This window comes from Acromyrmex echinatior, chromosome 11 (assembly GCF_024713525.1).
Source record: "Acromyrmex echinatior isolate Ae372 chromosome 11, ASM2471352v2, whole genome shotgun sequence".
NCBI lineage: Eukaryota > Metazoa > Arthropoda > Insecta > Hymenoptera > Formicidae > Acromyrmex > Acromyrmex echinatior.
In genome coordinates this window covers 10,737,462-11,022,671 of record NC_141862.1, presented here as the reverse complement: position 1 = coordinate 11,022,671, position 285,210 = coordinate 10,737,462, and the positions used below count along the sequence as shown (strand labels likewise).

Below are 285,210 nucleotides of genomic sequence, written 5' to 3'. Positions count from 1 at the left end.
GTTTGTCAGTAACAAGAATAATATATGATCAATTATGAAATCAACTCGTCGCCATCTTATAAATATTTTTCATATGAATATTATTAAAGTATTGAAAAAGTATAAAGATGATGATACAATATATGTAATAGAAAAATGTTCAGTTTGATTAACTATATCACGAGAATTGAAAAGACAAATTTCATCTGCTTCATTATACACATTCATAACATGTAATCGTTCCAATGTTCGTATCGAGTTATTAGGAAAAAACTGGAAAAACTACCAAAGAATCACATTGAAAGACCATACTTGTTGAATCGCCTCGTCGCCTGCCTTGAGATGGGCAACGTGTGGCAAGAAGAGAATTGTTTACACAAGTTGCAGACCGCTGGACTGCATATAACAATATGTATCACTATGATACAGAACGTAAGTAAAGTTCAAGCACATTAAATGTTCATACAAAACTTTTTTAAATATATAAAAAAAATTTAAACATGTTCTTATATTATATCCTTACATATTACAGATATAAGAAGTAATATTTTTAAGTGACATACTAATATATCTCGAGAATATGAGACGTAGGATTAAAAAAAGTTGCAAACAAAAGTTATGTGACATCGAGAAGGACATAAGATGGTCCCATTGATTTAATCCTTGGATGGAGTTGTCAAGGTAAGGGCAAGGTGATTTTATTTTTTTATTAATAAAATTATTTATTAATATTTTTTATTTATTCGATAAATAGATTTATATCTCAATAATCGTCATTATCACAATTACCCCTTAGACCGTCATATATTATTCAACAATATGAGATAATTGTGAAGCAGAAGAAAATTTGTTTTTATACATAAAATGTTTTTATATAAAAAATAATTTCGATTACTTATATTTTCCTATTAATAATAGAAGCTTTAAAATAATTATTCGTAACAAAAATATAAATAATAAAAATTAAGAAAATGGCACGTTGTTAAATTCCAACTTTGCATTTTTCCATCACAATTATCCTTTAATCTGATTCTAAATATCACAAAATTATGATAATTTTTTCGCTTCATATTATTCTATTTATTTCGTTTTTAGCTCCTTTGTATCTCAGCTAATTAATGTTGCATAGTAGCAAACAAAAATTATTATTATTAGTTTTATTTTCTACATTTCAACTTTTTTTTAATTCCTTCCTTCCGATCTCTTAAGACTTTCCTATATGACGAAATAACTCGTCCACTATCGCGAGAAATGGCGAAATGCGTTGCAAAACCCGTGCAACTTTCTTACGTGACGAATCGTAACAGCCATTGGAAATGTAAACGGATGGTATGAGTGAGTCGATACGGCGTGATCTGATTGATCGATATGCGACCTTTCGCAATATTGTAAAAACTTCGCAATATTGTAAAACTAGTTCTCATAATGTTTAAGTTGAAAAAACTCCGATGAAGAAAACCTGATTTTATATAAACTCTGAAAACATCAATCTTAAAAAATATATCATATATATAAATAATGAATACACCATCTGAAATTTCGTTAGCAATTATATCTCCAATCACGAAATCTTACATGAATTATTCTATCGAGAAGATTGTAATCAGTAAACATAGAAAACATAATCCGTTAGTTTCTAAATGACGTAAGTACATTTTTATATCTTCCAGGAAATAAAAACTCTAAATGAGGTCTTATTGAAAATTTCTTGTATTGAAAAGTAAAGTATAATGTCCAGAAATGAAAATATAGAAAACCTCTAAAAATATTAAAAATATTAATCATCGTAATATTTTATAAAAATGATGAAAAAAGTAATTGTGAATAAATTAAAAAATATTTAAATAAAAAATGTACTGCAATGAAAAATATAGGAATTATTTAGGAAAAAAAAAGGAAAGTTCTAGTGGTTCTAAAATGGATCAATTTTAGAAACCAATTTATTGTGATTAAGATACATTAAAGCGATTTTTGAATCTGTATAAAAAACCTCATCAAGAAAATAATGATACGAAGAAAAACAGGTCAAATTCTATTTAATAACGCGCTATTTTCGTGACATTTTGCAATTTTTGTGTTGCCGTATCATTTAATTTGTTTTTCTTGGAAACTATATTTGTGAATTTATTAAATTCGCATAAATGAATCGTAAATTAAATTTGTAGTGTTTTTTTTCTATGAAATATATAGGCAATTCTTATGCAGCATAACTACAGCATTTTTAATTAAGATTAATCATTCTCGATGTTCGGAGTTTTAACATTCAGTTTCTTTTCATTTCTTTGAAAGGGCAATCTTTTAATGTTTATTAATATTCACGACAACTTAAAAATAGAACATGTGATATTTCATCATAATTTGCAAAGAAAAAAATATCGTATTAATATATTACAAGATGCATGCATAGAAACTGAATTTTAATTTTAAGACAATATTTTAAGACTATGAGAAGTATAAAAGATAAAAAAAAATTTAAGAAGGATAATATTTATTTAAGAAAGGAAAACTAGATTTAACCAAGAAGGTAGAATTAAGCAAAAAGGAGAGTTGAATGTGGATGAATTTCTACTTTCGTGCACGCAATGTTAATGTAAATTCCAAACTTTTACTCCTGTCTTGGCGGGAATGATTATATACCAATTGTGACGAAAACATCTAAACATGTACACTTTACTTTCAATCAAAGAGATTTATTTGTATATATAAATATATATATATATATCATGTATTGGGTCATCTAAAAAGTATCCGCGGTTTTTTGTCACTAGATGTGTGTTGATGATCATATATTTAGTGACAAAGTACCGCGGATACTTTTTAGATGACCCAATATATTTATTGTTTAATCATTCAGCACACAAAAATTTCAGGATATCTAACATAGCGTTTCAGAGAGAAAAAAATAATAAATAATTTTGTTAAATAATGATATAATTCATTTATCTTTTTATAAAATTAATACACTTTTAACAATATTAGCTCTAATCAAGAATTCTTTCAAAAAAATGCTTCGCCTAGTATCTATAAGTAATTTATATATCAATACAGTAGTATATAAATTCAGTGTCTGAAAAGCATTAAGGCAGTATAATCAAACGACTGTCTGTGCACCTTATAACAGACTTATACATCGCGCCTCGAACGAGATCCTGAAGAGGGTGGTGCTTGGTGGAATGACTCACGCGACTGGGAACACGACGTATGACCTTCGTCTCTACCCCGTTATTTTGTATCGCGCCGCAGACTGCCGTGACCTTACGATTATCATTGTAGCCACGTATGTATAATTATTATTATAGCCACGCCGACCACGTGGTATTCTGCAAATCGCACGACCATGGTCAGTCGGCAACTGCGTACGAATACGAAAGCATTTCGACGAATTTATCAATATGCAAACGTGTCCCCCACTATTTTCACAGATAATTAACACATATTACGTATAAAAATAAAATTCTTTGCTACTTCGTTCCTGTAAATAACGACCTCATAAATTAGTGTACGAAAAGGTTTTTCAAAGATTCTCTGGAATATTAATATAAATGTGATATATCTCGAGATAAATCTCTGTAATCTTTCTCTCAGGAAATAAAGATTCGGACTAAAACGATATTTTATGACCGCAAAACAAACAAAAAGTTTTCGACTTTACCTTCCTTTCATTCAAAAAGAACAACCGTGGTCGATCTCTTTTTTTTTCGCACAGAAAAAAATCTCGAGAAGAATAAAGTTTATTAAAAATCGTGAAATGTTATTTTTATATATATTCGATATAATCGATGCAAAAATCAACTAGGCACTTAAACTTAAATGGTCCCACAGTTGGCGGCAGATAATGCGGATAGGAAAAAAATACGCCTATAGACGTTAAGAACTGAAAGTTATTTCAACGATTTGAGGATTCATCAGCGAAAGGACAGATGTCGAGAAACTTCGAACGACATTTCCAGGAGAAAGGAAAGGAGAATTTATTTCAATAATAGATTCGATAACTAGGATGTCAAATAAAAGAAACTGTGAATCTTTGAAATTTCAGTTTAAATTAAAAATAAGTTCTTATTCAATTTTAAATTGTTTCATATTGTATATAAAATATGTTTTTACCGGATTTAAAAAATCTTTCCTTGGTGATTATCATTATTATTTTTTTTTATATGGCAATTTCATTCATTCAAGAATTTGAACAAGATAGTTAAGGTTGACCAGAATGGAAATATATTGAATACTCATTGTAATATTTTGTTTTACAAATCTGCCTTATGATACAGAAAAAGAGGAAGAGAGTGAGAAATAGGGAGATGAAAAAGAGGGATATCATTATAGAGGAAAGAAAGACAGAAAGTTTCAAAGTGAGAGACGAGAAAAAGAGAGAGGAAAGAGAGAGAGGAGGGAGGGAGAGAGACAGAGAAATATGAGAAAAGTAGAGAGGTGCACCTCTTCTCGAAGTGTCCGAAGGAGGAGGTGGTAGCAATAAAAAGAAGGGGGAGAGGAACCTATGACACGTGACCAATGACTTATATAAAGGTGGTGAACGACAGAGCCCAAACACAGAGTTCTATCTCTCGACGCAGCGGAGGCGGTGTCCTTAAAAGTGCCTGTAATTTTTTTTGAATTTTTTTTGTTAATTTTTCGTTTGCCTCCGCGTCACAGTCAACTTTTTCGTTGAACCATGAGGACGTACTTCGTGATAGCCGCCATACTGATCGCCGGTACGTAAATACAGACCAATCACCATCAGGGGGATTAAGTTAAGGGTGGTGAAGTTAAGATGGGCCGATTAAATACGGAAGATCGCGAGTGAGACGCGATACTCATCGAATAATAAGAAAGTGGAGACTGCATCGTTAGTGTGTGAAATATATGCGTGTGATAGAGTAGAGCAGTGCGTCCTACGTGCGTCGAGAGCAGGATAATCGAGATCGAATTCTGCGCTGCATCAAAGGACTCGCAGAAATAATCTTTGGAAACTCTGCCGAAAACGCGATCGTTCGATTCATGTTCGGGCGATTGCATGTGCAAGTTTTCGATTTATGAATGATATTTCTTTCTCTCTATTTCCATCTCCCTCCCTTTCTTTTAGTCTCTTTAACGTAATTAACTTAAATCATTACTCATTAATTATTAATTTATTATTATTTTATCCCTATAATTAAATTTATCATTTAAATCAATGATGATATCAATACATACTTTAAAAAAACAAACAAAAAGACTTATATAGTCTTAAAAGATTGAAAGATATAAAAGTTGTATGTGAATGCCACCCCTTTAAAGCTAAAATAATATATCTTCAAGTGTGTCAAAATTAAAATTTTCTAGTCATAAAAATGTTTTTTTATTCTAATTCATTATAATTATATTAAATAGATAATAAAACTACATTTTGCTTACATATTTCTTATATATTTTTGCTTTCTTAAAAATACAAAAAAAAACACAAGAAATAAAACGCAATTATATGTAGATATTTAATAATTTAATAATTTAATCAAGTTGCAATCATGATTGCATGCTTGTTAATTATAGTTCTTTACAAAACCTAATAAAGATATATTTTCTAAAATAACTGTATCAATATCTATCACAATATATGTAAAAAATGTCGATGTATCAATATCTCTCAAAATATTTTAAACAAATTATTTAGAAAGAGAATTCTCTTTATATGAATTAAATAATATTATAATTTTTTTGAAAAAAATATGTATTCCACATTAAACTTGAAAACACGTTTTTACACTGTATTGAAAAGTTTCTCCAGATTAATTAAGCAGTTAATTAATGATTAAAAATTGCCCCCGGTCTAAAAAATTTTCCACGCTTTCTTGCTATCGCGGTATAACCTTGGCCTAGATCTTGACCCTCCTTTTTATTCCTTTCTTGCTAAAAGAAAATTCAAGGATATGATTAATCACGGCAAAAATTATTTATAAAACTTCTCTGATAATATAAATTAATATCAATTTTTCAATATCAATTTTCCATAAGTATAATCAAATGTGTTAAGAAACTGAATTTTTAACGCAAAAAACATTTTTTTTCAATTCCAATATTTAATTAGAAAGCGACTATATATAAATTCCACAGATCTATACGTAAAAAAATACAATTTTTATACGTAAAGGTTAATTAAGTCGGACAATTATTAAGAGGAAAATTATACGTAATCCTTCAGTGAAAACGTGATATTATGAAAATGATACTTGTATTAAATACTTGTATTAAAATCTTATGTTAGAAATGTTCTTTCATAAAACTGAAATTTTCTCTCATTACATTTCTTGTAAATGTATATGATGAAATATTTAATAACTGAAGTATGTAATTGATTATTATGTATCGTATATTAAATTCTCACGTAAAACATTTATAATGAAACTATCTTAGCTAATATCACAAAGAGAGAGAGAGAGAGAGAGAAAACATATGGTAGAAACGAAAAATGAACTGAAAAGAAATTAAGAAATAATTTTTTTTAAATTTTCTCAGAAAATTTATATTTTTTTATACACACATTTTTGAACATTTTTTTTATTTATATTGAATTTCTTGGCTTTATTTTTATAGAATCAACTCGGTGTCATCTTCAATGTTATGGAACATATTATCAATCCTCGTCTAATTGAAGAATTTCGATTTTTAACATGTAAATCGGTATTTTATGTAACTATTATATATTTTAAACAATTATATAACGACCTAATACCGCATATTTTATAAAACGAATCGAATAAAACTGGGATGGGGCGAGGGAGGGGCCTTATTTGCGGTCCCCTAGCTGACGAATATTTCGAAGTCGCTTTCGGTGGCGAAACCGGTCCCTTGGAAAACGAAAGTGAACACAACTTCACGCAGACTCATTCGTATACAGACTCGCACTGAGACTTGCAATGCGAACCGGGTGAACGGGATGCTGGGAGGGCCCAGTCACGAGCGGCTGCGGCCGGGGCCTGGCCGCGGGCCCAAAGTGAAAGCGTCCGGCGAAAGTTACCGTCCCGCACAGTCCCTTACATAAGACATTTTAACTTATTCAGGCGTCTTATGCCGCGTGCGCGCGAAAAGAAACAGGCGTAATTGAACACAATTAATATGGACACCGCGGTATATACGCGGTATTTTTCAAAGACAGCTTTATCTATCAACCCCCGATTTTATTCTTCCGTAATGTCGATGTTTCCTGCTACTGAACCATTATTTTTGCGCAATTGCTGTTAAAAGAAGGAATGTAAAAAGGAAATCGGAATGAAGGCTCTCTCATGACCGGTATTTAATTTTAGCCTGCGATTTTCTGCGGAGAAACGGTGTTATCGAGCTAAAGGCGGAGTCACTTTTAATCGCGAAGAAACTGGACAAAACGTGGATACGAAAATAGAAAGATGTTTTCCTAGATAGAAATACAAGAAAATAATCTTTTATGTATTTTATTCGTGAATTTAAAGAAAAACTATACTATGTATTTTTGGTACATTTCCTTTTTCATTGTAGACACTACAATCGAAAATAAGCATATTTATTCTAAGAGAGAATTATTATTGTATCTTAATTTTTAAGAGAAATACGATTAATGATATAAACTATGATTTGTTTTTAGAGAGTATTAATTAATCAAAATTTAATACAAAGAACCTCGAAAATACACCGAACTCGACATGCAATTTTTGCTTGATCATTTCAGGAACGAACGGTCAGGAGTCCTTCAAATGTCCGGATGACTTTGGGTTCTATCCTCATCACATATCGTGCGACAAGTATTGGAAATGCGACAACAACGTGGCGGAACTGAAGACGTGCGGCAACGGTCTGGCATTTGACGCCAGCGACAACAAGTTCCTCACCGAGAACTGCGATTATCTGCACAATGTAGATTGCGGCGAGCGCACGCAGCTCGAACCGCCTGTCGGCACACCGCACTGTGCCCGCCTCTACGGCATCTTCCCTGATGAGAAGAAGTGTGATGTCTTCTGGAACTGTTGGAATGGCGAGGCCTCCCGTTATCAGTGCAGTCCTGGACTGGCCTATGACCGTGAAGCCAGGGTGTGCATGTGGGCTGATCAAGTGCCCGAATGTAGAAACGAAGGTATCGATTTCACTGATCACAAATCTACCTTAATCATAAAGTGACAGTATTCCGTATTACCAAGACTGTATTACATTATAGATTTAAAAAATATTCCGAATTGCCTGCACAGATTGTAAAATCCTTTTACAATTAAAATCTGCATAAAGAGATACCGGGCAATGTAACGAAAAAATTGAAAAAAGTCAAAAAATTACGTTTAGTATCATTGCAATTTTTTAACTTTTTTTCGATTTTCTCGTTAAATCAATTACCTCTTTTTTGTGCATATTTTAATTTTATAAAAGGATTTTATAATTTGTACAGTAATTTGTACAGGAATATTTTTTACTTGTAATATCAATAATTCTGTTACTTTACGATCCTGCTAAGCTCAAATGCAAATTACATGATCAAATCGTCCAATAAATTCCTTAATCCGAGGATAATTAATGTTAGGACAATTCAGATGGAGAAGTCGAACGAGAATAATATTTCAAGCATGTCTAAATCATTAAAGATAATCATTCTTTTATCATATAACATCAGCTATATTGAGTTCATCCCTATAAATTCTCATTCCTAGTTTCTTTTATCATGGAAGATCCTTAATATTTATTGTTGTAATTTTTTTAACATAATCGATATTTTAATTTTTACTCTAACATTGATATCAAATTGAATATTATAACGCAAACTTGAATGGATTTCTGATCCAGTCACGCAAGAATTTGTCACAGGCGATTTGACGCAAATAATAGGACATAAAACGTGCAGTCAATCTCACCTCTCTACTTCGAAACATATAACTGTCACAAATTCTTCTATTCCCTTTCTATTCGCCTAGTTCATTTTACAATTTTTCCCCCTAGCTACTCTATCTTTCTCTTTTACCTATAAAAACAAAATAAAAATTATAATTTTTTTCTATTACATTATATATATATATATATATATATTTATACAACTTTTTATCAATTAAATTGTTATATTAAAATTTTAAAACATCTTTTCATCTCTTATATTTTATCCTCTTGCATGTAAGATATGAGATGTCTCGTATTCTGCTTTCGTTTGCCAACTCAAGACTGATCAGTATCGCAATTACGAAGAAATACGATGCCTTTCTCTGTCGCTCGTATTATATACCTATTTATTGCATTATTCAGAGGTCGCCGGAGGTTTCACGTGTCCGGCTGCGGGAGAAGTGAGCGGCGCATCCGGCAGCTTCAGCAGACACGCCCATCCGGAGGATTGCAGAAAGTACTACATATGCCTTGAGGGCATTGCCAGGGAATATGGTTGCCCGATTGGCACAGTTTTCAAGATCGGCGATGCCGACGGCAGCGGCGCTTGTGAGGACCCCGAAGATGTTCCCGGATGGTGAGTATTGTTAATTATTTACTTAATTTATACACATAATACAATTGTCCTGAAATTGCCATATCTCCAATTGTGCAGGAATGAATAAACTGCGAAATTGTATTACAAATTTTTGAAAAAATAGAAAAAAGTAAATTTTTAAGATATCAAATAGAATATCAAAGATAGAATTGTAGAAGAATGTTAGAACAATAATGCTTATTCCATTTTTAAACGAGCTTTTTCTTTCTATAAATTATTTAATTCATTCCAACACAAGCATAATCGATTTTCAAAATGATTATTATATGGTATCATTTGAATTCTAATCTAAGATTATGCAATTAAATGCAATAGAAATGAATGAATATATCTGTAAGAATATCCTTTACTTTCAATTTCGCGCCGTAATGAATGTTAGTAAACGACAATTAGAAGAATCAGAGAATTCAAAGTCTCACCCCTTTAAAAATTACGATCACTGTAAGAATTATAAGAGCAAAGCTCAATGTAAAAAAAAGTAATCGCAAATTAATCGACATCAAAATTTTCAAAAAAAAAGACAGAAAGAACGATTTCGTTAAAATTTTAAAATTAAAAAATTTAGTTAGATCCATCTGAAAATAATTTTGTTGGATTATCAAATAATAATAATGTATATCTCAAATGATGAACAATGCTGCATAAAGTTTTGACATTCTAGCAAACTTGAGTGTTCTACATAATTATTTTAATGATTCAATAAAATTATTCTGAGATAGTATCTAACTAAATTTTTAGATACTTCAGATACATTTCTTTCTGTAAATGTATGTAAATGTATGTAAAATTCAAAAAAAGAATTTTCTTGAATACAATAAAAAATTTTTTTAATTTCCTTTTTAACTTATTTAAATTTTTCTCTTATAATATTTTCATTTATAAGTTTTTAATCGATCAACTTTTTGTACTTCTAAATCATCTTGTGAAAAATTTTTTGCCATATTGTTTTTATGTCAAAACAAAGACTGAGTTAAATGACTATGAAATTAATAGAGCAATCTGCGGAGAAATGTATGCTACAAAAGTGCGAAAATGACGTTAACGATACATTGTGCAACAAATAATTGTGGGCGTGTTATAAAAATGTTCAAATTCGATTATCTCAGTAATTACAGCCATCTGATGAAAACATCGAGCTATCTTGAAGTCGTGTTTAAGGACTTTCGAGAAGAAATTGCATTCGCGGATAATGTGTAATTAAGATATTCGCGTTACAGCATACTTTCGCGATAGTTAATGACGTTTTACGTAACTACTGTAAAAAATAATAACGGAAATTTGATGCAACAAATCGTGCATTTAAAAATTGTAAAGTCGCATCATGAAGTAATTTCTATCTGTGAAAGTTTATCTTCTTCTCTCGAATATTAAGTGCTTAATCATAAATTAGCAAATAATTGTCCATTAATTAATACTAATATTAATAATTATATTTCTCAATGATCTTCTAACATGTGGCTAACGTATATATTAACTATCTCAGTGTTCTAATATCGTATTATAATATTAGCAGCCCTCATTCGTAGATTGTCCAGAAAAAAATATATGGAAATTGTTTCTTTCTATAAATATAAGTAAAAAGAATTTGTTACGTATATTTATTTAAAGAATTTATATTAAATCAAAATTAGAATAAATATTAATATGACTCTAATCTGGCAATCTATGCGATAAATCGAAGTGCTAGACATTTAATCATGAAAATTTGCACATGTGTACATACACCTAAACAAAACGACAAGAAAAGATTTTTCTTGCTACATTCTATAATATTTTAAAAAAGAAAGAAACGACGATAATTCTGAGACATTTATCATAGCTTGCAAATTTTCATGACTTGCAAAAGTGACTACCCTATGTGTATACGCATGTGCATCTCGTCCGCAAAATAACGGCAAGCGCACGCAATAACAGTACGCAGTAGTGCGCACCGAGCATGTCCTGACCCCGGGTTTTTCTCGGTTTTGCTCCACAGTGAGGATTACTACGGTGACCTGGATCTGAAGAGCATCCGGAAGAGCGAGCTGCTTGCCGGCATCCAGAGTGAGCCCAGAAAGCCGAACCAGGCGGCCCTCAAACCTAGGCCCACAACAGTAGGAGGGCCCACGAGGCCCTCACCCATCCAGGAATAAATCCTAATTTACCTCGCTCTTTCTCCTTCCATCTCTTCACTTTTTCACACCCTCTTTTCCTTTCTATTTCTTTCTGTTTCTTTTTTTCTTACTTCTCCTTTTCTCTTCATATTCTCTCTCTCTCTCTCTCTCTCTCTCTCTCTCCCCCCCCCTCTCTCTCTCGCTGTTGCTACCATTTAATTTTATCAAATTTTATTGTTTAACGCAAGTTATTGGTGCGAAATCTAGATCATAAATTAAAATAGCATTCTTTTTTACAATGAATAGTGACCTTTTATTATAATATGATTCTGAGAGGATATTTATATGCTTAAAAATTCAGAAAAAGAATTATGTTCCATCATTTAATAAAATATAAAATATTAAACATATCCTAAATAAAAAATTTAATTTTTTTTTAAGTTTATAATTTTGTTTTAATCCTCTATGATTCAATAATAAAAATATTGATAAACTTATTGAAACTTTTTATATCTTCTGTATCTTTTATATAATGCTACCTCTTTGATTTATTTAAATTTATATTTTATGCAATAAATTATATCAAAGTCAATTTCTTCCTTCCTGTTTCTCTTTTTATATCTGGTCCTCTTTCTCTATTTTTGTTACTGTTTCATATTCTCCTTTTATTTCTTCTATATTTTTCACTTCTTTTTTTTCTCCGTCTTTTATTACGCATAAACATACATTCGTATACACATACATAATTGAAAAAATGCAGTCCTGATTATATAAAGATTTTTCCGGAGAAGAAGTAAACAGCGGCCCACAAGGATCGATCTCGAAGCGAAATCTCAAAGCAAATCCCCCGAGATTCTAAGAGGACAAGAAATGCGCGATCGAGCTGTTATAAATATTCTTGTGAAATTCTCTCTCGTCGCCCTAATTACGCGTCATCATATAATTGTCTTACAATTTCTTTTTTTATAATTATAGAAGGGAACACATACACACGATTAATTAATGTGACGAATAATTGTAAATTTCGAGAATTCATTTAAAATTCTTTGTTCACTTGTATGTTACATTTTGCAATATAATAATACGAGTGATCGCTATTAAAAATCTAATAATGTAATTTTACCTATCAAAACAATTTCTGAAAAACTAACAAAATGTCTCAAAATTAATATAATTATTCTGCTATAATTTTCTAATATGCACAAAATTAATTATAGTTTATAATATTTAAGAATTCCCGTTAAGTTTAACAAGACTAAATTTAAATTTTTCATTACTGCTGATACAATGTTTAATTGGAAATAATTAACATTGATACAGCATAAAATTTCTCGGAAAATTTCCTGACAAATGCTCAAAAAATTGATCTTCCACAAAATTTATGTAAATTGTGACGCCTCATCGGCGATTTCTTTTGATCAATTTCTCTTTTATATATAATAAATAAAAAATTAATCCTCTCGATTGTTTCTAATCTATCCACACACTGTGAATTATTCCTAATCTATCTTTCTTCTGTCTTTTTTTTCCTTTTTTTTCATTAAAGTGAGAATAGGAATTGAAAACTTGTAATTTCGCATGCAAACACAACAATTGAGGATCATTTTTACAAAATTGTAAATTTTCTAAAAATATATAAATATTATATTTTGATTATTTTTACGATCATCTTGTCATTGTACCGATTTATTTTAATTAATGTACATAGTATTAATTTTTATATAATATATATAATTATAAAGATGATCGATAAAATGTATTTCCTGAAAATTATTATTGCAGCAGAACATGCATGCATTTTATAAAAATTGTTCTCGATAGAAATAAGACAATTAAAAAAACTAAATTAAACCAAATTACACAGATTTTAATTCCTGAATAAGACACACGATAATAAAGAAAAGTGGAAAAAACATCAATTACGTCGTATATGACATCGAAATCTATCAGATTCGCGTAGTTAACAATCCACGATATGATCCATATGTGATCTATACCAATTTAGAAATCTTTTCAACTCTAATAATTATTACTAAGTAAATAAAATCGGCCGGTTTGTCGTGTATCTTTAAGTAAGACGAAAACTTCATTAAATAAAAAAGAGAAAATTCTTGGAAGACTTGTATTTTCACTACATATTTGATATTAATGTTAAAATTTTATTTATAATATATAATTCCGTAATCTCTTTATATAATATTAAAACAATTTGATTCTAAGATCTAATTATATTAAAATTAGACGAAATTCTAAAAGCTATTTATTTAATGCTAATGCTTACATTATGTATCATATGTACCAGAAAAAAATTAGATGGAATAAATTAAATAACATTTAATATTAAAGTGAGATATTGTAGTGAGAATATAAACAATTTTTCTATCTATTTGTCCTATAAATCTCTATATTTCCTAATCCACTTTTTTTTCAATCATTGACACATTTCTTAGAAATATTAAATATATTAAAAATTACAAATGGAGAAATGTCAATCATTGACACATTTCTCCATTTGTAATTTTTAATATATTTAATGATTTCTTAGCACATTCTCTGTGTAGTCATTTATTGCATGAAACTATTACCTAATGATGTACATAATTTAATCGTAACGTATGTAATATATATGTATACATATATATCATATACATATATATATCACAGCCTGAGAATCTTAACTTAAGCTTAAAAATTGGCATGCGTCGAATCTGTATATATCGAATTAACTTTGATTATAACTGAAGCGTCGTTTGAAGGAAATGTACATTATATTTCATGAAAGAACCTTGTTTGTATCAGATGTATATAATGTCATCTAAATCTCATGTATATATTCTATTTCAACCTTGACAAATTACGAATTTTTTTTATCTGTTTTAATAAAAAAAAAATATAATTGTAAACATCAGGCGTATAAATTAAAATTTATACGCCTGATACTGCATGAAAATTAGGAATCAAACTAAAAAACGGCAATCAAATTAGCTAAAATTAATTAAAACTGTTATTTTTTTTCTTTCTTTTTGCTCAGACTCGATCAAATAAAAAATAACAAATTAATTAAATAGTTTCACGCGAAAGACTCACATAAAAAATTATTATTTAAATCGTACTTCAAAAACGGTAAATCTTAAGATAATCATACGTTAATGCATCAAGTCACATGGAATATTTTCATACATTTCTCAGCCAAGACTATTACGGTGACGTGGACTTGAAGGCCCTACGCAAGTTAGGCTACAGGAAATAGAAGCGTTTGCATGCAAGCGTTGCACTCACGACGAAAGCTGCAGCACATCCGTCGCGGGAAGTCGGCTGCAGAAAGTCAATCATTGACAGAAAGAAAGAAGCAATCGCAAGACAACACACACCATCCTCCTGCAAATTATTTGTTTCATAAAATTACGTTGTTGTCATCCGGATCACTATGTAAATAAGCTAAATCGATTGCAAGACGTGAAAAAGTATAGAAATAAATGAAAAAAAGAACATTTGTGTTTATAATTTTTTTGTTACCCTTGGATTCAGTATCTTTCAAAAAAATTTTGGAAAGCATGTACTTAATTAATATAATAATATCATAATAATTGCTTTCATAATAATTGCATTTACATAAAAACTCACATGATTTTCAATTATAACGTCATAACTTAAATAAACACACATTTTTGTTCATTCTGACAAATGAGATCCAACTGAGTTTTTATCTATAATCTCGAGAGTGTGCTTTACGGAATCTTATTACTTTTAACTCATATTAAAAGTGATTATAAATCTGTATTATTATGTGATAACTTTGTCATCAAAGTAAGGAAGTAGTGACATTATTATCCGAGTACAAAATACTTATATAATTTAACTCTCACCATGTATATGTTTTTTTAGTATCCATTAAGTGTATACGAAAGTCATTCATGTCCGGTATTTTTTTAATGGATTAAGTAGTTCAAAAAATATTTAAAAATTCATGTAGTTTTTTGATTTGTTCTAAATGAAGGATTTATACATAATTCAACAAATCTATTTGTTTAAATATTTTATTTTTGTAAATATGTAAATACAAAAGTTTACATATTTACAAAAATAAAATATTTAAACAAATATGTGAGTATGGTAGTGATACATTCAAAAATTTGTAACTTTTGATTAAATCAATGAAATCTGTATATAATTAGAATAATTAGAAAAGGAATATAAAATTCAAAGTTTATATTTTAATGAAAGAAATATATGTCAAATTTTTTACATTAAAATGTTTAAGTTCAGAATATAAAATTTTACAATTTCGAAATTTATAAAAATAAGCGTTCTTATGAAAAATTGACATTTAACTTTAAAAAATTCATTTTTTATTTAAAATCTGTAGTCTCATACACTTTCGTAAATAAAAAAATACATACGGAATGACGTTGTAAGAGAACAAAGAAATTGTAACATCTCTTCTGCAGAGCGATTTGCCATTTTTATTCTAAGATAACACTGTAAATAAAAATTTTTTCGTTATACATGTGTTTTACTTATAAAAATAGTCAAGAAACACGAAAAAAATCATTTTTTTATTTGTACGACAAATATGCATTAAGTATATACGGAAGTCATTTGTGTCGGCGCTCGATTTTGAATATCCTCAGCGAGAAAATCTTCCACTCCACATTCTTCACATTCTCCTTTTTTTAGAAGCAGAGCAGCGTGTCTGCACTCAATTATTTTCAAACTATTCATAATTTTAAAAATTGCTTGGACACACACACAAATAACCCCCGTATTCACAATGAGAATTAAATATCACTAACATAAATATCACTTTTGTAAAAATGGAAAGCAATTAATATTACTTTATTTGAATAGAATAAGTAATAAAATAATTTAAGACAATACAAGCAGGATGAAATGTAAAGATCTGATCAATAAAAAAATATTTTTTCACCAAGTAATTACAGAATTACCTAGACAATATAAGATGTTGTTTTATTCTATTCTCTATAGCAATTTCGATTATTTTATTCTAGCAAATACAATTACTACCGCATTTAATTTTAAACCATACAATGATTGCAGTTATTAAGAGATACTCTAGTATTACAATATAAGTTATTAAAGCAATAGAAATATTGAGATTTCCTAATATATATCCTCACCATGTTTACATAAGAAATGCCTTGTCAATGAATTGTGATCAGTAATCAAGTAATGATCAGTAATAATGACATCTCTCCCACTGACACGTTACTCTCATTCCCAGAAAATTCCAAAGGAGCACTGCTTTTTCGTTAAAGAAACACTTTCGAAACGATCGTTTCAGACAAATCAGATGCTTCAAACTGTACCATAATTCGCAAAATATAACTAGTCACCATTTTGCGTATCGAATTCTTATAAGCGACTTCTATGATAAAAGAATCATTCGCAAATATATATATGTTTATTTGTTTGAAACAACTATCAAAATGACGATCATAAAACTTGCCACACTCAGACCGCGTCAGGAACAGAAAAGCACGCGCGATAATTCTTTTGGAACATAATAAAAGATAACGGTCTATAATATTTATAATGCGAAAGATAAAAAAATAGACGTGTTACAACAGTTGTTGGTCTGTTTGGATGGAACTGTTAGCGCCTCTATGTGCATAAAACATCAACTACGTAGTCACAATATTATCGACAACCGCAGTAATATATTCGGGTAACATATCTGCAGTACTTCAGTACTCAACTTTAATATACAAAAAAATCAAAGAAAGACATTATTTTAATATTAATCATTCTCATTATTTTAATATTAATAAATTAATAAATTAATTTTGTTTTTACTCATCAATGCGTAATAGTTGAATTAATCAAATGTCGCGTACTACAATTCTTTAACATACCAATGGAAGATCCAAGTTAAAGCAGCGTTCAAAATGATCAATGCTTTTGTTCATTTTCCGATTACATATTTATTAAAACAAATAAGAAGTTTATGTTACACTTTATCGATTTGAGTGTCTTTTAGATGTACTGTAGTACGAGAGTGTCCTGAATGATTCCTCCCCAAATAATAATATATGTCAAAAAGGTTTCTAAAAAAGAGACATTCTGAACTCATTTCTGAATCTGATAACTTAGAGAATATTTTTTCCACATTGTCTTTTCGGTAATACGGAAAAATATTTTTTAGTCGACTTTTCGCTTTACCGAAAAGACAACCAGAAAAAGATGACGAAAAGATGTTTTTTTTTTAAGATGCCTTTTCAATAAAATTAAAAGACATCTTATAGATATCTTTCATTTTGCTGAAGAGACAAAACGATCATACTTTCGTCATCTTGTAAACATCTTTTCGTTATAATATTTATCTTTAATATTTTGTGCTGTCTTAAATTTTATAGGTCAAGTTATGAGTATGCTTCTTGAAAATGTTATTTTTATATCTTCAAAAATGACAACAAATGGATTTCTCATTAAAAAATATCATAATTATATCTAGTTTCTGAATCAGATATAGCGGAGCATTGAATATTATACAACATAATGATATCTTCCATGAAAAAACAAATTGATATCATTTAGCATAACTTAAAGATAAAAATCTCAAGAATCTCTGAAATGAGATATCTTAAAGAATTCTCCTAGTAAATGTCTGTAATAAATGATTATTATAAGATATCATTTGGACATTATTTTCAAGATAACTAAATTGTTGAAAAACGACAATTTTTCACGAAACTATTTTTCTAAAAATAAATTTTGAAGAGTGATACGCAACTAGGATCGAAATATATAAATATACGTAACCTTGAGAAAAAGCAGTATTATTCTTCTTTTTAGTTCGATTATATACCTAAATTGATAAATAAATCTATATTTAAATGTAAATTGAAGGTCCTATAACATTTTTGAAACATCATATCTTGAGAACTATTGATCGTATGTTAAAAAAAAACTTTAAACAATAGCTGGATCTTAATGCATGTATGATTCTTGTGCGAATTTATATACTACGTATGTAGTCCCCAGAAACGCGCGCCAAAATGATTTTTCGCTCTTGAAACGCTAACTTTATTACTACAGTAATATTACGAGTTAAATTGACTTGCAAACGTAAACAAATTTGCAAAAAAATTAATAATCTTCCACCTTCATAAGCGTTATTTCGTATATAAAAGTTGACAAATCTGAGATAAAGACGAAAAAAATTCCAGTTGTCGAAATGTCCAAAATATAACATTCTTTAAAAAATTCTATCACGGAAAATATCGATTATACAATCTTAAATTAAACGAAATTGTTCTTACTTTTATCAACTTTTTTTTGACAATGACCTTCACTTCGATAAAATGAATACTTTCTAAGATATTTTTATACCTTCCATACGTCTCTTTTAACTCGTTTAGCTGAAGAACAACCTTCTTCACAATCTTTATATTTCATATCGTCATTATTCGCTTCTTCCAGATTAGATATTAACAAAGCTGTTAAACCATTTCTTAGTCTAACGATAGAAAAAACCGCATTTTTTATCAATTTTTGAAGCTAAAAATTTTCCAAGTCCACTGGCGGTAATTATTTTTAATATGACGTATAATACGTACAAATTCCCGCGAATATATCTTTTATAGCAATATTGCCACCAAAAAATCTAATTTTCCTGGGCACAGTACGTTTATCAAATTTTCTATTATATATTTACTTTATTATATATTTATTATATGGAAGCGATATTATATTAGATTAAGTGAATTGTACAGAACGAAATTTGATTTTAAGTTATTTTTAATTACTCTCTGAATAACATACCAAGTACATATTAAAAATAAAAGCTTTTGGAATTGAAATAGATAGAAATGTATTCGTGTGTACATTGCTAAATACAAAATTCTGATTTTTTGGATATTGGATACGTACGACTTTACTTATTATTTCTATTTCCACTCTGCAATGTATGGTATGTATACAATGTATGTATATACACGAGCCACTGATATTGACCTTATATTGACGTTCGTTCGACAATATATAACAGATAGAATGAAAAAGTGTCGGTTAGAGTGATGATTTAAACTATTCCCAGTCTACTGGCAATAAAATTGAAACATATAGAAATCTTATTTTGAGTTCTCCGAACGGATCGTATAGTATATATAATTTGTGGTTTCTTGCACGTTGATATAATGTCAAAGGGAGAGATTACGACCAAAGGCTATAATTATAATATTACAAAACTGGATTCGCCTACCAAATCGGAGTATGATAAAGCCGAATACAGGTGAGACTGGGGTGGAGATTTAGCGATTTCAATTAAAATATGCGTATATCATATTATTTAGTGCGATGATAATCTTTTAAGAGAAATGTTACAATGTATTTTTTACAAAGAAGAATTAAGATTCTTTATATGATCCTCAGTAATTTCTCATTGTTAATCGTTTTATCTTTCAAATTTAGAGTCGTTAGACTAAGAAATGGTTTAACAGCATTGTTAATATCTAATCTGGAAGAAGCGAATAATGACGATATGAAATATAAAGATTGTAAAGAAGGTTGTTCTTCAGCTAAACGAGTTAAAAGAGACGTATGGAAGGTATAAACAAGATAATTTAGTTAGCACTTTTGGATATTTCTAGCGTATCATTTTTTATTATCTGTTATTAAAAGTTCATTGAAATAATAATATCGGAGATGGACTTATAAAATTGTTAAAAATAAATAATCTCTCTCTTCAAAACTGCGTTCAGAAGTGCATCATTAGTGCTATTGTGTCGATCCATCTTTATTGTTCATCAGACGTGAAAGGATAAAGTGTCGCTAATAGCATATTTCTCCAGTAATGCTTGATACTGAATGCATTCCATATTATCTATGAAGCGCATAATGCATCATTTTATCATTCTTTATTATTTTGTGAACAATAAGGACAAATGACGCATCATGCGTTTCATGCGTAATTCGAAACGCACCCATTATCAGGAGTCCTTGTTTGAAAAAACACGAATTCCTTTATTATCTGTAAATCAATGTTCATGGATTCGTTTCGAAATGTGTTCATGGGTCACCTCACTACTGTTTGTGCTTAATGTATCAATTTACATTCTAGTATGCAACGCAAAATAAGTATATAGATATATATATATATTTTTTTTTTTTCAAACTCAGGCATCTTGTGGCTTATGTGTGGGAGTAGGCAGTTTTAGCGATCCATCGGAAGTTTCAGGCCTGGCACATTTCCTTCAGCGCATGGTTTTTATAGGATCCGAAAAATATACAAATGTATTACGATAAGCGAATTTGTTATGAAATACATTTTTTGTACAATTAAATGTTTAAATATCATTGTATTTATAGGAAAATTTTTCAATATCATTGTATTTTATAGGAAGATTTTAAAGGATTTATCAGTCTCCATGGTGGCACTACTTATGGCGCAACAGATTGCGAGTATACAAGATTTTACTTTGATATCCCAGAGACACAGTTATTATCAGCTCTCATTCCTTTTGGTATACTTTTCGATAAATGTTGGATAAAGAAAGATGCCATCACGAGGGAGCGAGAGATCATACAAAGGGGTAAATCATTATGATAATGATGTTGCTAAAACTTGCGGTTTTTTAATGCTCCATGTTCACATAGAGTTTCAGTTGGATTCATCTAACAGTGAAAAAAATAAAAAGGAACGATTATTGTCTTTTATTGCTAAAAGTGGTCATCCAGCCAGTAAGTTTCTTTGGAGTAAGTCATTAGCTTTAAACAATGATATAGATGATGACAAGTTGTACGAAGAGCTGCACAAATTCAGAGAGCGCCATTACAGCGCTCACAGAATGAAGCTCGTTATACAGGCAATTATAATGTGTTAAAATTGCAATGAAGAATTGATTTCTTATTAAATATGGTTAATTTATAACATGACACATACATCTGTTTATAGGCGAGATTATCGCTAGATACATTGGAAATGTATGTCCAAACTTGCTTTAATAGTATATCAAGTAATTGGCTGCCTTCCGATGACTTTACCGAATTTAAAGACGGCAAATCATTTGACGCTTCCAAACAAATGTGTAAACGGATTAAATCCATGGAACATATCACCCGAGTATGTAATTTGGACATACAAATTCAAAAAAAATCTATGTGTACTGAACAAACGCATATAAAAATAAAACTTGTCTTTTACAGTTACATGTAACGTGGGTTTTGCCTTCACTACTTAATTTGTACAGAAGTAAACCAATTAAATATATCTCATGGATTATTGAACATAAAGGAAGTAATTCTTTAACTAGTTATCTACGTAAAAAAATGTGGGGTGTGTTTGATGTGTTTTGTGGTAACTGTGATAACGATAATGATTTCGGATACAATTCTATGTACGTTTTATTTGAGATTATAATAGAACTTACCGATAAAGGATTAAGCAATGTGACAGACATTCTATGTGCAATATTTTCCTTTCTAAAATTAATAAAAAGGATGGGTCCACAAGAAAGTATTTATAAGGAGCTTTATAAAATTGGAAATAATAATTTTAGGTAAATCAATTTAGGAATAAGTAGATATGTAGAAGAGAAAAATACACTATTAAAATACATAACATGCCATTTATACTTGAAGGCTTTTTTAGATTTTTTAGTAAGCATGATGATGTGTTTGATTTATGTAAGAGAATGCATTTCTATCAGCCGTGTGATTATTTAACAGGAAAGCATATTTATTTCGAGTATAACCCAGAAGCTATACAAAAATATTTGGATCTTTTGATGCCAGAGACGGCGAAGATCATGATTTTCGATAAAAATGGTGGATTAAATATAGTTGAACCGCATTTCAAAATTAATTACCGACATTGCAAGTTATTAGATGAATATATCGAATGCTGGAAATCTATCGAACCATTGCCTGATTTTGATTTACCATCATGTAATAAATTTCTTACCAATAATTTCTCTATCATATCAGTACCAACAGAAGCTTCAAAATATCCTATAAAAATACACCAAAATTATTTATCAGAGATTTGGTTTCACCCAAAGTTTCATTGGCCGATGTGTCATATAAATCTTAATATCTATTCTTCTCAGAATAAAAAAAAAACAACAAAAAAGTAAATAATAGCTTGGACATGTAAAAATATTTACATTGTAATAATATTATAACGTCTGTCGATCTTATATATACCTATTATAAACTTTAACGTGTAATTATTATATGTTATGATTTTTATAAATTAATTTGTTACTAAATTTAATTTATATTAATAACATTTCAGTGCAGTTCTCTTTCAAATGTACTGCAATGTACTAAAATATCTATTGCTCGAAGAATTATACCCGGCTGTAATAGCTGGATTTGATTATGAGATTGATGTGAATGAAGAAGTTACAGGTATTACAATACAAATAAGCGGGTTTAACGAAAATTTGCCAGTAAGTATATACGTTTTAAGCATGTGTTGGCGGAGTTACACACACACACACACACATATGTATATAAAAATTTAGAGAAACATAAATATTTTAATTATATTACAGCTCTGGTTGATGGTTATTGCAAACTATATGGTGAATCCTGTCCTTTCAAAGGACTTGTTTAAAATTATTAAAATGCAACAAGCCAAAGCATATTACAACAAATTTATAAAACCGGAGAAATTCATCAAGTATAAACTATTTATTCTCAAGCATAATTGCAATAATTATAAAGTACTTAAATAAAACTAGAAAAAAACAATTAGTGATGAACATCAATCATAACAATTAATTTTATAAATTGAATTATGTTATTTTGTTACATTTTTTATTATTTTTTATTACAATTAATAATATATATATATAGCTCATTTTTTTCGCAGGGATATCGAATTATGGATATTGAAGAGCGGCAACTGTACATACGTTCACAAATACAATGCTCTACACAGATATTCATTGGAAGACTTCCAAGATTTTGTAAAATCCTTTACCAATAATCTGTACTTCCAATGCCTTGTGCAAGGCAATGTAACGAAAGACTTTACGATGAATATTATACAACGATTTATCAAAAAAATTAAGTGTTCTTACTTGAGGGAACAGGAAGTGCTACTGACTACTGAAATCAATTATATATCCCTACGCACATCTTATTTCAAGTTGAAAAATATGAACCGAAATGATGTAAATTCGATAGTGACAAATTATTATCAAGTCGGTACTACGATTGAATCATCGGTATTAATCCAGTTGATGCTCGTTAGTATTTAATATATTTACATACATGAAATCTTTAATTTATATTCATTTTTAATAGTAAATAAAATGTGAATAACGTTTTCGATTGATTTTATTTGATATTCGTTCATCTGTTATATTTTTAGATGATAATGAAAGAATCATTAATGAATCTACGAATCCAAGAAAAATTTAGTTATGTTTCGTGCGATTTTAGAGATATCAACGGAATGTTAGGATATTCTATAACTGTTTACACTCAGGCAGATGAATGCACAACCGAATACGTTGATCAATGGATCGAGGAATTTCTGAATTCATTTCAAATTGTGTTGGAACAATTCTCAGAAAAGAAATTAGATGATGTCAAAGAAGGGCTGAGAACTTCAAAGCAACATGACGATACCGAGATTCTGAAAAACAGAGTTAACAGAAACTGGAGTGAGATCACGAAACAGCAATACATGTTTGATAGATATGAAAAGGAAGCGCTTGCAATAGACAACATAAATATCAATAAGCTGAGAGAATTTTTCAGAAAGCACACACTGAATGGAAGTAGTTTCAGAAAATTGAGCACACATTTGGTAGGAACATCAAAGAAAGTTGCAGTCAGTAAGCAAATAACTTTTCTGATCGAACTTTGGCCATAATCTAATTATATATTTTTGTATTATAATATTCTTACCTTACATTTCTTTCTTATCACATTAAATTGAAATTGCTAAGACAATTAAAATTTTAAAAATTAATTGCAGATGCACAGATTTTTGAGTCTCATCATAGGGTATCTTTCAAGAAATTAATAATTGACGATTCGCAGTACATTAGGGCTACAGATCTTCATATTATTGACGTGGACGATTACAAACAAAATTTTATTGTTACCTTAAAATTATAAAGGAAGTAATCTTGTCATCCATAAATAAGTTTAATATCCATTTAATAAGTGATATTTAAATAATAATGGTACAATGTTGATAAAACTGTGAACATTATTTTTTCAAATATCTTATTTTAATTTATCATATCAGTTATTTTCGATTTCATAAACTTATATAAATCATTTTATGGTTATGTATTATTAATAAATTAATTCCTTTTCCAATTTCTTCTATTTAATACTTGCGTTTGTTGCAACGCGATAATTCACGTTCTTGTTCGTTTTATTTACAAAAAATACGCAGTGTACATACACAATATGCGATATATAAAATATATTATAATCATTAAATTTACAATGGTGTCGTTTGATTGCAATTGTTGCCAATATTTTGTTATCGAATATTTGGATGATATACGTTTATAATTCTTTTTATTGATGGAATTTACTATGGAAATTTCTTTCTTGTTTGTTCTGTTATCAATAACGTGCATTGGTTCATTTATTACAGATTTGCAATTACGTGAAATTAGAGAACTGTTAATAAAGTACACTGCAGATTTGCAGCGCTGGAATTTTTATTTTTGATCTTATAACAATTGATAATAATATATCAATAAATGTACTAATATTTATTTTTAAATATAGATTTTTTAAATTTAAGATATTTCTCATTGGAAATATTAAGTAAACGTAATATTAATTTATAAATTTAACTAACATACAGGACTCTTAATGACAAAACAGTATGATGATAAGAAAGGACATGTAAATCACAAAATTTATGTAAAATATTAATTTATCACAAGTCACAATTATACGATCACTATTTATTAAATGTCCAATGTTCACAATGGCAATCAATGCAAATGGACGATAATGACGTTATACGTTTATTGAAAGGAATAGCTAGAAAAATCCATGAAAAAATCATTAAATAAATAAAATTATTTTCCAGGTAGAATACGAAATAATAACATCATAGGACGTCTTTACAGCTATATTTGTACTCAAAACCCATACAGCCGATTATTGCGGAAAGCTTCAGAAATATTTCTATCTTTCACGTCTCATTATGTGCAACAATTCTGAAAGAATTCTGCAATATATCATATGAAATGTTTTAATAGAAATGTTTCTAAAAATCTGTCATATGTGCAATAAATTGACATAAACATATTTAAACAGAACAAAAATCATCATGATGTTAAAATGGTTCCAAAGTGTTTATTAAAAGTCATTTTTTTGTTCAATTCAGTTCAATGTTTTTTCGATATTATTGTGATTTGTTCTACTTTAATTGCGAAAAATGTTTCTAATAAATAATACCGGACAGTCAAATGCAGTGTATTTGCTAATATATTGCCGAAAACGTTGCAGCAACCAATTTCGACAAACTCAGGACAAGATGATACAGCATTATGTCTGTCACGTTGAATTCAATGAAATTCGAATTCTTGTGATAGTAAATTGAAGGTACATATCAGTATGAATATCCTCAATAATAACTCAAATAACAATTACGTAGGGACGGTATTGGTTTTAGTTATGAGATAGAGTAAATTAAAATATTATAATATGTAGGAACAGATGATATTGGCCTAGAAGGTATATTATGAATAACGAAGTGTGTATATTTGAAAACCCATATGTGAAACATTACAGTCATCGATCTGGTTTTGCCTGTAGACATGGAGTTGGGATGGACTCCGCTTTGCGTGAAAAGTCTCTTTAAAAACATAAATTTTCTGCTTTAAAACAAGAATTTCCTTATTTAAAAACACAATAATTATATTAAAAAATAATTTGCGTTTTTAAAGCAAAGAATTTGTTTTATTGGAGCAGAATTGTGTTCAAAAGATACGTTTTTATTATTAACTTTTTAATGGATAACGAGGGACGACTAAAATCTTTTCAAAGTCACTTAGAATCATGACAACATATGTCAAAGACAAAATCATCAAAACTGGGTTCCCTTTTGTCGATACTTACCGCGTATTTTTAATTGTTGAATAATTTTTAACAGATTCTATTATTATTATTATAAAAACTTTACGTACCTTCAATTTACGAAAATCATTATATTATGAACATTAACTATCCTCTCTATATACCTAGCTAATACATACATAAAACACTTAATCGAAGTTATTAGCTTCAACTCAAGTCATTAAGAGCATCGTAAACAAAATGCATCCATCAAATATCTTGAAAACTATTATAAAAATAACATAAAGATTGTTACGTTTGCTCTGTAATAATACATACGTATAAATAAAAATCTCACGAGAATAAAGCATATCTAATCTAGATCATCTGTGTTTATTCTGCCGTTCAGTACTTGTTAATTAATATGCATATAATTTAATATAAGCACTTTACAGAATAATTCTCATAAAATTTCTAAAGGCAAAAACTATTTCCGAAATTCTTATAAAACCTATTAAAACACTTGAGTGTCTCATGCGGCAAGAATTAATTCAAATTACTAGCCAATGATCCGAAAATTATGACGAAAACGCTACAATTTGCACTAGCATCATTTATCTTCGGCTCGTTCTTCTACTATTTCGGCTAATTTGAATAGCCTCTTGGACAACCTAGACCATATTTCTCTTGCCTATATGTCTTGGCCGTATGGAGCTATATTATATACTTCTTTTTACTATCCAATGTACATCCATCAATGACAGAATAATGACATACACATTATGGATATCTGTGACCGCTGTTTCATCGATTTTTATATAGCTTCTATCGTTTTAAGGTAAAAATTTTTAAATATTCATTCTCAGTCCCTAATATTTGATCTTTTAATAATTTTTAATTCTTATTTAAGCGAATATATAATTGGAAGCATAGGAGTCTTGATTGGTAATTATAAATTTTTTATTATGAACAAATATAAATTTATATAACAGTAATATTTTTATTTTTTAATTAAATGAAAATGAAATCCTCAAATGCTAATTTATACTTACATCTAAATACATGATGTAAAAAAAACGATCACATGTTGCAAATATATTAATACACATAAAATCGAGAAAAAACTATCATGCCCAGCTAAATCGAACGACAATCTCAGTTTTTCTGACGGGGTAAGTTGTTATTTTTTTTTATGTCGTGATAATAGGCGCGTTTGAGAACAAGCGGCTAGTCTGCTCGTAGAGAGCCTACAATCAGAGTGACGCCATATGAGTATCACTTGTGACTGGTCCGCCATATTTTAGTCATTCCCTCCAGTTTTTTAAACGCATTATTTTCTAAATTTTGAATTCATGCTCAAAAATTGTGACAAATTAAAACATGATAATAAATAAATATTGTATATAAAATAATAAAACTTTTACATATATTATTTATTATAAAATTTCATTTTGTACTATTGCAATATTGTACATTTTGTAATATTGCACATTACTTTATACAAAACGTTATTTATTGCACATTATTTGCGCTATTAAATGCGCTAGTTTATTATCCATTCTCTGTTCCTACATTTTAGGAGCAAAATGCATCTGTAATAATATAAAAGAAATCGAAAATTCAGAAAAATATTATAAATGAAATTTTATAATAAATAATATATGTAAAAGATTTATTATTTTATATATAATATTTATTTACCATTTTTTAATTTGTCACAATTTTTGAGCATGAATTCAAAATTTAGAAAATAATGCGTTTAAAAAACTAGAGGCTAAAACATGGCGGACCAATCACAAGTGATACCCGTATGGCGTCACTCTGATTGTAGGCTCTCTCCCCCTTTCTTATTCTTAAAATTATATTTACAATTTGCAATTTGAATAAAGTTAGAACTCTTCTAATTGTATAAGCAAATTACATTTAATTTAAAATTGTGAAGAAAATTTATATGAATAAAAATGAATCAACCTTAGAGACCCTCCACCACCCCCGTCAATTTTTAATGGCGATCCTCTTTTCTTTGTAAGTATATTCCCCCGTAAAAAAAACGAGTTACTAATAAATTTAGTCGGTTTATGCAGGTAAGAATGTTTTAAATTTATTTTTTAATTTTATATCTCTCTTTTTTTCTTTAATTATTTTATTATATTTCGCTAAAATCATATTGCATTATGATTAGCGAAATACAATAAAATAATTAACAATTACATTGCATAGCTTTTTAATATTATCTTTTATTATAATCCTTTAATAATACAATAATTATTTACAATACAATGTGTAATAAAAAATGTTGTTCGAAAATGTAATAAGAATTATATTATAGGAGCACGATTAACAAAATTTAGTAATGAGGTATTATATGAAAATGTCGAAAATACATACGATAACAATTTTCTAAACCAATGTTTAATAAAATATTAATGAATGTAGAATGAAAATACTAACAACAATTAGATCGTACTTACTATTAACTTGCGATTATATTATAAAACTTATTAATATCGTGATAAAAAGTCATTAATACATTTACGACAAGACTTTCATCGCATTTAAGATAATTATCCCGATAATTTGATCAAGGTCCCTCCACGTTGTGATAAGGTTAGTATCCGATACAAAGAAGAAAAAAATCTTCATAGAAAAGCGAACTTGATGTATTCTGATTCCATGTCAAAATCATAAGATCCATTCGCAAAAAAAAGTTAAGCAATCCGTCAAACACCAGCGGTCTTATTACAGAAGGATGTGAATTCCAAATCTTTCAGACCACTTATGATAGAAATAATTTTGGTAGCATCTTAATTACATTTTTATTGCATTTTTAATATAATATCAAAATTTGCGAGGAAATTATATGTTCTACCACACATTACTACAAATCATCTCTTATTAAAAATAAAAAGATAAAATGATTTCCTTATGGAATGGTGATTACGAAGGAATATATTTAATAGTAATAAAATACATGCATTATTGTAATTTTTTATATGTATGAATACAAAAGTATCTCGGGTACCAACTGTTCGAGATAAATCGAACTTGATAATAACGAGATTTTAAAGAACTAAGTATGCTTTCTGAAAAATTTGTTATTATATATAAAATTTAACAATCTTTTTTTTTCTGCATTTTCCCAAAATTTTAATTATTAATACCTCGCTAATATAAAGGTATCCATTCGACTTATCTCGAATTTTTTATATCCACACATTTTTAATTAAATTCATGTAATCACGATATCATTGATAAAAGAACATAAGGTATTTTGATAAAAAAATTATCTAAATCGACAAAAATCAAAATTTGTTAAATATAATCTCTTAAATATATCTGCATGTATTTTATCATAGAAAAGTATATAATATACATATAAATTAATAATTAACAATATTCTGGAATGGCGGGATGTCTCCAATACCTAAAAATGATTTTAAAACAGTTAAAAAATTAAATATATACATTCGTAATCATATTTTTTTGTTAGAGCAATCATCGAAAAATAAGCAAATTATTTGCATAAAGCTTAAATTTATTTACTTAACAATTTGGATTTAAAAAAATAATCATTATATGTATATCCATACATTAATTATATAATATTAAATTTGTATTGTTATTAAGATATACTATTACTAACATTATTATTACTAGTGGGAGAACATTTAATAAAACAAAAAAAGCGACGAAAATTGTGTGTTAAAGTATATTACTAAAGTATATTACTAAATTTCGTAACTTGATTTTAAAATATATAGCATATAATTGTCTGACTCATTGACAAAATTATTACTTCCAGTGCAAGACGAGAAAACTCGGGATTAATTCCGATCCTGTACAAGAATTTCCAAGAAGATACCAAACTAGACTTTGCGAATGGACTTTACAGAAAGCGACGAGAAATAAGTCTTCATATGATATTGTAAAAATAATTTCGACTTTCTATCGGTACAAATCAAAAACATTCACTGCATCAACATATAGCATCCACTTGACGCGAGGGACAGCGATGAGGCTTTCGTACATAATAAATTAATCATTAATATTTGTAATTTTTTAATGTTAAAAATATAAATGTAAAAAAACAAACAAGAAGTTAATATTTAACCTATATTACCTCAGTCAAAGCTCGAATCTTTACTGATTTATTTAATAAATTAAATAGACGAAAAATTGACGATTATTTTAAACATCAAATTTTTAATTAAAAGTCACTTAAAATTATTAATGACTTTTTTATATTTACAATAAAATCCAAATTAAAAAAAATTTTTTTTAATTAAACATCTATCAAATTCGTTAAATTAATAAACAATTTTTGTTATCATATGGTTCGTCGATTTCGTGTAATTTACATCAATAAAGCAACAATAAATTTGATTTACTACAACAAGACAAATGCTATCTGTATGGAATAGATATATTTAATATGAATATATTAGGTGTTGGAATTAATTCGTAGCGTTTTTAATGAAAGAATGTTATTTATTTCACATGAGCATTAAAAAATACATTAATGAAAGTACTTCCCATCTCTTGTAAAACGCTACGAATTAATTCCAACACCTAATATAAACATTCCAATAAATGTATAATTTAAATTAGTAATTATTGCGGAAATTAATTACAAAAATAAACATGATGGCATTTACCTGGACATAGTTTACATAAATTTTATATTACGTATGTAATATTATTATACATACATTTATTTATGACAAAATTAATTACAATATTAATGCGTATACATACTTTGTATAAGTATAGAATTTTATAAGATATTAAGTTTAATTTCAGGGAAGCTGAAAATTCAATGAAATTTAAAATTATATATAATATATAATCGTAAAATTAAAATTATATACAGTATATAATCATATTTGACAATTGAGTTGTTGACAATTAAATAAAATTTAAGATTAATTAAAAATTTTATTTAATTTTTAATCTTTTCTTTGCAATTATCAAGTACGTACACATGATGTCTATGTATCCTTATCTACATATTATATAATTTATTAGTTAGATTTATTATATAACATTTTTTTAGTTTAATTATATTTATTTTTTAAAACAAAATTTAATTACCCGATCGCACTTAAATCTATTTAAGTGTCATTTTATTTATAATAATTTAATTTTTCAATTTATCTACATTTATTGTCTTTACCTATACAGTCCCTACCTATTCATATACTTGTCCTACCTATCCGTATTTTCATTTATTCGCGTATCCTATCTCTGTTCGTATATTTCTATAATACTTCCTACATTACTTCATTAACATGTGACACCGCGAATATAATACGTTAATGACTGTGTTCAGTAGAGAAAGCAGCTTTGCAAATGTTGTAAAATTCTTCAACACGATTGGTTCTTGCTTTAGGTTCTTATGAATTTAAATGAATTAATGATATTAAATCAAATTTTACAATAATTGCAAAACTGCTTTCTTTGCTGAATGCAGCAGCTAATGCCTAACCATGTCCTATCGTGTACTGATAAATTCAGAGAGATTATCTAATTGCGATCGTATTAAATAAATGAGCAATAAATGATAATAATTAAAATAGACTTTTAATTTTTAAAATACAAAAAATTTTTAAAATACAATAAACAACAAAGCTAGTGAGAGCCATTGCGGAATGAAGTGCAACTAGAATTTGTAAATTAAAAAACAAAATTTGCGCTTCATTATCTGCACTAGTTCTCATTAGAACTGTTATTTGTTAGTTATTGTATTTTAAATCAACAATATAAGAACTCGCAATTTGCGAGTAAGTTGCCCTCCCGAATATTCAGAATTTATCTTTATATATATCTTTCAAAAAATTAGATTGGTGTTACACACCAACACCCACTTCGTTCAGATCCTCGTCTTTTTTCTGGCCAATATTCTGGCTTAATATGCCAGAGATCGACAGCAAGGAGAAATATTTCTTTTTGCTGCCGACTAAAAGCGTAAAATTTTACGCCTTTGTACGATGCGCGAAACACGAACGCGTCGCGAAGGGGCCATCGTATTAATCAAATTGATTAAATATTAATTATCAATAATAATAATTTTATTAATACATGTATGTGAATAAATTTATTCTTTATTCGTGTCTATTCGAAACTAAAAATATAAGTATTTGACTAAAAATATATCTAAATTTTAAAAAATCTCTATAAGGGATATTTTCAATATTTTGATTTTATAAATCTCAAATATTGTGAAATTAGATCAAATTTCTTAATATAAATTTGACACAATATAAACAACAAAACTTCAAATTAAATATAAATCGAAAATTACTAAATCGATTATTATCCCATAAAATTTAAGGCCCACGTACGTCTTCTTAACGATTCGAACGATTCGTTGCTGAATCTCATCTCAAAACATGCAGAGAGATAAGAAATTCAGATAAATGATGTAAGATCCAAAAGGGAGATAATTTTCCCTTACATTGATAAATATCGTATATCGTTTATGTTTTAAATTAATACAATCATTTTTTGCATAATTTATTATTTCAAAATTAAGTATTTTAAAAGATGCAAAATTCCGAACGCGATTTTTTAAAATAATTATAAGATAAAATTCTTTTATTTCTTGACACAATGAACCTATACTGGATCTTATATCATGTTACTGTTTTGACTGGTATAAAATCCAGTTACTACATATGGATAAGTTATAATAGTTTAGGCTAAAGTAAGTGCATTTAGTGCAATTTAGGTAAATTATAGTAACAATTAATAATCATAAAATATTTTTTATAATAAAAGGTTAATAAATTATATGACAAATGCGCTACATTAAAATATCTGTTATTTCACTAGTAACAAGTATACAAATAATAAATGTGAAGCAATGCAAAGAATCTTTATATCTTTGAAAACAGTATGTTATATACATATATGTGTATGTGTATTATTTTTTTCTGCACCAACTTAAATAAAATTTAATCCTGAATGAATATTTGAAAATAGGATAGATAGAAAGAATAATAAAACTATACTTATTATACTGTAACAAACACTGTTCTATATTATAATATCTGTAGACAAAAAAACAATTTCATTTCTCTAATTTCATTCTCTAATTACTTTTTATATACATATATTCTTTGTATTTTTTAATTTAACGTATTTCATTTATTTAAAAAATACGAATACTTTATTAATTTTTGTTTTTATTTCCAAGTGACCATTAAGACGTAATAGACAAGGTGTTTGATAATTCTGTTGACAACGCTCGTAGGTACAGCAAACTAAACTGAGTCGAAAAGTCTTGTATCATTTTGCAATTTTTACAACAATTAACAAGATATTAATAATCGCTCAATATTGGTTTTCAATAAATTTTTATTCACAAGATATTAATTATTAAATAGGCGAATATAGATCTTCAATTTCGGCACTATTTAATAATTAATATCTTACTTTACTATCTTGTTACTATTGCGATGATCTATTGATCGCACTATCAATTTTACAGAAAAACAGCAAAAATTGTTTGTTTTCTTCTCATAGAACTCTAAGATTTTTTTCAAAATTTTTATCAACTTTTTAGTATTACATTTTTTCATTGGCAAGTATTTTTACCAACATGAGGAAATACGATATTAAAAAATTCTGAAAAAAAATTTTAGAACTTTATAAGTAGAAAATTAACAATTTTTGCCGAAATTAAAGATCACTATTCGCCACTATTTAATAATTAATATCTTGTTACTATTGCGAAAATTACAAAATGGTAGAGGACTTTTCGACTCAGTTTAGTCCACTCTACCTGCCCACGAGCGTTATCAGTACAATTATCAAACTGTATATATTTTAATGTAAAACATATTTAAAAAACCGATTACATAGAATCAATTTTTATGATATTTTTAAGATTGAATTATTTTGTATCAATTGAATCGAATTACATACAAGTGAGATTAAATTACTTATATTATTATTATATATATATATATATATATATATATATATATATATATATATATACATACACACACATATATAAAATATATTTAAAGTTAACATATGAATTTAGAAACAAAATTTGAGCCTTTAACATTGTAATTTTCTCGAATGAAATAATAAGTTCTACTTTATTGTTTTAGTTAAATTAATGAGAGATTGAATAAGAACAATGGCGAAAGATTATTAAAAATAACTTAAACTGAGTGTAATATGATATTATAAATTTTACAGTGCATGTACAATAAAATAAGAAGAAGCATCCAGGATTAAATTTATCCTAATCTGTTCTAACTTATCCACTTTAAGGTAACGGATGCATGGAATGCTACATATACATTTATAAAAAATATACAGGTATATTTTTATTAAATTGATGCATATATGCATCTGTAGATATATTAATAAAATCACCACGCATCCGTTACCTCAACAAAAACATCAATTCATCACTCACCAATTTGATGCGCAACAGCGGAGTTTCATCTGCATCGTCGCTACGATGATTCTGTAACAAAAAGAATATAAAATCTCAATTAAAACAAAGCAAAAAATCAATTAATACTTAAAAAAATATTTAATAAACGTAATTCTCTTGAAAATAATCACATAATTTTCAAAATATTTTTACAAGCATCGAATTTTTTAATTTACCATTCACTTACATATTTATAAAAATAATTATATACTCGAAAAAATGTTATATAATAGACATTACATATATAATTATATATAAACATTTTTTATATATGAAACATTTTTTCCCGGGCATTTTCTAAAAAAATCTTAAAAATACATAGATATTTATAAAATTTCAAAATAATTTTAAGATAATTCTTTTTTTTTCTAATCATTACTTTTAAATCATTGTAAAATAAAGCGAATAAATAGAAAAAAGATATTGATTTTACAATAGCAAAAAAGATATTTACCGCAAGGTTGCTCCGCCGGTGCCCGATGCCTCTCCCAGACCTCCTCCTCCTCTCAGAATTGGGGTTGACACATCCTCTCGCACTGGACACTCGCGAAAAACACTCGCGAATAATAGACTATAATCGCGCGCGGACTATAACTTGAGTCCGATTACTTGAACGATACTCCCGAACAAACGCGCGACGCGACGAACCGGCTGCGGTTCGTTCATTTTCAAATAAAGCGGCGACGAGGGTACGTTAGCTTCCCCGTTGGATTTTTATACGAAGAGAACGATTTTATTCAATATCTAAAAATTTATCTAGATATATCATTCAGATCCGAAAATTTTTAGATTTGAGAAAAACCGTTCTTTTCGTATAAATATCCTCTGGATACTGAGCCCTCCCACCACGTCAAGGTGTACCCGTGAGAGGGAAGATAATCTGAAAAATGTAATAGCTATTATCTATATTACTATGCAACCGGTTAACTTTTACAAACGAATATCAAACACAGTCTGCAATTCGTTATCATTGCGAAATAAATTTAGAGCAGCTAAAAGGATTGAATCTTTTATTTATAGATGATGTCTGTAAGATATGATTACAGTCAATGAAATGGGCTATTTAATAAAAAAGAGAAATGTTTCTTTTATTATATCGATAATAATAGTTTCAAAGAATTACGTTTAATTTTTAAACGGATCGTATAACGGAAGGTGCACAAAAACAAAAAAATAATTAAATTATTAAACTATATTAATTCTGAAAGCAGGAATTGCGTTATTTGCATGAGAGTATTATTCATATTAACGTTTTATGATTCGTATGATACCGTTCGTATAGACAAATGCGACCGTGTCGCTCTTCTTCACATTTCTTTTTGAATATAATAATCGCAAAAAATGCTAGATGTAATAAGAAATGTTGTATTTTATAAATATTCACGTAATTCGATTACTAGAATGATTAATTATTCATAAAGTACAACGTTTCGTATTATATTTAGCATTCTTCGCGATAAGATTTTAAAAAGTAATGTGAAAGAACCGCACGCGACACGACTACCTATTTCTAAGAATTTCAGTAGGGGACCGCGCAGTAATTAAGCGTGAACGTAAACATGACGCGCCGCTCCGTGCCACCCCGTACCATCCTCAACACAAGGTCGCGCCAACCGTCTAACTGCCGAAATAAAACGCATATTACGAATAATACGAATGAGTAAAATAATATATTCTTCCCATTTTTAATGATTTTCGATTAATAAAACGATTATTTCTAATTTTAACGGCGCGAGTCGTTTAATGCGATATCGTAATTATATTGCGATATACCGACGAACATATTTGACGATTATTTTCGACAATTTTTCGTATCAATTACAATGTAATGCTGACAAAAGGCAAGAAGTAAAAAGAGATTCTTATTAGCGTGGTCTTCCTTACATAATTGCTCACGTGAAATAATTTTAACATCCCAATATTATATCTCAATTTTAGAATAATAGCATGCATCTAACAATAAGAATCTCATTTTTATTGTTAGTTATCGTACATCCGCGAACGCACGAAATATTTAAAATATTCATGAACTGCGTATGTGAGTAATGAATCTTGGAAATAAAGGGAAAAAGTGCATACAACCTATAATCCTTTTCAATCCTTAATATATTCCTTAGTTTTAGGCAACCTTATGTAATTCGCGTTCGTAGATATTGCTGTTAATTAATGCGACACGCGGAGCGACTCGAAAACACGTCCGTCTCCCACCGAGATCGCCTAGCGAATGCCGAAGTGACGATCGACCACCGCACCTTGCCCCCCTACGCCTTCGCTCCGCGTCCCACCGCTTTTCGTCGCCAGTGACCCCCTTCCCCTACCGAGCTTTTCGCCGATGTTTTTAGATTACACTCAACTATCGCGTATTCAAACGACGAAAAATATTCAACGATTTATTCAATTATATTTTTCATATTTTACATGATTTTGACAAACGGATATCGCCGTACATTTCGCGTTTTAATTTGTGGCATCTCGGGCACAATCCTATATTATCTGCATGGTTCTTTTAAACGTAATTAGTAATTATTCGCGTGAGGGTATTCCAACATTATGTCTGAATTTTCATTGTTCTTTTTAATAATTCATTCTTAAATAAAAATTGATAATCTATTCTATATACACATGTTCTTTATATATAAAGATAAACGCAAAAAATCTTAATAGCGTGAAACAATTTGTGCTAAATACAATTTGGTTAAAAGTATTAAATATCTTGTTAATCGTTATTTAATTTTTCAGTTAATAAATTAATTTAAAACGCTACTTTTACTGCAAATTATTCTGTGTTTCAGAAATTCTTTAAACGTGCGTATAATAAAATATAAAATAGGTTCCGGAAACTTATTTAAAATATTAAATAAAAAATAAGTCAGAAATGTAGTTATTTAAAATAATAAATACTAAATTTCTCTTTTAAGTTTTTAATTTAAAATATATACTTTAATTTTCATCGCTTTTACAAGTATGTAAAAATTATTAAACGATTTTTACGTATATTTTGGCAACTTTAAAAAGAATTTGTAAAGTTGTATATTTATAACAAATTCTACATTGTTGTAACTAAATACAGTTAACAAAATGAGAAAAATGTACTTTTTCAAAAATATATAACTCTGAAACATAAATATTTAAACGAAAAATTTAAACGTTAATGTTTTGTTTAAACTTTAAATTAAGATAGAGTTAATGGCTTATAAATTTTTAATTTAGAAGAAGTTAATAAATTAAAGTTTAAAAGTAACTAAATGAAGTTAAAAATTAATGCGTTTAAAATTAATTAAATTAATATTTAAACGAAAAGTATGTTCAGGATTGTCAGGTAGTAATTAGTTAAAACGTTAAAAGTTAAAAGAAAGTTAAAAAGTTAATAACTTTTAATTTAGATAATTTTAAACGCATTAATTTTTAACTTCATTTAGTTACTTTTAAACTTTAATTTATTAACTTCTTCTAAATTTTTAATTAAAAATTTAGAAGCCATTAACTATAACTTAATTTAGTTTAAAAAAAATATTAACGTTTAAATTTTTCGTTTAAATATTTATGTTTCAGAGTTTATACATTTTTGAAAAAGTACATTTTTCTCATTTTGTTAACTATATTTAGTTACAACAATGCAGAAGTATTTGTTGTAAATATAACTTTACAAATTCTTTTTAAAGTTGCCAAAATATACGTAAAAATCGTTTAATAATTTTTACATACTTGTAAAAGCGATGAAAATTAAAGTATATATTTTAAATTAAAAACTTAAAAGAGAAATTTAGTATTTATTATTTTAAATAACTACATTTCTGACTTATTTTTTATTTAATATTTTAAATAAGTTTCCGGAACCTATTTTATATTTTATTATATGCACGTTTAAAGAATTTCTGAAACACAGAATAATTTGCAGTAAAAGTAGCGTTTTAAATTAATTTATTAACTGAAAAATTAAATAACGATTAACAAGATATTTAATACTTTTAACCAAATTGTATTTAGCACAAATTGTTTCACGCTATTAAGATTTTTTGCGTTTATCTTTATATATAAAGAACATGTGTATATAGAATAGATTATCAATTTTTATTTAAGAATGAATTATTAAAAAGAACAATGAAAATTCAGACATAATGTTGGAATACCCTCACGCGAATAATTACTAATTACGTTTAAAAGAACCATGCAGATAATATAGGATTGTGCCCGAGATGCCACAAATTAAAACGCGAAATGTACGGCGATATCCGTTTGTCAAAATCATGTAAAATATGAAAAATATAATTGAATAAATCGTTGAATATTTTTCGTCGTTTGAATACGCGATAGTTGAGTGTAATCTAAAAACATCGGCGAAAAGCTCGGTAGGGGAAGGGGGTCACTGGCGACGAAAAGCGGTGGGACGCGGAGCGAAGGCGTAGGGGGGCAAGGTGCGGTGGTCGATCGTCACTTCGGCATTCGCTAGGCGATCTCGGTGGGAGACGGACGTGTTTTCGAGTCGCTCCGCGTGTCGCATTAATTAACAGCAATATCTACGAACGCGAATTACATAAGGTTGCCTAAAACTAAGGAATATATTAAGGATTGAAAAGGATTATAGGTTGTATGCACTTTTTCCCTTTATTTCCAAGATTCATTACTCACATACGCAGTTCATGAATATTTTAAATATTTCGTGCGTTCGCGGATGTACGATAACTAACAATAAAAATGAGATTCTTATTGTTAGATGCATGCTATTATTCTAAAATTGAGATATAATATTGGGATGTTAAAATTATTTCACGTGAGCAATTATGTAAGGAAGACCACGCTAATAAGAATCTCTTTTTACTTCTTGCCTTTTGTCAGCATTACATTGTAATTGATACGAAAAATTGATACTTAAAATTATAAAATAAACGTTAAATATGTTCCTCGGTATATCGCAATATAATTATGATATCGCATTAAACGACTCGCGCCGTTAAAACTAGAAATAATCGTTTTATTAATCGAAAATCATTAAAAATGGGAAGAATATATTATTTTACTTATTCGTAATATTCGTAATATTCGTTTTATTTCGGCAGTTAGACGGTTGGCGCGACCTTGTGTTGAGGATGGTACGGGGTGGCACGAGCGGCGCGTCATGTTTACGTTCACGCTTAATTACTGCGCGGTCCCCTACTGAAATTCTTAGAAATAGGTAGTCGTGTCGCGAGTGGTTTTTTCACATTACATTTTAAAATCTTATCGGAGAATGCTAAATATAATACGAAACGTTGTACCTTATGAATAATTAATCATTTTAGTAATCGAATTACGTGAACATTTATAAAATACAACATTTTTATACATCTAGCATTTTTTGCGATTATTATATGTTTCAAATAGAAATGTAAAGAAGAGCGACACGCGACACGGCCGCATTTGTCTGTACGAACGGTATCACACGAGTCATAAAACGTTAATATGAATAATATTCTCATGCAAATAACGCAATTCCTGCTTTCAGAATTAATATAGTTTAATAATTTAATTATTTTTTTGTTTTTGTGCACCTTCCGTTATACGATCCGTTTAAAAATTAAACGTAATTCTTTGAAACTATTATTATCGATATAATAAAAGAAACATTTCTCTTTTTTATTAAATAGCCCATTTCATTGACTTTAATCATATCTTACAGACATCATCTATAAATAAAAGATTCAATCCTTTTAGCTGCTCTAAATTTATTTCGCAATGATAACGAATTGCAGACTGTGTTTGATATTTGTTTGTAAAAGTTAATCGGTTGCATAGTAATATAGGTAATAGCTATTACATTTTTCAGATTATCTTCCCTCTCACGGGTATACTTTGACGTGGTGGGAGGGCTCAGTATCCAGAGGATATTTATACAAAGAGAACGGTTTTTCTCAAATCTAAAAATTTTCGGATCTGAATGATATATTTAGATAAATTTTTATTGTGGAAAATCATTCTCTTCGTGTAAAAATCCAACGGGGAAGCTAACGTACCCTCGTCGCCGATTAATTTGAAAATGAACGAACCGCAGCCGGTTCGTCGCGTCGCGCGTTTGTTCGGGAGTGTCGTTCAAGTAATCGGACTCAAGTTATAGTCCGCGCGCGATTATATTCCATTATTCGCGAGTGTTTTTCGCGAGTGTTTTTCGCGAGTGTCCAGTGCGAGAGGATGTGTCAACTTTGAGAGGAGGGGAGGTCTGGGAGAGGCATCGGGTACCGGCGGAGCAACCTTGCGGTAAATATCTTTTTTGCTATTGTAACATCAATATCTTTTTTCTATTTATTCGCTTTATTTTACAATGATTTAAAAGTAATAATTAGAAAAAAAAAATTATCTTAAAATTATTTTGAAATTTTATAAATATCTATGTATTTTTAAGATTTTTTTAGAAAATGTCCGGGAAAAAATGTTTCATATATAAAAAATGTTTATATATAATTATATATGTAATGTCTATTATATAACATTTTTTCGAGTATATAATTATTTTTATAAATATGTAAGTGAATGTAAGTAAATTAAAAATTTCGATGCTTGTAAAAATATTTTGAAAATTATGTGATTATTTTCAAGAGAATTACGTTTACTAAAAAATATTTTTTTAAATATTACTTGATTTTTTGCTTTGTTTTAATTTAGATTTTATATTCTTTTTGTTACAGAATCATCGTAGCGACGATGCAGATGAAACTCCGCTGTTGCGCATCAAATTGGTGAGTGATGAATTGATGTTTTTTTGTTGAGGTAACGGATGCGTGGTGATTTTATTAATATATCTACAGATGTATATATGCATCAATTTAATATACCTGTATATTTTTTATGTAATGTATATGTAGCATTCCATGCATCCGTTACCTTAAAGTGGATAAGTTAGAACAGATTAGGATAAATTTAATCCTGGATGCTTCTTCTTATTTTATTGTACATGCACTGTAAAATTTATAATATCATATTACTCTCAGTTTAAGTTATTTTTAATAATCTTTCGCCATTGTTCTTATTCAATCTCTCATTAATTTAACTAAAACAATAAAGTAGAACTTATTATTTCATTCGAGAAAATTACAATGTTAAAGGCTCAAATTTTGTTTCTAAATTCATATGTTAACTTTAAATATATTTTATATATGTGTGTGTATGTATATATATATATATATATATATATATATATATATATATATATATATAATAATAAGTAATTTAATCTCAGTTGTATGTAATTCAATTCAATTGATACAAAATAATTCAATTTTAAAAATATCATAAAAGTTGATTCTATGTAATCGGTTTTTTAAATATGTTTTACACTAAAATATATACAGTTTGATAATTGTACTGATAACGCTCGTGGATAGGTAGAGTGGACTAAACTGAGTCGAAAAGTCCTCTACCATTTTGTAATTTTCGCAATAGTAACAAGATATTAATTATTAAATAGTGGTGAATATTGATCTTCAATTTCGGCAAAAATTGTTAATTTTCTACTTATAAAGTTCTAAAATTTTTTTTCAGAATTTTTTAATATCGTATTTCCTCACATGTTGGTAAAAATACTTGCCAATGAAAAAATGTAATACTAAAAAGTTGATAAAAATTTTGAAAAAAATCTTAGAGCTCTATGAGAAGAAAACAAACAATTTTTGCTGTTTTTCTGTAAAATTGATAGTGCGATCAATAGATCATCGCAATAGTAACAAGATATTAATTATTAAATAGTGCCGAAATTGAAGATCTATATTCGCCTATTTAATAATTAATATCTTGTGAGTAAAAATTTATTGAAAACCAATATTGAGCGATTATTAATATCTTGTTAATTATTGTAAAAATTGCAAAATGATACAAGACTTTTCGACTCAGTTTAGTTTGCTGTACCTACGAGCGTTGTCAACAGAATTATCAAACACCTTGTCTATTACGTCTTAATGGTCACTTGGAAGTAAAAACAAAAATTAATAAAGTATTCGTATTTTTTAAATAAATGAAATACATTAAATTAAAAAATATAAAGAATATATGTATATAAAAAGTAATTAGAGAATGAAATTAGAGAAATGAAATTGTTTTTTTGTCTATAGATATTATAATATAGAACAGTGTTTGTTACAGTATAATAAGTATAGTTTTATTATTCTTTCTATCTATCCTATTTTCAAATATTCATTCAGGATTAAATTTTATTTAAGTTGGTGCAGAAAAAAATAATATACATACACATATATGTATATAACATACTGTTTTCAAAGATATTCTTTGTATTGCTTCACATTTATTATTTGTATACTTGTTACTAGTGAAATAACAGATATTTTAATGTAGCGTATTTATCGTATAATTTATTAACCTCGCTTTTATTATAAAAAATATTTTATGATTATTAATTGTTACTATAATTTACCTAAATTGCACTAAATGCACTTACTTTAGTCTAAACTTTTATAACTTATCCATATGTAGTAACTGGATTTCATAGCAGTCAAAATAGTAACATGATGTAAGATCCAGTATAGGTTCATTGTGTCAAGAAATAAAAGAATTTTATCTTATAATTATTTTAAAAAATCGCGTTCGGAATTTTGCATCTTTTAAAATACTTAATTTTGAAATAATAAATTATGCAGAAAATGATTGTATTAATTTAAAACATAAACGATATACGATATTTATCAATGTAAGGGAAAATTATCTCCCTTTTGGATCTTACATCATTTATCTGAATTTCTTATCTCTCTGCATGTTTTGAGATGAGATTCAGCAACGAATCGTTCGAATCGTTAAGAATACGTACATGGGCCTTAAATTTTATGGGATAGTAATCGATTTAGTAATTTCCGATTTATATTTAATTTGAAGTTTTGTTGTTTATATTGTGTAAAATTTATATTAAGAAATTTGATCTAATTTCACAATATTTGAGATTTATAAAATCAAAATGTTGAAAATATCCCTCATAGAGATTTTTTAAAATTAGATTATTTTTAGTCAAATACTTATATTTTTAGTTTCGAATAGACACGAATAAAGAATAAATTTATTCACACACATGTATTAATAAAATTATTATTATTGATAATTAATATTTAATCAATTTGATTAATATGGTGGCCCCTTCGCGACGCGTTCGTGTTTCGCGCATCATACAAAGGCGTAAAATTTTACGCTTTTAGTCGGCAGCAAAAAGGAATATTTCTCCTTGCTGTCGATCTCTGGCATATTAAGCCAGAATATTGGCCAGAAAAAAGACGAGGATCTGAACGAAGTGGGTGTTGGTGTGTAACACCAATCTAATTTTTTGAAAGATATATATAAAGATAAATTCTGAATATTCGGGAGGGCAACTTACTCGCAAATTGCGAGTTCTTATATTGTTGATTTAAAATACAATAACTAACAAATAACAGTTCTAATGAGAACTAGTGCAGATAATGAAGCGCAAATTTTGTTTTTTAATTTACAAATTCTAGTTGCACTTCATTCCGCAATGGCTCTCACTAGCTTTGTTGTTATTGTATTTTAAAATTTTTTGTATTTTAAAAATTAAATGTCTATTTTAATTATTATCATTTATTGCTCATTTATTTAATACGATCGCAATTAGATAATCTCTCTGAATTTATCAGTACACGATAGGACATGGTTAGGCATTAGCTGCTGCATTCAGCAAAGAAAGCAGTTTTGCAATTATTGTAAAATTTGATTTAATATCATTAATTCATTTAAATTCATAAGAACCTAAAGCAAGAACCAATCGTGTTGAAGAATTTTACAACATTTGCAAAGCTGCTTTCTCTACTGAACACAGTCATTAACGTATTATATTCGCGGTGTCACATGTTAATGAAGTAATGTAGGAAGTATTATAGAAATATACGAACAGAGATAGGATACGCGAATAAATGAAAATACGGATAGGTAGGACAAGTATATGAATAGGTAGGGACTGTATAGGTAAAGACAATAAATGTAGATAAATTGAAAAATTAAATTATTATAAATAAAATGACACTTAAATAGATTTAAGTGCGATCGGGTAATTAAATTTTGTTTTAAAAAATAAATATAATTAAACTAAAAAAATGTTATATAATAAATCTAACTAATAAATTATATAATATGTAGATAAGGATACATAGACATCATGTGTACGTACTTGATAATTGCAAAGAAAAGATTAAAAATTAAATAAAATTTTTAATTAATCTTAAATTTTATTTAATTGTCAACAACTCAATTGTCAAATATGATTATATACTGTATATAATTTTAATTTTACGATTATATATTATATATAATTTTAAATTTCATTGAATTTTCAGCTTCCCTGAAATTAAACTTAATATCTTATAAAATTCTATACTTATACAAAGTATGTATACGCATTAATATTGTAATTAATTTTGTCATAAATAAATGTATGTATAATAATATTACATACGTAATATAAAATTTATGTAAACTATGTCCAGGTAAATGCCATCATGTTTATTTTTGTAATTAATTTCCGCAATAATTACTAATTTAAATTATACATTTATTGGAATGTTTATATTAGGTGTTGGAATTAATTCGTAGCGTTTTACAAGAGATGGGAAGTACTTTCATTAATGTATTTTTTAATGCTCATGTGAAATAAATAACATTCTTTCATTAAAAACGCTACGAATTAATTCCAACACCTAATATATTCATATTAAATATATCTATTCCATACAGATAGCATTTATCTTGTCGTAAATCAAATTTATTGTTGCTTTATTGATGTAAATTACACGAAATCGACGAAATAAAAAAACCATATGATAACAAAAATTGTTTATTAATTTAACGAATTTAATAGATGTTTGATTAAACAAATTTTTTTTAATTTGGATTTTATTGTAAATATGAAAAAGTCATTAATAATTTTACATGACTTTTAATTAAAAATTTGATGTTTAAAATAATCGTCAATTTTTCGTCTATTTAATTTATTAAATAAGTCAGTAAAGATTCGAGCTTTGACTGAGGTAATATAGATCAAATATTAACTTTTTGTTTGTTTTTTACATTTATATTTTTAACATTAAAAAATTACAAATATTAATGATTAATTTATTATGTACGAAAGCCTCATCGCTGTCCCTCGCGTCAAGTGGATGCTATATTGATGCAGTGAATACGTGATTTGTACCGATAGAAAGTCGAAATTATTTTTACAATATCATATGAAGACTTATTCCTCGTCGCTTTCTGTAAAGTCCATTTGCAAAGTCTAGTTTGGTATCTTATTGGAAATTCTTGTACAGGATCGGAATTAATCCCGAGTTTTCTCGTCTTTCACTGGAAGTAATAATTTTGTCAATGAGTCAGACAATTATATGCTATATATTTTAAAATCAAGTTACGAAATTTAGTAATATACTTTAGTAATATACTTTAACACACAATTTTCGTCGCTTTTTTTGTTTTATTAAATGTTCTCCCACTAGTAATAATAATGTTAGTAATAGTATATCTTAATAACAATACAAATTTAATATTATATAATTAATGTATGGATATACATATAATGATTATTTTTTTAAATCCAAATTGTTAAGTAAATAAATTTAAGCTTTATGCAAATAATTTGCTTATTTTTCGATGATTGCTCTAACAAAAAAATATGATTACGAATGTATATATTTAATTTTTTAACTGTTTTAAAATCATTTTTAGGTATTGGAGACATCCCGCCATTCCAGAATATTGTTAATTATTAATTTATATGTATATTATATACTTTTCTATGATAAAATACATGCAGATATATTTAAGAGATTATATTTAACAAATTTTGATTTTTGTCGATTTAGATAATTTTTTTATCAAAATACCTTATGTTCTTTTATCAATGATATCGTGATTACATGAATTTAATTAAAAATGTGTGGATATAAAAAATTCGAGATAAGTCGAATGGATACCTTTATATTAGTGAGGTATTAATAATTAAAATTTTGGGAAAATGCAGAAAAAAAAAGATTGTTAAATTTTATATATAATAACAAATTTTTCAGAAAGCATACTTAGTTCTTTAAAATCTCGTTATTATCAAGTTCGATTTATCTCGAACAGTTGGTACCCGAGATACTTTTGTATTCATACATATAAAAAATTACAATAATGCATGTATTTTATTACTATTAAATATATTCCTTCGTAATCACCATTCCATAAGGAAATCATTTTATCTTTTTATTTTTAATAAGAGATGATTTGTAGTAATGTGTGGTAGAACATATAATTTCCTCGCAAATTTTGATATTATATTAAAAATGCAATAAAAATGTAATTAAGATGCTACCAAAATTATTTCTATCATAAGTGGTCTGAAAGATTTGGAATTCACATCCTTCTGTAATAAGACCGCTGGTGTTTGACGGATTGCTTAACTTTTTTTTGCGAATGGATCTTATGATTTTGACATGGAATCAGAATACATCAAGTTCGCTTTTCTATGAAGATTTTTTTCTTCTTTGTATCGGATACTAACCTTATCACAACGTGGAGGGACCTTGATCAAATTATCGGGATAATTATCTTAAATGCGATGAAAGTCTTGTCGTAAATGTATTAATGACTTTTTATCACGATATTAATAAGTTTTATAATATAATCGCAAGTTAATAGTAAGTACGATCTAATTGTTGTTAGTATTTTCATTCTACATTCATTAATATTTTATTAAACATTGGTTTAGAAAATTGTTATCGTATGTATTTTCGACATTTTCATATAATACCTCATTACTAAATTTTGTTAATCGTGCTCCTATAATATAATTCTTATTACATTTTCGAACAACATTTTTTATTACACATTGTATTGTAAATAATTATTGTATTATTAAAGGATTATAATAAAAGATAATATTAAAAAGCTATGCAATGTAATTGTTAATTATTTTATTGTATTTCGCTAATCATAATGCAATATGATTTTAGCGAAATATAATAAAATAATTAAAGAAAAAAAGAGAGATATAAAATTAAAAAATAAATTTAAAACATTCTTACCTGCATAAACCGACTAAATTTATTAGTAACTCGTTTTTTTTACGGGGGAATATACTTACAAAGAAAAGAGGATCGCCATTAAAAATTGACGGGGGTGGTGGAGGGTCTCTAAGGTTGATTCATTTTTATTCATATAAATTTTCTTCACAATTTTAAATTAAATGTAATTTGCTTATACAATTAGAAGAGTTCTAACTTTATTCAAATTGCAAATTGTAAATATAATTTTAAGAATAAGAAAGGGGGAGAGAGCCTACAATCAGAGTGATGCCATACGGGTATCACTTGTGATTGGTCCGCCATGTTTTAGCCTCTAGTTTTTTAAACGCATTATTTTCTAAATTTTGAATTCATGCTCAAAAATTGTGACAAATTAAAAAATGGTAAATAAATATTATATATAAAATAATAAATCTTTTACATATATTATTTATTATAAAATTTCATTTATAATATTTTTCTGAATTTTCGATTTCTTTTATATTATTACAGATGCATTTTGCTCCTAAAATGTAGGAACAGAGAATGGATAATAAACTAGCGCATTTAATAGCGCAAATAATGTGCAATAAATAACGTTTTGTATAAAGTAATGTGCAATATTACAAAATGTACAATATTGCAATAGTACAAAATGAAATTTTATAATAAATAATATATGTAAAAGTTTTATTATTTTATATACAATATTTATTTATTATCATGTTTTAATTTGTCACAATTTTTGAGCATGAATTCAAAATTTAGAAAATAATGCGTTTAAAAAACTGGAGGGAATGACTAAAATATGGCGGACCAGTCACAAGTGATACTCATATGGCGTCACTCTGATTGTAGGCTCTCTACGAGCAGACTAGCCGCTTGTTCTCAAACGCGCCTATTATCACGACATAAAAAAAAATAACAACTTACCCCGTCAGAAAAACTGAGATTGTCGTTCGATTTAGCTGGGCATGATAGTTTTTTCTCGATTTTATGTGTATTAATATATTTGCAACATGTGATCGTTTTTTTTACATCATGTATTTAGATGTAAGTATAGGAATCAAGAGATAGGAAGCATAGGAGTCTTGATTGGTAATTACAAATTTTTTATTATGAACAAATATAAATTTATATAATAGTAATATTTTTATTTTTTAATTAAATGAAAATGAAATCCTCAAATGCTAATTTATACTTACATCTAAATACATGATGTAAAAAAAACGATCACATGTTGCAAATATATTAATACACATAAAATCGAGAAAAAACTATCATGCCCAGCTAAATCGAACGACAATCTCAGTTTTTCTGACGGGGTAAGTTGTTATTTTTTTTTATGTCGTGATAATAGGCGCGTTTAAGAATATGCGGCTAGCCTGCTCGCTGAGCGATTGAATGTGATTGGTTGGATCTGTAAGTAACAACCTATCAAGTTCATTTGCTTGGCGAGCGGAATATTCGCTTTGTCAACTTGAACGCTTCCAATGTTCCACGTGCGCTCTTTGCGGAATTAACCTCGAAGTCTGAGGGACATGCTTCCAACTTTCCTTCTTATTTTCTGATAATTTTATGCGATAATATTTTAATCGAACAGCGAATATGATACGGGCTAATAAATATTTCCAGATCCATTGTATTTGCTTGTTTTATAGCAAAAAGAATAATTGATATTTTGCAATTTACTACATAGAACAGTGATCAAGATTCTGCCTCCTCAAATTTCCACGGACTATTCCAATTCTAATAACAGAACAGCGTTCGAGAGCTCGACGATTTTGTTAAAACGTGTTATAAACGTGTCATAACAGTGAAACTCAGTTTGAATCAACAGTGTCACATATAAAGATGAGATACAACATTTTCAAAAATTGTACTCGTTTACTATGTACTGTAACACAACAATCCGTACCTCAGGTATGCATCGTCGGTGCAGGTCCAGCGGGCTTCTATGCAGCTCAACAATTATTGAGGGTAATAACATGTGTATATAATACACATATACAAAATAGATTAATTATAATTAATGATAATATCTTATTAATTGTTCTGAAGATATGCATATTCCGTAATATTTTAAGTATTTTGTGTGTAATAAGTAGAATAGAATAAGTATTTTGTATGTATATAAGAATTGTCTATTAAAATTCTTATAAATATCCTATATAGAATAAGGAAATGAAAGTAAAATTTGTATGAAATTGACAACAGGATTCAAGCAATGCAATAATCACCATTCTGGACAAACAACCAGTTCCCTTTGGTTTAATACGCTATGGGGTTGCCCCGGATCATCAGGATGTGAAGAATGTCCTCAATACATTTCACAAAATCGCGACCAATCCACGTGTTGAATTCCTGGGTAATGTTAGACTTGGTATTAATATTGATGTCAACTACCTGCGAAATGTGTATGACGCTGTGTTATTGGTATGTTTGGTATTAAAAATGAATTATATTACCATTTAACTCATGTAATTAACACTTTCATTTCCTGAATTGAACACGTCCCAATCTTATCTGTGAAATATAAATAGCTTCACTTATTTTAAATATTATAATATTTCAATAATGTAAATTATAATGAAAAAAAAGGATTAACTTTTATATAATTAGCAATTAAATTTATTTAAGTACTTTTGAAGTTTATATTATAAATTTTTTGTAACTATATTTTACATTTACATATTTTTATTTATTATATTACATTAATATTTTTAACGAAATAAGTATTACAATTATTAATTTTTTAATAAGTATTATGTAATTATATCAATTTAAAATCTAATTATTTATTCTAATTAGTATTAGTATAAACCAAATCTCTCTCTCTCTCTCTCTCTCTCTCTCTCTCTCTCTCTCTTTCTCTCTCTGTAATTAATAATTACTTTTCGATTTTCTTTCCAGGCTTATGGTGCTCAAGAAGATCGATTTCTCAATATACCTGGTGAACACTTAAACAATGTAATATCAGCTCGGCATTTTGTTGGATGGTACAATGGATTACCAGATGATAAAGATCTGAAAATTAACTTAGATGTAGAAGAAGCAGTTATCATAGGTCAAGGCAATGTAGCCATAGATGTCGCGAGGATTCTTTTGACGCCGGTCGACAAGCTCAAGGTGATATTTAAATCTCTAACTAGCGTTTAATTTTAAATTAAGAATTTTCCATCAGAGAGGAATGTGGATAACGACAAAATAACATAAGAATTCTAAAGATTAAATTACACGATTTAAAAAATATTTTTTAATTTTGTCAATTGAAATCTCTCTCTTGGTTATTTTAGAATACTGATATCACATCGTATGCCTTGGAAGCTTTAAGTCGCAGTAAAGTGCGAAAAGTCACCATGGTCGGACGAAGAGGACCTTTGCAAGCTGCATTTACTACCGCGGAACTGCGGGAAATTCTGAGGCTGCAAGACTGTAAAACTTTTTGGCGAGAGCAAGACTTCGAAAACATACAGACAATTATACCAACTTTAGACAGACCCCGAAAACGATTAACGGAACTCATGTTGAAATCTTTAGAAGAATCTAAGAATGACTTGGTGCATGCAAAAGAATTACATCAAATCTTTCTACGCAGCCCCATCGAATTTCATGGCAGTAAAGAATTACAGAGCATCAAATTTGCAATCAATCAGTTGCGAGGAGAGACGATACAAAATCAGGTAGCCCAGACGATCGGCAAATTCGAAGAGATCCCATGCAGTCTGGCTCTACGCAGCATCGGTTACAAGACCGAGCAAATATATAAGGATATACCGTGTAATGCAAAGATGGGATGCTTGGAGAACATTAACGGTAAGATCGAAGAGAGGAACGGTGAGCGAGCATCTCTCTATGTCGCAGGATGGGCAGGAACTGGTCCAACTGGGATCATTCTAACGACCATGAGAAACGCTTTTCAAGTCGCTAGATTAATATACAATGATTTGCCTTCCAATCTGAAAGGAGGTAACGCCAGACGCGAGTTGTGCTATGAGTTGTGCAATAAGAACTCGGTCCAGATCGTGTCTTATGAAGACTGGCTGAAGATTGATCGCGTTGAACAACAGCGCGGCAGGCAGCTGGGAAAAGTACGGGAGAAGATAGTCAACGTGCATGAAATGCTGAGAATCGCTGAAAATTGCATACATAGATGAAGGACCGATTTAGTACAAGTACATTTTTCCCAAAGACTAAAAGAATTAATTAAAAATTTTATTTTGTACTTGAAACGAGAGAGAGAGGGAGAGCAAGAGAGAGAGAGAGAGAGAGAAAGGTAGAAAGAGAGAATAAAGAAAAGATTTATTTTTCTCGAATTCTATTTCAACAAATTTAATAAAACTGGAATACTTTGATTGTGCACGTTTTGCACACATCGCTAATTAGCCAATTTAATACAAAACATTCTCATTAGTAAAGCAGTAAAAAATTACTAGGCATCTCGACTGATGTGAGTGGTGTATGCAATTGGGAATATAGGCTAATGAGATCCTCTTATATTCTGATCAGTTATAATCGGATTTTATCTGCGAAATATATATTTTTTATGTATTTTCACAATAATGTAGAGGTTCAGATTATATCTGACTATGTCTGATCAAAAAGGCTCCAGTACATAAATAATTTCTATTTATAATTATATATGTAATTAATAAATAATTACATTATAGAGATATAATTTTTTTATACAAGTTTATACAGATTGTATGACTAAATAGTTGAATAATGTTCTGATTATATATATATATATATATATATATATATATATATATATGTATATATATATAATTTATCATTTCGTTTTGTGACATCGTTTAAGTCATGCTCGTTACCTTTACGAATTTGCTTATAATAACCTATTAAATTAAAAAGACTTTTTTATTGTACTACGAAATGGACTACATTTTACATTTTTTTCTCGTTGTGTATTATGGGACTCTTAACAGATTTACTAAGAACTTTCTTATGACTTTGTTAATTCTTGATAAAAATGACTCACAGCTTATTACACAGAAAGAAGAAAGAATTTTTTGTTAAGGAATTTTAAGAATATTATAAGATTATGTACGAATTTTTAATTTAGAACGACATTAATATTATTGTATGATGGCATTGAAAATGACTCAATTGGAGTTGAAACGTTTGTTTTATTTTATTGTATTTTAATTGTTTTTGTATTAAGTTTGCTTATCTAAATTATAATTTTTTTATATACGTCATTGGCTCTTTGCCCTTCTTTTATACTACCTTTTGTTTATATATATATATATATATATATATATATATATATATATATATATATATATATATATAATCAGAACATTATTCAACTATTATATATATATTTAAATGTAATATGATGAAGATTAAGTAAAGGTCTGTTTTTTTTATATATATTGAATATATAACTTATACCTTTGTTGAAACTTAGCAAAAAAGAAAGTAGTTTTAGTTGGTCTAGCAATAAAAAAAAACTTTAGATGTCGGCACGTGTTTTACTCTTAACTTAACCTCTAAAGTTTACTCCCAATCTGAAGCCATCAGCTATTATTAAAGAGGGTAAGTCTTTTCTTTCAATAATCAGTAATGAATAGTATAAACATAAAAATATATTTTCCTTGTTTTATATTATATTTAAGATATATTTCAAATTCTGCATAATATAATTTTTGAATAAAGGAATCAATTTTTATTTTCGTATAGGTTATTTTTTGTTATATCCTTTATATGAAAAATTAATCATTGTAACTTTTATATAAAGTTAATTGTTGTATCTTCATGAAGAGAAAAAAATCTCTTACTTAAAAGAATTATTCATTATTTAGCATTGAGAAACTCATTTATTTTTTAACCAAAGATTAAGCTCTGAGTTACAGTCTTAATTTAATTTTTTAATTTATTTTATATTCCATTATATAGTTGCGAGTTGTTAGACAGTTTATTTGTTTATTAATTTTTATTAATAATTAATAACAATACAAAAATTTATAACTCTCTTCAGCAGATATCTTACAAAATATTTGAATGATATAACTAATATTTTTCTAAAACTTCATTATCTGCTTGTAGTTAAAACATGAATCTGCGAGAACCAAAAAGGAAAAGAACAAAATTAAAACCACGATTGCCATTTCCCATTCTATTGAATGAAACACAAGAATGGCCAATGTATACTGCACATCTTACAGACATAGGATCTTGTATAATTGAACCTGAAGAGATGACAGCAGTACATTCTATGGTAAAGTTAAATTTTATCAGAGTAATTTTTCCTATGAACAACAGAACGAATATTTGTGTTTGTAGGGATTTTTTGGTAAAGGATCGTTGTCACGTAGTTATCCATCATTTGGCAAAGCAAGGTACGGAACACCACCAGTTGTTCGGAACAGACAGTGGCTTTGCAGACAAAAATGGCTTAAAGAAGTCCAAGAATTAAATTCTACCGAATACAAAGGTATGTAATAAAAAATATTTTGTGACTTATACAATATATCTTGTTTCAAAGTATTATAAGAATGAAAATAATACCTTATAAAATAATATAATAAAATATATAGATTAATACACACAACTATAAAGTAATAAAATATAAAGTAATATTGAAAAATAGTGAAAATTTATTACGTAATTGCAGATGATAAAGCAATTGCTCAATACGAGGAAAGAAATATCCCGGATGAAGAGAACATTGGCGACATTATTGAAATTCCATCAAATTCTATTGAAAACGGAAGCAAGCAGAGAAATGAGATAGACACAAAAAACACAGAGATCGATGAAGTTACTCTAGATTCCGCAGAAGAGGATGACATATGTGTCATTGTTAATAGAGACTCGATTCAATGTGATAACGCTGAAAGCTCGTCAAGCACTCATGATGATAAGAACAATTCAGAAGAAAGACTGGAGGAGGAAGATCACTGGAAATTATATAACGATTTCAAAAACGATTGCATGAATGAGGATGACAATCAACATGGAAAATTATTAGTGTTGCCAGATAGCGACTCAGACACTGAGAATTATTTAAAAAATATTAAACCAAGAATCGAGAACGAAGGTTTTCCTATTCGAGAGGCTCTGCATCTCACCTTTGAAGAGACCTTTTTCCTTCTTTTTGGATTAGGTTGCTTGCAACTGATTCACTTCGACGGTAGTCTGCTAGATATCAACAGCGCGTGGTTATATTTTTGCAAAGAAAAGCCAGATTTTATACAGAAATATGTAGTTTACCATTATTATAGGAGCAAAGGTTGGGTTGTCAAGCCTGGCTTAAAATATGGTGGTGATTTCTGTTAGTACTTTTTTAATTACTTGTTCTTTGAAAATGTATTATAAAAACGCTTTTATATTATTAATTTATAATTTTTTTTATATTGATAGTATTTTATTATTTAAAAAATCCTTTTTCTCTTTAATCTTTTTTTTTTCTTTTCGTAATATTGAAAATATTTTTCTTCTTTTTACGTTATCATTATTTTATTCGAAATACTTTTGTTTCAGTACTTTATAAGGAGGGACCACCATTTTATCACGCTTCTTACATCATTATGATAGAAGTAGCGGATGCAGACTCTTTAGTTATAGATCCTACTGTGTCCTCGCGATCCATAACGTGGAATAATTTGTTTGGATTTGAAAGACTGTCCGAAACTGCTGCTAAGGTAAACGTGAATTTATCTATTACGTATATGTGTATGGATTTAAAGAAAGTTATTTCTAATTTTCTGTGAAATTTTTAATTTATTTTATGTTTGTTATGCGAATAACAGGAAATACTTTTCGCCCAAGTTTTATGGCCGTCGTCAGTATCTCGAGATATCAATATGACTAGTCCCGAAATACTTTCCGAATTCACAGTGAGAGAAATACTTTGGCGTAGATGGAATCCGAAACAACATCGAGAAGACATTCCCATCGAAGAAGAGGACGAAGATTCGTATTAAAAGATTTTTAAATTATTTACATACATTATATTTAAATCTTGTTTTATAAGATCCTATAAATTATTTTATATATAAATTTTTTATTACATTAAGACTGCAGACACATTGATATATGTATATATAATTTCTTTATTAAAAAGCTATGTATATATGTTGCATTAAAATATAGTGTGGATCGTCATATAATGTTTTATAAAAAAGTAAATGATTTTTTTTATAAAAATAATTCCTTATAGATTTCCTAATTGCACGATATAAGCATATATAAAAGATTATTTTGTATTTATATTGTAATAATTGTTGATTGTCACAATATACATTAATAATGTAGCATTTTAATAATGCAAGAATTGCGTAAGATATAATATCTAAAATTAATTACGCAGATTATTTTATTGTAACCAAATAATCTACATGATAACATTATATTATATTTACATATTACATATAGAAATATATTTACATATATTTACATATAGAAATATTAATGTCTAATTTTGAGATATTTACACATACATGGGATAACTGAGAGTTATCAATGTCACTAAATCTAACGATAAAAGTGAGAAATTCAGGAAATGTTAAATATATTATGAGATATTTATATAAATATTACATACAATGCCTATAATATCAATCATAGCGATCATAATGGAATACTATTAAATCTCTGAATTCTATGCGAAGCATTCCGAGCACTCAGCGTGGTGTTCAGCCGAATCGAATCCGTGTCTTTATCAGCGATCGACGATCCGCGAGGAGGTATCGTTTGCGGTACTCGCCAAGTGAAAGCAAACTACGATCGCGAGAGCCCCCACGACTCAGGGCTCCATGCAGTCAGTCTGAGGTGAGCTGGGAGCTGGCATGCCGAGTGCTGTGCATCGTGAGTTGTCAACGAGTTGAGCATCTCTAAATCAAGCCCAGGATAATTGCGTTCTTCGCGATCCGGTATGTAGAGATCATTTAAATACTCTACTTTGTTATTCCTGTCAAACCTTGCGTCGCTTGATAGAATAATTGTTAAAAGTCTCCGTGCTTGTATCATTTAAAATTTCTATATTTTACATGATATTGCTAAATAATATTAATTTTATAATACAGAAATATGTTTATTAATATTTTATTCTTTATATATGTATATGTGTGTGTGTGCGTGCGTGCGTGTGTGTGTGCGTGCGTGCGTGTGTGTGTGCGTGCGTGCGTGCGTGTGTGCATGCGTGCGTGTGTGCATGCGTGTGTATTTTTTTTTATGCATATTTTATCATTTTCTATGTCACATAAGAATTTATCTTATTCACATTTTTTTTCATGTAAGATTTAGTTTCTAATTTTTTTTTAGAATATAACACTTATATTTTTAATTTAATTACATAAATTTTTTACTGTTTTTTTTTAATCTAATAAGTTTATAAAATAAAATTTTTATTATTACAAATTAAAAACTTATTGTTTTTATCATTGTCAGTTAAACATTAACTGTAGCACTTAAACAACTTTATATTTTTTAAAATCATATTTATAAGAAATGTCAATCGATTAACTTTAATTGTTTATGGAAACAATATCAAGGTAAACATCTAGTGAAGATGTTCAGAGATATTTTAAAACATTTGTATTATTTATGAAGCAGAAAGAGATGATCCTATTTTTATACATGTGTAGTTACGTTCGATTTAAATTTCGCGCCCAGAAAATTGTAATCCGGAAATCAATTAAATTAAACTGAAGTAAGTCGCGAAATTTAAAACTTTTTGAAATTCAAATTTTGCAATTTACTTCGTTAGGTTTCGATTCACGTTTTTTTTTTTCAACTTGATGGAATCACTCAGAATGAATTAAAAAAGAAGTAACTTACGGAATACACTCATGCACATGTACGGTATACACATCGCATTTTCGGCATGAAAGATGTTCGAGGACAAACGATCAGGGCAACTAATGAATAAAGAATCGTGTCACTTTCATGTAAGCTGAATACGAGAGAAAGCGCGAGAGAGTATTCATCCGTCTAATTTGCAGAGTATTTCATCTGCGTTTAATTTGTAGAAGCAGAGATGATGCGACGAAATTTTCCAATTAAGAAAGTAAGAACGACACCGAACTAAACTTCTTTAATTATTGCAAGAGAGATTAAACTTTTAACGCGACAGTGTTTCGACTTTTTTAAAATTTCAAAGAAATCTAAAAATTTAATTCTCTTATCAATATAATAATATTTAATTTATTAAATATAATTTAATTTATTAAAAAGACATTTAACAAGAAAATCAATTGTTTCATTCCTTGAAATCTAAAAGATTCGTGACTGCTTTTTAATAAAATTTTGGTTATAAGATACATATTTAAATACAGATGATTCAGCATTTTTATTGTATTATTATAATCGTACGATTCCACTTTTTTATCGTGTTACATTAACTATAACAGCGATAATTGCTTTGATATTTCTAAACTATAATCATAACGCATTGTATCTGAAATCTACAGAAAAAAATCCAATAACAAACAGGAGATTTTCTCAAAAGCGTCTCGTTTTATTTAAAAATGATAATTCTTGATCGAACGAAAATGTGATCCCGGACGAAAATTCTCCAACCGCAAAAAAAAACGAAGAATACTGTCTACAAGATACACGTAGATCGCAGAAATATTTCTTACGAACGATCGCGTGCCGTAAACGACGAGTGAATGTCATCCTCGTCTCACGATTCGCCTGGGAATTCAGTCGCATCCGAGACAACGATGCGTTCAGCAACAAATAAGCTTGCTGCCCGATAATATCAAAGTTACCTGAAGCAAAATTTTGAATGAGTCACTTCGACCTTTAATTACCATCCACCTTTGACTATCAGAATTCGAGATGAATGAACCGGATAATTGATTAAAAAAGAGAAACACATAAATTGTTTTAATTATTCTTGACAGTATTTTTTAATCGTCAATATACACATCCATTAAATCACGTATCACGATATCTACTAATTTTTAAGACATTTAAAAGGAAGTTTTCTTCTTAGAGAAAGAAACAGACATTGGACAATGTCTATAAAAAATATTTTTATTAATAATTGCTCTTATGAATTTATTAATTATTATTTTCTTTGTTATTAATTGTTAGAAAAATAATAATTAAGAATAATCAATTCTTTCAATTGTTAAAGCTGTTAATGTCACTTTTGATGCATTTGCCTATCGCTTTGATACTACCTTGTATAATCTAGATGTAACTTCGACGAGGAAGATAGTGGACACCCTGTATATCCCTTAACTGTAAAGCTGAACGAGATTCAAGTGAAAGTGTATAACTGTTTGCACCGTCTATACATTCCCTACATCCTTGCGTCGAGGTACTCTTAGTTGTAATTGGGATATCGCTTATGTTACGTTGCGTTATATTACGTGCGCAGTACGTCTGATGTACGATATGTGCGTGAAAAAATGAGAGTAACTGTATCGATTAGCATATTTCGACACAAAATAACTTTCACTCAGATCTGATAAATTTTGAAGCTGTAGCTTTAGCTTTTGGAATAAAAATTTAATAATCTTTTTTAAATCTCATACCACATCTCTGTTAAAGAACAGATAACCTAGTCTTGTTTCTTCCAATGTAAGATTATAATTTTAATCATCTCGGTTCAACTTACTTTTAATCTTTTTCAAATTTCTAGAAAAAGCTGAACAATTAATTGAGAATAAAATTAAACTAAATTGGTAGAAACGAGCATTAATGTCATAAATGAAAAATAATCTTTTCTTTTAATTCTGCCTGAAAAACGATTATTTGTAAATATCATTCAATTAATTATTATTATCCTTTTAAAAGTATGATTTATATATTTTATAACAATATGATAATGATCAACAACTATTTCTAAATATGACAAACGACTACAAATTCTCATTTACAGATGTAATCACGGATGTAAAAAAAGTGGCAGTAAAAAGTGAAGTTTCAGAAAAAAGGCAAAACTTCCAATAAATATTTTTACTTTCTATTTTTAATTGTTACTTTCAGATAGACAAGTCCAACGATATTTATTTTAATTAAACAAAAATTTATTTATATTAATAATTATAACTGTTACAAGAGATTCACAGAGACCTGGTCTTACATATTTCTTGCTCATAATATACGCTCTAGATAGTTTATATTACTTTAACCCGTAAATTTTCAGGTTTTAGTGTTTTTACAATTTATTCGTTCCCGTTCCTATCTCGACAATTCCAGTTCGACGTATTACGAAAAAGTTCGTAAGAAGTGTGACTTGCGATCGCCCGACATATCGTTCTTTCGGCTCACCGAGTAGCCTACTTGATCGCGTCGGTTGTTTCCATTCGGGGCCGATGGAGAGCGATTGCTTAATGGCATTCCTGAGAAACCTAAGTTTGCTTTCTAAGCGAGGTCCCCGGTCACGTGCGACCAGGTCCGATCCGCGCGGGTATTTCTGTTCCGACACGTGCGACTTGTCGTCCGTACTCGTGATCTTACGCGCAATCCGCGTGTGCGTCCGTACGAGGGATACGTTCACTGCTCCCGTTTTCGCACACGCCCAGCGATACGCTTTTGCCACTGCCTCGGTGTAACATAGCCGTGTGATTACCGCGAAGGGCGTAATTACGGAACAGAGAGGAACTGTTGCAATTCTCCATTGACCCTGAACGTAACACAGATTTTTTTTTTAATTAGAACGGATGAAGATCAAACGTCAGATTTTACCGAGACTTGTTTTGTTCGGAAACGATGACTCATTTGTTAAAAAAATTTAATGTTACGTTAATTTTTTATATGTACGTGTAATTTACATTATTTTATTTTATCTAAATTGTAAACTTAGAGTTAATCTAAAATCGACCAGTTCATATTTCTACTTGATAGTATATCAAATTTTGTGTAAAAAAAAGAACGAAAAGAGAAGGGAAAGGCAGAAGAAATCATTTATAATTCCAGATCGATCTGCAATTTTATCTTTGATTAATGCTTGTTTCTACCAATGTAGATTAACCTTTAACCTTAATTGGTTCAACTTACTCTTCATCTTTTTTTAATTCTTAGAACTAGAAAAAGATGAAAAATTATTTGAACTGAGATTATAACTGAATTACACTGATAGAAACGGGTATATAAGTGGTACTCAATCTGATCGCGCAGTTTACAATTTTAGATCTTGTTTTATATTCGATGAAACGTAATTTTATCTGCACGCACGCTGTTACCTCTCGAATTATAGCGCTCTTTCATTTCGCATGAGACTCGATCGTTGTAGTAAGAATATAATTACGAGTTAGCGGCTCGTGCGTTTCCAGCGCGATGCTCTCGCGGGAACGAGTGCAATTTTACGTGGCGTTAACGATTGTATTACGTGTGCACTTGCGCTGGTGGAAAGTAAGATAAAATTCGTGGAACACGTATGCACACGTGCAGAGTTTCCGAGTGAAATCTGCTGGCTTCCGCTTCCGACTCGATCTTGCCGTGTCTTGTCGCGGATCAGTTTAGATCCGCGACGAGGGAGAGAAATGGAATCTGGATCGATCGACCGCAAGCCGCGTGATCAGGAAACAATTAAGGAATAACCAGCAACGCTGTTTGCCATAAGCGGCAGAGAATTTACACACATTGCTAATCGCATGTACTTGCCACCACGTGATATCTTAACGTCCTTAATGCATGTTTTTCTCCCTTTTTTTTTGTGATTATATGCAAGATATCTCGCTAATGAATTGATAATTAGTTTTATAAATGTAAACAAATGTGCATCGAGAAAGATGTCTGGTTCAAAATGGACGAACAGGAAGATTCTGATTATCACTTAGAAGTCCGATTATTTCAACTAAAAGATTTAATCAGAGAATTCTCCATTTTCAATTAGAATTCCAATTTAATTTAATCAGACCATTTTTTTCAATATGGAATATACTCTCCATTAGTAAATCAACTTTATAGACCGGTCTCGCCACGTCCAGTTTATTTTATCGGTTAAATTGATCGATGAAATTTTAGACTCACCAATTGCAAAACTTAAAACTGATTGTACTATTTTGTTTTTGTCATTTCTGCAAATTATAATTCATTTATGTAAAATATAATACTTTTAATTAATAATTAAGTAGTACGTTTAACTAAAATAATTAAGAAATTAGGATAGAAACGATAAGCTTTTTCAGTTTTGCAATTGACATTTTTTTAAATTTAATCCAATAAAGTTAACCAGAGGGAGATCGGTCCTGCCTACATTCTCAGAATAATTATTTATTATATTATTATTGCACAATAGTCGTTTCCTCATTGTCTCGAAACCCCGATTTAAAGATGTCGTTGCAAAATTCGCGACGAATAACCGCACAGTCATTAATCCTTCCGTTGCCAAATCGCGAACAAATACTTAATCGAAAACCAGAGGCGCGAGATCGTGCATCGCAGATTACGACTGCGTCGTAATGCGTATGGGTACTTTGTCATTCGTGAAAATAAGTCTCCGTTTTGCAAGTCCGATACACGCGAGGGATTTTAAAAACGTAAGTCTCTCCATATGCGCGTGCATTTTCTTTTCTTCTCGCGTTCGCACGAGCGAACGAACGAGCATTGCGAGCGATTTCTGCGGATTTCGTAAGCGCGATTGCCTACCGACGGGGTTTTGCGGTAAACTCCGACAATCTGCAGAGCGGATATCGGATGATCTGGAGGCAAGAAGATAATAAAATTTGCGACACCCGTTCATTATCCCGCCGCAAATTTTAAATTTCTTCTCTTTTCAAATAATGATTTAGGCCCACTTCCACCAACGCAGATTAATCTCGATTCAACTTTACTCTTTGTTTTTTTCTTTCTAAGTTCTAAAGATTGGAAAAAGACAAAGAGTAAGTTGAAAACCGAGATTAGTAGAAATTAAAGTTAATCCACAATACATTATGTGGAAATGGGCATTAATCATATTCATTTAATATATTAACATAAGTATTGTAATTTGCTGGAGTTTAATGTACTCTCTAATTTCTTTGGAGTAGAATTTTACTGTAAAGAGTGAAAATTGAGCCAGTCTTGAAAAAGAGTGGCTCGATTTTCAATCTTTAAGAGTGAGATTTCACTCTTTAGAATGAAATTCATTTTAAAAGTTTTAGAGAGCAAACATGTTCGATCATTTTAAATGATAAATATTGAACGTCGTTTCGCTATAATTAATTTAATTATATTAATTTAATTTGTATTTATTATTCGACTACAATTAATTTAATTAATTACTTAAAGTACGTTTACTTTCATTTTGCTGGAGAACGTTCATCGAACTCTAATAAAATAATCTTAAGGAAGGTTCAAGAAGCTAACAGAGAGCGAATTGTAAGGAATAAATTAAGAAGTGATGAATTAGCAGCTACAGAGAGAGATCGCAGATTTTCAAGAAGGGATCCTCTTCATCTCTTCGGAAGGTCACGCGACGCAGGACATTCAATTAAAAATAGTTGTCCTCGGGACAAAAGTGAAAAAAAAAACGTCGTAACGTCGTAACAAAACCAGCGAAACCTCATGAACGACCATGATCTCTCTGGGAAGGTGAAAAAGTCAACGTCCGTCATTTGTCGCGAAGATGCGCAGACAATGAAACCCACGTTTCTCTCTGTTTCCAATTTCACTTCGCCGATAAATTATCTGATAAATTATCTATTTCTAAAAGAAAATTCGTACCTAGGAAGTGGATGAAACTTGTAACACGGAAATGATTACGTGATAAAAGAGGCTCGGAGATCTTTTGAGAGAATAACGGCCGAATTAATCAATAACGTTTGTTCCTGGGAAAAAGGATCAGCGATAATGTATCAGCCGGCTGTCCGTTAAAGTAACGTGCGAGGATTCTCTCTCCGTAGAGAATTAACCTTTTCCAGCTAAAAGAAGAATAAAAAGTCGCATGCATGGGAAAGTGTTTTTCCGAGAATTCTCAGAGTTCGCTGAATTGTGATTAAGCTTGTTTAGAATCGTCTCGCTTAGAAGACGCATGCATAAGTAGATTGCGTCAAATATACGTAAATTCGTTAAGGAAGAAATTACCGTTTATGTGAATTTAAATGTCACGTGGAAGAAAACTTTCCTCCCTGTCTTTTATCTGGTTTTATCTGGTTTAATCGAAAATTTGCATTAAACAAGAACACATTTTCAGTCTTCCTTAATCAATACTTTATTCTGTCTTGTCTTATTTCCCTTATCTACTAAACGTAGTGATCCAATACATTGAAAAAATATTAAACTTTAAAAAATATATTATTAATTTATTAATTTGATATAATAATTCTGATTTCATTATTTTGAGTAAATATTTTTTTAGTAGAAGTAAATGTTTAATTAGTATTATTTTAGTATTATTATTTAAAGAAATATGTATTTAGATTTAGGAATTCTTTTTAGTGTAGGAAATTTTCAAATTTATTTCGTCTTCGCGTTTAAAGTTCACGATCATCACGTTGGTTCAAGTGGAGTTCAAGCAAATATGCGGACGTAATTTCGCACGACTCCGTTTCTGGAGACACGAATATGTTAATGTTGTTACTTAAATGGCTTCATCTGATTTATTGATCTGTTTTCAGAGCGGCTTCTCACGCTGTTTTCGATGTATTTTCGCTTAGTGAGAGAGACATGATGATGTTTCCAAAAGAGGAGCAATGACTGGAAGAAAACTGATTAACATGTCGGCCGAGTGAGAAATGAAGAGCCTTTCGAAAGCGAAACGAACTGTTCGTACTGCTCGTACTGTAGCGAATCGACAAAAGTAATATGTCAACGGTAAAAAATTTCCACTCCGAAGACTTGGTTATAAAATCTCTGATAACATCATGACTGCAATATGGCTGCAATAATGAATAGAATTTATACTATTTTAACTCAGATACATTATAAATTATCATTCATTATTTATTATAAATTATATGATAAAATTCATTATTTATTTTAGCTATTTATCAAAAAATATCCTAAGTTTGTTTGCATTCCTTATTATTAAATAATTCATTATTAAGGAAAAAAATATTAATCAGTTTTATTGAAATGTATGTCTTTATATTATTAGTAATTACATTTACACGACGCCTTAATTGGATTTAATAACATCCTTAATTATGAAACTGGCTAATCACAGCTACTCCTCTGAAGAATAGAATGACTATAATTGACCAATTTTATAACTACGGTTATTAATCTCAATTAAAGGTAAATGTATGGTAGCCATTGTGTCAAAAAATATATAAATTATCCATTTAACTAAAAAATAATTCAGCAAATAAGTTATAGATATTATTTATTTATGATTAAGGTAGGAAGGCGCAAGATTCAAAGTTCGAATTTTAGAGAGATGAGAAATTGCATCGAGAGCATCTTTTACATTCATCCGAAAGAGAAAAGTGTCGAAAACATAACTATAAGAATACGTACGTAGGCAGGTGATTCCTGAGGCCCAGTTAATGGTCGATGGACTCGGCGATCTCGAGCTGACCATGATCTTGAGCGATCGAGCGGACAAACACCATTCCTGCTGTTGATAACCGGCTTTTCATATTTTGAGACGGGCTTTCGCCCAGATCGTTACTCTTGACCACGAAATTTACGCTCACGAACGTACTAAATTAGTCGGTCTCCAACACATTGTTCGGTCGCTAATTTTTATCAAGATGGGACAATCATATTTATGACAATCCGAAACTCCGCAACGTAAGATATATTTCCGTTTCCTTAATGTTCGATCGTTCTATTTATATTATAGACAATTCGTTGTTTGCATATACTTTATAATTTTTTAATTAATATAATAAATTAAATTAAAATATAAAGAAGTGTTACGTAATTATGTAAAAAATAGCAAGTAGAAAGGGAGAGAGTTTCTCATAAAGTATAAATTATTTTTAAACATAAATCACACTAAGGTTTCTTCTCTTCGTGCGTCATAGAATATTGCTTTGTGCATTTTGCGTTTCTTTCCGCAAGAAAACACATTTTGATCAGAAACAGTTGTAAGAAACAGTCGCGCGGACGTGCGGGAAAGGGTTCACTCGAATGCTCGACCGAGATTTACGCACGTTGCAGCACGGTATTTCTTTTTTACAGGTCATTACACATACCACGCACGTATGTGTACGATAGAGTAGAATAGAACGAGAGAGTAGAGCCACTCCTCTTTACCTTCACGCGAGTTGGAGTATGATTCGTTATCATTGTGGATACTTTGAATTCTCGCAGTGATTATTTTCTACTGTTTTGTCTCAGTCTCTATATTTATTTATTTATTTATTTATTTATTTATTTATTTATTTTTATTCATAACATACGAATTTGGAAAACTAAGATTTCTTCGTATTGACATTATCATTTATAAACGAAACAATATACAATTAATAATTCAAATATAATATTTATATAATAAAAAAGGACGGTATATTAATTAGATTATATATATATATATATATATATATATATATATATATATATATCAATTATATTGTAATTAATAATCAAATAGTTTCTCACATAACACAGTTCTCCAAATGACATCCTGAGAGAACGCCCATAAAATATCCTAAGATATATTTTCTATGCTTTTAATTTAAATTCCACATAAAAATGCTACTATACGGATGGCGATAAATTAATATCTTTTATATTACTTTTATGGCGATGAATAGGTTCTCCATTTGATAGGTTACGTATGATCCGCAAATTCTCACACATTTTCGCCTCGCAATAATTCGCCGCGTAGTACCCTATCATCAGAAACAGTTCTCGCGATAGAAGCGTGGCGTTTGTGCTTTTCAGTTTCAGCTGGAGCCGTTATTTACTGCTCGCCGAGATCAGCCGCGATGCAGTCGTGAGAGAACGGGTGAAAGGAGCGCTCTCGCGATTCTGTGATGCTGCACCGCTACTCTGATTCCCCCGATTGCGATTCTGAGTCTCCAGGAAAAAGATGCCGGTTTAAAAGATCGCTCCTGCAAGACCGCCTCTGACGGAAGTATTTCGCGCTTCGCGGTGTTTAGGAAAAGGAAAGCAGCGAAAGTGCGGTCGAACGAGTCTTTCGCATGAAAAATGCATAAGCCATAAAATGAATAATTATAAGAGTTAAACAAATTAGAATACGCAAATTGCCAATGGACGATTAAGAATTAAGATCGAGAAGTTTCACGAGTTCGACGATGAAAATTAACGACAAATTTGGCTGATCTCAAGTGGCTTTTTAAACGCGATAATTATAATTATAATTCAAAACTCAAGCAATTCAGAATGCACAATTGGAAAGGATGAACAATATTATCTTTCATTGGCTTTACTAAGGATTGTCTTCGCATTGTCCAAGGTTGCCATAGTTAAAAGAATGTTTAGTAAATCCGAGACACCCTGTATATCGGCAATCAGCGATGCAAAGGCACGCACTATAACGGCATACAACACGCTATAAGAATAGATTTAAAAAAATGATACATTACCATGGTAAAAATTTTTCTCAGAATTTTTCATATATATTAATTATGCAAGATTTCTAAGATTTCTAAGATTTTTTGTAAGTATAATTTCTGGTGTTACAAAATTTTTAAAAATTTTTAAATATTTTTTTTTAATTTGATGAGAAATTTGATGAAAAAAATTTTTTTTTAAATAGGATGAAAAATTTCAGAATATTTTAGAATTCACTTGTATGAAAAATTCTGAGAGAAGATGTAAACTTTCCGAATCTTTCTGAGTATTTCTGAAAAATGTTCCAATTCATATAAAAATTACGAAAAAAATTTTCGTCAGGATAAAGCTACATCTTTAGACCTCTATCCCAACGAGCACACAAAAGTCAACAAAAAATTAAAATAACTTTATTTTAATTCTTAACATCTATAAACAATTAAATTTTGTAATAAAAAAATTATCATTTTGTGATTTTCTCTTGATTTGGTGTTCCTTAGAATTTTATAACTCTTAACAATAATAACGATATAATTTATCGTTGTTGCGCAGCTTTTTTCACCGTGTAAAACCTACGCAACGACACTAATAACACCGTTACTATCGTTAAGAGTTACAGGATGGAAGCATAAAGATGCATCTTTAATGTCATTTTAACGTCAAAATAACGGCAAATAACGTTAACTTGATGGTAATAAAGAATTACAAAATACAGGAACCTTAATGTCATTTTAACATTAAATAACGACAAATTTTGCCCAGATAACAAACTAACGCTACTTGTCGTCACTTTGACATCAAGATGTAGCATGTCAAAATGACAAGTAGCATCAATTTGTTACCCGGAAAAAAGTGCGTGCCATATTGCGCTTTTCGAGCCGCCTGCGTCAATTCGATTTGATATCACAGATCTTGGGTGTGCCTACTCTCCGGAGGCACCTCTTACCATTGTTTCGGGTTAAAACGATTACCGGCAAGGCGGTGCTTGTGCGTTACGTAATGATCTCGTCGAGCGTGCGCGCGAGTGCGCACTTTCCTCGCCGCGATTATGTTAGCGTAGCTATTACGTTAGTCTCACACAGGATGTTTTCCGAACGAGCTCATGCCTCACAATGCTCATGCTTGAGCAGATAGCGATCGGGCGAGAAGGAAATTTTTTAACTTACGACACTCGATTGCCTCAGACAGTCGCGAAATTGCTCCGATCTTTCATTCTTTTCACTCACCGGCATTCAATAGCGATGAATTAAAATTCGATGGACAATGTCAATGTTTTACGTAAATGATAGTTTTGTCCACAGAGAAATCAAAGAAATAAAATATCGGGTGATATTAAAATATAAAGAATCAAGAAATATTTAATCAACAATTATTAAAACTTCTTATTGAAAAAATAAAGATTTAATTTTAATTAACATTTCATTTAATTTTAAATTAAATTTTAATTTAATTTAATTTAACTTGTTATGTTAATTAATTTTAATTTAATTAAAATGTCCAATTATATAAATGAAACGAACATTTGTTAAAAAGAGAAATTTATTACAATAACAATCGAAGAGATATCATTAAATCCGCTTGTCGATGTCACTGTCTATTGAAATCATCTCTTCCGTAAAGAAACGGAGATGTAACTGCGTAAATCCGAGGTCGACCTCTTGCGTAGGAGAATTGATAATTAGCAATCCTGTAGAGATGAACACACAAAGATAATCAACAAGATGTTATTTCTAATGAAGCAAAATCCGCCGACATTTTTACATAATCGTTAATTGTTAAGAGAGAGGAAAAGTAACGGTGCTTTGCAAAATAACGGTAATGTATCATATTTACGCGATTGATGTAACACGCAATTTTTATCCTGTTCCAGGAGATGATTATAAGAGGCTGATTGCACGTTCAACTGCAATAATTGCGTAATTATCTGAGAATTATCGCTCGATTCTCTCATAATCATAGAAAATATTAAATAATAAATGTAACTCACAAATTTTTCTGTTGAACATTAAAATAGAGTTATAAATATATATCTTTGCCGTATTTTTTGCCGTATTTTTTGCAACAATATTTTTCTATATTCGCATACATTTTTATTTTGTCGAATGAGCCCAAACAACACAAATGTCTAAAAATGAAATATAAGGCGTTTTAAAATAGCTTAAAACATTTTTTTAAAAGATATTTAAAAGACATTTTTAAGACGTCTTACCTCGATTTTAGACTTTTTGTTGTTTGGGCGGTGACGTGATATATTTTCATTGCATATATTATGTAAAACAATGTTGCTATTATAATGATTATTGTGTATATTAAACACTGGATTGTCACACGCAAAATGATTAACGTAACTATAAAATTTTTTTGTTTTATATTTTTATTGTGTTATTCACTCTTTCAGATTCTGCGAGATTCGTGTGTCCGCTTAGGATGAGATCAGACTGAGCGCAATGACATCGAGATATTTCGTGTTCGTCGCAGCTCTAGCGTATGGTGAGTGCATTGATGTCATCGCTGAATTTTACAGAATTTTGAGTAAAATGCTTCCTGTTTCAAGATTCATTTCTTAAATCTTCGGTTAACTGCATCGCAAGCAAAAAATTATTGATCAAAAAGTACAACGTTTCCTTTCTTATCAATTTTTATTAATTCCCTTCAGCCTCGTATACATAAAATATAATTACATAATATTATATATTCTATGAAGAGAATTTTTATAATAAATTGTTAGGTGAATTACGACATAGAACTGATTTTTATGAGCTGACTTTAGTTGCAGTGTCCACCGCGCAAGTTTATAACAGCCACTCAGAGGATGCAGTTGCAGCGATCGAGCCAGCAGCTGCAAATAATGATTTCATCACACAAACTGTCTATGGCTTCCTGGACTTTACCACGACAATCGGCAATACGGTGATGGTCTTCAGTCCTCAAAGCGCTCCTCCAGGTAACATTTGCAAAGTTTTATTTACTCGAATGATTACATCAAAGCTGCAAAAATTGAAATTACATTCAGTTATTGCAATAATAATTAATAAAATTATAAAAATAGTAAAATTACAAAAAAATTATTTAAAATTATTAAAAATACACTATATATATTTATAGACATTTACACGTCATTATAATGATTTTGTGATATCTTTTATGAGGGTATTTATCTATTTTGTAAAACTATTGATAAGTAATTTACACTCATTATCTTTTGCTTATAATTATAACTGTAAGGTATCTATAGCGCTTAAGGGGATAACATTCCAAAGCACATAATCAATAACAATTTATCTATTTATCTTGACTATTAATTAGTACGAAAAAGAATTTCATCGAGAAGTTCTAAAGAGAGAATTCTTTGAAAAACAAATGTCGAGGGCTGTCGTAATTTCGGTAAGTAGAAAATTCGCAATTCGTAATCATGTCAAGCGATTTTGAATTGTGGATATAATGCCAGAAAATACCTTCTAACAAATGTAATCAACACTTTTATTATGCCGTGCTCGTTCATGGACTCTGATCCTTCGGTTATAATAAGGATGAATCCTTGAAATCCTTGAACTGAAGAGTACTATAGTACTGTATATACGCAAGATGAGCCTTGGCGAGGGACATCGGGTATCAATCTCTTTAGCATATCGCTGTCCGGGTTTGCGTACAAATCATGCTAATTGTTCACTTCATGACTCTCTTCTCCTTGACTTTTCAAATCGCCCACTCAAAGCTGTTTGCTTCTTTTTTATAAATAAAGATTTTACAAATAATTGTAATAAAATAATTATAATAAAACTGTAAATAAAAATTGAAATTTAATATCAATTTACAGCATAATTATAAGTAAAATAATATAATGTATATCTTTTTTTAGCTTTAAAAGAATTATAAGAATGTAATTTAAATGTGATGGAATTAAAATAAGAAATAATATGGATAACGCCGCACAATAAAATTGAAAGTTGAGAAAAAAGATTTTCACATATCTTGAATCCTTTCTTTCTCAAAGGATAAGGAATTTGACCGAGACCTTCGGTGTGGGTGTCGGGACATGCTTTTTTAGTCTCGTTTTCGCGATTCACACATTCGACCTCACAGAAGTACGATTTTTATTCTTGTCAGGTATGCAAATGAGTCGTTCATTTTCAGAAGGAGGCATTGTGAAGAAGATCACGTCTCCCACGCCAGCGATTCACACAAAGCCAACGACAGAGCAGCAGCCGAAGAAAAATGTCCCCGACATCCAGCCCAGCAAGACGCACAAGGCCGAAGATCAGGGCGATGAAACGAAGAAGCAGATAAAGGGCACGAAGATCATCGTGAATTCCGTGGTCGAGCAGAACGTAGTGAATCCATCCGAGAATGCCCCACCGAAACCGACCAAGAATCAGGTGAGAACGGAATAACGCTGTACAGGATATCCTGTCATTATATATATATTATGTGAACGCCTAATTCTTTTTTAAGGTCAACTTTTTTTTATAATTGTCTTTAGTCATTTAATACATGAAATATTCTCCGTACAATAATTTTAATACATTTATACAGTATATAGTAATTTATAGATTTTTAAAATAATTATATATTCAAATTATATACATTGCAGTTTAATTTTGTAATTAAATTATTATAATAAATTAAGTAAATAAGACATTATATATTGAAAAGTCCGCCTAATTATTTATCATAATTCGCACAGGAGTCAAATAAACAGACGAAGACACCCACACTGTCATCAGTGGTTCAGATACGTGCTAAGGATGAAACTCCAGGCGTGAAGAACAATCTCGCTGAACCTGAATATGATTTTCTCTCAAAGCAGCCGACAGAAGTGATCGACGAGACATACAAGGTATGTAAATGTAGATCACGAAAATAAAGCAAATGCCATGTAAATGCATAAATTATTAGTTCCTCGTTCTTGAAACTTTAGAATATGTACTTTTATATTATTTAATTGTGTATTATGTTTTAGAGTTATTGTACATAACAATTACATTTTACACTTTTTTAATAATTTCCTGGCCTCCTTTTAATATTTTCTAACTGGATCAAATGAATAACGGATCTGCTTTCTCTGCTAGTGAAATAAGTGGAGAAAATGACATATTTAAAATATGTGTCATACTTTAAAATATGCAATATATATTAAAATAATATTTTTCAAAATATAATATTTTTATCTTTAAATTATTAGTTTATATTTTGACATTTTATTTTTAACGATAGAGTGATATTTTAAGATTATATTGGATTAGTCATACTTTTATAGCCATATAATATATGTATATAATTGATAATATATATTAGCCAGAGCTACTCCCCGAAATTTGTCCTTTGACTTTTTGACTAAATTGATATCAGCGTGAAGTTGGTCCCCCTAATTTTTGAAAAAATTAACTTTCTACAGCTCATTCGATCACACATATATGCACATTTTGAAAAACTATCGAAACGAAAATCTATTGATTGAGAGTTAAATCTAGTTTGTTCGTGGTTGAGGAATTGAATGTGATATTAGAAATCTAAAAATGTTTTTTAATAGCTTTATTATCAGAAGTGTGCAAAATACGAAATGTGTATACATGTGCAAACAATAAAGCAATCGAATAAGCTATAGATAATTCTTTCTTTGGGGGATCAACTTTACAAGGGTTAAATCGGGTCGATAGCTTACTTTAAAATAAATTGCGAAGACAAATCTTACATTTTATAACTTTATCCAGTCTTATATTACATGAAGAGAAAATATCTAAAATATGATCTAATTTGTTAAAAATGTGGCATTGGCTCTTTCGGAATCCAGCCAACAATTTCGCGCTCGCGAGATCCGTTATTAATTCTCCACGCTCGATCGCAGAGACAGGAAATCAGATATCCTGTTTATAAAGTAACATTGATCTTCGGCGCGTGAGCAGGAACCGCGAGAAATGAAAACTGAGAATCTGAGAGATTTCATATCCCTATAATTACTGCTAAACTGGATCGCTGAAACTGGATTCAATGAACGGATGTCGTCGCTAAAACGAATTCCGCGATTGCATTCTAGTCTGAATATCCGATAAAAAATGGATCATCTAGCTAGCGGGATGAGAAGGTCATAGCAAAAACAATGCTCAGCTTTACCATAAAATTGCGCAACTGGACATCCCGCAAGCAACTTTCTCGATAACTTGCGCGCGAAGCCGCCGCGAAATTATACGCGAAATAATCGCATCGGTGTAATTTTCCGCATGCCGTAATCGATTTCCTATCCGATCCTTTCTAGCTGCCCTCCTCCCTCCGTTCGTTCCTCAGTTCTGATGATCGGCGTGAAAGTCCGATCTTACAAATACATAAATCGGTTTCACCCGCGAAGCGCGACGAACACGCTTTTTCAACAATATTTTCCAGCATTACTGCATCTCAAATATTTTATTGCATTTAAATCGAGTTATTATCATATTCTTTTATGTGTATACATAAAATTATTATTTAAATATTATTAATTATTAGGTGTTGGAATTAATTCGTAGCGTTTTACAAGTGATGGGAAGTACTTTCATTAATGTATTTTTTAATGCTCATGTGAAATAAATAATATTTTTTCATTAAAAACGCTACGAATTAATTCCAACACCTAATATTATATAAATAATTATTTAAATTATTAAATAATTATTTTTTTACTTTACTTACAGTATAGTGTATACCATCTACCAAATAAATGCTGAATGATTCTTTTTAATACTCTACAATTGTTTACTTACATAATTAATGTCATTTATCTTTAATGACATATATGACATCTTTTATTTAATTATAATTCTGATTTTTGACAGCTGATCAACCTGCGACCATCGTCGAAAGTTCATCACAAACCACGTGCCACTCCGCGAAGGGACAAAGAGAACCCAACTGGTCTGGTAACCAAGTTGGGCGGCACCATCGTAAAGGATGGACTCACCACCGTGCATGAGACTAGCGTGATCGGAACTTATATCAATGGAAAATATGCCCAGGTATTGCAGAGCTCATCAAGAATCCTAACAGCACCGGTTGCACCAGTAGCTGATGGTAAGATTCGACCCTCCAACACCAATCGCATCCTGAAAACTATTGGTCCTCAGCATGGTAAGCTCAAGCCGCAGCTGGAGCCCACTCCAACCAATCAGCAACAGGACGAATCTTCGCTACCTTTGGAGGCTCTTTTCGAACCTTCCGGTGTGTATTTCATGATAGCTTTTATAAATTTTATGTTGCGTTTAAATTTTTTTGTGTAAAATCTAATAGCAAATTTGTTAAATTATATAATATAATAATATAATAATTTTTTAAATAAAAATGTTAGTGTTTTATATAGAAATATAAAACTAATCTCATAACATTTTTCCTCATGATGCACAGAAATTTTTTAATCTTTAAAAACAAAAAATTTTTAATATTTTTTAAATTTTTTACCAGTTCCAAAAATTTTAGTTTATTTCGCTTTCAAAATAATACAATTTGTAACGTGTGATAATAATTGCAAGCTAAAAAGTATTAATTAATGACTTCAATTATCTTATTGGACTAAATCAGTGTAGTAAAGAGAAATCAATATAGAACTAAAACTCTACTCTATATTAATTTTTTTACTCTCAATAAAATTTATAACAGGCATAAAATTTTTTTAATAATTTTTGAGAAATAGATTGATTAATTTTTAAGATTGAAAACAAGACCGTTTATGTCAAATAACATTACTTTAAATACGAAGCGCTACTACTGTTGAGATGTTGAACTAATATATATATATATATTCATATAAATGAATTAATTTTAGAAATGATAATTACGTGTCGATATGGTTGTCGGATTTTCAACGCAATCAATCTGAAATATAATCCCCCCAAATTTCCCAAATTAATCTTAAAAAACTGTAATAAACTTATTGCGAAAAATATTGCCTTGGCCGGGAATCGAATCCGGATCTCTTACATTCCGTGCGAGCGTCCGTGATTAATTTTTATTCCATTAGACACTCCAGTACGATCAACACGAAAGCCGTCGACTCCCAATAATTTAATCAGACCTAAATTCCGAAACAAGATTATCGATGAATACGATAACAGTGAACCACAGCAAACGAGGACCGGAAAGAATCGCTCCAGCACGACTCGACCAAATTATAAGTGAGTGTTAATGGAATAGTACAATTCAAAAAGCAAATTGATAAATTATTTATCTGCTTTCTTTTTGTTTTATCAATCATTAATATTTTATCATGCTGTCTGTTTCTTATAACTTAAAAAACATAATACATAACATAAATAAACATAATAATTTGACATGACTATTCTCTTTTATAATCATCTCTCTCTTCAGAAATCGTCCCGCAACTACCACTACTGAAGCACCCATTAGTCGCCGTCGCAGCGGTTTTCGACCGAACAATCAATCCCCTAATTCACCCTCAAAACAGTTGACGAAATCGAAGAACAGCGATCAGCAGTCGTCAACGACGGTCAGTCTTCTGCCTAAGGTGAAGCTACCGAGGACGCAAGGTCGCTGGTCATATAAGACCACACCGAAACCAAGAATCATGATTCGTAAGCAGGTGGATGAAGAAGATTTGCGAACGTCGACTGAGTCGAGTACAACAGAATTGGTTCCCGGGGCAATCTTTGATGAGCAAGGCAAGACGGCAACGATGATCAATGTTGCTCCAATCTCATCTAGCGGCACTAATGTTGCCCAGAGGAAAGAACTGTCCTTGACGGACGACGAGTTAGATCCCAGTGAAAGCGAAGACGTGGCTAGTGTCAGCATGCAACAGGATCAGCAGCATCCTGGAGAACAGATTCTACCAATAGAAACGCTCAACGTGGAAATCTCTACTGCGGCGGATCTCGACAATGTATACTTCGAGATTGCCACTATCAAATCGCCTTACTCTTTCCAGGTAAGTTTTTTCTATTTTATTTTAATATTTATTTATTTATCTACCAATTGGACTGAATGAAATGGTAATAAATATATCCAAGAATCTCATACAAAAATTAATTAAAATTATTGGCTTTTGATTTGTATCACGTTTGCGACTTGATATTAATTCTTTAAACTACTATAAATCATAATATATAATCACTAAATTATAGATCTGATAACTAAAGATGTTCTCTCTTCAGGTAGGAACACTCCGAAACACTCGCTACATCACGGTGACCTCCACCATCAAGAAAACGTTTGCGACGGCTGAACCGAGCAGCTCAATTTCACCTACCGAACCACTCACGGAGAACATCCTAGCGAATACTGGGGCTGCCTACGAGTCGACCTTGCCACTTGACTCGTCTGTCGCGACATTACCAGCGATCTCTCTAGACGCCGCCCAGGCGACACCGCCATTAGAAACGCTGACAGAGACATTCTCAACTACTCAAACGTTGCTAAAGACGCATATGTTACCAGTGATCTACGCCGGCAACAGCACCACTCGATTGACCTTAGTGCAAACGTATAACATCGCCCGAGTGGTGACGGCAATAAAGACGCTGCCGCCGATGGAAATCTATCAATTTATTCCGAGTAAAACATTGAACGAATTCAACTCGAAGCTCGACGAAGCTGGCAGCGAACTACATCTCGAGCTCGAATTTGGTGACGATGATCGCGATGACGAAGACGTTCCAAAGAGAGTGGTAGTGCCCAACAACGATTCCGATGCCGACCTGGACATTTTTAAGTCGGCATCGCCGTCCAAGATCAAGAGCGACACTGCAACCAGCAGCAATATAGAGCCTCAGCTAACCCCGGAACAGGCCCAACAATTAGCACTGCTGAAATACTTTGGTCAACCACAACTCCAGGTCATCACTACATCCAAACCAGTAATCACCTTGGAGACGTTGTACGAATCGCACGTGATTCCTGTGGTAAACTCTGGAAATACTATCTACTCAACACTGACAAGGCCAGTCGGCACTGTACCAAAGTCAGTATCTCTTATTCCAAATACTTTTAATAAGCCAATTTTTTTTTTTTACATAATTGATATATATAAATGAAATTGGACGTTATATGCATAAATTAAATAATAATATTTAAAGTATTTAGTAAATTATATGCGTTTGCAAGTATTTCATATTATTCTATACATTACATTATATTTTATTTATATGTATTTTTTATATGCATTATATATAAAATACATAATATATAATATTGATCATAATATATTGATCATAATATATCTTTGTCGCATTTTTCTGCTTCAGAACATCCTACGAATATGGCACATCTACTTTAAATCCAGTGTTGCAACCACAAGTACAACAAGTGCCGCAACTGCCGCTGTTCCCGCAGCAGCCGCAATTCACGGTGACAAGCGCGCCCATAGTCACTCAGACTCTAGCTACCATATCTGACTCGCGAGTGCTTAAACTTACCTTCGGCGCCAAAACCGCCTACACCACTCTCTTCTCTACAAGGGTCGTGCCTACCGAACTCACTACCTATATCACCAACACGGTACCGGTGCAGCCAACGGTACCAGCGTATCCTGGTTACTATCCCGCGCCGGTGCCCTATCCACCCTTTCCCTTCGTCGGTTAGATTTCGTCCTTTGACTCTTTCGAGCTCTTAGCGGTCCATTTCGATTGCATTCAATCATCATATTTGCTCTCTTCCGAGAGCTGGATATTAACTTTAATTAACTTTATAATATACAAAAGAAGAGAGACACGCATCCTAATCCAGGATACGATTGGATATAGTCCTAATTTAGACACAAAAGTTATACTAATATTATAAGAACGTCATCATGACCTTATTTGTCGCTTATAAGTTCATTCATAGGTAATAAATGAAGTGATGATAACGCCTTATAAAATGTTATTATGACTCTCTGCTTGGGAAACAATTTTATTTAATGGCTTTTTCCTGATAATCCTTTCGATAAAAGTATGATATATTCTGCACGTCGATTTACATTAATTGTGAAAATTGAACGTTTCATAAATAGTGATCGTATAATTGTGACTTATGATAGACTAATATTATTAAGGATAGTTTTGTCCATTTTTAAAGCGATCTCACCATTTCATTTCATCCAAATTGTCTTTATTTACAAATGGCATGCAAGAAAAATCAACATGTCGCTTATGACACATTTCTCACTTATGACGTCACGATTCAAATGGCTGGAGTGAGTACTCAGGAGACATAAATTTAAAAATTTTCTCTTTTTAAAAATAAATATTAATAAATTTATTCATATCAGATTATTAAGAATGAGAATGTCAGCGCTGCAAATCTACGCTGTTCTTTAATATAGTAGCAGTTCTCTAATTTCACATAATTGCAATTCTGTAATAAATGGGCTAATGCACGTTATTACTAACAGAACATATAAGAACGCAATTTCCAAAAGAAAAAATTATAAGTAACTTCGAAATATTTGATAATAAAACGTTGGCGATGATTGCAATCGAACGGCATTATTGTAAATAAATTATTGATTATAATATATTGTATGTCGTATATTGTGTATGTATACTGCGTATTTTTGTAAATAAATAAAACAAAAACGTGAGTTACGTGAAAACATACGAAGTAATTTGCTAATAAAATATAGGTTTAAAATAAATATAAGTTTAAAATGTAATAAAATGGACAATATAACAATTTTATGAAAAATAGAATATAATTAATAATATTAATATGATAAATTAAAATGACAAAAAGTTTGAAACGGTAATAATCAAAATTTTATCATCATTGTACCATTATTATTTCTATCTATTTCAATTCCAAAAACTGTAACATGTACTTTGATAAGCAAAGAGAATAATTAAAAATTACTTAATTCCATAATTCAAAAATATCATAAAGATATTTAGTTCCATAATTATGTAAGAGAGGAGATAAATATCCTAACCCATGGTACAATTGGATACAGTCCTAAGATCCAAAAATTATAATAATATAATATCATCATGAATTTATTTGTCACTTATAACTCTTCCTACATAGCACCGAATGTTTTCAGAAATATCTCAAAAATATTTCAACCGAAAAGTAAAACACCTGAAAAAAATTATGAAATATCTGCTACATTTCTGAGACAGTTCTCAAATAGCAAAATGTCCACGATTCTTACACGTGAAACTTTGTTGAAAGATTCAAATGTCATAAGAGAATGAATCTGTAATCTTTTTGAAATATTATCAATAAGATTTCAGCCATTTCGAATGAACTACAAAAATGATATTTAAATATATAGTTGATTGATATCTCAATAATATTTAAATTTATTATGTTGAATGTTGTTTAAGTATCAATTAAATATATATTTAAATAACTAATTTTTCTGAAGTACTTAAAATTTATTAGAGGTTTTATGATTTATTTACAGATAACAAAACTTATTGAAATAAATTTAAAGTATTTCTCAAAAATAATAATTATACCGCCAACTATCTTGGTTAATTAATCGTAATGTATGTGTAAAAGAACTTATACAAAATTACTATTAAAAAATCGCAGCTGCAGTTTCCACACAATATCATCTGAAATAGCCAATAGTGATATAGCATATTGTGCAAACTATGCATTACATATGTTGTTATATATTTGCTGTATATTTGCTGACATCAAAATAGGATACATTATGAATATAACAACATGATTGTTTATATATGTAATCAGTTGTCAAAATTTCTAAAGCAAACTGTAAGAAATAGTGATTTACACATTTTATTGTCGGCAACAAGACAGCAACATGTTAGCAACAAATAATGAATCGTTTCAGCTTAAGCTTAATTGAAAACATGACAGAAATAGAATATATAATGATTTCTATCCGTTGCTGCAAATGTCCTTAACTATAAAGTTTTTAATTTCAGCTTGTTGTTAATAGAATGCTGACAATAAGACAACACGCGTTATTATCAAGGATATTCTTGCTGACTTGTTGCCACCAATTTGCCATCGCAAGAATTCGAATTCCATTGATGTTCAACGTGACAAACATAATGCTGTCACACCTTGTCCTGAGTTTGTCGAAATTGATTGCTGCAACATTTTCGGCAACATATTAGCAAATACAATGCATTTGGCTATCTGGAATTATTCATATATAAAATTATTCACAATTAAAACAGAAATCACAAGCCAATCATATATAAAAAAGTTTTTCGCAATTAAAGTAGAACAAGTCACAATAACATCAAAATGACATTAAACTGATTGAATTATGAACAAAGAAATTACTTTCAGTAAACATTTCAGAATCATCATGATGATTTTTTGTTCTGTTTATATATGTTTTTCAATTTATTATACATGACAGTTTCCAGAAACATTTCTATTAAAACATTTCATATGATATATTGGAGAATCCTTTCAGAATTGTTGCACGTAATGAGACATAAAAAGTTGAAACAATTCTGAAACTTTCCACAATAATCGGTTGTATGGGTTGAGTACAAATAAAGCTGTAAAGACGTCCTATGATGTTATTATTCCGTATTCTACATGAGAAATAATTTTATTTATTTAATGGCTTCTTCATAGATTTTTCCTGCTATTTCTTTCAATAAAATAAGTTATGATCGTCGATCTGCATTGATTACCATTGTGAACATTGGACATTTAATAAATAGTATAATTGTGACTTGTGATAAATTAATATTCCGTTTACTTAAAAACTTTTCTAATAAAAACATCTTAAATTTAAAAAACCTATTTTTAAAAATTAATATTAGTAAAAAGTTTTATTCACCGGATTATCAAAACTGCAAGGTTGCAAATCTATGTGCTGTACTTTAATATAGTAACAGTTCTCTAATTTCACGTAATTGCAATTCTGTAATAAATGTACCAATGCACCATTGCTAATAGAACAAACATGGACGTAATTTTCATGTCAGAGAAAAAATTATAAACGTATATCATCGAAATATTCGATAACAAAACATTGGCGACAATTGCAATGAAACGACATCACTGTAAATAATTTAAAGATTACAATATATTTTTTTTACATCGCATATTGTGTATGTTTACTTCATATTTTTTGTAAATAAATTGATCAAGATCGTGAATTATCGCGTTGCAACAAATATAAGTTAAATAGAAGAAATTGGAAAACGAAAACTAAGTAATTTATTAATAAAACATAACTATAAAATATAATAAAATAAATAATATAATAAATTTAAGAAACCGAAAATAATTAATATGATAAATTAAAGTAAGAAGTTTGAAAGAGTAATATTTACAATTTTATCAACATTGTACCATTATTGTTTAAATATCACTTATTAAACACTTTAAGGATGACAGGATTATTCTTCTCACTTATAACCTGTAGTAACAACGCAAAGTATTTCTGTAATAGTTTACGTCAGTAATATGATGAGCTGTAGCACTATTGTGCTGCGAATTGTCAATTATCAATTCCTTAAGAGAGTACACAGAATGCCTAAGACTCTTTGCATCTACAACAATTAATTTTTGAAATTTTAATTGTCTTAGCCACTTCAATTTAATGTGACAAGAAAGAAATGGAAGGCAAGAACAATATCATAATATAAAAACAAATATTTAGACAATGACCAAAGTTCGATCAGAAAAGTTATTTGCTTACTGACTGCAACTCCCTTCGGTGTTCCTATCACATGTATACTCAATTTTCTGAAACTACTTCTGTTCAGTGTATACCTTTCGAAAAATTCTCTCAGCTTATTGATATTTATGTTCTCTATTGCAAGCGCTTCCTTTTCACATCTGTCAAACATGTATTGCCGCATCATGATTTCACTCCAGTCTCTGTCAACTCTGTTTTTCAGAATATCGGTATCATCATGTTGCTTTAAAATTTTCAGTCCTTCTTTGACATCATCTAATTCTTTTTCTGAGAATTGTTCCAACACGATTCGAAACGAATTCAGAAATTCCTCGATCCATTGATCAACGTATTCGGTTGTGCATTTATCTGCCTGAGCATAAACAGTAATAGAATATCCTAAAATTCGTTTGATATCTCTAAGATCGCACGAAACATAACTGAGCTTTTCTTGTTTTCGTAAATGATTCATTAACGGTTCTTTCATTATCATCTAAAAAATGATTATTTAACAGATGAATGTGATGTTTAAATAAAATCAATCATGGTAATCGAAAATGTTATTCACATTTCATTTACTAATAAAAATAAATAAATATAAATTGAAAATTTCATGTATTTAAATGTATAAAACAATATTGTTAAATACTTACAAGCATCAGCTCGGTTAATACCAATAATTCAATCGAAGCAGAACCGACTTGATAATAATTTGTCACTACTGAATTTACATTAGTTGGATTAATATTTTTCAACTTAAAAAAAGATGTGCCTCGGGGTATCTCATTGACTTCAGTAGGTAGCACCTCTTTATTCAAGGAAGAACAATTAATTTTTTTGATAAATCGTTGTATAATACTCATCGTAAAGTCTTTCGTTACATTGCCTTGCACAAGGCATTGGAAGTACAGATTATTGGTAAAGGATTTTACAAAATCTCGGAAGTCTTCCAACAAATATCTTCGTAGAGCATTGTATTTGTGAACGTGTGTACAGTTGCCGCTCTTCAATAACCATAATTCCATATCCCTGCGAAAAAAATAAGCTATATATATGTTATTAATTGAAAATGATAAGAAATGTAATAAATATAATTCAATTTATAAAATTAATTGTTACAATTGATGTTCATCACTAATTGTTTTTTTCTACTTGTATAGAATTTTATGATTATTGCAATTATGCGTAATAAACAGTTAATACTCAATAAACGTTTCCGGTTCTATAAATTTATTGTAATGTCTCCTGAGTTGTTGTATTCTTATAATTCTAAGTAAATCCTTTGAAAAAGGGACTAGATCCACCATATAGTTTGCAATAACCATCAACCAGGACTGCAATAGAAATAAAATATTTACATTTCTTCAAATTTTACACATACACACACACACACACACACACACACACACACACGTTTTAAACGTATACTTACTGGAAGATTTTCATCAAATCCGCTTATTTGTATTGTAATACCTGTAGCTTCTTCATTGACATCGATCTTATAATCAAATCCAGCCGTTACAGCCGGATGTAATTCTTCGAGCATTAGATATTTTAATACATTGCAGTACATTTGCAGGAGAGCTGCACTAAATTGTTATTAATATAAGCTTTGTTTAATAACAAATTAATTTATAAAAATCGCACATAATAATTACAAGTTAGACATTATAATAAATATATATGAGATTAACAGACATTGTATTATAAATATTGTTACATGTTCAAGCTTTTATTTACTTTTTTGCTAATCTAGGATTCAGAGCAGAAAAAAGATGTAGATTTATATGACACATCGTCCAATAAAACTTCGGGCGAAACCAAATCTGCGACATACAATCTTCGTGTATTTTTACAGGATACTTCGAAGCTTCTGCTGATACTGATATGGTAGAGAAATTATTGGTAAGAAATTCACTGCATAATGGTAATTGAAAATCAGGCAATGGCTCGATAGATTTCCAGTGTTCGAGCGATGCTTTTGGTAACGCCATATATGTATAATTAATTTTCAATCTCGGATCGTCTATACTTATTTCAAAATCACTGTTGAAAATCATGATATTCGCTGTTTCTGGCATCAAAAAATCCAAACATTTTTGTATAGCTTCTGGGTTATACTCGAAATAAATATGCTTTCCAGTTACATAATCACGTGACGGATAGAAATGCATATTCTTACATAAATCGAACACATCATCGTGTTTACTAAAAAATCTAAAAAACCTTCAAGTATAAGTGGCATATCTTATATATTTTAATAATATTTCTCTTTTCTACATATCTATTTATTCCTAAATTGATTTACCTAAAATTATTTTTTCCAATCTTATAAACCTCATTATAAGTACTTTCTTGTGGACCCGTCTTTTTTACTAAATTTATAAAGGAAAATATTGCATCTAGAACGTCTTGCTGATGTTTTACTCCTTCATAAGTGAGTTCTACTGTAATCTCGAATAAGACATACATAGAGTTGTATCCGAAACCATTATCGTTATCACAATAACCACAGAACACATCAAAGCCCCACCTTTTTTTACGTAGATAACTAGTTAAAGAATTATTTCCTTTATGTTCAATAATCCATGAAATATATTTATATGGTTTACTTCTGTATGAATCAATTGTAGGCAAAGCCCATGTTACATGTAGCTGTAAAACACAAGTTTTATTTTTATGCATTTATTCAGTGAACACAGCTTTTTTTTTAATTTATGTGTCCAAGTTACATACGTGGGTGATTTCTTGGCTGAAGGGTTTAATATGATACATTTTTTTGAAAGTGTCAGTATTAAATGAAACGCCGTCTTTAAATTCGGTAAAATCATCGGAAGGCAGCCAATTACTTGGTATATTACTGAAAAAGTTTGCAACATATACTTCCAAAGTATCTAGCGATAATCTCGCCTATAAACGGATATATCATATTATGAATTAATTATGTTTAATAAGAAATCAATTGTTCATCGCAATTTAACATATTATAGTTACCTGTATAGCTAGCGTCATTCTGTGAGCGCTATAATGACGCTTTCTGAATTTGTGTAGCTCTTCATACAACTTATCATCATCTATATTACTGTGTAACGTTATTAAATTGCTCCAGAACATCTTATTGGGCGGATGACCGGTTCGAGCAATAAAAGATAATAATTGTTGCTTTGTATTTTTGTCACTAGATGAACCCCACCGAAACTCTATGTGAACATGGAACATTTAAAAAGCCGCAAGTTTTAGCAACAACATTACTATTAGGATTTATTTACCCCTTTGTATGACCTTTCGTTCCCTCTTGATGGCATCTTTCTTCATCAAGGGTCCAATGAAAAATTGTACAAAACGATCGAGAGCTACAAACAAATGTTTCTCTGAAATATCAAAGTAAAATCTTGTATGCTCACAATCCGTTGCGCCATCAATAGTGCCACCATGGAGACTAATAAATTCATTAAAACCGTTTTCCTGAAAATACAGTGATATTTAAAGATTTAAACGTACAAATAGTATATTTTATAATAAATTCACTTATTGCATTTTAATACTTTTGGATATTTTTCGGATCCCATAAAAACCATGCGCTGAAGGAAATGTGCCAGGCCTGGAAGTTCCGGTGGATCGCTAAAACTGCCTACTCCCACACATAAGCCACAAAATGCCTGAGTTTAAAAAATATCTATATATTTATACTATTCATACGTTGCATATAGAATCTTAAATTAATATTATATAATATATTAAGCACAAACAGTAGTGGGATGACTCGTGAATAGTTTACACGTTTCGAAACAAATCCATAAAAATTTGTTTATATAATAATAAGGAATTCACGTTTTGCAAACAAGATCTTCTGATATCTCCTGATATAACTGAGTGCTTTCCATTTGATGAAATAAATCGACACAAGTCGATATAAGTGTCGTTCTATCATTCTTGACATTCAGAGAGTGACAAAGATAGAACGACACTTGTGTCGATTTTTATCGACTTGTGTCATCAAATGGAAAGCACAAGCCTAATATCAAGCCTTACTGTACGTTCGATGACATGCTATTAGCGCTATGTTGCGACATTTTATCTTTTCACGTCTCATGAACAATAAAAATAGATCGTCACTATTGCACCAATAATGTTATTTAGAACGCAGTTTCGAAGAGATAGATTATTTTTTATAACTTTATCTCCGATATTATAATCCCAATAAATTTTTAGTAAGATTGTATAAAAAAAAAAAAAATACGTAAAATGTATTCTAAAATGCTAATTGAATTGTCATTTTATACCTTCCATACATCCGTATTAAGTCGTTTAACTGTAGAACTACCTTCTTCATAATCTTTATCGTCATAATTCGCTTTTTCCAATCCAGATATTAACAAAGCTGTTAAACCATTTTGTAGTTTAACGACTCTAAATTTGAAAGACAAAACAAGTAACAATAAGATGAAAAAATTCCTGAGGATATAAAAAACATTATTCTTCTTTGTATAAAGTACACTGTAACATTTCTCTTAAACAAATTATCATCGCAATAAATAATACATCTCATGCATGTTTCAATAGAAATCGTTTTTTTTTTTGTTGTTGAATCTTCGCCCCAGTCTCACCTATAATCGGCCTTATGATACTCGCCCGATATGTCAGGTGAATTCAGATATTCAACAAGAAATTTATTGCCTTTGGTCTTATGTTTGATTTCTGTCATTATATCAACATGCAAGAAACTAGAAATTTTGTGGATACAATACGATCGTAGAATTTTAAATAAGATTTTTATATGTTTCAACTTTCTTTCCAGTAGACCGTGTACAGTTTTAATCAATACTCTAGCTGACACTACTTCATACCAGAGAGAATCAAGGGAGGGTGGAACGGATTCGGCCGGCAGCTGCCGTTCGATGGAGCGAGTAAGAAATATGGTTGAAGCGTGATGGAATATATGTTGCACACACTAGTATTGTACCGCACTAGTATTGTGTATGTATATATACGTACATGCATACATGCACATTTACGGAAGTGAGTTATAAATGGCGAAATCAATCAGAGAAACGTTATCCGCTCCACTCTCCCTTGATTCTCTCTGCTTCATACTATTCTGTCTTAGGGGATGCTAAAGCCTCCTGTTTTATCCACATTTGCACACGATGAAAAATCTCCGAATTGAATTTACGGATTGCAAAAGTGTTATTACATAAATTAAGTACGCACAAACAGGATCTCCGCTGCACTGGATTTCATAAGAAAATCGAAAAAAATTCATAAAATTCACTTACTTTTGGAGAGCTCGTACAGTGTCATCTCAAGTATATATTTGCTTGATATAAGAGTTTTAGAGTCCATATGTTAAAAATAAGCGTGCAGCGAAAATTACATTATTAGAACGATATATAGAAGATCTTATAGAAGATTGAAGGTCTAGAAAAAAAGTATTTTCACCATGTAGAAAATACGTGCATACAGATGCTTTATGAAGACTGGGAATGTCAACAGAGCTGAAATTCCGTGTAGCAGTAGTTGTACAATCTTGTGATAGATGGTGTTGGCATATATTAGATAAGGATAAATATATGCGTTTGAGTAAGACAGAATTACGATATATATTATATAATATAATATAATGTAAGAAATGAATCAAAGATGCCAACACTATTATCGAATTTGGAATTAAAAAAATTACTACAACTTCGATCAAATTCGGTAATCGGTTTGGCATCCCCTTGATCAATACGGAAGTCAATTATTAACGTTTACACGGCACGCTTTACGCCGAAGTTATATAACATTGATTACTAAACTGGTTATGAAATGGGTATATCTACAAATTTGCATAGTCGCATAAACGTATGCATAAAGAAAATTATTCAATCATATTTTACGTGCAACTTTGTAAGAAAATTGGATAATTTTCTTTACACTTATGTTTATGCGGCTATGCAAGTTTGTATGGACATACCATAAAAGAAGACAATAGCAATGTTTGTATACACACTTAACATATACATTGGAATAAAGTGGAAATAGAAATAATTCTATAGGCATATAATATTATTTAATATTTTAAGCATATTCTTAGAATATTAAATGTACATTTAATATTCTAAAGATATGCTTAAAATATTAAATAATATTATGCGCCTATAGGAAATAAACAGAGTCATAGGTATCCAATATCCGGAAAATCAGAATTTCGGATTCAGCAATGAACACACGAATCCATTTCTATCTATTTCAATTCCCGAAACTTTGATTTTTATCATGTACTTTAATATATTAATCAAATTATTGATATATTAATATATAATTAATGTATAAAATTAAGAAATTAATTAAAAATTATTTAAAACCAAATTTCAAATTGTACACTTTGTCTACTCTAATGTAATACCTCTTCCATGTCAAATATGTAAAATTAATAAAACTAGTACTATTTATATTCGTCAAATAGTATCATTAAAATAGTATCAATAAAAATTTGGTCAAAATCCTTTTTTAATAATAAAAAACAGATGAAAGTTTACAATAGATTCACATAATATTAACTATATATGTAGAAAAAAAAAGAAAAAAAGGAAAAATGATAAAGAACAGAAAGAATTAATAAAAAATGAGATGATGCAGGAATATTGTAAATAATATAGCTATTTACAATAATGATTAAAATCACTTGAGGTTTGACTTAGCTACGTTTTATTCGTTTATTATTCTTTTATTTTCTATTTATCAACATATTGTCGCGATAATTTTTACATTGAATATCAAAGACAATATCTCATTTTTAGCAATTATTGTTTATAATTATTGGTATTTATTCAATAATTATTAAGCAATTCATTTATGTATTCTCTTTGTTTTTTCGTGTAAATCTCTTTTAAAGATAACTTCTAAAAATATTTATTAAATTATAAATATCTACAAATTATGCAAGAAAATAGAAAAGATATACAAAATTACAAAAATGTTAATAGGAGAGCAAACTGAATGTGCTGAATACTCGATTAAAATGAAACGTATAAATATTTATCGTAAGTCAATGATAATTAAAATATAATTTAGCTTTTTACAAAGCAATGACAAAGACATGTAAACCATTTCGTATTGTACTTGAATACAACTTTAGATTCAAAAGAATTCATTTCTAAAATTTCATTTCAATTCATTTTAATACAATTAAAAAAAAAATCAAATTCCTATCTTTTTTAAAATTGAAAGCTCCAAAAATTAAAAGTTACAAGCGCAGAAACTACTTATTCCTGATGTATTTCTGATTGATGTCATCTTTATAGATTATGCACTCACAAAATTCACAATTTAGCAGAATTTATAACTTTCTATAATGATAATAAACTAATTATAATTATAAGAGACTAAATATAATTATTTTATTATAATCTATCACTGTTGCATCATTATAATTGATGCCTAACGCTTAATATAAGGACTTATAGACTCGTCTTCTTTCTTGATAGCTCGCACAAGCGTCAGCGACAGCACTGCTATGATTACCTGCAATTATCATTTATAATTAGACGAAAGATAATTAGACGAAAAGTAATAGGAAACAATAAAAATTATTATTTATTAAATATAATGAAAGAAAGCTAGAGAGAGAGAGAGAGAGAGAGAGAGAGAGAGAGAGAGAGAGAGAGAGAGAGAAATTACAATTGATAAAATTAGTCAAATTTTCAGTACGTTTACTTAAAGAATAATAAAGAAAAGAAAAGATTTCATCTCTTACATGAAGCATACATAACGCCATCGCCATACCGGCAAGCCATCCCGATCTCGCTTCCAGAAACCAGGACAATTCCTCTACACAACCATGATGGAAAGCATTCCCTGTGACAGTGTCCCGGCATTCGGTGGGCAACGGTTTACGCATCTGTGTATAATCTCTTGGTCCATCAGCTCCGCAGCATCCGACCTAACGCATTCGTCAAAAATAGATACACATAATCGTACCCTTATGAAAATAAAAATCGGAGCGTAAATCGGGTGTAATGGAAGAGTAACCGAAGCTTGAACGAAATTTCTAGAAAGCGAAAATTGGAACAATGAAATGTAAAAGAAACATTTACGCTTCTTTTACATTTTGATGACTCTCTCATTGCATCCGATTTACGCTCTGATTTTTATTTTCATCAGAGTAATAAATAAAGACGCTCTTTTTTTCCTGTGATAGAAAAGCTCAACGTTTACTTACAGTTTCCTGGATTACTCGCAGAATGAAGCTCGCCGTTTCATGATGGGAATTACTGATAAGACTGTACATGGACCGTTCGATGATAGGTTGAATCTTACTGTCATACGTTGAATAATCGAGAATGACTGCCGCTCCGGTTAGACAACAAATGAAGCTGAACGCTTGCAGACCCACATGCTGAAATTAATTATAAAAGTTTTTTTATACAAATTTCTATTAAATTTTTTACAATAGCGAGAAAATTATTTTTAAATAATTCCTAAAAAAAATTGTTTATTGAAAATAAATATTTAAAGTAAAAATTAAATGATCGAGAGGGAATATACTTTGAAGAAAGTATCTTAAAAACTCTGTTACTTTAATATCTTAATTTGTAGAAAATATTTTTTAGACAATATATGTCATTAATCAGTAATTGAATTAAATAATCAAAGATTATTAAGAAGGATTAATTTATTATTAAAAAATGACTTTAAAAGATCTTTATTTTTTCTGAGATATATACTAATTTACATTATTTGCAAAAATCAAATTCTTAAGTATCTTGCAAATTTCTTCGCAATTATATTTGCAAAGTATCTTTACAAATACATCTGCAAAGTGTATTTATAATTTTCTTCAAAATGCTCCAAAATTCTGATGAAAAATTGTCTTCTAATTTCTGTACGAATTGAAACAGTTTATATCTTTTCTTAGAATTTTTCATATATGTGAATTCTGAACTGTTCTGAGATTTCTCATCCTATAATTTTTAAAAAATATTTTGAAATTTTTTAGGTTCTATAATATTTTATCAGATATTATACTTACAAAAAATAATCTTAGAAATCTTATGATATTTCATAATTATATATGAAAATTTCTAAGAAAAGAAGATTTTCTGAGAAAGTATTATAGATTTTCTGAGAAGTGTTCCAATTCGTATAAAAAATGCGAAAGTTATAAAATTATATAGAAATTCTGAAAAATTATATGAAAAATTCTAAGAAAAATTTTCACCAGAAAATGCTAAGCCAATTAATAACAACATATTATATACGTTCTTACAACGTATAAAGTTATGATGTGTTCCATAAGCGCGGCAGCGCAGCCGATGAAAGAAATGGCCATGACAAGCACTGAGGTAGCGATTAGTAAGTAAATTCCGATATAGAACTCGTACATGTTCAAAAACTCCACCCACTCCTCGAACATCGGTTCAAACCGCATCCAAATCGACAGTCCGAACATTGCGCATCCCACGATCTTTTGCCAAATAACAAGAACTTTGTTAATTGTACGATAAACAAAGGTGTAACAACAATAATTCTTTCAACAAAAAATCTCTCAAACTTCTTGTATTAATCGTGATAGTGTAATAGCGAAATAAAATTGTATTTTTTAAAGATTTTTTATTTATTAAATTGACTGTAAAATTTATTAATGAAAAAAATGATGCTTAAATATTGTTCCTCTCTTAAAAAATGATAATTAATTAAAGTTTTATAAATCGTTTGGATATTCAATTTTATTTAAATTGCTCAATCAATCTTCATGAATTCTATTGTTATTTAAAATTATTAATAAAAAATTTATATGTCAAATTTATTTATAATATATGAAAACAATAATTTAATATAATAATAATCGTGAAGCATTATTTTTTCAATCTCAAACGCCAATTTTTTAATTTGACTTTAATTTCTTCTTGTAACAAGATTAAATATAATCTAATTTAAAGAACTTCTCATTATTGAGAAATAAAATTAGATAGCTTTAAAAGTTAACAAAATTATTTAATATATTAATCTGTGTTTTATACATATATCTAAAAGAATGTAATTTATTACGAAGACAAATTTTCATTAAAGGAAAATATTCGATCCTCCTACCGAGCAAGAATAGAAAGGGATTCATGCTTTATGAAACAAATTCTCAATTTAGAAAACTGTTACATCCATTATTATTACAAAAGCTTTGCTTCCTTTTTTTGATTCACAATTATCATCTAATACAAATTGCTTTCTCTTTTTCATTCGTACATTTTTTTCAATTAATACCTAAAATAAATCGTAATATTATTTCACTATCACAGTGTAATTTCACAAGTCGACGTAATTATCGCGATAAAACCACGCACACCCACCCATATTATTGCGTTTAAACAGAAAATCGTGAACTTAATGCAACCGATCCGCTTCTCGAGAACCGGTCCGGAACTCTTGGCGACCATCTCCTTGCGTCCTGCGAAAGATATCCTCCGTCGCGAATTCACGTAAAGAAGGCGACTATTTCGGGAACGATGTAACACGATAAGAATATAATTAGTCAATCTAGAACGTCGACAGGTACCAGAATATCATCACCTAACGTTCCGGCGGTTTATCACTAGCAAATATAAGATAAGTGGATAAGAGCGTCCTAGATAAAGATATAACGCATGAGGTGAATCATTTCATTCGCGGTATGTGTAAGTAAATTATTAATGATTATTATTAATCAGGTAAGTATTACCACGATGTCCATTTCATTGTTCATGTTTCTTTTTAATTTCTTCTAGACAGACACTTCTTTTAAATCTCCAAAAAGTCATGTACATTGTGGATGTAAATGAAATAAAAAATCAGAAATCACATATTATTAAACTTATGATAAAGAAATTAAATTAAAGATCTTAAACTCTTTGAAAATCTTTATTATAATCAAATTCTCAAAATTACTGATACACAAATTATTGTTAATATATGATACTTTAAAATGTACACAATAAATATCATAAAATATGAACTAATCTCTTTCCTAGATAAATGTTATTAGTAATCATTAAGTAATATCGTATAATATTTAAACAAACATTAAATGCAACGTAGAAATTACATAGTATATATGCCATATTAGATATATATTTATTTACAATATTCCTTACAATATTCCTTACAAAATTAACGATTATATAAAATATAAGACATACAGGATTAATTTGTGCGAAATAAAAAAAATTAATAGAAATCTTCCTCCGTGGCTTTCGATACTGAAGTTTTATTTTTTATCTGTTCTTGATTATTGTACATATTTGCCACGTCTTGAGCGGAAGTGGCCTGCTCGCAGGTCTTATCCTCGCGGATCCTGATAAATCGTGGGAACCTTAAAGATATTCCCTTTTCCGGATCAACCTGAACAAAATAAAGATAAAATATACATATAAAATCTGTTTCTTTTAATTAAAAAAATATTTATTGAACAAACTAAAAATTCCCAAAAAAAAAATTAATTACAGGAACATGTTTATTATCACTATTTAATTAACCAATAGAAAAAATATAGTGTATTCCATGTGTGTAATGTATGCGCAAACTGTTCGATGCGAATAAAAGATTTCCGGAAATGAAATAAATTATTATGTCATGCAATATGAATTTGTTTTAGCGCAATTATGATGAATTATATTTTTATGAATATTCGTAATTTACTCGTCTTTGAAAACCTAGGAAACTCACTATTCCGATAGCCGCTCTGTGTACAGGCGAAAGGGAAAGATCGGCACACTTGATCTCCCAAACTTGAACTGGTTCAAACCAGTGATCCGGTTCATGGCTGCTATCGAAGCGATAATACGATTTGACCTGTGGTACTATGTGATCCTTGAAGAATTTGGTATGATTTTCGAGATCATCTTCTTTGAATCCCGTACCGATCTGTTTACGAAGAAATAATATATCGCGCGCGTAGTGGTAGTATCAAGCAAAAGAAAAATATAATATGATAGTAGAAACTTAATTATAGAAATCACCTTAATTATAGAAATGCTTTATATATATTTTAAAAAACATCTTAATAAAAATATTATACATAGAAATATCTATATATGGACAAAATTTCCAATAATTATACATCTCTGGTTACTTTCACAAAGTCGAAGAAATATTTCAAAGACATACCTTACAAATGCTCTGGTACTCTTCATTTTCCAGATCATAACAAGCTAAGAGGAAACCACCATAAGTGCCGGTCCTCTTTCCTTTGCCGATGTAACCACCGATTACAACTACGTCGAGCGTATCGCCGACGCCATCTAAGTAGTCCTTTTTTAACTTCAGCCAGTTTCTCGATCGCTTCGCGATCTCATAGGTCGCCTCCTTTTCCAACGTCTTTACCATCAAACCCTCGCAATTTCCCTTCACAGATTCGTCCAAAAAAACTTCCACCTCTTCCATCGTCGAGGCATCTAAACTATTAGCGAATTTCCATTCGCCTTCCACTTCCTTGAAATGCTGTTTCAACAACTCACGACGTTTCACGAACGGTTCCTTCACTAATGGCTCGTCATTTAGATATAACAGATCAAACATAAACACACATACTTGTACTTTAATGTCCTCCTCATTAGCATCCTAAGAAGAAAAATGGAACATTACTATGGAAATTGTCACAACTATAATCTTAATAGCAATTACAGTCATTTAGTGACACTAAAATAATGTATAATAATTACAATCAAAATAATTAAAATTATAAATAAATGTATAACATGTAATTACTACCTTTCGCTTTCTTGTACTGAGTATTTGGAACGGTAAAATTTGTTTCTTCTCATTATCCCAAGCGACCGCCTCACAATCCAGTATACAATTCTTCACTTCATCACCGCGACTATTCTTGAATCGCTTAATGATATCTGGATACTTGGTAGTATTGTCCTCCTGATTTCTACTGTATATTTTTATTTGACCATTGTCCGCAACATGTATCTGCCGAATTGTAATTTTTTAAACAACTTGAATCTAAATTACTAAATTCTCAGCGAATTAATTTTCAAGTTCTATGTGCAATAAAATATTTTCTATCATACTATAAAATTTTCAAAGTTACATGTGAATAAGAACCTGAGCTCTTTCCCCGTCATATTTCCATTCACAAGTAAATTTCAAACCCTCAAATCGCGTTAGAACTTCTTGAACACCTTTAGTAGGATGCGCTAACATAGGTTTCAAGGGTATTCCAGGAGTAAGTTTGCACTTGCTCGGCAAGGTATTAATTCCATCTTCCAGCAAAACAGGAATTATAAGATTATAATTCGGACATTCACTGCAAAAAGATATAAGATTAGCGAAAAGGAAGAGAAACTTAATTGAATATATTAATCTTATTTCTAAATTAAAAAATAAAATTTTTAGCAAAATATTTATTTTAATAAAATTATGAGATACAATTAAATTATTTTAAATACAATTATGTATTTATATTTTATGTACATTTTATTTAATTATATATATTTCCTTCTTTTTAATTAAGGAAAATATTTTATTTCGACAAAAACATTACTTAATTTATTGTTTGAATATTTATAATATTTTCAAAATAATCTTACCAATACGTTGTTTTCAATATAAGCGCTATTTCATCATATTTCTCTTTGAAACGATCACTCGATATCTTTTTGCTTGCATTTAGAATTTCTGGTGGATACTTTTGTTCCGGAGGTGTCATTGCGCAAGCTAAAGCCAATGCCTAAGAAAATCCAGATGTTTAATAATGTTGATCAAAACTGTATAATATCGCAAACAACTTACTTGTAAAACAGATTGTTCCGCCAATCCAATGCGAAGCTTCCCAGCTAACAATCTAACTAAATATCTTGCTTCTGTATTTCGGCACGCTACAAACAGCGTCTGAATTTTATCCAACTTTTTCGATAGAGACTGTAGAACAAAAAATTTTATTTTACGTAAATATAATACAGTTTGCGATTTATTTATTCCTATATAAATATTTCAATTTCTCGTTTAATCTTTTTCTGAAATCAAATATATATCACACAATCTTTATATTTCTCGTAATTCTTTTTTAATTAATTAAAAATCAAAATTAATTCAAATAGAAAATTTTTTAATATAAATTAATTTTTAATTTATAATATCACGCGTAGACGAGATACAGATTACTAAAGCCATCTATTGGAAAAATAATGGATTTCTTTTTACTACACCTAATATATAAACTTAAAATTTCTTAAGTCTTTATTTTTTATAATTTAAACCTCGTTACTCTGTAATTTTTTTTTAATTTTACATATTTATATTAATCATAAAAAAATCATAATTATGTTGCATGTGTTACCGCATGTCCTGTCATCTGAGCAATTTCCATCAATCTGGAGTATACATTGGGAACTGTCAATGGCGCCGGTTGAAACATAGTTCTCTGATTAGATTTACTATTTTCCGCTATAATTCCCAAATCGCCAACCTCCTGGACATCAGCTCTAATTTGCGCCAGTGTTCTCCCAGTACATTGCGCTATCGCCTTCATCAGATTCGTATCAGCGATTCCAAACTCAACTCCTAAAATTTAAATAGTTATTTTTAGATAAACATTAATTGCTTTCTTCTGAATTTTGAATAATCAATGTCATTATTAACCTTCATACGCTGGCGCTAATTGATTAAGGCACAGATAAACGCTCGGCAAAAGATCCTCGGGGCTCAGAACTATGACAGACCGGAAGTAATTTGATAGTATCTCTATTATCTTTAATCTTGCACTAGTTTCTTCGATGATTTCCAAGGTGCGCGCGAATGCGCTATATGGAGTTCTGTAAGCGAATTTCAAAGGGAGAAATTTTTAAATATCGCTAAAGTCTTACAAAATTTTCATGGTTTCTTATAATAAAACAAAATTATATTTCAGCTCACTTGTCCCCTCGTTTCCAGCACGCATCGTCTATCGGATGATAGACAGACGCGCTGGGATTGTAAGATTGGTTGGCACTTTTTCCATTGTTCACTTTGTCACCTTTCGCGTCGCCCTTTTGCTTAGACACTGCAACACAATTTCAAATAACTGTTCGAAATATAATATTTAAAGCGTATACTATTCTTTAAATTCATTTAAATCTGTATTTTAAAATTCAATCCGCAACTTTTTCAAAGTACTCTTAAACTGTTGAATACTTACTAAAAAAGTTGGGCACTTTCTTAGCCTTTTTGTTAGGAGTAGGCTCTTTCTTCGGATTTTCATCCTTAGAGGGAGTCTGGGATTTCTCGGGTGTAGATTCTTTCTTTGAACTTTCATTCTTAGAGGGAGTCTCCGAGTTCTCAGGTGTAGACTCTTTCTTCGGATTTAGATTTTTCTCTTCATTGTTTGAAGCACTTTCGTTTGCGTCATTATCAGAAGCGTTATCAGAAACATTTTTATTTATGTTGCTGGACTTGTCTACACTTTCAGTCTTCTTCTCCTCATTGTCAGTCTCTGATTTTTTTGGACTTTCAGGTAACTATAATCATTTGTATGTATAAGAAAAATTTATAGAATACTTAAAAATTTATAGAGTTTGACCGAAATCACATTTTGATTTCAAGCCAAAAACAAAACTGAAACTGAAACTTAAATAAGTCTTAAGAAAAAAAATTTTAAAGAGTTTGAACTTACAGGTAGGTGAGTCTCATCATCACTAGAATCTACCAGTTGCACTATCTTGGACCATTTCTTTTTCGCAGACTTCTTTACTTTTTCTACCTCATTAGACTTTAATTTCTTCGTTGAAAATGTAGATTCTTCTTTTTTATTTTTCTCTTCAGTTATACCGTTTTCTATATGATTATTCTTCTCTTCAACATCATTTATATTTTCAGCCTCTTCCTTCTTTTTCTTTTTACCAGGAGTATCTTTCAATTGCCTTTTTTCTGCCTTTTTTGATGCTCCAGGGGAAAGCTTACTAGGCTTAATTTTTGGGGTAGCTCCTTAAAAATAATTACAGAGATATATCATAGTTGAAATATTTATAGTTTAACAGAGTAATTACCTAGTTTGCGAGGCTTAACACTTGGCGAAGGTGTCTTGGAAACCGTCTTTGACTTTGTACGTTTAACATTATTCGAAGGTGAACTACAAAACCGATTTATAAGAAAACAAATAAATACAAACAGAGACTTTTAATAATTTAAAATATTAATGCTTCAACATATAAATTATTGAATTTAATCACCTGGAACTGTTGCTGCTATCTCTTTTCCGTTTGCCATTCTCCGTTGCATTCTGATTTTGTTTGTCTGACAAGTTGTGGCTGTTGGTTGTATGTATCCAATTAAAAACAACAAATCGAGTGTGAGCTGCGACTGCGAGCTCTAGCCGTCGAATCGGCAAAGCCAGCGAGCTCAAGCGCGAGCATGTAGTGAGGATTTTTAGCATAATCGATTATCATAAAGAAAGAGAGAGACTATTAATAGTAAAACATACCTCTCCGAATTATCCTGGCCTGAATTCTCGTTCTTGGATGATATCTTAGTAAAGAAAGAACTATAAAGATAAAGCAAATGACAAACATTTATCTATATACAAATAATTATTATCTTAATTAATCGAATCGTGTATTTATAATTATAGATTAAGTTATGTCAAATTGTTAAATAATTATTATATTTACTCACTCTATACGACGTTGCGCCATTATTATTACGCTTCTACGCCATACGTGTTTGACAGATTTCCCGCGTTTATTTCATGGCGTGACAATGACATAACCTCACTTTCATAGATCAAACTATACTATACGTAGATAGAAAAGTCTGATAGCATCAATGCCGACACACTAGCGCCAATTGAGGAAGTGAATATCAACTACATAGCAACATACAATGTATATTTCAATCGATATTTTTGTTACTTGGTTCCTGTCTGTGCTACATTCACTTTCAAATTATATACTGCATTTATACATAGACTATAATAATTTACATATATATGTATATATAGTATGAACTTACACTGCTTTTATTTGTAGTTTTATTTTACAAATAAAATTAAGATTTTAAAAAAGGGATAAATTGACTGCTGCTATAACTGAGTCTGATAATCATTGAACAACTCAGGTCCAGTTCCTGCACGAATGTAAGAACTTTTTTCTCGATTTCTTGCTATTTACCTTTTTCTAATTCTTAGAAAAATTCTTACTTTGTAGAATTAAAAAAAAAAAGAATAAATTGAACATAAATTGAAGTTAATCTTACACTTGTGGAACCAAGCCTTACAAATGCAATGTAGAAGAATCATACTCTTAAATCAGAGATCGATTTTGAAACGTTTTGGTTGTATTGAAACATAAAAATATCTTATTTGTAAATACTTAACTTTATTTAACAAATAACAAATACAAGTCAAATTATATCGAAGGTTCCACAATTAGCTTTAATTTCACTGACGTTCGAAAAGCATGTCGCAGTTCCTGTTCTGCCATAACAGCGACTTGACTTATTCTATTATTTCTACCGCGTATTAATAGACGAGCGATGCGTTTGTTGGGACATGTAATGGATACCAGTGCATTAACAGTGTCGTCGGGTGCTGAATCAAAGTGCTCTAACTTCACCAATAAACGATAAGGAACCTCGTTCGGTAGAATGTCTAGCAGCTTTGCTCTTACTGTCTGCCATATTATATCTTGGCATGTATTATCACTGTAAATATGTCCTTCATATTCCCAGGCTCGTGGTTTAGCTGAGTCTAACAAGTAAGTCTGCAAAACATAAAAAAAGTAAAGGAATCTAGATGTTACAATATTTCAAATATTGGAAATTATAATTTCTAAGAATTATGTTATAAATTATAATTTATTATCACTTGTGTCTAATTCTTTACAGTAATCACAAATTTACCCTCAAGTCGTCAACACCGTCCCCAGTCAGAGCAGATATCATAAATACATCACAGAAATCCGGAGACTTCTTGCTTTTGGTTAAAGTGTATACAAAATCTAACAATATCTCCTTCTTCTTTATTCTGTCCACCTTGTTAATGACCAGAATTATAGGAATCTTCTTTTTTATATCTTCCGTCAAAAGTTCTAATATATTTGAATCAATTTTATGTCTAGTATATATATTTTCTGCATTCTGCACAATTCCTATAATATCTGCCATATTCAAGGAGGTTTTCTGATCTTTTCTGAAGCTGTCGGCTAACTTGAACTTTTTACTTTCAGTCAGGGAAACCATACCAGGCGTGTCCATAAATATAAGCTGAGTATCACCTTCGCAATAAATTGCATGTGCTTTGGTCTGTGTGGTGTGTACTTTGCAGGATACGGGGCATATCTAACAACATAATATAAAAAGAAATATACGTATATATATATATATATATATATATATATTAGGTGTTGGAATTAATTCGTAGCGTTTTACAAGTGATGGGAAGTACTTTCATTAATGTATTTTTTAATGCTCATGTGAAATAAATAACATTCTTTCATTAAAAACGCTACGAATTAATTCCAACACCTAATATATATATATAATAGAAAAAATATAAATTACTATAATAAACTTTTGCAAAATGAAATAATAAATCCTCTTTGTTTTTAAAGTGCAAGCAAGAGATATAAATAATATACTTTAATTATTTATATTTATATAAAAAATATATATTGGGTCATCTAAAAAGTATCCGCGGTACTTTGTCACTAGATATATGACCATCAACACACATCTAGTGACAAAAAACCGCGGATACTTTTTAGATGACCCAATATATAAATGAAGATAATTACCGATCGTTTAATAAGTTGATTAACGAGTGTGCTTTTTCCGACATTTGGCGCGCCTAGAAAAGCGATCTTCAAAGACTTTTCAGCTTCACGATGTATCGATGTATGATTTTCATTGGATTGTAAAGCAAATTCTTGCGGATCATTTGTCGAAATGCCGACACTGTTTGCGAAACATCGCCGTAAATAACGCGCACTCGCGCGAATCGTGTACCTTTCGATCGTAAATAACATTTCGTGTTTAAGATCAAAGTAATTTTGAGAAATTTTATATGTACGTCGAGTAGATCTCCGAAATTATGCTTCTTTTTATTTTTTCTTATATCGTTTCATGAACATTACATCGTGGTGTGTAGGTTATATTTGCATGAGCGATTTCTTCTTTTAGATAGTTAATTTTCGAGTCACAAAATCGTAGTTATTTATTTATCAAAGATTTAATTAATTTTCTAGTGTAGGCTGTGATTAATCAATAGATTCTTGAAAATTATACACTCATGTGGCATCACTATCGGCGTGATACATAAAGGTGTCTTTTCAAGCTGACGACTGACGACCGGTGACACTCTTTAACGTCAAATGGCATCAAAACAGATTACGTGATAAAAATTAACTCTTGATACTACAGCATCTATATAATACAGATGTTTGTGCTTGATATTTGTTAATTTTACATGTGATTTATTAAGCGTCAAACATTAACAAGGGAACTTACAGCTGTTTATTTTTCTTTTATAATATAAATATCAAAATACAAAAGTACCTAAAAATATTAAAAATCAGTTTTTATTGTACAAGAAATTTTTTATTTTTTTGTTATTTCATATAATTTCTAAGTAAAATATTAAATTTATCTAATCTATATTGTTTTGTTATTTAGACTAATCTAATTTTAAGACACATTTTTAGATACTCTAGTTTAATAAAATTAATATTTTTCAAAATTAACTTTTTATTTAACTTGAGTTAATTCAATTTTAACATAATAATCTTAACTTCAATCTCATAACTTTAACTGAGTTAGCTTTTTTGTTTATTCAACTTTTAACTTAACTATTTTAATTTTATAAACCATTAACTTTAACTTAATTTAGTTAATTAAAAAAAAACATTTATTTATCTAACCCTAGATATCGTTGATAAGAACCGATTATAAATTGTCAGCCTTTAGAAAATATTTATAAAACAGGACTATTTCCAGATAAGATTAGAGCAAAAGGCCGATTTGATTGGTCACGCCAATTGTTACCATCGTCTCGAATCGGCGACGATTTAGCGCGTCTCGCGCACAACTTCACGTCGTACTTCGCGCGTCGTCACTAGTGAAGCAATGGCGAACGACGACGATTTGCGTGAAGATAGATGTCTGTGATTATTTGTTATCAACGCGCGTCTATCGTAGTCTATGACTTTCATCATCAGTTTCATTGATCTTTTTGCTCCTCGCTAGAGACGCCGCGAGGCGAGAAATATTGCTCCTTGAAAAGACTGTGCGTTTGTTTGTAGAAGAGAAGGGTGAGGAAAAAAGAGTGATAACCGAGGCGCGAGGATAATGCGCAACTTCGGCAGGACGAGAACATAAAAGTGCGGAAATAACGTGAGAATATTGGATCTTAGTACTTATTTCTTGTCAATTGCATTACACCGGTCACGCCGATATTCAATGAACGAGGCTCGATCCATGAACGTTAAGGTCGCCCGTGATACGTTAGTGAATAAACACGGAGGATAAGTGAATGTCGCAGACGCCTCTTAGCAGTTTCAGCTGACTCCTTGAGAGGACCAACATGTTCTACTCTTTACTCTATTAGTTTGCATTTATAAATTTCCTTGTCCGAGAGCTGTCTCAAACAGGCAGGAGGTAAGCCTGTTGCACACAGGACGCATCAACGCATCAATAATGAATGTTCGCATGGAAAAGCAGCTTTATGTATAGCAAGAAACAACGCAATAGCCCAATTGGACTCAGATCTGAAAGAGTGTGACATGTTCTGAAAGCAGCTGAAAAGGAAACGAATCGAGCAATACCAGTTAGGGTTTATTCTCTGCGCCTTTTTCCCTGCACTTTCTGCACTTTTCTGACACAGTCGCTGTAGGATTCCCTTTACTTCAGATCGCTCTATTGGAACAGCTGGCTCCCTTTAAACTAATTTTTTTTTCACACTGTACTATTATGTTATATATTTACCGTGTGGTTGTATACATAAAGTGAAAAAACGAACTAAAGAGCACTCGATGACATTTTATTTTTTTTATATGCTGTTAGAAAAGTGGATATTCAAGAGGTTACAGAAGCAATAAAAACAGAACTGTTTATAATATTCTATATGTTTTTAACATTGATAATGATCCAATTGCGATTGAAACGTGTTTATTTATTGCTCTAACACATTATATTAAATCTTAACTAAACTATAATTATTTTTGTTTACTTATATTTCAATACTTGTGTTACTTATTCTACATTAACTATGTAATTGAATAATTTTTTGGCTTGTAGCCCCTTTTTTCTCGTTTTGTATCTTTTTCTATTGTTTTTAATAAATTAAATGAGCGTTTCCATCAGTTTTCTTGACTGTACTTTCGCATGTTTGTTTACTTTAAAGAATGAAAAAAATACAATTGAAAAAGACTCGATTTTATTTTCTATTTTTGTAATGATTTTTACATAAATATTTATAATATTCATAACATATTTAATTATCTTTAAATACATAAAATATAAGCGTTTAAGATATCTATTTTTTTAGAGTCATTAATTCCATTCTTTTTTATTGCGTAGCTGTATTTACATTTTTCACGTTCACTATGAGACACCAATTATCTTATCTATTTAACTGTTAAATACATGGTGCTCTTTTCAGAACATTATAAAGCATCTTTATGGTAGAACAATGCACCTTTAAGGTAGAAGATGAACTTTACCAGTGTCATTGACGACAATAAGTTTATAACAGACAATGAGTAATATACATCAAAAACTGATAGAACGCATCTATTCGAAATATATGATCAGTGGGATCTGGGATCGACCCCGACGAGCAGGAGAGTTGCAAGTTGAAGGAAATTTTCAAGAAGAATCGTGCATAATTCTTACGTCAACGAGAAATCATTGTAGAGTAAGTAGTGATACTTTCTAAAGTTTGACTCCCATAGATTGTATATGAGAAAAAGATTTATTGATTATTTTGATAAAAAACATTGATTGAAAATTTGCTGATAAAAATTGCGCATAAAAAGAGATAAAGGAAAGTCTGTCAAAATTTGTTTTTATTTGATAGAAAGTTTTCTGAGAGTTGCTAAAGAATTTATAGATTTTTATGGCGTCTTTTAAAATCTTGTTAATATAAAAGGAGATGAATGAATTTTAATTGGAGTAAAGATATGTATATTTTAAATTATATTTCTGCCGCGTTTCTTTGTGCATCAGTTTATTCCTTGATTTTTCATAAAGATATACAACAAGACCATGAGTATTTACTGAGACACAGGCTATGATTTATAGCCAAAAACTAAAAATGCTATCTTCATTAGTTAACAATGGATCTCTGAATCCGCTGCAGTGACTCCCTGATGCACTTCTGGCTCAACAAACCGCCGGGCAGGTTCGGCGGCCGATATCCCGCCACACCTATGCCCAAATCACACAGTAAGTGTATCAAAGTATAACGATATGAATCCAGTATTAGCAAAATACGAGCAAAAGATAAAGGATATGAAAATTGTATATTACAATTCTACTTGTGTCTTATGCATATATTAAATTTATCAATATTTTATATATCCAAAATTTAGAATATCTTTATCTTTGTTATATGAAATTCAGAATAAAATTTAGAAATTATTTCTTCAGATAATTCTGTAAAATTAATTAAAGATAAATCTGATAAACGAATGAAAGAATTAACAACATTATATGAGGGAAAATTTCAATATCTATTCTTTTTATTTTTCTTATCGTTATTTTATTTTTTGTCATTTTATTTATCAATTATTTTTGCAGGCCAATGTCGGCGCAGCGGCCAACATAGGCAAATGGTGAGTGCTGTGCATCAATTCCAGGGCCTCGCAGGTAACCTCGCAGCAGGAAACGCATCTCCAGCCGGACCTAGTAATGTCAATAATTCCTGCCGGAGCTTCGCTCGTTCGACGACGTCTGCGCGAATCCATAACAACGAGAACCATCATCACGGTTCGTCATCGCTCAGCGCCGTCCAACTCGCTCAGCTGAACAACATCCCCAAGTAATTAATGAAAACACAAAAAGGTCTACACTAAGACAAAGGAGACATTCTGAGAGGAACATGCTCTTCCTATATACAGGGTGACTCACTTATACATATCTATCAGCAGAAAGATTACTTATAAATGATTCGCCCTCGATTTGCAGCTTTGTGAGTTTAGTACAAAGATACTATGGCGGTATTAAATCGTTTTTGGCTTAACGCATTGTTTGCAGCAATGTCACCGACGCTAGCAACAATCAACTAATTCTGTCTAATACGACCGGCGTGAATGGTACAGAACGGAATAGAAGCCTACTGACAGGAAGTGTCTTTGAATTACGGCAGGCTGAGTTGGCCGGCTTCCGATTGCGCTGTGGGATTTGGTCTACCTTTGCTCTAGCAACAGTTTTTGTAGCGGCTGCTAAATTCTACTTTGGTTATCGGGTAAGCGTATTTGTACTTAGAAAGAATTCTTATTTCTAGATTTTATCTCAAAATTCTGCATCTCTAAAGAACTGCCACTGTTTTGTGATCTTCTTACTAGTTTCTTATTTTCTTACTTTATACTTTCTAATTGATTCTTATTTTCGTGCTAACAGGGGCCTGGCCTGGAGATACTCGTATTTTGCGGGCTACTGATATTTCTGCTGTCCGCTTGTTTATACTCGATCTTCTGCAAGTACACTCATGAAAGAAATTACCATCACAATAGTCGGTCAGAACATAATGCTCGTATGCAGGAGGATCATATCGTTGCCCTGACAAACGCGTCCAGCATCGGCGACAGCATTGTCAGTAGAGCGACGGCGACAGTGCCGACGACGACGGTGAGGCAGCCGCCTCCACCGCCTTATCACATCGCTATCCTGATACCACCGCCATCACAGCCGCCACTTGCACCTTCGGACGAGGCGCCGCCACCCTCTTATGACAAGGTCATGCGATGAAATCGTCGACGCGGCGTAAAATCGAACTAGGACGCTTGTCTAAGAATTCTTCCTTTGACATGTTTATGTCCGCTACGTAAGGCAGCACAAATCAATTTCTCTAGGTTTAAGCAACATTGACGTCTGTGATAAGAGCGCAATGATGATGACACATCGATAACACATCGGGGATCTGATTCGGGGAAAGAAAAGATTCACGCGGCGATATTTTTTAGTGGGCATTATCAAGAGAGCCGCGCTCCGCCAATGAATTTCCGTTTGGTCGGGTAAAATATATTATATTCTAATCTTTTTATACTTTACTATATGCAACTATGTGATATATTTAACTTAGGTTTAGCAGCGCGTTGCTGGACTTGGTCGATCCATTCATTTATTCTTCCAGTTAGGACTTCCGCGAGGCGATCGCTCACATTCGGACGCGATTCTTCGATATATATAATTCCAAGAATTCACTCAATTATGTTCGATTACTTAATTGTCTTCATGATCTTATAGAACGATATACAAAGGTAACTCTTGTTACACACACATCTACTCATACATATATGTATGTATATATGGATGTCTGTACATATATATATATATACACGCAGAGGCATATAAAAAAAATGAACTCATGAATTTGAATCTGGGTGTCAAATTTGCAAAACGTATGCATGATCGTCACTTAAGATAAGGTGGTAACCGCGTTTGGCGTACAGTTTCTGTTATCAAATAGATGTAACGTTCTGTCCACCAAACACGCTCGTTACCGAATATCATATATACGATATATATTGCGTGCTTCATGCGACATAGAAGCACGCGCATACGGCGTTTTACGATAGTTACAAGTAATACGGAACTATCAAACGACGAGTTTTCGTGCGAAATATAACACGATTTTGTATTTCTTTTTCCATGAATGCAAAGTGAGAGCGAGAGAAAGGGAGAGAAAGAAAGAGTGTACACACAAATGTAAATAATCGTTTATGTCATAACTCTGTATATTTAAGAACAGCTACATATATAATACATGGTGTGAGATCCTGTTTGGATGTTCTTCGTAACTATAAGTCGCAAATGTACTGTGATGTACAAAACTCATCGTCATTTCTAACTGCACTTACAATTTTGTTTTTATTTCAAAAATACAAAAGCAAAATTCAAATTCCCTTTTTTAAAAATTTATCATATAGTCAAAGAGATCTATCACAAATTATCTGGATATTTCTGTTTCTATATGACGAAATTATCGATTTGTTTAAAAAGTATTATGAAAAGCGAAAAATAAAATTACAGAATATGAATTTTGCTTCTATACTTTTTTAAATTTCTTTTTTTCTGTTAAGGCCTGAGTGTATACATTTATTTTATTTTGAATTATAGAAAGTCTAACAGTGCAATCGAAGAAGAGCACAAGGACCTAAGGTCTGTTTTCCTTATATCATGTCACAATTTAAAAAAATCGCGATCGATTTGCGTTGCGCACGTCATTTCGTTCGTAAAAAGCATGTTCATTAAGTCCGTTCTTATTTACACTTTAAAAAAATAAATTTCGTAAGACGGAAAAAAGAAAGGCGTGATGTTATAGTAAGTGCAATAAAAGCGGACCCAGAAATTCTTATCGTACAGAGTATCGATCATGTAACTTTTTTTTATAAAACAGAAAAGTGAAAATTTTTATGTATGCATATACATATATGGCTGCATTTTCTTATTATACCTTCTTGCATTTATACTTTAAGCATTCTTATCTTCTATTTTTTTATTTTCTGGTCGGGCATCATCTATCGCGTGGTTTATTAAGCAAGACGCTTTCAAGTATTGTCTCATTTCTCTGTAATTCATAATTTGTGATTCGTTTCGTTTTCTGGGAGGTTTAATAGCAGTAGTTCTGCTGGTGCCTCACCATTTGTGTATACTTTGTAATTTCTCAATACACAATAAATAATAATAATAATAATGTACACATATGCATACAATTTTTACTTTTCACGTTTTCGCCCTAGGGAAAAAGTTACATAATAACTCTGATCCAGTACTTTTCGCGAAAGTGTGAAATGGTTGCTACAAATATAAATAAGCATTCAAATATATTAATTTAGTTTACAGCTATACGCGAAGTATACAACATTTAGATGCAAAAGCGGACAAAATCTTTTTGAAAAGCGCAGCTACATATCGCGAAAGATGAATTCTCTAATTCTGATAATCATTCTACGATATCGCCGGTCTTAATGAAACAATTATCGAATATTTTTTTGAAAAAATTATACGATATATAATTATGTTAAAAGGATAAATATTAATAATACCAATCGTAAAACTGTAAAATATAAATTATGATTGATGACAGTAAAATTGTATATAAATATAAAAACGCGAAGAAATGAATGAGTAAAGTTTAAAATATAATTTTTTATTTATAGTCGACTCTTCTTGTCGTCTATTAAATTTGTTTAATTAATAGACTTCCTTAAGATCGACGATACATATATTATATATATATATATATATATGTATATATATATATATATATATATAATCTTTTCCACTGATAGTATATATTACTATGATACAAATGAGATTACAGTCTTCGGGATACAATAATAATAATAATAATAATAATAATAATAATAATAATAATAATAATAATAATAATAAATCACTGATACCGATTGTAAACGACGTTTACAATCTTGTATACAGTACATGTATGTTACATCAAGATGAAAGTACTTTGAAGGCTCTCGCCATGTAAAAAGTAATTAGAGACAAAGCGTGTGACTTGATGCGTTCGTCGTGTCTCATTATATTTCCATAAACATTGGTCAAAATTAACCGATGTTTAATTGATTCCTGCCTCTTTCTTGATTATTAAAATTTGATTTGACTTGAAAGAATGGCGACAACTATCAACGAAATTTAAACTTAAGAGAATCAATTTCACTAGATCTTTGTAATTAAGCTGAAGAGACAAGGAATCAATTAAATTTCAATGAAGGATTCTAATGATTTAACACGTTTTTATAAGATTTCAGAGAAATTTGAAGCTCTTATAATTATACATGTTGATTTTAATCGATATATTTTATTGATATATTTTGACATTTATTTTAAAACGGAAAAAACTATTCTCGAGTTCTTACGAAAGCGTCACACTGAATCCTTCAATTTTACTTAATGTTCAGGAATGATTATACACACAATAACGAGTTCGATGACTCATCTTCTTGCGCACTGCCAATAAAACAGTATTTCAAGCGCGAACTATAACGAACCTTTTGACGATTATCTAAACCCTCTGGATCTCGAACAGCTTGACGTCTGTATCGTACCATATGGGTGGTTCGACATTTCTCAAATATATAACACCCCACATATACGTGCGAAACCACGCGGTCGTGCCGGGGTTAGCCTGATACCGCCTGATGAGAATAGGATGCGGCACTGGCAGTAATCCGACAAGGGTACCATGTTGCAGAAACTTCAGGATTTCGCTCTCGTCTGTCAGCCCCCTTAAGATTAATAAAAGAGAACATATAAATATGAAAATGATAAGTGTTGTTATGTATACGAAATTCTCTAGCGGAATTTTAAGCGCGACAACATTCTTTGATCGACCTATGCTTATTATTTATAAATAAGAATGCTCGCTCACTTGTCGATGCAGATTTTCTCAACCTGTGGAACGAGGACTTGCAGTAATCGCATGATGGTTTGCAGAGGAAGTTTGCTCTTCCACTGATACACCCAATCGCTAGACGGTACCCACTGATTAACGTTATTGACATTGTTGTTACTCGTTTGCTCAGCCACACGAATGCCACCCTTCTGGAGACAGCGAATGAATTACGATTGTCATTATTGATTGGATTTATTAATCAAATGTTCATATATCGGTCTTTGTTACTATTGAACGTCAATGGATTTTTTTCAATTAAGATTTCAATTAAGAATAAACAATTTCATATCTCTGTTCCTTACCGGTACCACGGAATTCTTGGTCACGTTCATTGATTCTTCCGCGATATCTTCCGTCTTGCTCTCTCTCTCCGAATGATTAGTAATCAATTTATTAATGTCAATACTGACTGATGGACTCAGTGGATGCGCAGATTCTTTTTCCGTCATGTTCTCAATACCTGTTAGTTTAACAAATTTATATTATTTTTAAATTTGAATTTCTATCCAATAATATTGTTATATATTCTTAAATTTAGATCTATGAACTTAATTGTTAATCTACATATAGAAGAAGATTCACCGGGAGTCTCCAACAAGGATGCCTTCAAAGTGCCGGGTTCAGCAGGTTGCGCGGGATGCGACCCTTCCATCGCGGCTTCGCTGACATTCTCGTTGGACGTACTTGCAGGCATGTGACGACGCTGCCTTTTACTAAGAGACTTCGCGATCGTATTGCAATCACTGGGCAAATTCGCGAGAGCGTGGAATACTTGTCGTTTGCGTATTATAGTATAAACTAAGTTGCTATTTCCATCAAATTGATACTGAAAATCGAAAATAAATGGTAGATCTAAATTTATATTATTTATTTATAATATAATATTTATATTATTTATTTATAATATAATAATAGTATAAAAACCACATTCCTAAACTATGCATGTAGCAAATTAATAACTAAACATTCAAATAATTTCTATTCCAAAACATGCAAAAATATTTTTCTTCCCATTAGTTTTAATAAAGCAAATCTATTAGAAAATATATAGAAATAAATTATAAAATTAATAAAGGAAAGATTAATTCTTTTTCACACAAAATTTGCGAATGATAATGCTATATAAATTACACTTTTTTTACACTTTTAAACATCTTGTATAATGAGAAAAATAGATTATATGTTGTGTGATTATATGGATGCACATTTAATCGTGCATTTTGTGAGCGCATTACCTGAATAATATTGTTAAAGATCTCGAGCAAAAAGAATACCAAATGGTGATTAGTGGGTGCTGAGAAAAGGAACCACGGTGTACTAAATGCCTCCAACAAATGTAGCAGTTTTGTGCTAGCCACCATAGACAGTGTTTTAAGATACGGCGACACATTGACTAGAATCGTTAGTAGACAATCGAATAGCGGTTGCAGTCTTTGATGACCGGTCGTGATGATTTTATGAAATACAGTGACTAAGAGATCAGCATGCGTTCCTGAAATAAAATTATTATCATTTTAATATTGATAATTTAATAATTAATGATTTTAATAATTGACTTTACAATCAAAAATACAAATCTGCAATCAAATATTACGTTTTTAAATTAATATATTTAAAATAATCTTCTGTGATTCTTAAAAACGGTAAATATAATTATTACACCTGTAAAAACGGGAATATCCATAGGCACTGTAGCTGTATAGGGTTTATTCAACCTCACTCCGAAATTGCGTTCTCCACTCAAGAGAAGTAAAATAAATACACCGATGTGCATTAAACCAACTCGTGCTAAAAATATGGAAAAGCTAAATATATACATATAATATATAATCTACTTAATTAAAAATATAATTAAAAATATAATTTCAATGTATTACTTCTTCAATCAAATTCTGAGATATTTTAAATTACGTATGTCTCCTAAAGAAATCGTCAATTACCATATGTGTAATTAAATGTTGAATTAAAGTAGTATGATATAAATATAATATAAATGAGTAAGATTAAAAACAAAGAAATAAAAACTTACATTGGTCAGCACGCGAGTCATTTAAGTGATAAAGAATCGGTACGAGAACTTCAAGAACGTCCGAGCTTTTTAGCACATAATATAAAAACTTCTTGTTGTAATCACACATCTTCCAGAAGAAAACTAGCAGCTCTTGATGAAAATGCACTTTTTTGGTCGAGTTCGGCAGATACGTTTGCATTAATGGATTATTCAACAGTCTAGTGATACCCTTTAGGACAAATTGGAAATCTGTGGAAACAAAAACATACATTTCAGTCTATTTCTATATATAATACTTATTTCTTCATCTTTCTATGTATTTATTTTTTATCTATAAATTGACATTTAATTAACCAAAAATAATATAAACTTCAGAATCTAAGAAAAAAAATTTTAATTTTACTCCTTATTTAATTTTAAACATATATTGCTTTAACAAAACTTTAAATAAAATCTAATTATACAAAAATATATAAAATTAAATATTAAAAATGTTACCTTCATCGCGATGAATTCGACTCAAATAATTAATAAACAAATTATCTCCGACTGCTCCCTCTTCCATCGGTATTCCACCAGTAGTGTCATGATCTAAAGTTACAATCAAGATTTGCAACGCGACATCGACCAGCGGCTCTAAGGAATCGGTGAACAGCAAATGATTGTATGGCACTCCATATCCGACAGGATCGTATGCGCATACCGTGTTTAAAAGCGATGTAAACATAGGTAAAGCGTGTCTGTGAACAATCGCATGTAATTACAAATTAAATAAAAAATATGATGACATATAAATATCCTATGTAATTGTTGGATTATTTTAGTGTACTATTTAAATATATTATACATATAAGATGTATTTAAATATATTGTACACATAAGGTATTCCATGATTGAAGAACTTGTATACAAAGGTACAAATAATATAACAAGTATAAAATATATACATTATGTACGGTTGTACTAAAATAATTACCTATTTTCACTACTAGTCAAATGTTCAATCCATCTGTTCGGCGTGATTGATAGATCCATCGGCGGATTGTACATGGTTTCGCTGAAGCATGTCAACAAGAGCTTCAACAATTCCGTGCGGTTGGAATCTAGAATGGGATATCTGGGTGGCGAATATGCGAAGCCTACTCCCGCTTCCCATATATATTCACAGCTGTCTATCGACTGCAACTCATCGGCTTTGTCCTGTAAAGACATTACGAGGCATAACACATTCCGTACTTCTAATACTATCAAAACTCCGATATCTAACGGAGACTCACCGGACCGGATTTTCTATTTGCAGCTACGGTAAAATCAGGACAAAACAATAGATCCTAAAATAGAAATAGATTTAAGATTAATTACTTTACAGACTATACATATACATTCTACACTACTATAACATATATTCTCATATTTTATATAAAATATTAAACATCTAATTAATTATTAAATAATATAATTTTATTACTAGTAATAATAACTTAAACACATACATTTTAGATTATAATAACAAAATTATGAAAACATAATATGTAAACATTTAATATGTCATTATCTGCTTTAAATATATCTCTTACACAAAGCGCGTTCAACAAAGAATGTGCCAATGGTAAGCTCTCTTCGTCATCTTTGCCAGGTAAACTGGACCAAAAGAAGCCTTTCCAATCGGGATCCTCAAATATGTAAGGTAACAAGCGTGTCAGCAAGCGACAGCAGTTCAAAACAATCTGATGCTCCCGTTGAGTTCTACAGCTGCTATCCACCGCCTTGACTAACTTCTCGACCGCCTTGTAGCATAATGTGGCTAAATTGGAAGGTGCCTCTTCTCTCAATACACGAATCTCTGGAGCCGGAATCAGGGTAAAAATATCCTGAACATTGGTCACATTCTCAGACCAAAATTGATCCCAGAATATATCATCCGATGCATCGATCACCTGTTGGTACAATTGCAAAAATAAAATTTATATAGAACATGGTAATGATAATTTGAAATTTTGGTAGATTCACTAATCTTCATCATTCAGTATATAACATACATTTCTTCTAATTTAACAACTGATTATGAATCAAAAATTTTAATATGATAAAATTAGAGATTCTATAATAAAGTATGAGTAAGAATAAAGCAAGAAGAAGGATATATATACTGTCTCTTTTTATATGCCATTTCATTCTGATTTATACTTTCTTATTCTAACTTACTGAAAGTGATAAAAACAATGAATCAATCAAAAGTTTGTTCATCTCGTGATCAGACTTTGTTATTTAAGGTCTCTAGGTAAAACAAAGTATATTGACATATGTGCAGAGTGAAAATCTAATTTTTATTATTATATATACACAATTTTCACAACAATTTATTTATTATAGCAGTCATTGTTGTAGCAATTCGACAAATCTTAAAATAGCTTGTATTATCATGTTTCAATAATCTCTATCAGCAAGTTTTACATAATAATTTACATGATATGTTAATCCTTTTTTTTTACTTAACACATTGACATTATGTATATATAAAATAAAAAATGCAGATATTCTGGATTCATCACAGAGACTCAGCGATTGCCAAGATTTTTCGTCGAGAAATTATACTTATGTCGGTCTACCACCGATCATATGTTATTCGTCAAGTAAACAAGCGAATGTCTGTACCTGAGTTTTCGACGTTAATTGCACCACAGCCTTTCGAAAGTTCAGCTTTGTATCAGCATTGCCCATTGCGTTCCTCGTCGTCACCAGTGGCAATTAAAGATTCGTCGTAGTCAAAAAGGGAATGAAAATGCGTCGCTGCTCTTTAAACGGACACCATCATCGCCATGTTTGCATTGTGACAGCGGGCAGGATTATAGCTGATCAGAGCTACCAACCACGTTACTTTTCGCGCGAAAAATATGATTGGAAAAAACAGGACATTCGATCTCATTACCAGAAAGCCGAAAACCTTGAAAATACTTGGGGAATCCCGAAAAAAGAAAAGGAGAGGATTATAAATTTTACATCTTTTTAAATTATCAGTAGAGGTTCAACTTTATTAAACTAAACACAATCTATTTTGAGAAAGAAACTGAAACATTTATCTTAATATATATATATATAAAATTTATTTTTGAATAACGTTTATACTTTAAAAATAAATATTGGGTCGGAGAAAAAGTTTCTTCGTATTTTTTAATTCAAAATTGTATATACAATATCTTCGTCAAAAATAAATGAAATTTCAATTTAAAAAGAGAGTTTTCAAGTTTTGAAATCTCTACTTTCGAAAGATTACTATATTTTTTCAGTTTCTGTGAGTTTGATAATTTTTACATCAAAAAAACTGCGAGCTGAAAAAGATGAAAATTTTTCTTTTCACTTTGAAGGTCTCCACGTGTCCAAAAAAAATTTACAAAAATTTTCGACTACCTATCGTAAAAGCTCGAAGCTTTTCCTACAAAATCATTTTTTAAAAATGTTCCTATGATTTTTTGTTACTGAGTTATTAAGCGAATTAAGTAAAGGAGCATTCTAACTTTGGTTGCTCGTAACTCCGATAAAAATCATCCCACCGCAATTTAAAAAACAGATTCTTAAAGCTAAAACTTTGCTCTAACGCATAATATAATTGTAACGAAAATTTTGCAACAAATGAAAAACTTTTTTCAAATACAAAAAATTTTTTTTAAATACGAAGAAACTTTTTCCCCGACTTAATATATATAGATTTTATAAAAATTAATTCTTAATAAAAAATTCTTCGTCATTTCTGTTTCACTTTCGAGTAATGTTTGTACAACTCTTTTCATTTAGAAATTACGTTTATTCTCTTCTTGTTGACAAATTACTGTTTCCCTGTGTTTTTTGTTCCACTCTTCCATCTTATCAATGGAGATCCATATATCATTTGCGAGTAACTCCGGCTCTTCAAATGCCGCGAAATGACCTCCTCGAGGCATTTTGGTAACTCGTAAAAGATTCACAAATCGTATTCTCAGTTCGTTTGGACTTTGAGTCATGATTTCGTAAGGGAATTGTACACAAGCGCTAGGAACTTTTATCGGTGTCCTATAAAAGAAAAAAAACATTTAATATTTAACATTTATACATTGCAATAATAACAACTTGGAATAACTATTATATACGATTGCAAGATCCTCGCTAAGGAAATATTCGACTTGGTATAGTGTTCAGCGTATATTCTCATGGCTGTAGTAATGCTATTCGACATCCAATAAATCATCAGATTATCGATTAACTCGTCATATGTATATTTCTCTAAAAATCCACCGTCTGCTCTATATTTGTAAGACGGATTTGTACCAGTTGAAAATTTTTCAATGATATACGCCGCCAAACCAGCAGGTGAGTCGTTTAGACCGACCCCTAAAACATATAACGCTTTGAAAGATACTAGATTTTCATTCGTTAAATATGCGCAAAATCTTCTTATACATTTAATTAATAGAATATAAATGTTAACTCTTTTTTGCGTTATTGTATGATAAGTACGTCGCATACCAACTGTATCCGGCTTCGTAGCTTGAATATGAAAATATCCAGTCTCTCCAAGAATTGAAAAACCAATTCTTTTTTTAGTTTTTTCCCAAGGCAAAAACGATTTTTTCAAAAGAGTCAATGTTTTTTTCATTAGGATCCATTTATTGAACACTAGGCACAAATTGGAATGCAAACCCAAAACGCTGCAATTTGTACAACATATATATATATATATATATATATATATATATATATATATATATTTAATCAAGTTTAGTAACATCATAGTTATTATATAATTACTGATGTAAAATTATGCTGGTCCAATTCAATTTATAATATCAGTTGTCATAAAACCAAATTTAATATACACAGCATACTTTATCATAACGGACATCCTCAGAATTTCTAGAAACTTCAGACGATAGGGTGTCCTCTAAACGTTCTTAAAACGTCCTTTGAATATTTTTAGGACATCCATGAAGATCTATGTTATACAAATTAGCGTTTATGCAACATTTACGTCAGTAGTTGACAACGTTATTAAACCTGATTGTAACGTGCAAATCATTAAGTACATCTTTAAAGTTAGACATCATATCAGATTTAATTGATAATTTCAGGCAATAAACTTACTGTTGCGGATATAAACATGACATAGTATGGATGACGAAGGCACCCCAATCGCCACCTTGAACATAATACTTATTATGTCCGAGTCTCAACATGAGATTCTTAAGAATCACACTTATTTGAATGGTCGAAAGTTCAGGTATCGTAGCTGCGCTAGAGAAACCAAATCCAGGTAACGAAGGCGCTATCACTTCAAATACAAAATCGTGCTCGGGTTTCGGTGAGATAAGTAATGGAATGATTTTATAAAATTCCATTATGGACCCGGGCCATCCATGCACAATTAGCAATGGCAAAACACGTTTTCCTTCCGTATTATTTGATTTCGCATGAATAAAGTGAATATCTAATCCTGTGTTAAATACAAAATATGTACATGTCTGTAACTCAGTGTAATATTGAAAAATAATAACATAAAAGTATATGTAATCAACTTTGATACTGAAATCATCTTATAGATTTCTATAAATATATAAAATTGAATTCTTACAGACCGAAAATAGTTCGAATATTTTCGAATTATTCATCCGAGTACCAGATTTCGTTTTGATTTTATTTTATTTAAATCGATATATAAAATTTTGTATAAAATATATAGTATTGAAATAAAATAAAACACATAAAATTACAACAGAATATATAATTATAATTTAAAAAATCTTATTATAAGTAAAATTATAGAATTTATATTATAATAATACAAATAGAATTACATAAATCGTATTATAAATAAAATTCTTATATAATACTAAGGATTCTAAAATCCTTACTATTACATAAGCATCTCATAATAATCTGTAAAACTTAAAATATTTACTACTTGAGTATCAATCATATAACTTTTCAAAAAACGTGACAATTTTTATGTATGTATGTACATATATTAGGTGTTGGAATTAATTCGTAGCGTTTTTTAATGAAAGAATGTTATTTATTTCACATGAGCATTAAAAAATACATTAATGAAAGTACTTCCCATCACTTGTAAAACGCTACGAATTAATTCCAACACCTAATAATATACACATACATACAAAAAATTTTACATTTCCATTGGGGAAAAAATTACATGATTGATTCTCTAATGTCAGGTTACAAAAATATTCAAAATATGCGAAAGAATACTCGCTGTATATACTTTTCTGTTGATCGTATTCTCGTACCTTGAATATTCGTTTTAAAATGCGAATACTGATTTATGTACTTCTCGCGTTCGTCAAAATTATATTTGTTCTCCCAATAGTCTAAAAGTTTGCGCAGGGCGTCGGTATTAGTGCCATAATTCCAGGCAACGTCTTTCAATGGCGGTATCAAAGGTCTGGTATGCTTCAATCGGTACTTCAAATCTTTTACCATCTACAAACAATATTTTCTATTGCATACAATGAATATCTCATTTACTAGCTTGTATTATTCCAAATTCGTTATAAGATTTTTTTTAAATCATATCAATTCGTAATAAATCAAAATCGTCATTTGACTGATTGAGTCTTGAATAAGTAAGTACTCAGTCATTCGAATTAATGTCAAATAAGTGCTCAGTGATTATTTACAATTAGTTTTTACCCAAAAAGAATAGTAAGTCACGGTAACATCAAAAGGACATTAAAATGATAATTAAAAAATAATTAATTATTATATCATTTTAGAATCATTTTGATATCACAATTATAATTTATTGTTCTTCTTTAGTACACTATTGTTACATGCTTTAATCGATATTTCAAATCTATCATTACATGCAATTACGATGCCATTGTCTATTATCTGTAACAATTAACTGTTTAATTAAACTATTTCATGAAATTGCTCTTTACACGATAGTGTCTCAGCGCTAATTTAAAACAAGCAATATATAGAAACGTTTTTTCAATCATATCGATTCACAACAAAAAAAAAACAGTAGTAACAGTAACGAAATTATTAGGTGTTGGAATTAATTCGTAGCGTTTTTTAATGAAAGAATGTTATTTATTTCACATGAGCATTAAAAAATACATTAATGAAAGTACTTCCCATCACTTGTAAAACGCTACGAATTAATTCCAACACCTAATACTTTAATTTATAAAATAACTTTGTCAATCCTGAATACCTCTTCGGAAAAAGTAACTTTGTATGGTCTGATGTCATTGTTGACAGAGTTCTCGGTACCGGGCGTCCACCAGGTCTCTGGCAATTTCGATAACTTCGTCCTATGGGACGAGAAGTATCTTCTCGTTAGGATGATTAGCATCGCCGAACTAAGGATAATTACGCCAAGCAGTAAACAATCCATTTAAACGGCACACTTTATATTTAACTCTGCAAATAAAAATAAACCGCATTTGCTAACTGATTACAGCATAATGCTACACTATCGCATCGCGATTACGAGTTGCACAACAGCGCAGTGACGTAATCAGTGATGTAATCATGTTAAAGTGGGCACCAAATCTCGAAATTATGCAAACATTAACAGGTTAAAAGGCATTCGAGATAAATAGTCAAGACATCTTGCAAAGTGTTTTTGGATTCAAATTTAGAATACCAATAGAAATATATGACAAAGAATGTTCCGTTTCTTGCATGATATGCATAATATATAATTTTATCCTTGTTATTCACTGAATATTAAAAAAAGATAAAGAATAAAAAGTGAAGGATAATAAAAATCACACATCATACGCATCATGAGTAAAACAGTTTAAGAATTACCTATTAAAGTCCATATCAAGCATGCATTAAAGGATTGCGAATTAAAGATTAAAATTCGATCAATTAGAACAAGATGGATTAAAATTAAAATTATCTGATTAGTTCAATTTTAAGCTCAATATTCCGATCTTCAATTCGTGAATTTTAATAATCTTTAATTGATTACAATTCAAATGTCATTTTTTTCCATTGTTTATAGCGTACCGTACATTAATATTTTATTGTTTACTGAAATAAAACAAATTGATAACAAGAATAAATACTTATAACTATTCAATTTGTAGAATTATCCGCTCAAAAAATTACACGAAATTAATCAACAAGAACTCAAAATGATTTTATTTCGATTAAACCGTATTCTACAATGTGCTCCGTTTCCTGTTTCTTGCTTTTTACTATTGTTTACACTTGTCTTGTTTCTTATCTAGTTTTATGTCGCTCGAGATAAAGTTAACGAACTTCGAAATAAACAAGAAATACGTAGCAAGAAATATAACATTGTCGATGAAATGGTTGCAAAAGTAACGGAGAAAAAAGCAAAAAAGGTAAAAAGCAAAAAACAGGAAACAAAAAATAGAAACATTGTAGAATGGGCTTTAACGTTAAGTAAAAAAAATTCAAATTTTGTAATAAAAAGTCATTTTTACTTTCATGACATCAAAATAAAGTTTTTAACTTTTTCTTGACTTGGTGTGTTCCTTAAGGTGCTATTTCATTTGTATTTTTTTCGTACAACAACTGATGTGTACAGAACAGAGAGGTCCTCGGATCTCTCTTTCCATAGCTAATTAACAAGCTTAACTAACATAGCAATTAAACAGAAAAATTTGTCGTACGGTTGTATATTTGAAAAATGTTCGAGTCAAATTCAAAGCCAAGGCAACCTATATCAAAGACAACTTATGCTCATTTATGCTGATTCTACAATGAGTCGGTAATTTTAGTCTTAATCGTGAAGATGACCAATCAGCCTTAGTCGTACAAGTTGGTTATTGGTCAACTTCACTAATAAGACTTAGGCTGATTACCGACTCATTGTAGAATCAGCGTACCTATTTTAATTTCCCATAAAATTCCTCTGGTCGAATTTATTCTTTCACTTATCTTTCACTTGACCGATTCTTTCATTTGTTCCGTTCGAAAGACACTGATCGAAAATTCTCAGCAGTCAGCGGGTACCTTCGCGTTCATTGTCATGACGCGCATGCGCAAATGATGAAAGTGCCGTTAATTGCGTGCGTACGTGCGTGCGTACGTGCGTGATAATGTGTATCGTGTGTATGTACGAAGTATAAAAGTGTGTATAAAAGAGTAGCAGAAAACTGTAAAGTCAGGTTCACACCTTAACGGAAAAATGGAAAGCGACATACACATGATACACACTATCACGCACGCACGCACGCACGCATGTACGCACACACAGAATTTGGAAATTCCGTATTTCACACAACGGTTATATAAAAAAAATCTTACAAGGAATAAACTATGGCATAAATAATAGAAGACCGCGATAATCATTGATAATTAATTCTATATCACGATAATATAAATATTATACAATTTAATAATTTGAATACAATAACAACGCAACTAAATTATCTGTTAACTGAGTTAACTCATAATTAGTTTTATTAATATGACAACGAATTATCGTTATATAATATACTGAAGATGGCCTAATAAAGGCCGAAACGTTTATAATTTTGTATAACATATAATTTTAGAAATATATAACATTCGCTAAGAACATCCTGCATGTAGATACATGCTCCTTTTATTTATATTGTTTAAAGCAGAAATCTTTAAAAGCGCTATCATGTCGATATATTTGCAGATTTGATGGCTTCGACCAAATTTCGATTAACTTAAACTTTTCGGTGAATAATTGTTGATGGTATAACGCACTTGCGATATTTTGCTATATTTTGCTAACAGATGCTATTTTATATAACATTTTGAATTAGATTAATTATAGATTTTTTTGAACGTATTTAATCAAATTTAAAAATGAGTGAAAATCAGGAACATTTTCGACATATTTTATTTTTTTATTAGGTGTTGGAATTAATTCGTAGCGTTTTACAAGTGATGGGAAGTACTTTCATTAATGTATTTTTTAATGCTCATGTGAAATAAATAACATTCTTTCATTAAAAAACGCTACGAATTAATTCCAACACCTAATATTATAAAAAAGGGAAGAACGTTGTGTAAGCTACAGAAAAAATTTGTCATGTTTATGAGGAGGATGCTCTAACTAGACAAATAGCAGCGAATCGATTTTGCTGATTTTGAGATGAAAATTTCGATGTCAAAGATGCACATCGTTCTAGTCAGCCTATTGTGGCAAATGTCGATAAAATCTTCCAAAAAGTTGGAGAAAATCGTCATATGAACAGCTAAGAAGCTAAACATTGATCATAAAACCATTTTGAAACACTTGCATAAGGCTCATAAATATAAAGAAGCACCATGTTTGATGCTACATGATTTGACAAAAAATTTATTAGATAGAATTTCCATTTGCGAATCGTTACTAAAATGCAACAAAATTGAGATTTCTGAAAAGATTGATAACGGCCGATGAAATGTGGATAACATATATAATAATAATATTCGAAAAAGATCGTGGTCAAAACGAAATGAAGCATCACAAACAATCGCAAAGCCCTGCAGATTGATGTGTGCTGATGGGACCGGAAAGGAGTCGTTTATTTATGAACTGCTGTCGCCAGGCAAAACGATTGATTCTGATCTCTATTGTCAACAACTAATGCGATTGGAGAAATCCATTTAGGAAACGCGGCCAGAATTGATCAATGGAAAAAGCGTTGTCTTCCATCATGACAATGCTAGATCGTACACATCATCTTTGATGACTCGACAAAAATTGACAGCTTAGATGGAAAGTTTTAATGCACCTTATAGTCCTGATCTTACACCGTCCGATCATTTGTTTCGGTTTTGCAGCCTGGAATAAATTTGACTTCAAAAGTGACCTGTGAAAAAATCATTTATCTCAGTTTTTTACCGAGAAATTACACAGAAGTTCTACTCCGATGGAAGATCTATGCTCCGATAATGGCCCGAAAAATGGCAAAAGGTCATCGGTCAAAATAGCATATATTTGGTTTAATAAAAGATTTATAAACAATTAAAAAAATATATTTCAATTATGCTCCATTTATAAAAAGACTTTTTCCCTAACTCAATATTATCTTCTTTCAAAAAAAAAAAAATAATGTTTTGGAGGAATATTAAGAGTCTAACCAACTTCAACTGAAAATTCATAAATCTGTTATATTTTTATAATGATAAAGACGTGAATGACTATATAAATTGGATATCTGATTTGAGGAATCCATTGAATTAAATTATAGAATAACAAGAATTTTCACATATCGATGAAAATGGAGGATGAACAGCCACGAGGAAACAAATATTTAGATAACTTTTTATGTCGAGAAAGACAATTAGACATTAATCGCATTTAGCAGAATGTTCATTTTTTTAACTATAAGTTTTCTTCATTGAGATAGAAGTGTTCTTTATATCTAAAAGTATATCCAATCAGTGCGAAAAAGCTAATTACAGTTACAAAATAAAATTCTGCTGAACACGACAAATGGTAACAGTTTTTAAACATGAGTTTCGAGGGATAATTTTTTTGTTTACGTCGATCGGTATCAACCAATAGAATATATACGAAACGGACCAATAAGCGTCTAGTGTCATGTCTTCTGCGTGCCGAGCCGGTTTATTGTCGTAGGCACGTGTTGCATTTAAACTGAGAACGTGAACGCGAACGTATATCATTGTGGTGAGACGAATAACTTTATTAACATTAAGCTGTCGTACTGAGCTTCCTTTTAGGAAGTATCTTGCGAGAATCTCGATTTGTTATAATTTTCATGTATTGTGTATATTGTGTGATATAATGTGACATAATGTTTCTCATAACTTATAACATTTGATATTTTTTTTTATTGGTATGTATTAGTTTGGCGAAACAATAATTGAGTGACAGAATCGATTATTCTTGAAAAGTAGCATTATCGTCTCCTAATTAATGTCATATTAATCAATAATTATTTATATATTAGGTGTTGGAATTAATTCGTAGCGTTTTTTAATGAAAGAATGTTATTTATTTCACATGAGCATTAAAAAATACATTAATGAAAGTACTTCCCATCACTTGTAAAACGCTACGAATTAATTCCAACACCTAATAATATAAATATTAATAAGATTAACTTAATTCCTTATATTCTTAATTATTTTGTTGTCAGTTTATATTTGCGAAAAATTCCGACGAGATATTACTTATAAATTTATCTTGTATCAATATTCAAAATTTTTTGTTGCTTAACTTTATCAGATAGATATACAAACGTTACTTTTCAAACAATCGAGAGAGACTTGTTTATTATTTCTTAATCACATATTTCAAACATTGGAGATAGATAAGCCACGTTGTTTTAGAACACTATGGAATTATAAGAAATATGGATATTATAGCTTCATTTTACAACATTGTATTAATAAATGCGTACATAAAATTTACAGTATTTAAAGTAAAACAAGTATTTACAAGAAATTACTAGCTAATTTTTAAAACTATTCTTTTATTTACGATGATATATGCGTTAGCTGAGAATTTTTTTATATGCCAAACAAATTAAAAAAGTTTTAAAAGTTTTTAAAGTTTGAGAGTTTGAGAGTTTGAGAGTTTTAAAAGTTTTTAAAGTTTGCTTTTCAATTATTATTGTTATTAATGCTAAACGATTAATCCGAACAAAATTACATTCTCCATTTGGTTTCATCATTAAAATGTCTTTTTTATTCTGTAATAAACATTTATCTATCTAAGGACCTTATTCTGTTAATAATTTTTAACAACTGTAACATTATATTATTTCATTCTTTTTGTGTAGTACTTTTACTATGTACAAAACTTGCGCAATAACAATGGAATATCGTTAAGAGTTAGGTCCTTGATCTGACCTTATATGTCTTTTCAACTATCTATTTGGACGTGACAAATTCGTCAAATAGATTAGTCAATATCATCTTGATAGACAAACATTGTTACAATCTATACGACTTAAAATTACTACATCGTTAATTTTAGATGATGACGTTTTAATTATTATTTCGATAATAAATCGGTAACAAACTTTGATGACAAATTGAATCTTAAAAAAGAGTAAAAATCTTGTGTAGCTAAATTTTTTGGAGAAGGAGGCTAAACACAATACTTTCACGATGAACATTAAACGACAGATACGGAATATTATATTTGAAAATTTAAACTCTGGTAAGATAACGAATTACATTTTAAATAATTGCTCACTTTATTTATTGCTTAATCTCTTAATATTTATAAATGAACATGTTTTTTATAGATAAATAAAACTGTAAAGTAATATACGTATACACGAGAGAAGTATATTGTATTAGGTGTTGGAATTAATTCGTAGCGTTTTACAAGTGATGGGAAGTACTTTCATTAATGTATTTTTTAATGCTCATGTGAAATAAATAACATTCTTTCATTAAAAAACGCTACGAATTAATTCCAACACCTAATAACATAGATGTATATAATATTGTATAATGATGACACATATACATATATATATATATATATACACAGGGTTGGTAAGTTAACTTTTTTTTAACTAAGTTAAGTTAAAGTTAACAATCTTGAAAATTTAACTTAGTTAAGATACAAGTTAATTTGTAATGTAATTTGTAATGAAATTAATTGAATTAAAAGTTAAGTTAATAAAACAAAATAATTAAAAAGATAAAATTAAATTTGTTTTTTTTTATATTTTTTTATTTCATGATTCTAGGGTTTTAGTCTTACAAATAACGGAAAAACATGTACTTCATTTAGAAAATACTCTATATACTCTATTTACATATTTTGTTCATACTGTTTACATAGACTATTATATATACTGTTTGAATATTTTGTTCATACTTATTAAATTTAAGTAATAAAGCCACTTCGAAATTTTTGTCGGACATTTTTTCTCGCAAGTTATCGAAAATGAGTCCTCCCGCACTGAACAACCGATCAACGTGAGCCCACGTAAACCGAAAATAGTATTGATATGTTATATTTTAATAATAAGAAATAATAGATTTCAACCTATCAGAAACTATAAAATACACGGTAAATATCAAAATACAGGGTTTCTGACAGATTGAAATGTGGGAGTCGGTATAATTTGAAATGAGATGAAAATGACAAAAATAAGCAAATTCATTAGAATATTTATAATTTCATTGATCAACACCTAGTAAATTTGCTCACTTTTGCAATTTTCTAAGTTAAGTTAAAATTAATTAACTTTTTAACTTTTTAACTTAACTTTTATCTTTTTAATTTAGCATTACCCAACCCTATATATACGTATAACATACCGTAATAAGAGAATTTTTTTGTATAAGATTGATTATGTCGTAAATTACATTAAAATTCCAAAAACTATGGTACCAAAATTATTATAAAATTTTGATATTATAGTTCATTTTTGTTTTTAACACATTATATGAGTTTGATTTGATATTTGACATTTCATAATAATTTTGTTATTTATAACTAACATAATCATTATAAAATGCTAATAAAAGCTAAATCTATAATACAAAATAAACAAAGATAGAAAGAGAGTAATTCTTCTATGTATATTTTAATTTATCTATACAAACCAATCATATAAGTGTATATTATACAATTTTTTTACATTTAATTTTATTGAATAATAATTTAACAAATTTAATTCATTGATGATGAACACATAATAGATTCACTTTTAAGAAGCTTATAATTAATTGAATAAAAACATTTATTTCTCAAATAAATTTTGCTAATAATGGACTTCTACTATTATCAGAATTAATGTATTAGCAATAGATAAGTAATTATTAATTATAGTTATTTTTCAAGATACTACAATATGAAAATGATGTATACATTTATTTAACAGAAAATACAAGTACGGATCATACAAATTACAAGTTTGACACTCCTGAAGTTGATACAAAGAATCAAGACCTAACATTCGAATTAGTGATTTTAGGAGTGACAGTAGCAATTCTATCAATGTTATATTGCATTTTTAAACTAAGAAAGTAAGACAACTGTTAATACTGTAATAATTATACATAGATTTTAGTTCAGCTTTTATCACTATTAGAAAACATAATTATAAATGGATTTATAATTGAAATATAAATGTCTTTATTAATATATATATATATATATATATATATATATATATATATATATATAGGTATATTATTATATATTATTATACATAGTTTATATTATTAAACATCATTCTATATCTAACTAAATTTAATTCTATATCTATATCTAATATTCTACTTTTAGATCGTTGGTTTGTTGTACCTTTTGTGAATTCACTTCTTTCATGTTTCCATGTTTAACTCGTATAACCTCATCTAATGAAAATCCAGACCTCTTTTCCGTTGTCCCTTCATCTCATCAAAATTTTAAAGAATCTCTATCCCGCATCCAACTCACATATCCTGAATATAGAACAACGATTACACAAACAAGTGATCATACATCATCATCATCATCAGGAAGCGTATGGAAATTACGAAGATTTATGGTGAGTAAAATATATTAGATAAAAAAAGGTTGTAGATACGCAAAAAACAGCTAGGAATATGAAGAAAATATAAATGTGATCTGAAACATGTATTTATATATATATATATATATATATATATATATATATATATATATATCGAGTCATTTAAAAAGTATCCACGGTTTTTTCATTCAAAAATTGAACAAAAAACCGCGGATACTTTTTAAATGACCTAATATAAAACAATACAATTGATGCAATAGTATATTAGACCATTTCTAACAGCAAAATAATCATTCTGAAAAAAGAAAAGAAATTAAAATACACTTCAAATGTTCTATTACACTCATGGAATAAATACTCCAAAATACACTTCAAATTTTCATCAACATAGTTTGATCTCAAGACCGAATCGTAAAAAATGCATTTAATTGATTAAAGATAACAATTTGAGTGGCTAGTTCAAAAGTAATAAGAAAATGCCTAAAAGATATCTGTCGGTACTCAATAGCAGAAGTTTATAATAATATTATGAGATATTTGAAATTAGTTGGTATACGTATGTTTTTTAAATAATAATTCCTTATTCGGCACATAGCCGAGATTCTTGTATGACGAATTGCTTTTCATTTACATCAAAATTTAGATAATTCCCATATATCGTCATAAGTCAGTTGAACGAAGTTCCTTTTCATCGAAGTGAGATTTCAACTAAGTTTTTACCTACAAATTTGAGACCGTGTGTTTCACTGAGTCTTGTTAACTTATATTAAAAGTGAAATTATATACCTGATGTGCTGTATGCGATAACTTTATCACCAAAGTAAACATATCATTATCTTAGTATAAAATAATTTTAGACTCGATTAGTATCACTTGTATGAAAATGGAAAGCAATTATTAACTATATTTTGCGATATAAATAAATTAAATATATATAGATATCAAAGGCAAATATAAATGCATATTCTATTAATCTTATAAAATTTCGATGAATTTTCTTATTATCATAGTTTCTAATGAAATTGTTAGCTTAACTGTTTTTAGTTGAATTAAATGACGTCTATTAATTAGATTAACTCAGAGGTAGTTTATGGATATGTATTAAATCCGCCATATCAAACCGTTAGACCGAAACCTGAACGTAAATCTTTGAGTGACCGTCACAGTATATAATTTTGTCCACACTCGTACATACATTGGTAATATATTATTTTTAATATTATATCTTTTTATTTATATTTATTATATTATATTTATTAATATTATATTATATTATATTATATTTGTATTAATTTTATATTATTAATATCGTATGTTTTTATTAATGTTAATCAATATAAATATTTTATTGATCTGACATAAAAATATTTTAGGTGATTGATTAAAATAAATGTAAGGAATCATCTATATAAACAGCTTTGTAAATTATTTATGAAGTACAGGTTTTTTTTAACGAATTCATTACATGAATTCATTAACTGATATAAGAACAATCTGCAAGGAAAAATAAACTTTCAAGAAAAATTTTATTTAATTTTAAATTACTTAATTACAATGATATTAAAAAATTTAACTCTACAAGAGATATATACGGTTTAAATTATATTTATTTATATAGAATATATAAATATATAAATACTATATGTATACATATAATTTAGTAAATATAAACTTACCTGTTTTATAATTGCTAAATGAAAATTTTTAATTCAATTTAGCATATTCCACAACAAATCGTGCATTAAGTTAAGTAATTTTTCTTATGAAGCACATTTTTATCATTACTTTATTTTATTCGTATCTGTATAACGACGAAAATATGTATAAATAAGAGTTTTGCTGATTCAACAAATCATTAATTTAATATACTTATACTATTTGATATACTTTATACTTTTGAGTTACATTTTATAATTTTGTATCAAAATGTATTATTACAAATAACACGAAATTGATTAATCAATTGAATTATATATTAATTATAAAAACATGCATTGTACAAATGTGAAATAACACTTGTGTATATAGAACTATGATTGAATAATGTTTGTTATAATAAAAAAATAATTATCATTTATTTATATTTTGAATCTAAAACATATATCAAACTTTTACATAGAGGAAAAGATTTTATTTCTATTAAATATATGTAATGTATAAATGTGTGTGTGTGTGTGTGTGTGTGTGTGTGTGTGTGTGTGTGTGTGTGTGTGTGTGTGTAACACGTATACTTTTAATTGTGGCATTTATATAGTATTAACATGTTATATACATATACACGTATATATCATATATGGGCTTTGATGATCCATAGATGACTAATAAAACAGTTTATATATTTTATACTGATATAAATTATTATGTATTATAAACGCACACTCTAAAGGCTTGATGAATTATATACCGACATCCTTACGGCAATTCGCATCCTTGTGAATGAAGTGATTAAGAGTTAAAAACTAATAATATTGTACTAATTTTATGATTTATTAGTTTAGTAGACGTATTTATGCATTTGAAAAATAATATACGATTTTTCTTTAAAATTGTGATTTCGGTATTATCAAAGTTTAATCAACAGAGATGATTACTGCAGAGAAAATATTAACATAATTTTTCTGCAATATATAGAATATTATAGCTTTACAAGTATGTATATTTATTTATGGAACATTCATATAATAAAAAATGATGAATTTAATAATGTACGTGCCAAATATTTATGTTAATAATAGCAAATTTATATCAATTGTTGATAATGTTAGCGTTCTTTAATTACCTCCTTAGAGTCTTTTTATACCGCCCAGGGAAAATTTGCTCAGGGTTGACGATCTTTAATAGTATTTCGTCGGTGATATACGTCTTTACACACATATATATTGTATGCGTGAGATTTAAATGTTCTGTTATCAATAGAACGAACAAGAACTATGATCAAAAACGAGTTCTAAGAATTCTCCGAAAGAGGTCTCTAGTCTATTCTGTCAATTCGGCGATATTTCTACTATTTCTAACATGAATCATGCTGGTAATAACAACAGTCGTAATATTTACATATCAGATAACTGATATTTCAAACGAGATAAAGTCTGCAAGTTTAATGCCAGGATGAATCTAAAAAATCGATTCTAAATCTAATCGAATCAAATCTAATCTAAATAAAAAGAAGAGATTATGATCCACTACTAATGGATTCATATCAGATCTTTGTGCAGACATTCAAACAGGCTGTATCCACTAGAAATTTCACAGATTTGCCGAATATTTTTAGGAGTGGTCACACATCCCTCGCAATTGTTTCACTCGAACATCGTGGTAAATATTAATTATGTAAATATAAAAATACATATGATATATAACAATATTTTATGAAAAACTAAATGTTTCTTATTCACTTTGTGTTATATTTGAATATCATAGAGACTATTTTTTTTATAAATTTACACTCAAAATTTTTAAAAGCCTAATAAAGGAATAATTTAAAAAATTATGAACATAATTAAAGTTATATTGTATATATATATATATATATATATATATATATATATATATGTATATTTTAATTGATTATGCAATAATTTATCTGTATATTATAATAATTTATTTGTTTTGTTTTTTTAGAATTAATTGTATGCAGCATATTTGACAAAAATAATGGCTTGCTGTATTTCCTCAATTATGAACTTCCACATCGAATTCAAAACAAACACGTTGATGATACGCTAACAGAAGCATTTAATTTTCTTACATTTTTCATTAACAATTTTTATACTACCCCCTGTTTCACACAATATATTCATGAAATTAAGGTAAGATCTATCATACATTGATATTATTTATTTAACAAATGTTAATAGTAGTTGAAAATATTAGTGATTAGTAGTACCTAATGATTAGAAAATTTAATATAATATCATCTCTGTTAGTAATAAATAGTATCTTGTAATAGAGGACTGAGAAGATTTGATGTCATATTTTTTATATACATATTAATATCTTATAATTTAATTATAATAATATTTCTATATTATGATATGTTGCAGAATGTATGTCAGTTAGGACTAAAAGTAAAACTTCATTGTTTTACCAAAAAAGCTGCTCATAATGCTTTTATAAAATTAATAGAATTATTCAAGGATCATGACTTAAAATTTGACGAAACAGTTCGTAACTATTGTCGGGCATTCCATAATTATGACAAGAAAGGTGAGAACACATTATTTGATTTAAATTACAAAATGTAATATCAATTTTTGTTGTAGAAAAAAGATTTATATTCTGTGTACTGGGTAAAATAATTAAATATGTTGAAAGTATTCGCTCGTCGCAGAACTATTTAGATGTTATTTTCCAACAACTATATTATGATGCACGTGATGAGGTAAAGTCGACAGTAATGATCCATAAACTTAATTGTGAAATAATTTATTAATTTTGGGAAACTAATAATTTACATGATATTCTAATAATTTTATGTGCAGTATGATTCTAAAATCAACGTACGCAATGACTTCTATATGTATTTTGATGCTCTCGCGGACATATTAGATGGTGTAGTGGAACCACTAAATGCATTAAAGGATAAGAGACTCTCTGATTCGTATAAGTGGATCAAGGATCTTAGTCAATGCAATAAACAACAAGGAGATGATGAGAGGGTCAGAACAGTTACGAAATCGGCAATCGATTTTTTGTGTCGTCATATGAATCTATTTCAAGACTTACTGTATCCTGATTGCATATACTGGCATGATATCTTTCGACGCTTATCGCTCAAAACAACTACTTATAGTATTTATGGACAACGCGCATTGAAAAGATTTTACCAAGTTATCGGACAGATTCTTACAAATCAAAATAGTAACGAGAGCGAAATATTGGTGGTAAGACATTATATTAAATAAACAAAACATTTTAATTTGTTATTCGTGACTAACAAGAAATTCTCGTGAACTGAATCTTAAAAAATTATAAAAAATAAGCGACAACACGAGAAAAATATCAGGGCACTCCGAGATTCGAACTAAGGCCTGGGGTGCTATTCTGTAACTGTCTACTGCTTACCGACACCGATAACTGTCGGCGTGTAAAACAGTTACAGAATAGCGCCCTTAGTCTCTTCCGTAATGGTAGACTTCCGTCCTGCCACTGAGCCACACAGTCCTGACGCTGATAGCTTCTCTGTTGTGCTTATTTCCTCTAAATTTATTATAGAACGTAATAGATAATAAAATTATATTCTTCAGTTAATTCCTTTATAATTTGATGTTTTTTTATTTTAGAAATTTGTGGAATATTTTTACAGAGAATTCAAAAAAACTAACTTAAATTTAACCACATTGCGATTAATCGTTTATGGCTTCAGTCAAATGGCTGCACCATGCAAAGTGCACATGACTCAATTCGAAGTAAGACATATGTATTCCATTACAACCAGTTATGCGCTTCCTCTTTGTTCCAGGTAAGATATTTTAGGTATAAGAATAATTTTAAATGATTTATATTGAAATTTTTTTATATTAATAATATAGTAACAAATAATTTATTTTTCAAGAGAACATAGCCATTCGACGCACATAGAAAGCATCTGTTGTTATCAAGAAGCGCTCTCAGAAATACTACGTCACATGACTGATGTTACAATTGAAAATATTAACATCCTCATAAAGCTTAGTATCTATGTGATCAAGAGATTCCCCGATTTAGCAATATCTAACAACGCGCTCGCCATTTCAACATTGACTAAAACTATCAGCAATCTTGTGATCGTTGATAAAGCTCTACTGCAGCGATACCTTGACAGTATAGGTAAATAAATCAAATGATCTTTGAAGAAAAATTTTATATTTAAATAATTTTCAAAGAAAATTTGACATAATATTTTTATTCAGAATTACTTAAAGAATAATTATATGTTAATAATGAAGTTTTTTCCGAAAAATATTAAAATCTCGTTTTTGTAATCAGTTTATGACGGTATTGCATGGAGTTGCTCGCACACTTTGGCGCTTGACGCGGAGTTGCAACGGGAATTAAACAATCTGAAACAATCGCCAGTATGCTACAAGAACTACCTGCCGCTGTGGACGGAGCTGTTGAACACTAAGAGATACTGTGGACAAGAACAATTAGCGCAATATGTAGCTAACACTATGATAGACGTATGCATTACGTTAATTAATCAGCTGAACATAAATGTGAAACGAAGAAATGAGGACACCGTGTTGTCCGACGTGGCTCTGACTCAAAGCGCCGTGAATCAAGCGGATTTCCGCGTGTTCACGAATGTTGTGGATCTCTATGTAGACGTGATCGATGCATCAGAACCGCAGTTGTTGGCCAATACCATACACAGATTTCTCTATGAAGTCATTCGATTGTCGTACAAATATCCACTGATATCCGGTTTCTATAAACTGATTCGGGCCGGTATGAAAGTTTTTACTCATACATCAAAGGACGAAGAAGAGGAGAAAAGCGCAGAGTCGCGACGGATAGAGGAGCTTCTATCTAATTACTTATGGCACACTCTCGATCTAATCCCTGCGTTCTCCAATGAATTACTGATCGCGTGCCTCTACTTGATCCTGGACGCACCTTTTGCGTATGTCAAAAATGCGCTGCCGTGCACACTGCCGATGTTTAAGATCGCGTTCACTGCGGGTCTGAACAATCTGGAACTCGCGTATAGCGCGCTCACTGCCCTCGAGATATGGACAACAAAGGTACAGGAACAGAAACAAGATGAACAAATAAATGATCTATTACGTGAAATCATCGTATACTTGGAACCTTACTTGCGCAGCACAGAGAGCTCCGTTGAGATCTCACAAGACTTGATGGTAGCGAGAAAGCGCGTAAAACGTGTTGATGTGATCAACACAGATCACACGTTGCGAAACTACCAGCGGCGAGTTTTGCTGTTCCTTGGATCGCTTAATCACGATATGTTAACGAGTTTTGTGCACGAGCATGCTTCCCGTAATACTGGAGCGTCCTGGGATTATAAGGAACTCTCCAAGATTTGCAAGTACAGTCTATTACTGCCAGATGCAGAACTGGTTATCCATTTCGACCGGATGCTACCACGGGTAATTGAGTTAGCGCGCGACTCCAGCGATCGGCGCACGAAGATTGCAGCTTGCGAGGTTCTACATTCAATGATAGCTATCATCATTGGCTCACTTTCGTACTCGAGGAACTCCGATTCGAAGACTCGCTTCCCCACTCTCTATAGCACTTTATGTCAGGCCGTGCTAGCCCTCGGTTGCGACTCAGACGAAGTCGTATGCGGCCTCTTCCGTCCACTGGCGTTGCAGCTGATGCACTTGTGGAGCTCCAGTCTCGAATCAATGTCCTTGGTGATCGATTCATTGTTTGATAGTTTGACCAATGACTCGAATCCAGCTTTGCGCGAGTTCTCCGGCATGTGTCTTGCAGAATTCACGCGCTGGTCAATCAGGTATCTCATTGCGATTTAGGTTTTTATAATTTTTTTTTTAAGGCAAATCTCAATATCAGCGATTGATAAATCAATTTGTTCATCAGACAGAGCGCAACAAACAGGGTGCAACATGTGCATACGATCATCGAAAAGATCAATAATCTCGCATTGCATCCCTTGGCGCGTAAACGCATAGCCGCAGCCGTAGCCTTCAATCATCTCTATGTGATTCTACGTGAGGAAAACGACACAGTGTCAACTTATTGGCTGGAAATATTCTATTGTTTTGTCCGCAGCTTAGAAGGATGCAACGATCCGTCAATCATGAAGGCACTGGCTCATATCGAGAGAGTAATGAAAGTCAAGGCGGAAATTCTAAAAATGCCCAATTTGCATCGTCAAAAACATGAGCTCGATGACGCGACTCTGACCTACACTCTGTACTGGTTGCTGTCACAGTGCGGAAATCTCGACGAGCATTGCCGTGCGAAATGCATGGAGCTGTACGTTAACGTGTCGCAGCATATCGATAGTTACGCACAGGAAACGACGCAGAACTTCGTTCATACTTATGGAATAAAACATCTGAACAATATCATCTTGAAAGGCTTAGAATCGGGCGTAAAGGATATTTCCATGGCTAGTAATATAACGCCGCTATTGAAAGCTCTAGATTATTACATGTGGTTGATAAACAAGGAATTGCTGCCGGTAGAAAAATTCTTTCCCGCTGATATAGCCGAGCAACAAATTTTCTCCCACATTCATAGTTTTGCTTGTCAATTCTGGCGATTAATTGAAGAGTCTTCGATGGGAACAGCTGCGACCACAATGAAATCTAAAGAACTCGAACAGCTGCAGGCGTTACAATGCAAAGTTCTGATGACTACGTTAAATTTCATACAAGTGCTATTGAATGTTAACGTGAGTTATTTCGATTTATTTTATATTATATTGCTATATACATATAATCAAGATTTATGAATAATCAAATTAATTAATAATAAAAGTACTGAAGACAAAATGTGATTATTGATCAGCAAAGTTGGGTAAGTTAATGTTTTTTTAAATTTAATTAAATTAAAGTTAATGGCTTATAAAATTAATAAAATTAAGTTAAAAGTTGAAGGAATAAAGAATTAACTTAATAAAAGTTAAGTTAAGATTGAATTAACTTAAGTTTAAAAAAATTAATTTAAAAAAAATTATTTTTGAGATTAGAATGTCCTAATTTTTCTTAAATTGAGATTACTTTAAATAACACTTACAAATATAAATTTATTTTTATTATTAAGTAAATTTAATTTTATATTCACATGTAAGTTACTCATATAAGAGTCATACTATAAGGCGTTTTTGTTAAGATCTTGCGAAAGAGAATGGTATATGTTTGCATTATTTCTCTTTTTTTAACCTTTAACTTTCTTTAACTTTGAAACGACTACTCATACATGTTTACGATTACATAGACTAGACATATATTTGTTACAAAAAATATATATAAAAATTTACTACTGTTCTACAACAATTCTTCTAAGGTTTATTTCTTCTAAGGTATATTTATGTTGCTGAAATATAACATTTATAATACCTAAAATTAGTGTGATTTAAATATAAGCGGGAATTTACATTTAGCAAATCAATAAAAGCTGATTACCATATAATGTGACTGTTATTATAGATCATCATAAAATCATTAAACTTTTAACTCTCTAAATTAATTCTCTAATGTTTGACTTTATAGAAAAAAAACATTAGCATTAAGAGAGATAGAAAAATTTTTAATTTAAAAAAAGTTGATAAATTAAAGTTTAAAAGTAACTAAATTAAGTTAAAAATTAATCCATTAATTAATTAAAATTAACTAAGGTAAATTAAAAGTTATTAACTTTTTAACTTTAACTTTTTTTTCAACTTTTAACATTTTAACTAGTTACTACCCATCTCTGTTGATCAGTCATTAATTGGAAAGTGATTATATTTTAACAATTAGGATTTATTTGAATTAATGCCTATTTATGTATTGATTGATAAATAATTTTGCAATAAAGCTTTGCAAATTGCCAATTATTTGTTTTCCAGGTCAATGTTCCGGAATCGTTATGGGACGAATCGTTGACCGCTTTAACAATTAGATGTATTATGCATCCACGAACGCTCGGTTTTGATGTAAAGAATATCAAGATTACGGATGAACTGCCACATGTCTTAGAAATTCTATTAAATTCCATGAGATCGAGGTACAATTATGCTTTGCCGGACATCTTTAACAAATGTCTTTTAAATTTTATTCGAAAAATCGTCACGAAGCTTCTTGATCTACAAGATATCATAAAAAACGACTCTTGTGACGATCTGATCCAACACGTTAACGGTCTAATTCTGTTAAAGCGGTGTGATATGTTAAATCCAATGATGTTAGAAACGAGAACTTTCACGGACGCTGATTACACGGTCAGACAGATCTTTGAATTTTTGGTGAGCAAATGTATAGGAGAATTGGCCTGCAAGGACTTGAGCACGCAAATGATCGAGTACTTGCGAGCTTTGATGGAATTTCAGTTCTCGTTACTCCCGGCGACAATCGAGACACTAGAAATAATACCTGATGATGTTCGATCGATAATCGATAATCTGGTGAAATTCATGTCCAATAATGATCAAGTAACCAGTGTGGGCTGCACAATAATCACGCACGGCGAACATTTTCTGAATACATTCAAGAGTGTGATCTTCAAGTACATGTTAACGCACGTGAGCGCGATCACGCACGTCTTCGAAAATACATATGACAATCCATCCTTTTTGCTGAAGTGGATTGAAGATATGTTGTTGTTCCTGAAACAGCACAAGCGCGAACTGCAGGCTTACGTGGATACCATGATCAACTTGATTCTACAGCAATTCACTTGTCTGAAGAACATCATCTTTAATGTGGACAGTCGCAAAGAGAGACTGATGAATATTTACAGTATTGCGGTGCATCTGAAGTCAAAGCCCACGGAGATCTTACAAAATCATGAATTCTACCAGTGGATTTGGGATGAATTAACGAATAATAACAATCTCGAGTACAAGACGAAGATTCTTAAAAACTTCTTCGTCTGCCTTACGGATTTAACGGATCGCAACAATTTGCTGATAAGGACTCTAAGAAACGACAGTCGACACCTGTGCTCGAATCTATCTGAGATGAGCGTGAACGCTATGAAGGTGATCGATTGCTTCGAGACGTTGCTAGTATTGCTGTCGACGACCAGATCGAAGACAATGCTCAAGTGCGTGATAGATTTTGCCGTCGGTACCGGAAATTGTCTCTTTGATAAAAAACTGGAAGAACATCTGCATGGATACTACTACGGAGCGTCCCTTGAACACGTTCTAGATTCGCTGCAAAGGACCTATTCTGCATTCATGGAAATGAACACTACTGAAACGGAAAGACTTGACATTTTGCATGGATTTCTCTTACCAGCATTCAAATTTTGCGATTTAATCGCGATCGAGCTCTTCTTTGAGCGTAATTACAAAGTTCTATATGATTATTACATTGATTTTTTAAATATTTCTAACGACGATGATGCAATCAAGCAAAAAATCGTGACGATGATTGGATACTCTCAATTACTAACGATTATGTTTGCCAGAGTGGACAAGAATAAAATACAGGCGAATGAACCGATCATGCAGAATCCAGGATCTAATTTAAAAACCCTGGTCAAAAGGAGTGATTATCAACAATTAGTCCGGAGTATCATAAAGATATTCCAGAAGAGCAGCATCAGGTGGTCGGTACATCAAGAACTCGTACGTCAGTTGCAGTGCTCTTTATACAATTGTTTGTTGGCAATCATAAGCTTGAAGGAGGATGAGATTTCCTATCGTGTAGTGTTCGATTCTTTCGGTTGGGAGAAAATTGTAGACTGCAAGACGCAATACATACTTGGTCAGATCGTCAAAGAGTATCCAAAGACCCGCGAGATCACTGTCAATATCAGATCCACAGAAATCGAGAGGGAGGAACAGACGCATAGATATACTTATGTTCACAATTATGATCTATCGTCTTGTACATTAAGCGAGGACATTAATGCCTACGATCTCAACAAATGTGTCGTGCTGCCAGCCGATTTTCGTCGCTCCACACCGATAATGAATTCCGCGGATTCCGATCCTTCACTTCACACACATCATGCGACGAGCATCATCTTAACAAATAACGATTTTGACAAGCACGAATGCATGCCGTATATTTGCGTTCTATTGCAGCACATCAGAAAGGTATTCGGTTCAACTAATACAGAAATACCCAAGTGGCTTGAGTATTTCCTCAACATCATGCAGCACAATAATCTTCATGCTAATATTCAGCTATTCATGCTAAAAATCATTTCAAACACGGCAGACGAGGTGTTCAAGCCCTATGCCAAATTCGCGCTGACAAAAATCATCAAGACTATCGCTAACTATTTGCAAGAAAACAACAATTTGAATTATATTATCACGGACGTTTTGGAGATACTGATGAATTGGCACGATGTAGCTATACCAAATAACGAAGACAGTAAAGCAGAAGCACAAAGACTTTTTGAGAGATTTATTGATAAAGTATTCAAAAGAAAATCTAACGATGAAGACCGTGTCTACAACTACAATCTCAATTTGTTAAGGACCATGGTGGAAAAGTGGCGCGGTTGCTTGCGAATACCGAGCGATTTTCTAAACCGACAAATAACATCCGCGCCGTCGGCCGCGGTATATCTTATCCTGGTATCTCTCGATAATAATATGATGGAGGAGATTGTCATTAGAGATGATATTGTCAATTTTTTACTGGAGCAGTTGAAAAATTGGGATACACCCGATTCGGACAAGACGCCTCTGTATTGCTGCGAGTGTCTTGGCTTGTACCTCCGTTTTCTGGATAACAACAGTCGCGACGAGATTGAAAGAGATAACAAGAAACACGTGGTGAAGGAGAAAATTTCCAACATTCTCAAGTTACCCCAGAATCACATAGACAAACAAGTGAAACGCGTCGCTGTTCTCTGCCAAACTTATCCCGAAGTAGCCCAGGATTATATCAATATCGCAACCAGAGCCATGTATACGACAAAATACTCGACGAAATGTCTAGAAATATTTGCGTTAGCGATACCCAGGCTCAACGTGGAGGACGTCATGACAAATCTGTACTACATAAGGCTGCAGAAGATCTTAGAAACTCGGATGTCGTTCTGCGAGAAGATAGCATTGCGAATCGTCCGCGACGTGGTGGAGATCTTGCCAATACAAAATCTGCTGCCTTACAAACAGGTGATTTTATACATCAAGGATAATATCACGGAACACCGGGAATTAGTCTACGATATACTCATGAGGATCCACAAGAGATGTTCAGCGGACATTACAGTGAATGACAATACAATTGTGCAAGATCTACTGTCCGTCAGTAAGCGAAATTTATTGGCCGGTCTGTTGGACCCGTCTCCCGATCTGCAGGACAGAATACTGAAGTTCTGGACAGAGGAGATGAAACTGGACACAGAGGAATTGAAAAAGCGATTAGTCTCCCCTTTGACCATTCTTTCGTCGCAACTGATAACGGAAGAGGACGCATTCGCACCTTTCGTAGCGTTGCTGATGTTGCAACAAGCCACTAAATCGATACGTTACACCGAGAAGATATTCGATGAGCCTCTGTCTAACAGCAGCCGCTTCGAGGAATATAAGATAGCCGTTTCCTGGCGAAGGCGAAACCTGAGCTACGTAACGCCAATGTTCGTCGACTCACTCGCCTCCCAAATGAGCTACAGCATCTTCTCTCAGAGTGTCAATAACGATTTAAGCGGGATCTGTATGACTTCTACATTCTCTTATCCACGTTTCTTGTCAGGTTTACGCGTAACGCAAGATCTGCAGTTCGAGCCGACTCTTGATGACGATGACAACGCCGCGGACGCAACCCCAACGCTTGATATTTCATCATATAACATTGGATTTGATCGAACGATAATCGCGTCCTCGTCGAGACAACCGTTACGGACTGCAGGGCGCGAGAGATTCACCAGGATTCTGGCGAATACGTCAAATGCCACGAACGACTTCCGTAACGCGCAAATACGAAGGAATGCGCAACAGGAAGAAAGAATACAGCAGGAAAATATCAGACAGAGAAGCACCGTGAAATTATATAGGTAAGATCAACTTGACTTTTTTTAGATCAATACCGAATAATTACAATATATCAACGTTTTTTTCTACTTTTATCCAGAAACTATAGGATCGGAGAATTACCCGACATCGAAATAACTCACAAGAGTTTTATCGTATTGCTTCAACAGTTGGTCAAATTAGACCGACTGATCTGCAAAGATGTGATCGTGTCCCTGTTCTGTTCACTGACCAAGAAAACGATTAATCAAGAAAATATCCGTCAGACCATCGTGGACAGTCTGAAACGAATTCTACATGATTTGTGCGAAAAGGACAGTTCTTTCAACGCTGTTATTTTAGAAACGTTACTAAAGTTCAGTCAAGACGCTACTACAATTGTTAACTGCGATCCGCAAGACGTGATGAAGGCATCTAAGGCAAATCACTTGAATGCTGTCGGCATTCTTCTCTTGGAACACAGTTTACTGCCTGATGCGCAGAAGGATGACTCGTCGCCCACATCAAGCAAGAGAATGCGACTATACGACGAAGCAATTCACTATGAGGAGACCAATAAATGGGTGCAATTAGCGTCTCTCTATAAATCTCTGAATGATGTTGATGTTGTTCTAAGTATCTTCCGAGGACAACAATTTTTCGGTCAGAACGTGCAGGTAATTTTTATGGCATTAAATCGACGTAAATAATTTTTATCGATTAATTAATTTGAATATAACAAAATCAAAATAGTTTCTTCTATTCATAAGAAAAATTATTGGAATTATAAGAAACTTTTATTTTTATACATTCTTTCCATTTAAAGAATAGTTTTTCTATCCTTCTTTTTAAAAAAAGTCAGATATATAATTTCTGCCGAAACATGAACTTGTTTAATAAAATAGAATTTATTTATATGGCAATAAAAATTATGTTACTCAGATTATGAAGATTATGTTATGTATTCATCATTCTTTATTTAGGAAGCAGCTCTCGCAGAAGTAAATGGCGATTGGATTCGAGCGAAGGATGCGTTTACGAAAGCTTATGAAGAAACAACAGATCCTTCAATAAAGGAACACTGTCTGCAAGGATTACTTGAAGCAGTGAATAATCTCTGTGATTGGTCAGTGATCGACAAACTCGTGAAGAGTCGTGCGAGAAATGAGAACCTACGTAATATCTGGAATGACGCATGGAAAGACTGGATGATCCCATGTGCGTGCGATGCCTATGTACATATGCTGTCAGAAGAGAGAGATTTGGAGATGAACGATATGGAGGCTATCAAATCATGGATATATACTCGAGAAAAATTGCAACATCTTATGCCCTTGACGGGCGAAAATCTGGTGATATTTTTGCTCAATTTTGAGGATATGAGAAAGGCGACCGATCTATTAAATGATCTCTTGGATATGACAGGAAAGCAATGGGTTGGACTTAATCCCCTCTGTACCGAGCTGCGAATACGCAAATTATTCAAGCTGCAAATCATGAACGATCTCGACGCTTCGCTCAAAATTCTTCGATGCACGAACAGAGCAGAGTACTTGAACAGAACGATCGCGTTGTTGAATTTATGGTCAATGAAAACGACCACAATTCGAGACAATCTCATTCAGTGGAACAAATTAATTGCTGATCGAGCATATTTCTCGATGTTGTTTCAGAACAAATGTAGAAAACGGGAAGTGACGAAACGGCGTTATCAAATGAACTATCAGCTCCGATTAGACATCATCAACGCCGCGTTGAATCAAAAACACCGATATATCGCCGAGAAACATCTGAATTATGTAAATGAAGCATTTTCTGAGGATGACAGTCACTTGGATATGGTTAGTAACTTAAAATGGCTTAAAGCTAGACTCAAGTCTCTATTCACCGACGTTGAGACTGACATTTTAAAAAAAATGTCCAATTACACTGATTCCTGGAAAAACTCGCATAGATTATTGAACGGCGAGCTTGGTGCTGACACAAGTAATGCCATCAAAGAACATATCAGCACAATGGCTTCGAAGATCGAATTCTTGAGCAGGGAGAACCAAGAGTTTGCGATAGCATTGAAGTACAATACCAAGATCCTGCGGAACATAGGAAACGTAGGACACAGAGAAGAAATAGCAGCAATACCAGGAATACCAGTGGATGACCTGAATAAAATCCGAAAATATTTGCTGGGTTACAGTTTGAAAAAACTGCAATCTTGCTGCGAGGACACGACCACCGCCAACATTGGCAAACACTATTGCGCCCTGGCTAAACACTGTTATGGTAGACTAATGAGCACTGACGTAGAAAGCGACGAGATCTTCCAAGAATTTCTGTTGTCCACTTTGAAATCCATGTATCACGATTGTCTCGAAGCTACGTATTACTTCCCCTGCTTGCTGAGACCTGAACGATTACAGAACGACGAAATGCGAGAAACGTTCGTCCGAGAATGCGGCGAATTGCGGCCATGGCTATTTTTGCGCTGGCGGGACTTGCTCTTTTCCCATCTGGGAACACCGTTGATCTCAACCGCGATTATGCCGATCATCAAGAGGCTCGCCAAGGCTTATCCCGATGCGATTATCTATAATTATTATCTTACTGTTGAGAGAAATCCTAGTATTCTTAAGGATGTGAACATTCAGCAGATACGCTCGCTCTTACACGACAAAGCGAAAGAGTATGAGCGGTTCTTGCAAGCGATACAATACGTGGTGCAACCTCAACTATATTTGAAATACTATCTCGATAAGCTGATGAATCCAGAGAATACGATGACCATCGAATCACTGTTACAAAGAGTCTATCCGAATTCCAGCACAGGCACGAAAAGAAAAAATCCGCGACCAGGCGCTATTTTTAAAGAAATTGCAGAATACGAGAGCGTTATAAGATTCTTGAATCCAGATGATCTTGATGTGCGAAAAGAAATGACAAAACTTAAGGATATTCAATTAAAATTAATCGGGTCAATTCGGAGGCAGAATAATAGAAACAATAGGAAAGGAAGCACAAGCAAGCTGAAGAATTATAGCCCGTTTTTGTGCGAATACATCGGTGGCAGTATTGAAATACCCGGACAATATACCGGTGATAGGGAACCCATACCGCATTACCACGTGAGGATTGCGCGATTCGAGCCGCAGGTGGAGGTCATGCAATCGCTGCGAAAGCCGATTCGCATCAACATAATAGGCGACAATGGCAAGGAATACAAATTTCTAGTAAAATTTGGCGAAGATCTAACGATAGATCGGGGCCTACAGCAACTATATTCCACTATGAACAAAACGTTGCGCAACGATCCCAGCTGTAGACAGAGGCGCTTAGCCATCGACACATATGAGGTGATACATATTTTCCAACTTAGATACTGTCTACATGTCTTTGCTGTTGTAACATAAATTTTCCTTTTACAGGTGATTCCAATATCGAGCTCGTTCGGTCTTATACAATGGATTGAAGACACAAGATCTCTGGATGAATTGATATGCTTAACTCTGTCAGATAAGGAGAAAGATTGCTGCCAGAATATTGTTGAGAAATACGCGAAGTGGATACAGAAAGCGGCGCCCGAAAAACGGCTGATCCGCGATTTTTATATAGAAGCTGTATCTAAATATAACCAGCAAGCGGTCACAGAGAACATGAACTGCCTGATTAGAGAGACGAAGCAAACAGCTCTACGTGATGCGTTTAATTCAATCAGCCCGTCTCCGGACTGCTTCGTTACGCTGCGACGCAACTTCATCATCAGTTACGCGACCATGTGTGTGGCGCATTGGCTCGCAGGAATCGGTGATCGCCACCTACAGAACATCCTGGTGCGTGTCGCGACCGGACGTTGCTTAGGCATCGATTTCGGTCATGCTTTCGGTAGTGGTATAGGCGCGTCAGTACCGGAACTCGTGCCGTTCCGTCTGACGCCGCAAATCCTCGAGTTGTTACGACCCTTCACAGAGCGGGACCTCTTAGCGACGATCATGACTCATACAATGCAGGCCTTGCGCGATGACCAGGGTCCGATTCTCGCTTGCATGGACATCTTCGTTTACAAACCCATTCAGTGGTTGAACATCAATGATGACGAGATAATAAGAAATGGCGATGAAAATATTAACACAGGTATAAAAGAATACACAAATTGTGAAGTGAAGATGTTATGTAAATTTTATAAAATGATTAATTTGATAAATAAGATCGACTTTTGGCAAGGGTAAAATAACTATGTCATAAAAATTATAGGAGCTATTCAGAAAAAATATATTTTTTTTTTAAATCATAAATATAGATATTTATAGGATATATTGTAATAGTGTACACACACACACACACACAACGCGCGCGCGCGCACAGAATGAAACAAATCGAAGTTGTTAGAACTAAATAGCTTCTGTGTGTAATAAATGAAAAATGATAAGAATTAGATACACTATATAGTATTGTAAAAGAAATCCATTCATTTTTCAACAAACGTATGTAAGAGGAATAACACATTTTATGATTCGCAGATTTAACATGGTCCAAGAAAAATATTGAAATAGTTGCGAAAAAGTTAAATGGAATCCATCCTTCAATCATTACATTAGAGCAATTGAACGACAGTCGGAAAAGAAGAACAATTGACGATAGACACTTTGCGAAATATTATGCCATTGTCTTGGGCAATGATGAGATCAAACAAGCACGAGCAGATATAAAGAAGGACTATTTGACTTCTGTAGAACAGGTAATTTTATTATTAAAAATTCATTACTGAATCTATTTTTACGGCTCACCATTAATGATCGATCATGTTTTAGGTGGATTGTTTATTGGATCAAGCAAAAGATTTGAATATCTTAGGCCGTATGTACCAAAATTGGAGATCTTGGCTATAAAGCTGCATAATATTTATAAAATATATTATGTTTGACTATTATATTTGAAGTATCAATAATTTAAAAGTATAAAAATTGTTTTAATCAAATCTGGAAAGCTCAAACAAAATTTATTTATGCCAAAGAAAAAATTATTACAACATTAATTCGAGAAAAATTAAATTCGTAATTATATATATATATATATATAATATACATACATATACATATACACGAAAAATACAGTTTACATTTTGTTTATTGACATAAATAAAATATTTTCTGCATTATAAACATAATTTATATATGTCTAATGTATTAAGAGCAAACGGCTATTATTATATATATTCGTGACTGTATAAGATATGTTTGATAAGTTAGAATTTCGTGGAAAATTGTTACGATGGTGTGTTAAAATATTAGACACATTTATATGTTTTTTAAAGTCAGTATACATTTCTAGTTTTGCTAATTCATTGTGTACAATATTGAAATATTTTCTATATCTTTCTAATAAGACAAACAAAGTTTATTTTATCTAGATTTTATAAATGTTAAATGTAATTAATAGATTGTTAAGAACTATATATAATTTTTGGTTTATAAGGTATATCATGTTATATTAAGAAAAAAAAATAAAAATAAACTTCTAATATTTAGAGGAGAAATAGTGAATAATAATTTTGGATTTTATTACTTGCAAATTATCAAAAATCTTCCAAGAAACCCCGACATAAAAAATTTTGTCTTAAAAAAATAAAAATAAAAATATGTGAAGTAAACTGCCAGTTTGCTCTTTTAAAAATATTCCAAGCAAACTGTTTGGATTAAATCGTTTTTAATATAAAAAATTTAATATGAAAAATTTATAGATTCGTGTGTTCATCTCAATGCTGTATGTATATCCAATGATATATGCAATAATCTTGCATGAAGTTTCCGCATAATTAAAGGAATTGCTAACATTAAATCCCAACAATATGTTACCCATATACATGGAGCGATAATATACCGCGAGTTTACTATTTTAAACAGGGATGCATCAGATATCAAATATCTGGTGTCACATTCTTCGGATGCCCGATATTCAGTCGGATATCTGATAGGGCAATTATCCGACCAAATACCAGATATTTTCCCGGATATCTGATCGAATATCTAGTACATAACTTCAAAAAAAGAAAAGACAGAATGAAATTCTGCATCAATAACTTAAACTTTCAATATAAAATTTCGGTCGGACATATCGGATACTAAGATATCTGATCGGATAGTAGAAAATACCGAATACCGGATATTTCCCAGATATCCGGCATATCCCTAATTTTAAAGATATAATTTGTACAATCACGATGAGATTTGAATTAATACTGTTCAGTCAAAGTTAACTATTTCTAATCTATTCGTAAGAGAAAATACAAGTGATAGTACCGAAATTACTTTAAGCTAAGAAAGCTTATATAACATTATATCAATAATAAAATATTATTTTGATATAAAATAGCATTTTACTTTATATCTAATGTCTATGATCTATGCTTTACAATGTCATCGTTCTTTCTTTCAACATAAAAACACAGATTTGTACAGATAATAACAGCGAATGACTTTACAAACTATTTTTACGTATCGCTCTTCCATAGTTTGATAGTTTTATCATTCTCAAGAGCAGCCGAAGCTATAATGTTGTCTGTCGGATGACATGTTGTGCAAAGTACTACGTCTGAAAACGACATGTGCATACAATTAGTGAATAAACTATTAAAAAATTCGAGAAAATTATTATAAAGTATAATCTCAAAGAAAAGACATTTATAGAGATTGAATTTTTTTTAAATCACACTAGATAAACAATTTTTCTTTTTTTAAATGTATATGCATATTTCCATATAAAGACCTGAAGATTTAATTTATTTAAAATAACGTCCATTCTGAGTTAATTAATTAATATCATTTCTTAAATGAACATACGCTTACCTGTGTGTCCTTGTAACTTTTGTACGATCTCTTTTGTCTGTAAATTCCAAATGTACACCATGTGATCTTCAGAGCCGGATACAATCCACTGTGGATAAAAAAAAAGACTTAAAATAATCCTTAGAGACTTTTACATAATCTTAATTGTGAGGTATTTGAGATTGATTAAGTAATCGTATGCACCTTTCCACCCGTTACAGAGAAGTTCGCGAAGATGCAATATTTCTCATTTTTGTGGCCGCTGTACGTTTTCAGGCATTTCCCTTTACTGTAATCCCACAACTTTAATGTGTTGTCCAGTGTTGCTGCCAAGATGTACTTGCCGTTCGGCGAAAATTTGACAAATGATACTGGAGGATTGTCGTCGTCTATCAGAGTTTTTAGACATTGTCCTGATGCGGTGTCCCAAATTCGACTGCAAATCACGTGTATTAATATTATACAATAAATAAATTTCCAGAGAAAAAAACATGCGGATCTATTCTTCTCACCACAACTGGAAATTTGATGTTACAGAACTTACCATAATCCATCATAACTACTCGAGACGATTAAAGAGCCATCCCTATTGAAATGCACTGCACTTACAGGATCTGAATGTGCCGGCAAGGTTTTAAGGCATTTTCCGCTTCTCACATCCCAAATACGCACACTTTCGTCAAACTAAAAAAAGACAAACCTTTTAGATCTTATTCTTTTTGTAATTGCATATATACATAATGTCATTCACATTTTAATTTAATAATAGACCAAACATTTTGCACAGCTTATTATCTTTAATAAAAAAATTCATTATTAAATCTTTAATTTTGTGTAAAAAAATTAAAATAATAGGAAAAATGTTCTAAAATCATTACAGAAAAATTATATAACTTGATTCTTATAGAAATTTATATTTTGATTTCTAAATTGATTTTAAAATTTAAAACACTTAAATTTAAGAGGATTATTTTTATATATAATTAATAGAGAACAAATATATGTAATTAATTTATGTTACTTACAGAACCAGAGACTATAAGGTTGGACTGTGGGTTGAAATTACAACAAAAAACATAATTACTGTGACCTTTTAACGTTTTTAAACATTTACCCTGAAAAAATAAGAGATTCCAAGATTAATACGTCAAAAAATATACAATATTAAAAAAGAACTTTAATTTATTTTAGTACCCTTTTTTCTAATTACAAAGAATATCCTGTATAATAGAATACTTACAGAACTTAATTCCCATATTTTTAAAGTCTTGTCATCAGAAGCTGATACCAGCAATCTACTATCACTAGACCATGCTACATCAGAAATACCCAGCTTATGACCAGCTATAGTCTTCTCGAACTTTCCATCATAAGAACCCCAAATTTTGATAAGCTTATCAGCAGCTAAAAAATTAGAAATGTATATAAAAAAATCATTAGTCTATCATTGGTTATGTTAAATCTCATAACCAATGTTTATATTCTGTATCCAGATAGCCAAATTCCTTAACATAAGAAATAATTGTTTGACACAAATTTTCCTTCAACTGTCATCATGTTGTTGTCACCAAGACAATAGTAATTTCGTTCAAGGAACTTAAAGGAAATTATGCAGACAACAATTTCCTATGCAAAAGAGCAGAAATGCTGTAACATGTTGCTATAAAAGTGACCACAATCTATTTGTAAAAAGAAATTGTTGCCTGAATGATGCCATTAAGTTGCTTATAATCATTAGTGGCAATAAAAAGCAATCTCGCAAAATTGGTGCTTTTCTCAATATTGCAGGTAATTTAAGCACTTGATATGACTTTATATTTGAGTAACTTTTAATGAAGTCGGTATCGTTATATTGTTGTTGTCCATGTATATTATATGTATATAGTAAAAAAGCTACATAACAACAATGTAATGATAATAAATTGTCATTAAGAGTTTGAGAATAAAGGCACTGATCTCTAAGAATCCATAGTTACCTGAGCTGGCCAACCATTCTCCATTGGGGCTAAATTTGACAGAAGATACTGCCTTAGTATGACCCGCCAAAGTATATTTCAATGTATAATTTGATTTCTGTAAATGTCATTCCTTTATTGATTTCATTTTTGTACAAAAACAATAACATTGTAACAACATTATAAAGTAACATTGGTCTAATGGCTACATCGTGCAGTCAATGGCTACATCGTGCACTTAGGCCACAGCCTATACAATAATGTCCTTGTTTATCTTATAAGTTAAAAATACCTACTATATAGGTCATGGACTAGCACACAGTGTAAACATAGTCCCTAAGTTTATTTTTATTCCTATATTAGACTGTACTAACTCTCTTTCTCATTTTCATCAAATATCAAACATATCTACTTTACATTTCAAAAATGTTCAATCACCAAATCAGACTTCATATTTTCAATCTGAAAATTACACTGAAATGGCTTGTAGATAAAAAGAAAAGTAACCTTATTTGATAGAATTAGAATTACAAGAGCTAAACGGAACCTACAGAAGTTTTACTTTATTTATCTCGGGTTTTTGTAAGTTTTTGTAACACGTGTATAAACAGATCAACGAAAATAAGTTTAACAAAATTTTATTCATATATTTCGTTCGTAACTTGAAAATTCAGTCATCTTAAATTTTCCCTGATATCTGCATCAAGAACTTTATCAAAGAATAATCTCGTTTACTCGTATATATTACCTCGTTTAACATTCATATCTCAATTAATCGAACCGGCGTATTGACGTGTTTAACCTGTACATACCCTTTACCATATGTAAATTCAAATACGCATGCATTGTATACTTTACCACTATCGCGTTTTTCGTTCCGCTGGCGGTCGCGCTGGAAGAATTATTCACGGACGTTTGATGTCCCGGCGATGGGCCGAGAGGTACCATATTTCCCAACTATATGCCGACAAAATTTACGAACGCAACAATGCGTTACAATGCGCAACGACGAGCAATCAACCCGTATAATGTAACAGAATATAAGCACGCTATATGACAATTAAAATCGACCGAATGTGCTGCTCTGAAGTTCGGACTTGTCCACACTGCTCCTATGGCGAAGTCAGACTGTCAGAGAGTCGATTGTATATCTTGAAACATAGTAAAAATTACAAAATGAACAAATTATAATTTTATTGATCAATACCTAGTAAATTTGTTTACTTTTGTAATTTTCTTCTCGTTTTGAGATACACAATTGATTCCCAGAAATAAATTAAGAAAGATAATGACGCTATCTGATTGGATACTTTACATCCTTGTATCCCTCCTTTCGTGTGTGATGTGTGTGTGTGTGTGTAAGAGAGAGAGAGAGAGAGAGAGAGAGAGAGAATAGATCGGTTCGCGTTGCTTGCACTTTTGCATTCAGTATCTTCACTTTCTCTCTCTCTTCAACGCCTGAATGTATATTTATCTCATTTTAAGTGCAAATATTTTGAGGATTTCAAACAACGTGAATGGACCTATAGCCATTAAAGTCATTCATCATCTACCTTCTCCTACACACTACACTGCTTCATCAAGATCTGTTGTCCACGAAAAGGTAATTTTCAAATAAAAAAAAAATTATCTCAAGCAGAATTATATGTGAAATACATACAAATTGAAATAAGAATTTATAAATGTATGAAACTTGTATTACATAGTTCTTACCATAGATCTGTTTGCATTGATTATACTTTTTGCACTCACTTTCTTCTCTTTTTGGGAAATTTCAAGTAACGCAAACCTCATGGTGGAAGAACTCACATTCATATTAATATTTTGCGTATGCAACTCTCAAGTAATTGCATATTTCATGTTGGGACCAAAATAAAAAGAGATATAACTATAACTTTATAATATATAATTTAATAACACAACATATACAATACATATACATTACATATTTTTAATATTTCTCCATATAAAAACAGATGAAATTGTTGTGTGGCTTACATAATTATATGATTTTTGTAATTAACATACATATACATTTTATGTTACATTTTATGAATATATACATGAATATACATACATAGATCCAACCATATTCAGTAATAAAAATAATTGATAGATAAGATATAAAAACGCATTGCAGATATTTGCACGATAACAGATAGATTTGGCAACGTTATTTTTGGAGCTTACTATCCTGTAATACAGTTCTTCGTTAAAAATCATACGATTAAAGAATTGCTATAAAGAATACAAATTTGTAACTCAGTGAATGGTTATAAATAATCATTGTCACTCAGAAACACGGACCATTAATCATCATTATTAAGAAATATTAAATTTCAAAAGATTAAAACAATATTTATTTAGTTTTATTAGAAATATATTTCAAACTTAAACTTTTTAAATAAATTAATATTTAATGATAAAAAGTATTTAATATTGAGTACAGAATTTAGTATTTAAATTTAAAAATTTAAATTTAAAACTACAATAGTACTAAATTTAGTATTAAAATATCATTATTAACAGAAACAATATTACTTACATATTAACACAGGTCCCTTCATTCTGCATGCTATTTTCCTTTCCTGCAATCATATTATTTCTTTCTCAGTGAATTGTATTTCATGGACGATCATATAAGATAAAAATTTGTAATATGGAATCAGTCAAATGGTAGGTAATCACTGTCACTCAGAAACACGGACCATAATATCATCATAATCAAGAAATATCTAAGCATGAAAAACTACATAAATATTATACAAGATATAGAATTGTTAATATTAAATACTTACCTAGAAACTCTGTTAGATCTTCATGGATATTTTCTTTTGGAATTTAGGATTGATTTATATTGGCTATTTTTAAAAATGATTTATTCCAGATATTTTTTGACGTAATTAGTTTATTCCTTTCTGTGGGTCAAGTTATGCCAACTTTCTTTAAAAACGCTCTTTTATGTAATTTTTTAATAATCTAAAAAATAAAATACATTTTACTGATCTCATAGTCATTCAACAAAACATATAAATTATATCATGAAAAGTTAGTCAGAGATTGGTTATAAAATTAATCACTGATAAATCAGTAACACGGACCAATTAATTTCATCATTTAAATAAGCAAAAGGATGCAAAACTACAGAGAAAAATTCATGGTTCGGGTATATTAAAGCCGACATTGTCTCCTGATTGTTAATATTAAAACTTACCTCGAAACTCTCTCAGATCTTTATGGATATTTTCTTTGGAATTCGAGACTGATTTACATTAGCCATTTTTTTTTAAATGAATTTTATTCTTTTCCATAAGTTAGGTTATATCAATTTTCTTACAAAATACTCTTTCTTGTGTGGATTTTTTAATCTAAAAAATAAAATAAATTTTATCGATTTCATAATCGTCCAACACATCATATAAATTATATCATGAAAAATAGTCAGAGATTGGATATAAAATTAATCACTAATAAATCAGTAACACGGACCAATCAATTTCATCATTTAAGTAAACAAAAGGATGCGAAATACTATAGAAAAAAAATTTATGGTTTCAGTATATTAAAATCTAGACACTACCGTCTCTTGATTGTTAATATTAAACTTACCTCGAAACTCTCTCTGATCTTTGTTGATATTTTTTTTTTTTTTTGGAATTCGGGACCGATTTGTATTAGCCATTTTTTAAAAATGGTTTATTCCTTTCCACGAGTCAGATTATATCAATTTCCTTAAAAAATGCTTTCTTTTGTATAGATTTTTTAATAATCTAAAAATACATTTTACTCTCATCTCATAGTCGTCCAACACACCATATAAATTATATCATGAAAAACATTAATCAGAGATTGATTCTAAAATTAATCACTGATAAATCAGTAACACGGACCAATAAATTTCATCATTTAAATAAGCATAAGAACGCGAAATACTATAGAAAGAAAAATTTATGAAAATATTTCGAGTATACTAAATTAATAAAATACTCCGAAGAGAGTACGTGCCACGTGGTCGGCTGGTCGAGGACACGACCATTTGCAACCAAATGCGAATTTTTGTAAAGACCGAATTGAGAACGAAAAAATGGAATTAATGAAAAAAGAAATTGAGCGATGTATCAAGAAACAAAAAAATAAAATTTTCTTACCATCTTACGTCTCTTCCGCATTTTTCATGCGAGAGAATCAGACCGATCTGATGATTCACCTCACCTATTTGTAAAAGAAATGAAACGTTAACGGAAATCAGCGCTTCTTCAACCCTTCAACCTTCTAGGCTATGTTCAGAAATATCATCCGAGTGCTTTCTGTATCATTTTATCCTTGTTGTTCATCCAATGTGAAACAAGGATAAGATGAAACAGAGGACAAGATGATATTTCCGAACGCAGCCTAATGCGAGAAGCCTTCCCACTCTTCTATCTTTGTAACTTGAGTAGGAAATCAACCAATCACGATCGAAAGTTTTAAAATGGCAGTTGATGGCAACCATCATTTCCATCATTTCCGATCATCCTCGACTGTAATTGACCATTTCGTTTACTACTAAAGTCATAATGCTTACGTGTTTTTATAAGCGGCTCTAAAGATAAAACTTTGATTAACTTAGATACTTAAAAATTTGTAACAAATAAAATTTATTTTGTATTATTTTATTGACGTAGATAAAATTAATAATTTTTTTGTCACATAGAAAAAGATCAAGGACGACGAATTATGTAGCCGGAAATTTTATTACAATTCTTACGATTAAATTAAGTGATATTTAATCAAAGTTAGCCTTGGATGCAATACAAAGAAGATACTTGAGATACACTTAAATTTTATTTCAATTATTATTTATCCTAGTAATCATATAATAAAAGAAACTTTCTCACTTTTTAAATTATTCTTTTTAGAGTTATTAAGTTATTTAAAATTTCTCTCTCTGCTTCAAGTACATATAGTATTTAAAATATCTTAATATCAACAGTTTTGTTCTATCAATATTACTTTGTGATAAATTCCTGATAATCTTATTTTGTTAAAAAACCATTGACAACACGTGAAAAATATAACTATTTATTTTTCGCTATCATAATATTTTACATTATTGAGTTCTCGCAACATTTTCATTGGAATGATACCTAATATAATAAAGTAGCCTCAATATGGCCGAAGGTGTCACACCTGAGATTTTATTGGCCGCTGCAATCTGCAAAAAAATTTCTCATTAGTACAAAAAAAATACAGTGTTAACAAATAAAAATAAAAAAAATTTGCTTTCGTGTTACAAATAAAAAGTTGATGTTTTTATAGGAGAATTATTAGCGTTGAAAAAATTTACCGTGCGTGGAAGATGTTTCATAAGTTTTTCTCGATCTTCATTAGATAAATTCAAATCAGGACTATAACAGAAATGAAATAAATAGTTAGTAATTTACTTAGATTATTATTCTTCCAATTTTACTATGCAACAATTAAATAACCAAACAACGAAATAAAGCTTTGACTTTTATACCTATTGTAGTCGATATCGTCAGGTACAATCATCTGCTCGTTTCTCCTGATATCATTCACTTGGCCCTGCTGCTTCGCAACAGCGAAAACATATTTCGTCTCAATCTGAAAATTTAATCATTACCAGTATTTAAAAAAAAAATATTAGAAAATATGTATTTTATTTGAACGTTTGATCAAAATCTCTAAAATTTTTATTTTGTTTATATTTACACAAATTTTTAAATTGTCTTGTTTCTTCCAACATGCATTTAATTAATTTGCAAACCTCTATTCTTCTCGCCAAACCGGAATCTCCATCAAGATGTCCTAATTGCGGCAACTGTTTTGCTAGTTTTGCAAATGTCACTGACTCATCTGTCACGGACAGCATATCAAACGCTGATTTGTATCCAGTATCCTTAGAAATTTTCATTTTTAATAATTGTCGCCATTTGCTGGTCGACCGCACATCGCTCTTGAGTATCTGTACAACTTCCTGCATTTTACGAAAAACCTCTCTCGTTTTCTCGATCCTCTCACGAGAAACACAGCCTATCGCGTAACCCTTCTCTGTCAATCTCTGATCTGCATTGTCGGGACGTAGACTCACTCGAAACTCTGACCTGCTAGTGAACATTCTGTATGGCTCTGTGGTACCCTCCGTCGTCAGATCGTCGATAAGGACACCAATGTAACCCTCGGTTCGACTTATCAAAAGCGGTGGTTTCTTAAACACCTGATATACACAGAGATAAAAACGTATACAAATGTCTATATAATTGATTTCCTAATTAGCAGTATCGCGAAATAATGAAGCGCTGCAATTCTTCACAAATTAAAAAATCATAAATCATTCTTTTGGAATAAGTTGTATAGCTTATCTTTTTCGGGATAAAATGAAAATTTACAATCAGTGTAAATAAAAAAAAAACTAAAATAAACAAGTTATTCATGAGAAATTTTAATTCATGTGGTTATTTCAATGAAGGGCCATAAAACTTATTTCTTCTTCATTAGAAAGCATTAATTTTAAATACTTTCCATAATCACCTTAGCAGCTGCGTTAACACCCGCGATGATACCTTGTGCGGCTGCTTCTTCGTAACCAGTAGTGCCGTTTATTTGCCCAGCGAGGAACAGCCCTGGAACCTTTTTGGTCTCCAATTGAGTAGTCAATTCTCTGGGGTCTACGTAGTCATACTCGACGCCATAACCAGGTTTGACTATTCACATATAGATGCAAATGAAAAAGGGAATCAGGAAGATTTGATAATATAAATATCAATAAAAATAAAAGAATTTTATTATAACTTAAATTTAAGGAGATTACCTAGACGAGCATTTTCCAATCCTGGGATACATTTAACGAGTTCCACTTGCTTCTCTTCCGGCAGGGTACACGATAATCCACTCGGATAAATCAACGGTGAGTCCAGACCTTCCGGTTCTAGCCAAATTTGATGTTTAAGTGCCTTAAATCGTAGAATTTTACTCTCTATACTCGGGCAATATCGCGGACCCGTTATCTCCTCCGTTACGTGTAAATTACAGTGCATATTATCCTTTACGATTTTTGCGACATCTTCATTGGTATACGTCAAATGCGTTAGTATTTGCTTGTCAGGCGGTAACCATACATTATCGCTCATGAACGAGAATGGTATAGGCGAATCGTCCGGCGGATATGCCGTACATTTGGTGAAGTCGATGCTTTCTTTCTCCAACCTTGGCGGCGTGCCTAAAAATATACATATAATTCTAAATTAATATGTAGTTATATGTATATAATTAAAAATTTTAACATAAAGGCAAATTAATTAAGGTATATTAATTGTGTAATATCAAGTAAAAAATAATCATTAAATAAATAATACATACTATGTGAATTAATTAGAAATGTATTGTATGAAAACGTTATTTTTACCAGTTTTCAATCTTCCTATCCGAAATCCAAGTCTGTCGAGTGTATTTGCTAAACCAATACTAGGTTCATCGTTCAATCTACCTGCAGGCCTTTTTTCCAATCCAATGTTTATTTGGCCTTTCAAAAAAGTTCCTGTGGTTATAACTACCGCGTCGCCAAACATCTTCGTTCCGTCTCCTATAAAAATAAAATAAATTTGTATGTGACGTCGTATATAAAAAATAAATTCACCGAATCAGTTATTTTAGTTATTTTTCGTCAAATAGCAATTTCTTTTCTTTATTTCATTGAATTTTAAAACATACTGAGAATTACTCCTTGACAGGATAGAGAATCGTTCTCCAAAATCAGATTTTCTACAGAGGATTCATAAATATGCAATCTAGGCATATTGAAGAGTTCGGCTTGAAGATGTTTCTTGTATAATTTTCTATCAATTTGAGCTCTGAGACCCCATACCGCTGGCCCTTTACTCTTGTTCAAGACTCTATAATATATTCCTGAAATATCACATATCCGACAACATACTCCATCTAAAGCGTCCACTTCTCTCATCAGATGGCCTTTTCCAATTCCACCAAAGGACGGATTACATGACATCTCTCCTGCAAACATAATCATATTCAAATAAATTAGGTCATATAATTTAATTTCGATTAAAAATGCATTTAATATACAGCGATCCAATAGATTTCAACATTACTATCTTTATGCATACATACCTATAGTACTTTTTTTCTGAGTAACCAACAGTGTCTTTGCACCCATTCTAACAGCAGCGGCAGACGCTTCCGTTCCAGCATGACCGCCACCAACGACAATCACATCGAATTTGGTTTTATTCATATTTATTAATTGTCTCAGCAAACGTTTTTGTTCGATACGAATATCGCACCGATTTAACAAAGATGATCTGATTCTTGTAAATATCATTTTGTCTCGTTGTTACACCTTTCGTTTGTATTTTACTTTCTGCAAAGACATTTGATCATTCTTAAATATCAGAGAGAAAATATTAAAAAATATGAAATCAAATATTGATATGACTTATTACAGTTTAATAAATTATTTATTAATTATTGCTTATCTACATGTTAATATCTAGGTGCACATATATTAACGATATATTTAATCAGCTAACTCATCAATGACTTTGTATTTTAACTCCAGAATTAAAATTGAACAGGTCTGACCTAACTTTTCTAATACAAAAATATATCTTATTTTAATTTATCTCGTGTTATAATATGACTTTCTTTCGGCAAAAAGAGAATTCATGCTGTAGTTAACAAGACAGATGAGTATTACAAATAGAATATTTATCTGGGGAATTTTTTATGAAGAAGAAAAAGACATACAAACATGAATGTTTTTATTACATAAATTACAATATAAATAAAATAGAAGAAAATGTATCAAAAGAGATGATCCAACAGAAGATATTCTTGATCCTTCAAGGTTCTGTGTAATGAAACATATTGCATTGCTTTATACATTTTCGACAGTATCAATCGTTCGCACAGCTCTTCCTTGCTCTCAAATCTTAGATCTCTGTATCTCAGATTATTAAAAAATTCTAAAACGAAGTTGAAACAATTCATATTGATGACATCATAATTAATGGATTTCCACTTGAGATCCTTTGACATAAGTAACAATGCTTCGTCCCATTGTGCAGTCCAGGCTGTCGGTATAAGCTCCAAAACAATACAATCAGTCCACTTAGTGATATCATTTTCAATTAGTCCCTCTTTGTCAAACTCAACAATGCCGCCACTAGAGTTAACTATTCCAATATGCAAATCATCGCGTGTCACGTCGTAATCATCAAGAAAACTGCCTCGTGAAGGCCGAATAACAACACTGGTTGGATTATGAATGGCATTCGCAAACGGGCACGGAACACGAAACGGATCTACAATAAAGTTCTGCATTTGTGACGAACATACCGGACACATCGCCGGAATTTGCATGCAAAATACATTCTTGGTCTTGCAATGACGAAAACAGATGATGCCTGGATCATTGTTCATGTTCCCAAAGAACAAATTAAATTTAAATTTGACACTCCCAGATATACATATATTATAAGATCTTTTCTTATTTAATTCTTATTTAATTCTATTTTCAATTATTTAAAGAGATTTTCATTCCTCTCAAGGAAGACAAGAGAACTGTCAATCTGCAGAACAAAATGTATATACAACAAAAACATTTGTCACATAAGGAACAGCTTCGTCGATCACTTTATCCATTTCTTTCCTCACTATTTTACAATGCTCGCACTGGAAACGAGAAAGCAAAAGAACACGAAAAGTGTAAAAAAAATATATGTGATAACATAAAAAATAGACTTGTTCTTTCAGCCGATTTCATTTCTTGTCTTTTTCTTCTTATATTGAAAAAAAGAGAAAAAAAATGAATATTGCAAGAAATTCAACTAAAAAAACAGGCCTAAAATATGTATAAAATATTGGGTCATCTAAAAACCGATACTTTTTAGATGACCCAATATATACAAATTTGTATATATGTTAAGTAGCGAAATAACGCTACAATTCTAACCTAGATAACGTATTCCATACAATGTAAAAAATTAATGTTATTCCACAACATTACGTTCGTACATGATGGAAACATCTCAGGTGCATGTATTAATTATTAAAACAAAATATAATACGTTAACTGACTGACATTATCAAAATAATCAGATGGAAAAACAAAAGCATGTCTAAATTCAATTCTTTTCAAAATACTCACATGACTGACGCACATGCAACTGTAGTATGTATAAATGCCACAATGAGAGCTCGACGTCAAATACACGTCAAATCACTCCAATGAGATTCAGTAATTACGAAACTTCTTATTGTCGTAAAGCTTTTGGATGCAACATTCAAGTACACAACGACTGGTATGACTACAATGCTGTCATCAGAAGACAATTTCTTCTCCTTCTCCTTTGATTAATAATTGTTTTTCATTTACACATTTAAGATCGCAGCACAAAATTTTGCATAACGCATAGTGCATCAACGAATCAACTAATCAGAATCATTCCTTTCCTCCCATTCCATGGAAAAAAAGATTTTCGATTGGTTGATGCATTATGAATTATGTGTATGCATATGTTTATGCGGCTATGCAAGTTGTGTGGATATACTCTAAATAATGCACAAGCTTTAGCGTATGATATATGATTTATTGCTGTCTCTTGGAGATACGGTAATAAGTTGTACGTCATACGTGAAAGCTTGTGCATTACTTACGTCTACAATTTAAGTTGAAATTATTATTTTCTGTTCCCTGTTCCTTTTATTATGCGGAACCGCTTATAGTTATTGTAGAAGACCCATTACGGAATATAAGGATTAGTGTTAACGTCATAGGAGCAGCCGCAGATGAGTCTCTCGCTGGATTCAGCTGCAATACCAAAGAACATTATCTAGGAATCGAGAGCGTTCGAGAATGATGTTCGAAGGGTGTGGTCGAGTTGCCACTGCGAATGTTTTGAAGCATTTGATTAAGTCTGAATCTACAATAGGTATTTTAAATCTTGAACCATAAGAAATTAACCAACTACAGTCGAATACGAGGAGAATAATTGATTATGGTTCGTTTATTTCTTATGGCTTAAGGCTTAAAAATCTACAATATTGTAGATCTGGGATAACCAATCGGAAGAAAGAACTACTTTACTAATTGACCAATCCAAAAATGCTTCGAAGCATTCGTAGCGGCAACTTGATCGCACTCCGAGACCGATGCTTGGTCGGTAACTCGATGGCGCCACTGTTTCTTCGGTGTCGGCATCTAGCGGAACGAGGTAGAAGCACCAAAGAAACTTCGAGATCGGAAGTTCTAGAGACTATTAAAAGCTTTGTTCTTCTTGCTCCGCACCTCACCGCACTTCTCTTCCATCATTTCCTCGTTACGGATTACATGTACGTTCTTGTGCTTCCCGTTGGACGTGGTGTGGACTCTACGACGACTATTAACCACGTATATTTGCAACCGCTGCACCTTCTTACACTTTCTGCAGCCGAAATATCAGAGCATAGCAGAGGTGCAAAAGGTGTAACGGAATAAAGCGCGAAAATAAGATACTGCATCACGCGACGAAGAAGGGCTTTTACCGATTTGGTTGGGATTGATGTGAAGAAAAGCGTGCGACTGCCGATCGCGGTGGACCGGACGAGTCTTAGGATTATACAGTCAGCAACTTCAAAGCGTCATCCTGGCGGCGAAGATGCAAGGCTGGTTTAATCGCGACGAGGATGGCAAGGTGATCATAGACAGCAATGGGTTTGTTACGATCACCTGCGAAGGTAATGGTAAATAGACCACAATTATATTATATATTTATATATATATATATGGTATAGTCTATTGGTATGTGCATTGTTTACATTACAATACTTTACCATATAATATTCATTAACAATAAGTCAATGCAGATGTATCAATGAATATTAATAACATCGATGTTGACAGAGGAAAATGTAGTTTTTCAACTGCATATATCAGAGATTGATGAAAAAGCCGAACAGATGTGCTTCAATGTCAATGGCAAAGACATATATATCGATGTTGTTCCATTTGAAACAAATGAAAATGATTCCGAGGGTGATAAGATCATGATTGAATCAGAGAGCAAGGAGTCCAAGGAGGAAAAGTTTAATAGTACTCCAACAACAAGTAAAAATGGAAACGCAATTTTCCCGTGGTGCGACGCTTCGACGAAGATCTTCTTGAGGGAGTACAAATTGAAAAAGGAATTAGTAAAGCATCGAAAGTTAAAAAATATGAAGAGGGCATATCAGGAAATAGCCTATAATTTGGCAGAGAATGGCTTCAGTGTATCGCCCTTGCAAGTAGAAAATAGATACAAAACACTTAAACGTGCTTATAAGAATATGATAACGCACAATAGGAGGAGTGGGAGAGGAAAATATATCTGCAGTTACGAAGAGTAAGTTTGTTTTTTTGGAGAATTTTTACAAGTTGACTTAATCCTTGAATCACATGTTAAATCTCTTTCTCTCCTTTTTTTTTTTTTTTTTTTTTTTAATAAAGCCCTTAAGAACTATTCAGCCCATCTATTCTTATTTACACCTTAATTATTCTCTTTTTTTATCTAATACATTGTATAAAAATATATAGAGGTATTCCTGGATATCTTGAGCTCCAAATCTTTTAAGCTCTTTGTACAATTCACAACAACCTTAAGCCTTCTAACTTTTAATCATAGTTGGAGCAGTAAGCTTTTTAAATTTTCTGTATATGTGAAACATGTGATCGAACCTGGATCCATAGATTGCCAATCTGTAGGCTGAGCTTGTAGAACCATCCATGCCTCATGTCAAATATGTTAAATGTGCTTACAGTGATCTGGTTGAGATCTTTTCCAATGATATATATGACACAAAAATGAATGATGAAGATGATGCAAAGGATCCAAAGGAAACGTAAGTTATAACTAATCAAAATTATAAAATTATTTAATTAAGTACTTTAAGGTTGATTCATAAATATTTTTTTAAGACTTTCACCTATTACTCAAAAAAATAATTCGTCTAGTGAGACGTTTCGTTTGAAGACTCTTCAGCATAATGCCAGATTGGAGGCTCAGAACGTGAAGATAATTGAGAATCTACAGAGCTGTCAGCGTTTATTGAAGAATTTAATTACTTCTTTGGACAGTAAAAATAAAAATTCCAATTACGTGCCAAGTGGTGTCTTGCAGATATGTATGGAGATGCGGGATATACAGAAAGAGGCAAATGCACGTACAGAAGAACAAAGGGAGAAGGCTAAGGAGCAGAGAGAGAAGAGGAATAACTTATTGGAAGAAATTGTAACGATTCTTAAGTCTAGAAAGGACACGTAATACAATCAATATCAGACAAGTGTTGGACTCATCCTCAATAGTTACAGATTGATAGAATTTATTTATTCTTTTAAAAGTAAAGAGATAACTTTCTTGTTGTGTATTTTTATAATTTCATCACACGATTAATACACATTGCCTTCCTAGTAAAGTTTGTTCTGTGTACGTCAATAGATTTCATTATGATAGAATTTTTAAGCACAATGATTATTGTATATTCAATGATAACATGATATCGTATATGAAGTTGTGTTATGGAGCTAGTGTGAATATTTTTATTATAGTCAAGCTACATAAATTTTATATGAGATGGCTTTTATTTTTTACAAAAGTTTTTAAATTCTGCCGTGACTATTGTGGCAAAATTTTAAAACACCACTGAAAAATCAAACATCACAGAGGACAAATTATTACTACGACGGCAGTCAAAGTATTAACTTGTCTAGCGAGATGATTATAAAAAATAGATAAAAATAATTGTATACTTACTGATACAAAAAGTATCAAGTAAGATTCATCTGTAAAGTTATACATGAGGGTCGAGATTTAGAGGCTTATTCTGTAATTCTTAACGACTATAAAAACGACTGTGATCAGACTAAAGATTAAGATTGAGATTGAAATGAAATTTAACCAAAGCAAAGTTCATTAAACTTGAGATTGATTTTCTTCTGATTGGTTAAATTCCAATGCAATCTCTAGTCCGATTACACTTTTTACAGTCGTTAAGAATTATTAGACTCCTAAAATTCTGCTCACTACAAATCAATCACTTTTTTGTCTGTCACCGCTAATTTAAGTTACTTTACTGTAAAAATAAAATTAGATTAATATAATACAAGTTAGAAGATATGAAATGTAATTATAGTTTTAAAATAAGGTTGCATTTGAGAAGATAAAAATTTTACACAAATCCAAGTTACCTCTTATGACCTTGTGTAAAAACATTTAAAAATATATTAATATTTCTTATATTGTTGAAGTATTCTACAATATACTTTGAATTTTTTTGAACTTACCTAATTATTCTATAATCAAAACGAATATAATGAGGACAAAGATACTAAGATGATACATAAATATTCCTATAATTCATTTTTATTCTTATTGGTAAAAATCTACTCTTCCCTCTGGTTCCAACATTGATATCTGGCGACTTGGTAACTTTAACCGCCTACCTATAATGACCTACCTATATACCCATAGAAATATCGTGTCCAATAAGAGACTAGACTAACTGAAGCGTGGACTAGAGTGAGAGACGAAATCTGACGCAATCCTCGCGTCGCTCATATGTCTCCCGTGGTTGTGCGTTAACATATTTCTCTATTTATTAACGTATTTATTAATTTATTTGACAACAATGATCGTTTCCACGAATGAGGGTAACCCGAATGCGCTGAAGCTGATTATTGCAACTAAATTAGCGCAGGAAACCGTCTCTGTTAGGATTCTGAAGCCTAGTGGTGAGTTCATTAACCTCTTTCTGTTTCCCTCCATATCTTAGTTTATGTAAATTCTTAACGGAATATTCTTGAGATTATACATATACGACCTTGTCTTGCGGAATATTATCATGTCTTAATAGTCAAACCGATTAGCTCCACTTTTTGTCAATTTCTTAATTTATTAGAACATGAGTGTTCATATCTTCATCAATTTTCTCTACTTCTTAACTTGATCAATTTGACTTCTATGAGGCAGTTAATGCATGTGATTATGACTTATATATTATATGTAGATGCTATCCTGGGCCGTTTGCCGACGCTGACTACACCCACAGGATTATCTCTGTTCAGTGTCTCGTCAGCGTTGCGCTTCCTATTATCTGTACCTAAAGAATTAGAGGTTCTCAATGACAGATGGTTGGAATGGGAAATTTCTCAATTACAGGTATTATTTTGATTTAGCATTGAATCTCTATATATTAACTATAACTTTAGCTTTTATTTCTAATGGTCTTTGTGTTGTTTTTTTATTGTTATATCATTGAAAATGCTTATTCAGCAAAAGAATGATGCAGTAACATAGTGAATCATTCCATCTTTATTTAACATAGACAAACAATAAAGATGTAATAATTCACTGTGTATCATTTGTCTCTTGCTGAAAAGTATCCTGAATTGGACAGAAAGCTATTGATTTTAGGAATGTATAAAACTGGTTGCATTCAGGTGACAAAGCAGCTTAGTAAATGATTTTTTTTACAATTCTAAAAGCAAGAATCAATCATATTAAAGAATCATTGAGCATTCACTGAGCTGCTTTGTTTCTTAAACACAGTCAAAGATTTTTAATATTAAAGCTGTCATTCTTTGCAGCCAGCTATATTAAGTCACGCGAATGCTTCTAAAACTCTACAGAAATCCAACTTATGGTCTTTATTAAAAGATCTCAATAGTGAATTGAAAGACAAACAGTACTTAATTGAGGTAAATAATAAAAGCATTTTATTACTCAAATATTTTATTACTCAAATGTTCATTGTTTATGCCACTTTTTTTTAGAAATGTAGTAACTTATCACCAGCAGATATTTCTATTTGGGTAAGTCTTTGGAGCACTATATTGATTACAGATATCGCAAATGATATTGCCAAGGACTTACCAAGTGTCAATAGCTGGTTAGCTAATATTCAAAAGCAGCCAATTATCCAACAATCAATTAAGGTAAAGTCGCATTGTAATATCTATTTCATAAACATTGATTTGATATATGTAATTGATATATTTCTGAATGCAGGAATCTAATGAAATGTTCAAATTAGAGAGAGGTCCAAAGGCTATTGCAAGTATTGAAACTGCTTCTTGGTTCCCTATCAATACAACCTCAAATTCTCAAGTTCATGAATCAGTACCTAGTGATGTGAATATTTTAAATTAAATATTTTTAATGAACATTCCGCAAATAACAGTGAACCTCTCATATATATGTAAACCTAAATGATTTATTTTAGATTAGCCCAACTAAGGAAAAAGAGATGGATATTGTTAATCCAGAAGAACTTCGTAATGTGGCAAAGAATTGGACCACTGAACAATATCCAGAAGTCAAGGAAAATTCATATCCTATGTAAGTTGGATGAATTTAACAAATTTATATAATTTATAGAAATTTATTAAGCTAGTTATATTTTTCTTTTAGACTGCCTAAAAAAGGTGAACGAAATATGTTGATAACATCAGCTCTTCCTTACGTTAATAATGTCCCGCATCTAGGAAATATTATCGGCTGCGTTCTTTCAGCCGATATCTTTGCAAGGTTTCTATACTTAAAAAAATATTAATACAAATACTTTTAATTTAACAATACTATAACAAAATTTTTTAACTTCTGCAGGTATTGCAGGCAAAGAAATTACAATACTCTCTACATATGGTAATTATTTCTTTTTGGCAACATATAAGAAAATTAATATTCCACAATTCAAATAAAATTTTAGAATATAATTTAAAAATTTTATTTTAGTGGAACCGACGAATATGGCACTGCGACTGAAGCAAAAGCTCTACAAGAAAAAATGACTCCTCAAGCTATTTGTGATAAATTCTTTGATATACACAATGACATTTATCGCTGGTTCGGCATCGGATTCGACTATTTCGGCCGCACTAGTACACCTGAGCAGACAGAGTAAGATTCTAACCCCTATTTTTATTCTTTTATTTCTTTCGTTCCTTTATCTTATTTACATTAATTACATTCATTTTCATGATAATTCTTTTCAGAATCGTTCAAGCGTTTTTCCTAAAAATTAAATCGCAAGGCTACGTATTGACCGAGACTGTGGAACAACTACATTGCGAATTCTGTGATCGGTTTCTCGCTGATAGATTTGTGGAAGGCACGTGTCCTGGATGTAAGTACGAAGACGCGCGCGGCGACCAATGCGATGGTTGCGGTCATCTCGTCAACGCAGTCGAGTTAATAAACCCTCGATGTAAGATCTGTAACATTAAACCTGTCGTGAAAAACTCAGTACAGTTCTTCCTGGATTTACCCAAGGTGAAATTTATATCGTGATACTCCATTGATATGTTTCCAGCGAAATACGGAATTATATACGAAAATAGAACTCTTTGTTGCAGTTGGAAGAGAAACTGAAGGAATATTCCACTACACGTGATAAAGGATGGTCCAACGTCGCGAGAGTAGTTTCAAAAGCGTGGTTACGCGATGGTCTTCAGCCTCGTTGTATAACCAGAGATTTGAAATGGGGAATACCTGTCCCGGTAGAGGGTTTCGAACATAAGGTGTTTTACGTCTGGTTTGACGCTCCTTTCGGATATATCAGTATTACAAAGAGGTATACCAAAGAATATAAGCAATGGTGGCAACCTCCTTCTCAGGATATAAAAATCGATTTATACCAATTTATGGCAAAGGATAACATTCCATTCCATACGATAATGTTTCCCGCTTGTTTATTAGCGGCTAATCAAAATTATACGTTGATGAAATGTATACTGGCAACTGGTATGATATTTTCAAAGAATGCACATCTTTCGAACGCATTTTTTTACTTTGTAATTTTATGTTTTTATATCTTTTTTAATCTTTTTTTCTTTTTGAATCTTGTGAATTCTCTCTTTTTATTTGATTTCTTTACACATATTTGTTTATCAATTTTCCTATCGATGTAATATTTATTCTGTTTCAGAATATTTAAATTATGAGGATAAGAAATTCTCCAAGTCTAGAGGTATCGGAGTATTTGGAACCGATGCCAGAGATACTGGAATTCCAGCTGATGTATGGCGATTTTATTTAGCTTATATTAGACCCGAAACTCAAGATTCCAATTTTAATTGGGTGGATTTAGCCACGAAAAATAATAGCGAATTACTAAATAATCTTGGCAATTTTGTCAATAGGTTTGTTTTTTACTATATTTCTTTGTAAGTCATCAATAATTAATGTTCTATTATTAAAAGTCTCAAAAACTTGTTATGGATAGAGCTCTAGTATTCTGTGAAAAATTCTTCGACTCTAATATACCACCGATAGAGCCGGAAGAGGCCGATTGGACTGTATTAGCATTGGTACAACGTGAACTGTCGGCTTATATAAACGCCATGGAGCAAGGCAAATTGAAAGATGGTTTAAAACGCATATTGGCGATTTCGAAACACGGCAATCAATATATGCAATTCCAGCAACCATGGGTGAAAATCAAGGGAAATGACGATAACAAGTATAATCAGTTTTATTTATTTCAATTGCTTTCTCACCAATTGGTCCTCTCAAGTAATACCTTTATTCAAAATTAACAGGAAAAAAGCCGGAACTGTTGTTGCAATTTGCTGCAATTTAGCCTGTCTTCTTTCTGCTCTTCTGGCTCCCTTTATGCCCAATATAGCCAAACAATTGAGATCTCAACTAGGTTTGAGTAACAAAAATTATGGCTATATCCCCGAAACAATAACAAATATGTTACCTACTTGGCACAAAATCGGCAAACCCAGTCCGCTGTTCACTAAGATCGAAGATCAAAAGGTCGAAATGTTACGCAAAAAATATGCTGGACAGCAAGAGACTAATGGCGATGGAACGAACAAAAGTTCCGACGAAAGTATCGCATTATTAGAAACCGCTATCACAAAGCAAGTTAGTATATTTTTTTTCTTTTCTTATAATACGAGAATCATCTCATTGCATATTTTGTATTTCCTAGGGCAACTTAGTAAGAGAACTGAAAGCTAAAAACGATAAGAGTGTTTGGCACCCGCAGATAGAAATTTTATTAGATTTAAAAAAGAAGCTAACTGATCTCAAAAGTAATGCGAATGCGCCTGCGAAAAAATCACCTGCGAAAAAATCACCTGCGAAAAATAAGAAGGCCGAACCGATGCAAGTGCCCGAACAAAATGGGGATGCTCTAACAGACGTGGCGGCATTAGAGTCAGCGATCGCGAAGCAGGTATTGCATATCATAAAATGATACTTTTTTTCCTTAATAACTTAATGTATAATTTATTACATCGTGATTTCAGGGCAATCTCGTACGAGAATTGAAGGCCAAGGAAGATGGAAATGTATGGAAGCCACAAGTGGAAATATTATTGAAATTGAAACAACGTTTGTCAGATCTTACTGGAACAACACCAGTCATTGTTGACAAGAAATCTAAGAAAAAAAAATAACTACATTTTCTTCGTGATGGAAATTTTTTTATAGGTTACATTATTTATAGGTATTTCTTCGGCATATGCACATTAATACGTGCAGAGCACAACGTAATATTAGGTGTTGGAATTAATTCGTAGCGTTTTTAATGAAAGAATGTTATTTATTTCACATGAGCATTAAAAAATACATTAATGAAAGTACTTCCCATCTCTTGTAAAACGCTACGAATTAATTCCAACACCTAATAGTATTTTACTAATGATAAAAAATACACATGCGTTTTATTTGATACGTTTATTTTACCTACTTGCGTTGTGTATCGAAATTTAGAAAGGGGGGAGGGGGATCATGAAAAAAACATTTGTACTTTATTTAAATACATTCATTCGTATTATGTATAATGATAATTTAGTAAACAATTTACATAAAAGGCTACCGTTATTAGAAATTTTACCTATATCTCGATATTCCTTTATTGATACCGCTTAGACATTAGCACCTGTTGAAAGAGATTACTCGCTTCTGGGAGCACTAGAATGATGTTATTTTTAGGCGGAGCATTATCTTTTAGTAATATCTTATCTTTCTTGTCGATTTTAGTGTCTGTTTTAACATCTGATTTAATATCTTGTTTTATATTTGGTTTAATACTTGGTTTAATACCTTGTTTTATACTTGGTTTAATGCCTAGTTTAATGTCTGATTTAATATTTGATTTAATGCTTGGTTTAACGCTTAATTTAATGCTTGATTTAATGCTTGATTTAATGCTTGGTTTAATGCCTGGTGTAATATCTGATGTTCGCTTCGAATTCATTGTATAGAAGACGAAGTACTCGATACCAAATACGATAAGTGAAATTATCATACCAAAGAGCAAAAGAAATAAGATCGGCGCCGCTTCATAAATGGTCACGCTGGAGACGAAAATCTCATCGCTTGGACAATAAGGCTTCCTGGCCGACCGACGACGTATTTCTCGTCGCCGTAATCCCGAAGTGTTTATCCTCAGTAATCTATATTATATAATCTTGATCTAATTTTTTTTAGTGAAAATTGTAATATTTAACACATTGTGACGATGTACTCACGCTATTTTAGAGATTTCGTGAAAGTGACTTTTAAGATTAGACCACAGGCCCAATTCAGATTTCAACAGATGAACTTCTGTTAGCTGACATATCATCTGTTTGTCGAATGCAAGTTCGATGGATGGATAAATATCATCCGGATCCGCGTGATAAGCAAAACCTCCTCTCTTTATTCCCTCCACACCCTCCTGGATCGAGATAAATCTCTTCGATTCGGGTATAGCGTTCCAAAAGGGCCTGAAGTATTGCACATCCGGTCTTGGATTCTAGTAAAACGTAGAAGCTTGTCAAAATAGTTAAGTTTAAAAATATTGAATTACTATTTGGGAATGCTTTTTTACCCGCAGCAAAAAATTGAAGAAGACATTTTTTTCAGCAGCCATCTGCATCTTACTATGCGCCAACGAATACAATGAATCATTCATTTTTTGAAGAGGCTCATTCAATCTGGCTGATACTATCGCCGCTCCATAATAATTGTATACCAACAGGCCGAAGACCGTGATCTGAATTAAGGCGATTCGACTGGCCGATTGATTAGAGAGAGAAGGAAAACCTGATCGATATTATAAGAACAGAAGAACAATATATCTTTACTGTATCATTATGATCGTTAAGTACCTTGCTGGCATAATGCGGCAACAGCAATCAATGCCGAAATGCTGCAGCCGTAATCGTCGGCACGTTCTAACTTCAATATGCAGGAGAGGATTAGAATTGTAATCACCACGATCAAGATGATCGAGTACCACGTGTCCGCCGCGAACGGTTTCAGTATTATCCAGGGTTTCATCTTCGTCGCTGGTATGGTACGAAACATGAAACAGGTACTGAATGAAAAATTATTCGCGAGTTAGACAAGAGATCTTATGTTGCTGTGTTTATTGTATTTTATTTATTTACGTACAAATTCTCAAATAATACTAAGTCCAAAATCCAGACATAAGACATCTTTTAGACAATTCTTGCAAAAATATTTTTAAGAGTACGTCTTTTAAACGTCTTGTAACATATTATGTTCCGAATTTGAATTTTTGTTTTGGGTTTTCTTCATTGCTTACCGTGTGGGCCATTGTGGAAAAATAACGCGCGCGTAACCGTATCTCTCGATTGTCAAGATAGATGGATAGTAACCCAAATCCGCATCATCTCTCTTCAAAGTGCCCATCAAAGGACCATTACTGTCATTCTTCTCCCAGTGATCAATCTCGATGAGGTCCATGCTACACACGAAAACATTCGTTAAGCCCGGTTAAAGGATCAATATATAATACATACGCGAAAATATTTAAATGTATCATAGTCAATTACGTAAAGTTAAACATGTCGGCGACATGCGAGAGAAGAGTGTGTCCGAATTTTGGCCAATTGTCCATGACCTCGAGGCTGTCACCCTCTAGATAATCTATCAAACTCACATTCTTTGGTCTATGCAGCACCTATGGTACATCTTCTATGTAATAATTAAAATGTAATAATTACATATTTTTTTAAGATGAAGCTTACAATTCCGGCCGCCTTGGCTCGCATTCCATGATAATCTCGTCGTCTGTTGATTCTCGAGTCGGTCAAATTGATCGTGAGTCCTTCATTCTCTCGCCAACTACCGAGCCATGTAATGTTAAGCATTCCGCCGCGCATTTTACAATGATTATATATGTCATAAAAAACGTAATCGGTATCATTCGGCAGCAAGATCGCAAAATCCGTGACAATGCTGAAGCCACTATCGTTTAAACTCTGCAAACTGTCGTTCAAGTTGCTCCCGAAGATCAGCCAGGCATATGAATAATCATACATACGATGAGTTGTACCCTACATACAGGTTTCATATTTTTTATTTAATTTCCAGAGCAAAAAATTCTGTTTTTCTTTTTTGCAGAATTTCAAAATTCTCACTTCGTTGAATATGCCGCTGACGTTTTGATTCGGACATCGTATATCTACAAACACGCCCATGGTTCGATCGGTGTCGAGGTATCTAGGTATATCGATTTGTGATCCAGCCGGTTTAATCGCCGTGGATATTCCGACATCGGTCAACAGCTTCATCGTGAGAAAATCCTCTGTGCAAAAAAAATTATTAAATTCTAACAAATTATATATATATATATATATATATATAATTTTATAAAATTTCGTTTTATATATATATATATAATTATATATAAAAAAAATATATACTTTATTTTGCGAATTATTAAGAATTCTTACACGCAAAACATAATGCTTGACGTACCATCCACATCTCCGCAAGAGAATCCCACTACTCTGGTTACATTTTTGTAGACAAAATAGTCTCGAATGATTTGGCTGGTTTGCGCATAAACGACAATGATGAATGTTTGTAAAAGAAAAACGCGACACATCAGGCACATTGTTTCTTGATATATACGAATTACGAAATTGCGAGGACATTACAACTACTCCGTTTCGTCTTCATTCTATATGAAAAACCAGGATAATTTCGTATCCGAGACAATAACAGAACTCGAGACAAAAAGAAACGATTTGCAGAGTTCGGACTCATTCATAATATCCATAACGTCGATTGACATGACAGCATAATCACGTCGGTTACAGTGATACAAACCATATACTGGGTACCTCGTCACTTTCGTCGTTTACTTCATCTAAGATACTCCTACCAATTTGAGCTTCTTTAACAAAAAATTTGTTTAATTAATAGCTCTTGAGAGAGAGAGAGAGAGAGAGTTTCGCAAGTAAATACCGCGTCTGGATGATGCATGCAACAATGTGTTATAAAAATTTTGGAGTAACTCCGAGACACCCTATATATGGCACGATTTCCTCTTTAGTTTCAAAGTTCTCTACTTTCTGTCCCTATTCTTTATCAATTACCTCGAAGTCGAATCTGTTACGATCGATTTGCTTGTCCCTCTATCTATTATCCGGTTGTTTTCTTACGAAAGTATTCATAGGAAAATTTCACCAAAGAGACTGTTCTGCGATGCTAAGTGAATTCACAATTTTATTAGATCAATATTAGAGCGACTAGGAAAAAATTACATTTATAACGCATTCTGTCTCCTCGCGTAAAATAAATATATGATAATGAGACACTAATGAATGTACAAATTGTAACACACGAAGGAACTTATGAATATTTTACTTCCCAAAGTGAAATAATTCACTCAGATAAATTATGTTTGCTCGTGCTGGCTGTCACTTCCGCATCATCGCTGTTCAAAGGTCTCGGCGTTTCTTCTCTACGAATAAAATTGTGATAACTTCGACATGCTAAGACGTAAATGCGAGCGTTAGCTCACCTCATGAATCGATAGTAGATGATATTCTCGATGAAGCATATTATGCCTCCGACGAGTACACCGAAAGCTAACAGAATCAAAGCCGGAGCAGTCTCGTATATGGATATGCTTCTCGTAGACAATGTATCGAGTGTACATTGAGGTTTCCTGCTTGACCAATATTTTATCTGTCGATCACGTAACCCAGTATTGAACATCTTGGATAGCCTGAAGAATTTTTTAATTATTTCTTAAACTACTAGCACCTTTGTTGCATAGCAAGGAAAAATTATAAATAAGAACTTACCCGATTTTCGCCATCTCAGTGAATTGACCATTGCGACTGGCGTACATACCCATGACGGATTGTTTAAACAGATGGATCTCTGTCAATGCGCAAATCTTGTTCGGATCGAACATTTTTTCGATGTATGGATACGCCGTGTTCGGATCCGTGTGATAGGCCAGGATACCTTCGCTGACCTGCTTCATACCCTCCTCTATTGGCAAGTATCGCTTCGACTCCGGCAAAGGATCCCAGCGTTTCTTCCTAAAGTAATTTGATTCCGAGCTAAGTTTCTGAAAATACAAAATTCGGATATTATACAGTCTTTCTGGAAACTTGACGCATATATATATATATTTCAGCGTGTCTAGAAACGTACGTATAGAAAATAGTTTAAATACGGCACAGCCTCTGCCGCGATTTTCAAATTGCTATCCGCGAGAACCGTCACGTCATCCTCCATCATATCGAGTGGTTCGCTCAAACGAGCTGACACTACACTGCCCGAGTAATAATTGAACATAATCCAATTAAACATGAGAATTTGCAGAAGAGCGATACGACCCGAGATACATTCAGGATAAAAATTTGCACCTACAGAAGAGATTCTCGTCAAGTTCTTGAGATCATACATTTGCTATCTACTTATTTTATACCTTGCTGAGCAGTAATGCCAATAGTAACGACTATAGCACCGGAATATTTCTCTTCTTTGCTCGCCTCCTCGCATTTCATTATTATTTTCATTATGAACATGAAGAACACAATGAATACGGCGCTTAAATACCAAGTCTGAATCGCAAACGGTTTAAAGAAAATCTCTAGTTTGATTTTATTCGACGGAGTGGACAGCAACATGAAACATGGTCTGCAAAAAAGAGATTAATTATTTGTCGATGTCAAATTGACGTTTTTCTTGATGTAAAGTGATATTTCGATACCGAATCGGCCACGCCGCGCCGATCAAGGTAGCGTAATCTAATCTCTCGGATACCATAATTCTGGGGTTACTGCCGAAGTCGATATAATTCGTTTGTAGAATCTCGAATATCAAGCCGTGCACGCTGTGACGATCCCAATAAATTATTTCTGAAGCATGTACACTTAAAAGATATTTTTAGGATTACTCCTGGGAAAAGATGTTACATATATAGACATATTTTATATATAATTATATGTAATTGTATATAAAATATGTCAATTTTATATATAATTATATACGAAACATATTTTCCTGGGCTCTTACAGAAATTTAATATCGGCCTATTTATTCATTACTGAAAAATAGTAATTAATTATTTACTTGAATTACTAAAAATACTGGACAATGTTATTAATACTTAAAATAAATAATTAATTACTTTCAGTACTAAATTGATCGGTATTAGATTTTTGTAAAGATATTAGCCACCGGAAAATGCAAATTGCATCTTAAAAACCGAAAAATACCTAAAATTGAAGAGATCAGCGGTGTGAGATATCATGGCGTACACAAACTTATGCATGCTGTCTAAAGATCTGGTGTTAATATCGATCATATAATCCTCCAATCGCATGTTCTTCGGCCTGTATTGTATCTAATGATAAAGCATATGATAAAAATATTATAAAATATAATTAAACGTTTCTCCTTTTTTCTGTAGAACCATACATTCAGTGAGACGCACCACGCCCGATATTTTCAGCGTCATGCCGTGCATATTCGCCCTTCTTTCGACCAGAGGTTGAGTCAGGATGATAATAAGACCTTCTCCTCGTCGCCACCAACCCAGTCGGGTCAAATTCAATGTACCTCCACGGTACTTGCAATGATTATAAACGTCATAAAGATCGTAACCGCTGCTATTTGTTATCGCAAGCGTGACATCGGTCGTCATACTATAAGCACTATCGTTCAAAAGCGGCACACTGCTATTCAGCTTCGATCCCAGGACCAGCCAGTGATATGAGTAATCATACATACGGTACTTCGAGGTCTGAAAATATGAAATATATCTTCTTTCTTTCTTTCTTCCTTTTCACATAAGAAAATTGAAAATATCATATAAATATGAATGATTAACCCTTCATAGTTACATCTCCTGAGAATTTTATGTTGGTCACACAGGGGACAAAATGACTCCAACATTTTAACTGACTGCCGTATTTACAGTTTTTGTTCTTTAAAATCAAAAATTACTAAACATACTTTAAACATTGTAGAATACGGAAATGCAGTGGCTTTTTAAAGTTTTTAATTTTAATATATAATATTTTTAAAAATCGCAAAGGCTAACATCTGAAAAACTGTGATTAAAGGTGCAAAAAAGGTATTTTAAACTTTGGATAAATGACAATTTAAAAAAAAACTTTAGAAATGTAAAGCCTCCCGCCATTTTGAGATCCGCTGGATCTCAAGTAAAGATTCACTCTATAAATTTTTTACCTCAGCAAAGATGGTCACGGCGCTTTCGTTGCGACAACGCAAATCCACGACAACTCCCAAACTCCAGGCATCAGTACTCAAGAATCGTCGTATGTTAATATCCTTATCATGTTTCCTAATGATCGTGAATATACCAGCTCTGCTTAACGACTTTACGAAATAAAAATCACCTGCAATAAAAAAAAATGAGATATGAAAAATCTTTAGCATTTATGCTTTTGTTGAATGATTCACTAACACTTTCACCTACTCGTGAAATCTCCACAGGAGAATCCCACAACATTTCGCACTGCCTTGTTCACGAAATAGTCGCGAATAAAGTCACTATCTCCCGCGTTGACGTTACAAGTGAATCGCAGTAAAGCAAAGAATATTAAGTACGCTCCACTGTGCTTTAATTTCGCATTATTCATATTGTCGTGCAAAAAGTAAAAGTTCTGCGGACTTTATGTAACGTCAAGTCTACACACACGAATACGAATAAACGAAAGAGCTAACAAAAATAGAGTGTAATTCGATTAGATTTGCACGGATCGGTTGTAACATGCTTTGAATTTTTCAGTATCTATATAACATTAAACATGATATGAAATCGTACGTCTTATTGTTTATTTACGTTCCAATGCTATGACATTCTGTCGAGGAATGAAAACTAGAAAATAGTCATTATTGAACTACAGTAAATCACACACACACGGTAGTGATTTATTATTTGCGCGTACGTCTAATATAAACACACAAGCTACAATATCCGCGATAAAATCTAATTGAACAAGCATCAGAATGGTATATAGGAATAATATATTATCTGGTCATTCGCGCGAGAATATTTCGCTCGGCGAAGTAGGTGCGTTTCTCATGAATTTCGGAAAACACAGTTTCCTCTGTCCATTGGTAGTAGATATTAATAATCTAAAAAAGAAAGAGACCAAATGACATAATGGAAAATTTAAAAAAATACTTCAGAATATTATTCTTTTTCTTAACTAATTATTTTTTTTAACACTGATCGTTACCGAGGCCATAACCAGTAGACAAGATTTTCTATTATGCAGATGACAAGAGACAGCGCGGCGGCGATGCCAATAAATACAAAAACGGGTACAGCTTCATAGATCGATAGCGGTTCCGCGATTAGCATATTTTTCGGACAAAACGGTTTTCTCGCCGACCAGAATTTCAGTTGACGCCTGCGTATGCCCACATCATACATTTTGGTCAAACTATAATAATAAACATTATGATAAATATTATAATAATAAACATATGAATGATTATAATTAATATAATATATTATAATAATAACATATGAATAATAATTGCTTGAAAAGAATTAAAATTTAAAGAATGAGGCAGATGTGTAGGTGTCTATTTATAGTCACTTGCATTCTCCTACCCGATTCTAAATAGCGGAGTGAACGGACTCCTGTGTCTGCCCCAAAGAGCGAGCACTGCGCGAAAGAGATGAACCTCCGTTAGCTCGCATATCATCCGTGGGTGGAAATGCCGCTCAATATACGGATACGCGGATTCGATTGATGTATGATAAGCCAAGCCGCCTTTAGTCACGCGATTCAGGCCCTCCGCTAGTGGTAGATAACGTTTGGATTCCGGTAGTTTGTCCCATCGTTTCGCGTTAAAATAGCGTATCTCCTTCTCCGGTGTCTTTCAACAAAAAGATAAAATAAGAGGTGCATGTAAGAAAAGGAATTTTATATTTTGAATAAAATGATATTTCTGAAAACATTAACTAATAATAACATAACATCAACGTTACATATAACATGTTATTTCATTTGTATTGAGAATAAAATTAGAATATTGATGTTAGTGTTTGTTAGAATAAGATGTTTTATTATAATTATTGAACTTCTTTCTTATAAAATTAATCTTACTATTTGAATTATGTTATAATTGGAATTTGATATTTAAAAGCATTTACCTGTAAAAAAGAACGAATATATGCCGTTGGTTCGGCCGCCACTTTCAATTGACTGTCCGCCAAACTGATCAACGAGTCATTCATTTTCACGCCCATATTCTTTAATCGATCGGACACGATACTCGCCGAATAATAGTTCAAGATTAACACACTGAAGAGCATAATATGTATAAATGCTATGCGACCCGCATAATGCACCGGAACAAATACGGAACCTGTAAAAGTGTTTAATTTACCGATAGCTCTTCATTTTTTATGCATTATTTAATTATCTTACTCAAAACTTAACAGAAAATTAAGGAAGATGTTGAAGAGACTGGCGAATACCTTGTTGGGAAAGAGCGCCTATTATAAGAAGAATACAAATGTTGTAGCCCTCTGACACACTGTGAATGCCTTCCTGTCTGATCAGTATTACCAGTATGGACGCGGAAATTATTATCGTACAAAGTACAACGTACCAAACTTTGATATTTAACGGCTTTAAAAATTGTTTTGTCTTCATGTTCGCCGAGGCTATCGTTCGAAATAAAAAGCACGATCTACGTAGAAACAATTCATTGATGCATCAAGCAATAAGATAAAACAATTCCTTATTGCGTATCACAAAATTATATACCGCATTGGCCATACTGGGCCGATAATATCTCCCGACCGTAATCTATCAGCTTTCATCACTATTGGACTGGCCGAGATATCCACCGTCTTTTTTTGAAAAGCGACAAACATCGGCGCAGAATTATCCTGCCGCTTTCTTGGATCAACTTCCACGATTTCCATACTTTAAAATAATATAATAATATAAAATATTTTTAAAAATTTGTATAATAATTTAAAAATATTTCCATAAAAAAAGAAATAAACGAAAGAAATGCAAAAGTATACTCGAAAAAATGTTCGCCCATTTCAAAAGACTCTTACGTGAAATTAAAAAGATCAGCCATGTGCAGCAAGATTGTATACAAGAATTGAGACCGGCCATATTTCGCCTTCATGTCTTGGTTCAGCACGATAGCTTCCATGGATAAATTATAAAACTTACGCGGTAGCTACAAGAATTTACGGTTAATAAATCATATTACCAATTACTCATTATAAGTTAATCAGTTACTTACTAAGACTCCCACTCTGAGCTTCATACCATGCAAGTTAAATCTTCTCTCGTACTTTGATTGCTTTAATCTGATCACCACACCAGATTTTTCGGTCCAGTAACCCAAGACAGTTACATTCAAGGAGCCACCGCGTGCTTTACAAGGATTATACACGTCGTATAAATCAAAACCGGTATCGGTCTCTATGGCAATCGTAATATCGGTCACCACGCCGAAGGAATCGTCATTTAATAAGCTCAAAGTATCATCCAACTTTCGTCCCAAAATAAGCCATTTGTGCGTCTCATCGAATAAGAAAGATTTCGTAGCCTTAAATAAAAGAAAGAGATTAATACCAAGAACTTTGCCATTGCTACTTCAACATCTACGGCTTTGTTATCTTTCTTGACCCTTGTCTGTTCCTTCCCTCCTCTGGTTGCATTTTCACATACATTACACTTCTTTATTCTTAAATTAAATTCTGCATTCTTAGTTCCAAATATTTTATGTAATTAATATACAATATAATTAAGAATTTTTTTGTAAAAATTCCATGATTGCATTTTCACATTATCTCCTTTATTCTTACATATTATATTGCACATTCTTAATTTCGGATACTTTACGCTATTAATATATGAAATAATATAGAATTAAGAATTTTTTGGAATAGTATTTTTTACCTCATAATATATTACAGTATAATTGTGATCTTCGCATCGCGCGTCCACGTAAATGCCTAAATTACGATAGTTGTTCTGTAAAAGCTTCCTAAGAATACGCAACGACGATCCATTCACGGATGCGAGATTGCACATCGATGTAAGTACAAAGACTTCGTTAAATGTCCTCGCGAATTTCACGTTGCCTGTCACGAATCGAGAAAAGTTTGTAATATTATAATTATATACGAGTTATATTTCTATCATTTAAATATTGTTACGCACTTTCGAGACCACCGCAAGAAAACCCTACGACGTTGGACACGTCTTTATATAAAAAGTAGTCTCTGGCCATAATATTATCGTTTGCGTAAGAAACGAGTAATAGACGCGACAGAAACAGCAACTTCCAACTTCCATGACGCATTTCGTAAATTATACGGATTACGCCGAGATTATATCTATTTGAAGGAGTTTGAAGGAGAATAAAGTAGTCATTCCTGCGTTCGCCGCATAGTCAACTACTCAAAGCGCAAGTCTCTCATGAATATTTCATTTCATGCATTTTAACGATTTGAAACATTAATTCCTTCGATCGACTTACATATTTATCTACCTTCCTGGAATCTTTAGTTATTATTTTATTATTCTATATTGTATTTATTTCTTCGTATTTCTCTTTCGCGATATTGCTTCGAGATTTTCATATTTCTGAGAAATCGAGTGAGGAAAAAATTCTGGAATTTCGTTGAAGAGAATCACAGGAAATGTAACAAGATGGAAAAAATGTGACGATATTATTATGAAAGGAACATTCATTTAAAATCATAATTTCAATTAATATAATTTGTACTCTTTCTAATGTAGCATTACGTATATTAAGGATACATTCTGATACGATGTACATTCGATGTACGCATTCAGAATCGAAGCGCTTCATAAATAAAGTAACTTATCAATGACTAGTACAGATTATTGCGCTATTATTGCTCGAGCTGTAACCGTGAGTTAATTCGCAAATTCTCAATTCTAAAAAAATTCAAGATCGATATTCAGATCGTTTACTGTAGCGCAAAGGGAGCAGCGTCGTTGGTCGATAGATAAAATTTGCCACGTAATCTGAATGAGAAGAAGACAAATTGTGATGAATTGTAATCAGTTTTCGTGAATTTAAAAAAATATAAACAATGATATCTTACGAGGTAGAGGCGTATTCGCCCATCATAACAACCGGATTGTAATCGCACAGTCGCTCCTTGTATTTTTCCCAACTCTCGCACATTTTTGCCTTGAAACCTACCGTGCTGCCGATGCTCTCAGTCATAAGCTGATGCGCTCTGGAATGACTGCAATAAGCTGAAATACAAAAAAAGGAATTAAAATACCGCTCGAGAGTCATCCTATCAATATTCTCCACAGCAAGGATATGATAATAATGAATATCTTGCAATACTCACTTATCGTTGGCACGAAAGAACATCCAGGTTGCGGGATCTTGCCATTATTAGGATAAAAATCAGCGTGTCCCAACGGCGCCAAGAATCCAAACACTGGTCCGCTGGTATGAATGACATCAACGAATTGAGCGTCGGTTGGATCCAACCGGTATTCTGGATCGACGACACCAGAGATAGTCTCGAACAGAGGACTCGCAGGATCTAATCCTTCTCGAAAAAATCAAGGAATTACGCTCACGACATTTAGCCAATATTTTCGCTTTCGTAATTCATTAACATCGATAACAAGTATTATAACTGTATTGTCTATTTCCCAATGCTGTCTTATCAGTAATACACAGATAAATATTACAACTTTAATTCGCGTAATTTCATTATTTAGTTTAATATTTATTCGTTTTTTTAATATCTTTTTCTATTGTATCAAGAATCCTTTGAGGAAAAAAACTATTGTATTAATAATTCCTTTAAAAAGTTATGATACTTTTTATTATCAAACTTGAATTTGCATTCTTCTACGAAGACTGAGGCTCACAACTCAATTTCACAACTCTGAGAAATGACAATGGAATCGATGTCGATGAATTATCCATTTCTCACTGGATCATGATTAATTCTTAACTGAGGTTTAACTTATTCTTCATCTCTTTCTAATGCCAGAATTGGAAAGAGATGAGAAATAAGTTGAACCTCGGTTCAGAGTTAACCGTAAAACTGAGCCTAAGGGTTACGTATTCATTGATTTACCTGTTATTCTCCCAACACGTCCGTCGTGATAAGCTCCGGCGAAGCCCGCCACATAAGAGCCCAGGCTATGGCCACTAATGTGCACGTCCTTATATTCCAGGTTCGAGTCCCGATTCAAAAAATCCAAGAACTGGCCTAAGTACTCACCAACTAGACGCGTGTTCTTAGCCGCCACCGGATAGGCGTCGGACGCCAAGATTCCCCAGCCGACGACTATCACGTTCACATCCTGATAAAGCAGATACGCTAAAAATGCAATTAAATGTTATATCTCTATCTTAAAAAAAAAAACATATTTTTTTCTTATTTGGAAGCAACGGTTTTACGAGGACATGAGATCGTCAGATCAAAAAGGAGTGGGATATAAAAAAAAACCTTGGAACTCTTCCGCGAAGAGTTTCTGACGAGAGAGAGCGAGCAGAAAAATTTGCAGAATGATTAATTAAACCATTATCGCATTGACCCTTGAACCGACAACGACGTCGATTCCGTGTTTACCGAAATAGGCTGACCCTGATTGTTTGCAAAAGTAGTAGCTGCGGTAGTAAGGAATGTGAATACGCGATGACGTAATACCTAATTCCACCCACCGTCTATTAGATCACGTATCCAGCCCTCATTTCCGGTATCGCTGAATCCATGAACGATGAACTTGGTCGGCCGGCTCTCGTTGAAGTGCGATGCGTACAGCACTTCGGTATTGTTCAAGAATAACTGCTCCTCGCCAAATGGGTTTTCCCTGTGCGAAGCAATATTGTGAGAAAAATATTGCAACGAAATTGATGCATGATAAACATTAAATTTAAGTCCAAACATTGATTCTCACCGAACATGCAAATTTCCCCGATTTCTTATTCTTCGAGATAATAAAAGAAAAAATTATAACAATGTCAAGAAGTGTCTTCCTCAATCGGCTTGTTTGCCGGAAAGAGAGAAATAAAAAGAAGGAAAAAAAAGAGAGCGGGAATCAATCCGAAGGCGATATTAAGGCGTCAACGCGGCGCGGCGCCTCAACACTCGATAGTCGATCAAACGTCAGCGCTGAGAATAGAATGCCCGCTGATTGCACGTATCATTAAAAAATTGACGCATCCTCCACGGGGCAAGCCGGCGATAGCGGTGCCATGGTGCATAGAAATTAGCCGCGTCGGCGTGTGATTGATTCCTGATCGACGTCAAGATAGCCTTTGGGCCAATTGCAATTATATAAAATAATTATTTGGAAAATATGTCCGAGGGAACTCGGTATAACGATGAAAATGTGAACAGTGAAAATGATGAAAACCTATATATTCGTAGTCGATTCTTATATTCAAGATTGTCTTAATTAAATACGATCTTAAGATGTCATGAATTGCATGAATCAATCAGAAGGCCAGTATTTATAGTTGACTCTTATATTTAAGACTGTCTTAAGTACACAGATTTAAGATGTCATAAGCCAATCAAACGGCTGTATTATCATCTTAAGACATTACTCAAGATGATCTTAAAATAAAAACAGAATAAATATCAGCTTATAATATAATTTCAGTTTAAGGCTTGATTGATGCATGTCTGAGAGTGAAGCGTCTGGATGTCTTCTGTACAATCGCGGGAACGATTCTCTTTTGTTTCCTCTTCCAATTAACTGGACTTTTCACATAAATACAGTTGTTATCTCATGTATCACACTGAGATGCAAGACAACATTATATTCCACTTTCATATCTCATCGCAAATCGTTGTTGCAACAATTAAAAAAGATTATACGCACCTGGTGTACAATTTGAAGGTTGCTGGTTCGCGTTCCAGCACCGTCTCAACGATCGACGCTCGCGCGTTGTCATTAAGCAGTGTGCCCTCCGGATACGCATACGCTGGAATTAACAACTGAGGAATTAATCGGTTGGGATTAATCGGTCCGCGTCGCGAATAAAATTCATGGAAATAGAGAGGGGAGGGCAGCGATTTGTGCGTTTCGGTGCGAGATTCGAACCGGTACGTCCGATTACCTGACCAGATGAGTAGGAAGGTTGAAAAAACGAGAAGCTGGATCTGTGACATGTTTCGGCACGGGGTGCTGCGCAACATACCAGTCTCTACGAGATGCACCGGATTACTACTTTAACTTGGTCAGCTTAACGTCGAGCCCGTCATTCATCCCGCGCGCTTTCTTTTTGCTCCTCCACCAGCTCTCGGGAGTACGATAAGAGCGCCTAATGCCCGCGTACAGCTTTAATTCGTTGACACAATTTACCATCGCGGATTTTTGACAATCACCTCCTCGCCACAGCCACGAATCTAATTCCGTTCGATGCATTTCAAATCTGAAAAAAATTAACTATGAAAAATTCAATAAATCGCAACGAAATCGGAACAGATAAACGTATGGAGATAATCCGACTTTAGGAGGAAATCCAATTAACTTCAAAAAAATTCTGTATAAAAATTAATTGTTTTACGCAAAAGGTTTTTAAATGATACGTGTAGATATTTCAAATGTGTACCTTATTTTCTAGAATATGAATTATTTTTAGACAAAAACATGCTGCATATACATATGATAAATTGCCATATTACCCATGCCATATTACTGTGCGTTGCTCATTTGTTTATCTGAAGGTTATTAATTAAGGTTATGCATTTTTAGTATTAATCGTTAATGCTTTCTTTTTTTTCCTCACCGTTTTTGGATAGAGGATCTTCTATGCCTCTTAAAAAATCATTCGTATAATAAATTTATATAAAATATATGTACGCGATCTATGATACCGACTACGATTCAAGTAAGTTTCACTACAATCTTGGGACGTTTTTCGACAGATTGTGCCTCACGCAATTTTCTCAAAATGGCGTACGCATATAGGCGCATTTATGAGGACGATCAACGGTGAACCGTCAAAACTGGCACTACGTGGTGATCTCGAATTTATTTGCAATTACAAGCCTTGGAAAATGGTACATATATAATTCAATCATTGAATTATTTCTGTTCGATTTATTGATAAGTTGTTGGATTATTTCGATTTATTGATGAATTGTTTTTATTTGTGTTTATCTTATTATTAAGAATGTCATCAACATCAATCAACATATTCGTTAACTCGTTATAATTCGTTAACTCGTTTCCAAGTCTTGTCGTTTTGAAATTTACTCGAGTCATATCATCGGATTATTTATTTATTGTTATTTTTTATTTATGTTTATTTTTTACGATTTTTTTTATCTAAGTTATATAATAATAGTACACTAAATTATATTTGTTTTTTGGCATATAAAATTATTACATGTTGACATCAATTTACATGTCAATATTGATGAGAATCGAATTGCATATATGATAACAAACATGTTACTTATGCTCAATGTTAATATTTGTTTTTATATTTATGTTAATATTTATTTCAATTTTTGTTAAAGAGTTAACTGAATCTATCGATGCATCATGTCGCCTGAGCCTACACAAGAACCTATTCAAGATAATCTGATAGTTCCCAATACAGTCCTGGACGCAAGAGCGGGGAATGATGAGGAAGACAGCGACGACGAAGATATGGGTATGGCGGGATATTTACCATTATCCCAAGTTTCTACCGATGCTGAACCCATATTAGGCGAAGAAGAGGTATAAAGCAGCAATATTTTTTTTCTCTAATGCAAAGGACTTTTAAAAGTCATTTAATTTCTTGAATAACTAAAAACATTCCTTTTTTATTCTAGAATGACGAATGGCTAACCGGATTTAGCGAATCTAATCAAGCATCATCTGTTCCAACAACTGAAACCCAGCAAGTAAGTCTTTAAATTAAGAAAATTACTATGAAAATGTTCGAATCAGAATGATTTTGTTTTATAGTTGTACTATTTACACTTGAATAATATCCAAAAGAATCTTTTCTGCGAGCAAATAAATCAATTACATATTATTATAAATGTTATTTCTATAAATGTAAAGATCCAGCATATTTTATTTAGATTGATATCTATGTTCTGCCTTAAAAGCATGATAATAATGTGACAAAAGCGTGACAATAATATGTAATAATAAACACAATGAATTTGCAATTAAAAAAGACCTACAATATTTTAGAGTTGTTCTTCAGAGGTATTGGAAGTCTGGTCATGTTCGCACAATCGTTCTGACATTGATCTAGATGCAACTAAGATCAAAGAAGTAAAATCCGTAATGGCGTCCATTACCATTCCCGAAGCTTGCATTCCGCAATGGGCAAATGCGATCTCGGAAGAACAATGGAAGGAGCAACTTCTCATACGCATTAAACAGATGCAGGATAAAGATTTGCAGAGCTGAAGTTGCAATGAGTTGAGCTGGTTACAATAAAGAACTAAAACTCTTTACTGCATCAGCTGCACACAACGAGCAGTATATCTGAAATTATTTAAAGTATGATTTATTATAACGTAAAAATGCAGAAATATAATCGAGATGCCTATTAGGCATTGTTTTGAATCATATATATATATATATTTTAGCATTTAAATGTAAAAGAATAAAATATTTGATTTTTATATCAGTTAAGGTAAAAGCTGTTTTGAACAGAATTTTAGCATCTTGTTAATGCGTAGGATGTATAATTGTGGCATAAGAGGAATATAAATCAAAACATATTCGAACGAATCGCAAAGTTTTTTTATTATTGTCGTTTTCTTTTCATACGGTATGTTGAAAGCAGATTATAGAGATATATAATAGATTAGTTTAATTAATAAACGTCGTTTTTCTCGATGAGGTTGCGCTCAAAATGAATAAACGCATGATACCTCATCTTGATGCTATTCTAGTGAAATCTCTGATGTATTCTGAATCGCAAACATTCAATTGCGCGCTCAAATCTTTCCCATTAGCATACTATAGTTCATCGCATCCATCAAATAATCTATGTGATTGAAAAAGGCATGAATACGATTTTATAATTCAAATTCCGCGTCGATGGTAGCGGCTTTGACTGGATTGAGTTTCTTCCGCAAGGCAGCAACATCGTCTTCTATTTTTATCAATTTCCGATATTTCTGAAAAGAAATAAGTTATCACATTATTTTTTTTGTATTATATTATAATAATTCTTGAATTATATTACGTGTGTAATTCTTTTTTACGATATTATATACCTCTGAGGTAGTTCCGGATGTAACGCACCAGATATAAATCATGTAACCTGGAATGCATAACATCGAGGAAAGACCCGCGAGCCATCCCAATAAATGGCTCCACCACGGAAATTCATACGTGAGGTATTTCACAGGGACGAATTTAATGATATTAAAGATGAACACACCCTATATATAAGAGAGAAATACAAAATATAAATCAAAAGTAGCATATTAGTTCGAAGTCACGTATAATCTGGACAAATTGGATAAAGTTTTACCACGCAAATAGCAGGTGTGGTAAATGTCCAGCATATTTTCCACCAGAAACAAGGATAGTAGCCTATCATGTCTCGTATGCCATCATAAAATCGGTCCACCCCGAATGCCCATGAGACGGAGATGCACTCGAAGAACATCAGGAAGAGTAAGCAAAATCCGCTTACGGCATACGTGTCCAACAGTTGAAACACGTACATTCCGCCCTAGATACAAAATTAATTCTGATTAGTACTAAGAAAAATCTGATTGATCTTCTCTTGTCAAAAAATACAAAATTAAAAAAATAAGATATTTATACACTCTTATTAAACATTTTTTAGATATTTGGAAAATTTAATCTACTCACTTCTGTGACGCATAGAAGCCCGATTAGATACGAGATCAGACATACAATCGCGATGAACAATTCCTTCCGTTTTCTGAGTGTTCGCGGCCACTCATCCACAGCAGCGGTGATGAAGCCCTCCATGGTACAAAACTGGAATGCAACTTACTTTTAACATTAACATTAATCCGTGATAGTTCTAGAATAACAGAAGTCGATCCTTGATTTGATGAATGTACATTACCTGACTATCCAGCCCTATTAGAAGAAGCATAAAGAAAAATAGACTTGACCAAATTGACGCCCCGGGTAGTTGCAATACCGCCGAGGGATAAACTAAGAAGGCCAAACCGGGTCCTAATCAAAATAATGAATACAACAAAATTATTAGTGTTATAATTCGAAATAGATTAAAAGGAAGGATAATTACCAGAAGCAGCTACATCGGCCACTGGTTTCTGTTGTTCATGGGCCATAAAACCAACCACAGAAAATATGACTACTCCGCTAAGCAGGCTGGTACAAGTATTGACTCCACATACGATGAGAGCATCTCTATAATGTATTAAAAAGACTGCATATGTATAATCTGCTATACAAATGATTTTTATTATGCGCTCTGGAATGACACCTTCTCAAGCACTAAAATAAACTTTGCAGTATAATAAAAGTCATTAGAATTCAGGTAAAATAATAGGATATAAACATGAAAAGAAAATTGAACGAAAATAATAAAATAAAGTGAAGAGAAAAAATAGAAATAATAAAGTCAAATTAAGCAAATAAAATCTAACAAAAATAATAAAATTAAAGAGGATAAAAAATAATAATCGATAGATAGAAGATTCTTACTTGTAAACATTATTGTTAAATTTGTTGTAACTGCCTAGAGCTACCAATGCGCCTAGGCCGAGAGCGTAAGTGAAGAATATCTGCGTTACCGCGTCTATCCATACCTGCACATATTATACAATAATCATGTCAATAATTGTAATATCTATATTCTAGTACAACTAAAAGAAAAATCGACGTTGTGTTGATGGTTTTACCTCAGGATCGCCGAGTTTCGAAAGATTCGGTGTAGCATAATACTTCAAACCTTCCGAAGCGCCGGGAAGCGTCAAGCCTCGCACGAGCAGTACCACCAGCAAAGCATACGGAAAGAGCGCCGTGAAATAGACGACCTGTATTACATCGTGTAATTCATACGCTACGTCTGAAAGTGGTCAAGATTTATCATAAGCTCGCTTTACCTTGCCGGTCCATTTAACGCCTTTCCAGATGCAAAAGTAACACATGATCCACACGACCGCGAGAGTGCCGGCCAGTTCCCATCTTATATTACCTACGTCTTCGATGCCCGAGGATATCATTAGGGTGCGCCTCCTTGTAACAAAAGGCGCAGATATTTTTTGATTGCACTGTAATTGATTAACTAAGGTATCTACTGGACCAATAATTAATCCCAATTTATAATTACTCCCAAAATTCCTTCACTGGATCCTTCAACAGCCTGTGGCTCAAATTTCCGAAGGATGTGGCACATATGACATTATTTGGCCAGTAGTCGTCCTGCCAGCATGACACGTTCAAACGTTCATCAGGCGTGATACAGTAACGCGTATTCCACGAGTTGTCGCAGGTTCTCCATGGTACGTCTGTGCACAATTTATATTAAATAAATGTAACAATTTCTGATTTTCTACAGCCCCCCCCCCTCCCAAAAAAAAACAAAAAATAACACCTCTTGCAGAAGTGCCATGTATAAAATAAAGTCATTCACCAGCACGTAAGGAGACCAAGAAGTAGAAAAGCGCCCAAGCGAGAATGATGATGTAATACACATTGGTCCAGCAGGAAAGCACGCAGGTTGCATATCCAATGCCTGTATGAAGATCAACATTGTCACTGTCATCCTCCCAAAAGTATTTTAATGAAACTATAAAACTGAGAGTGCTCTCTAAAAATCACCTTTGAAAATAGGTGCTATTTTAAAAACACCTAGACCACCTATCGTCAGCATCTGACCTAAGGACAGTTCCATCAGGAACATAGGTATACCGGCCAGTGCAAGCGCGATGAAGTAGGGCACCATAAAAGCACCACCGCCATTTTTATAACAAAGATATGGAAATCGCCATAGATTTCCCAAACCTATGGCCAGTCCCACGACGGACAAAATGAATTCGATCTTTAAAAGAGAAAAGTACGGAAATTGTATCTATAAGTTAAATCCGGATTCTATCTAGATATTGTGCAGATTGACCAATGCCTCACCTTGCTGCTCCAGTTTCCTCGTTCTGGTAGGTCCTTGGGCCTCTTAATGATCGAGGACTGTCGCAGGCATTGTATCGCTTCAAAACGAAAGTCTGACTCTTTTTCGCCATTGGAGGGAGCTCGGTTGTTGGTGGGCTCGGAGAAGAGGGCCTTCAGCTCCTGTACCGGATTCACGGGACTCGCTGCCGGTTTCCTCGGCAGAGGACTAGTGGATCTGTCTACCTTGGGACGGCCGGTCGATCCCCTTGAAGGCATTATTCGTTGCGGCGACGAAATCGCGGGATGAGATCGAAATTGCAGAACTCACCTCATCCTAACAGGTCGATCGTGAGTGGAGATCGGCTCGCCAACTGTGTGTAACTTGTGCTCTTCTTTCTGATTAAAACGCTGGAACGGGATGGCCGTTGAAATGATGGTGAAGTGGAAAGAGACAGGGAGGAACGAAGGGCTAATTGATAATTAACTATTGATAATTGATCGTCTATGTATAGGAAGTTTTTGTGACGTGACCGCGTCCTATCTAATTGCGTCGACCTTAACAAACAGAAAGCCCTTTAAGAGCGGCCGGACGTGTTACGAGAGGCTCGAGGAGAGTATGCAGGGGATGACGATAAGTCCCTAATATAAATAATAGATGAAATTTGCGTTCTCGCATGATAATACCCGCGGTCATCGTCGTCGTCGTCGCGCGCACGAGCGCGAGGTGCGCGTACAAGGTATGACATATAGTAGACAAGGGTCTTGATGATGACGGACGATGAATAACGAGCCACTTCCGGGAATCATAGCGTTCACCGAATGCGTTCTCATCGTCACAACCTTGTCCTATTTTATTATTTAATTCATGGTGTCCTGTGTACTGCGATATCGTAATAAATACTTCCCATATCGCACGTCTCGCGACAACGTATGACGAAAAGATCCCATCTTTTTTATTTAATTAGGAATCATAAAGTCGTGCAAAACAATCGTTGTATCAAAAGCTAAATTTCAAAAGAAATTTCAAACCAATTAACAATTTGATTATAGATAATGCGCGCGCAGTATGATGGACAGGTCTATATTTTATTTCAGATATTTTTCCCACGTAACTTCAAAGAAGCAAAAGGACTCCATTGCCAAAGGAATGATTGATGTATTTTAGCTTTGCGCGGAAATCGCAAGCGATACATACGCAGTTGTCACGATCCAAAATATCCAGTCTTCCTGCACTGTCAATGTTCTTGCACTGGTCCTTATCTCGGCATCCTGCTAAATATTCTGCTTCTTCCACGTGCGAGATCACTTCCGAGATCTTCAGTATAGAATGTGGAACTTTTGAGAAGGGGAATGGAGTTACCCCTTTTTTTTAGCCGAACGTTTAACTGAACACGACTTTGAGGTAGGGCTCGCACGGATGCCGAGATTTCTGCCGTACCCCGTCGCGATCTACCCCACAATGATGCTCGGTCCCCCTCGAGCATGAACGCACCTATCTTTCCATTCAACAAATTAATGCCACAGTGTCACTCTATATTTAGGCTGCTCGTACGACACGAAGAGATCGGTCATACGCGCGCGAATTGCGGCAACCAAATGCGATACGATATTTTCCATTTTTCCTTTTTGTTATCATGTGATTTTTTTCGATATGATAATAGTTCATTATTACATTGAAGGATACTTTGAAGGAAGAGGCCGAATAAACATATGAGGGCTATAATTAAGTCTCGAAATGATAATTCTTCTCTAAAGAATTTTTGATGAAAAATATTTGTATATGTATATAGAATTAATTTTATGAACAGCAAATAAACGATTAGATATCTTTTTACGTATTTACAGATACCATCATTGAGACGGATGTATAAAGAAAGAGCGGTTTTGTTAAAGTATCATATAAATTTGAATATATAGATACAGATTAGAAAATAATTTTGTTGAATTAGCAAAATAATTTAATATAAAATAAATTATACAGAATGCTCAAATTGATTGCTAGAATGTCAAAACTCTTTGCAGCATTGCTTATCATGCTTGAATTTCCTATATAATTATTTTGATAGTCTAAAAAAATTATTTTCAAATCTGTATCTATCTAAATTTTTAAATATTTAACAAAATCGTTCTTTTCATGTATTTTCATAAAGTTTTAATAACTATAATATGATGCTTTTCAAGATATCGAACTTTAATTTATAGGTAATATGAACAAAAAATTCATGCACTGAATTTTCTTCTGCTAACGTATAGCAACGTAGGTTTCTATGGTAGCGTGTAGTAAGAACTTAGGAAGTCTAATGAACACAATTGTTCATGAATTGTAATGAATACAATATAATTTGCGATGATTAAGAGTGTTGCACGATTGCGAGTATTTGTTAGATTTCCTATTATTCGCAGAAACAAATTCAGTGCATGAATTTTTTGTCAGTGTTCTACACCATAAATTCTAAAGTCATATTTTATTTCCTTTCCCACATGAATTTACAAATTTTAAAAATACTGTATATTTTGATTTGTAATTTGGGACTAAAGAGAGAAAACGCTTTAAATACATAATTTTCGAAAAAAGAAAATAAAATTTAATATTGCGTCGTTTTTATCATATTCATATAATATTAAAATAAAATAAAAATGAATAACTATTAGAAGTATTAGAATTAAAAACTACGATGTAAATTGTTATAAACTATGTTTAAAATATGTCTTTAAATGTTTCTTTAAAATTACCTGCGATATGAATTTTCAGCTAAAATTCCTTCAAATAAATATATGACGCAAATGATTTCCATCGCTTCGAGTCCATTGTTTCAAATGGTTTTATATTGCTTAAGCAAGAAAAGCATAGAAAATAAGAACAATTGTATGTGTTTTATCAATTTCTATGTTTAAACTTATTATATCATTATGATACACTTCATCAATTATGCCAATTGTCATTCTGTAGTTATATTTATAATTATTGTTGACATTTATAAATTAAAGAATATATCAATAAACTAATTCTAACAAGATATTGCTTTCTCTGTGCTAGAGATAACATTTTATGTAGCCAGTTTTTAAATAACTTTTATCTATAATATACATATTAGTATAATATGCATAAATATATAAAAAAATTGAAAGACATAATAAATAATATTAAAGATAATATTCGCTTATTTATTAATTGTTATCCGATTTGATTTAATGCAATTGAAATAAATTAGAATTATTTCTTAAATTAATAATAAATAAATTAAATATATGTATATTAAATTTAATTATAAGTTTTACTCAAATTATATCTATTTAATATATTTTTTCTGAAGCATACTTCTCGTCTTCGAAAAATAATTAGAAAACATTTTCACTTGTCATAGTTTTTATTTTAAAAAAATTAAATGTAAAATTACGTACTTTCAATAACAAGCATATTTTCTATTAAAATAAGTAAAATATATAAAAGAAATATTTTCTTTCCAGTAAATTTTTATTGTCATAATGTTTTGATTCTTCATTCTTTATATTTTTCTTTTTATTTTTCGCATACTTTTTGCATCTAATGGAGATAATATTTCAAGAAAAACTTACAAAAAAAAACAATAATTATATTATAATGCAAATAAATGTATGTAATAGTTTACAAAAAAATGTCACCATAAATACAAATTGATTTGGATGAAAGAATTCGATATCTAATTTGATTTCATTCATGTTCATCCAGTAGATTTGTTTTCTCGCCTATCAATAGATACTGCGCCTGTGCGTAACCTAGCTTAACCCAAATCTGAAACTAAACATTTGAACATCTTGTAGCTTGCGGTGGCCGGTGCCGACATGTTTGAGTATATTCATCAATATTGTTGACGACGTTCACTCGGTTGTTCGATATTGAATTCCAGACTAATCCAAACTGCAGTTGCAGTTTTTGACAATTTTGACAATCACGAGAATTCATAAGTTTTGCCTACATTTTCGAGATGGACAAGGAAAGTTATGCTGACAACAACGAAGAAGCAAAGAATCAGACACGGTGTTTTGTCTGCGACGCCGATGTCAAGGGTCGCTTTTATGCTTTGGCCTCTTGCAGAACGCAGAATTCGCAGGCCAGGGTAATCGAGAAACTCGGAGAATTAGTTGGCGAAAGGTGATGAATCTACGTTAAGTGGCCTGCATCTCCTGTACCACAAGACAAGATGTTAAATAAGTTCGATTTCTTGTTACAGATACATGGTCGTAATAACCGAGGAAGATGTGATCTGCCGCAGTTGCGGTATCCTCGTTAACACCTTGGATAGATTGGAAATTGAAGTGCGTGATACGCGGAATCATATTCTGCGCTTTTTAGAACAAAAGTATTCTCTGAATGAAGGAGAGCTTCGCAGTAGTAGTGACAAACCGAAGCCATGTCAACCACCGCAGATCACGAGATCTGGGGTGAAAGAGATTGCCTGTAGTATTAAATCGAACGAGAATGACTCAAATCCAGAAAATAAGAAGATACCATCGAAATCTTTGCTGCAATGCAATAAGTGTAAATATACTACAGGTATCGATTCATTCATGGTATATCACTTGAGGAATCATACCAAGGAATCCCTATCTTGTGATAACTGTGGAAATACAATGCTTGAAGTTACAAAACATAATTGTAACAAGGCAAATGATTTGGGAAACAAAGAGAATGAAACAGGTTGAGTATCACTGAATCAAATAAATGAAATATTGCAGTATCATTAGTTGCTTTCTATTTATATCAAAATTCAAATAATTATTTCATTTATGACATCATAATTCAGTTGAATGTACATTTCTTTTCATTCTATTAAGTGAGATTTAACAGAATTTTTATCTACAATCTGCATAAGCTCATCATGTATTTTACTAAATCTTATTAATTACTTACATTAAAAATGATTTATCATTAAATCACTTTGTCATCAAAGCATTATAGTCATTTTGAATATAAGATATTTGCATAATTTTAAAATTAATATCACTTGTGTGAAAATGGAAAGCAGCTATTGTTTTGAGTTCTATAATTACACAGGTCCACAAAAAAAAATATCCTGTGCTGGAGGGGAGACCCAGCACAGAATCCCCTTTTTTGTGGGCCTGTGTTATTGACATTGATATATTACAGGTAATTCTGACGTTAGCAAGAATGAATCGGTAACACTATTGAAATCAACTCAAATGCCTTTTACTCAAACTACGCCACCGCCATTGACATCTTTCCAGCAAACAAATTGCAATCCCCCGAATGACACCCCTACGTTACCAACAAGCAAGTATTTACCAATAGATTTTAATATATTACTGTGTGTAAATGTATCTTAAAAAAAATTTCTTTTTACAAAAGATGATTCCACATCCTCTCAAGAACCAGTATATATTCTACAATCGATCGACATGACTGATACTGACAACTTAAAAAAGATAACAAACTTAGACTTAGATCTTGTGCAAAAAATGCAATCGAAAAGCAAGGATACAAAACAGGTGTTGACTGTGAAAGATGATGGAAGTCTGTTAGTGGTAGAAGTGCCAGTATCCTGGAAAGCAAAAGCGCCGATTATTAATTCATTATCGTTCGAGCAATTATAGAAGATTTAAGTAGAGTTGCAACGAATATTAGGTAACTTCGGTAATATTTTTACTATTCGGCCGAACATCAAATATTATTGTTTAAGTATTCGGCCTAATATTAAATAATTTTAACGTAAGAATCGAATTTTTTTTTAACTATAGTATACGCTCTCTTCACAAAAAACAGTGAAAATAATTTTACTAAAAATGAGTACCTTCTATATTGCACAATCTAACAAAGGACCGCATGGAAGTATTTTCTTTGATTTTTATGAGCTCTCACCTCTTAAAAGTGCAATTGAACACATAAAAAATATGTGTATCTTATTTTTGTCTACAAAATAATATTATATATTAAAAGCTCATCAAAATTAGAGATGAATACATCAAAATATATGTTTCTTTGTTATATCAGAGCTATCAATAATAGGTACTGTTGACTTGAAATGTTTCAGTATTCATCTTTGTTACCAGGATTGGCAAAGACTTTTTTTAAGAATAAAACATGGTTCTTAAATATATTTTTAATGCTTTAAACATTATAAAAAACCATGTTTAAAATATATTAAAAACAATAATTAAGTATGTTTTAAACTCTTTAATGTTTTTTGTCAACCTGTTTGTTAATATTCCTACTTACTTCATCACTGTTTTGTCATAGCTTCTACTCTCTCTAATTAGTGCGTTAGAGTAAGAACTATGATAATATGTTGGGGAGCATGCGACACGAACAAACTTTGAGTTATACTAATTATAAGTGGGAATATCGCATGTCCATTGTTTTTATTAACTTTTAAATCGTATACCTCCTTTGAGGTTTCCATCTAGTAATAGTACATAGGTGCGAATTGGGATTTGACATTTTTAATTGCAAGTGCCTCTTGAAGATTAAAACAGATATTTCTTTAAAACCACTCTTTTCTGAAGTATAATTTTCTCACAAATCCTATGGTATCACAAATTTTAATGAAAAAGCATTTAATGTAGTAGGGATAAGCCGCGATAACAACTGTTCATGCACAACTGTCAGCAAATTAAAAATTTTCGTAATGCGAATTCGCACTAGTGTACGGTTTGAAGGTTAAATGTGCCTAATACTCGAATATTCGGTTATCCAACACATGATTGTCGAATATTCGGTAAATACCAAAGTTAAGTGCCAAATATTCGTTGCATTTTTTTATCTAAAGAGGCTCAGTATTTTTACATTTAGTTAGTCTTACAGATTGTACCTGTCAAAACAAAGTGTAATATATAATAATTTATTATAATTATGTTATAATTATAATTATAGTTTATAATTATAGTATTTTACGTACAAAGATTCAGAATATAATTACAAAAAACAATTATCTATATCTATCAGATATACATGATTTATTTTATTACAATATATTAAAAATAATTCATTATATATGTAAGTACTAAATGTAATGTCCACATATTTTTGTCTTCGAAATAAAATTAAATAATAAATGCAAAATCATAAAATATATGTAAAATTAAAAAAAATCTTAATTTTTATTTTTTTAATATTTAGATCTTTTTACAGCAAGCTTTGTTTTTGTATCTGATTAGGTAGAGAAATCCTTTTGTAAGAAATTAATTGCGCTTAAGTTGCGATAATTATGTTCTTCGCAATCAACATTTTCTTGTTTAATATATGGGGACTTATTGTATATACATATTTATATAATATTAGTCTTAAAGTTGTTAAAAATGGAAATTTTTGTTGTTAATACTCGGCTGTTACTTTTTAATTCTTTTATAGCACTTTATGATCTCAAGTAATTGAGGATTAATGTGGACACACTTGTGAATGCGAATAAACAAAAAACGAATTTCAATTTTACTTATTTTTTATTTTTCCTTAGCTTTAAAAATTAGAAAAAGATAGCATAATTAAAAGTATTATTGAAGTTACTTTACATTGATAGAAATGGACATGAATGAATTCGCGGTTTCTTTTTTGAATCAAACGTACAAGAAAAGAAGTGATTTTCAGCGCCACCTTATTCGAAAAATTGCGAACTAGAGTCGTGTGTAGTGGGAAGTTAAATTGATAAAAATACTCGCCAGTCGCTAGTTTATCGACTTGGAATCTAGTGACGTTCGTGACGCGACGTTGGCATCACTTCTATTCAAAATATTTTGAACGCGTCCCAACGCAACAGTTATATGGTTATGACTGGTGTAAATCATACAACTGGTCTGGAGTACAGTTATTATTTACTCGAACTTATTCGCGAGTGCAATGGCTATTGAGAGGCTTAAGTGCAATGTACTCGACATCTTCCAAAGTGACATCTTCCAAAACAACATTAAGGATGAATGGATATCGTCGTGTCGAGAGTTTCGACTACGTGTCGACGCCAGTATCGAGCAGAAGCACCTCTATGAAAAGGGTACAGTCCCCTATGTACTTTTGTAATTACAAACTGTCAAAAACTATCGATGAAAAAAATCATAGTATCTACTCACATAGCAAGAAGTTACTCGTGAGAACTCATTTATGAGTCCAAAACCCGGTTCCATCAATGTAAAATTAAACTTTAATCTTGGTTACTCTTTATTTTTTTTCTAAGAATTCTAAAAATTAGAAAGAGGTAAATAGTAAGTTGAACTACAATTAATCTTACATTAATGGAACTGGGCCAACAAGAGCAATCTTTTGTCTTTGCTTTGCAGATTGTAGTAAAAAGAAATCTGTCTACACGGATAAGATGTCAGAGCTGCAACAGGAAATTAGCGCAGCAAAATCTGACATAGACTCTGCCATATTGCAACAAAAAATAACAGATAAGAAGATATCAAATATAATAAAGTCACAGGAGGATGTCAAGGATGAGCTGGAAAAGGCAAAGGCACGAAGAGAAGCCTTATTACTAGAAATGGTAGATATACAACAGGGTAAGTACACCTTTTTTCCTGGATTTGAATATACAAGTTCAGTATTGCATTGTTTCTATCCCAATCGAATCTATTCTTATTTCATTTTAATGTTTGCAGAAGTAGAAGAAAGGAAGAAAAAGAAAATCTCACAATGGGATGCCATTAAACGTGCATGTCTCAAATACAAAGTACATTTGGATATACATATAAGTCTTCAAGAGGATAAGAATTGTCAGTTCATAAAAATGTCTTTTTTCACAAACAATGAAGAGGCAAAGAATAAATACTTTGTTCAATTATCATATAGTGATAACCACTGGACAGGTATGTAACATTCTAAATTAAATCTGAAATAACAAATATAATTAGTTAATATTATTGAGACAATTAATCATCATTTTAGTCGAACAAATTGAACCGAGAATAAAGAAAGAGCATTTCAACAAACTAAGCATTAGAAAGAATTCTTCTGAACGTTCCAGAGTCTCGGATATCACTTTATTTCTTTATCAAGTACGAAGTATATTTTTAAAGCATTACATGAAAACGTAGAATAAAATTATAAAACATGTAATGCATTAATTATAATAGTTTGTAAAATAGACATATTTTTTTAAGATAAGAAATAACATATTCTACTTCTCGTTGCGAGAGTGGTTTTTATTAATAAAATTTTTATTAATAAAAGTTTAGATACCTAAAATAAATTGTATATGTATAAGATATGTAACATATGACACTGTCTAAACGTCGGCACGGTTTTATTTAATTTTATATATATATATATATATATATATATATATAATTAATATATATATATGTATGTATATCATCATTACAGCGGTATATTTTTTTATTTCTCCTTCAATTTTTATTTTGTCATAAAAGTCATAAAAGAGCAAATCACAGTGCGGATAAATAATAACTTAGTTGCTAAAATTATATAAACAGGTCTCTGCTTTGTCTTTTTATAAGTATATATATGTACATATACTTATACATATGTATATATGTATATATATATATATACATATATATATATATATATATATATATATATAAATGGTACCTACACATGTAACATTGCATCGTCCTCGTAGACATCGCGAGAAATTCACTTATAAGTAAAATCAGTACAATATTTCGACCTTAACGTTAATATACCGCGTAATCATCTTTAATAATATTTCATATACTTGCATACTTATTAGATAGGTGTTATATTTGCTCGTTGTAATACTTTATCATTTCTTTCACGATTCTCGCGATGTCTTTCCACGACGTAAAGTTATCCTTCATTAAAATACTTAATAGAGATAAATTATTTTGATTTTGAATTCTAGCTAAAATTAAGCTAGCTAAAATTAAGCTAGCAGTCGTGCTATTGGCTGCTTTCTGCAATGTATATATATATATATATATATATATATATATATATATATATCTATATATGTGAAAAATCAAGAGATACTAATCATGCCCGTTTAAAAAGTATAATTGATGCCTGTTTCTGCCAATGTAGATCAACTTTAATCTCGGTTCAACTTACTCTTCATCCTTTTATAATTCTTAAAACTAGAAAAAGAGTTAAATAAAAATTAAACTACATTGGTTGAAAAAAATGAACGTAATAAATTTAATAATCTCGAGTCAAAATGGTGCCATTTGCATCGTAATTTTTTTTTTAAATCTTCGCAAATTTTCGTGTTACATTTAGCCGAAATTTTTGATTTACAATTAACACATTTAATGTTGCAATATTGATTAAGGGAAGAATGCTTCTTTTCGCAAATCTTTCAGAAGAACGGACGTATACGCTATATTTACCATAATATTATTATTTACGCGCGTATGGAATAACCGAACACCGTACGCGGATGACGGACGGTTGATCCCATTATGTATGCATAGAGGCACGCTGATAACAATTCGTCCCTATTGGCACGAGTTAACGAAGAAGTCAATTGATCGCCCACTGCCAATCTGCCCATGCCAATGGGCAAGTTAACAGATTTCATTTGCTCCATTAACCCGTCGGAAATTCGTTTGCATATACATGACCATCGAGAAACTTGAGTGAAGACCGAAGTCTTCCGCGAGTTATCACGTTATAAAATGTTGCTGTTATTCCTTCATTCATATCATCGCTCTGTGATATGTCGGAAACTTATCAGAAAAAATGATGATTAACATATTTCCGCTGTGGATTCGAAACACTGTACGTGCCTTTCCAAAATACAATGATATTCAATATATATTTTTTATTGCTTTGTCATTTGTGGATGCAATTGCATCTGTCGAGAACGCTATACGTTTAAGCGAAAAAGAGCGAATTGATACTTAGCGAATATAAGAACGAATCGTCAATCCATCATGTTGTCAATCGATTCGATATCGAATTTCGCAGACATGTCGGCCATTCTCTATTTCGCGCGCTCAACGAAGAGAAAAATTTAAGACTTACTTCTACATAAACACGGAAATTTTCGCCGGTGAAGACTATTTACAATGCATGGGCATGTAAGGATCTCATCTTACAGTTATCGAACAGAAAAGTGAATATAATTTATTAGCACGCAGTACAATTCGTTTTCTCTTACAACGTAAGGAATCTGAATCTTGAATGGATTTTTCTCAAGTTATTTCAAGACTCTATTATCAAATAAACGAGTGATTCTCGTTCGAATATCCAACAGGATATTTTTGGACGCACAAGATTTCTCCTAAGTATACATACTTATCGAAGTTATCTTGGTCTCGAGACTTGCTACGACTAAAGAAGGTGCTTCTCTCGGCGACTTATGAGATCGCTGAGCGTGCAAAATCGCTTCTCTATTTATGTGCTAAGACAAACGCACAAACACACCGTCACCTTCGAAATCACTGGGAAAACGAAATTCTCCAAGAACGCTCGAAAGTATCCTCGAGCATGTTACATTTCACGTATATACACGCGATGCGCACTACAATGGGTGTCTGGAGACGGCGTGTCGTTTCTAACAATCGCTCCGCTCATACTTTGGTGGTCTACCTCGCTTCTTTCTTGCCGTCTTCGTCAAACGACATTAAGTTCTTGCGCGAATTTCTCAGATCTCTCTTCCTTTTCGTCGTCGGATCTTCACCCTGCTCGATGTGGTGCTCGCGCAATTATTCTCATAGAGCCAGCACGCACCGCGGCGACGCTGGAGCTTTTACTCGAGGGTGGCAGCGAAGGATACGTTGCTCCTGGATGCGACCGCTGCGGCGGCCAACTGCAGAAGCGTCGGCGGTAGCGGTGCCTGTGGTAGCGCCGACGTCAATTCGACCGTCATCAACGACGTGGGCGTTGTCGTGGTTGGACAATCGCTGCCGACCCCGTAAACCTTGGCGTGATTTACCTCAAGCGCGACGGTCAAGTCGGCCAAAGCGGCGTCGCACAGCACGGGATTATCTGCGAACAACAAAGCGTGCGTGTGAGTGTAAGGGCTTACCGCGTGACACACGATGAAGTGGAGCAACAATAAGATATGAGAAATACATGTAGCTTGCCCGTTCACGCATCACGGGCGATTTGATTTTTTTATTTTCTTGTGGTATCTTATGCTTTTATACAATATATTTTACTATATCTCAGCCCTAAATTGTGACAAGAGTCACAGTATTTTGATCATAAATTATCGTAAAAAAAAATTATCGTAAAAACACGCGTGATTAATGACAATGTGGCGCCAGCTGTGATAACAAAGATTGCATAGCTGCAATATCAATCGTTAACAGCAATTGTCACATTCGCGGTTCGAAGGCTTTCCTAAACTTTTGTTACAATTCTCGTCGCAAGTTTCCTGAGTTTCCCGGATGCGAAATCGTAAGCGAAGCAGGAAAAGAAAGTGTCAAATAGAAGCTGAGACCTGCAGTCAGAAGATAACGGGATTGGGCACGATAGCGTGGCTGCAAAGAGACAGAGTCGATACATTAACAATAACAAAGCTCAACAGACAGACGCCGGTATATAATAAATAAATCGAGATGGCGCCGCAGCGGGGGTTATCGCGAGAAATGTAACCGTTGTAACAAATAATGTACGCCTCGGGAGCCGAACGGAGCCAGGCGATTATCAGCCAGTAATTTATTTTCCGTCCCCTTTGCGCCCGGCTGTTCTCTTCACCAGTCCCTTCTCTCATTCTTTTTCCCCTTGCTCGCCTTCCCACCGTTTGTTTGTCCACGCTGGACCTAACAAGCGGTGTTTATTAATTATGCCGCTGACGCCACTCATCGTACTATCCTCTTCTATTAATATCTAATTGAATTTAATTGTTCATCAATCATTCATCAAATAATGTCGAACAGCCCCTAATCGAAAAAGAAACATTAGCGAGAAAAAAGCAGAGAAGCAATACTAAATTATGTGCAGTCTCATAAAATTAGAATGAATATATCTTTAGATGTTTATTCCAGTACAGTGTGAAATTTATAGCTTATTACATTGAATATTCGCTTGTGAGACATCAGAATTCTCTGCGGAACGAACAGTTGTCTCACCGAGTGGAGATTTCTATGGGAATCAGAATCTCGTTTACGACTGTTAACTCGATTATCGTTCGTCTGTGACAAATCTTTCACGTATCGGCCAAATAATAGATAACATTGCGCATACTTATTTTCTCATCAATGCGATTATGTTATATTAAAATTAAATTCACGTGTCTTGTCGCCTTTAATTAAGAGTTATTTTATCGAGTAACATTATATAGATATATCTGGAATATTTAAAAAAAAAGATGAATCACTTTTTCTCGTTGTTGCCCTTTTTCTTCAGATCGATAAGAGATGAAGGACAGAAGAATCTTAAATAGTGCAATATCAATTCTAATATTTGCTATTATATAATGTTATTATAAACAATCTGTTGTGTGCATGAATAGAAATATGTGCGATAGCGTTAAATATGATACTAAAAGGCTGCGAAGAGGGATGCCTTGAAAAAGAGAGAGAGTGTGTATCTAATATAAGCTCACCTTGAAGGTATATACGTAGCACGTCGGGGACTCCATGAATCGTGCATCGTGTATTAGCCACCAGCTCCGGCATGAGAGTACGTATTTGATTCATGCTAACGTCGGCCCAGCAGAGCACCGGGAAACCGCGAAAATCTCGACCGGACAGCATAACCAGGCGATTGTGCGACGCATTCAGTTCCTCCAGCGACGGTAGCCACGTCTAAATCATGATCATACAATTGATACACAATTATATCGCACATCGAACGAAAAAAAAAAAGGGAAAGCAAAAAGGAAATTTGAGTGGACTTTTATATTTACCTCCGACGTATCCTCGAGAGTGGTGAGTTGATTGTGTGAGATGTCGAGCACGCGTAACCCGTCGAGACCGCGCAAATCGCGCGGTCCAATCGTGGGGCCCAGCGCGTTATGGCTAAGATTGAGCCTCTGCAGCTCTTTCATGCCTAGGAAAAGAGAGCCGTCTAGACTACGCAGCTCGTTATGCTGAAGGCGCAGATCTTGGATAGTGCTGCCTGCAATCTCCTCGCCTTCCTCTTCCACCAAATTCTAATAATATCAAGAATATCAAGAATTAGAGTCCGACCGAAACTTTTGCCGAAACGAAACACTCGCCTACATGTCAATTTTAACCGAAACCAAAACCAAAACCAAAATTAAAAAATAGAAATCCTACAAAAACCATATGACATACTCATATATCATATACTTTTTCTTCATAAATATTATAATTGAAACAATAATTAAATTTCGGTTGTATGTCCATTTTGATCAAAGAATATATGTACTTCTTCTTCATAAACATTATAATTTAATTATTGAAACAATAATTACACATATTAAAATTAATATTTATGAAGAAGAGCTATATGGTTTCAGTCAAAACTGACACGTAATGAGTATTCGTTTTTAGTTTCGGTAAAAGTTTCGGTCGGACTCTATCAAGAATAGATTTTGACCGATCGTCAGATCAGACAACGTAAACAGTCTCGATGATGACGTAGATACGTAAAGTATCGGATGACGTAAATACCTACCTCGGAGGACGGTCTTCCTCTGTGAAGTCTGGCGATCCGGTTATTTGATAGATCGAGCAATTTAAGTTCACGTAGACCGCGCAAGGAAGCCAGAGAAAATTCACGGAGCTCGTTGTGCGTCAAGTTCAGGCACTTTAACGATCTGAGGGGATAAAGAGCGCTACTTCCATTTCCATCACCGTCCGCGCCGCCGAGAGACTTGAGAGAATTGTGCCCGAGCTCGAGGTCCTCCAACATCTCGGCTTCTAAGAAATCGTCCGCGTTCAGCTAAAGAGGCATAATTTAGACGTCTGTTGAATTTCTATTCATAATATAACATGTGCGTAAACTGCGCAATCTAATTAACGCCATTCGAGTCGACGCGTCACACAATTTGAACGAGAAAGCCACGACGTGAAATACGTCCGTCTGTTTCATTTGAGTGCCGACTTGAGATCCTTCCGCCAGGCGGAAGGCGGTAATAATTACGTTACGTCGCGGTAATTGACTCAATGTACGGCGCGCTTTTGCCTCCTCCGACACCCCCGTCGTATCGCACGCGTTAAAGCGTAATATTCGAGAGCACGTGCGCTCCGAATGCACTCGCCTGACGATGCAATTTCGTAGATTTACTCTCTCACTTTTAAATTCCTCGAAATTCCACTCTATCAAAGAGAAGACTGTGGTACCTAGAAACGTGTACCTTAAAATATGTACATGTACATTAATTATTTTTTAATAATAAAATGTTTTCTGTTGACTTATATTACTTTTTAAAAATATAAAATAAAATTTAAAAACTCTCAATCTTTAAAATAAAAATAAACAACAAATTCAAAGCTAATGAGAGTCAAAGCAGACGTGACCAATGATTCAATTACAAAACTTTGATTACTTTCCATTGCACAAAATCTTTATTTTTGAAGATTTCGGCTCTCTTTGGAATCCTCTTCAGCAAAATTACTTTTTAACTGTAGTAATATAACTGAGTTAACATTAAAAATCTCATTATTATTAAAAAATTAATTAGTGCCCCAAGGATTTCGAAAAATCTAAAAATTAAAGAGTAAATAATTAATGTCTTCCAAGATACGATATATCCTTTAGTACCCAGTCTCCCCTGTATTCGTTTATTCAGCGTAAAAAAACTTTCTGCAATTTAGACAATAAAATTTTGTTCTTGCGAATAAACAAATAAACATTTTGCGTAGTACATGTCGACTTTCGTGCTATGAAATCACACGATCGGACTCGAAGCTTAAAAAGAATGTCGCACGAAGCGGCGAATTAAATACCTCTTGCAATTCGTTATATGAGAGCTCCAGGAACTTTAGGCGCCTGGCTTTCTGCAGAGTGCCATCGAGATTTCGGATCTTGTTCTGCTGGAGAAAGAGAGTCTCCAGACGGTGAAGGTATCGGAACTCGGCCGGAAGATGCGTCAGCTTATTATCCGCGGCGTAAAGCATCTTGAGATTGTGGCCGGACGATGGTAACTCGCCATCGAGTGACGTGAGCTCGTTAGAATTAATGAGCAACCACTCGAGTTGATTCAAATCTCTGCAAAGAACAAACAAGTGGGGCACGTGGCTAAATCCTGCTCTACGCTCCACGTATTCGCCGCTGAGCGAACACGTAGAATCGCAGATTTCCAAGTACGATTTTAAAGGTCGATGATCAATAGTCCACGCAGGGAATTTCCTTTAATCAGCAATTCAATGGCTCAATCATAGACAGAACTAATTAGATAAGAGACATAGTGTCTAAACGAGTAAGTAAACAGGATGGGTAAGATGCTGTGGTAGCTTTTTAACTATGAATGCAAGTCTCAAAGATAATGGAAATTATACTTTTGTCAACAACACATTGCAGTTTATAATTTTTCGTAATATTAAATGTAATTAATCATAATATTAAAATTTGAATAATTCTAATTTCGTGTTCGAATCGAGAAAAGATACCTTAGAGTATGATTTAGGCTGTTCAAACGATTCCTGCCGACATGCAAATGTTTCACTAGAGGCGGTAGCGAACCCGGGATCATCTCAGAAATTGCATTTCCGGCCATGGCCAAATGCTGAAGTGTCGGATTGTGCTAAAATAAAAAAAAAGGTCATTAAATCACGACGTTGTGTGATGAATTTGCTATCTCTTTTTTTCTTTCTATTGACTATTCAAGTTTAAGATTCTTTTTCTTTTATCTTCTATTAATAACGTCTCTTTTAAATACAAAATTGTCTTTCTTAAACTTTTAATACTCACTTCCGCTCTTTGATCATAATAACACTTAAGAATTTGCGCACTTTTAGATTTGCAAAATACAGAATCTTCCTGTCAATTTGTGCAAAATATTCATAATACGTAGCTAATTGAGCAAGTATATATAAAGTCTGTTCTTTTCAAGCGAACTTCTTGCACAGTTTATCTTTCCTTTTTTTTTGTGTGTCAAATTGGAGGGAAAAGAATGAACGATATGCATAAAGTTCTGCTTAAAAGAATAGGTTTACGATCTATTGTGCCAACGATCTTTCTATTTTATTATTTCTCTCTATTTTGATCCCCTTCTTGCATAATGCGTGAATTCTAAAGCTAAAGTAATCTAATCACTTACCTTAAAGTCATCCAAATCAATGCGACTTATCCGGTTCCTGCTGAGGTCTAAAGTTCGTAGCAGTGACAGATGCGTCAAAATGTGCCTTGGTATCGAAGGTACCTCGTTGTCTGCGAGACTCAAATACTGCGTACGACCCAGACCAGCAAAAACGTCGCCATCCACGACCCTGCAAATCGTGATAGCACGCTTGTTCATGGGTCCTTGACTTTAGCAAAACGATATGCGATATACGATAATCACGCGAGCGGCGTTTCCGCGCTTGTGTGATGTTTATTTTAAAGATCTGATTTTTCTATTAGCACCAAAGAGCAGTAGTATTTCATATTTTCCTCTATTACAACGTTGTTTATCATTTGTGTAGTAATACGTGACCGGAGCAACGAGCTGAACCAATGAGGGGCCCTGAAAAAGTGGCGACGCGCCAGACGTTATCGTTCGATTATACACTTAGTGTTGGCTCACTGCGAGACTCGTTATTTAATTATTCCACGACGGTAAACACACACAACTTCCCGCGATAACTCGCGCGAAGAGGTCAGGCACGATTAAGATTTCATTCTTACGTCTCGTCCCTTCTCCCTGTCTCGCGAGGATACTTAGCATTCCTATAAAAGAGGCATACCTATAGTCCTCAAGGACCGTCGATCTTTTTTTCTTAATGCGAGATACACGCAGCAGGATAATCAAGGAAGACTGGTAACTCATCCTTTGTGTCGCTCGTAAAGGATGATGGCCACTACGGGCATTATACCGAGGAAAGATGAATAATACAGAACGAGAGCCAAACGTATGGACTGGAAAACTAGCAATCGTCTCAGTCGAGAGCTCCTACACCGAATTCGTCGAGACGTATATTGAGACGATTTATCGCCTTTCTTCACCAATCTCCGTGATAAAACCATTATGTAACGATATCCTGCTTCCGCTGTATACTGGTCAACATATCACGCTTATTGTCACGTTTTGTTACAGCTTTCAGTACCTCTTCTTTCTAAAAGTCTAAAACTTTTAGAGTGAATCTCACTTTGAAGAGTAAAATCTCACTTTTGCAAATTAAAAATTGAGCCTTTCTTTTTCAAGACTTAATTTTCATTTTTTAGAGTGAGATTTCACTTCAAAGAATTTAGAGAGTAATAATACTGGAGCTGTATAAAAAAAGAACTCATGACGAATGCAGTCGAGAAACTTGCAGATGATTATAAACGAACGAATTATGGATGGACTATCGTATTATAAAGTGCCTGGAATTAACAATCAAGCTTGACGATTTACTGTAAGATTTTAGTGATAATCCACCGTTCACGGCAGTTTTCTCAGCGTACACCTCGACAAAAGTTCAAACGTCGGTTCAAACGTGTACGCAATGGCGCCGCGAACGCCTTCGCAAATACTCATTGTGGGAATTAAGATCGCTTCTTTGTTATACATATACAAATGCTTCCATTCAATGTCCGCAATAGCAGACGATGACCTTTTGCAAAGATACTGGCCGACCATATCGACGTGTGTGGCACACTTCAGACGGAGACTACGCGACGGAGTACGCGGCTACGGATGACAGACGTGCACCACGTCTCCAACATTTCGTTACCATTCAATTTGCCTGCATTTTTCAATCAACTTTCCAATGTAATAAATAAATAAAGGTCTACGAGCTTAATAGTCTATTTATTACAAATTTAAAACATTTTTTAAATTATATTTACTGTAAAGCTTAACTATTATATAAATTATCACAACTAAATAAAAGATAACATTTTGTACTAGGTCAACCATGTTAAAACTAATTAATATGTATACATAATCTAACAACCGATAACGTTGAGGTCTATGATATAAAAATCAGCTTTCAAACTTCATCGGAATTTTTCAATTTTGTGTGGAATTTCGATACAGATTATACTCCGCCCTTTCTGCTTTCTCTCATCGTATGAATAATATTTCGTCAATTTAATAAAATTGTTACGTAGTAAAGTTCCACGTTAAAAGACTGATGAGAAGCAGGAAGAATTATCCTTGTATTAAAATAAGGTAAAATTGTAAGCAGTTTTATGATATTAAATTGTTGATAACAATATACTACCACAGTTAAATAAAGGTCATTTGACTTTTCAAAAATATAAACATTGCTTTCAATTTTTCTATTTGATTTTTCAGTCGTTTTGTCAAATTTTCTGCAAAAAATTCAACTTGGTAATTGGCCGTTAAGCTTTCCTGCAAGTCCTATGTCAATCCATACTGAATTAATCCAGTATCTTAATCTTTAACTTTATTATTATTAAAAAAAAATAATAATCTAACGTATATAGCAAAAGAATGCTGATTACAGAAAAGTTGCTTAGTTAATGTTTACCGCACTTGTGAGAAATACAGATGATCTCCGAAACCATCGTTATCTCTACATAACTGTATACACAGTGGGTTGTAGTAACCGTGACTGATAAATCGTGTCATTATCGCGCGTCCCCCCATGATTCTTTACGTTTCTTCGTCGAAGACTTCGGCACTTCGACATAATCTTACTGTTCAAGATCATCATTCACGCATTAATAATTTTTCGATGGCAACGAAGTTCATCAACGGATCACTCGTTCCGTCGCACTTACCCAAGATGATCGTGATTCAGCTCGAGTCGAGTGATAGACATACGCAACTCCTTGAAATCGTGACGCGATATGTCGCGTAGATTCGAATGCGCCACTCGCAGGGTGATCTGCTGTTCGGGGGTGAATTTACCGCTCAATGCCTCGGCCAATTGGTCGAACGACTTCATCTTCTCACATAATACCTCAATACGCTCCCCTACATGATGGCCACTACCACCGTTTCCTCCACCACCGCCAGCATTGTTGTTCACGTTGGCGACTCCGCTAGTAGACGCGGCTACCGTCACCGCCGCCTGGTTGATAACGGGACTGGAAAACTCCTCTTGTCGGCAGGTGCACGGGCTGATCTCGCGGCGTACGGCGCAATGCAGACTCGTGCTGGCCGCGAGGCCAAGCAGCGTGTAGAGAATCCCGGACATGCTGTCACTTGACACGGGAGCGAAAGTACTGATTGCAAAGTATGATTATAGATGATTGTCAAGGTGATTGTACGCGATCAAACGAAAAATAATGACGTTCCACGACGTGCGAAACGGTGAGACCACCCTCTGCGCGAGCACCACTTTCCAGAATGTTCTTTTTCGTCTCTGCCACTCGGTACACTATGTACACACGATATTACAGATTTCACAACGGTAATCGTCCGATTTGACCGTATAACCATCTATTTTTCGTTAAGAAAAATACAAATGTTAGCACAATGTCATAGCGAGGAAAATTTCAAGCTGTCGCGGTGTTTTCGAATACCGCTGTCTACTGCCAATCACTGATCAACACTAGTAGGCGAAACCCAATACTGTAGCGACTGACAACCACGTGTTATCTGTACTGTCGCTGATCCACACCATCCTACGGAATATAAGTTCACCGTGCCTCCCTCTCTCTTTTCTTTCGCTCTCTCCTCTCCTTCGCAGTCGCGGGGAACGCGCGAGAAGGAGGTTTATCGTCGTCGCCAACGGGCCTTCCTCTTGGCGCCACGGACGCGGCGACGGCATTAAGTCGCGGCGCGCCGCGCGAGACTTACTTATAGTCGCAACCGAGTCGTCGCGTCGGTACCCACCGTGGCGCCGCACGCCTCCTTCAGCGAGGAACTCCCTCCGGGGCTCTTCTTCACTCTTCTTACGACCCCCTCCGTCGTATGTTACGCGCGTACACCGACGGGCTCATCTTCTTTTTCTACCGGCCGCGCGCTCACTCATCAACGGTCCAGCCCGGCCCGGCTTGGCTCCAATAGCTGCTCTCTCTCTCTCTCTCTCTCTCTCTCTCTCTCTCTCTCTCTCTCTCTCTCTCTCTCTCTCTCTTCCCCTCTCTCATTCTCTCCCCCTGCGCCTTACCACCACACCCCAATACTATGCATATTCTCGTTCCTCTCCTTCCTTGCCTCGTTGTTGTTCACCTCGTATACTCACTCCTCCTTCGTTTTTCTGCCGTGCCCCACAGCATGTTCTTTACTCCCTCGCCGTAGCTACCACGCTTACTCAAATCCGGTCCCCGGTAGGGGCCGACGCTTTTATTTCTTTTTACGTTTATCCAATTATTCCCGGAAGTTTCGATTGCCCAAAAGGAGAGATATCTCTCGTCTCCATTCGTGGATCCTGACTGAGGAAAGACGAAGGAGTTTGGCCAGGACAGCCGCTCTACGAAAGATTCATCAACCTCTCGTCTGTATCGTATACATGCCGCTAACGTTGTTTGCACCGATAAATGGATAGATTGCTCAACTTGTGACCTTTGCTTAACTGCTTCGCACGGTGCGCGACATGAAAGAAAGTATACAGATAATTCTTTTGCGCTCTCTTTCCCAGTCGCCCTTCATTGCGCTTTCTTCCTTTTTTTATTACAAACCGTTCATAGCGTTTCTTCGTCTTTTTGCGCATCCCTTTAATATAAACTCTCAATCTAAAAATCTATTGTAACATTATAAATAATTGTCGACTACGGCAGATGTGATTAAATTAATTTACACGTCAGAAAGTTATCCGAATTCTGAAAAATAAATCGAGTTGTTTTTATTTTCTTATCATATTTATGTTTATTGAAAGTGAGATTTTAGATTCGTAAAAAAAACACAAAATTCTTTTGGAATGTCATTTCGTTGGGATCGGTCGAGAAACAGCTGTTGTCGTTGTCATTGTCAGGTTTGTTAGAGCTTTAGGCTCAGCCGATTCATCATCGGCAATTATTAAAAGCGGAGTCGACCAAATGTCCTGTTTCTTACACCCGAGTGTATTTTGACAAGTGATTTATGGTTGTCGGGTGTTTCAGGTAGTCCAATAGCTTTCGTCGCGACACTTTCTCTTTTTGTTCCTTTTTTGTTACCCTATGTCTGAAATAGATATATAATCTCAATCATCATATCTTAGATATATACTTCGTTTTAATTGGCACAAATATTGATATTATTCGATGAAAAATTATTTTGAAACGTGGCATCGAAATTCGGAATGACCGAAATTATAACGGGGCTTTTTATCAGAATGTAAACGGTCGGAAGAAACGTGGTGCTTCCCCCCTCTCTCTCTCTCTCTCTCTCTCTCTCTCTCTCTCTCTTTCGCCGGTTACAAATTGGAGAGATAAATCCCAACTTCAGTTAATCATCGTAAGGAGAGCGATCCCGGGAGTTCAATCCCGGGAGTACGCGTGTCCGTGTCGAGATCGTAAGTGTTCTATCAAGGGTTTCTCTGTTCATCGTAAAATAATATCGATTACTTAATGAGCTCGCCGATGCGGCGGCGGCGCTTCACGGGTCGCTTGTCATCCGAGTAAACGCCTCTATCTATACATATAACGTGGCTGTTTACGCGCATGATTTACGTACCCATTTATGTGCTGTAACTCGCCAGAGGTATGTCGTGTAAATTCTCGAGCACGGCGCCACCGCGACTCGCCTTATATCCTCTTTAAGCTATTCCACATTGGCTGATCCCCCATAGTATCTATCTGTACTGGCACGCCTACAATTTACCTAATCTCTCCCGGCGTATAAAGGTCATCAAACTGTGAACAAAACAATGCGACGAAAAATATATAGCTTTAATTTTCCATGTACATTCTTCGAGAGTCAAGGGAAGACAAATTCCAACAATTTTCATCCCAAGAAACGTGATTTTATTTATTTCCCCGTCAAGATAGGTGCGAGGAAGTGAGAAAGAGAGAGAAAGAGACTCTTCTTTTTTATCCCGTTGCTGTCGCTATTATTCGTTGCGAGCACGGAGTAATACGGGAGCGAGGAAGGAAGTCACAACATATGGGAGATGCCAGCAGGCAAAAAAAAAACAAAGCAAAACGAGGCAATGCGAGGCAAGGCAAGACAAGGCAGGGCACGAGGCATAAGGTACGAGGTATGAGGCGGAGGGACCTAACTCCGTGCCTTGGTTTAACGAATGCGAGAATGTGGCCTGGCGCCAACGCACACACGACCGCCGCCGCCGCCGCCGCCGCCGCGCCAGCCGCCCTCGGCCACAGCCGCCGCGTCACGCACTCTCGCCTCTTTCGCCAGCTCTCTTTTTCTCTCTCCCTCTCCCCCCCCCTCTCTCTCTCTCTCTTTCTGTGTAATGACCTTACCGGAGTTCAAAATACTAAATTGTAACCGACCTTTCAATTCACGTGTCCGCCTCATGTTTGAAATGATGATCATATTTAAAATATATATCAGGATTACTTCCAAATAAATAGGAGTTAATTCGTTCCGTATCTTGCGATGATTTTATTAGATGTTTCTGTTTATGTTCCCTTAGAACATATCTCGATATTATTCTCTCTGGAGTATTCTATGTGTCCCGATGCTACAACAAAAAGCTTGATGATATGTAATGTAATATAAACGCGTGCAAAACTCTTGTAAACTGTTTACTCGGTTTAACTAGACTACTCAATTTTAATGATACATGTTTTTAAATGGCTTGTAAGCGATCTCTCACGTAGAGTTACTTAAAGAGTTATTACCGCAAAATAGAATAAATCTTAATATACATTACTCTTAATTTAATATACATTACCCTCTCTCCTTTTTCTCTCGGCGTCCGTATAAGTACATCGTTTCTCTCTGACGCTCTGCCTGCATCTGTGTACTGCATAGCTTCGAGGTATGCAGGCAAACTCCTCCTTTTCTTATCGAGAAAAAGAAACGGTGGAGGAAAGAAGCTGGAGGAGAGCCGAGAGTGGAAGCAGAGGAAGGTAGCGGTGCGGACATCGAGAGTATACACGATAGGCCTTTTACATGCTGCATTGAGATATTAGGAAATAATCGCTTGACGTAGGCGACGAGGACGATCAACGTGAAGATCAGTCTGTCCGCGGTTTCGGGGCTGCTGGATTCTTATTTCTAATGATGCATCGCGTGATCAGTAGATTATTGTTCTCTGCATGACAATAAATCGATTCGTCCTTTTACTGCATTCTCTTTCCATTCTCTCTGCATTCTTTTTCCAAATCTTCTTTTTTTCTTTTCTGAAAAAAAATGCAGAATCTATTTAATTTTACATGCAAACGTAATCCTTCACATTTTTGTACTTTCTTTTCTCTATCATATTCTTGCGCAATCCTTGCGACACACACATTTTCGCAAGACTTTTTTTTTATCTTATATTGTGCAATAAATAAATACAGATTTTTGACAGAAAAATTGCAAAGTATGATTGCAAAGTATTATATCAATTTTGCTTTTCTTTTTTACCAAAGAGAGAGTTGTATTATCAATTTCTTGGAAGTTGCGATCAAGTCCGAATTATATCCCGTAAAAGAAATGTTTGTCTTCGCTTTTTCACGCTTCTGGCATCTGGTCTTTTTTTCTCTTTTTTTTGTTCTCTCTTTCTCATTCGTTCAGTTTACGCGGTGCTGCGCCGCGTGGTTGACCGCGAAAGGGGTAAAAGAGAAGATGTACGAGAGAAGATTAAGTTAAACACGTACTGACGATCTAAATCTAGACGTCGTAAAGCCGCGAGTTTGGCTTTTCTTCGCTTCTAAATCGGATCACAATGGAAACATTTGTTTTTATTCAAACTCTCATTCTTTAGAGGTTTACACTGACATTCGTTACTCTCATGATAATTGCAGTTCCGCTTGATAAATATCAATCGTAAAAACAATAAACGAGAAAAATGATAGAGAAGCGCTTCGTTTAAACTTTTTAATTTTTTGCTAATTTACATTACTTTCCATTTTCTGTATTCACATTTATTCCAGGTAGAATCATAATTAAGTTATAATGATATCATAGGATATCATAATATCATTTAAAAATAAACTTATAAGTGACAAATAAGGTGTCAAGGTAATGTTCTTATGATGTTATTATGACTTCTGTTTTAAGAAACTAAATACAATAAGTAAAGTCGAAACGTTTCCTATATATTATATTTTAACTAATTGAGTGACACTCTAATAAACTATTTTACATTTGTGATTTAATTTCTTGCTAATAAATTGACCTTTCTATTACCGTTATTTACATTGCAATCTTGATTTTTATTTTAATTAACTTCTGTGTTTACTTGAGTATATATAGAAAAATATCATTCTATTGCTACGAAAAAAGATTACACTCAATTTATTTTCTTTCTTTTAAGTAAAGATGATACCTTTAACCTTAAAGAGAAAATATTTTCTTAATAGTAATCTTGAAATTGATTTTCTTGATAATAATTCTATTTGTTACAAATTAAAAATTCATTAGTATATTCATGATAAGAACTTATTTTCTTTTGAAATATATTTTTATCAAATGAATTGAAGAAACAACTTCATAATAAATAAATCAAATTTGTTTTGATTTAATAATCTTAATTGAAATTTAATCTCGTGCTGATCGTAAACATGATTAAAGGATTATTACTTAGAAATGTCATACATCCCCCGTATTCCTTGTCGTGGATATTCCAGACGACATTGAGAGCCTCTGACGCGTGTGTTTACGGGGATTTAAAACCGGTGCCATTCCGCCGCGGCCACGGTCGAATAATTCCGGCCGAATTTTTCACTTCCATCGCTCTTGCTGGATCTTGTTTTCTATATAGATACGGGACCTTTCGGGGTCGCTGCATTTCTCGGCGCAACATAGCGGAGAGAGACCGGAGGAAGATGAGCATCAGGGCGCCCGTTGTCGCGTCGAACAATCCAGGAAGACCTCCATATCGCGGGACCCGTCACTTCCTGCTCGTGATATCAAAATGTCATTAACATTTTTCCGATGAATATCCCAGTGAGTAAAACGCTAGCAGTTCATCGATCGGCTGATCCGAGAGATATTACCGTAGATTGAAAGATTACATCCGCGTTAATCTCGGATTCTGTTATCAGAGTCCGCCGACATAAGCCATGTCCGCCAATGTAAGATTAACTTTAATCTCGGGTTTAATACTTACTGCGTTTGACCAGAATTCGGTAGTCAGTTCTTATACATAAGATCGTTCTTAAGATGTAAACTAATTACGGAGCTGTATTAGCATCTCAAACACTGTTTAAGACACTTGAAAACAACCAATACTTGAAACTTAAGATGCTAATTACTTAAGATGTGCTTGTAAATTAAATAAGAAGACAGACTGTGAATATCGGCTTTTATCTTTTTCTTAGAAAAATATAAAGAGAAAATAGAACCAAAATTAAAGTTAATCTTGTACTGACGGAACCGGACCATAATCTAACAGCAATCTTGCAGCAGAAATCGAGCAAAAGTCATTCTGTAAACACTTGAATGGAATATATCATATTTAAATACGAAATGATTTTGATCAGTTTCTGTATTAAATTTATTATTGTTTTATCAGTTAATAAATTTTAATATACTTGTGCTGATAAGATTTGTCTGCTATATTTTTACTAATGAGATTTAGTAGCTAAGATGTTCAATGACTATAAAATTACATATTACATCATTATATATTAATTATTATGTTATTATATCATATTCTTATGTTGAGAATCTCCTTCACTAAAGCGTATCATACTATTCGTTAACTGTGAGATGCAATAATTATTATAAATTACTGCATTCGTAGAGCAGCCTATTGTATTTAAAATGTTTCTTTGTTCTAAAAAAACTGAAACTTTTGAAAAATTAATATTGTTCTTCTATCATTCAAATCATTCTTATACCCGTTTCTACCAATGTAAATTAACTTTAATCTCGATTTAACTTACTTTTTATCTTTTTTTAATAATATCTATTTTTATCGTTATAAATTAACTTTAATCTCAGTTCAACTTATTCTTTATCTTTTTCTAATTTTTAGAACTAGAGAAAGTAAAAACTGAACTAACCAAAATTAAATTAAGTTAATCAATTAGTAAAACATAAGAATTAGAAAAAAATAACAATCAATAAATTAAATCAAAATTAAAATTAATCTATATTGGGAGAAATTAATATTATGTAATTCATCATTTCTATCAATACAGATTAACTTTATAAATAAAATTAAACTCAGTTTAATTTATACTTTATCTTTTTCTAATTATCAGAACTTATCTTCTTGAGAAAGATAAAAGTAAGTTAAATCGGTGTAATTGATATTAATAGAAATGAGCTAATATCGCTAATATCGCTCATTTGCTAGGGTTATTTGCACACAAGTAAAAAAAAACAGTTTCCAAAAAATAAATCTGAATTATTAAAATTATAGCGTTAATTTTAAAATATAACTTTGGAGTATTAATTGACTTTAGAAAAACAAAAATATGTTGTTCCTTTTTTCTTTATGTTTCCGTTCTTTTTCTAAAACCAGCACCAAAATGGAACTAATTGTAATCATTCTGTTTTTATCGTTCATTGGACGTAAAATAAGAATAGAAATATTAAAAAGCGCTGAAAGCGTCCAAATCGATCGCAGCCATATTTCAATCATTTAATAACCTAAAATATATCGAGAGTCAATTAGACTTCAGATGTATGCATGTTCTATGTATCTATTTCCTCCAACAATAATACGAAAAATAATCAAAAGAAATACTCAAATTTTGAATAGTTCGACGCGTTCACTTGTCCCTTTCAATAATTTCTCGAAAATCCATAAATGGTAATCTTCCGATCATTTGATTTAAAGTTAAGAATCCGCGTTTCAAATTAGGAAACAACAAATACACAAAAGAACCAACAAAGGACCATCTTGAACCAATGCATTCTACAATGCAAAACAATCGTCGTGCCATCTATTAATACATTCGACAATCTTCGACATAATCATGTCATGCACAGCATATGGTAAACATTCATTCGATCTCTGTAGCCTCCGTTTCGCGCGGTAAATTTTTAGGGACTATCGCCGCCACGTGTTATCAGCATTGACCGCGTCGCCACTATCGAAATTGTCGAAAATGGCATTCTGGGTAACGTCGCGTCCCCCTTTGCGCCACCTTCGTTCGACCTGCGACATTGTGCGACGTAATGAAACTCGCGACAAGGGCCGAGCGCGAGAACGTGGTGACGGGTGAGCGAGCGAAACGAGCGAACGCGCAGTGAGCGGAATCGAGGATCAACAAACGTTATTCTACGTTTTTCGTTCCTTCTGATTCCACTTCTTTCCTCGTCTCGTTGGCCGAACGTGCCGAACGTAGTAGTACGAGAAGTCGCGACCCGAAGAGACATCGTGCCAAGACACCGTAGCCCGAATCTGTGAGTATCCCGGATATCCTGGTGCCATTTTACGTTTGTCGTCGCTATCCATCCGACGACATCTCCAAGTTTTTCATCGAAGCCGAATCCGCGTGCTACGCGCCCTACGAGGATGATCGACCTAACAGTCAAGACCTTGGACTCGCAGAATCACGTCTTCTCCCTGGAAGACGACGTAAGTCGCCCCCTCTTTTCCTGATTCTATGATCACGTGTCGATCGTCGCTGTTCGCTGCGATCGACACGCGTCTATAGCTGTGTCTTAGAAACATCTGGAGACAACTGAAAGAAACGTACACGGCTTGTTCCGTACACTTGAGTACTCCATTACCCAAGTGGATCTCTTATTTGCTTAATTATATAATGTATCTCTGCATATTCTCTCTCCCTTAAAGCAAATCACGGTACGTGGCTTTAAAGAGTACATAGCAGAGTCCGTCGCGGTACCAGCCGATTCGCAGAGGTTGATTTATTGTGGACGAGTACTTCAAGATGAAAAGAAATTAAATGATTATGGTATATATATATATACATATATATTGTACACACCTACTTATATAAATAACTTGTCGCAAGTTATATAGAGCATGACAGGTATGCATTGATACAATGTAATCTTTAGATGTCAATGGAAAAGTCATACATCTGGTACAACGTGCGCCGCCTCAGCCTGGTCAACACGGAAACGATGGTGGACAGACACAGGGGCAGGGCAGACAGGGCTGGCAGAGTTCGCAGAGACCACATTATCGAGTTACACGCACTCAGATGCATGGAAATGCGATGTATCTGGGAGCTATGTCTGTACCAGCAGAAATTGTTGAAGGCCATGGTAATGCTGATTTTTTTTTATTCTTTCCTTTTTTCATGTGTTCTCTTTTGCTTAACACGTGATTTTGGTGGCTCCCTCAGGTATACCGCAGTTGAGTAACAGTTTATCTGGTAGTAGACTAAATCATGCTGGTCGAATGCTCGATCGTGTGAATGAACTAATCGATCGGCTGGATGATCCTAGTGCCCCACCTCTAGATCTGCCTCCACTTTATCCATTGCCAACGCAGCAGCAGCAACAGCAACAGCAGCAACCGCAAGATTCAGAGCATCTCGAACAAAATGAGTGAGTTGAATGAGTATTTAAATTGTAAATTTTCTCGCACAACAATGACTGTGTTCAGCAAAGAAAACTGATCATTGAATGCTCAGTAATTCTTTAATATGATTGGTTCCTATTTAGATTTGCAAAGAATTAAAGGCAAAATCCAATCGTATTAAAAAATCTTAAGTGCTCACTGATCAGTTTTGTCTGCTGAACGCAGCCAACATTTATGTAATTCTTTAGGAACAACGACGTTTCTAGAGATGACGGTGCTAGACTCGCTGAGGCAGCCGCTGTCGTTATCACAGCCGCGTTGTCAGCTGCCGGGGCACGCGCAGTTGCATTGGCCAGAGGTTTGTATATTTGCGGATTTGATTCCGATTACTTTTTCCGAATACTTTAGTATAATTTTACATATTGTGGTGTCTCTTCTTTTAAGATGTGACTACTCGACGATTTGTAGACAGCAATGTAAATGGTGAAAATATTAGAGCTTCAAGCGACGCGAATGAGCAAAATGATGCACAATCATCACAGTCACACTCTCAATCACAGTCTCAGTCACAATCGCAGTCGCAATCACAATCGCAATCGCAATCGCAATCGCAATCTCAATCGCAGTCGCAATCTCAATCACAACAGCAACAACAAGCACACACGACTACATACGCGGAGGCTACATCGAGCATTCCTAACCAAAATAGACGTACTCAGCAGGAGTATGTATCGATTCAGATATTTGTCAAGTTAATTAGCAGACGATATACATATGATATACATATGATTATGTTAATTATTTATTTTTTAGTCTCCCGCGACCTCCACAAATGGCAATATTATTACAAAGACTGTGCAACACTCAAGAACGATTGAGACCATACTTGGAACGTTATTGCATGCTTACACTTCTCGATCCTTCGTTACCACCGGGGGTAAGTCAGTGATTTCGGTATTAATCATTAAATACGTTAAGACAAAATTTTGCTTTACTGAAAACTGACTAATCGTTGTATTTAGCCTGGATCGCAAAACGTTGAGGAGAATCAGAGAATAGTGGATGGAGTCAGTGAAATTCTACATTTTATGTCGCATTGCTGTCACGCACTGAGTGACATTATCATTGATATGAGTCAATCACCTCCTAGAAACTTGCGATGCCGACCGATAATAGTACAGCACTCGGCTATTTTACAGCCTGGTATTCCGATCCAGGTGGAGGTGAGCATATCGATTAATAAAAAAAATACACAAGAAATAAAATAATAAATAACTGATTCCGCTCCTATTTGTCCATATAATTGATATTGTTTCAACATTCCTTTTTTTTTTTTATTTTACACAGGCGCATATTAGTTTGAATGGTCGCAGTGCTAATAATAATAACAGCAACGATGAGACAACAGAATCTGGTAATCAGGCGCAATCGGATAACGTGGGATCGACAACTTCATCGCGCGTTAATACTGAGGAGGGTAATCAAGAGCGAGAATCCGACAATACGGCGCAGTCGCATGCAGAACGATCACAACAAGATCAGGGCCAATCACCTTTCGGTACGTTTCGTTATATTATGATGCGATTCTACAAAATGCTAGACGGTATATCAAAAATGTATATTACCTTTCTAGATACAGTATTCAATTTACCGAATAATGTTGAAGTGCTAATGGAAGTTAGTTCCGAGAGCAATATAGATGCTGGATCGAGCAATGAACAGAACACGTCAGGCAATGAAAATAACAACAACGCCCGTAAGTCGTGTATTGCATGACATTTGGCTTACTTAAAGAAACAACGCTTACCTATTCGACATTTTCCATTTTGTAGGTAGAACAAATGTGTTTCCGTTTGGCACGCCACCGCCGCCATATTTCATGCGAAACTTTATGCAAGCTGTTGCTGGACACATGGTGCACGGCGGTATTACTACTACAACTATAAGCACGAGAAATCAGCCCGTTACTACTGCAGGAACGCAACAAGGTATCTCTTCGTCAATGGACAGTGGAACCACCAATGCTGGTCAAAGCACTCAAGCACGGTATAATATTGGCAATATTGACAATATTTTTGTAACATGAAATCATTTTATGATTTATATGACATTATTTCTTGTTTCGAGTTATGGCCGCAGCACAGACTTTTGCATAATGCACAGTACATAAGAGAATCAACCAATCAAAATTTTTCTTTTCTGTGAAATGGGAGGAAGGAAGGAAGGTTTCTAATTGATTGATTCGTTTATGTATTATGCGTTATGCAAAAGTCTGTGCTGCAACCCTTAGGACCATTCCACACAAACGTGTGCATAATGAAAATCATCCAATCGTATTTTATGTTTGTCTTTATGACATAAATGTGATTGGATAATTTTCTTTATCCATATGATTATGCGGCTATGCAAGTTTGTGTGGAATGGCCTTTACTCTCTAAAATACTGACATCTAATAAATATTTGTGAAATATACAGAAGTAATTCGGGTACTCACCCTACCACCGCCACACAAACTCGAAGTACATCGCGACCGCACGTGTTCCATCATCATGCTCATCCAATGGGTCTCGGCATGAGTATCGGACTAGGCCTCGATTTTGATCCCTATCTTCCATGCAACTCGCACCATGTATACCGTTCTCCAAGCACTACTGTAACTACTGAGGCAACTTCTTCGCAAACAACACGTACGACGTCGACAACTACAGCGGACGCTCAGAATCAAACTAATCAAACTGGTAGATAATACGAGGAAAAATATAAAAAATATCAAAATATTTTTTTTTTGTAAATATGTATATCTACAATTAGAAAAATATTTTTAGCAACAACTTCGACTACGACCACCAGCTCTACTTCTGCGAACGTAACATCAACGACAAATGCAGAAACGACTACTAATAATCCCTTCGTAACTTTATTGCAACAGATATTAAGTCAATCGGCAAGCGGTCAATCGCAACCTTTACATAATAACGGTAATTTAAATATTATAATAACATGAACTTAAATATTAATCGATATTGACGTTGATCATGTTACAGTTCCAAATTTGATGGAAAATCTTGGGAATATAATGCAAATGGTACATGGTAACGTACATAATAACATACACGTAGGATTCTTAAGTGATAGGTACGTTAAATGATTAAAGGGTCAAAGAATCGTTCATTATGAATACATAACATTAATCGCGCAATTTTTTTCTTTTGACGATCAGTGGTTTAATCGGAAATCCTCCATCATTGGCCAGTTTGTTAGAGGGTGGTGGTCTATCTATGGATCTTTTTACGTCGCACGAATCCGGAAGAGAGGCGAATTTCCTCGTCGATCTCTTCGTAGTTCTGGTAAGTTCATCACTTGCAACTTTAGTGTTACTTATTACACGATATGAAGTTTTTATTATTCATAATACTAAAGAGAAATTCATCTCATATAGGCACAAAATACATCTCTAGACGGATTGATCAGAATACGTCTCGGTCAGTGGGGCCCCGTTGCTCGTCTTCGAAGACCATTGCAAGAGTTTCTACAATATACATTCTCGAGCGCCTCATCATCAGACGCCCTTCAAGAACAAGCAACTGAGCGTTTACTTTCTCAACTACGGCCTCACATTCAAAATCTTCTAGCGTCCGAAGAAGACACCAGCGGCAGAATTGGATCCCGCGTTGATCTTTGCGCAACCGTCGAATCGTTGATTGCTCGCCACGCAAGAGATATACTTAGAATCTTATTCGACACCGGTTGGTATTTTAATACTACGTGTTGCGTATATTTTAAAATCAACCAAATACACATATTGAATTTACAGGAATCGATGATACTAGGTTTGGACAAGACATATTGAGTATCCTGATGAACATGTGCAATCAAATCTGTACAGTACTTCGATACTCGCTACGCGGCGGCCAAGCTGGATTGGAGGCGATTGCGACACGTTTTATGGTGAGTCTTGATTTTAAATGTGAAAACTAGAGAAGAAATTTACTTATGTCTTCTACTAACGCGATTTGGTTGTTTTGGTAGCGTGACTTGATGGATGGTGGCAATCCTGCTCTTCTTCAATGGGTGTTGAATGGATTTATTACCCATCTTCGTACTTACTTTTTATGCGTACCACAGCCCCCGGATTCGGAGATCATACCGCTTTTGGTGTACAGGGATGCATCATCCCAGCCGTCGTCGGTATACTCGACGTCGACCCGCCAATCCACACAAGCGCAACCAGAAGATGAAGTAATCAACTTTATCCTATCATTTTTTTACCGTTATGATATAATAATATGATAATAAATATTTTTTATAAATGTATAGCCGATGGAAACCGAGACTCTAGAACAGCAACAACAGCAACAGCAACAGCAACAGCAACAGTCACCACGCGAAAGCTCCCTACCTGAGGACCGAGAAGAAATTCCGGAAACATTCCCTGGCCACGAAGCTTTACCTTCGGTAAGTCAATACGAATAAAAAAAAGAATTTATTGAATTTAATTTTTAATAACAAAAATTTTCCGTAAAAAATTTCTTAACACATATTTAAAAGTCTTAACGTTTCAATATAATATTTATTTGGCAACATGTATTTATTTAATAAGTTGGATATATATTTTCCTAGGATTGGGTCCCAATTATCGCTCGAGACGGTGTGAGACAACGTAGGCAGTTGCAAATGCAGGGTGTAACACCAAACAGCGGCGTGACGACGTTTAGCGACGCGTACCTAGGCGGTCTACCAAGTAAACGTCGCAAGTTGATCGAACAACAGAAACCGCGGTTACTAGTTAGCCCTACGCCGAATCATTCGACTATAGCAGCATCTATGGAACGATTAGTCAGAGAGGGAGTCGGTCGTGCCGGTGTCGAGGAGGTCGAAGGCGCCGCTGTGGCTGTCGCAGCGGATCCCGCTGTGCGTCGCGCATTTGGTCAAGCAATCAGGGACTGCTTAAATCCGTGCCGATATGGCACGCCAGATTTTCCGGATCCATTACGCTTCCCGAATGCGACCAAATATTTCGCAGATCAGGAACGTCCACCGAAATAATCAGCGGCGAGATATAATATCGTACTCTGACTTGTGTTATTAACTTAAAGGTGATACGTTAGGTATCGATGAATGAAAGTCGGCTAATGTCCTGAGAGAATCGACGCGCAAGGAAGGAAATCTCACGTGGACAATTACGTAGAAAGAAAAAAAAATATATTTCTTTTTCCCCTCTATTGATGGAAAGAGGGAGAGAGAGAACAAATGTATTTTTAACTGGCTGATCGACACGGTGCAGATGTATCTACATGTTATCTATATGCTCATATCAATATTCACTTTATTAATAGATTCACATTTTGACAGAACTCTTCTCTGGATTAAGTTCATAATTAAATAATATTTAGAATCCTCCTGAAATCAAATTTTCCATCAAGTATCAGTTCAAGTATCAAGGGAAATTGATAAATCAATTGATGTCAATTTTATAAAAAATTAACATTAATTTCGAGAAATCATCATTAATTTCCGCTGAAGAAATACAATATATATCCTGCGTATACATAAATGTAAAAACTGTTAACTGCGCACCCATCTAGTTATGATTTTTGCACCCGTGCACCTGCTAATTGGTCTGAATTCTTCGCTTGCGTAAAAAGATTTTTTTTCTATAGCCTGTCCCTATTAAGTTAATTAATCAAATTTTCGCCGTGACTTTAAAACAATCGTAGACCAAGAAATAGATCGAATTTTATACCTCTTTTTTTCTTGCTCAACACATGTTTGGCAGTGTTACATTTTATAAACAGTGGCGTTGTAAGTTTCGGGAAAAATTTTATCGCGCGCACGCGTATTTCATGCAGATAATTAATTCTTGCGAGATTCGACGTTTTCGGAGCGATGTCTTTTTATGACGTATGTTCTCTACGCGCGTGTCGCATCATAACAGGCAAATTGACGCGTACGATGCGTGGTATGATAACGTACTATATGTGAAGTATGTTTAATCGTTCTAATAACCAGTTGTATGGAGAAATGAAAAAAAAAACCAATAAAGTTGTGTATCCCTTTTCCTTTGTCTTTCCGCATCGATTTGTACCTCCTTTTTAGTGATAAGATCATGATCAATGAGTAATGTCGTTTGGATAAGTAATTCATAACACGATCGGGAATAGAATTCTCGTGGCAATATCAAGACAAAGGTGAATGCGGCTTAATACCAGAGATTAACGCAAAACACCCTTTTGATAGGTAAACAGCTTTTGAAGTAAGTAATTGTCTCCACGATAATTAGACATTTAGACGATATTAGAATATTTATGGAAAAGTAAAATAAATTAGAGATTAACGAGCCACATCATTTCATTAATCGTCTATTTTATTTATTTCTCATCTTTTTCTCTAATTTCTCGTTAATTTATCGAATAATCGAAGTCGATTACAGAAAGTTCAAAGAAATAGATGGTATCGCTGTCTACTGCTAGGTACCATCGTGGCACGTAACATCTGTAATACGTAAGAGCAATCAGTTATTACACGCATGACTGACCATCACGCTCGCCGAGGAATCGGATCGCTTTACGTTCGGTTCACCTCCGCGAACCCGATACTGTCGATTAAATTTTCATAATCGCACGAGTCAAGGGAGAGAGGGAGGTCGTTTATCGAGATGGTAATCGTATCGAATTAGAAAAGGGATAGCTAGCAATTTTTAACCCGTGGCTACATTGTCGTCGTCACTTCAGGGCGACATTATTATTCGAATTCCGTTCGAGTGCGGGGCTGTTCATAAATCCGATTTCGAGTATCTCTGACTAACGAGGACAAATTTCACTCGATTCCGCGGTAATCCTATTTGCGCGCGCGCAATCTGGAAAAATCGGGATTACGAAAATTCCTGATCGATAATCGTAGTGTTTACAGAACGGCAATGAAAACAAATGTAATTTAATTTCCGCGAGAAACGTACTGCGCGTTTATTATCGCGGTCACTCTCGAGAACTCTTATATAGATCGATGAGATCAGATTCCGCAGCGATTCCATCAACCGTGCACATGTGTTAAGGTAAAGCGGTTCTTTAATCATCAGCAGCATTACATTGCGATCAAGCGATACGCGAGCGATACGAAGCGAGACTTTATTCGCGACGACAACAGAGGCCATTCCCTCGGCCGTCGAGCGTAAGCTCGATCTTGCCGCGAATTACGAATTACAACGTAACGCCGTGTAATATCTTCTTCCGCGGGAAGAGAGAGAGAGAGAGAAGAGAGAAGGGGGGAGGGGGGAGAAAGATCGTTATACACGCTCGACCAAATGTTCCCTCCAACTCCCGACCGACCGTCGTCGAACCATAATTTCGAGAAACGATCCGGAAAGGAGAGGCGTCGGTATTAATTGGTCGCGGACGAGGAACACGGCTGACGTTCCTCAGTTTCTTCGAGGGTTCGTTTTTTTTTTCCGCTGCGAGGCGACGGAAAGACGACGGAAGACGATGACGACGGCGATGTTCCCGCGTCGCGACTCGGCGATTCTCCCTTGCCGCGCTTGGAGCAGAAGAGACCAACGGGAATACAGCTTCCCTTTCGTCTCTCCTTCTCTCCTATCCCCCTCGTCATTCGCCGCCGGGGTATATCCTCGACCGCGTATACCGCGCTTACACCACGTACCGCGCGTATACCACGTCCACACGTACGTACACGGGCGTACACACCGCGCGGTCGTCGGTCGAAAGGCTCGCGGGGGAAGAGCGCGTAGAAAGGCATAATAAAGGCAGGTAGAGAGTATACGATATCCGCGCGGACTCGACGACCAGCTGTCGGCCGCGGCTTGCGACAACGTGCGCGATTGGTCGCCGGGCCGTCGTTCTTTCGATCGGATTGGTCTTTTTCGCCGCTCGACGACGCCTCTTTATTCACTATGGGGCGTCGCCGTGTATTTTTATGCACGCAGGTTGGCCACGTCGCATCGAACGCGATTCTTATAGGCGCACTTGGCGCGTCTCCCAAAGTCTTCAAGTCGAGCCGGTCCGCGCGGATTCCGCCGTTCGTTGCTGCTGGTGCTTAGCTGCTGTTGCTAGTGCTGCCGCCGTCGCCGCCGTCGTCGTCGCCGCCGCTGCTGCTACGAGGCCGAGGTTAAGACGCCTTGGCAATCAAGTAGAACCTCGAGCAAGCAGGGCCGGTTACGGCGCGCGGCGTCGCGTCGGTATATACACGAGTAAAGAAAGAGAGGGAGAGGAAGAGCGAGAGAAAACGTGGTACACGAAGGCGGCCATATTTAGAAAAGGAAATCAGCGAAGAGCATTTCGCGCCGCGTACCACCGGAGCTAACTCTCTTCTCCTCTTTTCTCTGTGACCCTCCATTCCACAACTACGACGACGACCACCTTATCGTTTCGCTCTCGTACCCTCCCGACTCTGGTTCGATCTTCTACACCGGGAGCTCTTTCCGCAGCCCGCGTCGTTCCAATGGATTTGACAGATGAAAAGTAACAGGCCGTGTCTGTCTCTCTCTCTCTCTCTCTTTCTCTCTCTTTCTCTCGCGCGCGCGTACCGATACTTCTCCACCGAGGCGAATATATATTAACGGAAAGGGGTAAAGGAGGAAGGCGCGAATAAGTCATACGTACTTTTCTTTTTCGCGTGTAATGGCGTCCCGGCGCTAATGACGATCGTCTTTCTCTTTATCTACCTATCCCCTCATTCTTTCAATCTCTCTTTCTTCTTTCCTTCGCGCGAAACGCGAGAAAATGCTTGCAAAATCTTTTTTTTCGCGCGTACCTATATACGTACACACGCGCGAATGTCGATAGTGTGTACCTACTGCGCGCGTAATCACGCGCGGATAGACGGCTCCGTGGCCCGAGTTTTCCGAGAGCTTTTTTGCAGTTGCGGAGCTGCTTGTTGTCGAGTCGACGAAGCACGAGAGAGACGGGGAGAAAGCTCGAGAGCTTTTTCCGCGTCGCACCTACACGGTATGTAACGTGATTTCTTCTTCGCGATCTCTTCTCTCTTTCTATATGTACACACATGCATATGCACGTATAGTGAGAGGGGGAGGGGGAGAAGAAGAGCGCGAGAAAGAAATCGTGTTATATGCCATATATGTGTACACACACACGTACACACATGTAATATACACGTTTTAAATTTCTTGCAGTGAAATCTCACTTCAAAAAAAATACGATCACTCTTCTTGAAAAAAAAGTGACCATTTTCACTCTTTTTAGAGTGAATTTTCACTTCAAACGAGTGAAATCTCATTCCAAAAAAATGACATTTCACTATGAAGTGAAAATTCACTCCAAAAAGAGTGAAAATTGTCTCTTTCAAGAAGTGAAATATTTTCAATTGTTTTCAAGGGTAATTGTCTTTTCACTTTCTTAGAGTCACTGCAAGAAATTTAGAATATACTAATTATTATCTGCTCTAATTTATTTGCTTTCTTTTAAAAATATATATTAATACTTCTGAATCTTAAGTCAGAAACATAGAAAAACGTAAAGAACCAAGACGTAAACAATAAGCTCGTCATAGTTGAAAACATAAGGTCCTCTCTATTGTGGTTGACCAATTTGCTTACTACTTACGTCTTACTATATTTTTTTGTTCCTTCTGGCTTTACTTTGGATTATGGTGATTCTAGCGCTTGAAGGGACTTATCCCAGTGCATTATATAAATTATGCTTTTTCTTTCCCTTTTTCTTTCTCGCTACCATTCTTCCGTTTTTGATACGCGAACGCACAAGCTTCCCTCATTTTCATAACATCCTATCCGGATCGCAACTCTGTCATTTTCTCTGTCAAACTGCGAACGTTTTCGACGTATTCGATTCGAGTCGGCTACACTTTTGCCAAGAAAAGATCGACTTGGAATTGTCTGAAATATTCGCGGTTCGTGGAACGTGCGCTTGAGAAAGATTTTTGCACGCCGTGCATTTAGAAATGACAGATTCGAGGCAGGGATTTCGAGCGTGACGAAAGGAAAAGGCTCGATCGATCGTCGACAGTTTCGTTCGTGCGGTCCCAAAGGAAAGAATGATTCCGGGAACGCGGGAAGCGACCAAATCGGAATTCGCGTCGTCAGGTCGTCAGGTCGTCGCTTCGCGTTTGCACGCACGCGCGCATGTCGAGCGACGTTCTGTATCTCGCGCCGATTTACGACCGAGCCAATTGGCAGCCGTTGCAACCGCTCGGAATAATGCCAATTAACACGTTTTTCGACGAGTCAACCGCTCGAATGCGCGCTCGAAAGCGAATGGATGGTGGCGCGTATCCGGTTCACCGACGAGGGGCGCGACGAACGAAGGTTCTTTGGCTCGAAATATTTTCCAGGACAAATCGTGCGTCCAAAAAAAAAAAAAGAGAAAGTACACAAGCGTATCATCGTTAGAATTGAAATCATGCGTTTTTAATACTAGAAATGATGATACCATTTTAGCCCCGCAAATTATTTCAATTTTTTTTTGCATTAGATAGACTGCAGAATATTGAAAATATGTGAATATAATACAAATAATTCTAATGACACAAATAATACCAAAGTGCCATTTTTGATGCCACTAATAATTTCAGTTTTTTTTCTTTTTTGCTAAATGTACAGTTGGTTTCACAGAAAGGTTGCAATACTTTTTTTCGATGGCTTTCGAAATGCAGTCTGTTCACCGGAAAGATTGATACAGAATATTGAAAATATGTAAATATAATACAAATAATATCAAAATAATTTTTCATTCACCGAAAACAGAGATAGAAAATTATCAAATTAGCATCTTCGGCAGTTCTGTCATCAGTGATTCTATGATAATATATTTTTTACAATCACATTGTAAAACATGTTTGACTAGAAACACTTTGTCTAGATTCATCATCGGACAAATGGTTTGAAAGAAAGTCTGCAGAATTTTTTTTTTTTATCTATTATCACGATAATCTACGATACCGATATACGATGATTTTTGCGAAAGTGTTGGGAATCGATACTGATAACTACTCGCGCGATTGAAAAAGTATTGTGCTCTCAATACCGATAATTAGTGTACAAAAGCTCGAAAGTGACGAGTGACTGATAAAAAAAAGATCGATAAGCTCGATAAACGAGACGTTCTCTTGTACTTACAAAACTAATCCCGTTAAGAAAAAGAGAAGAACGTGTTTCGAGCGTGTATCCAGAATGAACGCCGAGTCGATCGAGAGCTCGGTTATAGAAAAATATTATGTTTTGTATAGCGGGGGCGATAACGCTAACGATAAAGACCGGCGGAATTTTTCTCTTCGGGCGAGATCCGGACGCATTCCCGGGAGTAAACGAGACGCGAGTCATTATCGCGCCACTTAGTTTTGCATCGCTTATACGCGGTTATCTTTTTAAGTCGTAACATTCTTTATTCTCAGAGTCCGTCCGTCCGAGCGGAATGTCGATAAGGCGTGAGATAATGAGACAGCGGCGTTTTCTGCCGAGCGCACCATTTTGACAGTACGACCCGATAATAGTGTATCCCATACAGCGTGCACCTATCTCGAACGCGATAATGATATCCCAAAAGTATATATATAAATATGTATAATGATAACGACAGCAAAGAGCCATGAACACGTTCACAGAAGTGAAAGAGGAATGTAAAGAAGAAAAAAACAAATTATCGATATACCTCTTTAGAAAAGCATTACATAGTAATCTGTTTCGAGGTTTCAACATAGTTCAGTCGACAGGGACGAAGTTATTCTTTTTTTTCTTATTTACGTATTTTTTCTCTCAATGATTTAGTTTACACTGTACGTTTGGGCCGCTAGGTGTCCTTGTTTAATCTATAGATTACATCGTGTGTAGGTAGCGGTCTAAAACGTACGGTGTAACCAAGCCATTGTAGACACAGTATTGTCCTTTAGTCTCTTTCGTTACGCCTATTCTTCTAATTGTAAAAGGTTTTCAGTATAATATGTCTATTTACTCTAAGAGTATGAATACTCTTTATTCTTTTCAATTTGAAGTTACATTTATTATACTATTTTAATGCAAGTGTGACGGCTCTTTAATTTTTTGTCAATCGATATATCTGTCTCACATTCAGTTATTTCTTTTGGAAGATACTTTAAAATGTTTTAAATCTTTCTTTTTCTGTAGTGTCCTTCGTAAAACTCCTATAGAAATTATCATCTTACAGAAATTATCTTACCAAATTGAAATTCTTCTTTTAATCTTCAGGAACATATTTTGAGAAGTTGACTCAGCAGATTATATTTGCTTAAAACACGTGCAAAACATGCTTTACGGTCACCTTTTTTTTCTCTTTCAGTATAGGAACTGTTGCATTTTTTTCGATGAAACTCTTTTTGAAATACGGCATCACGTGTTGTACTGAGAGAAATGTTTTGGTACGTATAACCATTTATTTTGTTGATATTTAACTAACAAAAACTTTCTTATATTTTCATTTAAAAATTGTGTTGTTCTAATTGTTGGAATAATCAAATTTTGATTAAAACAACAATTTTTGTTTAAATAAAAATAAATAGTTACACGTATCAAACATTTTTCTCAATGTATTTTCTTTTTTTATCTTAGAGCGGAAGCACAGAGTTTTACATAATGCATAAGAAAATGAACAAATCAGAGTCCTTCATTTCCTTCTTTTTTTATGAAATAAAAGAGTCTAATTAGTTGATTGCCTTATGCATTATGCGTTATGCGCAAGAATCTGCTCGTGCCCTTAGATTCTGCATTCTTTTAGAAAATTATAGATTCTCAAACCGTCCCATTATAAGCCTCTCGTACGTCTCGTTCGAGCGCGTCGATAAATTATCATTTGAATTCTTATATCTTCATTGAATCCCCAGGTATACTATACTTTTCTACGTTCGGACACCGAAGTCTCATAGAAATCTCGACGAAAAGGATTTCCGTTAAGATTCCGCCAACGTTTTTCCTCACCACGGGGCTTCTTGCGTTCGCAGACATCCCGCAGGTTTCAAACTCCGACGGAACATTTGTCGAAAACAGAAATATTTCCCCTTCACAGGAGAGGAGCACGTGGAAGGCGTACCCGGGCGACACCTAGCGTCCGAAAGGTGGCGGGCCGAACGTTCCTTGGCGGCGAGTGACGTCGGCGACTGCCCTGACGCGACGGCGACGGCCCGGTTCAGTTCAGTTAACACACGCGCGTTGTCGGGTGCGCATCGTATCGTGTATATCATCGTTAGGGAGTACGTCGACACGTCTTGACTACTCTCCGACAGTCACCGAGCCTCTTCACGTGAGGTTCCCCTCCGTACGTGTCGTACGTGCGTGTGTAGGAACGCCGTACTCATGCGCGACTCGCGAATACTCCACGTGTAGTCACCATCCGCGCGATTTGTGAATTCCAGCGCCACGCCGAGGCGGATCATGAGTGCCAGAGTGAATTGACCCTTCCTCCTACTCCCCCCTCCCCCTTCTATCAACTCTCCCTCCCCCGATTCTCTGTTTACACGCGCTTCGCGGCTGTGATGTGCGACGGTGAGAGTCTCGCTCTTCACGAGGCGCGGTAGTGACGTGTGTGACGGAAAAAAAAAAAAAAAAACTTCGGATACTCCAGCTATGTATCCCGGTGCCAGCATGAACGCGGCGGCGGCGGCAGCTGTGGCAGCCGCAGCTAGACATCCGGTACGTATGATTTCTCAATTCTTATATTCTTTACCGGGGAAAAGAGATGAAGACGTTGAGATACGGAAAATTTAGATTGCGTTTCCCGCGAAGGAAGAACTTCCCCCGGAATGTCCCCATGAATGCTTTTAATTGTTCGTATGATTTCTCCCGCTATTTCCGAGAGGAACAAAAGATTGTTTATTTGAATATACAGGAAGTTTTCTCCTCGCAATTTATTGTGAATTTTTTAAGCGTTTTCGAATCAATTGAATTGTTCGTAGAAATGCCGAGGCAATTTTCTAAGGCCCGACAATTTTCCAAGGCTCAATTATATTGATTTCTATTAATTTTAATCTTGATTTAACTTACTGTTTTTCTAATTTTTAGAATCTTTCTGATTAAATTAATGCAATAAGACCTTTCCAGTGTACAGTTTCGTAATTATTGTACAATCGTTATCAATCATTAAATTAACATTTTTAAATAAATCAATAAAAATTCTTTCAAAGTAAAGGAGAAATGATTGAAGAAATTTTTGTTTAATTAGAAAGAGAGAAATTGAATCGAGATTAAAGTTGATCTCACGATGGTAACTTAATTGTAAACAATTCAGAATTAGAAGATCAAAATAAAGAGTTTTGTAAAACAAATAAGAATATCTTTATATCTATAGTTATAAATTTCTCCTTTATTTTGAGAGAATTTTAATTAATTAATTAAAAAATTGTAATTTAACAACTGATAACGATTGTACAATTATTACGTGAATATATACTGGACAAAAATTATAATCATTCAACCAGAAAGATACAGACACTTATAGTTAAATCTATTAAACGTTCCAATTAATTGCAGAAATTTAATTACAATAATTAAAAATCTCATTTGTATGATTAGAATTTGTTTTGTTTGTATTTGTTGAAACAACCAAAACATTTTTCTCGATACAATATTGAAAACTGGATAGTGGCGACAAACGATGACCAGCAAAAGAAACTTGTAAGTGGTCAAAGTAAAGTGTATTTCGAAAGAAACGCGATTATCGAAGGACATTCTACGTCGATAAGATAAAGTCTCGTATTTCGAGTAATTTGTGTTATCTATGTACGAACTGAACGGAGAATAAAGTCCATTTGCAAGCGCCATGTAAAGATTATATGGCAAGAGAAAAGAAACGGCAAGAGCGAGATGAATCGATTCATCATGTGGCGTATCGTGAATTGTCAATTCCCGAAAATTTAACTTTCTCCAATTTTGGTGAACAGATGACCTTTTTTTCTGTTTACTTATTGTCCCATTAGATTTCACTGTAAATAATCGACTTCAGGAAGTCCCTAATCCTCAATCCGTCCTACGTAGCGTCAATTTTTTTGAAAATTACAAGCGTCAACGATTACATTGTAACACTATATCCCCAGAGTCCCCAGAGGTAACACTCTGGCCTATATTGTCCTATGTTTTATTGTCTTGATGAAAAACGGCGGAACCAATCAAAAGATGACTGAATGTGTGAAAAAAATTGAAAAGCAAATATGTGAATACAGTGCGTTTGTACAGTTGTGTAAGTGCACAACACGTACGTCATTTTCTATTAAACTGAAACGTTGACCAGGCTCTTATTTCTAGGGACACTATTGTGTAACACAAAGATCGCCGTTGACTATATTATTGCTCTTACCATTTGCTTTTCAATTTATATATCCTCTCTAATACTCGCTCTCTCGCATTCTTTCACGCTTTCATTATAGTTATTCCGACGTACTTTGCTCCATCCTCCCGGACTTGTGGCGAGTTCAATTATAGAGACAGATTAATCTATTTGTATCTATCTGCAATGATCAATCGCGAAGAAAATTACATCCTCTTTTTTTTCCTCCTTGCGTCTGACGTGTCTATGAACTGCGTTATTTCGAGTTAATCGATCGATATCTATCCGCCGCGCAGTTATTAGTTATTACCAGATACGCATCGCTCGTACCTACGAATCGCATTATTTCTCCGCCGCTGTCAACGTCACTCTCGAGCTAACGAGATAATTAAAAAGTAGCCGATGTTTTCCAAGCCGACGGAGCTTAGACCAATAAATTCTTTCCGGCAATTATTTATTTTTCTACTGATTCCCTCCCTTCTCTTCCTCTCGACTAATGCTTGATAATCCCGTGCCCTCGTCACGCACGCACGCACGCACGCACGCACGCACGCACGCACGCACGCACGCACGCACGCACGTACAGATTCCTGCGCTAAATATCTAGCCGCACCCGTATATATATAAATACGCGCCGATGAAATTGACCTACGTTATATGGAGAGAGGAAAGCATAGAAGGAGGAAGAGGAGTGCGAGAGTGAAACGCGGACAGAGCCGAGCGACGACGGAAAAATATTTGGCTGCCGAGCAAATTTTCATTCGACTGTAAACACCCGGCGAGCCGAAGCGGAAAAGCTCGTACGCGAAAACGACGAAAATAAATCTATATATCGCGGCGACGCGACGCGACGCGGAGCGGAGCGGAACGGGTGTGGGCCACCAGGAGGGCCGCGGCCGCCCGCGCTCGGTATCCGCAATTGCGTCATATCCTATAGCTGCCATCGCGCACACGGCGGCTCCGATGATTACCCGCGACCGCCCGGAAAAGCGAGGCGACGAAAAAAATAGAGTCAAATGGAAAAGTGCGGTGGAAGAGAGTAAACCGGCGGCGCGCGAGAGAGAAAAAAAGAGCGCGCGGCACGGACGCTCGGCGCCGCGCGATTAACCGGCGACGTTCGCGGTCGCGTGACGCTGACACTGAATGCAGAGACGCATTTTTCGCGGCTAATGCGAATATAAATGCGCGTCGGATAGCACATCGAGACTTTGCAGCGGATTTTTCGCCGTTTTCCTCGAAGTACACGCAGAAACATATCGTTCTATTGTTAAGAAAAATGATCACTCGATTAATAATTTTTCTTCCTTTTTTTAAGTAACGGTTATCTTTAACAAAGATATTTATCTTTAACAAAGATTGATAATAATCTTAAAATATACATTTAAAAAATATCCATTTTATTATATGAACCCGAAACAAGAATTTATTTTTATTTAGAATGTTATTAAAATTAATCGAAGAAGCGACTTTATATAATAAGCAAATTGAATTTGTTTAATTTAATAATCTTGATTAAAATATTTATTAGAGGATTTAGAATATATTTTGAATAATTTAATGCTTGTGATGGATTTATGACAGATTTAGAGATAAGAACTTTTGAAATACTTGAACAAGTAATTATATTACTTACATACATCGCATATATTTTTCTGTGTGTAAATCTTGCAATATAACTTCTCGCTTCTCGCTAATCAAAAAATATTACATTAGCGACGGAGATGACTTATTTCTTTGAAGAAAGTATAGAAACTCGGACGAATCGACTAATTTAACTAAAAATACTCAATCTTTTTATGTTACGAATATAGAGAACGAAATATGTGTTTAATTACTTATTCCTCGTACTCTCCTCTTGTGTCATTTTTATCTGCGCTTATACCTACTTTCACAAGCGTGCGATGGAACGATCTCATTAGCGTTTCATCCAGCGACGATACAGACCGATCTCCCGTTGTAATTATTTGTCGGCGCGACGAGAAGAGACGGGGACAAAATTGAAATCGAGACGAGACAGAGAAAGAGAGAGAAAGAGTAAGAGAGAGGAAGAGAGATACCGCAAAACGATATCGCGCGTGTACCACGAAATTTGCGGGCCGCAGGCTCGCTCGCTCGCGCGCGCGCGCGCGTTTCCGCAGAACCGCAATATGCATTGGTAATTACACCGCGATGAATTACACCGTGGAATGAGCGAAGCGTGTTACATGCAATTGGCGCGAGCATTATAAATCTCGTCACGTGCAAACGGTTGGCCACCTCGTCTTCTATCTCCTTTTCTCACTCTCGCTGACACTCGTACACGTGGAGATTCTCAGACAATGAAAATTGTGGCGAACGAAACGTGAGATGCGTCACATTTTTAATAACACATCGTACAATTTTATCGCGCAGTGACGCGTAAAGCAAGCGGAGTCAATTAAAACGTCGACGTAGATGAAAACGCCTTCAATTTTCAAAGAATATTGTAATCGATGTAATCTATACGGGAATTGAATTACGTATTTACATGACAGTAACGAATTTACTGATTATCGAAAAAGTCTGACGTTTTTGATTAATTCGCGTCGCGTGACGTAAATTGCGATGGGACGAGAATAACGTAAAGAGAGCTCGTGGCTACTACTTATCTGTCGTAACTAGAGTTATTGTATTTGAATCACAAGAAAAGAGTATAAGTATATATATATATACATATATATATACTTTTTAAGAAAATATGATAATTAGGAGGCGAAAAAAAAGGTTATAATTTATGCGTTAAATCGATTAAATGTAGATAACTAAGAAAAAAATGGTTCATTTAACTAAATTAATTTAGTCAAATAAACAATAATTTTAATAACGTAAAATTTTTATTGACAATTCTTGTTAATATAAATTTATAAATATAAAATTTTAATTAATGATAAAAATGTCAATAATAAATGTTGTTAGGAATTGGTGCGATAAGCAATGTGCAATCACCTTCGTATAAATTACTTTAATATATCATAATTAAATTTCATTCATCAACTGTACATTTCGACTTTAATTCGAACCCTCCTTAATTAATGATAAAAAATTTTTCAACTTCTCAAAAAGAATACAAAGAATATTCTTAACCTTTAAGTAGATAGGCAGCATCTTAAAAACCTTATTTTAGAAAAGAAAAATAAAAAGAATTAAGATTATAAAAAATCTTAAAGTTAAGTTTATTTTTACATGCTTCTATCTCATAAGAATATAAAAATAATGTAAATTTAATCATGTATTTACTATTAAAAAATATAACTATAAAAGTAAAATTTGTTTGGGATATTTAGAGCACTCCACTTACCTACTTAAAAGTTAAAAGAGTACGGCTGGTAACCTTATATAGTCGCGACCAAAAGATCGAATGACTCGGCGTCATCGTCATCACCATCATACACTGCACCGATGCTTTCGATCCCTGGAGACGATTAGTATCATGACTCGTCATCGTTGCTGTCGTTGTTGCCGTTGTCCTCGTCGCCGCCATCCTTGTCGTGATGCTCCGGTGCTTGACCGAGTTGACACAGGCGGTGGTTATTGGCACTCTGCAGGGCCGCCAGGGCTGTTTACGTACAAGCTGTACAAATATTATTTCCGGGCAAACCGGCCCGTCGATCATTACGAAACCCCAAACGGAAAGTTTCAACGGATACTCCTTGTCTCGCTCTCCTACCTTCGTCTTGTATGCACACATACACACATACACACTTGCATACATATCTACTCATGTATTGATTCTTTCGTGATAACATTGAGCCCTTTAAACCGACAATCTTGCGTCCCTTGAAACGACTGTCCCATAGAAATTAAATCTATTGTCCAGATCGAATCGAGAATCTTCGAAATCTTGGTATTTATAAAGGTATACGGAGCTTATACTAATTTTTGCTAAACTAAGCCGGTTATGCCTTCGCACTTTACGAAAGGATGGATCTCGGAATATATTCTTTCTGAGGAGAAAAAATCTCTATTCAAAATACGATAGAGAAATTACTATTTTCACGATTTGTGAATAATGAGATAGGTATTAAATCGCTGGGTCATAATTCAGGCCAGTACTGGATGCCATTTTTAGTAAAAATTTTATTACATCGTGATAGGTGCGCAGATAAGTGGATAAGCAGCAGCAATTTTCTCAACTGCTGGTGAACAGTCCATCTTCCAAGAAGATGATGTAAATCTCTGATGAGACTCATATCTCATTGAAGATCGTGTTTTTAATGTAAAAGAAGAAAAAAAAATACTTTAATATAGAAAAATCATCAAATCTGAAAAATATGTGTGTAATCGAACAGATTAGTAAAAATCTATATTTTAGGAAAAGGAAGACGATTTTTAAATATATATATATATATATATATTACTTTTATCTATATTTTTATCTATTATATATACATTAATTTTTTGTCATGTTTTTTTTTCATTTTTTCTTTTCATATCTATTTTTATATCTGTTTTTCACTGAATCTTGTGTCTAGACGTGTAAAATTATCTCTTATCATAAAGTCTGTGATTAATTAGTTAAAGATTTTCGAACATAAAGATTTCTATCATCGAAGCGACGCAATATCAAGTCTTCGTGAGAGTGTATTTAATTATTTAATTCGTAGCTAATCAATCTGGAAAAACGGTATCTGCTCATTCGACTCGAGTGATTTGATTGTCGACGTTTTCCAATTTAAGACCTGGAGTCGTCAGATCAGATATACCTAAGAATATTAAACGCTCGCCCGACTATTTAATCTCTCGCCGCTCTCACTGAATTTCTTTTTCAAAATGTTTTAAGATCAATGTAAAATATTGACACTGAGCGATTCTTAAGCGTAATTAGGCTGACGACGGCGTAATGAATAAGAAACTTTTTAGTACGCGCGTTATAGACGACTTACTTTTAATTACTGTCGTTAATTCAAAATCATCTATAATAAAATTCTAAATCACCGCGTTATATATTTCATAAACGTATTTAAACTTTATTTAAACAGATGTATCATTTTAGGTTGTGTTCGTTATTTCCTGCGAGTACTGAAAATCTATAATTACATATATAAAGTATAAAAAATACATGTTACAAAACTGAAAATCAGGAAATTTCGCAAAATTTTCTGAAAAATTAAAATTCTTGGCTTTAAAAAAGTTTAATATGCATATATCACATCTATGCAGTTTTGAAATACCAGCAACCTAACAATTAAATAACAAGTAGTGTCAGCAACGTTAATAGTAATTTACATTGCTATGTTAAATTTCAACAAAATATATAACAGTCTCCAAATCAGGACGAAATTTAAAAAATTTCAAAATATTAGGAAAAAATCATAAAATTTTGTTTAGAAATCAGGAAAAAACGTTATGCAATTTTAAGATGAGGAATTTGTGGCAGACCATAAATTCTGGTAGACCATAAATTTTCAAAATTCACAGTACGGGAGGCAACCTTAGAAAAACGCGTTATAACATGTGAACTGTAATCGATCGTAAAAGAAATCTTGACGGAAAGAAACGAGAGTACGAGAAAGAATCGGCGCGAGCGGGGAATCACGAGATTTCGGGTCTCCAGAGATTCCACGATTTTTTTTTGTCTTCCTCCTATGGAGGGTGGAAGGGATCGTTTTTGTCGCACGGGCCAACGCGTCGGGTTTTGTTTCCGTCGCCTGGAAAAAAAGAGGGGAAAAAAGTATTGCGATCATGTGTGCAACGTGCGCGCACGTGACGCGCGACTTGACACGTGTAACTTCGGTCGAGCCGAGCGAGCGCGCACGCGCGTTTATGCCTCGTGTACACTGTTCACAATAATGAGGAGTTTGCACAGACCGGGATCCCGACGTTCTTCAAACAGCGAGAGGCAAGGACAAACACGGCCCTATATGGACGGATGGACAAACACGACGTATGGATTCGTGCTCGCTCGTTCGTTCGTTCATGTCCACGTCGTCGGATCGGCGTTAAACCGACGCGAACGCGATGCCGTATACCTGTACCGCTACGAGAAATGCGCGAGCGAGGAGTCCTCTTTGCCCTTCCCGCCACCGCCGCTACGGAAACTATCGACCATCACCCTCGCTCAACAAGCACCATAAGCGATATGCTGGCTAACATTTGCCGGGCTAAGCACACAAATACGATACAGTGCTGTTTGCCCGGCCGCCAGTGGTACTCGATCGCGCTTGCGATACCGCCGGAATCGACATCGGCACTGCTACTAACGGTTTAATTCGTTTCACGATTGAGAAGATTTACGAACAACGATATACATGCATGGTAGACCAAGCATTCTGTTCATAGCTTCAATTCGGAAGATATGACAGTTTAACAGATTTAACATAGTGGTTTTTCATTGCGTCTCTTTCTATTTTCAGTGAAAACGGAGATGGCACAGAATCTCACTTAAATTGTCAATTTCCGACTTTATCCCCTACCACTGAAAAACATGGAAATGCTTGGTCTACGTGATATATATGTTGTTGTTTATGAATTATTGAACGGAGATGATACGCTAGGCGTCACGAAGAGCGTCGGGATCACCGCTAGATTCTAGTGAAAGGAAAAGAGGAAGAGAGAGAGAGAGAGAGAGAGAGAGGGAGAGAGAGAGAGAAAGAGAAAGAGACGGCATGACGTGCAGCGTGCGGCATGTGCCATCCTGGTGCATCCTGGCGTGACGGCCAGGTCAGCTGGTCGGTGGTTTGCGAACTATCTCAATTTGCCTAAGCCGCAACCACGGCGACCGCGAAAACCGCAACTTCCCTCGTCGTGGCCACCTTTGGACACCCGTCCCTTCCTCCTCTTCTATCCGCAATTCCTCTCTTCCTCTCGCCACGACCTCCATCCGACTATCCGTTTCCTCTCTGCCTGCCTGCCTGTCTGCCTGCCTATTCTATACCTACCTACCTACCTATCTACCTAACTCCTTTCTTCTCACGCTCGCCCGCGCCATTGTCGCCCGTCTCTTCCAACTCCGTTTCGAGAATTTAGCGAGTTTTGGTCATACAACTGTCGACCAGTCGACCGTACTGGCGAGCGCGCGCATTGTGTTTTATTCTTCTCGAGAGGTCGAGCGACTTTGACCTCGCCGAGAACGACGACGCTTTGACACATCGTACTCATTGTTTCGAGTCAAGTATTTATTCATTCAAGTTCAACGTATATCATTAGCTTAGACAGAGAAGTCTTGTATAAGTGTTAACTCCACGTAGTGCCAACGAATATCAATGTCGCCGCATCGTCATGTAATTTACGGATCCGAAGGACGTGATGTTCGCTTACGGAGGATGTCGTTAACGATATAGTATATTTATGCACGCGTACACGTGCACACGTACACCCTACGCGTGTTCATACGCGACACAGAACCCAGGCGGCCCATAGTTTCGGTTGTAGCGTGTAATCCTCGCGGACACCGCAAACATGTAATTAACACTTGCTCTCTCTCTGCGCGCGCGCGCGCGCAAGAGAGAGAGAGAGAGAGAGAGAGAGAGTTGCCGTTACAGCACAGCTCTCTCGAGCCAGAGAGACGATAACCGACTATTGCCGGCCCGTACACATATACCCGGTTCCGTGTAATCGCGCGTGCACGTGCACACGTTCTACTGTGTGCGCGTCTACCCATCAGTACCATCTACCATCAACCTTCCCCTCCTCGTATGCTCCAATCTACCACGGGCCTCGTATCACTTTCGCTTGTACGGCGCCACCCCTGCCCTTTCGCGGTCGAACAGCTGTACGGAGTTAATTATTCAGGACAGGAGGTAGAGATCTCGGGGGGGAGGGAACAGGAATGAGGGAAGGTTCTGGCAATTGATCGATTCGTCGACATTTCTGGGACGCGGATCGATTGATTCATATCGTAGGTACTGGAGAGGCCATTGAGATAAAGTTTCTAACATTTTTCTTTCTATTTGCAGGGCCCGCCACAATCGAATCAACCATTCAAATTCACAGTTGCTGAATCTTGTGACAGGATCAAGGAAGAGTTCAACTTCCTGCAGGCACAATACCATTCGTAAGTATCGGTGGTCATGAGGTTTTTGCCGATAACGATATTGCGCCCTTAGGCATCACGATAAGGAAAAAGAAGCACTTTTTCGATTGAGGGTTGCCACAAAATTGACAAACCATTTATAATAGATTCTAATTTAATGAATTGAGCTCTTACGTCGAGCTTGTAACTGGCAGTTGTTGAAAAATTTCCTATTTTGAGGTTTAAAAAAAGTTTTCTAAAGTTTTCTAGATTAAGTAATATTAAAAGAGGTCTTATTTGTGATTGTTCAAGTATAATAACAGGTTTATAAGGTTTAATTGAGAATTTGAAGTTTGAAAGAGATTCAAAGTAGGACTAAAAATTTCAACTTCTATACAAAAAAATTTCAAAATGTTATTAAAAGCATCAGGAAGAGGAGTCGTGAAATTTTACCTAGAAATCGGTGAAAAGAAGATTACTGAATTTTAGAATGAGGAATTTGTGGCGACCCTACAATTGCGACGATCGATTCTCTCTTCTCCACCTTGTCCTCTTCTTACTTCTTTTATCTGACGCGGAAATGCGCGCGTAAGGACTGCGGCGAGTCGTATCGCGCTCTTGCGGAGAGAAAAAAGGTCTGGGAACGGGCGCAGCTGCGCGCTACTCGGAGTTCACGTTATATCCTGCAAGCATAGTTCCACGACAGATACGTAATGGCAGCTCGCAAATATATACGAACTCGAGCTTCTCGAGTTTCACGAACGCCAGGGAAGACGGGCCTTGCATTTTTCAGCAGCGCGCGTGTAACGCGGATCGAAACTTTTCTCGTTGTCCGACGAACGGTTCTTCCTTTTCCTCACATTTTCTTCTCCCGCCCCCCCCTCCCCCCTCTTTCTTTCGCTCGCCACGTACGAAGCATATTCTATTCGCGAAAAGAGAAAGAAAAGGAGAACGTGGTTTCCGCGTTTTCTCTCCCTCTTTCTCTTTCTCTCTCTCTCTCTTCCTCGATTTAAACCTACAGACGACTCGACTGTTTTCACATGCATTTCACGTTATGTTCTTTTTCTCTTTCCGCAGGTTGAAGCTAGACTGCGAGAAACTGGCTAACGACAAGATCGAGATTCAGCGACACTACGTGATGGTAAGTGCAATCATTGGTGCGTCGTAAAGTTAGACGTGCCAGTTAGACGTCGTAACGTTTCCCTCGACTACCTCTTGCCTCTGTGTTCCTCCTCCATTTCTCTTTCTCTCTCTCTCCCCCTTTCTCTCTCGTATCCAGAATAATCATGCTCGCTCGACCGCTAAACCACCTCGGCTTCTTAGCATTAATTGCATCCTCCAAGTCGGAGTCGGGGTCGGGGCTTTACATTGGCTCGTTACGCCGCGCGTAACGTAGTCAGATATACTACAGATACATGTATATATATGTATATGTATGTATGCGCTCGTGCATAGCTAATGACTCTAAGAGCCAGTGGCTCTCATCGAATTAGTCTACAACGCTCGCACAAGCGCAGCTGTCTCGCACGTTTAATGACGAAGTAATACGCTGTTAGGTCATAGCAGCGACGACGGCGGTCTACGTCTCGTTAATATTCGAGCACCTCCTCATATCCATACCTCTCGCATCCACCACCGTATATATTCTCCCATGGCGCGAGAAGCAAAAAGAGAAAAGAAACGAAGCGTCACGACGAAGAGTTATTTATGAACTTTTCAAGAAGTCGCCAGAAAAGAAATGTACCCTCGATCCGTATCGTGAAGGATTCTGAAATTTCTTCTCGCGGCTGCGTGTGAAGGATCCAAAGAGCGATCGGCAATTTCTTCTCACGCTTGAAGGAGTTCTAAGGAGCGATCGGAAATAACGCTAAATCGAATGGTCTGATTGAAAATAAACTAGAGATTTTTCAGCTTTACAAATTTATCACTTTTGCAAATTGACAACAACAATTTCGAGATGGCGCAAAATCCGCGAGACGCAGCTAGTCCCTTATTTATCTTCTTTATTAGGAACGTCGAGCGAGCGATGAGATAATTAAATCGAAAACGCGGCGTCGTTACGCGAGTTTTACGCCGTCAATTTATCGTTACCGTTTTAATTCGCCGATCTAATCGGCGTGCGCGGGGGCGGCACGTGAGCCACCAGTTTAAACGCAATTAATCTCTGCTTTAGTCCATTTGATACGAATGTTCCCTTTTTCTCCTCCCGCGCCTCCGCCTCTTGCTGGCGATGCGCGACTCCGGCCTCATTAACGAGCGTTAAGGATGTTGCACCGCTTGCCGTAACGAACGAACGCCGTTGCCCCCAGGGAAAGAGTGTGCCATTGGTCGGATGCTGTTGCCGCTACAGCCAACCGATCTCAACAGCCTCCGTTAGCGCGTCCTCCATCCCTCGGCACCCGTTTCCAGCGTCCTATCTTCTCTTCCTCTCTCTACCCTCACCTCTGCCGCTATGTCTATCTCCCGGGTGAAATAACTTACTTACAAGCGCAATTAATTCGCCCGAGTAATTACCGGGCTAATGGCCCGTAAAATTAAGAACCTGTAACCTGGTCGGTGCGCGTTTACACGCGTTTGCCTCTTCGTCTCGTATTTCTCACGCGCGCGCATTTCTCCCCCCTCCCCCCCACCTCTCTCTCTCTCTCTCTCACTCTCTCTCGTGCGCGCACGCGTTCTCTTTACAACTGCAACCACGGCCCACCTCTCAAATACACTCGACCGGTGAACTCGAGTACGTTATCACGATTAGCGATAATTAATAACACGTTAGTATAGTTGAAACAGCTCCGTTCAAATCAGCCGCTGCTGGACAATTCAAAGGAAATCTCTCTAGTTACAATCGCTTTGAAAAACATTTCCTATTTCTGAGAAATGTTGATTTCTTAGTTAATTACTGAAATAAATAGCGGAAAATTTGTTAATTAATCTCCTCAATTCGTTAATTATTTATCCCGTCGATATGTTCAGATCTATTTAATCTTAAAAGTGTAATTAATTTTTTTACTAATATTTTTTGTTTAAAAACTTCTTCTAGTTTTTATTTTATCACTTCATCTGTTAATATAAAATTTTTTTCTGTGAAAATTTTTTATTTTTTTGATTGTGTAAGAAAATATTTTAAATAATGAATTTGAGATTTTTTATGCAACAATTATTTTATATCATTTTACATGTTCGCCATATTTGTTAATTGTTTATTAATTTTTATCAGATTATTTTATTATTAGATGCATTTGTTTGAACATGTATGGCTCTTGTGATTTTTATTCTTTGTCTTTCACCTTTTTTAATTTAATTTTTATTCATTTTTTACTATATTTTATACATTATTAAGTTTATTTATTTTAAAGAAGACTCAGTGAGTTGAAATGTTCCATTATGTTTTAAAATAAAATTTACATTTATTGTTATTTAACATCCTTTGATCGCTCTCTTGGCCCTCTTTCTTTCCTGTTTTATTTTTTTAGAATTTTAATTATATTGATTCAAATATATGATCATACAATAAATTCGAACAGACCAATAGGGTTAAAATATATCATGAAATATTTATCTGTTGCAGTACTATGAGATGTCATATGGCCTAAATGTGGAAATGCACAAACAGGTGAGCTTGAAACTTTATTTAATTCCAATTTCGAACTTTCGTTATCCAGAAAAAAACTCATCTTCTTTGTGTATGTGCGATTTTATTTTTAATCTCTTGTTATTTCCACTCTTTTTATACATTAGAACAATTTTGTTTTCCAAGTGCTATCTTTACACAAATTTGCATTCTGTTTTTATACATTTTTATATATCTTTATTACATTTTATTCTAATGTACCGACTTTACTCTCTGACTACTTTATCTTTTTTAAACAATAAGAATCTTATATTTTAGACCATACATGTGAAAACACAATCAATACAAACTAGAAATTAAATGCCTATAATGGTCGAAGCTGAATCTTTATGTAATTCATATTATCTTCTTTGTCTATGTTTTGATATCTAATATATGATATCAATTTAACAATTTTCTTGTACGTAGTCTAAAATAAATTTCTCTATCTATATCTACAATATATTTATTTTTCTGTCTGTCTGTCTATCTGTCTATCTATCTATCTATCTATATATATATATATATATATCTATTTATTTATGACCCAATGTCCGGCAAACGCTACCGGTCATTGGGCCGCAAGTTCAAAGAACGGCGAGAGCAGAGATTCTCACGAGGAATGGAGAATCGACGGTGGAAACGGTGGGAGGGCTCGGCTCCGTAAATATCGCCTCATTATTTCCTACGTCTTACGCACTTCGCGAGTGCTTTATTCTCGGAGTACGTTACGCACGTATACGGACGTCGTAACTGGTGCCCCACGTCGCGAAGACTACGCACGGACGTGACGAAAATAGAGGAACGCCCCGTTGACAGCAAATCGCCTCCCGGTCAGAAATATGTAGCCAGCCTCGCTCGTTACTCGCGCGTTTAAGACGACGAAGCGTTAGGCGGTCACCGCCTTTAACTCGCGCTTTCATTACTCACTCGACGCGTCTGTCTGCTCGTTGAGATGCGGCCGGGGGAAATAGCCGAGACCGCAGCTGGGATCTAAACTATTACTATTATCCCATGTGCGCGATGCGTTCCACATTCTATCCTATTTCCGAGAATTCTTAATCCGCCTGTCGAGCCATCGGTTTAATCCTCCGCCGCGCCGGCAACTGAATTTTAACTCTTTCATCAACAAGGGCTTTTCGAGAAACAGCAAATTTTTTATTGTTCCGGATTATATATAAGTCTGAAAAAATTCTGATATACTTTTCAAAAGCTTTAACAATGAGTTTTGACCATTATAAAAGTCGATTGTATTTTACTTATTTTTTTTACAGATAAATTTATCTAGCAAAATTCACACTTAAAATATTGATGATCGCCTTTAAAGATCCCAATTGCTGACAGAGGATTAAAACACGCATTTCACAGCATTGAAAATATTTGAAAGGTCTTAAAGCTCTTCGTAGATACATTATTTTTAGTTACTCTGTAAACATTCTGAGTCTTTTATTATCCAACTCAAATTTTTTTACTGTTCTTGACTCTCAAAAAATCTAGAAAAATTCAGAATTATTTTCCAACATTTTTGCTTCAGTTATTTAATTTATACAAATTTATTTAATAAAAATTATTTGTTAAGAAATTTGGAAGTAAAATTTCGCTCGGATAAAAAAAGATTCAGTATGTGCCTGCGAAGAATTAAATATCCAGGATTAAATATTCGAAGTTTTCCTTGCAGCTCTATTCTTTGCAATGTAATCTTGTGACAAGTGTTAAATTTTTAAATGATGGAAAAATTAACAGACCCGATTGAAATTCGGAATCTCTAACGATTCTCTCTACTTTCCTAAATTGTTATCTGTACTGCACTAACATATCAAATAAATCGTATCAAGTTACATTCTTATAATAGATTTCTTTGATTTACTATCGTAATTATTTTTCGTTTTATCGTATGTTCGTATTATTATTACAGACAGAGATATCTAAGAGATTGAGCAACATCATCACACAAATTATGCCATTTCTTTCTCAAGAACATCAACAACAGGTCGCTGGTGCTTTAGATAGAGCGAAGCAAATTACGATGACTGAATTAAACACCATAATGGGAGTAAGTATATAAATATAATAATACAATGAGAAACACTACACACACGCACGAACAAAGATATTTTCATACCCGATATTTTCCAAACTTTCCGGAAAAAATATGACAGAGGCGAATAATTCTTTTATTTCAATTATCATTTTGTTATCATTATATTTTTCACGGCGCGACGTGCCGGATTTTCTTTATTTCCATTGTCGCAATTGCATGCGCGATCAAAATAGAGATTGACATTCGGCAGACGCGTCGCGTATAATTAAGTTTCGAGTTGATTCTCGCGCGCATGATGCGAATAATTTCTCAATCCCAAGGACGCTATTGTCGAGACAAGCACATTCCAAAAGAAGCTGATGCTTAAAGTCGAATCATCGCGCGAACGAATCAATGTGGGATCTTCTTTAAGCCACAAACAATTATTGAATTATTGATACAAATATTTGTCTGACGAGTGAAATAATTTCTATTACATATTTATGTATCTTCTCACTCCATGAGAAGTATTTCCATAAATAAATTAACCTTCTGTAATCTAAGTCTTTTTTGGCATATAAACGAGATTTCGCTCTTAAATTTCTCCGAAATAAAGGAGAATGGATCCCGGTTTCCCTAAAATATCTTGTTAAAAAACTTGTTAAAAATCTATTTGGTAATATAATAGAGATAGAGATGTTGATCGAAAAGTAACTGAATTTTTCCACATTTTTTTGAAAGTCTAGAACAGTAGAAAAAAACTTGACTGAACGGAGAGAATAAAAATATGATTGCAGACGGAGGATTAATATCAAATCATGCAATAGATGCTCGTTTCTATATCAATATATACAGAGATTAATTTCAATCTCGATTGAACCGATTCTTTATCTTTTTCCAGTTGTAAGAATTAGAAAAAGATGAAGAGAAGTCTACATTGGGTAAAAACAACGGGAGTGATTTAACGCGCGGAGATGCGTCCAATCGAGGGACTTTTACCGCGACGAGAGCGGGAAAAAAAAAGATCCTTCGAACAAGGCCGTTGCGGCACAAACCGCAATCTCGCCAATCTGTCATTACGCGACGCGCGTCGCTGTATATATACGCGAAATATAATTAGCGTGCTAGTATGTTACGGGCTGTCGAGTGGGATTCGTGGCGAAGGGATTCGCACGATGGGGAAAGTACGGGGTGACGGGTGGTGGCACACAAAACGCCGCGCCGCGCCGCGCGCGAAGGGAAAGGGTGCGCGGCGCAGACCGAAGGGACGATGAAGGCAAATAGACAGAAGCGCTAACCCTCATGAATATGTATTATTCGGTAAACAGAGGTTGAATCAATATTTCGTTTAATAACACTGCTCGAGGAACGTATAGTCCTCTATTTCCCGCTTTCCCTTCATCCTCTCTCTTCGTCTTCCTCCCGCTCACCTCGGGAACGCGATGACGCGGCCGCGGGATTCTCTCCGATCCTTCTCTCTCTCTCTCTCTCTTTGTTCCCGCGCCACACGCGTTGCGCATATTATTCACGGCATGTTAAACCTCGTTTGGGACTATTACGTTTCGTTTCACGCGCCGGAAACGAACGCTGCGATTTTCGACGTGTATACCGCGTCCGCCGCGAGGGTCGCGCGATTTTTCAATCTCACGATCGGAGATAACGCGCGAGTTTTATTCTATGCGCGCGCGAGAAAGGGAGAGAGAGAGAGAGAGAGCGCGTTTCACGGGGCAATATATATTTTTTAACATCATCCGTATTTCTGATACTAGCCAGAATTTTTTTTAAACAATCATGTTGAATTATCTACTCTCTTGTCTACCTTGGATTCACTTGTTATTTTATCGTATTTCACGTAATAGAGTAAACTCGGATAAGATGGCCACAGTTTTTTTTAATGCAAAAAATATATTTTTATTTTTGTTATTCTTTAATAGTGTTTGATATCGCTTCGCTGAACTTAAAATGATAAATACTATCAAAATCAAAGAGAAATATAATATTATAACGTATATAATATATATAATTAAAATTTAATGGATTATAATTATAAATATATAATAATATTGTAACATAAAAATTATTATTAATTTTTAAATTAAGAAAACCAAACAATGATTTCTATAATTAAAGAAAATAATGTGTGTATGTTTGTTTCACTTGGTTAATGGTCACCTTTCCTGAATTGTGACAGAAAGATGGCTATAGTATTTAATAAATAGTGAAAATACAAATTATAGCTCACGTTACAATTTACGTATTTATTTATGAAACATTGATTATGATAGCTTAATTGTAATTTATTCAACATTATAAGTAGCTTTTAGTGGAACATATGGAACAAAACTTTGCAGGCAGGCGAAAATAAAAATACTAAATAACATTTTCATAATATTGTTATTTCAAATAATAACTACTACGCACATAACTACTATAAATATTAATTATCTTTGAGAATGACTACAAAAGTACACTATTTAGTAATTATTAAAGAAATTATAGCCTATAGCCATCTTTTCTGTATGATCATAATATTCATAATGCCCGCGTTTACCCTTGGCTACGCGAATTTTTTACACTCTCAATTTCGTAACCCACTATTCTCTAATAATCGCGTTTCTTGGGAATCTTCACACGTGTAATAAACCCACAAGCATACACAAAATCGATTTATACGAACGACATTTTGCATGCGCGGTTTCAGCAGCAGAGGCCAGACATACCGCGGTTCCTTCAGCAAATGCACGCTCAGCAAATACCACCGGGGGCGGCGATGGCTCATCCGGGTCTACCTGGACTTCCCGGATTGGGGCCAGCTGCTGGTCTTCCGGTACCAACTTCCGCGTCCGCGGCTTTGCTGACTGGTCTCGGACTGACTACTGGACCCCCCACAGCTCCTGGTACGCCTGCCACCGCGCATTCTCTGTCAATGCTCGTCAAACCTGAAATCCACCGTGGTCAACCGGATGATTTGAAGAGCAATGGCGGTAAGTCGACTCCCGATATCTTTGATATGCAGTCGTACAATTGTATCGCTATCGATTGCCGAATGATCCGGAATCGCCTCTTTCATCATTCTTTTGATCCACAGATATGTAGATAAATTTAGAATTGTTATCTCTTATATTTTTTTTTGTAAAATCCAGTTGTAGAATTTTCTTTCTATCTTTCGCGATTGACATGATTATTATCCAATGTGATGAACGGAAAAAAGGAAAAACTCTCGAGTAAAATTCCGACCTCTCTGGTCACGTTCGATTTACCGATTGAAACCAGTATAAAAAATACTGTTTGCATGGTGATATTTTTCATTTTTCTACAATAACTGAAATAGTAAAACCGATTGATATAAACATAGATATGACATTGATATACGTAACTTTTCGATGTTCTATCAGTATTATAGATATATTGTGTAATGATATTTTTATTTTATATTATATTACATGATTGAAAACATAAGTATATGAAATTGTAGTTTCTTTTTCTTTTCGCAATGCAAGTTTAAGGAAACTTTCGAAGCAAGTTTCGTCAAAAATTTAAAAATACAAACGTGATCGTAATTAATTGTAAAGTCCCGAATTCAAGTGCCTTATTTCGTATGTTAATCTCCTTTGTGTGTATGTGTGTGTGTGTGTGTGTGTGTGTGTGTGTATGTGTGTGTGTGTGTGTGTGTGTGTGTGTGTGTGTGTGTGTATAAACACACTATGAGTACAAATCTAATTAATGAGATAACATTAACATTCAATAATATTCAATCATATATAATCCCTTATAATACCAGGAAGTTATGTATACACCAATATTATGAAATTTCGGTTATATATTATTGATATTTGGGCCTTTAGTATCGATACAAATATACAACAGTTTTTAACAATGCGGTTTTATGAAATAGAAATACGAGCGAGATTTTATTTCGATATTCAGTCCCGACTTATCGTATAACTACGCAAGAGAGTAAAATATGTCTACCAATCGTCACAAAGTTAACGAAGATTAGCGAGGGAAAAAGTGTAGACATATACAATATATATATATTATATATATACTTGTATATATTAGGTGTTGGAATTAATTCGTAGCGTTTTTAATGAAAGAATGTTATTTATTTCACATGAGCATTAAAAAATACATTAATGAAAGTACTTCCCATCACTTGTAAAACGCTACGAATTAATTCCAACACCTAATATATATATATATATATATATATATGTGTATATATATGTATGTATATATATGTATGTATATTTTTACTGTATTTATATATGCATGTATATAGGCGAGACTTTTGACGACCCCTCTTTTTCTCTCACCGGGAAATGTTCAAAGCGCTTTATTACGGGTATCCGCTTTCGGTGGAGCGAGCGTGTTTGCGTCACCCTGTTAGCGGACGCGCTAGCGGCGGTTTTCAGCGAAAAGCGCACATAAATATGCATGAAGATCATTTATATGGATGCCATCCGGGTCCCCTCTGCCCTTCTACCCCACTCTTATGGCTACTGACCGTCGTTTTACGACGCAGCACGTTATTAACATTTTATCGATACTCGACATTCGATCGTTCTCAATATACTCGCGAGATTCCTTCGTATCATATCGCACAGACATACGCGTTTACATAATATACTGAATTGTTCAATTTTTAAATATTTACATTTATGATTGTCCTAAACTTACAGATTATATTGGGTCATTTAAAAAGTATCCGCGGTTTTTTGTTCAATTTTTGAATGAAAAAACCGCGGATACTTTTTAAATGACCCAATATAACTTACAAAAACCCCGGACATTTTGATCGCGCTTGCATTTGTTCATTTCTGGATGCATATAAAAATGCGTGTAAATTAGTAAAACTTGTAAGGAATAACGGTCAGTGAATAATTATTTCACATCTGATTGTTCATTAGTGATACTAATTTAATGTAACACTCTAAATTTCTTGCAATGAAATCTCACTTCAAAGAGAGCGGAAATACAACACTTGACACCCTTGAAAACAATTGGAAATATTTCACTTCTTGAAAAAGAGTGACAATTTTCACTCTTTTTAGAATGAATTTTCACTTCAAAAGAGTGAAATTTCACTTCAAAAAAAGTGAAAATTTATTCTAAAAAAAAACGAAAATTGTCACTCTTTTTCAAGAAGTGAAAGGTGGTTGTATTTTGACTTTCTTGGAGTGAGATTCTCTGCAAAAAAATGTAGAGTGAAGAAATTGACCAGTCGATTATTTTTCTCACATTCTATGATTGATTATTAATTTCTTACAGCTTAAATATTATTACATTGCAAATCAGGACTAATACAGAATAGGATCAAAAAAAGGATGCGAAAAGGATCAAAGTAAAATATTGAGAAGATTGAAAATCCTGAAATCCTGGATATTTATAATTATCCCGAACGTTTTTAGAAAATTCCCCCGGATGTCTTCGGACATTCTAAAAAAGATGGTATCCGGGGAAAAGAGACGGAACCCTATTCATATGGAAATCTATATTTAAGATGCGTTCGAAGAGAATGCTATTAGTGCTATTTACATCATTCTATCCTTGTTTTATGTCTAATAAACGGTGACGATAGAATGGGACAAAGAACGTTAATAGCGTTCCTCGAACGCACCCTTAGACGTACTTCTTAATTATATAGCGTGCAGTCCCCTAACCCGCATCTGTTTATTTTCAGGTCTGAGCTCGACGGAAGATAGGCACGTAAGTAACCTTCCTCTATTTTACCACGACTAATTGTTTAACTTGAAACGTCATGAATCTAAAAAGACTGCGAATAACGATCGCTTCTAATTTTCGCTTCTAATGAACAAACGACAGTCACGTAGTATTGCTACGTATAATTGCTTGTATTGATGTCGATATTTCGATGGTTAGTCAAAATAGAAAATTGTTGAATAGACGTACGCGAGATACAGTGAGGTTTCCACGAAGTTAATTAAAGTTACCTATTTGTTACAAATTTACCACATATTGAGCCGCTGCGGAAAAACAGTTTTATTTCGAACAACGAGATCAAGAAGACCTCTGTCGAATTTTCTGAAAGTTAACGAAACGTTTACGATGATTATTTGTCGCGCTTTGCAAAAACGATGTGTATTTTGTTATACGGTGTATATACGTGAAAACGCGTATGGGCTTGTACAATGTACACTCGACCGAGTGGCACTTATCGTGGCCTCGTGTATTACACACATTACGCGCGTGTAACTTGACTCGCGCGCGCGTCAAGAGTGCAACGAGCGCCGCTTCAGCGTACTTCGCGTACGAGTGCGTGCTGCATATTGCAATTTATACTTTCGACCGGCTCGCGAGTACGGCCGAGTACGCCCTACGCGAGGAGGGGCGTAAAAGTGACGAGAAAAATGGGAGACAAAGAGAACGGCAGCGACACTTTACCACTATTTGCATAATTTTCAAGTAACCCCGGTTTCTCTTCCCCTCGATCGGCGAGACTTCTGGAGAAGTAGACTCCACGCACTCGTTACTTTTTTTTTTCCTCGCGAATTACGTACGACACGAGCGTGCTCGAGCTGATTGGACGGAGCGATACGACGAAGTCTTTCTTGTGTGTACGAAGAAAAACCGTCGCTTAATTTAGGGATTAGATTCCAAAAACGGATATGCATCCTTTATCTGGAGGAGAAGTCACGCGTCCTCGGCAACCGGCGAGCCCCGGCGAGCTCCGGCGCGCCGAAGTAAAAAGAACGACGAGAAAGAATAACGTCTGGCAGAAGGAAGGGGTGTATCTTGTATTATGGGTTTGCCGAGCCTGTAATCTTCGCGGGACCGCGAAACGCCCATCGACGCCCTCTCATTCCGCCTCTCGCTATTCTATTTTCTTCTCTCCAGCTCGCTCGCTTCGTTCATCCTCCCTGGTGCCGGGGCACCACCTTCCTCGGGGCCCCGATCATACCTCTTTTTCTCCTCTCCACCCTTTCGCCGGCGCTTCGTCGCATCACGTCGATGCGCCCATTCTATAATCATTATCGGCTTTCGTAGTTGGAACGTGGATGCGCTGCATCTCTTCCTTTCTCCTGCTTTTCATTCACGAAAAAACGATTTTGCTCAAGTATTTAAAAATTTAGCCGTATATACAGATCTGTGAACAATTTTGTTGGACCTTCAAAATAATTACGTAGGACTCTCAAGCGTAATGAGAGCAAGCTGCAAAAAGTTTGGACAGTTTAACAATCAGTTTGAACATTCTACATAATTTAGGATCGCAAAACTGGAAATCAGGGAAATTAGGGAAAAGTTAAGGAATTTTGTGAAAATGTTCTGAAAAATTATATTCTTGACTTTATAGAAGTTTAATTTAATATACGTACATCGCATCTACATAGTTTTGGAGTACTACGAACTTAACAATTATAAATTGCAAACGGTGTCAGTAACATTAACAGTCATTTATATTGCTATGTTAAATTGCTCCCTCGATAAAATATTTGATGGTTTTTAAATCCGGACGGAAAATAGGTATGAAAAAATTCGAAATATTACTAAAAGCATCAGGAAATGTTGTGGAATTGTAGGATGAGGAATTTGCGACAACCGATTATTTTAATGGTCCAACAAAATTATTTTTAGATCTGTATCTAAATTTTTACATACTTCAACAAAATCGCTCTTTCCGTGGGCGCCACGATACGTGAGCCAATTTCTCCTCCTCTGTCCTTCCCTCCGCATGGAAAATCTCACGCGGTTTATTACCGAGGTGCACGCTAATATTAGATCCTGCGCGAATTCTCCGGCACGTTTATATTTACATTGGATTTTCGATGAGTACTATACGTCCGCTCTCACCTCCGCAATTTATGCTAATTCGTAAATTAGCACAGACGTTGTCGCGTACGATCATCGAGCAGGCTCGTTCTGAGTACTTTTTTTTTTTTGCATTCGTTTTGCGAGCGCTATTTACAACGTGTAATTTATCCACTCCACCTATATTTATCTTCGAACGTGTGTATATCGCCGCTGCGTTTGAAGGGTTTTTTTCCGGAGCGTATGATAAATAATGCTTAATAGATAGAAAATAAATAAACAAATAAATTTTACAAAACACCATCAGGGCCAGAGACGCGATTTTATCGTATGTGTATACCGACGCTTCGCGTCGCTCGTTAAATTGATATTTCATTGAAAAGCGTCACAGATGAAAAATCGGCAACGCAACGCACCGATGGAAGTTACCGTTTTAATACGTTCGCAACGAGTCGGATATCAGGGTGGGCGATAGTAGGGTAAAGTCGAAATCGATTATCGCGGGCGCTCGCGTGACGATTGATAATAACCCGCGTCGACGCCGGTAATTACGGTTTTGTCACGTTCGTCGGCGCCGCAGGGAATATGTGGCTAATCCGTTGTTCCAGCCTGTACTTGCCGCGCGGTGTCTGTTGTTAAACGAGATTAACGATATCCGCGGGAGATTAACGGCGGGAAAAGGGGGGGAGTGCGGGGAGACCCGCATATACCCGTTCGAACGACGCGTATCTTCATCCCGTATCGCGTGTTCGGTTTACGCTGATATTGTATATACCGCGTATTGTATATCGCGAACGCGAATGTCTATCTTTGAGGAGAGGTTTCTCTATCGAGCGTCGTAGTTGGCATAATGTAAAAAGAAGAACGTAAAAAATTGCACAATCACAGTCGAATGTGAGAAGAATAATCGACCACGGTTAATTTTTCGCTGCTTAAGACTTAAGGCTAGTAATAGCTTATTGTAGAAAACATCGAAAGGGAAAAAACCCGGAGCACAGACCTTCGCATAAGAAAATCAAGCAATCCTTTTATCTCATGGAAAGGAAAGTAATGAAGGACTTTGGTTCGTTCATTTTCGTATGCATTATGCGTTATGTGTTACGCAAAATTCTGTGCTCTCGCCTTAATATCGTACATTACAGCAATACTGAAAAAACAGTCGATCAAATTTGATCCCTTGATCTCAAATTCACTCTCCTGCTGCACATCCACGGGAATATTACACCTATCTTTTTACATCGTGGCAGTTAGAAAATATCGACAATCCCGCCGTGTGATTATGATCTGCTTGATGTTTCCTCGCAGTCGATCGAGTACACGTAAATGTACTCGGGCAATCATTTATGATCGCCCTAATAAAGTGGCGTCGCTACACCGCGTGTGTTTTACAGCGGGGCTCGATATCGCCGGCCGACAAATACAATCGAGCGCGCACGCCGCAAGAGCCAAGTCATCACTCTCATCACTCGCAGAACCACCACGATCACCCGTTGCATCCAATGAAGAAGATGAAGAAGGAACTCGAGACGTGTAAGGACACGGTACATGTAAGTAATAAGTAAAGCTTAATAACAAAAAGATTGTATCATTCGCGTTAGTTTCTGTCGGTCCGTGCAACAAACTGTATGAGTGATCATTAATCGCGAAGAGCATCTTCTTTCTCCTTTTTCAATCCTCGGTATAAAACGATGATAGCTACAGCATAATTATTTATATCCGTTTCTATTAATATAGATTAACTTTAATCTTGATTTAACGTACTTTTTTTTCTAAGAATTAGAAAAGGAATGTAAAGGGTAAATAAAATTAAACCGAGTTACAAGTTAATTTACATTGGTAAAAGTGGATTAATCTTTAATCCGGATCTTTAATCTCCTGGTTTTTTAACGTAAATAATTATCTGAAATGTTTTTACATCCTAATTAAAACCATTTTTAACAACATTGTATATTATTGATTGTTTCCCGAATTGTTAGTATTTGAGAATATTATGATATGGATATGAATTCAATTACAGTTTTCTAAACAAAAATTAGTCCATATAATAAGCACGTTAAGTAGCTTTTGTTATGATTATACTTAAAAAAAAATATTATGATGCTTTTTTTTATTTCCAAACAATGTTTATACAAAATAATAGTTTACAATTTACAAAAATATCTCAAAATAATTACATTCTCAGAATAAGACGTAATATCAATCAGTCGCTATTCGAATAACGTATATACGTTCTCGATTTCTCTTACTTAACAATTTCCTTGTTGAAAAGAATTTTGCCTTTCCAATTTATCCCATTTTCACTGATGCTCTTCTGGAGAGTTAATGATTAAAATCAATGTTTTTTTTTTTGATCATTTTTTCGCGAGCAAACGAACGTGATCGGTTCAGATCGATATCACGTTGTAGCGGATGAAAAAAAATCATTACTTGAGAGATGACAAACTTAATCGCACCTAATTATCGGTACAGAGTTCTGTGAGATGTTCCTCGGTACAGAGTGACGGTGAGAAGAGCGATCAGGATTTAGTTGTGGATGATGCGAGCGATGGACCACCTAGTCCAGTGATGAATGGTGTGACGTCGCCACGCGAAAATGGACTCGACAAGGCTGTTTCTTCGGTGGTGCCGTCAATGGGTGCGGCGGGTGTGCAAACCGTAGGAAAAAAGGACATGGCACCGCATTCACCTAGAAGCGGCACCAGTAGTAACGCGAGTACGCCGTCGACGAAAAAAATGGAGGACCGCGAGAAACCAACGACGCCGATTTCAAAATCGTTCACACCGACGTCGGGGTCAACGGTGGCAGCAATCGGTAGTATAAAACCGAACTCGGGCAAGCTATCGCAAGGCCCGCCGATGCCATCCGGCTCGGTAGCACCATCTGCGGTACCTTATCCGAGCTCATTGCATTATCCTCCACCCGGTCTGCCACCGCCACATAATCTCGCGCCGGTAGCGCATGGCCAACATTCACATGTTGACGTGATAGCTGCGTATAACGGTTATCCACCACCGAGACCTCCCGCCGTTTTGCAACAACTGTACGATCCACACACGGCTCTCAGGACTCCCGTCGGGACACAAGGGGGAAAACCGTGAGTATCCAAATTTCAGAACCTCATACTCGACCTTCCCGATATACTAGAATTTCCTGATACTAGAGATCCTCAAATAAGAGATCGGGCATCATACGTTTGATATTCATTCTACTAGATTGAGATATCCATTTTATGCTATCTTATGCATTTATCTCATTCTATCTTAAACAACCTAAATCCTGAAAAATATGGTGAATCAATTAGAAATTATCTAAAGATTATCCGATCTCTTACTTGAAGATCTCTACTTGAATTCACGAATCCAACGACATTCGTGTCGCTCAGCGAGAATTTCGATTATTTATTATAATCTTATATCTCTTCATTAAGTCACTGACTGATAGTGATCGAACGGTGTACAAAAATAAGATAAAATTAATTGAGAGTCAGATATTAGTTGCCTTTAAAATTGTATCACGAGTAAAATTAATCAGTTAAACTTGTTCGAAATAAAATTTCAACTATACAAATTGATCTGAAGAGACTTATCGTGATCGTTACCGGACGGGATTTCACAGTGCGTACAGCTACCAAGTGTTGAGCGACGGGCAGATTCAGCCAGTACCGTTCCCGCAGGACGCTCTTATGGGTCCAGGAATACCTCGCGTTGCGCGTCAGATTAGTACGCTCGATCACGGCGAAGTAGTCTGCGCAGTGACCATTTCAAACCCAACCAAGTATGTTTATACCGGCGGTAAAGGCTGTGTCAAAGTTTGGGACATCGGGCAAGCAGGCATGAACGAGGTGAAACCTGTTTCGCAACTCGACTGCCTACAACGCGACAATTACATCAGGTCAGTAAGAGCGATCGAAACGAATGTTGAAAGACGCGAGAAGCGTTGGGAATAAACACAAACGGCATGCTAAAAGCGGTCTCGTTCCGCGCTTCTCTCTGACGCAGGTCGGTAAAGTTACTTCCGGACGGTAGAACGTTAATAGTCGGCGGTGAAGCCAGTCAACTTAGCATCTGGGATTTGGCTAGTCCAACACCGAGAATCAAAGCCGAATTGACGTCCTCAGCACCAGCGTGTTACGCCCTAGCTATCTCGCCGGATTCGAAAGTTTGCTTCAGTTGTTGCAGCGATGGCAATATCGCAGTATGGGATTTACAGAATCAGACTTTAGTCAGACAATTTCAAGGGCATACTGACGGAGCGTCGTGCATCGACATTTCTGCCGATGGCTCGAAGCTCTGGACAGGAGGTCTCGACAATACCGTCCGTTCCTGGGATCTACGAGAAGGCAGACAATTGCAGCAACATGATTTTAATTCTCAAATATTTTCCCTTGGTTTTTGTCCGACTGGTGAATGGTTGGCAGTCGGAATGGAGAATTCGAACGTCGAAGTGTTACACGCCACGAAAGCAGACAAGTATCAGCTACACTTGCACGATTCTTGCGTATTGTCGCTGAGGTTTGCTTCATGTGGCAAATGGTTTGTCTCTACAGGAAAGGATAATCTGCTGAATGCTTGGCGGACACCTTATGGAGCTTCGATATTCCAGGTTGGTGTACTAATTACTTGTATAATCTCTCTCTTCATTGTTTCACCCTGTCGTCGATAAACGCGGAAGAAGGAGCTCTCGAGTATATTATAATATAATTGACGTAGAACCGTTTAAATATTATAACCATTTTTATTAGAATAAAAATAAAATTGTAAAAGCGAAGAGAATCGAGCACTTGATTTATCGGACCGATTTAATTATTATCGAACAAGTCAGATCGAAAGTATTATATTTTTTTGAAAATATTAAAAAGATACGAACGAAAGAATGCATCTTTTGACATTTAAATTCCGAAGCCATCTACGTTTATTACAAGCTCGGCGTGCAAATTATACAAATTACGTTCGCACCTTTCACGCGGAGAATAAGTACGGTGTTACGCGTGTGAGACAAGACGGCGAGACGAGGCGTCGAAGACGATCGCGAAACAGCTCATTAAGGAACACTCTATAATTACGCGATATAAACGAGCCATCGAGTCGTGACTCGATAAGCAAAAAAAAATGTTGATTTATAATGTTTATGAATAATCGTTCGGATACGCGCTGAACGCGCGATTTCGTTATCGAGCGGAATTCGAAGTGGCATAACACAACAACAACAATAGTAATAATAGATACCTACGAGGCGGCTCGTAAATATGTTTACGCTTTTTCCGTTTAACGACGTTTCGTAAAACAACACTCCCTACACCCGAATTTTTACAATATTCTGTGTCTTTCTTCTTTCACCTTTTTTTCTCGTTTTCTCTTTTCCTCTCTTTTTCTCTTGCTTCGCAAGCAGCGTGTAGTTATAATGTTATCGTATGCTCACTCGGCGATGTTTGTCGATTATATTTACAGGCGAAGGAATCCTCGTCTGTGCTTAGTTGCGATATATCGACAGATGACAAATATATTGTTACTGGTTCCGGTGACAAGAAAGCTACCGTCTACGAAATCGTATACGTATGAGACGTACGAAGTCGAGAGGCTATCTACTGGCCATTCCATGGAAACAGAGCGTTCGCCGACAATTCTTTCGGCACTCGACGGATGACGTTACGACGGATGATGTGATACCGTTGTTGGTTCTCTTTGTTATCGCTGTTGTTATTCGCTCGTTGACAAAAAAAGTGAGATCGTCGACGCAATAGCCAAGCCAAACGGACGAAAGATTCGGTATTTTCCGGATTTTAATAATTATCAACGTTTGTAGCAAAATTTGGAAAGTACATTGAAGACTACATTACGTAAATAAACATGAGAATTCAAAGAACACGGCAACATTACACACACAACGTAATTTGTTTTAAATCTAGAAAATTTGACAGAGAAGTACTTTCTTCTTAATATAACATTTTTATAGCTTTTTTTTTTATTAGATAATTTATTGTGAAACACAGTGCTGTGAAATAATATTGAATATTACAAAGATATTCTTATTAAGTGATTCAAAAGATATAAATCATAAAAAGATTGGAGTATAAACCGTACACAAATAATATTGATTTGAATTCATTAAATTTCGCAAGTTAACGTTTGGAACGAAAAAGTTCTGTTTACACCTTTATTGCCGATTGTTTCGCATTTTTTTTACATATCGTCAGATTGCGATCCGTTTCGCTTGGCGCGCACGATCACTCTTTGATTGTGATTATTCATGTCTCTTATCTGTACATTTTGTAAATAACAAGTCTTAAGTATACCGTGATATTTTTCTACTATTCCGTAAAAGCAAAATGGCAGATGTGAAACGATTGTAAATATTTCAAGATTAAGAAATTTACAAGAGAAGTCAAATGAAAAAATTGAACAAATAAATACATACGATAATAAAAATTAGTTTATTTTATCCTGTTTGATACGATTGATCCTTTCTAAATCCTGTGACTCTTATCCGTATATTTCTCAGAAAAATATAAGTTTACTATTTTTGTCAATAAAAGTTTTGTTTACTATTCCCTTAACGCACTGACGTAATTCGGCATTCAGGAAAATGCGAAAAGTTAGTAATGGGGAAAGAGGATGGGCGAAACGGCGAGATGACCTGTCGCTCTGTTAAAAACAAAATGATTAGTGGCCGGCACGCCGATAAAAATCGGGGCTGCGCACACAGCGGGCAGGTGTCGGTGGAAATAAAAAACAAGGACCACTCGTTACTCCATCCACGCGAACGTTGTTAGCGCAAAAAAGAGACATCAACAATATTTAGTTGTATGTGCCGGGGCACAACGCGGGCAGTGGCGGATCGTCATGAAAATTACGACACTATTTCGCCGATAAAAAACAAAAAAAAAAGAGAGCAGTCGCTCGCGTGGGCAGCGTGCTGACGGTTTCGTGATTGTCATGAAAACAAATCGGAGCGAGCTCGACCTCCCACTCGCGCACATTCGGGAGCGTATATAGGTATAGAAAAATAAAAGCCCTCCTCCCACCTCAAAAAAAAAAGGGCGGAGAAAAATACACGCGTCGAGCATAGTCGGAGTAAAAAACGATTATATTTAAGCCTTCGTATCGCGTCGTGAATCCGCGCGAGTTGGGTCACCCGGTATATAATTAGCGAGGCGATGCATGCATGCGTTCAATGGAAGGTTCATCGGCGTAATGTTATTATAATAGTGGCACGTTTTGCATATGTGACCGGATGGCGGTCGCTTTAGGAGGAGAAGGGGGTTGGCCGGATCGCACGAACGAGGGAGAAATAAAGTCCGGAAGGGTGAGGTTGCGATGACGGAGGGGGTGAGAGAGAGAGAGACAGAGTGTGGTTTTACGCGGGTTTTGTCGGCCGTATTTGCATGGTAATCATATGCGGCGCGCGCGAGCAAGTGCGGTACAGGAATGACGTGAAACAGGGTGGGTAGGGGGCGGGTGGGGACGACGATGGGGGAGGAGATGGCGGCGGCGGCGGCGGCGGTGGTGGTGATGGTGGTGGTGGCGACTATTGAAGCCGCGAGATTTGTATATCGCGGCTAAATGCGTCGGTTATTACGATTAATTCGACGACGAGCAACGGCAGGTTACGCGCGAAGCGTATTACCGCAGTTTATTCGCGTCGGATTATTCGCGTGCGTAAACTTATCGCGTTGTGTTGCGTTGCGCGCGACAGCCTATAAAATAATGCCTGTGACAATACGTGCGACAACAATCAACTACGTAATCCTTCCGTTCCGATTGTATTTTTTTTTTCAATGTTTTCTCTGTTTACTTTGCGCACTTCGGGAACGATTGGTAAAATTTTGTTTAGTTGACTCGAGCGATTCGAAGATTATTAGAGATAATTATCCGCATGACGCGTTGTCGTCGTCGTCGTCGTCGTCGTCGTCGTCGTCATCGTCGGCATCCTCCTGGCAGTACGCGCGATCCAACAGTTGGTGGCACTCATACACAAAGAGCTAATTTTCCTCTCTGTCCGTCACGTCGTGTCGACGGCAACTCTCCGTGCGGCACGGCGCGCACACAACGCGACAAATTAACAGATACGCAAATGAGCGAGTTCACGCGCTCGCTTTCGCGCTGCCCCCACGCAACTCTCCTCGTTACAATTGGACACTAATAAACGCGCCAACGCGTGCCCCCTCCTCCTTCCCTCTCCTCTCCCTCCTTCTCTCTCGCTTTCTCTCTCTCCAGTCCGCCCATTATCCCGATTCCCCTCTTCGTTGACTCCCCTCATCTCTCGCGCGATACAAAGCGTCGCGACGTACCGCAGACGGGAAAATGCCACATTGAAACATACCGCGAACGTAGATGTATTACGACACGTAGATAGAGGAGATTCTCGGTTGGTGTGTGAGTGATCTGATTTCGCATGTCGGATGTACGTTTGTTTGAAGCGACAGAATACGATCGCGACGTCTCATTATAGACCGTATAATCTCGCTCGCACGATTATCGCTCGATTTCAGAATTAGTGCGATAAGCGAGCGGCGGCGACATTGCGGACTACCTGTCGTCGTACACGCGCATCGTTCAGAGGTGGAAAGGACTTTATGGGAACGGCGGATACGAGAGCGAGAGAGAAGGATGGCGGCGATGGCGGTTATCCAGATAGCAGATAGCTAGGACGGTGGTCTCGTTTGCGGCTTGACCACCCTTGCGGCGCACTGCCCTAACCGCCCCTAACCATCGTACCGCAGCCACATGGTGTGTGCAACTGGCGATAACGTCGCCCTCGCTCGCAAGCCCGTCGCAAGCCGATGCGTGTCGTTGCACCGGCCACGCTTTCGCGAACGATCGACCCTATCTCTGCCTGTTGTTTGTTCCTACGTTCCGACATAGAACCGTAGGACGTCTCATGCACCTAGGGAGTTACCTTTCACTCTTAAATCCTACCGACTTGGAGAATCGATTTTTTTCATTTACGGAAAATATCGGAAAAAATCATTACTGTTTTGTAGGTCGTTAATCATTTACGTTACGTATTCTTGCATTGTAATACGGTTGTCTTGTAAATCTGTCCAAATAAAAGACCGAGTTAAATAGATTTGTGTCAAGCGAAAAATACGGTTCTGCTACCTGGTCAGTAATTCTCTTGTCATCCTCAGTCGTTTATAGCTCATCGGTTTTAAATGTTTCCGCCAAAGAAAATACAAATCGACCGAAAAATCTTAAACGAAAAGTATCCAAGAAGATTCGGAAGACACTCTTGTATCTCACCGGGAGTCCGCAAAGTTAGATCATCCCGGCCAGCTCGTAAGTCCACAATCGCGCAACTTCCCCGAAAGGATTATCCCCGTAACAAAAATAACGATTGTTTGTAGACTGATGAAATATTACGAGCGACCAATAGAACTCTACGCTTTAACGACTCACTGCTCCGTGAGAGAGAAAGAGCCCGTTCGCCTTTACGTTTTCGAGGAACAAGGGCGACCAGTCGGACCGGCATAATTGAAATCCTTGGGATTTTTCAGCTGTCCCTATCGGTATTCCCTTTTTGCCCAGGACAGAGATTAGCTTTTCCGAACGCTCAATCGTTAACCGGTTTAATCGTCAGTCATGCGAATGCACGCTGGGATACTAGGAACAAGTAGATAATAGTAAAAGCTTTTACTGTCTTTCAAGATGGACGCAGAACCCTTCAAGAATGTAACGAACAGATGATTAGGGTGAGCAAATGGCGGGTTAGGTTTACTAACGAATGTATAGTCTCATTTCGGAGAGAGTAATTGTCACTTTGTGACGATTGCGCCGAGACACAGGAAATACCAACGTTAACATTTAGCGCGAGAGCTGATCTCGTATTTACTGGCCTAGAGTGACATGGGTTTCGCGTTTATGCGCGCTGATATGCGGTAGTTCGCGGCAGATGATTGAAGAGTCTGAGCGTCGCGCGTGAATCGAGCGATTCCGATTTCCTAATTGCGGAACAGGAGAGAGAAAGAGAGAGAAAGAGAGAGCGCGCTCCATAGAATGCTTTCAGTATATTATCAGATGCCTGACACCAATCGTTGTTATTAGCATTATGATATTTAATCACATTGTAAAACTATCAATCATCATTAGCATCACAATACGATAACTAACATAATTGTTCGATAAGCGTGATGGAAGAGGAGAAGGGCCTGTATTACGTTCTTGTAATTAGAATTAAGGTTGCGTACATATATATTGCTCTCTGATACTTTCTAATTCAAGTGAGATATGTCATATAGTTGGATGTCTCGCGTCTTTATCAGTCGCATGTTCTAAACGTATAATGTAAAATACATGAAATACCACGTGTACACTGGATGGCCTACGGCGCATGTGCTTACATGTGTACATGCCTGATGCCGATGCAGGACGTATGTATGCATACGCATGCATACATCGCGTAACCTCTCGAACGACAGCGGAACCGTGCCTAACAAACCGCAACGATAGCTACTACTCGTTGTCGTCGTCGTCGTCGTCGCGTCTCGTTGCATACGTGTGTATACACGTAATGTGCGCGAGTGTCGTTGAATATTTGAGGATCGGCTTCTTCGCGTTTCTCTCGCTGCAACGCGAACGCGACACGCGTTCCGTCTTCCGAGATTGCTCTCCTCTTCCGTATCGTACTTTTCGCGAGCGACTAACCGCGTCGTGCAAACCTATGACGACGATGATGACGGCAACCAAGAAGAAGAAGAAGAAGAGGAGAGAAAAAGAAGAACGAACGACGACGTCGGAACAGCATGATCATGCGCATATACAGGCGGAAAAAGCGAGAAAAAGAGGGAGAAGAGAGAAAGAGAGAGTGAGAAACCTGTGCGAGATAGCTGTGCGGCCGACACATACGGTAGTCGCAGATCGGTGAGGTAGACAAGGGGCTCGAGCAAGCAAAATGGAGGGCAGGCGAGCGTGGAATATAAAAGGAGGAACGTGAATTCATATCTCGTCCGAGGGATCTCTCTCGCTGTGCTACGCCGCTGAGAGACTGCTTTCGAACGGACGAGCGAGCGAGTGAGAGACGAAGTAAGTGGGATTGGGGAATCGAGAGGCAAAGGAAAGGATAAATCCTCGGCCGCGGGCATAGGGGACGAGGAGAGGACAAGGACCGGGAGAGAAGAGAGGATAGACGGAGAGAGATGGGAAGAGAGCCGAGAACAGCCGTCCGCTTGTGTGTATACTCCAAAGTCCGCGTGGACTCGGCTCTCTGCTCTCCTAGGTTCTGCTCAGCTGTGAATCGGCCAATCTCCGCGCAGCACGGACCAATCGTGTGCCACTACCAGCCGCGTTGTTGTACCGCCAACGCCGGCGCACCTCTGCGCCCAACTTGGGCCAGTCGATGCCGAGCCACGCAAGGATGTAGGGATCTCTCTTTTGTCCCACCGCGAGCGAGCGAGCCGTGAATACACGTTGCGTACATACACAATGCTGCCCCCGGTCTAAGGGGTACCGCCGTGTACTCTCGCTTGTAGGCAGGTGAGAAAGCACCGCCAGGAAGGAGGAGGAGGAGGAGGGGACCACCGCCGCCACTACAAAATTCTCGGATGTTACCGTCGTTAGCCTGCGGTTTTCGGTTTTCGAGGCTCGATGAGCACGACAGGTCGGAATGCCGACGTAACTCCAAAAATTCTGTTCGGTTTCTTCCGCCGATCGGGAAAATGTTCAGTAAGACGGAGGCAGCGTCGCAAGGATATTTTACGTAATTATTTTACGACATGACGTTCGGGCTTCAACCCGAAATTACGATTTCGTTCGCGAAAATTATCAAAATATCGTTTTTTTTTTCCCCCGTTCGAATATGTATCCACATGGCAATACAAATGTAAAACATCGGTAATGATTCCGGAAATACGAGTTACGAAGAATTATATAACGGTAAAAACGGGCAAATACTATTATAATAAAAGATTAATATTATCCCACTCTGTAAATTGAAATTTGAGAAGATTGGAATATTTTCGCCCGACATATCTTTCGACCTGCCCGGTTATTTCCCGTATCGTTATTTCCCGTAGAGCTCGATCGCGCCCCGCGTCGGAGAACTAATGCGATTACGATGTACGATAATGTGATTACGATTCACGTAAACTCGACTGTGGCGATATCGTTCTCCCCGTTCTCGCGGCGAACGCCTGCAACAGTGACGTTTATTTACTCACCAACTTGGCTTTCGCTTCTCACGCGACGGTCTAGCTATTCTTGTAAAATCGCGCGGGCATCAATCGGTTGACAGACGAGAGACGAACGCTTAACGAGCGTTTCTAAAAGCCTTCGCCGCAGAAAGACGTTTCCTCCGCGGTGCGGTGCAGCGGCGTGTAGACGGCGAATTAGCGCAGTTAAGGTGTTTCGCATGCGAATCGTTACCGAGCCGAAGCGCGCGAGCTCGGAGAAAGCTTTCCGTGAGTCTTGGGACTTTACGATTCCCGATCGTCGATCTCTCGACGAGATCGGTCGTATCTGCGATTTTCTTTTTTTACGTTGTTCATGCGAACGACAATCGAGACAAGATGAAGAATGGAAAAAAAAATCTATTCCATTCTCTCGAAACAATAGATATTCTTAAGAACAATCGTCATAATAATAACCGTCGACAAAAATACTGCCGAACTAATTTAATTAAAAAGAAGAAATTCTTTATATTTCTTTATATTTTTTAGTCTTGTTAACATTGTAAATAAAACAATAGTATTTCTTTTGACCAGAAGTTTTAATTTCCCTGTTCTTCGATTCTTCTTTTCTTATGCCTTAACTTATACTTTAAGGTACCATGAGTAACAATATGATATATAAGTATATAACAATGTTATATAATCAAAAACAATCGGTTATATAATTATAATTATATTGTTACTTTGGATACTTTAAGATATCATAAGTTAAGGCAGAAGAGAAGAGTAAACGAAGAATGAATAATTTGAAGCTTCTGGTAAAAAAAAAAACGACTACTTTTTTCACGACGATACATTAGCAAGAGTAAAAAATATACATAAAAGTAAATTTTTCTTTTTTCAAATTAAATTAGTCCGGCAAGATTTTTGTCGACGTACGGTTGTAAATATCAACGCTCGGTTATCGCTGAAACAAGCGGGACACTTCGAGCAGCTGGAATGAGCAACGAATGGGACACGTTGTCTAAAAGCAGGACCATCCTGCTAAAAGCGGCACGTCTGCTCGCTTTATCGATACATCGTTTATCTGCTACGACCAGCCGTATATTTCTCGTGGATCCTCCTCTCTTCGTTGCTCTTTCATCTATCGGCCAGTTAGTGATTTTGAACGTTGGTGACAAGAGGGAAAAAGAGAGAGAAAGAGAGAGATGGAAAGAGACAAAGGCACTCTCTCGTCGAGTTGGAACGGGAATCGGACGGGATGGCAGACGGAGGACGAGGCAGAGTTAGAGATGGGAGGACAGGCGCCGACCGTCGGAGATACCGACGGAACGATCGTTGCTTTCGGACAAATTATTAATCCCGAAGTCTTGACCTTTTTCGCCTCTTAATCCGGATAAAGAGAGATATCTTGCGCCCGGGGGACAAAAGGAAAAGCACCCGCCAGCGAATCCGACGGGGTCGAGACCCTTCTGTCCCTCCCTTCTTCCAACTTGTTCGCTTTCTCGCTCTCTATTTTTCTTTATCCGTCGCGCCTTTCTCTCCGCATTCCTTTTTTCCGCATCTCGCGCGCGGAAACATCTCGAGATGGTATATATCGCGTTTATCTCCGCCGCAATTTATCGCCCCTCGCGCCGCGAATTCAACATCCCACTTTTACTCTTAACATTACAAGCTTCTCTTCCGTTCTTCGCGCGTACACCATGTTCCTGTGAAAAGCAAAAAGTTTAAAACCTTTAGCTCTTCGTCGTCGTTGTCATCCGTATAGCCGTGTATGATCTCATATAAAGAGCGAGGTAATTAAGATCTTTTAGGTGCCCACTTTCTTGACTTCGCCATCGTCAGGGACTCGCGAGACGCGACGACCTCACTACCGTTTCTTGAATCTAATCGCCGAGTGATACATCCACGAGCCTCGTGTAGTGGCTTGTTCACGGATTGTTTCGTTCCCTCGTCTCGAGGGAGTGCCGAGGGAGTGCCCTGAGTATATCTTGCCGCGTGCGTACACGTGCACGTGCAACATACCACGTGCGGATTGTCGGATTGACTAGATGCCGGAAGGTGGAGGATGACGAAGAAATTTCAGGCAAATTTATTCAACCGCTCAAAAAGTTTGTCTATTAAAATAATGTGTTCGATTAATAATGTGTTGAAATTAAGCAAGTTGTTTAATCAAAACGTTTTTTTTTTATCTTTTCTCTTTTGCAACGAAAAATCCACGACTGAGAACGTCGAAAATAGATGATAAGATTAATCCTTGAAAAGTCTCCTTCGCAAGTCTCCTAACAACGCAAACAATGACAATTGAACCATCAGTGAACCGATGGTCATGTAAAAAAAAAACTGCCTTGAAAGATAAACTAATTTACTCGGTTGCCACGAGCTCTCGCGATTATATTCTTACGACCTCGTGATAACGCGTTCTATTTTCCTCAGAACAACAGAAACGCACACGTTGCATTAAATCGGCATGTAACACGTGAATTGTTACAAATGTCATTCGTCTGTTCGCGAATTCGATAGCGACGCAAATAGGCAGCCAATACTCGCCGATAATCGCAACGGCCGATGTCCACATTTAACGGTGACTTAACGCCGATCCCGCGGGCTCATTGCGACACCGCGAACGTATGTACGTACCTTACATCGCGATAATGCGATCGGTTGCGGTGGAGAGAGTCGGCATGCGTGGAACAGGGGAGCGAGCGAGTAAGGGAGCGGTTTATTGGTGCCCTGGGACGGAGCCCCTCCAAACACAAAACCCGATATAGGTACACATTCTCGACATCATGAGTAAAATACAACAATGAAAAGAGTTTAAGGTGCAATGGAGCACGTGCTTCATAATACAAAATAAAACAGAAACCGAAGATCGAATTTCCTTCACTTGAGTTTGAGAGATCTAATCGTTATCTCTAAAATTATTAAGATTTTTTTTCTATATTTGTGTATATAATACAGAACGATGAATGTATTTTAACGCGACACGGGATTATCTTATATTAGAAAAGAGACTCCGATTGAGAAACGTTTGCTTTAATTTCAAAATGCTCGACGTAATCCAGCGATTCTCCAGTATGCAACTGTGACATTTCCTTCTCGTATCAGTTTTAAACCCAGGATGATGGTGCAGTGTAGCAGAGTGTGTGTGTGTGTGTGTGTGTGTGTGTATATAAGAGACACGAAGGCGGAGAGGTGCATAGAATGTGTGGGATCGCGTCGAATGTTGGCCGTAGGGACGAGGCAGTTGGCAATTTCGAGTTTAGCGAGACTGTTGCCGGCGGTGGTGAGAGACGGCAATAGCGGTGGTGGAGTAGCAGCGGCAACAGCAACGGCAATGGGTAGTATCCGTGTAACTGGTGGCGTTGTTGAGAGGGGGATGGCTGTAGCAGGCGGCGGCGACAGCAGCAGCAGCAGCAGCCACTACTGGGACGATTCGACGGTCAACCGGTCAGCCAACTTTGCTGGCGGACGCTAATAACCGCCAGCTTCGCGGCTGCGGCTGCGGCTGTGGCCGCTGCTGTGGCTGCATCCACCATACGAGGTTCCCGGTGTGCGGCGCGTACACAGACCCAGGGCCGTCGGTAACGACGGGTGCGACGCGCGGGAGGTGTAAAAGATCATTTGCTGCAAAATGGAATTTCGAGTCGGGGGATGGAAAAAGTAACGGAAAATATACGGCGATGCCGTATATGGTCCATCGGATTTTCGTGAAAATTCGATGGACCGCTTCGACGCGCGAATCTCGTCTCGGAAAATTCGCTCCTCTTGAAATATGAATACCTATCTCGCGCATCGTAGAAATATTCTACATATTTCTTATCGCGATATAAAATATGTAAATTATACGAGAAAGGAAGCGAAGGATGACAAAATGCGTTTTATATCGACGATATAAGTAATCCGTGAATGCGCGAGCTATTTTTGTTCGCAATCGGAGTTACAATTTCATTTTTCACTGAAGTTCCCTACATCACTTGCTGTTTGCTCGTCGCGAGACGCACGCTTATGTACATGTGGAACAATAGGATCTCTATATCGTCTCTTTCTATACCTCTCGCAATTTCCTCCGAACGAATGGAAAAATGGGAATCAGGGCCGCGTGTAAAAAAAGCTACCGCATTTTATCTGTTTTCGAATGTAAAATTGATGTATTAGATCCATATTATATATTACATAATAGTTATACGTAAGTCTTTTTAAAATTCTCCGTTATTATTCAATAAATTTTGGTTACAGTGGTGTATACTATTAAAATTTCAAAAACAGTTTTCAAAATATTTTCACAAGAAAACGAATTCGACAAAAAAATTAAAGTCTAAAATGTCTAGCTTTAAATTGTTTAAATAATTTTATATACTAAAATTTAGAATATAACCAAATCAAGGGAATTGTGTTTTGGAAAAACTAAAAAAAAAAAAAAAAGAGTATGTAATCGCATTTTCGCGGAGACGTTCGCCGCAAGTCGAAGCTACGATCCTGGATATAAGCCATTACCGCGATGCACACGGACACTCTCGTCTTTCTCCTCTCCGCGGCTGCCACACTCTCTCACTTCCTGTTTCTCTCACCGGCTCTCGTCAGGCGGGGTGGCAGATAACATTGCTGCATGACACCGCCGCTCTTGGTACAACTACTCGAGTACCAGAGAGCGGTAGATACCCTACCTACCTACCTACCTACCTACCTACCTACCTACCTATCCACGGGCCACACAGCTAAAGCGACTTGGCGCGCTCTCTCGTCGTGTATGTGCAGACGCACACGAACGTACGAGCCTCGACACCGCTAACAGAACGTCCATAACTGCAACGGAGCGGCAATGGCGTCGCACCGCGCCGCACCTCGCCGTGCCGAGAGCTGTGCGCTCAGTGCATTAGGACTGGGTTACGACAGTAAATTTTCACTACCGTGCGGAGTTCTAATGGCCGGGTATGCAGCTGGTTTCAGTGGCCTCGAATCGTTCTCTCCCTCTCTCTCTCTCTCTCTCTCTCTCTATCTTCTTCTCTTCCTCTCTATCTATCTATCTCTCGCGGTCTATCTTTCCATTCTCGTGCCGTCTTGTTCAGCAACGCGCGGAAAAGCAGGAAAGGAAATCGAGAGCGAGAAGAAGTACACATCGAAAGATCCAAAGGAAGAAACGAAAGGAAAGAAAAAGACAGAGAGAAAGAGAGAGAGAGAAATAAGTTGTTCGTGGTTCTTCGGTACGGAAAACGCTCGACCTCGTTGAGATCCCTTTAATATCGTCTGTAACCTCTTCACGCGCGCGTACAAGTGCAATGAAGCATCAGTGACGTGTCAGAGTAGACACGAGCAATCGCACGATCACGATCTGCCACCGCGACGTTTTACTCGGCTTCACTTTCTAACAGTTCGAGATGTTAATTGCAGCCACGTTTCAGTCAAATAATCGATCAAATCGAGCGCGTCCATGATTGCAATGACACGCTGGGAAAATTGCGAAACGAAGATGTCCGGGGCGGACAACCGTTGCGCGCGATAGCGTAACGGCACGCGATAACGAGTAAAATATCGCACTGCATTATGGAGAGAGAGAGAGAGAGAGAGAAATAGAGAGAGAATACATTTTTACGACGAGTCAACGTGAACATGCAACGACCCGCGGTATATCTATTGTTTGAGCCGATAACGATAGTCGGCGCGTCGATTCGCGACGCGGTCGTTCCGCTGGCGTTTTCCCATTGTTAAAATCGAGATCGCAGGTCCTTGGAATATAGCAAGGTTTAACTGCGGCTTCGTCGACGGGCCATAGCGCGAGATGGAGATTTCCAGTGCGTTACCGCTCGGTTTATCGTCGCCGCCACCATCGTTGCTGATTGTTTCGTAACGACGACGACGAGTTTTCAGAATGCCGCACTAACGCGCGACTAATGGCGAGATCGACACGGTGTGAGGAAAAATGGGAAATAATTGCGCTGGTCGAGCAGGGTCGTCGTCGGTCGTCGACGTATATGATTAATGGTTGCGTTAAGTCAACCAAGTACAAAGTCGAGTTTCTGTACTCGTCACGGCACTTTCGGCAATTATCGGTTCTATCAACCGATTAGAGGAGAGATAATAGACAGAATATAAGCGAGTCGATCCAGAATCCAAATTCGTTGGAGGCTGCGATTTATAAACACGCTGGCGTTGTTAAAAAGCGTCTTGGAAGTGATAGAACAGGGTACCCCAGCGAGACCCAATATCGTTGGAACCCAAGTTAGCCAGAGATAGAGAGAGAGAGAGAGAGAGAGAGAAAGCGTACGCGAGAATGGGAGAGCCACCCGGACTTTGTTAAGCCATAATAGCGCAGCCCGCAGGGAGGACAGAAGTCTGGAAAGACTCTCCTCCGTCTGGTCCATTCGCCCCCGTCGCGAGCGAGCGAAAAAAGCTCAGCCGAGGAGAGCACCGACGAGTAGACATACCCCTACGTACTCTCTTTTCTCTCCTCTTGAGTTTTGTTTTTCCGGTCCCCCGAGAGATACCGGACACACACAGGCTAGGCTAAAAGAGATGAGGAAAGAGAGAGAAGGAGAGAAAACGAGGCTTTGGCGTGGGTGGCCAATAGTTTTGCCCCTTCGGCTGGAATCCACGCGGACTGAACGAACATGCGTCAGCGCCGTTGTGCGGTATAGCAGCACCCGAAGCAGTTCTGTATGGCACGTTGATTGGTCGAGGTCGCGTCCCTATTGGCTGTTTTTAAAAGCGGCGGTGCGTTGTGCGGAAAGAGGGGTACATTGCTTAAGAACCAGGACGATCGATTGGACAAGTCGAGCGAGCGGTGAGTGCGATTGGTCGCACAATCCGCGCGGATTTTTCGCGAGAAACCGAGAGCCGAGAGAGCGCTGAGAAGGGAGGGGGTCACGCTCGGGCCACCCCGACGGTAAGGTCGTCGGGGTGGAAAACGCTCAAATGGGGTGGTTTAACGCGAAGCTCGGTGCCAGAAGGACCCGCTACCGTGAGGGTCTCTACGCCTCAACCCCGCTTGTCCTGCGTCCCTCCCCTCTCCCCATCCTTCTACCATTTCTCCCGCCGCCCTTCTTTCCCTTCCGGACTCGTGGGGCTCCGAGCTCGTCGAAACAACGTAACGACCAGCGAAATTAGGTAATTCGGCCTCGTAATAATGCGTCGCCGCGCCACCGTCCTTACCCTCTATCCTCTTTTCTCCTCCTCGCGCGCACCCAGTAATGAATCGGGCACGATGGAAATTAGGGGCTCGCCGGACGCCTCTCTCACCCTCCCTACCTTCCATTTCCGTCCCGTTGCTGGTTGGCTTTCTTCGATGTTTGTTAAATGCGTCGAGGCCGCGGGAGGTGTGTAATCTGTACCGCGAATTCAGACGAGTTTCCAACTTTCGAACCGGAATCTTATCTCTCCTCGCGATCGCTCGACTGTTTATTACGAGCGGTTCGCTCGTTCACTCGCGCAGCCGTGCCGTCAATTACTCGAAGCGTAAAGCGAGCGCATCTGCGATCGATGATTCGAACTAAGGAACCTTTTAGCTCACCGTCGGTCGACCCGAACGCAAAACGAACGCTATCGGAACAAGATCTGTCCCCGCCTATCTACGGGCCCCGAGTTCCTCGTTCGCGTTTCGCCTCGGTGGCGAGAGAGAAAAGAGAATAAAGAGAGCGGGAGAAAAGAAGAAAGATATAACTCGTAGAAGAGGATTACCCGCGACACGGGTAGGTGGTACCGTCTTTTGTTTCCTCCTTACCGCCTCCTCTTTTTTTCACTTTTTATCCTTTGTCTTGGGAAACGCGATAAGAAAGATGATGCGTTGGCGAAATTCGATACTTCGAATTCGCTGCCTCGCACCTGCTCGTCGTGATCACCAATCCGTGATCGCCGACCCGTGATCACCGCGCCGTGGCGCACCGCAATGCACGAGCAGTAATGAATGAGCTCGGCATTACGCGCCGAGCTACGTTTCGCCTCGTTTATGCCGCTTCTTTCGTCTTTCTTTACTCGTCACAAGATATCGCAACGTGCTTTCATATCATGTCTTGATTCAATCTTTGACTTCGAGGCAGCATTTTGATGCTCTTTCGCAAGAAAACTCCTACTCGCGTGGATAACGTTCCCGTCGCGTTCGTGAAATTACGCGATCGAATAACCGCTTATCAAGCAGAACTACAGCAGTCATAGTATAATTGGGTTAACGTGATACTTGTAATAAGTAAACATCGGAAAGGGCCACCGTTCGAACGGCATAAAAATTTCTTAATTATGATTGTTAAGCGTTTCTTTGACTGACGTCATGCATAATTGCATTACAGAGTAATAGAAATCTATTTATGAATCATATAGAATGTATTTTTTTCGATAAGATATTTGCCACGGTTTTTTTTTCATATCTACGATTGCTATTGTGCTCTGCCACACAGTTTGCAATCAACAGTATCACTCTGATCGACAATCTCTCTCTCTCTCTCTCTCTCTCTCTCTCTCTCTCTCTCTCTCTCTCTCTCGTCCGGGCATTTTTTTTAACTCGACGAAAATACGTGTCGCGACACGTCCGTTTGTTTACCGAATTAAATTGTATTTTTTATTGAATTGAAAAAATTAATTAAGACAACTATCATTTTTGAAGCCTTGAATTATATTTAAAAGTACACACATCAACTTGCAAGAGAAACAATTGACTTGCGAATTGCACTTATAATTAGCAAGAGCGTTTTTGCATCGTTTGCAAGTTGTCACATTTTAAATTTTACGTTAACCGCTGTTTTTAAATACTATGTAAACAATTACGAATACAGAAAATTTATTAAATATAAAAAATATGAGAATGATCCAGTAGAGATCGTAGTTCGTTATTATAAGACAAGATTTATCGATTTAATGTAATTTAGCTAAACATCTAGCTTTAGCTCATAGCTCCTCATTTTATTAATTTTTAATTGTTCTTCTATTTCAATTTTGTGTGTACTATGATCTTAATTTTGAAAAATTAAACTCCATTATCCATTAACGACGAACGACTCGTTATTCCACGAGGATGTTCATCTTAGTACGCCTTAGCATGCAATTTATTTTTCTCCACTTTAGTTATTCCGATATACTCGATTTAAATATTGATTCAATGTCTTCAAAAATAATCGAGTTATAAAAATATCTGAAAGCTCAACTCTACTGCGCGTTGTCGAGCATTTTCACGCGCGTATTGTCGATATTCAGAATTTTAAAATACGTTAATCATCCCGATCTTCGTAAATTGTAGACTTACGTTACGCTCGTAGAATGATTGAATCAATTACATTTACACGTCCGAATTACTCTCTCGCGGCAGATTAATAGCTCGTTTTTCTTATCGCGTATCTCCTTTCCACTACGAACCGGTATCGCACGTACACACCGCAAGATCTCCTCCCTCTTTCCAACCAAGCGTTTCGCACGGTGGAATATCACGGTGGGGTTCCGTACTACACCCCGTCCACTCGTTCGCGAAGCGCGTGTCCAAAGTTCTTCGCCGTCTCGCTTGCGTGGTCGGGTCGTCCCGGACGCGGAGCGAAGAGGAGCGGAGTCGAGCCGAAAAAAGTTTATCGCAAAATGGCTGCCCGTATTTACGTGATTCGGGGGCGGAGGCTTTTTCCGAGCTTCCTCCACCTACTATATACCACCGGCGCTGCCGCCTCCGCGACTCGATGGGTAGTGCAACGGCGCGGAGCCGGAACGACCCAACTGCCGAGAAAGCTTTTGCATAATAAAACAGCCTGTACTTTCTCCTACTCCCAATTCTCCTCCGCTCACCCCATCCCGACGACGCAACCATAGCTACCGACCTTCGTTCTCATTCCTTTTCTCTCTCCTTCTATCTTCTTTTCGCCTCTCTTCCATTTCATCTTCCTCTCCTTTTCTCTCATTCTCTTTTTCTAATTCTCTCTCTCTCTCTCTCTTTTTCCCTGTTTTCTCTTATATGTCCTCTCCCTTTGACCTGCGAGAAGGAAAAGTATTGGTACGCGATGCACCTGTGCGCCTGCCGCTGGTCAGGTCGTAAAAAAGGGGGAGAAACGTCGATTTCGAACGCGAGAAGGGGATAGTAGCGGCCGGGGAAAATGGCGTCAGCTTCCTACGCGTTTTCCAACTACACCGCGACGGCGTACGAAGGGACAAACCGCTGCGGAAAAACTGTTACGGCAGCAACGGCGACAAGAGCGGATCGTTTCGACGTTATAATATCCGGGACGGGATTAACATTATCTGTCGCCGCTCTCGTGTTTGAGGGTTTTTTAATGGCCATAAATATTCCGTTTTAAAAAAAGCTACGACTGTGATTTTTCGTGTACGGCTGCTCGTGTTTTCCGAGTTACGCGCCTAATATAGAGGTTTCATTCGGCTGTCCGTGAGAGCGAGCGGGGAAAAAGGGACAGAGAGGCGCTTGTACGCGCCACCGTATAAATCTAAAGGTACACGCGACAGACTACGCAAATTACGTAGCGACGGCTGTGAGTTTTTATTCCGCTTAATTCGTTCGGAATTGCGCGCGAGAGCCGCATAATCGTGTCGCGCGCAACGTCTGGATAATGCAGAAACGACAGCGCGCGGCCGACACGGGATACACGTTCCAACTACCAGTATTACGGCGCACAGTATTATAGCGTTAATTTGAGCTTAAGAGGAATCGGGAGACAAATTCACCGGCCGCGTATTAAACGACTCGGGCTAATGTAACGAAACGTGAATAGCATGAAAAATTGAAACATCGCGTTTGATAAAAACGTATTATTAATACTGTTTTGAAATAAATACTCCGAGATGTAACGTTAAGAAACTGCTCTACAAATTCTGTATTAACACATATAAATAAACAGATAAATAAAATTATAATAAAAAAATGAGAGAGAGAGAGAAATAGATAGATAAAATTTATCACCGTTCAAGGGTCTCTAAGAACAAACAAATTAAAGTAAAAATGATATAGAGGATAAAGAAAATTTACAAAAATTAAAAAAATTAGTTACAAAGAAAAAAACTACTCAGCATAATAAATTTTGCAAAAATAGAATTAAAATAAAAAATAAAATACAAAATATAACAAGTACAAATATTGCAATTGAGTGATGCAATATAAACACGATGGCTGAGTTTCAAAGAAAGAGAGATTAATATAAATTCTCAAGTTAACATCGAGATCAATTAATTGGATAGTCTAGTTTTTTCATAATTCAATCATCAATTATTACTTCGTCGAATAGTCCGGACAATCATCTCACCGATAATTGATTTCAAAGCTTTCCCAGATTTCATGAATCTTCGTTTATGTATACACGTATGCGAAGTCCAACGCTAACTCATCGTTATCACGAAACGGTTGGCTATTATTTTGTCCGATGATGCCCTACGACTCTCTCTCTCTCTCTCTCTCTCTCTCTCTCTCGCTCGTCTCCCTCTCCTCGTAATATCTTGCTCGTGCGTGTGCGTGCTCTCGGGTCCGGCGGGAATGCGTGCGCGTGTGTACACCATGGTGGTTAATTTCCAGTCAAATTTCATTACTTGACCGCGGCGAGCGGGTAGATGGCCCGTGTGCGTGCCCTCGTCCTCGACCCGGCGAGCACAAGCGGGGATGGCGACCAACATTATTGTTGCACAGTTGTCCACTGTCAGGGCCGTAAAATGGAGATGCGAGGCCGCGGTATTATTAATGATCGCGCGCCGTTTACCGTAGCTTCATTCTCTCGCGTCTTTACATCCTCTTTTTTATCATTTTCTTCCCCTCTCTCTCTCTCTCTCTCTCTCTCTCTCTCTCTCTCTTTTTCTCTCTCTCTCTCTCCATTCGTCGCCATTCGTAAACTACGTCGTGCGAATTAAACTCGATGACACGAGAAACTCTCAATTACCGATACTGACGTGTTAAACGAGGATGAGGATAATTAGTCGAAATGGAGACAACGAGAGAAAATGAAAAGAATACCCGCATCTGAATAATAAAATCGTTCGTTGATTTTTCACCATGCATGCATTTTTCTGATAAATGTATATACATGGTACACGCAATTGTTTCTCGTTAAAGAATCACACTTAAAAAGTTCCATCGGATCGTGAAGCAATCTTATCGTATTTTTTTCTGGCTGTCGCTCGACGTACTTTTTTTTCCTCTCGTGACATTGCCCGTAATTTCGGCGCATCCATTGCGATCGTCGCGATTAAATGTATTTCTGCGACACCCGTGTATTGCAGAATGATAACAAAGGTAGCAGGGCGGTCTCGTCGCGTTGTGATTGTCGGGCGGGCCGTATAAAAGCCGAGCACGGCTGGCAGGCCACGAAATGCCGGTCGCCCGGTAATAATTTAACTGGGAGTCGAATTAGAACTGGGATAACAACGGTTTCCGGACGAGCCCGTCCACAAATACGCCATATACAGCCGCATACGTGCGCTCGGCCCGTCGGATCTTTCGAAACATTTATGCGCCGCTGTGTACGTTCATTACGACTGTAATCGATCGAGTGCGACCATCGCTCTCTTGCTTTCGCATTCTCTTTCTCTCTCTCTCTCTCTCTCTTCCTCTCTCGCTCGTCCCGTGATGCCGTTTAATAAATATCAATTTAGTTCCGAAGGCGATTTTCATACTATGCCGACAGTAATTATCCGCAATGTCTCTCAGAGCGATATTCCCTTTCGAGTAAAATTGTTTTAATTCACGTTTAACGCTATTTTAACGTGCGATCGAGTGTTCGCGAAGTCTTGGATACTTTTATAATGCCTCCCCCCCCCCCCACTCGCGATTATTCATCATCGTGGAACGATATTAATTATGAATTAATAACGCGCTTCTAATCGGGTGATAACGTGACAAAATTACGATGTTAATTATATGTATATCCGTGACGCTCGTTATACTTTCCGACATAATGTATTTCCGACCATGGAAAATTCTCTGCGATCAAAAGCGATTGCTCACCCCGACGTATTTTCAACGAACATATACGAAGCACAGGAGACGTAAAGTGAATCGACCTCGATTCTATAAGGAGCAAGAATGTATGTACACCGTGGGACGCATAAATCATTTCACCACTCATTCAGGATAATTGGCGTGTGCTACGATAATCCGTATCCAAAGAGAATTCATTATGATACATCGAAACTCCTACAAATCCTCCCTCTCTCAAAATATTAATTTTCTCTTTATGCTCGCTGATGTATCTGTAATCCAACCTCCCGTTTGTCTGCTTCGACAAGAATTTACCACGCGACAATCTCAAAAGGTACAAGATCGCTCGCGTAAAATCGCGTGCCTTACGAGATGACGAAATTAATAATAACAAGCTCGCGTTTCGAAAATGAACGCCCAAGAATAAAACGCCACCGAGAGAAGACACGATAGATCTTCGAGGGCGAATTCGAGGCGTTCCTGTTTTTCGCTTATACGTTTCTTCTTTGGTCTTCGCTCTCATCGTTCGTTTCCTTCCTTTTCTTACCTCGGGGTTCCGCTTGGCCATTTCACAAACCTCGTGCACTCCTCTCGAATTAAGTGAAATCGGCCCGGAGGAAGAACGCCGGAGCTCTAAGTCGAAGAGCAGGAAAAAAAAAAGAAGAAAATGGAAAGAGGCGAGAGCTGAAAGGAGGAGGAAAGTAATCTTTCGGCCCTGGCGTTTCCAATCGACTTCATTCTCCTCCGTTCCTCCTCGCCCTGGTCCTCCTGTGGCCCCGAGCATTTTCTCACGCGAAAACATTTCTACCGTCGTATTTCTAGAAAGGGAAGCGTGTAAATAGCGAGGATGACGCGGTGCTCTCCTACTTAGTGATCGGACTCACAGTAATTTACCGTCAAATACCGGTCCCTTTCCCGTAATTCCTCGGCAAGCGTTCTCGGAGCACGGTAATTTCCGTAACTTACTAATAAATCATCGAAATGGCAGATCGAGGAGTGCTGCTTATTTTTAGCAATATATAATTTTTTATCGCAATCGAAAATGAAGATGTAAAAGAGATATTTTTCTTTGTCAGTAAAAGTGATTTATCGATACTATCGTAAATAGCTTAGGATTCAGTAGTCAGTAAGATATTATAGACGTAAAAATATATCTCCGTATGTTCCTTATTTTCCAATATTTTTGAATTTTCTTCAAATCCAAAGATCAAAAGAAAAAAAATAATGGCATCGCGTGCGGATTTAAGTACAACATGAAGCAAAGCGTTGTTATCGCGAGTCTACTACGCCTTCTGACTTCGTGGAAGCCGCGAGAAGTCGAAATCTCGAATTAATTAGATGGCGTTACATAATTCATGACACGACCGGCCGGGCCGGTCGGCTGACTGGCTTTTTACATAATGCGTGCGTCGATCTTTTCTCGGAGGTGTCCGGTCGGCAACCAAGCAGAAGATTGTTTTTCGCACGCACGAGTTACTTCGACACACGCGAGATCCGCCTGGCATCTCCTTCCCTCCATTTTATCTCGAAAATCATATCTCCGACGAATCGATACATGTTGCAGAGAGAGAAAGTGAGAGAGAGAGAGAGAGAGAGAGAGAGAGAGAGGGGAGCGAAACGCAAATATTTGACGGTAATCTTTCCAGTGTAAATCTGTCTATCTTTGGAGATTCGTGTTTTGGTTTGGAAACGTAAACGCGTCCTCGTGGAGAGAGATGCGTCAGTGGAACACGAGTGGTAGCAGCAACGGCGGCAACGTATTGTGTGTCACCCTCTGTGTAGCCGAGATAATCGATGAATGATTATCCAATCGTGGCTAATGCGGAAACTATCCGTTTAATTACGTTTAGTACCTCGGACCCACGTCGCAATCCGTTGGCTTCGAGCTATACGCGCGCTAGCTCGTCAACGTAGACCGAAAGAGGGGTGGTGGTTGTATCCCCCTTGCCGCGTATGCGGCAGTCCATGATAGTGGTAGGTAACACGCTTGTACGCTTGTACGTGTCTGTCGGAAGCGGAAGGCGGACGGACGGACGGGGGTTCGGGACGACCAAGGGGGATGGCGAAGGGAGGATACGAGGATGGCGCACATTGGCTTTGCCGCCGCACTACGAGCAACGAGGGAGGCGGCGCGGATAGCTTTGGAAAGGGGTTGGCTACCTCATAGCCAGAATTGAGCCGCGACCGCCTAACTGACGTAATCAAGTGTTCGCCAGTGGTACTCAAACGCGCTCGAGCGTGCCTTTTCGCGACTATCTGCTATTATCTAGTTGTTGAAACTCTCGGTAACGGTTTATATATACCGTTTAACAAAAAAAAAAAAAAAGAAAGAAAGAAATCTACACCTACTTCTTATTATACCTACTTATTGTAAACGTAACGTGTATGTGTGAGAATGCATGGGCGTACGATCGGCCTAAAACGCTAAAAGAAATTTCGAAATATATAAAGCAGTGATGAACAAGAGTAAAATTGTATACGATAGAATCGTCTTCGAGCGTTGTGCATTCGCTCGATTTCACCGACGGCGACACAGTGCAACGTAGTGCGAAGCGAAGTGGCGATGATTCTGCACGGTTATTAGTTAAGCTTAATTGTTTCTGTCGGACAGGCGTCGGTCGTATGTTTACAAGGTGTACGCGCGTGGCTTGCAGCGGCGCGCAACGACCAACGTGCCGAGAAACACGCGCGTCCGCGGACAGGCTAACTAGCGCGCGAGACACGCGAGATACGCGCGACACGTGGGGGGAAACATGATCGTTGCGAGAATAGCCGCGGACCGCGGATGAATGCGGCGCGTATCGACACTCGTGCTGCGCACTGAACACGCGTTTGGCGTGGGCGGATGGATTCGATGCTCGCATTCGATGTATCTCGCATCGAGTCGCGTCGCGACGCTGTTACGTGTTCATTTCGATGTTGCGGCCGCTATCGACTGGCTCGACAACGCCGATCGACTTTTTGCCACGGCCGACATCGCCAAGCGCGGATCCACGATGAATGATTTTCTCTCCGCTGACAGAGCTTGAAATCTTGAGATATCAAAATTGCGTTTGCTCCAATTGCACTTTTTTCACATCCTTCTTTGTGTTATTTTAATGTACGGAAAAGAGATTGGAGAATGGAAAAATTTAGAAAAATACAAATGTAAAAAGATACGAAGGGAAATAGAGATAAATATGAAACCTTTAATGTTTAAAATTAGGAATGGATCGTAAAAATTGCAACGTCACAGGGAGAAGGTATATCGGGATAATTTTATTCGTGATATTTATTGATTTCCATTCATGTAATCTATTCATCTGTTATATCTTACACAGGAATATTAACTGCTGTTAATAATGCTGTCCGTTCGAAAGTGGTTCATCATGAGAAACGTATCTCACTCGTCGAAGAAAGGAAAAAACGGTGCTCGACGATTTAAGCGCGGGATCACTGTCGATGGCTATCGTTAGGCATCCTCGAGGAAACGCGCGAGGCTGGATATACATATCGGAGTCGATATAAATAGCCGCGTGTGTGCATTGCGTGTGTCGCCGTGTATCTCCCCGCGTCGCACCTCCCCGAGTAAACGAACCTCCCGCGGAGCTCCCGTCGGTCACGGGCATTGAAATAAACAAACAAGCATTGGGAGCAATATCCCGCTCTGTCAATATTTGCTCGACGGTTAGTCGACTCGCAAGAGAAACGGAGAGAGAAAGAGATGGAGAGAGAGAGAGAGAGAGAGAGAGAGAGAGAGAAATTCCGTTTCCTCGCGTCGTCGACATCTTCGCTTCCACCATCGCTTTTCTTCTTCCTACTGCGTCTCTCGATATGTACTGGCACCTTCGTTCTTGAACACACCCGCTTCCACCATCCGTAGACACCCGAGGGCTTGAGACTCAGCAACGATGGTAGTGGTAATGGTGGTGGTGGCCGCGGTGGAAGAGACGGGAAGTAAAGTAAACGGTAATGTAAACGTCGCGTTTACATTTACGTGTTTGCCGAGTAACTCAAATATTTCGTGCAGCCTGAGTGTCCGTTTCTTCGTGTGTGAAAGTCTACGGATGCGCGATGGTTCCGCAGCACGCAACATTTATCGAGAAAAAGAGAGAGAATATTCCTTCTCTGCTTCTCTTCTATACCTTGCCCCCGCTTATTTATCTTTCCTCAAATAATGCGTTCTTTGCCCTTCTTTTTAGTTTGGCAAGAAATAATCTACTCCACGTATCGATATCCCGAGACTTTCGGTCTTTTGCCTTCGCTCAGAAGAAAGAAAAAAAAAAAAAAATTTCATGAAAGCCGACGAGAGCGCGGCGTGGATCGAGGACTTTAGCTAAATCCTTCATGGAAAATTCAAAGTTTTTCATTAACGTCTCCGCTCTCGGTGGAGGAAAGTTTCGGTAGAGTACCCGACGACGCGGCGCATATTTCATATATTATTTTGCGCGACAAGGAGGTTGATGGCCTCCGCGTGGGGGATGTAGATACGTACATACTACTACGATGTCTCGAACGAACGAGCGAGCGAACGTCACCGCCGG

General features: G+C 34.3%; 30 protein-coding genes, 7 long non-coding RNA genes, 3 other non-coding genes and 1 pseudogene across 69 annotated transcripts; 18 read left to right on the top strand and 23 right to left on the bottom strand.

The window, feature by feature from the left end:
* The first annotated feature begins 4,495 nt into the window (after positions 1-4,495).
* On the top strand, positions 4,496-15,021 carry Gasp (Chitin binding Peritrophin-A domain-containing protein Gasp). Of its 2 annotated transcripts, none has more exons than XM_011053189.2 (4): positions 4,496-4,688; positions 7,655-8,056; positions 9,205-9,418; positions 14,722-15,021. In XM_011053189.2, exons 1-4 carry the CDS (start codon positions 4,649-4,651, stop codon positions 14,780-14,782), a joined length of 717 nt encoding a protein of 238 aa, XP_011051491.1. In that variant the 5' UTR covers positions 4,496-4,648; the 3' UTR covers positions 14,783-15,021. The 2 variants fall into 2 exon arrangements, with proteins under 2 accessions (XP_011051491.1, XP_011051490.2); XM_011053188.2 differs by lacking the exon at positions 14,722-15,021 and adding an exon at positions 11,415-13,640 and having other exon boundaries at positions 4,498-4,688.
* A 3,987-nt stretch (positions 15,022-19,008) lies between these two features.
* LOC105144350 (nardilysin) lies at positions 19,009-27,466 on the top strand. The gene is made up of 12 exons (XM_087411539.1): positions 19,009-19,783; positions 19,963-20,098; positions 20,671-20,784; positions 20,891-21,083; positions 21,148-21,367; positions 21,499-21,613; positions 22,074-22,621; positions 22,787-22,943; positions 23,049-23,176; positions 23,369-23,747; positions 23,873-24,341; positions 24,485-27,466. The coding sequence occupies exons 1-12, from the start codon at positions 19,689-19,691 to the stop codon at positions 24,625-24,627; spliced, it is 2,697 nt and encodes an 898-aa protein (XP_087267665.1). The 5' UTR covers positions 19,009-19,688; the 3' UTR covers positions 24,628-27,466.
* Positions 27,467-34,741: 7,275 nt separating this feature from the next.
* Positions 34,742-37,277, bottom strand: LOC147908147 (uncharacterized). The gene is made up of 2 exons (XR_015546777.1): positions 35,448-37,277; positions 34,742-35,023 (listed from the first exon to the last, which is right to left on the bottom strand). It is a non-coding gene; the product is annotated as an uncharacterized LOC147908147 (long non-coding RNA).
* A 3,144-nt stretch (positions 37,278-40,421) lies between these two features.
* On the top strand, positions 40,422-41,931 carry LOC147908146 (uncharacterized). The gene is made up of 2 exons (XR_015546700.1): positions 40,422-41,224; positions 41,653-41,931. It is a non-coding gene; the product is annotated as an uncharacterized LOC147908146 (long non-coding RNA).
* Positions 41,932-49,365: 7,434 nt separating this feature from the next.
* On the top strand, positions 49,366-52,244 carry dare (NADPH:adrenodoxin oxidoreductase, mitochondrial). Its single transcript, XM_011060124.2, has 4 exons — positions 49,366-49,989; positions 50,227-50,445; positions 50,923-51,138; positions 51,306-52,244. The coding sequence occupies exons 1-4, from the start codon at positions 49,864-49,866 to the stop codon at positions 52,164-52,166; spliced, it is 1,422 nt and encodes a 473-aa protein (XP_011058426.2). The 5' UTR covers positions 49,366-49,863; the 3' UTR covers positions 52,167-52,244.
* Positions 52,245-53,412: 1,168 nt separating this feature from the next.
* On the top strand, positions 53,413-58,573 carry Tsen2 (tRNA splicing endonuclease subunit 2). The gene is made up of 6 exons (XM_011060125.2): positions 53,413-53,568; positions 54,079-54,250; positions 54,316-54,466; positions 54,647-55,306; positions 55,516-55,676; positions 55,785-58,573. The coding sequence occupies exons 2-6, from the start codon at positions 54,086-54,088 to the stop codon at positions 55,956-55,958; spliced, it is 1,311 nt and encodes a 436-aa protein (XP_011058427.1). The 5' UTR covers positions 53,413-53,568; positions 54,079-54,085; the 3' UTR covers positions 55,959-58,573.
* On the top strand, positions 56,778-78,931 carry LOC105148418 (uncharacterized). Of its 3 annotated transcripts, XM_087411552.1 has the most exons (11): positions 56,798-56,906; positions 69,251-69,296; positions 69,779-69,870; positions 70,151-70,324; positions 71,515-71,756; positions 72,065-72,217; positions 74,187-74,568; positions 75,365-75,518; positions 75,712-76,288; positions 76,515-77,320; positions 77,604-78,931. In XM_087411552.1, exons 3-11 carry the CDS (start codon positions 69,828-69,830, stop codon positions 77,938-77,940), a joined length of 2,868 nt encoding a protein of 955 aa, XP_087267678.1. In that variant the 5' UTR covers positions 56,798-56,906; positions 69,251-69,296; positions 69,779-69,827; the 3' UTR covers positions 77,941-78,931. The 3 variants fall into 3 exon arrangements, with proteins under 3 accessions (XP_011058428.2, XP_087267678.1, XP_011058430.2); XM_011060126.2 differs by lacking the exon at positions 69,251-69,296 and having other exon boundaries at positions 56,778-56,906; XM_011060128.2 differs by lacking the exons at positions 56,798-56,906; positions 69,251-69,296 and adding an exon at positions 65,035-65,649.
* LOC147908145 (uncharacterized) lies at positions 68,620-69,772 on the bottom strand. The gene is made up of 3 exons (XR_015546807.1): positions 69,368-69,772; positions 69,214-69,283; positions 68,620-69,067 (listed from the first exon to the last, which is right to left on the bottom strand). It is a non-coding gene; the product is annotated as an uncharacterized LOC147908145 (long non-coding RNA).
* On the bottom strand, positions 70,231-76,598 carry LOC147908144 (uncharacterized). Its single transcript, XR_015546806.1, has 3 exons — positions 76,475-76,598; positions 70,836-71,105; positions 70,231-70,368 (listed from the first exon to the last, which is right to left on the bottom strand). It is a non-coding gene; the product is annotated as an uncharacterized LOC147908144 (long non-coding RNA).
* A 760-nt stretch (positions 78,932-79,691) lies between the features above and the next one.
* On the bottom strand, positions 79,692-87,457 carry LOC105148419 (nardilysin). Of its 10 annotated transcripts, none has more exons than XR_015546803.1 (14): positions 86,563-87,198; positions 86,239-86,365; positions 85,501-85,614; positions 85,225-85,420; positions 84,950-85,155; positions 84,692-84,865; positions 84,264-84,610; positions 83,696-84,181; positions 83,388-83,544; positions 83,159-83,289; positions 82,609-82,984; positions 81,977-82,448; positions 81,110-81,827; positions 79,692-80,448 (listed from the first exon to the last, which is right to left on the bottom strand). XR_015546803.1 is itself a non-coding variant. In XM_011060131.2 (13 exons), the coding sequence occupies exons 2-13, from the start codon at positions 86,243-86,245 to the stop codon at positions 81,688-81,690; spliced, it is 2,778 nt and encodes a 925-aa protein (XP_011058433.1). In that variant the 5' UTR covers positions 86,246-86,365; positions 87,232-87,457; the 3' UTR covers positions 79,692-81,687. The 10 variants fall into 10 exon arrangements, 7 of the variants coding, with proteins under 7 accessions (XP_011058433.1, XP_011058431.1, XP_087267674.1 ...); XR_015546802.1 differs by having other exon boundaries at positions 79,692-81,333; positions 81,609-81,827; XR_015546804.1 differs by having other exon boundaries at positions 81,609-81,827.
* Positions 87,458-89,099: 1,642 nt separating this feature from the next.
* Tsp2A (tetraspanin 2A) lies at positions 89,100-92,669 on the bottom strand. Its single transcript, XM_011060133.2, has 5 exons — positions 92,284-92,669; positions 91,206-91,403; positions 90,159-90,335; positions 89,694-89,879; positions 89,100-89,461 (listed from the first exon to the last, which is right to left on the bottom strand). The coding sequence occupies exons 1-5, from the start codon at positions 92,368-92,370 to the stop codon at positions 89,378-89,380; spliced, it is 732 nt and encodes a 243-aa protein (XP_011058435.1). The 5' UTR covers positions 92,371-92,669; the 3' UTR covers positions 89,100-89,377.
* A 147-nt stretch (positions 92,670-92,816) lies between these two features.
* DNAlig1 (DNA ligase 1) lies at positions 92,817-98,728 on the bottom strand. 2 transcript variants are annotated; one of them, XM_011060135.2, is made up of 16 exons: positions 98,564-98,728; positions 98,373-98,432; positions 98,122-98,199; positions 97,939-98,021; positions 97,566-97,876; positions 97,092-97,410; positions 96,830-96,956; positions 96,557-96,729; positions 96,255-96,478; positions 95,708-95,836; positions 95,506-95,645; positions 95,021-95,222; positions 94,679-94,885; positions 94,076-94,528; positions 93,635-93,832; positions 92,817-93,310 (listed from the first exon to the last, which is right to left on the bottom strand). In XM_011060135.2, the coding sequence occupies exons 1-16, from the start codon at positions 98,581-98,583 to the stop codon at positions 93,137-93,139; spliced, it is 2,898 nt and encodes a 965-aa protein (XP_011058437.1). In that variant the 5' UTR covers positions 98,584-98,728; the 3' UTR covers positions 92,817-93,136. The 2 variants fall into 2 exon arrangements, with proteins under 2 accessions (XP_011058437.1, XP_087267677.1); XM_087411551.1 differs by having other exon boundaries at positions 98,122-98,432; positions 98,564-98,661.
* Positions 98,729-98,882: 154 nt separating this feature from the next.
* On the top strand, positions 98,883-99,874 carry LOC147908143 (uncharacterized). The gene is made up of 3 exons (XR_015546805.1): positions 98,883-99,023; positions 99,415-99,642; positions 99,773-99,874. It is a non-coding gene; the product is annotated as an uncharacterized LOC147908143 (long non-coding RNA).
* LOC105148422 (GTPase Era, mitochondrial) lies at positions 99,245-101,266 on the bottom strand. Its single transcript, XM_011060136.2, has 3 exons — positions 100,681-101,266; positions 99,788-100,225; positions 99,245-99,648 (listed from the first exon to the last, which is right to left on the bottom strand). Exons 1-3 carry the CDS (start codon positions 100,909-100,911, stop codon positions 99,295-99,297), a joined length of 1,023 nt encoding a protein of 340 aa, XP_011058438.1. The 5' UTR covers positions 100,912-101,266; the 3' UTR covers positions 99,245-99,294.
* A 452-nt stretch (positions 101,267-101,718) lies between these two features.
* On the top strand, positions 101,719-107,411 carry LOC105148423 (hypothetical protein). Of its 4 annotated transcripts, none has more exons than XM_011060140.2 (6): positions 101,719-102,707; positions 103,542-103,796; positions 104,241-104,326; positions 104,681-104,921; positions 105,137-105,347; positions 105,503-107,411. In XM_011060140.2, the coding sequence occupies exons 3-6, from the start codon at positions 104,251-104,253 to the stop codon at positions 105,848-105,850; spliced, it is 876 nt and encodes a 291-aa protein (XP_011058442.1). In that variant the 5' UTR covers positions 101,719-102,707; positions 103,542-103,796; positions 104,241-104,250; the 3' UTR covers positions 105,851-107,411. The 4 variants fall into 4 exon arrangements, with proteins under 4 accessions (XP_011058442.1, XP_011058441.1, XP_011058439.1 ...); XM_011060139.2 differs by having other exon boundaries at positions 101,724-102,538; positions 104,212-104,326; XM_011060137.2 differs by having other exon boundaries at positions 101,724-102,707; positions 104,212-104,326.
* Positions 106,810-114,436, bottom strand: LOC105148424 (protein HID1). Its single transcript, XM_011060142.2, has 12 exons — positions 114,187-114,436; positions 113,109-113,468; positions 112,809-112,862; positions 112,508-112,731; positions 112,030-112,271; positions 111,550-111,780; positions 111,183-111,308; positions 110,756-111,012; positions 110,103-110,346; positions 109,823-109,980; positions 109,497-109,669; positions 106,810-109,353 (listed from the first exon to the last, which is right to left on the bottom strand). Exons 1-12 carry the CDS (start codon positions 114,250-114,252, stop codon positions 109,131-109,133), a joined length of 2,358 nt encoding a protein of 785 aa, XP_011058444.2. The 5' UTR covers positions 114,253-114,436; the 3' UTR covers positions 106,810-109,130.
* A 98-nt stretch (positions 114,437-114,534) lies between these two features.
* LOC105148425 (juvenile hormone epoxide hydrolase 2) lies at positions 114,535-120,545 on the bottom strand. The gene is made up of 7 exons (XM_011060143.2): positions 120,393-120,545; positions 118,739-118,947; positions 117,807-117,999; positions 116,647-116,995; positions 116,032-116,213; positions 115,656-115,896; positions 114,535-115,578 (listed from the first exon to the last, which is right to left on the bottom strand). The coding sequence occupies exons 2-7, from the start codon at positions 118,919-118,921 to the stop codon at positions 115,320-115,322; spliced, it is 1,407 nt and encodes a 468-aa protein (XP_011058445.2). The 5' UTR covers positions 118,922-118,947; positions 120,393-120,545; the 3' UTR covers positions 114,535-115,319.
* A 2,535-nt stretch (positions 120,546-123,080) lies between these two features.
* LOC147908142 (uncharacterized) lies at positions 123,081-130,148 on the top strand. 3 transcript variants are annotated; one of them, XR_015546698.1, is made up of 6 exons: positions 123,081-123,160; positions 124,475-124,660; positions 126,345-126,489; positions 126,752-126,995; positions 128,025-128,179; positions 128,354-130,148. XR_015546698.1 is itself a non-coding variant. In XM_087411266.1 (6 exons), exons 2-5 carry the CDS (start codon positions 124,609-124,611, stop codon positions 128,151-128,153), a joined length of 543 nt encoding a protein of 180 aa, XP_087267392.1. In that variant the 5' UTR covers positions 123,081-123,160; positions 124,475-124,608; the 3' UTR covers positions 128,154-128,179; positions 128,354-130,148. The 3 variants fall into 3 exon arrangements, 1 of the variants encoding a protein (XP_087267392.1); XR_015546697.1 differs by having other exon boundaries at positions 128,010-128,179; XM_087411266.1 differs by having other exon boundaries at positions 128,052-128,179.
* Positions 130,149-130,161: 13 nt separating this feature from the next.
* Positions 130,162-146,082, top strand: LOC105148426 (DNA-dependent protein kinase catalytic subunit). The gene is made up of 15 exons (XM_011060144.2): positions 130,162-130,295; positions 130,602-130,789; positions 131,024-131,186; positions 131,243-131,361; positions 131,462-131,863; positions 132,263-132,441; positions 132,535-132,788; positions 132,948-134,442; positions 134,529-135,348; positions 136,507-140,621; positions 140,699-141,254; positions 141,561-143,924; positions 143,997-144,702; positions 145,089-145,306; positions 145,380-146,082. Exons 1-15 carry the CDS (start codon positions 130,169-130,171, stop codon positions 145,455-145,457), a joined length of 11,784 nt encoding a protein of 3,927 aa, XP_011058446.2. The 5' UTR covers positions 130,162-130,168; the 3' UTR covers positions 145,458-146,082.
* wds (WD repeat-containing protein wds) lies at positions 145,549-150,456 on the bottom strand. Its single transcript, XM_011060146.2, has 8 exons — positions 150,206-150,456; positions 149,369-149,465; positions 148,633-148,796; positions 148,418-148,507; positions 147,937-148,076; positions 147,597-147,828; positions 147,414-147,501; positions 145,549-147,159 (listed from the first exon to the last, which is right to left on the bottom strand). The coding sequence occupies exons 1-8, from the start codon at positions 150,293-150,295 to the stop codon at positions 147,059-147,061; spliced, it is 1,002 nt and encodes a 333-aa protein (XP_011058448.1). The 5' UTR covers positions 150,296-150,456; the 3' UTR covers positions 145,549-147,058.
* A 1,718-nt stretch (positions 150,457-152,174) lies between these two features.
* Positions 152,175-159,657, bottom strand: LOC105148433 (5-taurinomethyluridine-[tRNA] synthase subunit MTO1, mitochondrial). Of its 3 annotated transcripts, none has more exons than XM_087411260.1 (13): positions 159,513-159,657; positions 157,475-157,724; positions 157,058-157,357; positions 156,753-156,929; positions 156,159-156,566; positions 155,879-156,051; positions 155,115-155,564; positions 154,848-154,951; positions 154,674-154,734; positions 153,496-154,541; positions 152,957-153,202; positions 152,562-152,715; positions 152,175-152,326 (listed from the first exon to the last, which is right to left on the bottom strand). In XM_087411260.1, the coding sequence occupies exons 2-10, from the start codon at positions 157,683-157,685 to the stop codon at positions 154,437-154,439; spliced, it is 1,989 nt and encodes a 662-aa protein (XP_087267386.1). In that variant the 5' UTR covers positions 157,686-157,724; positions 159,513-159,657; the 3' UTR covers positions 152,175-152,326; positions 152,562-152,715; positions 152,957-153,202; positions 153,496-154,436. The 3 variants fall into 3 exon arrangements, with proteins under 3 accessions (XP_087267386.1, XP_011058452.1, XP_087267387.1); XM_011060150.2 differs by having other exon boundaries at positions 152,957-153,117; XM_087411261.1 differs by having other exon boundaries at positions 152,957-153,078.
* LOC147908141 (small nucleolar RNA U18) lies at positions 152,396-152,467 on the bottom strand. The gene has a single exon (XR_015546828.1). It is a non-coding gene; the product is annotated as a small nucleolar RNA U18 (small nucleolar RNA).
* LOC147908140 (small nucleolar RNA U18) lies at positions 152,784-152,855 on the bottom strand. The gene has a single exon (XR_015546827.1). It is a non-coding gene; the product is annotated as a small nucleolar RNA U18 (small nucleolar RNA).
* On the bottom strand, positions 153,186-153,258 carry LOC147908139 (small nucleolar RNA SNORD18). Its single transcript, XR_015546829.1, has one exon. It is a non-coding gene; the product is annotated as a small nucleolar RNA SNORD18 (small nucleolar RNA).
* On the bottom strand, positions 158,108-159,653 carry LOC105148432 (MKRN2 opposite strand protein). Of its 3 annotated transcripts, none has more exons than XM_087411263.1 (2): positions 159,513-159,653; positions 158,108-159,037 (listed from the first exon to the last, which is right to left on the bottom strand). In XM_087411263.1, exon 2 carries the CDS (start codon positions 158,783-158,785, stop codon positions 158,168-158,170), a length of 618 nt encoding a protein of 205 aa, XP_087267389.1. In that variant the 5' UTR covers positions 158,786-159,037; positions 159,513-159,653; the 3' UTR covers positions 158,108-158,167. The 3 variants fall into 3 exon arrangements, with proteins under 3 accessions (XP_087267389.1, XP_087267390.1, XP_087267391.1); XM_087411264.1 differs by lacking the exon at positions 159,513-159,653 and adding an exon at positions 159,318-159,506; XM_087411265.1 differs by lacking the exon at positions 159,513-159,653 and adding an exon at positions 159,380-159,506.
* A 485-nt stretch (positions 159,658-160,142) lies between the features above and the next one.
* On the top strand, positions 160,143-163,614 carry LOC105148430 (hypothetical protein). Of its 3 annotated transcripts, none has more exons than XM_087411262.1 (5): positions 160,143-160,279; positions 160,415-161,086; positions 161,247-161,724; positions 162,140-162,220; positions 162,297-163,614. In XM_087411262.1, the coding sequence occupies exons 2-5, from the start codon at positions 161,002-161,004 to the stop codon at positions 162,640-162,642; spliced, it is 990 nt and encodes a 329-aa protein (XP_087267388.1). In that variant the 5' UTR covers positions 160,143-160,279; positions 160,415-161,001; the 3' UTR covers positions 162,643-163,614. The 3 variants fall into 3 exon arrangements, with proteins under 3 accessions (XP_087267388.1, XP_011058449.1, XP_011058450.1); XM_011060147.2 differs by having other exon boundaries at positions 160,159-160,296; XM_011060148.2 differs by having other exon boundaries at positions 160,234-161,086; positions 162,333-163,614.
* Positions 163,615-163,926: 312 nt separating this feature from the next.
* On the top strand, positions 163,927-169,201 carry MetRS (methionyl-tRNA synthetase 1). The gene is made up of 16 exons (XM_011060152.2): positions 163,927-164,108; positions 164,384-164,535; positions 164,964-165,074; positions 165,150-165,311; positions 165,385-165,507; positions 165,599-165,714; positions 165,787-165,903; positions 165,982-166,020; positions 166,111-166,275; positions 166,371-166,647; positions 166,731-167,118; positions 167,303-167,516; positions 167,600-167,836; positions 167,916-168,249; positions 168,317-168,562; positions 168,636-169,201. The coding sequence occupies exons 1-16, from the start codon at positions 164,006-164,008 to the stop codon at positions 168,783-168,785; spliced, it is 2,934 nt and encodes a 977-aa protein (XP_011058454.1). The 5' UTR covers positions 163,927-164,005; the 3' UTR covers positions 168,786-169,201.
* Positions 168,919-172,694, bottom strand: LOC105148435 (ionotropic receptor 75a). Of its 2 annotated transcripts, none has more exons than XM_087411259.1 (9): positions 172,102-172,694; positions 171,762-171,928; positions 171,369-171,677; positions 171,174-171,301; positions 170,924-171,085; positions 170,484-170,692; positions 170,204-170,418; positions 169,863-170,128; positions 168,919-169,787 (listed from the first exon to the last, which is right to left on the bottom strand). In XM_087411259.1, exons 1-9 carry the CDS (start codon positions 172,238-172,240, stop codon positions 169,244-169,246), a joined length of 2,139 nt encoding a protein of 712 aa, XP_087267385.1. In that variant the 5' UTR covers positions 172,241-172,694; the 3' UTR covers positions 168,919-169,243. The 2 variants fall into 2 exon arrangements, with proteins under 2 accessions (XP_087267385.1, XP_011058455.1); XM_011060153.2 differs by having other exon boundaries at positions 172,077-172,179.
* A 132-nt stretch (positions 172,695-172,826) lies between these two features.
* LOC105148436 (ionotropic receptor 75a) lies at positions 172,827-176,256 on the bottom strand. The gene is made up of 10 exons (XM_011060154.2): positions 176,093-176,256; positions 175,843-176,012; positions 175,085-175,393; positions 174,867-174,994; positions 174,359-174,520; positions 174,074-174,285; positions 173,797-174,011; positions 173,439-173,710; positions 173,153-173,359; positions 172,827-173,092 (listed from the first exon to the last, which is right to left on the bottom strand). Exons 1-10 carry the CDS (start codon positions 176,253-176,255, stop codon positions 173,014-173,016), a joined length of 1,917 nt encoding a protein of 638 aa, XP_011058456.2. The 5' UTR covers position 176,256; the 3' UTR covers positions 172,827-173,013.
* Positions 176,257-176,647: 391 nt separating this feature from the next.
* On the bottom strand, positions 176,648-180,209 carry LOC105148505 (ionotropic receptor 75a). The gene is made up of 10 exons (XM_011060292.2): positions 179,826-180,209; positions 179,562-179,746; positions 178,900-179,208; positions 178,706-178,833; positions 178,404-178,565; positions 178,112-178,326; positions 177,785-177,999; positions 177,239-177,507; positions 176,859-177,065; positions 176,648-176,754 (listed from the first exon to the last, which is right to left on the bottom strand). Exons 1-10 carry the CDS (start codon positions 179,965-179,967, stop codon positions 176,655-176,657), a joined length of 1,932 nt encoding a protein of 643 aa, XP_011058594.2. The 5' UTR covers positions 179,968-180,209; the 3' UTR covers positions 176,648-176,654.
* Positions 180,210-180,358: 149 nt separating this feature from the next.
* LOC105148437 (pancreatic triacylglycerol lipase) lies at positions 180,359-183,902 on the bottom strand. Its single transcript, XM_011060156.2, has 7 exons — positions 183,739-183,902; positions 183,501-183,603; positions 182,335-182,483; positions 181,745-181,990; positions 180,998-181,204; positions 180,740-180,896; positions 180,359-180,659 (listed from the first exon to the last, which is right to left on the bottom strand). The coding sequence occupies exons 1-7, from the start codon at positions 183,815-183,817 to the stop codon at positions 180,602-180,604; spliced, it is 999 nt and encodes a 332-aa protein (XP_011058458.1). The 5' UTR covers positions 183,818-183,902; the 3' UTR covers positions 180,359-180,601.
* Positions 183,903-184,549: 647 nt separating this feature from the next.
* LOC105148439 (uncharacterized) lies at positions 184,550-186,365 on the top strand. Its single transcript, XM_011060160.2, has 4 exons — positions 184,550-184,684; positions 185,147-185,351; positions 185,447-185,518; positions 185,817-186,365. Exons 2-4 carry the CDS (start codon positions 185,172-185,174, stop codon positions 186,036-186,038), a joined length of 474 nt encoding a protein of 157 aa, XP_011058462.1. The 5' UTR covers positions 184,550-184,684; positions 185,147-185,171; the 3' UTR covers positions 186,039-186,365.
* Positions 186,356-191,034, bottom strand: Gat-1B (GABA neurotransmitter transporter-1B). 2 transcript variants are annotated; one of them, XM_011060158.2, is made up of 15 exons: positions 190,894-191,028; positions 190,027-190,106; positions 189,720-189,963; positions 189,414-189,633; positions 189,226-189,327; positions 188,923-189,100; positions 188,696-188,828; positions 188,492-188,626; positions 188,295-188,398; positions 187,873-187,997; positions 187,687-187,799; positions 187,464-187,595; positions 187,117-187,320; positions 186,857-187,024; positions 186,356-186,757 (listed from the first exon to the last, which is right to left on the bottom strand). In XM_011060158.2, exons 2-15 carry the CDS (start codon positions 190,029-190,031, stop codon positions 186,656-186,658), a joined length of 1,965 nt encoding a protein of 654 aa, XP_011058460.1. In that variant the 5' UTR covers positions 190,032-190,106; positions 190,894-191,028; the 3' UTR covers positions 186,356-186,655. The 2 variants fall into 2 exon arrangements, with proteins under 2 accessions (XP_011058460.1, XP_011058459.1); XM_011060157.2 differs by having other exon boundaries at positions 189,720-190,106; positions 190,894-191,034.
* Positions 190,150-192,852, top strand: LOC147908138 (uncharacterized; annotated as a pseudogene).
* Positions 192,853-193,302: 450 nt separating this feature from the next.
* LOC105148440 (uncharacterized) lies at positions 193,303-197,119 on the top strand. The gene is made up of 4 exons (XM_011060161.2): positions 193,303-193,830; positions 193,910-194,376; positions 194,827-194,970; positions 195,046-197,119. Exons 1-4 carry the CDS (start codon positions 193,664-193,666, stop codon positions 195,288-195,290), a joined length of 1,023 nt encoding a protein of 340 aa, XP_011058463.1. The 5' UTR covers positions 193,303-193,663; the 3' UTR covers positions 195,291-197,119.
* Positions 197,120-197,249: 130 nt separating this feature from the next.
* LOC105148506 (hypothetical protein) lies at positions 197,250-198,871 on the top strand. The gene is made up of 4 exons (XM_011060293.2): positions 197,250-197,677; positions 197,961-198,182; positions 198,282-198,488; positions 198,568-198,871. Exons 1-4 carry the CDS (start codon positions 197,527-197,529, stop codon positions 198,714-198,716), a joined length of 729 nt encoding a protein of 242 aa, XP_011058595.2. The 5' UTR covers positions 197,250-197,526; the 3' UTR covers positions 198,717-198,871.
* A 901-nt stretch (positions 198,872-199,772) lies between these two features.
* ltl (leucine-rich repeat-containing larval translucida) lies at positions 199,773-210,646 on the bottom strand. Its single transcript, XM_011060162.2, has 8 exons — positions 209,392-210,646; positions 206,783-206,951; positions 206,133-206,266; positions 205,470-205,731; positions 204,196-204,462; positions 203,462-203,707; positions 203,159-203,360; positions 199,773-201,594 (listed from the first exon to the last, which is right to left on the bottom strand). Exons 1-8 carry the CDS (start codon positions 209,808-209,810, stop codon positions 201,356-201,358), a joined length of 1,938 nt encoding a protein of 645 aa, XP_011058464.2. The 5' UTR covers positions 209,811-210,646; the 3' UTR covers positions 199,773-201,355.
* A 959-nt stretch (positions 210,647-211,605) lies between these two features.
* Positions 211,606-217,625, bottom strand: LOC105148442 (uncharacterized). 2 transcript variants are annotated; one of them, XR_015546699.1, is made up of 5 exons: positions 215,225-217,625; positions 213,390-213,840; positions 212,986-213,176; positions 212,210-212,388; positions 211,606-211,717 (listed from the first exon to the last, which is right to left on the bottom strand). It is a non-coding gene; the product is annotated as an uncharacterized LOC105148442 (long non-coding RNA). The 2 variants fall into 2 exon arrangements; XR_846428.2 differs by having other exon boundaries at positions 215,240-217,625.
* A 119-nt stretch (positions 217,626-217,744) lies between these two features.
* LOC105148443 (uncharacterized) lies at positions 217,745-225,151 on the top strand. The gene is made up of 20 exons (XM_011060163.2): positions 217,745-218,177; positions 218,397-218,517; positions 218,624-218,833; positions 218,914-219,118; positions 219,341-219,450; positions 219,537-219,816; positions 219,906-220,029; positions 220,115-220,315; positions 220,440-220,650; positions 220,726-220,848; positions 220,925-221,138; positions 221,568-221,830; positions 221,918-222,070; positions 222,137-222,227; positions 222,313-222,439; positions 222,532-222,838; positions 222,907-223,040; positions 223,122-223,331; positions 223,410-223,547; positions 223,713-225,151. Exons 1-20 carry the CDS (start codon positions 218,115-218,117, stop codon positions 224,136-224,138), a joined length of 3,711 nt encoding a protein of 1,236 aa, XP_011058465.2. The 5' UTR covers positions 217,745-218,114; the 3' UTR covers positions 224,139-225,151.
* Positions 225,152-225,435: 284 nt separating this feature from the next.
* LOC105148444 (uncharacterized) lies at positions 225,436-229,486 on the bottom strand. Its single transcript, XR_846429.2, has 2 exons — positions 228,665-229,486; positions 225,436-225,584 (listed from the first exon to the last, which is right to left on the bottom strand). It is a non-coding gene; the product is annotated as an uncharacterized LOC105148444 (long non-coding RNA).
* Positions 229,487-232,149: 2,663 nt separating this feature from the next.
* LOC105148445 (protein groucho) lies at positions 232,150-262,135 on the top strand. 3 transcript variants are annotated; one of them, XM_011060166.2, is made up of 12 exons: positions 232,150-232,716; positions 242,260-242,357; positions 243,393-243,456; positions 245,878-245,922; positions 247,835-247,972; positions 250,644-250,923; positions 253,623-253,648; positions 257,101-257,256; positions 258,179-258,804; positions 259,326-259,601; positions 259,709-260,312; positions 261,158-262,135. In XM_011060166.2, the coding sequence occupies exons 1-12, from the start codon at positions 232,651-232,653 to the stop codon at positions 261,266-261,268; spliced, it is 2,490 nt and encodes an 829-aa protein (XP_011058468.1). In that variant the 5' UTR covers positions 232,150-232,650; the 3' UTR covers positions 261,269-262,135. The 3 variants fall into 3 exon arrangements, with proteins under 3 accessions (XP_011058468.1, XP_011058469.1, XP_011058467.1); XM_011060167.2 differs by having other exon boundaries at positions 232,151-232,716; positions 250,641-250,923; positions 258,206-258,804; XM_011060165.2 differs by having other exon boundaries at positions 232,153-232,716; positions 250,641-250,923.
* Positions 262,136-285,210: the final 23,075 nt, after the last annotated feature.

Coding starts and splice junctions, on each gene's coding strand:
- dare (XM_011060124.2), top strand. CDS start 49,864: ATGAGATACAACATTTTCAAAAATTGTACTCGTTTACTATGTACTGTA. Junction 50,446..50,922: donor TGTATGACGCTGTGTTATTG/GTATGTTTGGTA, acceptor TTTTCTTTCCAG/GCTTATGGTGCTCAAGAAGA. Junction 51,139..51,305: donor CGCCGGTCGACAAGCTCAAG/GTGATATTTAAA, acceptor TGGTTATTTTAG/AATACTGATATCACATCGTA.
- DNAlig1 (XM_087411551.1), bottom strand. CDS start 98,324: ATGCTAAAAATCCTCACTACATGCTCGCGCTTGAGCTCGCTGGCTTTG. Junction 95,646..95,707: donor CGGAACAATCTGTTTTACAA/GTAAGTTGTTTG, acceptor GGATTTTCTTAG/GCATTGGCTTTAGCTTGCGC. Junction 95,223..95,505: donor ATATTGAAAACAACGTATTG/GTAAGATTATTT, acceptor ATCTTTTTGCAG/TGAATGTCCGAATTATAATC.
- LOC105148430 (XM_087411262.1), top strand. CDS start 161,002: ATGCAAGGCTGGTTTAATCGCGACGAGGATGGCAAGGTGATCATAGAC. Junction 161,087..161,246: donor GATCACCTGCGAAGGTAATG/GTAAATAGACCA, acceptor CGATGTTGACAG/AGGAAAATGTAGTTTTTCAA. Junction 161,725..162,139: donor TATATCTGCAGTTACGAAGA/GTAAGTTTGTTT, acceptor ATGTGCTTACAG/TGATCTGGTTGAGATCTTTT.
- LOC105148440 (XM_011060161.2), top strand. CDS start 193,664: ATGGACAAGGAAAGTTATGCTGACAACAACGAAGAAGCAAAGAATCAG. Junction 193,831..193,909: donor GGAGAATTAGTTGGCGAAAG/GTGATGAATCTA, acceptor TTCTTGTTACAG/ATACATGGTCGTAATAACCG. Junction 194,971..195,045: donor CACCCCTACGTTACCAACAA/GCAAGTATTTAC, acceptor TTTTTACAAAAG/ATGATTCCACATCCTCTCAA.
- MetRS (XM_011060152.2), top strand. CDS start 164,006: ATGATCGTTTCCACGAATGAGGGTAACCCGAATGCGCTGAAGCTGATT. Junction 165,904..165,981: donor TCAGCCGATATCTTTGCAAG/GTTTCTATACTT, acceptor TAACTTCTGCAG/GTATTGCAGGCAAAGAAATT. Junction 166,021..166,110: donor TACAATACTCTCTACATATG/GTAATTATTTCT, acceptor ATTTTATTTTAG/TGGAACCGACGAATATGGCA.
- LOC105148426 (XM_011060144.2), top strand. CDS start 130,169: ATGGATTCATATCAGATCTTTGTGCAGACATTCAAACAGGCTGTATCC. Junction 131,864..132,262: donor ACGAGAGCGAAATATTGGTG/GTAAGACATTAT, acceptor TTTTTATTTTAG/AAATTTGTGGAATATTTTTA. Junction 132,789..132,947: donor GCGATACCTTGACAGTATAG/GTAAATAAATCA, acceptor TTTTGTAATCAG/TTTATGACGGTATTGCATGG.
- LOC105148424 (XM_011060142.2), bottom strand. CDS start 114,252: ATGGGCAATGCTGATACAAAGCTGAACTTTCGAAAGGCTGTGGTGCAA. Junction 112,863..113,108: donor CTTTGTTGAACGCGCTTTGT/GTAAGAGATATA, acceptor TTTCTATTTTAG/GATCTATTGTTTTGTCCTGA. Junction 112,732..112,808: donor CAAATAGAAAATCCGGTCCG/GTGAGTCTCCGT, acceptor ATGTCTTTACAG/GACAAAGCCGATGAGTTGCA.
- LOC105148419 (XM_011060129.2), bottom strand. CDS start 86,660: ATGACAGAAATCAAACATAAGACCAAAGGCAATAAATTTCTTGTTGAA. Junction 86,366..86,562: donor TATCATAAGGCCGATTATAG/GTGAGACTGGGG, acceptor TTTCAAATTTAG/AGTCGTTAAACTACAAAATG. Junction 85,615..86,238: donor TTAATACGGATGTATGGAAG/GTATAAAATGAC, acceptor TTTTAAACTCAG/GCATTTTGTGGCTTATGTGT.
- LOC105148505 (XM_011060292.2), bottom strand. CDS start 179,967: ATGCGTCATGGAAGTTGGAAGTTGCTGTTTCTGTCGCGTCTATTACTC. Junction 178,566..178,705: donor GCTGATCTTTTTAATTTCAC/GTAAGAGTCTTT, acceptor ATTATTTTAAAG/TATGGAAATCGTGGAAGTTG. Junction 177,066..177,238: donor ACTCCGCTATTTAGAATCGG/GTAGGAGAATGC, acceptor TTATTATTATAG/TTTGACCAAAATGTATGATG.
- LOC105148445 (XM_011060165.2), top strand. CDS start 232,651: ATGTATCCCGGTGCCAGCATGAACGCGGCGGCGGCGGCAGCTGTGGCA. Junction 242,358..243,392: donor CTGCAGGCACAATACCATTC/GTAAGTATCGGT, acceptor CTCTTTCCGCAG/GTTGAAGCTAGACTGCGAGA. Junction 250,924..253,622: donor TGATTTGAAGAGCAATGGCG/GTAAGTCGACTC, acceptor GTTTATTTTCAG/GTCTGAGCTCGACGGAAGAT.
- LOC105148439 (XM_011060160.2), top strand. CDS start 185,172: ATGTCGCCTGAGCCTACACAAGAACCTATTCAAGATAATCTGATAGTT. Junction 185,352..185,446: donor CCATATTAGGCGAAGAAGAG/GTATAAAGCAGC, acceptor TTTTTATTCTAG/AATGACGAATGGCTAACCGG. Junction 185,519..185,816: donor CAACAACTGAAACCCAGCAA/GTAAGTCTTTAA, acceptor ACAATATTTTAG/AGTTGTTCTTCAGAGGTATT.
- wds (XM_011060146.2), bottom strand. CDS start 150,295: ATGGTACCTCTCGGCCCATCGCCGGGACATCAAACGTCCGTGAATAAT. Junction 147,829..147,936: donor AGTAGTTATGATGGATTATG/GTAAGTTCTGTA, acceptor CGTGATTTGCAG/TCGAATTTGGGACACCGCAT. Junction 147,160..147,413: donor AAAGTTACAAGGACACACAG/GTAAGCGTATGT, acceptor TGTCGTTTTCAG/ACGTAGTACTTTGCACAACA.
- LOC105148422 (XM_011060136.2), bottom strand. CDS start 100,911: ATGTTATTTACGATCGAAAGGTACACGATTCGCGCGAGTGCGCGTTAT. Junction 100,226..100,680: donor ATCAACTTATTAAACGATCG/GTAATTATCTTC, acceptor TTATGTTGTTAG/ATATGCCCCGTATCCTGCAA. Junction 99,649..99,787: donor ACGGTGTTGACGACTTGAGG/GTAAATTTGTGA, acceptor TATGTTTTGCAG/ACTTACTTGTTAGACTCAGC.
- LOC105148425 (XM_011060143.2), bottom strand. CDS start 118,921: ATGGATTGTTTACTGCTTGGCGTAATTATCCTTAGTTCGGCGATGCTA. Junction 116,996..117,806: donor TTTTAAAACGAATATTCAAG/GTACGAGAATAC, acceptor TATTTAACACAG/GATTAGATATTCACTTTATT. Junction 116,214..116,646: donor TCATGTTTATATCCGCAACA/GTAAGTTTATTG, acceptor TACAAATTGCAG/CGTTTTGGGTTTGCATTCCA.
- Tsp2A (XM_011060133.2), bottom strand. CDS start 92,370: ATGGTCGCCAAGAGTTCCGGACCGGTTCTCGAGAAGCGGATCGGTTGC. Junction 90,336..91,205: donor ACATCATAACTTTATACGTT/GTAAGAACGTAT, acceptor AATTAATTTCAG/CATGTGGGTCTGCAAGCGTT. Junction 89,880..90,158: donor TGCGAGTAATCCAGGAAACT/GTAAGTAAACGT, acceptor CGAATGCGTTAG/GTCGGATGCTGCGGAGCTGA.
- LOC105148437 (XM_011060156.2), bottom strand. CDS start 183,817: ATGTTGCGCAGCACCCCGTGCCGAAACATGTCACAGATCCAGCTTCTC. Junction 182,484..183,500: donor ACCTTCAAATTGTACACCAG/GTGCGTATAATC, acceptor TGCTTCGCACAG/GGAAAACCCATTTGGCGAGG. Junction 180,897..180,997: donor TTCTTTCGTGCCAACGATAA/GTGAGTATTGCA, acceptor TTTGTATTTCAG/CTTATTGCAGTCATTCCAGA.
- LOC105148432 (XM_087411263.1), bottom strand. CDS start 158,785: ATGAACAATGATCCAGGCATCATCTGTTTTCGTCATTGCAAGACCAAG.
- LOC105148436 (XM_011060154.2), bottom strand. CDS start 176,255: ATGAATAATGCGAAATTAAAGCACAGTGGAGCGTACTTAATATTCTTT. Junction 174,286..174,358: donor GGCGCGGCGTGGCCGATTCG/GTATCGAAATAT, acceptor TCTTTTTTGCAG/ACCATGTTTCATGTTGCTGT. Junction 173,093..173,152: donor ATCTACTATCGATTCATGAG/GTGAGCTAACGC, acceptor TTTTATTCGTAG/AGAAGAAACGCCGAGACCTT.
- LOC147908142 (XM_087411266.1), top strand. CDS start 124,609: ATGAACATTAAACGACAGATACGGAATATTATATTTGAAAATTTAAAC. Junction 124,661..126,344: donor ATTTGAAAATTTAAACTCTG/GTAAGATAACGA, acceptor TTTATTTAACAG/AAAATACAAGTACGGATCAT. Junction 126,996..128,051: donor GGAAATTACGAAGATTTATG/GTGAGTAAAATA, acceptor TCTATTAATTAG/ATTAACTCAGAGGTAGTTTA.
- LOC105148506 (XM_011060293.2), top strand. CDS start 197,527: ATGGCTATTGAGAGGCTTAAGTGCAATGTACTCGACATCTTCCAAAGT. Junction 198,183..198,281: donor AATGGTAGATATACAACAGG/GTAAGTACACCT, acceptor TAATGTTTGCAG/AAGTAGAAGAAAGGAAGAAA. Junction 198,489..198,567: donor TAGTGATAACCACTGGACAG/GTATGTAACATT, acceptor TCATCATTTTAG/TCGAACAAATTGAACCGAGA.
- Tsen2 (XM_011060125.2), top strand. CDS start 54,086: ATGAATCTGCGAGAACCAAAAAGGAAAAGAACAAAATTAAAACCACGA. Junction 54,251..54,315: donor TGACAGCAGTACATTCTATG/GTAAAGTTAAAT, acceptor TTGTGTTTGTAG/GGATTTTTTGGTAAAGGATC. Junction 54,467..54,646: donor AAATTCTACCGAATACAAAG/GTATGTAATAAA, acceptor ACGTAATTGCAG/ATGATAAAGCAATTGCTCAA.
- LOC105148435 (XM_087411259.1), bottom strand. CDS start 172,240: ATGTGCCTGATGTGTCGCGTTTTTCTTTTACAAACATTCATCATTGTC. Junction 170,693..170,923: donor TTTCCACAATGGCCCACACG/GTAAGCAATGAA, acceptor TTTTTCATTCAG/TACCTGTTTCATGTTTCGTA. Junction 170,419..170,483: donor TGCCGCATTATGCCAGCAAG/GTACTTAACGAT, acceptor AATATCGATCAG/GTTTTCCTTCTCTCTCTAAT.
- ltl (XM_011060162.2), bottom strand. CDS start 209,810: ATGTCCGGGATTCTCTACACGCTGCTTGGCCTCGCGGCCAGCACGAGT. Junction 205,732..206,132: donor AGCCTAAATCATACTCTAAG/GTATCTTTTCTC, acceptor TGTTCTTTGCAG/AGATTTGAATCAACTCGAGT. Junction 201,595..203,158: donor GCTACGTATATACCTTCAAG/GTGAGCTTATAT, acceptor TGTTGTTCGCAG/ATAATCCCGTGCTGTGCGAC.
- LOC105144350 (XM_087411539.1), top strand. CDS start 19,689: ATGTCAAAGGGAGAGATTACGACCAAAGGCTATAATTATAATATTACA. Junction 19,784..19,962: donor TATGATAAAGCCGAATACAG/GTGAGACTGGGG, acceptor TTTCAAATTTAG/AGTCGTTAGACTAAGAAATG. Junction 22,944..23,048: donor GGTTTAACGAAAATTTGCCA/GTAAGTATATAC, acceptor ATTATATTACAG/CTCTGGTTGATGGTTATTGC.
- Gat-1B (XM_011060157.2), bottom strand. CDS start 189,974: ATGCCTTCAAGGGGATCGACCGGCCGTCCCAAGGTAGACAGATCCACT. Junction 188,829..188,922: donor CCAGTGAAGGAATTTTGGGA/GTAATTATAAAT, acceptor TTTTGTTACAAG/GAGGCGCACCCTAATGATAT. Junction 187,800..187,872: donor GGCCGATGTAGCTGCTTCTG/GTAATTATCCTT, acceptor TATTTTGATTAG/GACCCGGTTTGGCCTTCTTA.
- LOC105148433 (XM_087411260.1), bottom strand. CDS start 157,685: ATGATATTTACAAGAATCAGATCATCTTTGTTAAATCGGTGCGATATT. Junction 157,358..157,474: donor TCAGAAAAAAAGTACTATAG/GTATGTATGCAT, acceptor TTATGTTTGCAG/GAGAGATGTCATGTAATCCG. Junction 154,952..155,114: donor GTTTGGCGAGAAGAATAGAG/GTTTGCAAATTA, acceptor TTAAATTTTCAG/ATTGAGACGAAATATGTTTT.
- LOC105148418 (XM_011060126.2), top strand. CDS start 69,828: ATGACATCGAGATATTTCGTGTTCGTCGCAGCTCTAGCGTATG. Junction 70,325..71,514: donor TCCTCAAAGCGCTCCTCCAG/GTAACATTTGCA, acceptor GTTCATTTTCAG/AAGGAGGCATTGTGAAGAAG. Junction 75,519..75,711: donor ACGACTCGACCAAATTATAA/GTGAGTGTTAAT, acceptor CTCTCTCTTCAG/AAATCGTCCCGCAACTACCA.
- Gasp (XM_011053188.2), top strand. CDS start 4,649: ATGAGGACGTACTTCGTGATAGCCGCCATACTGATCGCCG. Junction 4,689..7,654: donor AGCCGCCATACTGATCGCCG/GTACGTAAATAC, acceptor TGATCATTTCAG/GAACGAACGGTCAGGAGTCC. Junction 8,057..9,204: donor GCCCGAATGTAGAAACGAAG/GTATCGATTTCA, acceptor TGCATTATTCAG/AGGTCGCCGGAGGTTTCACG.
- LOC105148443 (XM_011060163.2), top strand. CDS start 218,115: ATGATCGACCTAACAGTCAAGACCTTGGACTCGCAGAATCACGTCTTC. Junction 219,817..219,905: donor AATAGACGTACTCAGCAGGA/GTATGTATCGAT, acceptor TTTATTTTTTAG/TCTCCCGCGACCTCCACAAA. Junction 223,332..223,409: donor AAGCGCAACCAGAAGATGAA/GTAATCAACTTT, acceptor ATAAATGTATAG/CCGATGGAAACCGAGACTCT.
- LOC105148423 (XM_011060140.2), top strand. CDS start 104,251: ATGCACTTCTGGCTCAACAAACCGCCGGGCAGGTTCGGCGGCCGATAT. Junction 104,922..105,136: donor CAGCTGAACAACATCCCCAA/GTAATTAATGAA, acceptor CATTGTTTGCAG/CAATGTCACCGACGCTAGCA. Junction 105,348..105,502: donor AATTCTACTTTGGTTATCGG/GTAAGCGTATTT, acceptor TCGTGCTAACAG/GGGCCTGGCCTGGAGATACT.